We start from the raw sequence: 239,140 nt of genomic DNA, 5'->3' as shown, positions 1-239,140 counted from the left end.
TTTAAGGAGGCTCTGACTCTCAGGATCCTGCAAGAGCAGGATTGATATCCCTCAGCCTTGACTCATTAAATTCTCCACCCTAATGGCCAGGCTTTCCTCACCTTAATCCCAACCCTGAGTCACATTACCCTGATTTGCTTAGTATTTATCACAGTCTGAAACCACCCTGTTCGTTTATTTACAAATATCAGTAAATTATTTGAGATGGAGTCTCCCTATGTTGTCCAAGCTGGTCTCCAACTCCTAGACTCAAGGGATCCTCCTGCCTTGGTCTCCCAAAGTGCTGGGATAACAGATGTGAGCCACCATGTTTAGCCCATAGTCTTTTATTTTATTTCATTTTGAGATAGAGTCTTGCTCTGTCACCCAGGCTGCAGTGCAGTGCACAATCATGGCTTACTGTAGCCTCGACCTCCAGGGCTCAAGGCATCTCCTGACATCAGCCTCCCAAGGAGCTGGGCCTATAGGCACATGCCACCATGCTTGGTGATTTTCTAATTCCAGCATCCTTCTACATATATTAGCTGCTTTCTACTGTAAGAAGAGCTTTTTCTTTACCTCATCTGTTTGCTTGTTTATTTATAAATAAATAAATCCATATTGACCCATGAGTTTTTATTTTGCTCTGTAGGTTATAATGCTTAACTATTACTATGTATTTTGTTGCTCAAATTGTTCCAAATTTTGCCAGTGGGAGCCCTTTCAGGCTGGTTCCCTTGTCCTCTTGACCTGTCACTCTCATTCTTTGCGCACTTCCTTGCTTTCTAGCACAGGGAGACATTTCAGATTTTTTTGATACTCTCCCTCGTGTCAGCTGTGGTATCTGCCATTTCTTCAAAAAGCTGTGGTTCCTTTCATGGTAATTAGAAACCGGATCTGGGTGCTGGGTGTGTTCATGATGCTTCTGTGGTGTGCCTACTTCTAGGCCTTCTCAATGGAGAGAGCTTAGGAACTATTAATAGGTGTATATCTCTACACACACAGATAGACTTACACACACGTATACCTACATACCTGCACACACAGATGTGTATTTCTGTACCTCTATTCTGCATTCTTCATGATAACTTCAATTCCAATCCAACACTACAGGGCTCATATATCATCCTCCCCTTTCTAGATTTATAACTCCCTTCCACAACTGTGAGAAACCTATCTCCCATTATTCATAATAAATCTGTTTATTTGTTGAATCCTAGAATATACAGAAAATAGTTTCAGATTTCCTAATGCACACCTCCAGGAAGAAGAGGTGGAGGAAGAGGAAGGAAGAAGTGGAGGAGGAGGAGGGGGATAAACAAGAAGTTGTTTCCTAATTCAAGTTCAATATTTAAGAGTTATTCATCGTGGCCGGGTGCAGTGGCTCACACCTGTAATCCCAGCACTTTGGGAGGCTAAGGCAGGTGGATCGCCTGAGGTCAGGAGTTCGAGACCAGCCTGGTCATCATGGTGAAAGAAAAGATGGAGGTTGCAGTGAGCAAAGATCATGCCACTGCACTCCAGCCTGGTGACAGAGTAAGATTCTGTCTCAAAAAAAAAGAAAGAAAGAAAGAAAGAAATGTACATTTTAAGGTAGGGTTATTTAACATCTTTTTTTTTTTTTTTTTTTGAGGCAGGGTCTCGCTCTATAGCCCAGGCTGGAGTTAAGTGGCATGATCTTGGCTCACTGCAACCTCCACCTCCTGGGCTCAAGTGATCCTCCTGCCTTAGCCTCCTGAGTAGCTAGGACTATAGGCAAGTGCCACCACATCCAACTAATTCTTTGTATTTTTTGTAGAGACGGGCTTTTGCCATGTTGCCCAAGCTGGTCTTGAACTTCTGAGCTCAAGCGATCCACCTGTCTCGGCCTCCCAAAGTGCTGGGATTACAGGCATGTGACACTGTGCTTGGGCCTTCTTATTTAATTATGATGAAAATACTAAGTCCTAATTATACAATGATGTAAAATGTGTGCCTGGTATCTGAGCATGTGAGGTATATATCATTCACATGGCTCCTTACAAATTTTTTAGAAAAATTTTAAACATTGTTTTACAAAGACAGATTATACTTGTGTGAACAAACCATTTAAAACTGTGGTAACGTAATGGATGAAGAGTAAGAAGAAACTTTTATATATTTTTTTAGATTTCAAATCTTCAAAGCCAGTAGACAAAGGTAGTTTTTTTAAAAAAATTGAATGTCTTTTTTAAAAAAACTAAAAAAATTTTTTTAATCTAGTGTTTTATATGTTAAAATGTATTAACTAAGGATAGTACACAATTAAGCACCTAATTGTGTTGAAAATGCAATTGCACATTTAGAAAAATTGTCCCTAGTTTATGAAGTTGTTTCTGTGCTCTAATAATCATTTCAATTGCTGTTTAATCTCTCTATTTAAACTATGTGTCTGCATCTTAATGAATCCAGTGGAAGCTTCTAATTAAGTACATAGTGCTGGATTTATTTACACCGATTGCCTAAGTCTCAAAACCAAGTCACAGCAGGATCCAGGGAAGCAGTTACATCTCAGAGAATAAAACACCATTACAGAATTTATTCCCGTGTTTACACTAGTGTCTAGAAGCCAAATACTGAAAAGAACATAAAAGGAAGTGTGTGTGCTTTGAGTAAGTCTTGAAGCTACTTAACTTTTTTTTTTTTTTCCCCCATCAGGGCCCTTATTAGAGTTAATTTAATGAACAACAAAAAAACATGATTCGGCCGGGCGCAGTGGCTCATGCCTGTAATCCCAGCACTTTGGGAGGCTGAGGTGGGCAGATCATGAGGTCAGGAGATCGAGACCATCCTGGCTAATATGGTGAAACTCTGTCTCTACAAAACATAAAAAAATTAGCCAGGCGTGGTGGCACGCACCTCTAGTCCCAGTTACTTGGGAAGCTGAGGCAGGAGAATCTCTTAAACCCGGGAGGTGGAGGTTGCAGTGAGCCCGGCCTCCGTAAATTTCTTAAGGAAGAATGCCTGGGAGATGATTATGTTTTTAGTCTGTGATATGGTTAAGCTTTTTGTCCCCACCCAAATCTCATCTGAATTGTAATCCCTGTAATTCCCACATGTCTCGGAAGAGACCAGGTGGAGGTAATTGGATCATGAGCGTGGTTTCCCCATGCTGTTTTTGTGATAGTGAGTGAGTTCTCACGAGATCGGATGGCTTTATAAGGGGCTCTTCCTCCTCCGCTTGGCATTTCTCCTTCCTGCCACCTTGTGGAAATATCCAGCTACAAGTAGTTCTTTATAACAGTATGAAAATGGACTAATACTGGCCAGGCGCTGTGGCTCACGCCTGTAATCCCAGCACTTTGGAAGGCCAAGGCAGGTGGATCACCTGAGGTCAGGAGTTCCAGACCAGCCTGACCAACATGGAGAAACCCCTGTCTCTACTAAAAATACTAAATTAGCCAGGCATGGTGACGTGTGCCTGTAATCCCAGCTACTTGGGAGGCTGAGGCAGGAGAATCTCTTGAACCTGGGAGGCAGAGGTTGCAGTGAGCCAAGATTGTGCCATTGCACTCCAGCCTGGGCAACAAGAGTGAAACTCCGTCTCAAAAAAAGAAAAAGAAAAGAAAGAGAAAGACAATGGACTAATACAGTCTGTGTGTGTCAGAAATATTTTCCATTGCATATTAAAAAATAAATGACTAGCCAGGTATGGTGGCACATGCCTGTGATCCCAGCTACATGGGAGGCCGAGGCACAAGAATCGCTTGAATCCGGGAGGCAGAGGCTGCAGTGAGCCAAGATTGTGCCACTGCACTCTAGCCTGGACAACAGAGTGTGACAGAATCTCTCTCAAAAAATAAAATACAATAAATAAAATAAAATAAATAAAAAGGCCAGGTACGGTGGCTTATGCCTGTAATCCTAGCACTTTGGGAGGCTGAGGCAGGCGAATCACATGAGGTCGGGAGTTTGAGACCAGCCTGACCAACATGGTGAAACCCTGTCTCTACTAAAAATACAATAATTAGCCAGGCATAGTAGCAGTCACCTGTAATCTCAGCTACTTGGGAGGCTGAGGCAGGAGAATCTCCTGAACTTGGGAGGTGGAGGTTGCAGTGAGCCAAGATCGTGCCATTGCACTCCAGCTGGGTGACAAGAGCGAAACTCTGTCTCAAAAATATATATATATATATTTGCTGTCAGCCTATGATTTTAGGTTGTGTTCCTTTGAGGCCAAGCCTGTCTGGATACAAAGTTGGTCACCTTTCTTTACAAGCAGGCTGCTCTCTCCTTTTCCAAATGGCCTAGTGTTACTGCTTTTATTGTGTGAGCACCTGAGTCCAGAGAGGGCAGAGAAGGTAAAGGTGATAGAGGGGGAGAAGAATTCCCAATATACATTGTTTTTCTTTTCCAATCAAAGTACTAAATTCTTTACCTGGATTATTTTATTTAATCCTTTTAAGAACTCCTTGAAATAGGAATTTATTTTTATTCCCATTTTATAGGTGAAAAAATGGTCCTCAAATTCTACTTTTTCCCTTTCCCAAACACATCCTTTTATTGCCTGCCCAGCAATTCTGAGCTCCCAGAGGTGGCCAAAAGGAGGGGCTAAGGAACATGTTCATGACAGCCTAGGGTAGAAAGAGCTTGGACTTTGGCCTCAGACTTATCTTGGTTTGAATTCCAGTGTTGCTACTCACTAGTCATGTTAACACTTGCAAGTTATGCAAACATTGTGGACATTCACTGGTTTTATTTTCTGTAAAATCAAAACCAGTGTGCAATAATATAATGTATGTAAAGATTAAGACATGTAAAGTAGCTAGTCTAGTATCCACGGTGGATAATAAATATGGGTTTCTTTCTGCTTCCTTCTTTCAACTGGAGATAATGGGGATGAACTGGAGCTTGAAGCTGCCCTGTGGAAGGAGATGGAGGAGAAGGAGCCTTTGTGGGAAGTGACCGGGAAGGCAAAGCTCACCCCGCAGTGGCAAGTTGCCATATGTAGACTGGTTGTTGCATCCTGAGTTCCTGGTTTGTGGCCTAAAAAGAATGTAGGGTGAGGCTGGGCACAGTGGCTCACACCAGTACTCCCAACATTTTGGGAGGCTGAGGTGGTAGGATTGCTTGAGTCCAGGAGTTTGAGACCAGCGTGTGCAACATAACGAGATGTCATCTCTACAAAAAATACAAAAATTAGCCTGGTGTAATGGTGCATGCCTATAGTTCCACCTTCTCAGGAGGCTGAGGCAGGAGGATCACTTGAGCCTGGGAGACTGAGGCTGCAGTGAGCAAGATCAAGCCACTGCACTCCAGCCTGGGCAATGAAGTGAGACCCTGTCTCAAAAAAGAAAAGAAAAGAATGTAAGGTGTTTTTACAAAAGGCTAGTACTGGGTGGTGCCAGTCAGTTATCTGACCCAGCCCTTAGAATACTTGTTACCCCCTAGTTTCCTGGAAGAAGGAACTATAAAGACTGAATGAGCAGGGTTGGAGGTGTGGATGAGGCCCCACTCTCCAAGGGTGGCCAGGATGGCTCAGCATGGGGGACACCCTCCAATGGAGCTGCGGGCCTGAGAATCAAGGTCCAGAAAGGAAGAGTATCTGGAACCCAGGAACATTCCTCAGGGGGATCTTTTTTTTTTTCTTTTTTTGAGATGGAGTCTCACTCTGTCGCCCAGGCTGGAGTGCAGTGGTGTGATCTTGGCTCGCTTCAACCTCCGCCTCCCAGGTTCAAGCGATTTTCCTGCCTCAGCCTCCCGAGTAGCTGGGACTACAGGTATTTTGTATTTTTAGTAGAGGCGGGGCGGAGTGAGACTCTGTCTCAAAAAAAAAAAAAAAAAATAGAAATGTTTGGAAAGGCATCAACAAAATATACTTACAGAATGAATTAATGAAGTTTCTAAGAACTTCATTCATAACCCTGGTTCATAAAGAACATTTTCCCACATAATGCCTTCTATTTTCTCTAGGTCAGAGGGTGGGGAAAGGCTCTTACTGGTAGCTATTACTCAAAATGAACACAGGAGGTCTCCACTGCCATGCCTTGGCCTAAAATGGCCTTGGTTTTCCTTGGAAGTCATCTGCATCTGCCTCTCGTAAGACTATTAACTTAGTACTTAAGGTCCAGAACAAAAATAGAAAATGTTTATGTGGGCCGGGCGTGGTGGCTCACACCTGTAATCCCAGCACTTTGGGAGGCTGAGGCGGGCGAGTCACATGAGGTTGGGAGTTTGAGACCAGCCTGACCAACATGGTGAAACCCCGTCTCTACTAAATATACAAAATTAGCCGGACGTGGTGGTGCTTGCCTGTAATCCCAGCTATTTGGGAGGCTGAGGCAGGAGATTGCTTGAACCCGGGAAGGGGAGGTTGCGGTGAGCCGAGATCGCGCCATTGTACTCCAGCCTGAGCAACAAGAGTGAAACTCCGTCTCAGGAAAAAAAGAAAACATTTATGTGGTGCTCTGGGAGATTCATTTTGACCAGATATCCAACTCTGAGCATTCAGACTCTCATTTTGCCTGAAAGTGTAGATTTTATGCCAGAGAACCATCTAGTCAAATGTTCAATGAAGACTAAATGGGAGAAATGGAAAATGTAAGACATTCCCAGCCACCTCCCAAGGAAAATGATTTCCTGTGTTGCACAGGGAGGCTCGGGTAAGCAAGCACCCCACTGCCATGGCCTGGGAGGGGGGACATCATTTGAGAAAGGATTCAAAGAGAAAAGAATGAGACTGGGCGTGGTGGCTTATGCCTGTAATCCCCGCACTTGGAGAGGCTGAGGCAGGAAGATCACTTGAGCCCAGGAATTTGAGACCAGCCTGGACAACATGGTGAGGCTCTGTCTTTACAAAAAATAGAAAACTTAGCTGGGCATGGTGGTGTACGCCTGTGGTTTCAGCTACTTGGGGGGCTGAGTTAGGAGGACCCTTTCAGTGCAGGAAGTTGAGGCTGCGGTGAGCTATATAATTGCACCACTGCACTCCAGTCTAGGTGACAGAGTGAGAACCTGTCTCAAAAGAGGGAGAGAGAGAGAGGAAGGAACAGGGTCCTGTTCACGAGTTCTTTATTGATGAGGACTAATGAGGTTTGGGTGCCATTCTGCACAATAAGCTAAAAGAAAGAGGTTGTTTTCTAATAAAATTCCATCTCTGTATCAGCCCAGCAGGCCTGCCTCCCCTGGATCTCCTCTCACCTGCTCCTGCCTCCATTCAGTCTCAGGCACTCTCTGTCTCTCCCACACCCTTCACCTGGCTGGTCTCCTTTCAGGCTTCAGGTTAAAGGTTTCTTCCTCAGAGAGTCTCTCCCAGAATTCCCCCATCTCAGTAGATTTCCCCATTATTCTCTATCACTGGCCCCTGGTTTTATCCATCAGAGAACTTTTATTATTTTTATTTTATTTTATTTCATTTTATTTTTTGAGACGGAGTCTTGCTCTTGTCGCCCAGCCTAGAGTGCAATGGTGCGATCTCGGCTCACTGCAACCTCCGCCTCCCCGCAAACTTCACCTCCTGGGTTCAAGCAATTCTCCTGCCTCAGCCTCCTGAATAGTTGGGATTACAGGTGCATGCCACCACGCCCGGTTAAGTTTTGTATAAACTCAGCTAGGGCAGGAGTACCATCTGTTTCATTCACTGGTGCATACTGTTAAAGGGAAAACTTCAGCTGAATTAAATTTAAAGAAGCTTAATTGAGCAATGAACGATTTGCGAATCGGGCAGACCCCAGAATCACAGCGGATTCACAGAGACTCCAGGGATGCCTCATGGTCAGAACAAATTTATAGACAAAAAAGGGAAGCAATGAACAGAAATCAGCAGTGAGGTACAGAAACAGCTGGATTGGTTACAGGTTGGCATTTGCCTTATTTGAACACAGCTCGAATACTCAGCAGTCTATGCGTGGTTGAAGAATGGCCACTGGGATTGACTCAGGTGTTGTTACAGGTGCATGCTCCCAAGTGAGGTTTTCAATCTTGCCTGCCTATTAAGCCAGGTTACAGTTTATCTACAAGGATTCAAATATAGAAGTATGGAGTCCTTCTCAGGCCGTCTTTAGTTTGCTTTAACAATGTGTACCTAGCACAGCACCTAGCACATAGTAGGTACTTAATGTAGAATGGCTGAATCGAGCTTAATAAGGAAATAACTAATGGTGGGTGAATGAGGTGCTTGTGAATAAGGAAAGTGGCACGAGGAGCCTCTAATCATTTAATAATTATTAATAAATTAATAGACAATTAATGCAATTCCCCAGTCATTTATTAAATGTTATGTTAAAAAGTGAGTTATGTTATCTGCTTTAAATCTGGTATTCTCTACCTAGACAGCCTTCAAGGCTTCACTTGTGATGGGGGAACTGGGTATGAAGCAAGTCATTGGGAGTTTGGGGCTGAAGAGAACAGAAAAATAATTCACTCTGAAGCCTGTGGAATGTGTTTCTCATGGGCAGAGAGAGAGAGTCGGAACTCTAACGCCTCTACTGGTCTTGGGGCAGATGTGGTCCAAGTAAGTTCTTTGTGTTTGCCTAGGACAGTGGTTCACAAATTTTGGTATCAACAAGAACAGTTAACTTTTATTTATTTATTTATAATAGATGGGCTATGCACCCTGAAGGAGGAGAGAGGAGATTGAAAGTTCAGGAATACAACAAGATGAAAACAAAATTTTTGTTTTGAGACAGGGTCTCATGGCTGGGTGTGGTAGCTCACACCTGTAATCCCAGCACTTTGGGAGGCCGAGGCAAGTGGATCACAAGGTCAGGAGATCGAGACCATCCTGGCCAACATGGTGAAATCCCATCTCAACTAAAATACAAAAAATTAGCCGGGCATGGTGGTGCACGCCTGTAGTCCCAGCTACTCAGGAGGCTGAGGCAGGGGAATCGCTTGAACCCAGGAGGTGGAGATTGCAGTGAGCCGAGACCACGCCACTGCACTCCAGCCTGGCAACAGAGTGAGACTCCGTCTCAAAAACAAAACAAAACAAAACAAAAAACAGACAAGGTCTCACTCTGTTGCCCAGGCTGGAGCACAGTGGCTTTATCTTGGCTCACTGCAGCCTCAACCTCCCGGGCTCAAGTGATCCTCTCACCTCAGCCTCCCGAGTAGCTGGGACTGCAGGCATGCGCCACCATGCCGAGCTAATTTTTTTTAACTTTTATTTTTAGTAGAGATGGGGTTTTGTCATGTTGTGCAGGCTGGTCTTGAACTCTTGAGCTCAAGCAATCCACCCACTTCAGCTGTCCAAAGTGCTGGGATTACAGGCATGAGCCACTGTGCCTGGCTAGAACAGTGAACTTTTATCAAGCATTTACTAGGTACCAGGCATCATGCTAAACACTTTTCAGGTAATTATTGTGGTTAATTCTCACAAGAAAACTATGAGTTGGGTACTAATATTATTTCCACTTACTGATGAGGAAACTGAAGCACGGAGAGGTGCTGTAATTAGTCCAAGCTTGCTGTGGTTTTAGCGCGTTGCTTCAGTGACTCTCTGCACACCAAGCCTGGGGCCACTTCTCTGGATGAAGTTTCCATGGCTTCCCTGAGGCCTCAGCAGGACTTGGCCCATGGTTGTTTGAGTTCTGTCTTTGAATCCGTGGAACCTTGGCCCACATCCAGGGTGGCAACTCCATACCTCAGGCTGGATGAAGAGAACGTGGTGTGCAGGACAGGGGGCACTCTTCAGAATTTTGCCCACAAACATCCAAGGTTTGGGTAGAATAAATGTAGCTAAATGAGTGGAGAATGAAGGACAGGCATAAAGGAAAACTCTAAGTCCAGATACAAACTGGAGGCTGCAAGAATAAGGGCAGTGGAAAGACCATGGGCTTGAGAGCCAAGATAACCCAAATTTGAATGCCAGTGCTTTGCTAGTGAGATGATCTTAACAAGTTACTTACTCATTCTGAGTCTGTTTTCCTTTCTGATAAAAGAGGGATAATAACCTACACAGAGGACCTGGAACTATCTCAGTGCTTTCTAAAATATGTTAGGAAAGAGGAAACAAGTGTCAAGGACAAGAATGTGTTTTAAGAAAAAAGATAAAAGGAGGATGAGTTTGCAGAGAAAACCTCCGTGCTGAAAGAATTCCTGGCAATTGATTGCTTCACCCACGCCTAACAACTCTAGGTCAAAGGGGCAGAATGTTTGACTTAAAGGTAAGATGACCAGCCAGGACCTATTACCAATTTAACACTGTTTTTAGACCCACATCAGAAAAAGCCAACATGTAACTACATTCTTAAGGTGGCATAATATCATAAGGACAGAAATTAGAAAGTAAAGTACTTGATTGCCTAATTTTTTTTTTTACTATTATTTTTTAAACAGAGATGGGGTCTTGCCAGGTCTTGGCCAGGCTGGTCTTGAACTCCCGGACTCAAGCAACTCTCCTGACTTGGCCTCCCAAAGTGTTGGAATTACAGGCATGAGCCACTGCAGTAGCCCTGATTGTTTTAAATAGAAGAAGGTAAAGTATTTTCTCACATAAATTTCTGAATGTGGGAGGCAGCCTACTGACATTGCTTCACGTAACAATCTCCACTTTACAGATCCACCAAATACCAGTATGCTTTTATATTCCTTACCCTGCAGAATCCTATGCATGTGACCGCACAGAGCCTGCTTCTGTGTGCGATGACTGTTCTGCTTGTTTGTTGAGTTTCATGTGAAATTCGAGTGGGGCTCACACTGCTGGTGATATTCCAAGGCATCTCACTCAGCTCTCATCATTGCTTTTATTTATTTATTTATTTGAGACAGAGTCTTTCTCTCTCGCCCTGGTTGGACTGCAATGGTGCAATCTCAGCTCATTGCAACCTCTACCTCCTAGATTCAAATGATACTCGAGCCTCAGCCTCCTGAGTGCTGGGATTACAGGTGCCCACCACCACACCCGGCTAATTTCTTTGTATTTTTAGTAGAGACAGGGTTTCACCATGTTGGCCAGGCTGGTCTCAAACTCCTGGCCTCAAGTGATCCACCCACCTCAGCCTCTCAAAGTGTTGGGATTACAGGCATGAGCCACCATGCCCGGCCCACCATTGCTTTTAAACATGCTCATAAGACTGCACCATCTTCACCTGCTTTGGCAAAAGGTATTTTGAGCAGTGTGTATGCAAGGCAGCTTTTTCATGCTGAATTTTATAATTTTAATTAACAATAGTTAACATTTACCACTAGTGTTACCAGAAAGGGGTCCCTATCCAGACCCCAAGAGCAGATTCTTGAACCTTGCGTGGGAAAGAATTCAGGGCAAGTCCATAGAGTAAAAGTGAAAGCAAGTTAATTCGAGAAGTAGAGAAACAAAAGAATGACTGCTTCATAGACAGAGCAGCAGTATGGGCTGCTTAACTGAGTATACTTATAGTTATTTCTTGATTATGTGCTAAACAAGGGGTGGATTATTCATGAGTTTTCTGGGGAAAGGGCAGAGATTTCCCAGAACTGAGGGAACAGACTATATAGGGTAACTTCTATATAGGGTTTTTTAGAGTATATAGCCTATAGTTTTTTAGACTATATATAGGATAACTTCTATATAGGGTAACTTTACAAATGCCATGGTACTTGTAAACTGTCATAGCACTGGTGGGAGTTTTTTAGCATGTTAATGTAATTGGGATGTAATGAGCAGTAAGGATGACAAGAGGTCACTTTCATCACCATCTTGGTTTGGGTTGGTGTTGGCCAGCTTCCTTACTGCATCCTGTTTAATCAGCAGGGTCTTTGTGACCTGTATCACATGCCAACCTCCTATCTTATCCTGAGACTAAGAATGTCTAACCTTCTGGGAATGCAGCCCAGGAGGTCTCAGCCTTATTTTCCCAGCCCCTATTCAAGATGGAGTCACTTGGGTTCAAACATCTCTGATGGATGGGCATGGTGGCTCACGCCTGTAATCCCAGCATTTTGGGAGGCCAAGGCAGGCGGATCACCTGAGGTCAGGAGTTCGAGACCAGACTGGCCAACATGGCGAAACCCCGTCTCTACTAAAAATAAAAAAATTAGCAGAGCATGGTGCCATGTGCCTGTAATCCCAGCTATTCAAGAGGCTTAGGCAGGAGAACCAGTTGAACTCAGGAGGCAGAGGTTGCAGTGAGCCCAGATTATGCCACTGCACTCCAGCCTGGGCAACAGAGTGAGACTCTGTCTTAAAAAACAAACAAACAAAAAACAACAAAAAAACACCTCTGATACTAGTAGTAATAATAGCTATACTTACTGAGTACTGACTAATCCTACCAGCATCTTTAGGAGACATAGGAATTATTATCTTCATTTTACAGATTAGGAAACTGAGGCACAATGAAGTGAAGTATCTTGCCCAAAGTCACTTGACTGGTAGGAGAAGAAGCTGGACCAGTGCTCAAGGCTTCTGGCTGCAGATGCTTCTCTCCTTCTGTAAGACAATCCAGGACTCAGCACAGGACTATGAATCCACAATACCCTGGGTAGGGCTTAGCTCTCAAACGTTTCCCTTTCCAACTCACTTGAGGGCTAGGTAACTGATTGTTCTCCATCCTTCCCAACCCTCCAAGCCCCCAACTATTCTATGGATTTTGAATCACTGTCCTTGAGGTTTGTTCGGTCCCTTGCCCAATATATATATTTACCTAGTGACTTCACTTATGCTGAACCTACACATGGTCATAGGATTACACAGGGAGTTCACCTAAAAGCTACAAAACCAAAGATTACTCATCAGGAGCACCAGGGCTAACTAACGATTCTCTGGCTGATGTTGACATTTAACACCAACTATGGAGTTCAGTATGTTGGATAGGGGGTTGGCAATGTGTGATACCATTAAGCTTCAGACCAAACAAAGACCTTTCATATATGAAGCTCTGTTCTACACAGCTCTAAACATGGCCCCAAACATCACTTTGTTGTATTGAGCAATTGCCTATACCTTCTCCTGGAGTTCTAGGCCACTGGATATGTCAGATAGCCGTAAGCACCTTTTTTCTTTTTCTTTTCTTTCTTTTCTTTTTCTTTTTTTTTTTTTTGAGATGGAGTCTCACTCTGTCACCCAGGCTAGAGTGCAGTGGCACGATCTCAGCTCACTGCAACTTCCACCTCCTGAGTTCAAGCAATTCTCATGCCCCAGCCTCCTGAGTAGCTGGAACTAGAGGCGCATGCCAACACTCCTGGCTAATTTTTGTATTTTTTGGTAGAGACAGGGTTTCACCATGTTGGGCTGGGCAGGCTGGTCTCAAACTCCTGACCTCAAGTGATCCACCTGCCTTGGCCTCCCAAAGTGCTGGGATTACAGGCGTGAGCCACTGGGCTTGGCCTGAGCACTTTTTATAGTGTAGCAATTATTTGAGCATTCAGATTTCTAAAGTAGGATGCATGTGGATGGTGAGTAAATGGTAGCAGAACTCAGATAAGAGTGGGATGCAGCAGTCAGGAATGACACCCATTCTTTTAAACCAAGACCCTGAGTGGGGAAGGCAAGTCAACCAACACTGACTGTAGGATCAACTCAAAAGCTGGTCTTTACATGGGAACACATTCTGGTTACTCTAATGGCTTTAAGTCTTAGCAACCATTACTCCGACATATACTGCGTTTTTGACTGTGACTATAACTGCCAGCCCATATCTAAGGTGCATTTGCATACCATACCTTTTCCTTTTTGATGTAGCCGTGATAACCATCAGCATGCTTTGCTCAAGTACTTCATATTCAGTAGGACTTACCAGATAAGAAACTCAGGAGCTGCTCCTCTCTGAGCCAATGAGAAACTCAGTTGCTGCTCCTCCCAGGGGCACTTATCTTTAGTTGAGTTAGCCTTTAATCAGATTGCCATTATAACTGGGCTCTGTTCTGAAAGAAAGACCTGATAAATCTTGTTTGATGATGCCAAGTAAGTCATGTCTATTTGCAGATTTCAAAGATTATTGCTAAGAATTCAGGCTGGGTGCAGTGGCTCATGCCTGTAATCCCAGCACTTTGGGAGTCCAAGATGGGCAAATTACTCTAGCCCAGGAATTGAGACCAGCCTGGACAACATGGTGAAACGCATCTCTACAAAAAAAAAAAAAAAAAAAAAAAGAGGAGCCAGGTGTGGTGTTGGGTGCCTGTTACCAGCTACTCAGGAGGCTGAGGTCAGAGGATTACCTGAGCCCAGGAGGTCGAGGCCGCAGTGAACCAAGATTGCATCACTGCACCCCAGCCCAGATGACAGAGTAAGACACTGTCTCAAAAAAGAAAATAAAATAATTTAATAGCAATTAGGGCAGGCTTTGCATAATCACATAGACAAAAATGTACTCTTTTGCTGGGCATGGGGGCTCACACCTGTAATCTCAGTTTTGGGAGGCCGAGGTGGGCGGATCACCTGAGGTCAGGAGTTTGAGACCAGCCTGAGCAACATGGTAAAACCCCATCTCTACTAAAAATACAAAAAACTAGCAGGATGTGGTGAATCATGTGGTGTGGTCCCTGCTACTTAGGAGGCTGAGGCATGAGAATCACTTGAACATGAGAGGCAGAGGCTGCAGTGAGCTGAGACTGCACCACTGTACTCCAGCCTGGGCAACAAAGCCAGACTCCATTCCACCCCCCTGCCCCCCTAAAAAAGTCCTCTTTTCCTTTGAATATACACTCTTTTTTTTTTGTAAAGACAATCTAGCATTTTATATTACTCTGTTCTCATGCTGCTAATAAACACATACCCAAGACTGGGTATTTTATAAAGGAAAGAAGTTTAATTGACTCACAGTTCCACATGGCTGGGGAGGCCTCACATTTGTGGTGGAAGGCAAAGGAGGAGCAAAGTCATGTCTTGCATGGCAGCAGGCAAGACAGAATGAGAGCCAAGTGAAAGGGGGAGCCCCTTATAAAAACAACAGATCTTGAGAGATTTATTCACTACCATGTGAACACTATGGGGGAACCTCCCCCATGATTCAATTATCTCCCACTGGGTCCCTCCCACAACACATAGGAATTATGGGAGCCACAATTCAAGGTGAGATTTGGGTGGGGACACAGCCAAACCATATCATTCCACCTCAGCCGCTGCCAAAGCTCATGCCTTCACATTTCAAAACCAATCATGCCTTCCTAATAGTCCCCCAAAGTCTTAACTCATTTCAGCATTAACTCAAAAGTCCATAGTCCAAAGTCTCATCTGAGATAAGGGAAGTTCCTTCCACCTATGAGCCTGTAAAATCAAAAGCAAGTTAGTTACTTCCTAGATATAATGGGGGTACAGGAATTGGATAAATACACCCATTCCAAACAGGAGAAATTGGTCAAAATGAAGAGGCTAAAGGCCCCATGCAAATCCAAAATGCAGCAGGGCAGTCAAATCTTAAAGCTCCAAAATGATCTCCTTTGACTCCATGTCTCACATCCAGGTCACGCTGATGCAAGAGGTGGGTTCCCATGGTCTTGGGCAGCTCCACCCCTGTGGCTTTGTAGGATACAGCCTCCCTCCCAGCTGCTTTCACAGGCTGGCATAGAGTGTCTGTGGCTTTTCCAGGCACACAGTGCACGCTGTGAGTGGATCTTTCATTCTGGGGTCTGGAGGCTGGTGGCCCTCTTCTAACAGCTCCACTAGACAGTGCCCCAGTGGGGACTTTTTGTCGGGGCTTCTACCCCACATTTTCCTTCCTCACTGCTCTAGCAGAGGTTCTCCATGAGGGCCCCACCCCTGCAGCAAGCTTTTGCCTGGACATCCAGACATTTCCATACATCCTCTGAAATCTAGGCAGAGGTTCCCAAACCTCAGTTCTTGACTTCTGTGCACCCACAGGCTCAACACCATGTGGAAGCTGCCAAGGCTTGGGGCTTGCACCCTCTGAAGCCATGGCCTGAGCTGTATCTTGGCCCCTTTTAGCCATGGCTGAAGTGGCTGGGACACAGGGCACCAAGACCCTAGGCTGCACATAGCAGGGGGGCCCTGGACATGGCCAGGAAACCATTTTTTCCTTCTAGGCCTGAGGGCCTATGATGGGAGGGGCTGCCTCAAATGTCTCTGACATGCCCTGGAGACATTTTCCCTATTATCTTGCCAATTAACATTTAGCTCCTCATTACTTATGCAAATTTCTGCAGCTGGCTTGAATTTCTCCTTGGAAAATTGGATTTTCTTTTCTATCACATGGCATCATCAGGCTGCAAATTTTCCAAACTTTTATGCTCTGTTTCCCTTTTAAAACTGAATGTTCTTAATAGCACCTAAGTCATCACTTGAATGCTTTGCTGCTTAGCAATTTTTTTCTGTCAGATGCCCTAAATCATCTTCCTCAAGTTCAAAGTTCCACGAACCTAGGGCAGGGGCAAAATGCCACCAGTCTCTTTGCTAAAACGTAGCAAGAGTCACCTTTACTCCAGTTTCCAACAAGTTCCTCATCTCCATCTGAGAGCACCTCAGCCTGGACTTCATTGTCCGTATCACTATCAGCATTTTTGTCAAGGCCACATTTTCCTGTCTTCTTCTGAGCCCTCCAAACTCTTCCAACCTCTGCCTGTTACCCAGTTCCAAAGTCGCTTCCGCATTTTCGGGTATCTTTATAGCAGCGCCCCACTCTATCAGTACCAATTTACTGTATTAGTCTGTTCTCACATTGCTAATAAAGACATACCTGAGACTGCATAATTTATAAGGAAAGAGGTTTAATTGACTCACAATTCCACGTGGCTGGTGAGGCCTCACAATCATGGTGGAAGGCAAAGGAGGAGCAAAGTCAAGTCTTGCATGGCAGCAGGCAAGGGAGAATGAGAGCCAAGTGAAAGGGGAAACCTCGTATAAAAACATCAGATCTCACGGACTTAACTCATTACAAGGAGAACAGTATGGGGAAACCAACCCCACGTTTCAATTATCTCCCACTGGGTCCTTTCTGTGACACATGGGAATTATGGGAGTTACAATTCAGGATGAGATTTAGGTGGCGACACAGGCAAACCATATAAAATTTATAGTGTGATAACATTTGAATAGTATTAATTAGTAGATATAGGTGATATGGTTTGGCTGTGTCCCCACCCAAATCTCATCTTGATTGTAATTCCCACGATTCCCACATGTTGTGGGAGAAACCTAATGGGAGGTGATTGAATTATGGGGGTGGGTCTTTCCTGCGGTGTTCTCATGATAGTGAATGAGTCTCACAAGATCTGATGGCTTTAAAAGGGGCGTTTCCCTGCACAAGCTCTCTTCTCTTGTCTGCCGCCATGTGAAACATGGCTTTCGCCTTCCACCTTGATTGTGAGGCCTTCCTGGCCACATGGAACTCTAAGTCCATTAAACCTCTTTCTTTTGTAAATTGCCCAGTCTCGGGTATGTCTTTATCAGCAACGTGAAAATGGACTAATATGATAGGTCATCTGGATTAAGATGCCATTAAACCCCTAGTGCAGAAGATGAAAGTGACTCTAGGTATATTTGCCTCATTCTTTAATAATTTTACATTCTCACAGTTTCACATTGTGCTGTGTCTACACAAATCCTAAGGATGTCATGAACAAACAATAAGGCAGACCAACCCTTGGTGATATGTATGTAGCTATGTTTTGTTTCATTTTAATGAATTTGTGGTCTTTAGAGATAATGGACAAAAGTAATTTATGGATGGACCTGGGGCCTGGAAGTCCAAGCCTTTTCCTGAAGAGGGAGGGGCCTACTCAAGGCATCCACTGTGGAGGACATCCCTGGTGACTGTAAACCTGTGGCATCTGGCTTGCTGGCTTTTGCCCTTTCCTTAGGGATCTGTCTGGCACCCACCATGGCTCTGGCTCTGGACTCATACCCCTCTTTTCATAAACCCTAACTGCATGGAAAGCATGTTGTAAACATGCTCATGTAGAAATGGAAACAACTCGAGAATTTGTATACTGGCCTTCCCTGGTGATTAATTTCAATTGGCAATAAAAGCCACAACCTAAAGGAACTGAATGTTTGAGGAATTCAAAGAGTCATTTCTATGGGGGCATGTGTGTGTGTACATGCACACATGTCTATGAATTAAGTTATACACAGACTTTGAATTTCACGGCCAGATGACCAGATTCTTCTCAAATCTGAAAAAAAAATACATTTAAAGTCTCACCCAATTGGGCACGCAGCTCTTTGAACAGTTTCTTCCAGCATTATGTCCCTATGCCCTGCAGCCTAATACCTTCTCAAGTTGATCTCCCCCCAGGCACAGCCTTGTTCCAGCCACACATTAACCCCTTGCCCTGTACTCTGCCCCCATCATCCTCATCCTGACTGAGAACTAAGCTCTGATTTTTTTAATCTTGCCCAAATTCCTATCTAAGGGGTCTGGAGGGTCATGCCCTATAAACCATAAATTCTCATCAGATGGGTTTTATTTAGCTCTATATATCATGAGTTACTTTGCAACCTGACTCTGGCATAACATTACAAGACAAGGAAGAAAATAAAAATATTTTACCCCAAAACATGTTTCTTTGCCATATCTTGAAATGGCCCTGCAAAGCTGTCCTTTGTGGGGGAAAATTTGCATCTGCGGAGAATCTCCATTAACATAGCTGGATCTTTTTCTTCCAGGTACCCCCGTGCCATCCCCCGCAATAGTAAAGATATTAACTAAAAGTCTAGCACCTTTTAAAGATCTGAATAGGAAACATGTGTCATCGGTTGTCTCTAAGGGCAGCCACTTCAAAAAGAACCTTGTTCTCCACAATCTTTTATCTTAACCTGAGCATTTCCTTTCTATCCATCCCAGGTCTTTAGACAAACTCAACCAATTGTCAACCAGAAAATGTTGGAAGTTCCCTCCTACCCCGCCCGCCTTTGAGTTGTCCGGCCTTTCTGGACCTAACCAATGTATTTCTTAAATATATTTGATTGATGTCTCATGGCTCTTTAAATGTATAAAAGCAAGTTGTGCCCCAACCCCGGCCACCTTGGGCACATGTTCTCAGGACCTCCTGAGGACTGTGTCCACAGGCCATGGTCACTTATATTTGGCTCAGAATAAATCTTTTAAAATATTTTACAGAGTTTGACTCTTTTCATCAACACGACTCAAAACCCTGTGACAAATCTTCCTTGTCTAAATTATTTGGCATAAGTTGTCTTCAAAGTATTGGTCTTAACCTACACTAGCAGCTTTAAAACACCCACTTTCCTAACTTTCTCCATGTTCCAGCTAAACTACGGGGTAAGTGTGAAGACGAGAGCTATCCAAAGACTGAACTTGGGTATGACAACATGTAGAGGTTTGGGAGATGAGGGGGATTCAACAATAACAAAGGGACATGGCCAATGAAGGAGAAGGAGAGCCCAGAGAGGGGTGCTGTAGAGGCCAAGAAAGCAGTTTTTCTTCCTGGAGAGGGACAGGAGCAGTGTGGTCTAATGCTGCTGATGTGTGAAATGAGATGAAGGCTGAGTGTTGCCCATTGGATCAGACAGTACAAGCTCATGGTGATCTCATTGGTAATCTTATAAAAGTAGCTTGGTGGAGTGTGAGGGCAGAAGCCTAATGAGAATGGATTGAAAGAATGTGGAATGAGATCATACCACACCCAGCAGGAACTTATTCTTAACTCAAGAATCACATGAGTTGTCCTTACTGATAGGAATTGGTGAAACAGAGACTCTCATATACTCCGTACAATCTTTCTTGATGAATACATAGATAGTGATGCAATGAGCCATGATTGTGTGTGATTGCATTTCATCCTGGGCAACAAAGCAAGACCCTGTTTAAAAAAAAAAAACCCTAAACAACAACAACAAAAACAAACACACACACAAAACCCTTTATGAATTTATCCTGATATAACCAGAAGCTTGGACACAAATTTTATGCACAGGACTTCTGTTGTAGTATTTGTAAAATGACAACTGGAAACAATCTCTGTATTTTGTTTTAAGAACATAGACTCCAGGAATTGTATTACTTATCCAATTGTACGGAAATAGAAAATGAGTAGCCCAAAATGGCCTATTAAATGTCCTTTAAGTATCGTGGATTTTTTTTCTTTTTTTTTTTTAAGTTAGAAATTGGCCGGTGTGGTGGCTCATGCCTGTAATCCCAGCACTTTAGGAAACTGAGGTGGGTGGATCACTTGAGGTGAGGAGTTCGAGACCAGCCTAGCCAACATAGCGAAACCCCCCATCTCTACTAAAAATACAAAAAATTAGCCGGGTGTGGTGGCACACGCCTGTAATCCCAGTGACTCCAGAGGCTGAGGCAGGAGAATCGCTTGAACCCGGGGAGACGGAGGTTGCAGAGAGCCGAGATCACACCACTGCACTCCAGCCTGGGTGACAGAGTGAAACTCTGTCTGAAAAAAAAAAAAAAGCTAGAAATTGATATTGGGAGATTCTCATGTATAATAAGTGAAAAGTCCACTATGACTATCCTGGTTGAAGCCACCATATCATCTCTCACTTGAAATGTTATACCTCTTAACAAATCTCCTTGCATTGTCTCTCTTCTGCCACGGTTCTATTCTCGACACTGCAGCAAATAGGATTATGGAATTATTTATTATTATTATTTATTTATTTTAGACAAAGTCTTGCTCTGTTGTCCAGGCTGGAGTGCAATGGCGTGATCTTGGCTCACTGCAACCTCTGCCTCCCGGGTGCAACCGATTCTCCTGCCTCAGCCTCCTGAATAGCTGGGATTACAGGCATGCGCCACCACGCCTGGCTAAGTTTTGTATTTTTAGTAGAGATGGGGTTTCACCATGTCGGCCAGGCTGGTCTTGAATGCCTGACCTCAAGTGATCCACCCGCCTTGGCCTCCCAAAGTGCTGGGATTATAGGCGTGAGCCATTGCAACCAGCCAGATTATGGAATTACTAATAAACATCTCTAAAGCGTGATCTTGCCACTTCACTGCTTGTGTAAGCCTTAAATGATCTCCATTTCTTGGTCTCCCATTCTGAATCCTTAATGAGACCTCCAAGGACCTGCGTGATCCACCCCCTTCCTGAACTCTGGCTTTCTTGCTGCCATATTCTGTGGCCACTCCCACTCCAGGTCTCTTGCTCATGACCAGGCTGTCTCCTCTGCTTCAATTGCTTTTTGTATTTCATTTCTGCTCCAGGCCAGCTTAACTCTCGCTCATTCCTCAGGCCCAAGTTTATACTTCTGTTCCCTGACTCTTTTATGTCCTGAATCAACTTGGTCACAAGTGAACCCAAATTGGTTCAGGTAACTGCAAAGTCCAGGGGTTAGCATCAGGTTTGATGTAGGCCTCAAAAAGTGTCACTAGGACCTGTGTGTCTCTCCACCTCTTAGTCCAATCCTTGGTGTTGGCTCCATAGAGAAGCTCAGCCTTCATGGTGCTAAACTGGCTGCAGCAGCTGCAGCTTCTGCCTTCACATTCAAGCCTAACAGGAAGAGTGGATGCACTCCAAGAGGGTTCCACAAAATGTCCCAGAATTTAGTCTTTTTTTTTTTTTTTCTGAGACAGAGTCTCACTCTGTCGCTTAGGCTGAAGTGCAATGGTGCAATCTCAGCTCACTGCAACTTCTGCCTCCCAGGTTCAAGTGATTCTCCTGCCTCAGCCTCCTGAGTAGTTGGAATTACAGGTGCCCACCACCATGCCCAGCTAATTTTTGTGTTTTTAGTAGAGATGGGGTTTTGCCATTTTGGTCAGGCGGGTCTCGAACTCCTGACCTCAGGTGATCCGTCCGCCTCGGCCTCCCAAAATGCTGGGATGACAGGCGTGAGCCACCGCGCCCAGCCCAGAATTTAGTCTTATTGGCTTGAATTATTTGACTCTGGGAATATGCTTATTTTAGAACCAATCATTATTGCTGTGGGAAAGCAATATTCTGATTGGCCAGGAGAGCATCATGTGCCACCCCTAAAGTTAAGAGTCTATGTGTGGGTTGGCTCCCCAAACCCAAACTGAAAATTACAGGAAGCAGGGGAATGGATGCTGGAGAGGCAAACAGGAAATGTCCACCAGCAATTTCTTTGTTGCATGTTTGCTGGCATCTTATCCTTTCCTTTCAGAGCATTCATGATAATTAAACATTTATGTATGTTATTATTTATTTCATATTTGTCTTCCCCCATAACACTGTACATCCACCCTGAGAGGGACCACGACTCCTCTCTTCACTGTTCTATGCCCAGTGCGAAGCACAGTTCTTATCACAGAGTAGATGTTCAAACAATATTTGTTCCATAACTATGCTACTACAAGAAACCCAGTAGGATGCAAAAGAGTACATACAGTAGGTGTCTCAGTCCGTTCATGCTGCTATAACAGAATGCCTGAGACTGGATAATTTATAAGGAATAGAAATTGATTTATCACCGAGCATGGTGGCTCATGCCTGTAATCTCAGCAATTTGGGAGGCTGAGGCGGGCGGATCACGAGGTCAGGAGATCGAGACTATCCTGGCCAACATGGTGAAACCCCATCTCTACTAAAAAAATACAAAAATTAGCTGGGCATGGTGGCACGCCTTTGTAATCCCAGCTACTTGGGAAGCTGAGGCAGGGGAATCCCTTGAACCCGGGAGGCGGAGGTTGCAGTGAGCCAAGATTGCACCACTGCACACCAGCCTGGTGACAGAGCAAGACTCTTGCTCAAAAAAAAAAAAAAAAAAAAAAATTGATTTCTCACAGTTCTGGAGGAGGCTGGAAGTCCAAGATCAAGGCATCAGCAGGTTCAACGTCTGGTGAGGACTCAGTCTCTATTCCAAGATGGTGCCTTGTTGCTGCATCCTCCAGGGGGGCGAAAGTTGAGTCCTCACGTGGTGGAAGGGATGGAAGGCTAAAAAGGGACTGAGCTAGTTTCCTCCAGCCTTTTGGTAAGGTACTAATCCATTAATCCACTAATCATCACTTCTCCAAAGGCCCCACCTCTTAAAACTACCACAGTGGGGATTAAGTTTCAACATGAAATTTAGAGGGAACTCTCATTCAAACTACAGCAGTAGAATTTCAATTTTGGTTTTAAAAACAAAATTTCAGCTGGGCACGGTGGCTCACGCCTGTAATCCCAGCACTTTGGGAGGCTGAGGCAGGTGGATTGCTTGAGCTCAGGAGTTCAGCACCAGCCTGGGCAACATGGCAAAACCCTGTCTCTAAGAAAAATATAAAGATTAGCCAGGTGTGGTGGTGCATGCCTGTAGTCCCAGCTACATGGGGGGCTGAGGCAGGAAGATCACTTGAACCAGGGAGGTCAAGGCTGCAGTGAGGTGAGATCATGCTATTGCACTCCAGCCTGGGAACCAAAGTGAGACCCTGCACACACACACACACACACACACACACACACACACACACACACACACACACAATCTTTCTGTCCTTTTCTATCTCTATAGAATACAAATATGCAAGGAAATAAACCAAATATAACAATAGTTATTTCTTATTGGTAGAATTAGTATTATTATTATTTGGAGACACAGTCTTGCTCTGTGCCCAGTGGCACAATCTCGGCTCACTGCAACCTCTGCCTCTCGGGTTCAAGCAATTCTCTTGCTTCAGTCTCCTGAGTAGCTGGGATTACAAGCATGCGCCACCACACCCGGCTAATTTTTGTATTTTTAGTAGAGACAGGGTTTCACCATGTTGGCCAGGCTGGTCTCGAACTCCCGACCTCAGGCATCCACCTGCCTCAGCTTCCCAAAGTGCTGGAATTACAGGCGTGAGCCACCTCACCTGGCCTCTTGTTGGCAGAAATAGAGTAAGGTTTTATTTTATTTTTATGTTTTATTTTTTGAGATGGAGCTTTGTTCTTGTTGCCCAGGCTAGAGTGCAATAGCGTGGTCTCAGCTCACTGCAACCCTTGCTTCCTGGGTTCAAGAGATTCTCTTGCCTCAGCCTCCCAAGTAGCTGTGATTACCGGCATCCACCACTATGTCTGGCTAATTTTTGTATTCAGTAGAGATGGGGTTTCACTATGTTGGCCAGGCTAGTCTCGAATTCCTAACCTCAGGTGATCCGCTAGCCTCAGCCTCCCAAAGTGCTGGGATTAGAGGGGTGAGCCACTGTGCCCAGCCTAGAGTGAGGTTTTAAAATAACACTTTTCTGTGTTTTCCAAATCTGCAATGAACCTATATTATTTTATAATTAAAAATTTTCTGAAAATATTCTTTAGAAATATATTAAGTAGAGTTTTTCCATTTGGAATAATAGGCCCTCTTTTGAAAAGTAAAGGGGGTTTCTAAAGAGCATAAGGCCTCATACTAAAAGTTTCACCATGACAAGATGAATTTCTGAATGCTGCAGAAGGGATTACTGGAGATGTTGATTACTTAAGACATTAATAAGAGGGCATTAAAGAACAGCAGGACCAGGCTTCAATTAATGCCTGTGAAGGCACTGCATAAGCCGACTTTGAAGTTGGCCTCTCCTTTGCTTCTTTCAGTTTCTTAAACTCACAGCTTGATCTATCTCAATTTCTGTGAAGTCAGTATTTTGGTTTATAGATTATTATTATTTTACTTTATTATCAGGTCCCTAACTTGCTCTTCTCCCTTGCTGTGGACTTGATGGTGGCTTTTGCTGCATTCTCTCTGCATCTTCTGCTAATATTTAAATATAGAATGATCTGAGAAGTGAAACTCCTAAATCAAGTTGACCAAATGCCAGGGCATTGTTTTATGAGTAAATGTACACACACAGAATCACATGCACCAGCTCATAAACAACCTAACCGGAACCATGTAACACACTGTACTTGTCTTCTAGGACATTAGATTTTGAATCTAAAAGCCTCTTTAGGATCTGACCAGGGAACTCCTCTTTAGACTGGTACATCTTGAGTGATAGGGCCTCTGGGTCCTCCCTGGGGTTTTGCTATTTGTGGGCCACGTGTGGAGTCAGGAGTTTGAACAGAAGCAAAGATGGGATACAGAAGTCAAGACTAAGGCTGGGTGTGGTGTCCCATGCTTGTAATCCCAGCACTTTGGGAGGCCAAGACAGGAGGATCCGTTGAGGCCAGGGATTCTCGAGATCAACCTGGGCAACATAGTAAGATCCCATCTCTACAGAATTTTTTTTTTAAAGGAGAAGTCAAAGCTTAAAAATGCATGTTATTCTTCTGAGACAAATGACTGATGAAATAAACACTGCTTAACTCTCACTGTTGCGTTCTGAGTAGGTCTGTCAGGGGTAGGGCTTTAGGGGGAACCATCTTGAATCTTAGTGCCTTGATTCTAGGCTTATCCCTGCCTCTTATTAGCTTCTTTTTACACTTAGTTTATTATTATTATTTTTAAAATAGAGATGGGGTCTTCCCATGTTGCCCAGACTGATCTCAAACTCCCGAACTTAAGCAGTCCTCCTGCCTCGGCCTCCCAAAGCGCTGGGATTACAAGCCTGAGCCACTGTGCCCGGCCTGCCTCTTATTATTGCTGTTGAGCCTCTGAGCCTCAGGCTTTCATCTGTACCATGGCCACAGTGCTTCCTTTCTTACGGATTGTTTTGGGGGCAGCCAAGATAACCCTGTGAAGTGTCCAGCTCACTGCAGGCCTCCCTCTTCGGTGATTTGGGGTATGGTGTGAGAATCTGGAGGAAAAAACACTGGGTGGCAGAGGCCCCAGAGAGCATCCTCTGCCCATCTCAGCCAGGCCAGGAGGAAAGGCAAAGGACACTAATAATTTTTAAGTTACCTGCCCCCCTCAACCTCTACATCTTTAATTACACCCCCTCCAACCATAAGCCACACAGTAAGGGAAACTTCTCCTGCTTTATTTTTTTTAATTTTTATTTTTTGAGATGTAGTTTAGCTCTTGTTGCCCAGGCTGGAGTGCAATGGCACAATCTCGGCTCACTGCAACCTCCATCTCCCAGGTTCAAGCCATTCTCTTAGCCTCCCAAGTAGCTGGGCTTACAGGCATGTGCCACCATGCCTGGCTAATTTTTTGTATTTAGTAGAGACAGGGTTTCACCATGTTAGTCAGGCTGGTCTCAAACTCCTGACCTCAGGTGATCCACCTGCCTCAGCCTCCCAAAGTGCTGGGATTACAGGCATGAGCCATCGCTCCTGGCCTTTCCTGCTTTAATATTTGACTTAACTGTCATGGCAAGAGCACTGAGATGATTTCTTTAGCTTTTTTTTTTTTTTTTCCTTTTTTCTTCTGCGAGAATCTCGTAGTGTCGTCCAGGCTGGAGTACAGTGGGGATCTCGGCTCACTGCAAACTCCGCCTCCAGGGTTCAAACAATTCTCCTGCCTCAGCCTCCTGAGTAGCTGGGATTATAGGCACCCGCCACCACACCCAGCTAATTTTTGTATTAGGGGTTTCACCATTTTGGCCAGGTTGGTCTTGAACGCCTGACATCAGGTGATCCCCCCGCCTCAGTCTCCCAAAGTCCTGGGGTTACAGGCATGAGCCACGGCGCCTGGCCTGAGATTTCTTTAGCTTTGTAATTCACCTTTAGTAATTCCATTTCTTTCCCACTAGCAAAGAAACCCTTACAGCACAAGGCTCTGGATGGTGGCACAGAGCTGGGCCCTGCCCTGAAGTTACCTAGAAAGGAGGAGAAGCACAAAGATTAGATTCTATCTAGTTAGATAAAGCATGATGTACTGAGAAAGGGAAGGAACAGACCCTGGGGGAAGAACATAGGAGTTAAAAAGTAGCTGTCCTAGATTCACTTTTCTTTCAGGAAGCAAAATCATCCCATCGCCTGGGGTTTAACTGTTGTCAAATAGTCCTCTTCCAATGCCCCCGGCAGAATGCCACAAGTCCAGGTTTGAGAGCTTTGAGGCTGGAGGCTGTGGCTCTCCTGGGGGCTTGCAGTGATGCCCTAATGTAGAGAACACTCATTGCCTCTGGCCCCTGCCCACCTCTAGGCCTCCTGGCACTTAACTCACATAGAGGCCTTTTTTGAAGTGTTTCCAGAAGGACTTTTTTTTCTTCTTCTTCAGAGCGCTGGCTTCTCACATCCAAGTCTTCTGTCACCTCCCCAGGGGGCACTTACCTGACCACTCAGCTAAATCAATGTAGCTTCCCTGTGCCCATCCGAGGAACTCAAATATCTCCTTCTTAGCACTCATCTTAATTTCTTATATTTTATTTACTTGTTTATTATGTGTTGTCCCACAAGAGACGTAAGCTCCAGGAGACAGACCACCTGTTTGTTCCCAGCTGGGTCCCCCAGGCTCCTGTTGTAGGGCCTGGCCTAGAGTGATGAATATTTGCAGTGTGAATGCAGGGGTGGATGGAGTTTCCCATATTTTCAGTCACCTGGGTGGGCCTACATCCCTAGGAAGGTACACAACACATCCTGGGAAGGACTTTCACTGATTTGGGGTTCCAGGGACCACCCAGGAAATGACATTTTTTTTTTCAGACTGAGTCTCACTCTGTTACCTAGGCTGGATGATCTCAGCTCACTGCAACCTTTGTCTCCCGGGTTCAAGCGATTCTCTCCTGCCTCAGCCTCCCTAGTAGCTGGGACTACAGGCGTGTGCCACCACGCCCAGCTAAATTTTGTATTTTTAGTAGAGACGGCGTTTCACCATGTTGGCCAGGCTTGTCTCGAACTTCTGGTCTCAAGCGATCCGCCCACCTGGGCCTCCCAAAGTGTTGGGATTACAGGCATGAACCATCACGCCTGGCCCAGGAAATGATTCTTAACTTTTGCAGGGTCTAGGATCTCTTTAGCTATTTGATAAAACCAGTGGACTCCCTTTCTCAAAAACATGAATATGCATTAAAAACTCTGCTTACATCTAGTCTATCTGGTAAATATAATTAAAAGAAAAAAGAAAAAACTCTGTTTACAGCTTGGGGGTTTAGAGACTCTCAACGCCCTAGATTTAAGAAAAGTCAAGGGGAGGAGAGATTGGAGAACGAACTTTCTACACCACAACTTCTTAGGAGAGACTTCTTAAAAGGGGGTCGTGCTGCCGGGCGCAGTGGCTCATGCCTGTAATCCCAGCACTTTGGGAGGCCGAGGCGGGTGGATCACCCTGAACGCAGGAGGCGGAGGTTGCAGGGAGCCGAGATCGCCCCACTGCACTCCAGACGGGGCGACAGAGCGACACTCCGTCTCTAAATAAATAAATAAATAAATAAATAAATAAATAAATAAATAAATAAATGGGGGCCTGCTTAAAATGATCTTTGCCCTTAGACTGCAGAGCTTACTTTTTAAAAAGTGAAATGGGGGCAGAAGGGGATAAGAAAACGCTTCTAGTTCTTTCTCTTCCAACTGCTCCCTCCCTAGGAGGCTTAGGATAAGGCAGCCCCCGGCACTTTCTGCGAGTGTATCGGAAGTATCTTTGCCAGGTTTGATAAACGTTTGCGGAAGGAATACAGGACACACTCGCGCGGCAGAATCGCGAAAAGTCCCCGGTGTTCTCCGCGCAGGGAGTTCCCCGCGCAGGGAGTTCCTAGCGGGCCACGCGCTCTCGCCTGACCACCCGCGCCGAGCTGCGGGCTGTCGGGGTACAGACGCCCGCGCGCGCAGGTGCATTCGCTCCAGGTGCGGCCGGCTCGGGGCGGGAACAGCTGCAGCCGAGGCGGGGGCGGGGAGGGGGTACAGAGGAGAGGCAGAAAGGAGGGAAGAGGAGGAGGAGGAGGAGAAGGGAGGAGAAAGGGGAAAGGAAGAAAGAAGGAGAGCAGGAGGGCGAGGAGCGGGGGGAGCGGGGAGGAGGGCGCGGGGAGGAGGCAGCGGGGAGGAGCGTGCAGGGAGGAGGCAGCCGCGCTGGGAGGAGTCTGCACACTTTCAGTGCCAGGGCATTGTGGGAAGCAGCCATGGTCTAAGCCGGGCGCCTCACCTGTCAGCCGCACCGGCTCCAGCGCTCGCCTCTCGCCCTCGCTTCTCCAGCGCTCCTTGCTCGCAAGGCGGGGGAGGCGGCGGCCCAGCCACGATGGTGAGTGCGGGGGAACCGCCGGCCCGGGTAGGCGGTGGGGGCGCTCGCGCTCCGGGGAGGCACCTGGGGCGTCCGGGCCGGGCGCGCGGCCGGGTGGGGGTGCGGGCCGAGTCCCGCCTGGCCACCCGAACCGTGCGTCCCTGTGGCCCCGCTGCCCCAGACGGTGCGGACGCGCCAGGATCGCTTGCCCGGGATTCCTGCGGCAACGCGGCGCCGCGGCGCCGCGGCTCCATTCATTCATTCGATCCGCCTTAGCCGAGTGCTTAGTCTGTGCCGGGCTCGGTGCTGGGCGCTGGGGATGTCGCGGGGGACCAGGAGGAGCCCCTGTTCTCCAGGAAGCTTACCTTCCAGGAGGGGGATGCGGAGGGAGGGACACGTCCAATATACAAGTAAAATGAAGAGAACTTCTAAAGTAAGAAGCGCTGTAAAGTCTCAAATACAACCGGGTGGAGTGGCAACTTTTGATTTGGCAAAGCCTCTTCAAGGACATGACATTCTAGCTGCTGGAGGTCCTGGAGGGGCGCTACAGGTGGATTAGAGAGAGCAAAGCGGAGGGGAGAAGGCCTTGTTTGTGGCAGGAGAGGTGGGCTTCTGCCAGGTGAGGCGGGTTTTTATAGGCCAAAATAAGGAGTTTGGTTTTGGTTCCAACTGAGTAGGGGAAACCTCGGGGACGTTTTAGCAAGAAAACTGACCTTACCCGTTGTGCACTTTTGTTTTTTTGAGACTGATCTCGCTCTGTCGCCCAGGCTGAAGTGCAGTGGTGTGGTCTCGGCTCTGCCTCCCGGGTTCAAGCGATTCTCCTGCCTCAGCCTCCCGAGTAACGGGGATTACAGGCGTGTGCCACCACACCCAGCTAATTTTTGTATTTTTAGTAGAGACGGGGTTTCACCATGTTGGCCAGGCTGGTCTCGAACTCCTGACCTCAGGTGATCCGCCTGCCTCGGCCTCCCAAAGTGTAGGGATTACAGGGGTGAGCCACTGCACCCGGCATGGTGTGCAGTTTGGCTGTGGTTGGAGAATGGACTGGGGTGTGTAAGGGCAGGGGATAGGGGGTCAGGTTGGAAGCTGAGGCCGGCCGCAGCCCTGCTGATGAGAGATCTGGTGACCTGCACTTGGGTGGAAGCGATAGCTCAGGCTCCTCTTGCTCTTGCCTGCTGTTTAGGGGCAGCCTTTTAAGAGTGTGGTGGTCTGAACGTCACTAGTCCCACTTCCCCAAGTGTGTTACCACTTCCCAAATCCGCAGAAGGGAAGTGACCTGCACCCTGTGGGCCCACCGGAGGCAGGAGTGGGTGGGCCACGTGGGCTAAGAAAGTTGATCAACAAAGAGAGCCGGGGAGTGCTGAGCACCTGGCCAGCAAGACCGCAGTTGCTGGTTTCTGTTAAAGGTTTGGCTGCACACACTAGCGGCATCATTTTTGTCTGTTGAGGGTTCCTTGTAAATACAGCGTGATGCAAAAACAATGCTGTAAATAATGGAGCAGGTTTCTTGGCTTGCTCAAGTTTCCCAAGGAACAAGGTGACAGATGCCCAGTCCACCAGTGTAATTTGCCTAACAGAGGCTGGAATAAGGCCCTGCGTTTCTGAGTCATCAAAGGCTGCTTTTGTGCTGAGGAATGGGCCAAGGTTTGGTCTATAAGGAAAAGCTGCTCCTCTGGACAATACCTGTGGTGGAGTTTTATTTTTTCTTGCTGGTGTCATATGTGTGATGAGTTGATCAGAAATGTGGGAAGTTTCTCCAGCTTTTCTACCAGTTTTTGCTAAATGGGAAACATTATTATTATTTTTTTTTCTTCGAGACGGAATCTTGCTCTGTCACCCAGGCTGAAGTGCAGTGGCATGATCTTGGCTCACTGCAACCTCCATCTCCCGAGTTCAAGCAATTCTCCTGCCTCAGCCTCCTAAGTAGCTGGGATTACAGGCGCCCGCCACCACGCCTAGCTAATTTTTGTATTTTTAGTAGAGACGGGGTTTTGCCATGTTGGCCAGGCTGGTCTCAAACTCCTGACCTCGTGATCCACCTGCATCGGCCTCCCAAAGTGCTGGCATTACAGGCATGAGCCACCGCACCTGGCGGGGAAACATTAATGTTATTGGGCATTTGTGATAAGACAAGCAGGATGTCCTGCTCTTTATATTCACGATCTCATTCAATCCTTGCAACAAACAATTGAGGTTAAATCTGTTATGCTCATTGCATTTTAGCTACTCTGAGCTATTCTAGCAGTATGGCCTTGGACAATTCCTTGACCTCTCTGTCTCAGTTTGCCCATTTGAAAAATGGAGATAATATCTCCTAACTCATAAGGCAGAGGTTCTGAAAGTGTGACCTGGGTACCCCCAGCAGTCCCCAAGACTTTTACTGGAGGTCTGCAAGGTCAAAACTATTTTCATAATAATACTAAGATATTAATTTTCCCATTTCATTCTCATTCTCACAAGACTACAGTGAAGTTTTCTTGTGTCTACATAAGCTGAGATAGTACAACAGATTGAACACAGATGCAGATAGGAAAGTCCAACTGTCTTTGATAAGCCCAGACATTAAGGAGATTTGCAAAATTGTAAAACAGTGCCATGCTTTTCACTAATTTTTTTTTTGCTTTGGAAAAATATTGTTATTGGTCATAAAAATGTTATTTATGTTTAATGTGTAATAGGTTTACTATTGTTTTTTCTTTTTATTTATTTATTTTTGAGACAGGGTCTCTGTGTCGCCCAAGCTGAGTGCAGTGGTGTGATCACAGCTCACAGCAGCCTCAACCTCCTAGGCTCCAGCAACCCTCCTACCTCAGCTTCTTGAGTAGCTGGGACTGTAGGCATGTCCCACCATGCCCAGCTATTTATTTATTTATTTATTTTGAGACAAGGCTTGTTCTATCACCCAGAGTAGAGTGCAGTAGCATGAACATGGCTTACTGCAGCCTCAACCCAGTGGACTCAAGGCATCCTCCTACCTCAGCCTTCCATGTAGCTGGGACCACAGGTGTGTGCCATCATGCCCAGGTAATTTTTTGATTTTTGTATAAATGAGGTCTTACTTTGTTGCCTAGGCTGGTCTTGAACTCCTGAACTCATGTAATATTCCCACCTTGTCCTCCCAAAGTGCTGAGATTATAGGCATGAACAATTGGGCCCAGTGGAATTTTTTACTTTTTGTAGAAATGAAGCCTACCTATGTTGCCCAAGTCGTATTATTTTAAAATATGTTAATATCTATTTTTTCATTTTAATTTCAAATACAATAAATATCAGTGGATATAACCCACATAAACAAAAAGGTCTTTGGGATTGGCAGGCGGATCACCTGAAGTCAGGAATTTGAGACCAGCCTGATCAACATGGAGAAACACTGTCTCTACTAAAAATACAAAATTAGCTGGGTGTGGTGGCGCATGCCTATAATCCCAGCTACTTGGGAGGCTGAGGCAGGAGAATCGCTTGAACCCGTGAGGTGGAGGTTGTGGTGAGCCAAGATCGTGCCATTGCACTCCAGCCTGGGCAACAAGAACAAAACTCCATCTCAAATAAATAAATAAATAAATAAATAAATAAATAAATAAATAAAAAGAGTGTAAAGGCATCCAAAAAGTTTCATAATCACTGTCCCGGAGTTTAACAGGTACCATAAGTGAATGCGTGTGAAGGCGCTTCAAACAGCTTTGCCATTGTAAATGCTCAGTAACCATCACCTCTCCTCTGTTATTACCTTCAAGTTGTAAGAAAGAATTGGCGGCCCTCGCTAGTGCCCAGCTGCTCTGAGACCTTTGTTGAGGCTCACTGTGTAACTCCCTGTCTTTCCTGCTGCTTCATTCCTGACTTTTGCTGACTTTTATGCTAGGAAACTGGTAGATGCTTACTGGCAGATCTAGGCACCTAGTACTTTACACACAGAAAATGGTTCTTGATTCCATGGTGCCAGTGACCCTGGTTTCTGGCACAGAGATTTCATATCTGGTGCATGTTGGGACTGTGTTTGTATCTGGATCACACTGTTTGAAGCAACTGTGTACTCCATCTCACCTTTTAGAAATCTCTACCTTGGAAAACAGTGTTAGGGCTATTGCACTTCAGGAATCCCACGAGCTGAGCCCAGTGTGTTTAAAAAGGCTTATGGGGCAGAATGTACTGTTGAATGGTTGGCAATGAAGGAGGATTATGTTGTTTATGTATGTATGTATGTATGTATGTATGTATGTATGTATGTATTTTGCCTTTAACAAGATAGCTGTGGGGATGTATACAGTGACATTTGAAATGCTTTGGGGGTACTTTTAATAAAAGCACAAGTGGACTTTGATGTATGTAGTCCATGTGCTTCTGAAAAGTTGAGGTGACACAAAACCACATTGTGAACAAAACAGTAGAGCCACCCATTGAAAGAAACTCAAATGTTGATCCCTTTGGAAACATGAATAACCGTCTTTTTGTGTTGCAAATTCCGTTCTCATAATGTATGTTATTTATGTAAAGTAGGATAGATTTATGCTAAAAAAAAATCAAGGATTTTTTTTGGGTGTACGATTTAAAATCTGACTTGAGAGAATTTACCAAACAGAACTGGAAAGCCATTTCTTATTCAGAAGATATTTAAGTTTGAAATAGTAGGAGTACACCCTTCTCCTAAAAAAAAAAAAAAAAAAGAAAAAAGAAAAAAAATTCCTTTGTTCATTTTAATCTCAGGGAGTTGTTGAGGGTGAGGGTGGAAAAACCGAACTATGAACCTGTAGGTCCTGCCACGCCCCCTTCCCCTTCTGTATCAATTTTATGTTCTGAAGCTTGAATGAATTGTAATAAGCATGTAATGATTTTGGCAATTTAAGTTCCAGTTTGAGGGTGAAGCGGTCTATTACACTAATGAGTGCTTTCCTCCTCGGAGACTTGGTCTAGGCTGCTGGCCAGCAGTTAGTGTAAGATCGAGGGCTTTGGGATCAGGGGAGAAATGACCCTTTGTGGTGTTCAGTTGTCCCAAGAGGGCTCTCCTCCACTGGCCCTTCCCACAGGTCTCCCAAAAACACCAGTGAGACTTGTATTTACTCCTCACCAGGATTGTTACTACCGAGTTTCTATCACTCGTTTTGTTTGTTTGTTTGTTTGTGGTGAGTATTGTCAGCTGCTGATAACTTTTGTGTGGCATTTTGCCAACAACAGCTGTAAGGAAGCAGCACACTGTGTATTTGCTGAACGGTGTTGTCAATGTCTGCCCTTTTGGGTCCCGTGAATTATTTCATTTTAAGACATAATGATAAAATTACTCCCCTTTCCAACACACACACACACACACACACACACACACACACACACACACACACACAGAGAGAAAACTCCTTTAATAATCCCCAGAATAAGTCCTTTTTTTGATTTTTTTTTTTTTGAGACGGAGTCTTACTCTGTCTCCCAGGCTGGAGTGCAGTGGCACGATCTCTGCTCACTGCAAGCGCTGCCTCCCGGGTTCACGCCATTCTCCTGCCTCAGCCTCCTGAGTAGCTGGGACTACAGGCTCCCGCCACCATGCCCAGCTAATTTTTTTGTATTTTTAATGGAGATGGGGTTTCACCGTGTTAGCCAGGATGGTCTTGATCTCCTGACCTCGTGATCTGCCCGCCTCAGCCTCCCAAAGTGCTGGGATTACAGGCATGAGCCACCGTGCCCGGCCAACAGAACAAGTACTTCTTGATGTCTTCATGAATTGTCCTTTTGATATTGTTTTGTTGTTACGATAGCCAGTGTTTCTCCCAGAGACCTGAAACTTCACTGTGGTTCTGTGGTTCATTTCTTCCCTGGGGCCTGTCTTTTTCTCTCTCAGAGTCTCCCTTTCTGGTATACCTAGTTTTCCCCGATACTTTCTCTGTTTAACCTGAAGTATCCAGGAAAACTCCCTTTAAACCATTTGAAGCTCCCCCATAATCTATGACATGAAAGAATGTACACAAATGTCAGAGGCAAATGCTCCTAAATTCTCTCAGTGGCATATGAAACTATCCAGCCAGCACCCTGACTAAGGAAATGTATTTCTTGACCGGGCACGGTGGCTCACGCCTGTAATCTTAACACTTTGGGAGGCCAAGGTGTGTGGATTGCTTGAGTCTGGAAGTTCGAGACCAGCCCAGGCAACATGGCGAAACCCCATCTCTAGAAAAAATACAGAAAGTATTAGCTGGGCGTGGTAGTGCACCCATGTAGTCCCAGCTATTTGAGAGGCTGAGATGAGAGGATCACCTGAGCCCAGGAAGTCAAGGCTGCAGTGAGCCATGATTGTGCCACTGCACTCCAGCCTTGGTGACAGAGTGAGATCCTATCTCCAAAAGAGAAAGGGGCCAGGGTTGGAGGCTCATGCCAGCACTTTGGGAGGCTGAGGAGGGAGGATTGCTTGAGCCCAGGAGTTTGAGACCAGTGAGACTCAGTCTCTATTAAAAAGAAAAAAAAATGTATTTCTTGTATCGCTGCTAGCAATAAGGTAAATTAAAAATCTTAACAATGAAAAGGGGATACTGAAAATCATTCAAGTTAGAAATAGAATGTTATCGACAATCATGAGGAAACTGGCCTCTGCCAACATCCCTCTTCTAAAAACTTTCCTACAGGCATCTCTGGGCTCTGAAATTCCTGGCTCTCAGTAGCTTCTGAAACTTTAGTCTTTCAGTGCGATGGGGCATGGACCTAGTACAGTCAGTTAAGAATAAGTGCACAAGAGATTCTGTATTTAATGTCCTTGTTGGATCTTCTCTAACAGGATTTTCTGGGCTGGTAAGAAATGATTGGTGTGGGTTGAAGCTCAGTGGACACTGAAATGCTACAGGAGACTTCCTTCCACACTGGGTATATCAAAGATGAGGAATGAAGGCATGGTTTGCAAACTGGGGTGCCCATACCTTCTGCGTACTCATCCTTGTAGACAGGGGTTGTCAAGGGATAAATTTGACTCATCCCTGGAGTATTGTTCAGAATGATAATTTTTTTTTTTTTTTTTTTGAGAGAGAGTCTCACTCTGTCACCCAGGCTGGAGTGCAGTGGCGTAATCTCGGCTCACTGCAACCTCTGCCTCCCAGGTTCAAGCAATTCTCCTGCCTCAGTCTCCTGAGTAGCTGGGACTACAGGTGCATGCCAACACGCCCGGCTAATTTTTGTATTTTTGGTAGAGATAGGGTTTCACTATGTTGGCCAGGCTGGTCTTGAACTCCTGACCTCAAGTGATCTGCCTGCCTCGGCCTCCCAAAGTGCTAGGATTATAGGTGTGATCCACAGCGCCCAGCCGAGAAAATATTTTTGTATTAACACACTAATATATTTGGCTCCCGGATGCAAAATTCATACATACAAACCCTAAGACATATATTGTTTATGGCTTGCAGCTTAGGCTACCCTCCTGGTCTCATGAGGCCACCTGCCTTTCCTGCTGTTACAGTTATTTGGATAGAAAATTTGGAGAGACAATTTACTAAAGCAGGGGACAGTGAACTTTCTCCGTAAAAGGCCAGATAGTAAATATTTTAGGCTTTGTGGACCCTACAGTCTTTCAGTATTCCTCAACTCTTCTGTTGTAGAGTGAAAGTGCCACGGACAAGACACAAATGGATGGAGCTGTGTTTTTTTGTTTTTTTTTTGTTTTTTTTTGAGATGGAGTCTCACTCTGTTGCCCAGGCTGGAGCACAGTGGTGTGATCTCAGCTCACTGCAACCTCTGCCTCCTGGGTTCAAGTGATACTCCTGCCTCAGTCTCCCAAGTAGCTGGGATTACAGGTGCCCACCACCTTACCCAGCTAATTTTTAACTTTTTTTTGAGATGGAGTTTCATTCTTGTTGCCCAGGCTGGAGTGCAATGGTGTGATCTTGGCTTATCACAACCTCTGCTTCCTGGGTTCAAGTGATTCTCCTGCCTCAGCCTCCTGAGAGACAAGGTTTCTCCATGTTGGTCAGACTGGTCTCGAACTCCCGACCTCAAGTGATCTCCCCCGCCTTGGCCTCCCAAGCTAATTTTTGTATTTTTAGTAGAGATAGGGTTTTGCCACGTTGGCCAGGCTAGTCTTGAACTCCTGACCTCAGGTGATCCTCCCGCCTTGGTCTCCCAAAGTGTTGGGATTATAGACATGAGCCACTGTGCCTGGCTGGAGCTGTGTTTTAATAAAACTTTATTTACAACAACAGGCAGAAGGCCAGATTTGGCCTGTAAGTCATGGCTTATTGACCCATTTTCTAGGGCAGCTTCCACTAACTCATCATAGGTATATTGGACAAATAATTTGGATGCCTGCCCCATGACAGGCAGGACTGGCTACCTAATTTGCAGTGCCCAGTGCAAAATGAAAATGCAGGGTCCTGGCTGGGTGCAGTGGCTCATGCCTGTAATCCCAGCACTTTGGGAGGCCAAGGCTGGTGGATCACCACGTCAGGAGTTCAAGACCAGCTTGGCCAAGATGGTGAAGCCCCATCTGTACTAAAAATACAAAAACTAGCTGGGTGCAGTGGCAGGCGCCTGTAATCCCAGCTAGTCGGGAGGCTGAGAATCGCTTGAACCCGGAGGGTGGAGGTTGCAGTGAGCCGAGATCGCGCCACTGCACTCCAGCCTGGGTGACAGAGTGAGACTCAGTCTCAAAAAAATAAAATAAAAATAAAATGTAGGATCCCTTTTTCAAAGTTTACCAGGAATTTCAAGATAGTGACAGCAGAGCATTAAACCAAGTTTTGGGTCCTTCTGAATGCAGGGCTTCTCCATGTAATGACCCTGTGTCCACAGAAACCAGCCATGGGTCTGGGCCTCAGAGAGTGTGTTGAACAAGCCAGAAGCCACCTGCTTGCACGGAGCTCACATTCTTGGTGAGGAGTTCTCTCAACTCTGTAAATATTTTGGATCAATCACACAGGAGAAGAATTTGATATTAAGCATTCTTGAGTCATCTCAGTTTTATTTCCTGGGAAGTTGCAGGTGGGCCATGTGGGGACCCAGATGTGGCACATGGGGTAGGGGGCAGTGTTGGCCTTGACAAAAAATTAGCTGGGCATGGTGGTGCACGCCTATAACCCCGGTTACTCGGGAGGCTGAGGCAAGAGAATCGCTTGAGCCTGGGAGGCAGAGGTTGCAGTGAGCCGAGATTGTGCCACTGCACTCCAGCCTGGGCAACAGAGTGAGAGTCTGTCTCAAAAAAAAAAAAAAAAAAAGAGAGAGAGGAGAATGTGGTGAGGGGAATGACCCCAGGGCCCTGTGTGAGCGCTTTGATCTTAGATACTTGGTTCATCCCATTTCATGAGATCACCTGAGCGTGGAATAAGACTGCTTGGTTCAATCAGCACAGGGCCTGGCACCTGGAACATATTTCATAAATGCTAGCCAGGGCTATTTCTTTTTCTTTTCTTCTTCTTCTTTTTTTTTTTTTTTTTTTTTTTTTTTTTTTTTTTAGATGAAGTCTTGCTCTTGTACCCCAGGCTGGAGTGCAATGACACGATCTTGGCTCACTGCAACCTCTACCTCCTGGGTTCAAGCAATTCTCCTGCCTCAGCCTCCTGAGTAGCTGAGATTATAGGCACCTGCTACCACACCCAGCTAATTTTTGTATTTTAAGTAGGACGTGATTTCACCATGTTGGCCAGGCTGGTCCTGAACTCCTGACCTCAGGTGATCAGCCCGCCTTGGCCTCCCAAAGTGATGGGATTACAGTGCCCAGCCTAGCCAGGGCTATTTCTAAGAGAAATGGGAAAAGCTAATGAAAATACTTTAGATTTTTTTTTTTCCTCTGAGAAATTTATTTAAACTGATGAAATAAACAAAATCGGCCGGGCATAGTGGCTCATGCCTATAATCTCAGCACTTTGGGAGGGTGAGGTGGGTAGATCACTTGAGATCAGGAGTTCGAGACCAGCCAGGCCAACATGGTAAAGCCCCGTTTCTACTGAAAATAAAAAAAAATGTAGCTGGGTGTGGTGGCAAACCCCTGTAATCCCAGTTACTTCGGAGGTTGAGGCAGGAGAATAGCTTGAACCTAGGAGGTGGAGGTTGCAGTGAACTGAGATCGTGCCACTGCACTCCAACCTGGGCGACAAAGTGAGACTCTATCTCAAAACAAAACAAAATTATGGACTGCAGATATTGGGGAGGTAGGGGAAGGTAAGGGTTACAGTAATATCACATTTTTTTTTAAAGTATGATTCAGAAGTCTGTATAGAACTTTTTAATTTTGTTGTATAAACAAGTACTTACCTTCAGTTTCATTACTAAGAAGTCATGTCTTCAGTTCTAAGTCCACTACATAAGAGAGTCCCGCCTTTCAAAGTCCATTCCGTCTCACGATAATCTAGTCTACATCAACCATCTTTGCAAAAACTATGGGGGAAGGGCAAGACTTGAATATACAATAAGGCAGATTGGTCTCTCAGATGAATGCTTGAAGTTTGTTAGTGGTAAACTTTGAAAGGGTATGATGGATATACCATTGCCCGCCTCTTACAAAATTTTGCTTGTAACTGAAGTCATCTTTGTCAAGGTATAAAAGGCCCTGGGGATAGATTTTTAATGAGTGTTGAGTAGGAAGAAAATGAAAGTTCTTAATAACCATTAAGTGGTCATTACCATGCAGGGTGTTGAGTTTAGCATAGTAAGCATAGCCTCTTGAGCAAAGTTCAAAAAAAGCATCTCAAAATTAGCTGGGCGTGGTGGTGCTCGCCTGTATTCCCAGCTACTTGGGAGACTGAGGTGGAAAGATTGCTTGAATCTGGAAGGCAGAGGTTGCAGTGAGCCGAGATTGTGCCCCTGAACTCCAGCCTGGATGACAGAGTGAGACCCTGTCTTAAAAAAACAAAAACAAAAAAGCATCTCTATGAAATATGAATAGAGTCCTAAGTTATTAATTTTGTTTTGTTTTGTTTCTGAGACGGAGTCTCTCTCTGTCACCCAAGCTGAAGTGCAGTGGTGCAATCTCTGCTCACTGCGACCCCTGCCTCCCGGGTTCAAGCGATTCTCATGCCTCAGCCTCTCAATTAGCTGGGATTACGGGCGCACACCACTATGCTCAGCTAATTTTTGTATTTTTAGTAGAGATGGGGTTTCACCATGTTGGCCAGGCTGGTCTCGAACTCCTGACCTCAAGTGATCTGCCCGCCTTGGCCTCCCAAATTGTTGGGATTACAGGCATAAGCCACCATACCTGCCGCAAGTTATTAATGTTTTATTCAACTTCAGAGTCGTACTGAAATTTCCTGGAATTTCTGCCCCCTATTTCCAGTCTTTTTCTCCTTGGATGACTTGAAACACAACACAGGACTAGTCTGATTCTCAAAGGACTCCAGGAGAAATTCAATCAGCATATTTACTATAGGAAAAAATTAAACAACTGACAGGTGTTGTGGATATATTCAAAGTTGATTACTCTGTCAGGGAAAAATGATGAATGGAAAAATAATACTGTTTCAGGGTATTTCTCACCTGTTCATCTGTGTGTTCTTTTTGAGACAGAGTCTTGCTCTGCCATCCAGGCTGGAGTGCAGTGGCACAATCTCGGCTCACTGCAACCTCTGGTCCCAGGTTCAAGTGATCCCCCCACCTTAGCCTCCCAAGTAGCTGGGGTTACAGGTGCCCGCCACCACACCTGACTAATTTTTGTCTTTTGAGTAGAGATGGGGTTTCCCCATGTTGGCCAGGCTGGTCTCAAACTCCTGACCTCAGGTGATCCACCCACCTCGGCCTCCCAAAGTGCTGGGATGACAGGCCTGAGCCACCATGGCCGGCAATCTTTGTGTTCTTAACTGCAGTGGTTATTATTAATAGGAAAAAAAACCCCACAAATATAAGATCTGTTTCTTGATTACAAGATACTTGTCATGTTTTTGGGCAAAATTTTTTACATGCATAGCAAATCTAGAGTGGAAAATTAAGCTCTGAAGTATGTTGTTAAATTATATAATTGCCACAGGAATTCAGTGGGGAGGAGATGGGAGAGACAGGCCTGGGGCTGAGCCTGGAAGGGTGGGATGACCCCGCCTTCAGCTCTTCAGAAAACAGTGTGTGTATGAGTGACTGGATGTGTGTGTGAGAGGGAAGGGGTCAGTGAGTAGAATAAAGAAAGGGAATAATTATTAAGGAAATAGAAGTGCTGGAGGAGAACTGGGTGAAGGTCGACCATGAGGAACTGTTTTCTTTTCTTTTTTTTTTGAGACGGAGTCTCCCTCTGTCACCCAGGCTGGAGTGCAGTGGCGCGATCTCAGCTCACTGCAAGCTCCGCCTCCCGGGTTCACGCCATTCTCCTATCTCAGCCTCAGGAGTAGCTGGGACTACAGGCGCCCGCCACCACGCCCGGCTAATTTTTTGTATTTTTTTTTAGTAGAGATGGGGTTTCACCGTGTTAGCCAGGATGGTCTAGATCTCCTGACCTCGTGCTCCGCCCGCCTCAGCCTCCCAAAGTGCTGTGATTACAGGCGTGAGCCACCGAGCCCGGCCGAGGAACTGTTTTCTTATTGACACTTCCATCTCCACCCTTTCTTCCCAGCTCTGCCCCTCCGGGTAATCCCACTAACGAATTATGTATCCAGTATTATTGGAGTGACATTTCTCACGTGTGAATTTTTCACATAACTAAAAAACAAACCTAAAAAAAAGTTAGAGTTAAAAAAATAGTAATACCTTCCTTTTAGGCCAGTTGCGGTGGCTTACGCCTGCAATCCCAGCACTTTGGGAGGCCGTGACGGGTGGATCATTTGATGTCAGGAGTTGAGACCAGCCTGGCCAAATGGTGAAACCCTATCTCTCCTGAAAATATAGAAATTAGCTGCGCATGTGGCAGGCGCCTGTAATCCCAGCCACTCCGGAGGCTGAGGCAGGAGAATCACTTGGACCTGGGAGGGGGAGGTTACAATGAGCCGAGATAGCGCCACTGCACTTCAGCCTGGGCGACAGAGCAAGATTCTCAAAAAAAAACCCCACCTGCCTTTTGCATTTGGAGAAATGAGTCAAAAGTAGCTTGTGGCTTATCCAAAGTCAGGCGGTGCCTCAGCCACTCAACCGCATGGCTTAGGGGATGACCTTACCTTACCTTCCACACAAGGTGTAATGCTGTTGAAATTGCAGGTGTATTTAGAAGTCTCTGTGTATGTCTTTTGTCTCTGAGTGGATTATCTCATGTATCATTTTTGGATATTTTTGTGTATCTTTAAAAAACCATCTATAGCTGGGCCCAGTAGCTCACATCTATAATCCCCGCACTTTGGGAGGCTGAGGCAGGCTGATTGCATGAGCCCAAAAGTTCGAGGCCAGCCTGGGCAATATGGCAAAACCCCATCTTTACTAAAAAAAATACAAAAGTTAGCTGGGTGTCTGGGTGTGGTGATGCATGCCTGTAGTCCCAGCTACTCAGGAGGCTCAGGTGGGAAGATCAATTGAGCCCTGGAAATTGAGGCTGCAGTGAGCCATGATCACACCACTGCGCTCTAGTGCAAGATCCCATTTCAAAAAACAAACAAAAACAACGACAAACCGTCTACTATTTCCCTCTACACCCCTATATGTCTGCCCCCAGGCTTTCTTCCTCTGCCACTTTAATGTGTGCTTTGAGAAGGGAAGTTTATTTTTTAAATCTGTTTTTAAAAACTGACACATAAAAATTGTATAAATTTACACCGTACAACAAGCTGTTTTGATATGTATACACATTGCAAAATGGTTAAATCAAGCTAATTAGAATATGTGTTACCTCACATATTTGTAATTGTGTGTGTGTGTGATGAGAACACATAAAATATACTCTTAGTAATTTTCAAGTATATAATACATTGTTTTTAACTATAGTCACCATGTTGTACCATAGAGCTCTTGAATTTACTGCTGTTGTCTAACTGAAAGTTTGTATCCTTCAACCAATATCTCCTCAATTTCTTCTCTGTCCCCCCAGCTCCTGGTAACCACTATTCTACTCTCTCTCTGCTTCTATGACTTCATCTTTCTTTGATTTCACATTTAAGTGTGATCATATGGTACTTTTTCTGTGCTTGGCTTGTCTCACTTAATATAATGTCTTTCAGGTTCATCCATGTTCTCACAAATGACAGGGTTTTCTGCTTTCTAAAGGCCAAATAGTATTCCATTGTGTATATATACCACAATTTCTGTAACCATCCACTGACGGACATTTAGGTTGATTCTATAGCTTGGGCCATTGTGAAGAGTGAGGCAATGAACCTGGGATTGCAGGTATCTCCTCCAAATGCTGATTTCATATCCCTTGGGTATATACTCAGTAGTGGGATTGCTGGATCATATGTGAGTTCTATTTTTAATATTTTTGGGGGGCCTTGATACTGTTTTCTATAATAGCTGTACTAATTTACATTCCCACCAACAGTGTACCAAGGTCTCTTTTCTCCAACCTTGCTAACACTTATTATCTTTCATCTTTTTGATAGTAGCCTTTCTAACAGGTGTGAGGTGGTATTTCACTGTGGCTCTTAATTTGCATTTCCAGATGATTAGTGATGCTGAGCATTTTTTTCCCCATATACTGGTTGGCCATCTGTATATCTTTTTTTCAAGAAATGTCTATGTAGGTTCTTTGCCCATTTTTTTTCAGTTGGGTTGTTTTTTTGCTATTGAGTTGTTTGAGTTCCTTATGTATTTTGTACATTAACCCCTTACTGGATTTATGGATTGTAAATATTTTCTCCCATTTCATAGGTTGTGTCTTCACTCTGTTGGTTGTTTTCTCTGCTGTGCAGAAGCTTTTTAGTTTGATGTAATAGAGGAGTTTATTTTATTTTATTGTACTTTTATTTTTACTTTATTTATTTTTTTGAGATGGAGTTTTGCTCTTATTGCCCAGGCTGGAGTGCAATGGCGCGATCTCGGCTCACTGCAACCTCCGCCTCCCAGGTTAAAGCGATTCTCCTGCCTCAGCCTCCTGAGTAGCTGGGATTACAGGAATGCACCACCATGCCCGGCTAATTTTGTATTTTTAGTAGAGATGAGGTTTCTCCATGTTGGTAAGGTTGGTCTCAAACTCCTGACCTCAGGTGATCCACCCACCTCAGCCTCCCAAAGTGCTGGGATTACAGGCATTAGCCATCGTGCCTGGCCTATTTTTAATTTTTTTTTTTAAGACAGGATCTTACTGTGTCACTCAGGCTGGAGTGCAGTGGAGTGATCATGGCTCACCACAGCCTGCGCTCAAGCAATCCTCTTGTCTCAGCCTCCCGAGTAGCTGGGACTACAGGTCGTGACACCATGCCCAGCTCATTTTTTCTATTTTTTTTGTAGAGACAAGGTCTCACTATATTGCCCAGGCTGGTCTTGAACTCCTAGGCTCAAGCAGTCCTCCAATCTCAGCCTCCCAAAGTGCTGGGATTATAGGCGTGAACCACTGTGCCTGGCCAGGAGTTGATTTTAATAGCAGCTTGAGACAATCACCATTAGAAAGGCAGAAGAGCATATTGCTTGGAAGGATTGCTGGACTGGACGATGAGGGGACTTCGTTTCTATACTCAGCTGTGCCGATAACTGCGACCTCCCGACAATATCTAGCTTCTCTGGGGCTTGTCTTTGGTTGTCAAATGAGAACTTGGGCTTGAGATACAATCTTGAAAACTCTTTCTGGCTCTCAGTCTGTTATTGGCTACAAGAAAATAATAATATGTCTCTATGAACATAACGTACGTTATTTTCCAAGTATGTCAGAATCAAAAGCAAGGCTGGCCTGATGCTCAGTTGTTAAGCATATGTCCTTGTGTTGCTGTTGCCCAGGAGCCAGGCTCATCCAGGTGTGGCTGGAAGATGGGGGTTTTCGTGTCCATAGCTGGCTGGAGGGGCCAACAGCCATGCACATAGGGGGCACGTGGCTGCATTGCTCACGAATCTTGCATTGCTCACGAAATCTCTGTGTGTCTAGCTGCTATAGTAAGTGCAGTTTTGGCTTCAATGAGATCAAGTGGAGAAGCAGCACAGCACTACTATTTTGCTTTAGGCATATATTTATTGAATACCTACCAGAATTGGGACATTATTAAGAGATAAAAAGTTAACAAAACTGGCTGGGTGTGGTGGCTTAAGCCTGTGATCCCAGCACTTTGGGAGGCCGAGGCAGGTGGATCATGAGGTCAGGAGTTCAAGACCAGCCTGGCCAACATAGTGAAACTCCATCTCTACTAAAAATACAAAAAATTAGCTGGGTGTGGTGGCGGGTGCCTGTAATCCCAGCTATTCAGGAGGCTAAGGCAGGAAAATCGCTTGAATCTGGGAGGTGGAGGTTGCAGTGAGCTGAGATGGTGCTACTGCACACTCCAGCCTGGGCGACAGTGTGAGACTCTGCCATAGATAGATAGATAGATAAATAGATAGATAAATAAAGTTAACAAAACTGATTATGCTTCTGCTCCAGGGAGGGAAGGCATCCATACCTAGAGCAGCTTGGATGTCATTCTAAATAGAGGGTTTCTCTCAAGAGCATGGAAGATGAATGTATGGTTGGGAGGCTCACGGTGTATAGGGAAGTATGTGTTTTGAGAGGGCCCTGAAAGTATGTTAGAGACTTGGGTTAGTGAGAAGTGTATTTCAGGCATGATGGGGAAGGAGGAGCTGGGGCAGTGAGACTGGTTCCAGCAAGGTGTGTTTCAGGGTTTGCAAAGCAGATTGGTTTGGCTGCCCATGAGAATGAGTTTGGGAAACAGACATATACTCCCAAAACGTCAGCAATCTAGTTCCCGAGAAAAAGTGGAGTCATATGGTGGAGGATGTTGATTTGCAAAGGAAATTTTCTCCTTATCATTTGTCTGGAGGGCAGTCCAGGAAGGTCTGGCTTGTTTTTTTTTTTTTTTTCTCCTAGTTTGGAATCACTGAATCATCATTTCCTAGGTATATAGAATATGAATAAAGTAATAGGTGCTGCTTGGGACAAACATTGAAACTTAAATTCTCCTTTCTGTGATTTTTTTTTTGGATGATAGGGATAGTATGTACACATATAGATGTTACTGATTTAGAGTATTAAAGTGAAGTTTAAAGTTTTATGTTCATTTTCTTATATATAAGATGAGTTAAACAGGCACACCCCGTGCCTCAGAAAAACTTGAACTCATCTTTGCCTTCGACATTTTGAAAAAAAATATTCTGGCAATAAATATTTATTGAACAGCTATATGTCAGTCGATGCATATTACATTCCAAGCCATTAAGTATATTTAAGAATAAAACATTTTAAAACGTAATGGACCTAAATGCGAAAACTTCAACTCTGGTCCCTTATGTAAATCACTGGGAAAAAGACCTTTATCTTACATCAATTGCAAGATAAATGTCTTTCAGTCTGAGAAAAAAAACCTTTTAAAAGTGAGCTTCCTTGAAATAATAGACTTGTCTGATTTATTAGTAAAATTGATATCAAAGTGCCTTTAAATCACAATAGAAAGGAATTCTGGAGCAATTAGTTTAGCAAACATTATGCCAATAAAATTTGCATTGTTGCAAACTCTTTTACACATAAATCATTTTCAGGGTCAAAATATTTTAAAGGCCACACGAAATCTAGCAAGTGTTACATTAAGATTTTTTTTTTTAACATAACTAGCTTTTAAATCCCATTTATCCTGAACTCATTTTTTATAACCAGTGAATATAATAGTATTTTATCAGTAAAAGTTCAAAAAGCAGAAAATATAAGGTAACTAACTTTGCAATAATCACTGTGTTTATAGCAAATGTTTGTAACATGAGTGCTTCTATAATATACTACTAATTTAGAATTATATTCTGTACTATAATCTTGACTATGGAAACTAAGAATTTAGGACCTTGAGCAAAAATGGCCAAAAAGGATGCAAAATTCTTTTTTTGGTTAACTGTGAAATTAGATAATCACAAAGATAGGACTTTAATTTTTTTTTTTTTTTACACAAGGCATCTTGAAGCAGTATTTTTGTAACACCCTTGAAAGATATATAATTAAATGTCAATTTTATTGCCAACTGCCAGTTATTTATGGACTTTATAGTTTATTTCTGTAGCTACACATTGCTAAAATTGGGTTAGATTTCTGCATTTTAAAAGAACGAATTAAAATATTTGGCAAGTGGAAGAAGTGAGCAAACAGAGTGTGCTTTTTCTCCAATGAGTGATGTAAAGAAAGGTTATTTCCAGCAAAAGGACCTGAAAGTATCTGTTGCATTCTCCCTCAAAAAAGCTTTATGCAGTTCAGCTACTTGGCAGGTATGATTAAAAATAAACAAAAAGCGAGTGTTTGAAATCAAAGATGTTAAATCTCTCTGCACATAGCTGATTGCTATGACACCAAAACAGTCCAGGGCTGGGCGTGGTTTTGGCACTCACTGTACTACTTTCATGTAGGGAGATGGAAGTCACCATGTAGAGAACAAATGCCATATTTATTTCACATGCACCCTCAGTCACATCACATTATAAGTGTAGAAAAAGGCCCTGAAAAAATATGTAGTGGGATTTGAGCATGAAGACTGGCTATTAGGTAATTAGCCCTACAATTACTTTATTGGCAATTAAAATAGTATCAAATTATTTCCCCATGCCTGAAGCTTGAATCTATAATCATTAAGTGATGTCATCTTTAAAGCAGCCAGTGGTCCTTCAGGATTTCTGGTGTAAGAACAACTTTGAAAATTTGGCCTGGTGCAGTGGCTCATGCCTGTAATCCCAGCACTTTGGGAGGCCAAGGTGGGCGGATCACTTGAGGTCAGGAGTTTGAGACCAGCCTGGCCAACATGGTGAGACCCCGTCTCTACTAAGAAATACAAAAATTATCTGGGTGTGGTGGCGCATGCCTGTAATCCCAGCTAGTCAGGAGGCTGAGGCAGGAGAATAGCTTGAACCCAGGAGGCGGAGGTTGCAATGAGTTGAGATTGCACCACTGCATTCCTGCCTGGGTGACAGAGCAAGATGCCATCTCAAAAAAAAAAGAAAATTTGCTAACGTTTCTGGGTCTTTTCCCAAGAACATTGCTTATAACTGCAAAATTTTTCATATGCTTCCAGGATGCCTACAGACACTCCTTTTCCTTCCACATTATCTTGGAACCTTGGACATTTTTTTTTTTTGAGATGGAGTCTCACTCTCCCTCTGTTGCCCAGGCTGGAGTGCAGTGGCTCGATCTCGGCTCACTGCAACCTCTGCCTCCTGGACTCAAGCGATTCTCCTGCCTCAGCCTCCCAAGTAGCTGGGACTACAGGTGCATACCATGATGCCCAGCTTATTTTTATATTTTTAGTAGAGACTGGGTTTTGCCATATTGCCCAGCCTGGGCTCAAACTCTTAAGCTCAAGAGATCCACCTACTTTGGCCTCCAAAAGTGCTGTGATTACAAGAGTGAATGAATGTGCCCAGCTGGACATTTTTTATAGAAGTATAGAATCCAAGCTGCATTTGATACCTACCCTGCCACCTATATTTTGATAATTCTGGGAAAGTCTTTCAACTGCCAACAACTTAATCTTTTTTGTCTTCAATATGACACATTGCCTAGATTTGTGGATTAAACAATATAATGTATATAAAAGTGCCCAGCATCACACCTGCCATGCAGTGGGTCATTTTTATTGATGAATGTAATTGTCGTGTAGAATACCATGTTCTTATTATTTGGTCATCATATTTGTCTTTTTTTGGAAAAAGGTCTCCTGGGAAGTTAGATGATGATCAGAAAATTTCTTGGGAGAGCTTAGAATCAGAGTAGTAAGAGTTAGTGGGCCAAATAGTCTCTGATGTTCTTCAGCTCATAGCTGTTGTGTCTATCTCCATTCCAGTTAAATAAATCAACAGCGGATACTCAGAGAAGCCAAACAGGGCATCTTTCCCCAGAGATGTGGTCCCAAACTCTTCCAAATAGTTTTCTTTTCTTTTTTTTTTTTTTTTTGAGACGGAGTCTGTCTCTGTCACCTAGGCTGGAGTGCAATGGTGCGATCTCGGCTCACTGCAACCTCCACCTCCCGGGTTCAAGCAATTCTCCTGCCTCAGCCTCCCGAGTAGTTGGGATTACAGGCATGTGCCACCATGCCTGGCTAATTTTGTATTTTTAGTAGAGACGGGGTTTCTCCATGTTGGTCAGGCTTGTCTCGAACTCCCGACCTCAGGTGATCCGCCCACCTTGGCCTCCCAAAGTTCTGGGATTATAGGCATGAGCTACCACACCCAGCCCCCAAATTGTTTTCTTTTTCCAGGACTCTAAGCAGACCATTGCTGTTAACACATCTTTCTTCAGGCAGACCCTGGAGCCAGGTTGACTTTTGGTTGTCATCCAGCCATGTCTTACTAACATTACGTTGTGGTGATGTTGACTGGACCACCTCTCATACGGAGGCCTAATTTTATTGCCTACAGGCTATTGTATTTTATTGAGACAGAGTTGTCTCGCTTTGTTGTCGAGGCTGGAGTGCAGTGGCACTAGCTCGGCTCACTGCAACCTCCGTCTCCCAGGTTCAAGTGATTCTCCTGCCTCAGCCTCCTGCGTAGCTGGGATTACAGGTATGCATCACCACACCTAGCTAATGTTTGTATTTTTAGTAAAGACAGGGTTTCAATATGGCTAGGCTGGTTTCGAACTCCTGACCTCAGGTGATCCACTCGCCTTGGCCTCCCAAAGTGCTGGGATTACAGGAATGAGCCACTGCACCTAGACTGGGCTATTTTATTTTAATTGGCAAGTTATGGGGGATTGTCTGTCATCTTTATAAGCAGTCTGTAGTATGTTGACTCTGGTGTTATGGATCTATTTAACATAGAGTCAAAAGCCTCATATTGGTAAACAGCAGTCCCACTGACACTGCACATATGTGAAAACGGCATTTGATTGCAGGGAGGATGGAGGCATGGATGCTGGGACAACCTCAGGCTTTAGTGTCAGACTGATCTTATTAGAATCTCTCCCTGCCACTTACTAGCCTTTGGGCTCAGTCATTGACATAGGTATTATGGGACCCTATCCACGGTCTCCTGTGAATACTTGCTATCTGTTCCTTGCTGTTGGTTCTCGTGATTGTTAAGGTTTGTGGCTACTCACATTTCATGCTTCTCTTAGCAAAGCTACGTGTTCATGGCCCGGAAACCTGGCTTTGCTTAAAAAGACCGTTTGATCTCTTCGTTTGTTTTTGGCAAGTGACCAGTTGAAGTAGTTTTTTTTTTTTCAGAAGCATGGGGGAGGAAGGAAGGAATAATTGCCCACTATCTGTCATAGCGGTTTATCATCAAATAAATTATATTGCATTCCTCTTTTAACCAATTAACCCAACTGGTGATAAAGTAGTACGGTAAGTCCTCACTTAACACTGTTGATATGTTCTTAGAAACTGTGTCTTTAAGCAAAATGACACGCTGTATGCCCGTGGAACTTGAAGAAAGGAACTTGACTTTCTATTTTTAAGAGGTCTTCCTTTAGTGTCCAGGCTGGAGCGCAGTGGCATGATCACGGCTCACTGCAGCCTCAGCCTCCCAGGCTCAAATGATCCTCCCACTTCAGCCTCCTGAGTAGCTGGGACCACAGGCATATGCCACCATACCCAGATAATTTTTGTATTTTTTGTACAGATGTGGTTTCACTGTGTTGCCCAGGCTGGTCTCGAACTCCTGGGCTCAAGCTGTCTTCCTCCCTTAGCCTCCCGTAGTGCTAGTATTAGAGACCTGAGCCACTGCCTGTCCCTGACTCTTGTTTCTATCAATTAGCCTGTGGCAAAATTAGTTTTGTTACATAGTATGTTGTTTTGCTTAAAGTTGCAGTTTTCAAGAATCTATTGCTGAAGTTAAGTGAGGGCTTAAAAACTGTATTATATTCTGTGGAATACAGAGTACTGTATGCATAAGAACAGTTTATATGCTTGGATTATTTGCTGTGGAATTAAAACACTTTTATATTTATTAGGAAACTAAGACTGATTACCTTAGTTTTTCAGGGTTCACAAGTTTGGTTGGCTTTACAAATCTATGCATGCATTCATTTTAGGTTGGTTAGTACCGCAGTCCTCAGGAATTTGAAGGTGGCTCGTAAACTTGGGAGGGAAAGTGATTTTTGTTTTGAGAGTTGGGTCAGACCCTAAAGAATCATTACTTAGGGCTGACTGGAATTAATTAACCTGATCTTTCTGCTTTCCTTGGATTGCATCCAAAATCAACCCTGGTTGGTTTCTGCCAGCATTAGCTCCTTCAAAGTCTGCCTCTCAAAGATGTGTCATAGACTACAGCCCATGACTAAAATTTACCAAGCAAGGAGAACTGATGACTGTGTTCTTGGTTTGATGCCAAAAAGTACTCAAAGATTTTTCCAACATGGTTTATGGCACATTGACATTTATTTTCAGAATCAGTGGTATTGTTTTGCTAACTCTGTCACCCTATTGGTAAAATCAATCGAAAGTCTAAGTCAAATACTAAATCACATTTATTTAAAATAAAGATTGGGGCCAGGTGCACTGGCTCATGCCTATAATCCCAGCACTTTGGGAGGCCAAGGCAGGAAAATTGCTTGAGCCCAGGAGTTCAAGACCAGCCTGGCAACATAGTGAGACACCCCTTTCTACAGATAAAAGAATTAGCCCGGAGTGATAGTGTGTACCTGTGGTCCCAGCTACTTGGGAGGCTAAGGCAGGAGGATCTCCTGAGCCCAGGAGGTTGAGGCTGCAGTGAGCTGTGATCGTGCCATTGTACACCAGCCTGGGTGACAGAGTAAGACCCTGTTTCAAATTAAAGAAAAATAAATAAACATTGAGTCTTAGTTCTTATTGTCAGCCTGAAATCTCCTGTATAGTCTTAGAACGCCTGTCATATTTTTTAGTTTAATGTGCAAACCTCATTTTGATTGAAGTGTAACTAAGTAGTTTCTATATTTGAAATGAGAATGTTTTGTAAATAGTGGATGTTCATGTGACCAGTGAGAATTTCGTTTGTGAAGTTTGTTAGGGTCTTTGGAAAACTAGCCCCATGTTCAAATCCCTGATTACTTTGTCCTGGAGGGCCAGGAATGGTCTAAATGTTACCTTTCAAGTACATTTGATTTCAGAATTAGGTGATGCCTGAGAAGCAGAAAGGCCAACCCCTTGTCATTTTTGCCGCTTTATTTAACTTCTTGTAGTGGACATGGTCTTTGCTGAGGCTGCCGGCTATGAACTAGATGGGGCAGAACAGAACGTGAAAGGCAGAGAACAGCCACGTCCCATTGTTAACACAGAAAACAAAGAACAGAGTGTGAGATACCTAGTGATGCCAGCCGTATCCACTGAGGCCTCTTCCCACTGTTTTTTCTCTTACTTGCTTCTTGAAGTCTTTCTCCCAGAGTCACAGAAGGTTAGGGCCACTCAGGGTTGGAAAGCTCCTGCCACTTCCATTTTCGGAAGCCACTGGTATGTTAAAAAATGAAGGTAGTGTGGAAACAAGGTTATAAATATTGGGGCACATCTGACGCTAGTTGGTGGCACATTTTAAAGGCTTGTGCTTAACAAGTTAATGAATGTGTCATTTATAAAATACTGGGTACTTTCATTTTGCCTTCTGCAGAATGTTTTAAGGATTTGTAAAGATGCATGGGTCCACTCACTGTGCATGCCAGGAGCTTAAGCTTGGAATAGGACATGTGCTTATTGATGTATAAAGGACGTCTCTGTCTTTTGGCCTCATTGGGGTTTCTCTGTGACAGCCTAAATAAGGCCATGATTCTAAGCATGGGACCCTTTGTGGATGTGAGGGCTGCCCCTCCCTTCTTACCTCTTTCACTCAAGGAACTACCTTCTATTCTGAGGATGATTTGTTTGTCTTTGCTATCCCATACACTGGTGTTCAACTTTTAGAAAATGTCTTATGAAGGGATAGAGGGGCTGTGTCAGAGTGTATTTAGCTCAGCTATGTTCTCCAAACAGGGCTATAGTTGGTAAAAATATTCAGAGTTGGGGATCTGCTGCCAGCCTGCCTGGCTTCTAAGCCCAGTTCTACCACTTATAGCTGTGTGACCTTGGGCAAATTACTTAATCTCTCTGATCCTCAGTTACCACATTTTAAAAGATGGAAAATAATTGTTATCCTCCTCATGTGTTTGTTGTGGGGATTAAATGAGGTAAAATACTTAGCATAAGACGTGACATGTAGTAAATGATATTCCAAATAATGTACAAAAGCAGTAAATTAATATTATTTGTCACGGAGAGGCTGAACACCATCTCCAGGCGTAAATTTCAAAAGGCACGTTTTGAAAGTCATAGGAAAATTGCTCACTAAGGTTTCAAAATGGCATATGTGGGCCAGGCATGGTGGCTCACTCCTGTACTCCCAGCACTTTGGGAGGCTGAGTGGGGTAGATCACTTGAGGTTAGGAGTTTGAGACCAGCCTGGCCAACATGGCAAAAACTTTTCTCTACTGAAAATACAAAAATTTTTATTGTAAAATACAAAAGCTGGGCGTGGTGGCACACGGCTATAATCCTAGCTACTTGGGAGGCTGAGGCAGGAGAATCACTGGAGTCTGGGAGGTGGAAGCTGTAGTGAGCTGAGATCATGCCACCTCACTCCAGCCTGGGCGACAGAACAGGACTCTATCTCAAATTAAAAAAAAAACAAAAAACCCCACACAAAATGGCAACATGAAACAATAATAGAAGAAAAGTGATTTTTGATTGTTTTTATTGACAATTTTGAGTTCCTTACTCATTTTTGTAACTTCACTGCACATTCCTGATTTACTCCTTCTCTCTCCCTCTACTACTGAACAGGAAGATGTGGCACTCAAAGGCAGTGGTTTTTCAGGCCAGGCTTTATGGAATCCCTGAATACCTTCCAAATTCTCTTAAATCAGAGTAGCTCAAATTTTACATTTTATTCTTCATAATTAAGTTTTATTTTTCAGAACTAAAGTTTCCGTGTTTAGAAAAAAATCCCCAAAACAAAAAAGCCACTTCTCTAAGAGCAAGGAGTTGGAAAGGGAACCAAAATTTACTGCTCTGACGTTTTATAAAGGCTCACATGCTGGCTGGGCACGGTGGCTCACACCTGTAATCCCAGCACTTTGGGAGGCCAATGCGGGCTGATCACCTGAAGTCAGGAGTTCAAGACCAGCCTGGCTAACATGGCAAAACCCCATCTCTACTAAAAATACAAAAATTAGCCAGGCGTGGTGGCGCGTGCCTATAATCCCAGCTACTCGGGAGGCTGAGACAGGAAAATCACTTGAACCGAGGAGGTGGAGGTTGCAGTGAGCTGAGATTGCACCACTGCACTCCAGCCTGGACCATGGAGTAAGACTCCATCTCAAAACAAAACAAAAACAAAAAACAAACAAACAAAAAGGCTTACATGCCTGCATGCATAAATGGAAGAAGATCTGGGTCAATAAATGTGATATTTGTGTTATTCTATAATATTTGGCTTCTGAGAAGTATGTAAAACAAATGCTTTGTGACTACTGACCTGAGAATCCCTCTCTGGATTCCAATATTTTGAAGAATATATGGTTATCATTGCCTTGTGGATAAAGGCATAGCGTCAGATAGTTAAAGTTGAACCTTGGGAATCATCTCACGTTAATCTCCCTAGAGATGCTGGTCAACTTACATAAACATGTAGAACTGATTCTTGGCAAAATCTGGGCTTCTGACCACAGTTTATGCCACTGTGCCAGATTGTTTCCTATGGCCATTATTTTATCAGCTCAATAGCAAACAGGCAGAGAATAAGCAGGCCTTAAGACAATTATAGGATACCTAAAACCTACCAAATCACATATTCTGTTTTCTACAGTGTGTGTCCAAGAGTCCCCAAGACATAAATACAACTCCCAAGTCTCAAATAGCTGTTGAATCAGAATGCCCCCAGCATCAATAGTTGTATTAGATGGAAATGTTAAAAATGGGGCCCAAAACAACCTGATGAAAAAATGGGCAAAGGGCTTAATAGATATTTCTTTTTTTCTTTTTTTTTTTTTGAAATGGAGTCTCACTGTGTCACCCAGGCTGGAGTGCAGTGGCATGATCTCTGCTCACTTCAACCTCCACCCACCGGGTTCAAGCGATTCTCCTGCCTCAGCCTCCTGAGTAGCTGGGATGACAGGTGCTCACCACCACACCCAACTAATTTTTTGTATTTTTAGTAGAGAAGGGGTTTTGCCATGTTGGCCAGGCTGGTCTTGAACTCCTGAACTCAGGTGATCTGCCCACCTCAGCCTCCAAAAGTGTTGGGATTACAGGCATGAGCCACCGTGCCTGGCCAGATATTTCACTAAAAATACAAAAAATTAGCCAGGTGTAGTGGTGGGCGCCTGTAATCTCAGGTACTTGGGAGGCTGAGGCAGGAGAATCGCTTGAACCCAGCGGGCAGAGGTTGCAGTGAGCCAAGATAATGCCACTGCACTCCAGCCTGGGCAACAGAGCAAGACTCTGTCTCAAGAAAAAAAAAAAGGTGAAGATGGTAAATTTCTCAGACTTCACCACTCTACAGTTCATTCATGTAACCAAAACCACTTGTAATTCAAAAGCTATTGAAATAAAAAAAATGGGAAATTTCATGTTATGTATATTTTATCACAAAAAATTTTTAAAAATTTGAAAATTAAAAAAAGGAGCCAAAATTTAAACCATAATAAAAAGATGATGCACTTCTTAAAAGAATGTTACAGTAAATGAGTCTGTAAGAGAGGAATCTTTTAATACCATAATGATTTATTATAATATAAATAATAACTACCTACTTTATTAGGAGTTTTCCATTCATCACAACGTATTTGTTGAACATTTTCTGCATAGTATTTTTTTTTTGAAGTGGGACAGCACATCTTTGCATTTAGGTATGTAGACTTTTTTTGTGTTGTTTCTAGAAAGGAAATAGTACTGCTTCCCTGGGCCAGGTGCAAACTGAAGAGTAATATATTTAGAAAATTAGATTACAAGGCTGGGCACTGAGGCTCACGCCTGTAATCTCAGCACTTTGGGAGGACAAGGTGGGTGGATTGCTTGAGTTCAGGAGTTTGAGACCAGCCTGGGCAACATGGCAAAACCCTGTCTCTACAAAAAATATAAACATTAGCTTGGTGTGGTGGCGCATGCCTGTAGTCCCAGCTACTTGGGAGGCTGAGGTGGGAGGCTCGAGCCCAGGAGGTTGAGGCTATAGTGAGTGGTGATTGTGCCACTGCACTCCAGCCTAGGTGATAGATGGAGACCCTGTCTCAAAAAAAGAAAAAGAAAATTACAAAAGAGAGAGGGGTGGGTGTGGGATCAGGTGTCTTTTTATTTTCCCCTGTCATATATTAAGCCACTTAGTCTAAATTTTCACTGGGTCAGCCGTGTTTTGCTTTTGTCAGAAGACAACTGTGTTTGAGGTCAGGATCCCCAGATTCTTGTCCTGAACAGTTTAATAAGCCACTTAACTTTGAGTAGAGGCTTCTCCCCATAACTGTGAGGGACAAACATCATTGCCCCATGGAGCTCATATTGTAGAGTGTAGAATAATGGCAATACATAAAAAGTAAAATAGGCCGGGCACGGTGGCTCAACCTGGAATCCCAGCACTTTGGGAGGCCGAGGCGGGTGGATCACGAGGTCAGGAGTTTGAGACCAGCCTCACCAATATGGTGAAACCCTGTCTCTGCTAAAAATACAAAAATTAGCTGGGCGTGGTGGCGTGTGTCTGTATTCCCAGCTGCTCAGGAGGCTGAGGCAGGAGAATCGCTTGAACCTGGGAGGCAGAGGTTACAGTGAACTGAGATCGCGCCACTGCATTCCAGCCTGGGCGACAGAGCAAGACTCTATCTCAAAAAAAAAAAAAATAAATAAAGGTGAAACGGTGCATTTTATATAGGGTGGTCAGGGTAGGCCTTACTAAGTAAGAAGGAGTTTTTGTTTTTGTTTTTGTTTTGAAACGGAGTCTCACTCTGTCCCCCAGGCTGGAGTGCAGTGGCGCGATCTCGACTCACTGCAACCTCCACTTCCCGGGTTCAAGCAATTCTCTGCCTCAGCCTCCCGAGTAGCTGGGATTACAGGCACCTGCCACCATGCCCGGCTAACTTTTGTATTTTTAGTAGAGACGGGGTTTCACCATATTGGTCAGGCTGGTCGCGAACTCCTGACCTCAAGTGATCTGCCCGCCTTGGCCTCCCGAAGTGCTGGGATTATAGGTGTGAGCCACCATGCCCAGCCAGAAGTGGGGTTTTGAACAGATTCAATGGGGGTAAGGGAGGGGCCCATGAGATATCTGGGGGAAGTGTTCTGAGCAGAAGGCATAGCTGGTGCAAAGACCCTGTGGTCCAGTGAGCGAAGGGAAGAGTAGATGATTTCAGAGGTCGTGAGGGGGCATGTTGAGTATGGCCTTGCAGGCCATGGTGAGGATTTGGCTCTTTCCTGGAGAGAAGTTTTGTGCAGGGGAGTGACCTGCTCTGACCAAAGACAAATCTAACTATTATATTAATAACAGATTGTAAGGGAGCAATTGTTGAAGAAATTGTTATAATGTTCTTAATGCGGTCTCCTCAAACTTCCCCAGCCAGTCCATTTTTATTTATTTTTTTTAGACGGGGTCTCCCTGTGTCATCCAGGCTGTAGTGGCGTGGTACAAACACAGCTCACTGCAGCCTCAACCTCCTGGGTTCAAGTGATCCTCCTGCCTCAGCCTCCCAGTAGCTGGGACCACAGGCATGTTCCTCCACACCCAGCTAATTCTGTGGAGATGGGGTTTCGCCATGTTGCCCAGGCTGGTCTTGAACTCCTGGGCTCAAGCGATCCACCTGCCTCAGCTTCTCAAATTGCTGGAATTACAGGCGTGAGCTTCTGTGCCCAGCCAAGCCTATTAAATTTTATTGAAAAACAAAGTATTGAGTACTCTGAAGGAAACTGAGTATTTATAAGGAAATTTAGTTGCCAGATTGTTTTCTAGTGCATTAGTCTAGTGTGTTCTAGTCAATATGCTACAGAGAATCAAAAATTAGAGGTCTGTTTAGGTCTGCCTAATGCAAAGATGGGTCATTTAAAATTAGGAATGATACATTCTGCAACTTTCTAACATAAAAGTGATTGGAAAGAGTCCTTTCTTCTGCAGTGTTTCAGGTAATTTATGGATTGACCAAAAAAATACCATCCCCACCCTAACATGTAGCATTGGATTCAATCCCCATTACTTAGCCTAGAGTTCTAAGCCTGTCAGAAGGGAGGGGCCCTCGCAGAGGAGTGGGGCAGTTCTCTGCAGCGCAGCTTCTCTGGGCCTGCCGAGTTAATGTTGCCTCATGTCTGCCAATGATGTTGTTGAGCAGGATAGGGTTCTCGTTGAACCTTGAAGCTCAGTGCTGACCATATCACCTCCTTCTGCTCTGGGGCCTTACTTCACCATTTAGGAAGAACTTATACCAGCTCTGTTCACTGTTTGTATAAATCCATTTTTGTACTGCTATAAAGAAATACCTGACAGCCTGGCCAACATGGTGAAATCTTGTCTCTACAAAAAATACAAAAATTAGCTGGGCGTGGTGATCTGTGCCTGGAGTCCCAGCTACTGAGGAGGCTGAGGTGGGAGGATCACTTGAATCCGGGAGGTGGAGGTTGCAGTGAGCCAAGATCGCACCACTGCATGATCACACCTCTGTCACTGCCTGGGTGACAGAGTGAGACCTTGTCTCCAAAAAAAAAAAAAAAAAAAAAAAAAGAAAAGAAATGCCTGAGACTAGGTAATTCATAAAAAAAAAAAGAGGCTCAATTGGCTCATAGTTCTGCAGGCTATACAGGAAGCATGCTCGACTTCTAGGGAGGTCTCAGGAAACTTAAAATCATGATAAGGTGAATGGAGAGCCAGACATCTTATGTGGGGGAGCAGGAACAAGAGGGGAGAGGTTCCACACACTTTTAAAACAACCAGATCTCGTGATAACTTCCTCACTTACTATCGCAAGAACAGCACCAGAAGGATGATGCTAACTCATTTATGAGAATTCAGCCCCCATGATTCAGTCACCTCCTACCAGGCCACCTCTGACACTGGGGATTTCAGTTGAACATGAGATTTGGGTGGGGACACAGATCCAAACCTTATCACTCTGATTAAAAGAATGCTTGCAAATACTGGGCTCTTTCTCAACCCAAACCCAGTATCAACAAAGCCCTATTTTATTGAGTGGAGTGTGTTGAGGTGATGTCCCTGAATAATATCTATTTCTAGCTGTCCAGAATTCCAGAAAGCCCAGTTCTTCCCTTCCTGTATTGGAGTAGCTACTGTATTTTGTATTTTTCTCTCTGTCTCTCTCTTTTTTGAGACAGGGTCTTACTCTGTCACCCAGGCTGGAGTGCAGTAGCATGATCATGGCTGACTGCAACCTCTATCTCCCAGGCTCAAGCGATCTTCCTGCCTCAGCCTCCTGAGTAGCTGGGACTACAGGTGTGCACCACCATGCCTGTCTAAATTTTTGTATTTTTAATAGAGATGGGGTTTCGCCATGTTGCCCAGGTTGATCTCAAACTCCTAGGCTCAAGCAATCCTCCCACCTTGGCCTCCCAAAGGGTGGAATTACAGAGGTGAGCCATTGTGCCCAGCCTATTTTGTATTTCTCTAGCAATCTTTAATTAAATTTTAAAAAATTATGACAGTAATGCATAATTATTGTAGAAAATTTAGAAAAAAAACAGAAATGTAGAAAAAACCACCTGAAATTATGCTCTGGGAGAGCCATTGCAATGTTGTTTATTCTATTAATTTTCTTCTTAAGATGTTATAAAGATAAACATGAACAAGGCTGAAATAATTAGGACCTCAAAAAGAAAGTTTATGATCTCACTTTCTCACACACACACACACAGGTATATGTTTTTATCTATAAGAATGTATACATATTCTAAATATTGAAAGTATAAAGGTAACTTCTGACTGTAAGAAAATAAAAGGACAATCTAAATTATGTCATATACAGCTAAAATGACATAAAAATAATCCTTTGTTGGCCAGGTGCGGTGGCTCATGCCTGTAATCCCAGCACTTTGGGAGGCTGAGGTGGGCAGATCACGAGGTCAGGAGATCGAGACCATCCTGGCTAACATGGTGAAACCCTGTCTCTACTAAAAATATGAAAAAATTAGCCGGGCGTGGTGGCGAGCGCCTGTAGTCCCACCTACTCGAGAGGTTGAGGCAGGAGAATGGTGTGAACCCGGGAGGCGGAGCTTGCAGTGAGCTGAGATCCCACCACTGCACTCCAGCCTGGGTGACAGAGTGGGACTCCATCTCAAAAAAAAAAAAAAAAAAAAAAAATTCCTTTGTTTATATAAAAAAGTGAAATGTGACCATTCCTTTCACATGGCATGCATTTGCATTTCCTGACGTGATTACCAGGAGGTGTTATTTGGGCTTGGTGCTTTCAACAGTGAAAACGTGGTCATCTACTGCACTGGAACTTGTCTAGTTTCTTTTTGACTTGACAAGGCTGCCTGCCAGAGAGGTATGCAGTTTTTCTTGTGTTTGACCCAAGTTTGGCGTTATATTTATTTTTCTAGAAGTTGAGAGTCTGATGTTCTTTTTAGTTCTCTTTCTCTTTGTAATTTGGTAAAACGTTTTCTTAGTGGAGTGCCAACTCCTGTGACATTTTTGCTTCTGCAGTTGGCCAATTAGTGTTAGGAATGGAGGTTTCTGGTATACTCAGCCTAGTGAAGGCACAGAACATATTCAAATTTAACCTCAGAATAATAATTATTTGTAAAAGTTCTGAGAAAATTATAATTATGTATAATACATGGGTAAAAAAGAATAAAGCAAAAGGAAAAAATAACCAAACTCACTGAAACTTCAAAGCAAAGCAGTTTGAGGATCAACCTTTAAGAAATGCCAGCTATTTCAAAACACGTTAAGACGTATAAGAAGTTAGACATAGTTCTGAACTATAATAAGGCTTTAGCACTTATTTGTTAAAGTAAATTAGAATGGTGTTGGATAAATATATAAAGTACCTGGTGGATGATTTAGCAGAATAAATTTTGAGGCTAAATTTTATCTTGACATCAGAAGTGTAGCATTGCATGTTATAATTGAAAGGCAGGAAACATAATCTTCAGAAGTATTTTGGGAAATTGTACATAACAATTTTTTTTTTGAGATGGAGTTTCGCTTCTGTCACCAGGCTGGAGTGTAATGGTGCGATCTTGGCTCACTGCAACCCCTGCCTCCCTGTTTCAAGCGATTCTCCTGCCTCTGGCTCCCGAGTAGCCAGGATTACAGGTGCCCGCTACCATGCCCAGCTAATTTTTGTTTCTTTTTTTAGTAGAGATGGAGTTTCATCATGTTGGCCAGGCTGCTCTCAAACTCCTGACCTCAGGTGATCCACCCACTTCAGCCCCTCAAAGTGCTCGGATTAGAGGCGTGAGCCTCGGCATCTGGCCCATAACATGCTAAAGCTGCAGTGGTCACTATTTCATTCTTCCTAAGCCCGCTGATGAGTTTTTTAAGGCTTCTGCCTAATGCTGTCTTTTTCTTTGCTGTGCTATTCTGAGGCAACTTCATTTCTGCTGTTGTTTCTCTAATAAATATTTTCTTACAGGTTATTTTCATTTGACTCACGGTTGTATGTGTGTAAGTTTTAAGCCTAAATCATTTTTATTGTTAGTTTAAGGTGTTTTTCAACCAACTAGAACCAGATCTGCCAATTCCCTGTAACACTGCTGCAAAATTCAGTCTTTTCCTAAATGTAGATATTTGAACTGGACGCCCAAACATAATTTGCAGATTTTACCATTAATATCCTTACTAAAAACACTCTCCTGCCTTTCATTTGATCTAGAAGATTCTAGTAATTTCTAGAAACCTCTTTTTTTTTTTTTTGAAACAGTCTCTGTCACTCAGGCTGGAGTGCAGTGGCATGAACATGGCTCACTGCAACCTCCACGCCACCATAACCTCTGCCTCCTAAAATCAAGCCATCCTCCTGCCTTAGACTCCTGAGTAGCTGAGACTATAGGCATGTGCCACCATGCCTGGCCTAATTTATTTAAAAAAGTTTTTTTGTAGATATAGAGTCTCACTATATTGCCCAGGTTGGTCTTGAACTCCTGGGTTAAAATGATCCTCCCACCTCAGCCTCCCAAGGTGCTGGGATTACAGGCATGAGCCACCATACTGGGCTGATCCTCATCTTTTCTATCTTCCTGTCATTATAATCAATGACCTGGAAAACTAGAAGAAAGGAAATTCTGGCATTGGCAAAGCAAGTGTGCTTACTTGAGGGTGCATTGTGAAATTAATTAGTGGGTACATCCCCAGGTTGGCAGCAAAGATCTGTAGCTGCTACTTTGGAGGGTGTGGGATCTGTGCTCAGCCACTGCCTGGCTGGTGGCTTCTGTCTTGCTGGAGCCAGGGGTAGGACCTAAATTTAAGAGCACGAAACTAGCCATCAATTGGGAGGTTCACATGTCTAGCTTTACCTGACTCTCATTCACACTCATTTTTTTCTTTGGAAAAGGAGCATTGTTCAGCCTGTGAAATTAGAGATGCAGGGTAGGGTGGATTGTATAATTCAACATTCTACTTAAGTTTGAATAAAGTCATCCTTGCACTTTACATTTGTGCTGTCCACTTCACCTTTCAAAGGTCAGGAAAATTGCACTCATTATTAAGTACCTTTTGGAATTGATACTCTCATCTATTTTTTTTTTTTTTTTTTGAGACGGAGTCTCGCTCTGTCACCCAGGCTGGAGTGCAGTGGCGCGATCTCGGCTCACTGCAAGCTCTGCCTCCCAGGTTCACACCATTCTCCTGCCTCAGCCTCCCGAGTAGCTGGGACCACAGGCTCCCGCCACCACTCCCGGCTAATTTTTTCTATTTTTTAGTAGAGACTGGGTTTCATGGTGTTAGTCAGGATGGTCTAGATCTCCTGACTTCATGATTCGCCCACCTCAGCCTCCCAAGATACTTCCATCTTTATAGTTCCTCTGCCTTGTTTTAGTGACTTCAAATTTCCTACATTATTTTCTAAACTCAGGTGTACAATTTTCATCACAAAGGCATTACATGACCAGCCATCCTGGGACTTTTAAGAACAATTTTCGTTGAGTACATCACCTTTACCACCATCCTAAGTGCCATGCTGTTAGGAAAAAACCAATGAGTTGTTGCAAGAAGCAAAAAGCAATTACATATGGAATTTTGAGCAGTAACATTTAGTAACACTAAAATTGTGCCATGAAATTGATAGCATTTTGCATACCATTTTAGCTCCTCTTGACTCATCTTGCATATAAGTTAAAAAATTAATTGGCTGTATTTAAGTTTGAATAAAGCTTTAACTTTCTGAAAGAGTGAATTTATAAGAAAATTTATGACCTGCTTGAATATGGAAGATCTTGGAGCTGGGGTGGATTGCCTTCATGAAGTAGAAGTAATTTACAAGAAGAAAAACAACACTTCTTACTCAGTTGTTGGCAGATATATTTATGTTTGTTTACATCTGATAACATCATAAAAATTTAAACTTGGCTTTCAACAGGGTTCAAGCAGTCATAGGAAAAGGTTGGTCTGTACTATCAACCATACTGAAATTTTCATTGCTAGAAATGTTCAGATTTTAACACAATTAAGTTAATTGTAGTAATGGAAAAACAATCTTACTTTGGTTCTACCATATATTGATTTATGTAGCCCAGGATATAGATTTATTGCAGTTTCACTACAGAAAATGGTTGGTTGTTCAAAAAATATTCCCAGATTATTTAGTTTCCAGAAAGTTACATTTTTTTTGAGAACTGTGAACCATGGGGTAGATCAAAACTCCAGAGAAAATGCCCCTTCCTGAAACCACTGATGAGACTGGTAACAATTTATTTCACACTGTGATCCAACATGTTTCAGAGTAAATGAAAGTGAAGTACACTATTAAGAGTTGGGCTTTGGTGCGTTTGGGATTTGTGCGGTGATTTGTTAAAGTTGTTTAAGAGCTCTTGGCCAGGAGTGGTGGCTCACACCTGTAATCACAGCACTTTGGGAGGCTGAGGTGGCCGGATCACCTGAGGTCAGGAGTTCGAGACCAGCCTGGCCAACATGGTGAAACCCTGCCTCTACTAAAAATACAAAAAAATTAGCTGGGTATGCTGGCAGGTGCCTATAATCCCAGCTACTCGGGAGGTTGAGGCAGGAGAATTGCTTGAACCAGGGAGGTGGATGCTGCAGTGAGCCAAGATCACACCACTGCACTCCAGCCTGGGCAAAACAGTGAGACTCTGTCTCCAAAAAAAAAAAATAAAATAAAACTGGATGCTTTCTTAATAAGGAAGAAAGCCCAGCAGATAGTGACTGTACCTTCCTCCCCTCCTTCCTTACCATCCTCCCATCTCATTTCTCTTAGAAACAGGGATTTCCCTGCCAATACAAGGTCTGTTTAGTTATCTTAAAATCTCAAAGGAAGTAATGGCTCCTCCTCTCAATAACGTTCCAGACCCTCAGTAGAGATATACAAACAATCTTTTCTAAGTTCCTCATCACTCTCTAGGAAGAGATAAGAGCCCACGTTTGATCAAGCTAAACTAGTTAGATGGCCTCAGATATCTTTTGCAAAATGTTGACAGTTCAAAAACTTTACTTAGAGCTTTTTCTACCTATTTTATTGTCACTTCTGTGATAAATGTAATACTAGTGACACAGAATGACTCAGTACTAGTGTCATTATTGTCGTCAGTTGAATTTTTATTTCTTCTTAGTCTCTGTAAGCCTAGGCCTTTTGGCCTCTCTGCTTGTTTTTATGGTGGTCACAGAAACCGTTAGTATTAGATGGGGCAGAGGGAGCTTTAAGTGTTACTCTCTCATGGGCCGGGTGCAGTGGCTCACGCCTGTAATCCCAGCACTTTGGGAGGCCGAGGCGGGCAGACCACTTGGAGTCAGGAGTTCGAGACCAGCCTGGCCAACATGGTGAAACCCCACTCTACTGAAAATACAAAAATTAGCCAGGCTTGTTGGTGGGTGCCTGTAATCCCAGCTACACGGGAGGCTGAGGCACGAGAATTGCTTGATCCCAGCAGGTGGAGATTGCAGCGCCACTGCACTCCAGCCTGGACAATAGAGTGAGGCACTGTCTCAAAAAAAGAAAAAAGAGAGCTACCTTCTCATTATATGGGTGGTTCAATATCATAGTGACTTTAAAAGTGGGCAAGGCCAGTCTAACTGGTGCCAGCGTATATCTCTTTGCTTTCTGCTCAAGGAGGCAATGTTGCATTGCTGTTAAGAGAATGGGCTCTGGAATCAAAGCCCAGCTCTGAAACCTTCTAGCTCGTCGATCTGGAACAAGGTACTTAACTTTTTTAAGCCCTAGAGTCCTTATCAAGTGGGAATAATAATAGTATCTACTTCTCATGGTTATGAGGAAGATTAAATGAAGTACTGTGTGTAATGTGCTTCTTCCATGGTGTCTGACGCATGCCCTACATATGTCAACCATCGACTGTTATACATAGGTCTCTGGTATTAGCAAAAGACTTCTCTGGTTATAATTATTTGCATAACTGGAAAAAATGAACAGTAGGGGTTTTAGCTTTGGTGGATGAGAAAAAGTGTCAGATGCTAAGTGCAAATAGCCTTGGGCTGGGAATGTGGAGATCATCTTAATTCTGCCTCAAACTGTACCACTGAAGGTATAATCACCAGGTCTCTGGGCCTTGATTTCTTCAGTTTTCTTTCTTCCCTATTTGTATACTTTTATTTCCCTTTCTTGTCCTATTGCATTAGCTAGGACTAGTATGATATTGAAAAGCAGTAATGAGAGAGTTCATCCCTGCCTTGTTCCTGACCTGAAAGGGAAAGCTTCTAGTATATCATCATTAAGTATAATGTTAATTGTAGTTTTTTGTAAATGTTCTTTATCAAGTTGGGGGCATTCCTCTCTCTTCCTAGTTTGCTAAGAAGTTTTATCATGAATTGATGTTCAGTTTTCTCAAATGCTTTTTCTGTATCTGTTGATATAATCATGTGATTTTTCTTTTTTAGCCTGTTGGTGTGATAAATTATATTAATTGATTTTTTTTTTAAAGAGACAGGGTCTTGCTCTGTCACCAGACTGAAGTGCAGTGGCCTGATCATAGCTCATTGCAGCCTTGAACTCAGGCTTAAGTGACCCTCCCACCTCAGCCTCCTGAGTATGTAGTACTACAAGTGTGCGTCACCATGCCTGGCTATTTATTTATTTTCTGTAAGGATGGGTTCTCGATATGTTGCTCAGGCTGGTCTCAAACTCCTGACCTCAAGTGATCCTTTTGCCTCAGCCTCCTGAAGCTCTGGGATTACAGATATGAGCCATCATACTTGGACTACATTGATTGATTTTTTTTCTTTTTTTTTTTTTTTTAGACGCAATCTCGCTTTGTTGCCCAGGCTGGAGTGCAGTGGTACGATCTCAGCTCACTGCAGCCTCCGCCTCCTGGGTTGAAGCAATTCATTTGTCTCAGCATCCCGAGTAGCTGGGATTAGAGGTGTGTGCCACCATGCCTGGCTAATTTTCGTATTTATAGTAGAGATGGGGTTTTGCCACATTGATCAGGCTGGTCTCGAACTCCTGACCTCAAGTGATCCGCCCTCCTTGCCCCACTTCGGGAAGTGCTGGGATTACAGGTGTGAGCCACCACACCTGGCCATACATTAATTGATTTTTGAATGCTGATCTGGCTTTGCATTCTGGGATAAATCCCACTTGCTTGTAGTGTGTAATTCTATTTATATATTATTGGATTTGAATTGCTAATATTTTGTTGAAGATTTTTTTCACCTAGGTTCATGAGAAGATTTCTTCAGTTTTAGGATGAGAAGTGTTGTACCTAATCAGCTTTATTGTCCTTTCTAATGCTAGAATTTTGTGAGTCTAGGAATGAGTTATTATTTCATTTTAAATACCTCACTGTGGTAGCTACTAAATAAATATTTGCTAAGTTGAATGGAATCTGCTGACTTTATCTTTGGAATGTAGATGATCTGGTTTTATAATATGGAATTGTAATGAGATAGAAAACAACAGTGATGATTTTTGAGATTAAAAATAAAAGGCATAAAATTCAAAGCCAGAGATATATGGTGGATTGCTTTGCTAAGCTGCCATAAGGAAGTACCATGAGCTGGGTGGCCTAAACACTGACATTTATCATCTCATAGTTCTGGAGGCTAGAAGCCTGGCAAGAATGGTTTCTTCTAGGAACTCTCAAGAGAGAATGGGTTGCTTGCCTTTCTCCTGGCTTGCGGTGGTTTAAGGGCAGTCTTTGGTGCACCTTTGCTTCAGTTGCATTACCCCAATCTCTGCCTTCACCTTCATGTGGTGTTTGTGTGTGTGTGTGTGTGTGTGTGTGTGTGTGTGTGTGTGTGTCTAGGCCCGAATTTCCCTTTTATATGAGTCCACCAGTGACAATGAACTAGGGGCCCACCCTACTCTAGTATGACCTCATCTTAACAAGTTACATCTGCAATGTCTATTTCTTATCTCCCTCTCTCTCTTTTTATTTTGAAATGGAGTTTCACTCTTGTTGCCCAGGCTGGAGTGCAGTGGCGCAATCTCGCTCCATGCAACCTCCGCCTCCTGGGTTCAAGTGATTCTCCTGTCTCAGCCTCCTGAGTAGGTGAGATTACAGGTACCAGCTACCACACCCAGCTAATTTTTGTATTTTTAGTAGAGATGGGGCTGCACCACGTTGGCCAGGCTGGTCTCAAACTCCGGACCTCAGGTGATCTGCCCACCTTGGCCTCCCAAAGTGCTAGGATTATAGGCATGAGCCACTGCACCCAGCTGCAACATCTATGTCCAAATAAAGTTGAATTCTGAAGTACTGGGGGGTTAGGACTGTAACATATGAATTTAGGGGACACAATTCAATTCATAGCAAGTGGATTATTCTGTCCTTTCAGTGTAACTACCTGTCTATCCTTCCTTCCTTCTTTTCTTCCATTAAATTTTACTGTGCCATACAGGTGGATGGATAACAGACAGACAATTTTATGAGGAATTGTCTTTATAGAGAGAATGTTCACATTTCACGTAAGTGGCTACTTAATAATTCATAGCAGTTAACCTTTTATTCTGCAGGTTACTTGTAGCTGGCATGGACTTAATACATGTCAACAGTTTGTTTCTGTGTTATTCCATTTTTTTCCCCTTATTGTTGTTCCTCTTATCCTGTTCTTCCTAGCTCTGTTCTGCCCCCTCAGATCCACTTAATTTGCCTTTCCCTGAACATTTCACAGTAGCTAGTTCTGCCACCAGATGGTGTGCAAGGATTAGGAAAATAATTGAAATATGTTGGCCAGTGTCTTTTCAACATTTTATTTCAGGAAAAAGGCTGACATGACAGGCCTACCTGAGATTCTGAGATTGACAGCAGGCCAAAAATGACATTCTGAGATTGTGGAGATTTAAATTTTTTATGTAAATTTTCCTCTCATTTATCATGGAAACCTGAGCTGGCAATCTTGAGGGGAAAAAAAACCTATGACATTTGATGTATATATGTAAATGAGAGACTTTGACCTCAGAATAGATTTGACAGTAATATTCGGCTGAGATATAGAAGCGAGGTTCTTGGGTCAGAGGACCACTTCCTCAAATAGGTAGTCTCAGAAGCCACAGAAAGGAGAAATCTCTTGAGCCAAGCAAAGCTGTAGAGTGTTAGTGCGATGAGGGACTCCAGCTATCATCTGATTCAGCAGCCTCAAATGAGGCCTGCAGCCAAACAGAGCTTGCAGACCACATCCACACACAGTGTGCTTTGTTTAGCTTGAACAAGGTTTTATTTTATTTTATTTTATTTATTTTTTTGAGACGGAGTTTTGCTCTTTGGCCCAGGCTGGAGTGAAGAGGTACGATCTCAGCTCACTGCAACCCCTGCCCCCCGGGTTCAAGTGATTCTTCTGCCTCAGCCTCCCAGGTAGTTGAGATTGTAGGCACCTGCCTATAACCATGGCCGGCTAATTTTTGTATTTTTAGTAGAAACGGGGTTGTGCCATGTTGGCCAGGCTGGTCTCGAACTCCTGATCTCAGGTGACCCACCTGCCTCAGCCTCCCAAAGTGCTGGGATTACAGGCGTGAGCTGTGTCAGCCTGAACAAGGTTTTATTATTATTAATTGACAACGTTAAGACAACTCCAATATTTCACCTAATCATCCAGATTTCAGGCTTTTGGGAAAAAAATCTGAAGACTTAGCAACAGTGATTGACATGTTTTTCTTGGCCACACTTGACTATGGCAGAGCTGTGGCTGCGGCTTTCGTTGGAGCTTGTGATTCATAGTTGCTGCTCTCTCCTCCACCCCCTATTGTATGATGCTGATCTTTACCCTTATTTAATATGTTACCTGCCTCTGCCAAGCCTGTGAAAGGCATTTGGATATGAAGACATGAGGTCTGGAGAGAGAGACGAGGGAAGTTGGTTCAGGCCACACCTGCCTTCCGATCCCCACTAACTGGTGCTATGACTGTGCGTAGAAACTGGTGGGAAAAGAGTGAAAGTGATTCACCTTAGAGGAGTAATGCAGTACAATTAAGGAATCAGCAGGGAAGGTGAAAACTCAAAATTCAAAATTCTGCTGCTGCCACTCAATGATAGAAAAAGTCGTTAGAGGGCCAGGCGCCGTGGCTCATGCCTGTAATCCCAGCACTTTGGGAGGCCGAGGTCGGTGGATCACCTGAGGTCAGGAGTTCAAGATCAGCCTGGCCAACGTGGTGAAGCCCAGTTTCTACTAAAACTACAAAAATTAGCTGGGCGCAGTGGCGGGCACCTGTAATCCCAGCTGCTTGGGAGGCTGAGGCGGGAGAATCGCTTGAACCTAGGACGTGGAGGATGCAGTGAGCTGAGATTGCGCCACTGCACTCTAGCCTAGGTGACAAGAATGAAACTCCATCTCGAGAAAAGAAAAAGGATGCTAGAAGAATACACACCCATAAGTGAAAAAATGGGGAACCCTGAAGTAAACACCTTACAGGGAACTTGAATAAATACATGATCAGAAGACCATTGGTCAGTGGTCAAGAGAAAAAGAAAGGAACTCCAGATTACTCATCTCTAAGTATATCCCTGCTGTTTCTGGGATAAACTTATTATTTAAATAATAATAATGGAAAGGTGACTGATGAGACCAGGCGATTAAGGAGACAAGGTAAGTAAGTCAGCTAGACAGCAAATAGTTTGTTGTTTCCCAAGAATGTCCTTCTGGGGTACCTGTGAAATGGCTGTCAGAGGCTCTTCCCATCAGAACATGGAAACTGTTAGTGAAATAAATAATGGGGTAGTAATGGGATGATTCTGAATGGGGAAGCAGAGATTGTTTTTGCCTGCCTTGATGAAGATAAATGGGAGTATAAATGTGAGGGGCTGGCCCCTGGATAATTTATTTTATATTAATTAATTTTTTTGAGATGGAGTCTCTCTGTGTTGCCCAGGCTGGAGTGCAATGATGCGATCTTGGCTCACTGCATCCTCCACCTCCTGGGTTCAAGCGATTCTCCTGCCTCAGCCTCCCGAGTAGCTGGGATTACAGATGCCTGCCACCGCGTCTGGCTAATTTTTGTATTTTTAGTAGAGAAGGGCTTTCGCCATGTTGGCCAGGCTGATCTCGATCTCTTGACCTCAGGTGATCTGCCCACCTCGGCCACCCAAAGTGCTGGGATTACAGGCGTGAGCCACCGTGACTGGCCTGGGTAATTTATTAATGATTACAGACATTTACTGAATGCTCATTCTTTGCTGGACTCTACACTATAGAGGTTGACATATGTAATATCATTTTGTTCTCCCAGCATCACTGAGGTCCTTATCATTGTTTTTCCTATTTTGTTGATAAGGAGACTACAAAGATCAGGTAACTTTTTCACATCGACTTAGCTCATAAATGACAGAGCCGGGATTTAAATACAAGCTCTCAAGCTACTGATTACCAAAGTTTTCCCACTTAACAATCAAGCTATTCCACTGCCTCCTGGCGCCTCCTGGCCCCTTCTGCCTGGCCTAGTGATAAATGCCCAGCAGGCCCTGGATGAAATCCGGAACAGTGATTGAGTTACACCATTTTGGCTGGATGGCATGCAGCAAGCTTGAAAAAGCTAACATTTAAATTTGTGGAATGTAACATTTGTTTCAAAGGGTCGCTAAATTAGAAGACTGGCAGATGTCAGTGAATCTTCATCCTAAGAACATGTGTAAAAAGTGTCTGGGAAACTTCCGTCTGGCAAATCTTATTTCTACCCAGAGCATGCTGGTAAAATCTATACTAAGGATACATTACAAAAGGCTTCAGCAGATGGCCTTTATAAATTTTTAAAATTTTTTTTTAATTTTTGAGATGGAGTTTCTCTCTTGTTGCCCAGGCTGGAGTGCAGTGCCTCAATCTCGGCTCATCGCAACCTCTACCTCCTGGGTTCAAGCAATTCTCCTGCCTCAGCCTCCTGAGTAGCTGGGATTACAGGCATGTGCCACCACGCCCGGCTAATTTTGTATTTGTAGTAGAGATGGGGTTTCTCCATATTGGTCAGCCTGGTCTCCAACTCCTGACCTCAGGTTATCCGCCCACCTTGGAAGTGTTGGGATTATGGGCGTGAGCCACTGCGCCTGGCCTGCAGATGGCCTTTTTAGGGAGAAGGCAGCTTGGCTTCTGGAAGAGGGAACTGGATTTGGCTGGAGTCCTTTGAGAAGGTGAATATGCCATGCTGCTGAAGAAACAGTGAACGTCCCTCCTTTCCACTTTTCAGAAAGCCCCTCGGATGGGGGTTCAGACGCAAGGGAGAGGGGTTGAGAGGGAGTAGCCTTGGAAAGATAGTCTTGTGGCTTTCAGATGCGCTTAGAGGAAGGACGTCAGGATAATTGTTTTAAGGGCTCATCCTGACATTCAAAGGTAAACCATGGAGCCCTGGAGGAATGAGTGCTCCGACAAGTCGTGTGTAACATTTTTATAATTGATCTAGCAGAAAGAAGAGGGCAGCTGGGTCTCTCGGTTTGCAGATGCTATTAGATACTTCTTACCAGAGAACTGTTAAACCTGTCAGGATAAGCTGCCAGAAGATGTGGCAAATACAAGTGCTAGTTGAGTTTATTGTATCTGGAGAAAAGTAACACAAGTTGTAAGTTTCTGATACCCAATAAAACCCTGGGCTTTTTAAAGGAAGGCTTTCTCAAGAAAACCATAGGAGGGTCTGACTCCTGGATAATTTATTTTGTTTTATATTTTATTGTTTTTTTTGACACAGAGTCTCTCTGTGTCGCCCAGACTGGAGTGCAGTGGCGCAATAGTGTTAGTGTTATAGGGGTTAGTTATAGGCGTTAGTGTTCTCTAACCCCTATAGAAAAGCCAAAGCAATTCTCCACCCAGAATATTAATAGAGGGCTAGTTGCTATTTCTCAAAATTTAACAGTTCCACCAATATGTGAGTCCCCATTCTGAGCAAGAAATGGAGTTAGACATGATTCAGGAAGAAAAATGCAAAATGATAAGGGAATTAAGAAACCTATTGTAGGAAAAAAAACCCAAGAGGTGAAACCTCTTTAATCCAAAGGTGATAGCTGAGGAGCATATGTAGTAACTTACTAAAACACAAAGGATAAACACAGAATCAGCAAAAACTATCAATCCTTTCTCTTTAAAAATTGTAGGCTGGGCACAGTGGCTCACACCTGTAATCCCAGCACTTTGGGAGGCCAAGGCAGGAGGATCACCTGAGGTCAGGAGTTCGAGACGAGCCTGGCCAGCATGGTGAACCGTCTCAAAACAAAAACAAACAAAAAAAAAACGTATTAGGTGGTGGTGGGAAAAGGGGAGATGTTGGTCAAAGGGTACGAAGTTTTAGATTGAATAGGTTCTGGGGATTTAATAGACATCTTGGTGACTATATTAATAATAATGTATTATATACTTGAGCATGCTGCACAGATCATCCCATCACCTAGGTATTAAGCCCAGCATCCCTTAGCTATTCTTCCTGATGCTCTTCCTCCTTAGCTATTCTTCCTGATGCTCTCCCTCCTCCTACCCTCCACTCCCCACTGTTCCCCCCAATGTGTCCATGTGTTCTCATCATTCAGCTCCCACTTCTAAGTGAGAACATGCAGTACTTGGTTTTTTGTTTCTGCGTTCGTTTGCTGAGGATAATGGCTTCCAGCTCCATCTATGTCCCTGCAAAGGACATAATCTCATTCCTTTTTATGGCTGCATAGTATTCCATGTTGTGTATGTACCACATCTTCTTAGTGCAGTCTATCATTGATAGGCATTTAGGTTGATTCCATGTCTTTGCTATTGTGAATGGTGCTGCAATGAATGTACACAGGCATGTGTCTTTATAATAGAATGATTTATATTCCTTTGGGTATATACCCAGTAATGGAGTTGCTCAGTCAATTGGCGTTTCTGCCTGTAGGTCTTTGAGGGATTGCGACACTGTCTTCCACAATGTTTGAACTAATTTACACTTCCACCAACAGTGTAAAAGCGTTCCTTTTTCTTCACAACCTCATCAGCATCTGTTGGTTTTTTACTTTTAATAATGGCCATTCTGACTGGTGTGAGATGGTATCTTCTTGTGGTTTTGATTTGCTTTTCTCTAATGATTAGTGATGCTGAGCTTTTTTTTCATGTTTGTTGGCTACATGTATGTCTTCTTTTGACAAGTATCTGTTCTTGTCCTTTGCCTACTTTAATGGGTTTGTTTGTTTGTTTGTTTTCTTGTAAATTTGTTTAAGTTCCTTGTAGATGCTGGATATTAGACCTTTGTCAGATGACTAGATTGCAGAAATTTTCTCTCATTCTGTAGGATGTCTGTCTACTCTGATGACAGTTTCGTTTGCTCTGCAGAAACTTTAGTTTAAGTAGATCCCATTTGTCAATTTTTGCTTTTATTGCAATTGCTTTTGGCATTTTTGTCATGAAATCTGCTCGTGACTATGTCCTGAATGGTATTGCCTAGCTTTTCTTCTATGGTTTCTATAGTTTTGGTTTTACATTTAAGTATTTAATCCATCTTGAGTTGATTTTTTATATGGTATAAGGAAGGAGCCCAGTTTCAATCTTCTGCGTGTGGCTAGTCAGTTCTCCCAGCACCATTTATTAAATAGGGAATCCTTTTAATAAATGATTATTTTTATTTATTTAATAAAATAAGCAAAAAATTGCTTATTTTTGTCAGGTTTGTTGAAGATCAGATGGTTGTAGGTGTGAGGTCTTATTTCTGAGTTTTCTATTCTGTTCCATGGTCAACGTGTCTGTTCTTGTACCAGTACCATGCTGTTTTGGTTATTATAGCCTTGTAGCATAGTTTGAAGCAGTATAGTAGCCTCAAAGTAGTAGCCTTGTAGTATAGTTTGGGTAGCATAATGCCTCCAGCATTGTTCTTTTTGCTTAGGATTGTCTTGGCTATTCAGGCTCTTTTCTGGTTCCATATGAATTTTAAAATAGTTTTTTCTAATTCTGTGAATAATGTCAATGGTAGTTTAATGGGAATGGCATTGAATCTGTACATTGCTTTGTGCAATATGGTCATTTTCAGATATTGATTCTTTCTGTCCATGAGAATGGAATGTTTTTCCATTTGTTTGTGTCATCTCTGATTTCTTTGAGCAGTGGTTTTTGTTAGCTGTATTCCTAGGTATTTTATTCCTTTTGTGGCAATTGTGAATGGGAATTTGTTCATGATTTGGCCCTTGGCTTGCCTGTTGTTCACCAACAACAGGCTAGTGATTTTTGCACATTCATTTTGTATCCTGAGACTTTGCTGAAGTTGCTTATTAGCTTAATATGCTTTTGGGCTGAGATGATAAGATTTTCTAGATATAGGATCATGTCATTTGCAAACAAAGATAGTTTGACTTCCTCTCTTCCTATCTGAATACTTTTATTTCTTTCTCTTGCTTGATTGCCCTGGCCAGAACTTCCAATACTATGTGGAATAAGAGTAGTGAAAGAGGGCATCCTTATCTTGTGCTGGTTTTCAAGAGGAATGCTTCCAGCTTTTGCCCATTCAGCATGATATTGGCTGTGGTTTTGTCACAAATGGCCTTATTATTTTGAGCTATGTTCCTTCAATATCTAGTTTATTGAGAGTTTTTAACATGAAGGGATGTTGAATTTTATCAAAGGGCTTTTCTGCATCTATTGAGATAATCATGTGGTTTTTGTCTTCATTTCTGTTTATGTGATGAATCACATTTATTGATCTGTGTATGTTGAACCAACCTTGCATCCTGGGGATGAAGCCAACTTGATCATGGTGGATAAGCTTTTTGATGTGCTGCTGGATTTGGTTCACCAGTATTTTGTTAAGGATTTTTGCATCGATGTTCATCGAGGATATTGTCCTGATGTGTTTTTGTTGTTGTTGTTGTTGTGTCTCTGCCAGGTTTTGGTATCAGGATGATGCTGGCCTCATGAATGAGTTAGGGAGAAGTCCCTCCTTTTCAATGTTTTGGAATATTTTCAGTAGGAATGGTCCCAGCTCTTCTTTGTACCTCTGGTAGAATTCAGCTGTGAATCCATCTGATCCTGGGCTTTTCTTGGTTGGTAGGTTGTTTGTTACTGTCTCAACTTCACAACAAGTTATTGGTCTATTGGTCTATTCAGGGATCCAATTTCTTTCTTGTTCAGTCTTGGGAGGGTGTATGTGTCCAGGAATTTATCCATCTCTTCTAGATTTTCTAGTTTATGTGCATAGAGGTGTTTTTGTATTCTCTGATGGTTAGTTGTATTTCTGTGGGGTCAGTGATGATATCCCTCTTATCATTTCTGGTTGTGATTATTTGAATCTTGAAAGTAGATCTTAAATGTTGTCACAACACACACACACAGATTTTTAACTATGTGAGGTGATGGATATGCTAATTAGCTTGATTGTGGTAATCACTTTATAACATATGTGTGTAAAAATCACATTTTATACCATAAATATATACTATCTTTCAGGACATATATTAAAGTGTATTACTCTACCTACAGGCCAGTAGACTAATGACATCCTTATTCTATGAACCTGTACAGGTTGAAAAAAAACTACATTAGGTAAAATCAAACGATTACTGGGCGCAGTGGCTCACGCCTGTAATCTCAGCACTTTGGGAGGCCGAGGCACGTGAATCACTGAGGTCAGGAGTTTGAGACCAGCCTGGCTAACATGGCGAAACCCCATCTCTGCTAAAAATACAAAAAAAATTAGCCAGGCATGGTGACAGGTGCCTGTAATCCCAGCTACTCAGGAGGCTGAGGTAGGAGAATTGCTTGAACCCAGGAAACAAAGGTTGCAGTGAGCTGAGATCATGCCACTGCACTCCAGCCTGGGCAACAGAGCAAGACTCTTTCTCAAAAAAAAAAAAAAAAGACTGGAGGCAATTTCTTTTCTTTGTATTTTTAGTCTTTGCATGTGTCAAAATGTCATGTCTCTTGATGGATAATTTGGCTGGATGTAGACATCTTGTCTTTCATCATCTGCAGGTTCTGGTTTCTGATCCATTGCATGTAAACTGTCTTCCTGGAATCTCAGGCTGCTCTCTTTGTCCTGGTTGTTCTGAAGTTTCGTGTTGATGGGCTTCTAAAATTCATTGTGCTGCACACTTGATGGGCTTTTCAAAATCTGAAGTCTCATCTACTTAGTTCTTGAAAAAATTTCGAATTCTTTCTTTGATATTTTCTTCCTCTCCATTATCTCTGCTTCATCTTTCTTGATATCATTACACCTTCTTGTTTGATTGCATTTGATTGCCTTTTTTTTTTTTTTTGATAGAGTCTTGTACTATCACCGAGGCTGGAGTGGAGTGGCATGATCTCGGCTCACGGCAACCTCTGCCTCCCGGGCTTAAGCGATCCTCCTACCTCAGCCTCCTGAGTAGCTGGGACCATAGGCATGTGCCACCACGCCTGGCTTTTTTTTTTTTTTTTTGAGACAGGGTTTTGTCATGTTGACCCAGGCTGGCCTTGAACTCCTGGTCTTGAGTGATCCACCCACCTTGGCCTCCCAAAGTGCCAGGATTGTAGGCATGAGTCACCACACCCAGCACTCCCTCTATAGTTTTATATTTTCCATTAATTTTCCATCTATTAAAAATTATTTTTGAAGGATGGGATCTTGCTATAAGGCTGGCCTTGAACTCCTGGGCTCAAGTGATCCTCCTGCTTCAGCCTCTGGAGTAGCTGGGACTACAAGCATTCCACTGCGCCCAGCTTACATCTATTTTTTTGGGGGGGGTCCAGTTTATTGGAGATTCCTTTGATTTTATTTTGGTTATCATAGTTTTTAACTTTTAAGAACTTTTTCTTATCTCTTTTTTAAAAAGGAAACTCTGTTATTTGTTTTATTGACATAGGAACTTCATCTTTTAACCATCTCTGAGTATACTCTGTGTGTGTGTATGTGTGTATGTGTGTGTAGCAATTTGTTCAGCTCTGTGATTTGTTACTGTATCCAGTGTTTTTTTTTTCCTATTTGTTCTTTTCTGTCTCTTTCTTGGCACAGGCTATTTTCAAATGCCTGGGACTCTTGTCCTCTACTCATAGTTAGAAGCAGGGTGCTTAAAATGCTGACAGGCAGTTCTGAGGGCATAGACAGGTTGACTGGAGGCTTCATTGTTAGTACCTAAAGGTCTTTTCTCTGTCATTTAGTGTCTTCAGGGAAGAATCATTCAGTCTCTTGAATTAAGAGATGGGTTTTTCTGTATGACAAAGCTAGAGATGGAAGTTCAGAAACCTTACATACATAGCTTTTCAGGCTCTGAATTAGGTTTAGGATCCAGGAGGGTGGCAGGCATCTGCAAATATCTCTTCTTCTTCTTCTTCTTTTTTTTTTTTTTTTTTTAGACAGAGTCTTGCTCTGTCACCCAGGCTGGAGTGCAGTGGCACAATCTTGGCTCACTGCAACCTCTGCCTCCCAGGTTCAAGCAGTTCTCCTGCCTCAGCCTCCCAAGTAGCTGGGATTACAGGCATGTGCCACCACGCCCAGCTAATTTTTTTTTTTTTTTTTGTATTTTTAGTAGAGACAGGGTTTCACCATGTTAGCCAGGATGGTCTCGATCTCCTGAACTTGTGATCCACCCACCTCAGCCTCCCAAAGTGCTGGGATTACAGGCGTGAGCCACCGCGCCCAGCCCCAGCTAATTTTTGTAGTTTTAGTAGAGTCAGGGTGTCACCATGTTGGCCAGACTGGTCTTGAATTCCTGACCTCAGGTGATGTGCCCGCCTCGGTCTCCCAGAGTGCTGGGATTACAGGCGTGAGCCACCACGCCCGGCCAAATATCTCTTCTTAAGGGCGAAAATGATGTAAGTCCTCTGAGTGGTGATGTAAGCCTTAAGTATATAAGAACTGTGGCAGTCCAGCCTGGCGCAGTGGCTCATGCCTGTAATCCCAGCACTTTGGGAAGCCCAGGTGGGTGGATCACTTGAGGTCAGGAGTTTGGGACCAGCCTGGCCAACATGGTGAAACTCTATCTCTACTAAAAATACAAAAATGAGCCAGGCATGGTGGCACATGTCTATAATCCCAGCTACTCAGGAGGCTGAGGCACAGCATGAGGATCACTTGAACCTGGGCGAGCCGAGATCACACCACTGCGCTCCAGCCTGGATGACAGAGTGAGACCCCATCCCAAAAAAAAGAACTGTGGCATTTACATTGGAGCTTCTCAGATTAGGTAATACCCTGCTTTGTGTGGACAGTGTCAGCAGCCCCTGCTTGGGAGGTTACTGACTCTGGGGGCCGGAGCAAGCTGTGCTAAGAGGTTCTCCAACTGCATGGAGTTCCTAAATTTCTGTACCCTTGGATGAAGCAATTGGAAACTTATCGTATGGTGTAGTTTGTGTGTGTGTGTGTGTTGCATATGCATGTGCGTTTTCACTTAGCTGTAGTCTCTAGAAATCTGCATGTGGCACATGTCAGTTACTCGATAGGGAGACTTTCAACCACTCTCCCTGCTTTCAGAACTCTGCCTTATCCCTTGTCTTCTAGGGACATGGTGCCCCCAAGTATTGCTCTCAGGCATTCTATGGGGAGACCTATCTGGTTTCTCTTGGGAATTCACCCTTTCAGTGACAAATTCCCCTATTTTGCTAAATCTTTCATCTCATTTCTGTCTCTGTCTTCCAAAGTTTGTTTGAAGATTTCTGTCAACCTTCTTAACTCAAGAACACCTTTCTCTCTTAAATGAAGACATATGGCTTTGCACACTCTGAAGGGTTGAGACCCAGGAGTGTTGCAGATGTCTATAAATATTTCTTCTTGTATTCATCCATTCTTGCATTGCTGTAAAGAAATACCCGAGACTGGGTAATTTATAAAGAAAACAGGTTTAATTGGCCCATGGTTCTGAAGGCTGTATAGAAAGCATAGTGGCTTCTGCTTCTGGGGAGGCCTCAGGAAACTTACAATCATGGTTGAAGGCGAAGGGGAAGCAGTACCTCACATGGCTGAAGCAGGAAGAAGAGAGAGGGGGCAGCTGCCACACAGTTTTAAACAACCAGATCTCACAATAACTCACTCACTGACTCTCATGAGAACAGCATCAAGGAGATGGCGCTAACTCATTCATGAGAACTCCAGACCCTGATGATCCAGTCACCTCCTACTAGGCCCCATCTCCAACACTGGGGATTACAATTTGACACGAGTTTAGTGGGGACACAGATCCAAACCATATCACTTCTTTTTTTTTTGTTTTTTTGAGACAGGGTCTCACTTTGTCACCCAGGCTGGAGGGCAGTGGCATGATCTCAGCTCACTGCAGCCTCCACCTCCTGGGTTCAAGTGATCCTCCTGCCTTAGTCCCCCAAGTAGTTGGGACTGCAATTGTGTGCCACCATGCCTGGCTAATTTTTGTATCTTTTTTAGAGATTATGGGGTTTCACCATGTTGCCCAGACTGGTTTTGAACTCTTGAGCTCAAGCGATCTGCTCACCTTGGCCTCCCAAAGTGTGAGCCACCACACCTGACCTTCTCCTTCTTCTTTTTTTTTTAATTTAATAACTTTTTTTTTGTAGAGACACACGGTCTCACTATGTTGCCCAGGCTAGTCTTGAATTCCTGGCCTCAAGCAATCTTCCTGTCTCAGCTTCCCAAAGTGCTGGGGTTACATGCAGGAGTCACCATCCCTGGATTGTTTTATTATGTTGATTACGATCTACTAAGTTTGTTTTATAACCCACTGGATCGCACCTGCTGTAAAAACAATGCTCTAGTTAATGTGAATGAAACCTAAACTGTAGGTTCGCACTTTCTTGCCCTTTCACTTTCTTCAGTTTATTGCCAGAATGAAATGACATTGCTTTGAAATTAAAGAAAAATAGTTATTAGGGCTCCTCCATCTTAACAAGGCAACGATGATCATTTTGTAATGATCCTTACCTATGATTGTTTTCGCTATGCATATGTAATTGTCATCTTAGTTGTGTAGCTAGGAGATACTTCGGTTACACAGTTCTTACATTTCTTAAGACTTAATTTTTTTAGAGCAGTGTTAAGTTCACAACAAAATTGAGTGGAAGGTATGAGATCTCTCATATACCTCCTGCCCCAACACATGTAGAGTCTCTCCCATTATCAACGTCCCCTACCAGAGTAGTACACCTGCTGCAACTGATGAGCCTATACTGACTCCTCTCTGTAATTAATTTATTTTTTGTTTTGTAATTTCAACTATATTTTAGATTCAGGGAGTACAGGTGTGAGTTTGTTACATGTAGAATTCATTGTTGGTGTTGGACATTCTATCAGTTTGGACAAATTTATAATGACACGGATCCACCATTATAGTATCATACTGACTATTTGCACTCCCCTAAAATCCTCTGTCCTCCACCTATTCATCCCTCCCCAACACACTGCCACAGCCACTGGCAGCCACACAGTCTGCCATTCTTTTTGCCATTACTGCAGGGTCACCTGAGTAATGTGCCATCTCTTTGAGCTAAAGTTTTATTTGTTGAAAGAACTTTGGCATTTACTTAGTATTAGACCTTCAGATAGAATGTTGATGGATTTTTATTGAACTCACTGATATTCTTTTTATTAAGCATTTTTTTCTAATTATAGAATCATACATATGAATTTTGGAAAATCCAGACAAGTACAAAGAAGAAAATAACATTTATAATTCCACTGTTGTAAGATAACCACTATAACAATTTAGTGTATTTCTTTCATGTAATCTTTTTTTGCAAGAATAGTTTTACATTTTTCTTATACTACACACACAATATAATCTTTTTATTTTTGTTTTTATTTTTTGAGATGGAGTTTCGGTCTTATTGCCCAGGCTGGAGTGCAATGGTGTGATCTTGGCTCACTGCAGCCTCCACCTCCTGGGTTCAAGCAATTCTCCTGTCTCAGCCTCCCGAGTGGCTGGGATTACAGGCGTCCACCACCACGCCCGGCTAATTTTTTGTATTTTTAGTAGAGATGGAGATTTGCCATGTTGGCCAGGCTGATCTTGAACTCCTGACCTCAGGTGATCTGCCCGCCTCGGCCTCCCAAAGTGCTGGCATTACAGGTCTAAGCGCACCTGGCCATCTTTTTTAAACAACATTGTATCATAAGCATTCTTACTTTGTTGAAACTATTTAGTAAATATCATTTAAACTCTATTATTGGATCTTTAGGCATTGTTAGTTTTATTGTTTTTGTATGCTAATATAAAGAACTGTAGTAAACATCTAATGCCTCAATATTTGTCTGCATTTTAGGGCACATTCTTAAGAAATATTTTATTTATTTTTTAATTATTATTATTTTTTGGTAGAGATGCAGTCTCCCTATGTTGCCCAAGCTGGTCTTGAACTCCTGGGCTCAAGTGATCTTCCCACCTCGGACTCACAAAGTGTTGTGATTACAAGCATGAGCCACTATACCTGGTCAAAGACAGATTTTAAAAGCAGAATTACTGAAACCAAAGATATGGGCACTTATAGGACTCTTGACACTTACTGCTGAGTCACTTTTCAGGAGAGTTGGAGGTCTGGGGGTGGGTGGTTGTTTTTTAAAGATGAGAGAGACTTGGGTTATTCAGCATTTGCAGGTGAGGAGCCCCAGAAGAGGGGGCACAGCCTGGTAGTGTGGGAGTGACGATGCCGTGCTCTCAAAGAGGTAGGTGAGGGTTGAAAGCCAGCACATGAGAAGTGTTGTGCTCTCTGATGCAGGAAGAAAATACATCGTGTTGGGGGGTGGGTGTGACAAGTCTGTGCACACAGGTATGCAGGTTGGGAGGAGCCAAGGGAGTCCCCAGCATGGCTTTTATCCTCTCCTCAGAGTCAGGGAGTGAGGATGGAGACTGGGAATATGGGGGCATGGTGGTGATATGAAATGACCCACGTGGGGGATCAAAGGGAAAGGTGCTTGGAAATCCTTTGTATTGAGAGGTACGTGGAGGGTCTCCGAGTACTACTGGAGATTCAGCTGAGCTTGGTCATCAGACCTTAACGGTGGCACCAATTTGCAAAGCCCTCTTTGATTTTTCTCAGGGGTGCCTGGAGACCTTCATATAAAAGCAAAGATGAGAGTGGATGGGTGCTGATCGGGTTTGGGAATTTGCAGAGTGGCTGTAGAGGTGGGAAAAAGGGCTGAGGAAGTAAGGATCAGAGCAGTGGCGTTAAGGGATGGGTCATCATCTGGGCCACCGGAGGAGGGCCTGTCGGGTTGGTTGAACCTGTGTTAGAGCACAGATTGCTGTAAATAAGGTGGTAATAGCCCCTAAACATACTGTAACAGGCTTCAGAACCATGGGCCAATCACAGCCTGAGTATTTGTCTGAGCAGCTCAGGTCCTGAGATACGAGCTAGTCCGGAAAGGCTGGTGTTTGGAATGTGACAATACTGGGGACAGGTAAGGGTCCTGGATGTCTCTCTTCTTGGAAGCTGGCTGTGGGTCCATTTCATGGATCCAGGTCAAGAGCAGGGAGATGTGAACCAAAGCTGCTACTGGAAGCCTTCAGGGTTCCTCTTCACCTAGAAGGAAGATGCGGACACCGGCCAGGGCGCAGACTCAGCAGACTGGTGCTGCTGCGCTTCGTGCTTCCCTCGGAGGACTAACAGTGTCCCCAGAACATGCTTCAGAAAGAGATTAGAAAACGCCCATAGAAGTTTGCGTTCTGAGTCTAAATAAGAATTTGGGACTGTGCCCAATTAGACCAAGGATTGCTCTAGTAGGCACTCTGAGGACAAAGAAAGCTGGAATCACCTGATGTCTTTGGGTTTGAAGGATAATCTGTTAACAAGTGAGACCTCTCAAAATGGCGGCTGGCAGAAGTTGCCCCTTTGGAGGTGGGGATGGAGGTCTTGGTGGAACCAGGTGCCCACCTGGTTCCAAGCATTTGGGCCAAGTGTAAGAAGTCACCACGCCTCCCTGGATGTTACAGCTGTTGCTGAAGTTGGTGTCTCCTGGGAGAGTCCCTCCATTGTTCCTTTTGTCCCAACAATATTATTGAAAGGGAATGCTAGAGTGTTGTTTTCTGAAGTCAGATGAACTTGTTTATGACATCAACTTGCATTTAAGTTGGCTCTTGGCAAATATTGAAAAAGTCTTCCCATGCCTTTTTTTTCCTACTCTCAAGCGAATATTAATCAAAAATGGTATTTTTTATTAACCTTTTGAAGAGTATTATTCAAATGTGCCCTGAATGACTAAACTGATAAATTGTATAAAATTAATTGCTGGAGGTGATGAACTCTTGTGAATCATTACAATTCATTCTGCCAGTTTGTTCCAGCTACCTCATTAAATCTGGAGAGGTGACAGACACGACAACACAAGCTCAGTTCTCAAGCAGAGCAGAACGTGAGGGGGCTAAATCTTCCAACACTGCCTCATGCAATGCAATTATTGGATAAGCTTGAATCTATTTGTTGCTGTTTTTGAGTTTGGAATGCATATTTGCATTTCATATGGGCTTAATGGATGTATTCTTTTCCTGATCATCCTTTCTCCTTGAATTTGTTGTTAGAATGAAACATTGCTCTTTGTTCGTTGTTCTGCATTGTTGATTCTTGTTTAAGAAGGCAGACACCTGATCCTGAGATAAGTTTGACCTGCAGACCAACTAGAAAAGCATCCACTATTAATCCCAGCAATAGTTACACCTCTCAATAAAACTTCCAACGTTGATCTAGGTGCCCTCGATTAAAAGTAACGTTTAGCCTATGGAGAATTCCCAGAGGATACTCAACAATGATGATTATGAGATCTGAAAATAGAACCAATAAACAGAAGACATAAAACTGGGTTTATTTTGTCTGGAAGGAAAAGGCTAAAAGAAGACTTAAAGGCGGCCAGGCACAGTGGCTTACACCTGTAATCCCAGCACTTTGGGAGGCTGAGGTGGGCCAATCACGTGAGGTCAGGAGTTCAAGACCAGCCTGGCCAACATGGTGAAACCCCATCTCTACTAAAAATACAAAAATTAGCTGGGCTTGGTGATGGACGCCTGTAATCCCAGCTACTCCAGGGGGCTGAGGCAGGAGAATCACTTGAGCCTAGGAAGTAGAGGTTGCAGTAAGCCAAGATGGCGCCACTGCCCTCCAGCCTGGGTGGCAGAGTGAGACTCTGTCTAAAAAAAAAAAAAAAAAAAGACTTAAAGCCTATCTCCAAATCAGTGAAGTTAGTTATTCTTCCAAAGATACTTGATACATTCTCTTTTTATATAATCTATGGATAAAATCAGGGAAAACTGGTTTAAATTATAACAAGAGATTTAGGTTAGGTGGAGGAAGAAAAATTTCTAGCAGGAAATGCAAGAGAATACCAGGCAAATGTGTGGACTTCATTTTCCCAGTAAAAATGGAACTGTTCACTAGGCATTGGATTGAATAATCTTACGCACCGTGATGATGCAATGCTGAGCCCTATTCTTTGTGTTCCTATAACCATTCTATTTTATGCTCGTAGAGTGTCAGTCACTTTTATGATCTCTTCTTGGAAGCAAAAATACCCTTCTGAATAGAATTCTCAGAAGGTAGTGTTTGATTATTGAATTTGATTATTATTATTATTATTTATTGTTATTTTAAATAGATATGGGGTCTTGCTATGTTTCCCAGGCTACTCTCAAACTCCTGGGCTCAAGCAATCCTCCTTCCTCAGCCTTCCAAAGTGCCAGGATTACAAGCGTGAGCCACCACACCTGGCCAAGATTATTGAATTGTTTATACCTGTGTTATAGTGAAACAGATACTAAAAAAAAAAATGCTGTGTTAAAATTCCAGACTGAAGGTGATTTTTTTTAAAGCTGCTGATGAGGAGGGTTTTTAAATTGGTTTCTCATCACCTGTGATGTCTTGGGCCTCATATCATTATTATAACGGATGTTTCTTTTCTAAGAAGATTACCTATTCACTATTCACAATAGAAAGTGAATAGAAAGACATGGAATCAACCTCCGTGCCCATCAATGGTGGAATGGATAAAGAAAACATGGTAATATACATATATACCATGGAATACTACACAGCATAAAAAAGAACAAAATCATGTCCTCTGCAGCAACACGGATGCAGCTGGAGGCCGTTATCCTAAGGGAATTAACACAGGAACAGAAAACCAAATATTGCATGTTCTCACAAGCGGGAGCTAAACACTGGATACTTACAAACATAAAGATGGCAGCAATACACACTGGGGACTACTAGATGGGGAAGAAAGGGAGTGGGGCAAGGGCTGAGAAACTAACTTAAGTACTATACTCAGTGCCTGATTGACAGGTTCAGTTGTACCTGAAACCTCAGCATCATGCAATATACCCATGTAAGAAAAGCACACATATACTCCTGAATCTAACACAGAAATTGAAATTATGAAAAAAGTAATTTGTAGTTACCAGAAAAAAAAAAAAGATGAACTATTAAGAACCTCAAGCTGGGCATGGTGGTTCATGCCTGTAATCACAACACTCTGGGAGACGGAGGTGGGAGGATCGCTTGAGCCTAGGAGTTCGAGACCAGTCTGGGCAACATAGGGAGACCTCGTTTCTACAACAAAATTTAAAAAGTATTAGCTGGGCATGGTGGCACACACCTGTAATCCCAGAACTTTGGGAGGCCAAGGTGGGGGGAATCACTTGAGCCTGGGAGGCTGAAGCTGCAGTGAGCTATGATCATGCCACTGCCCTCCAAAAGAAGACCTCATGTTCTGTAGGCTTGAGTTTGAGACCAGTCTGGGCAGCATAGGGAGACCTCGTCTCTACAAAACACACACACACACACACACACACACACACACACACACACTCTCTCTCTCTCTCTCTCTCTCTCTCTCTCTCTCTCTCTCTCTCTCTCTATATATATATATATATATATATATATATATATTAGCCAGGCATGGTGGTGCACACCTGTGGTTCCAGCTACCAGGGAGGCTGAGGTGGGAGGATCGCCTAAGTCTGGGAGGTTGAAGCCGCAGTGAGCCACTGCACTCCAAAAGAAGACCTCAAATTCTGTAGGCTGGGGCCAGGGGGTGGTGGTGAGGCAGCCGGGGGAGGTGGTTAGTGGAAGATCTGAGTAAAAAGCATGGTTTCATTGGACCCTCAGATATCGCCACCTAGTGGGTTGTAATGATTTATGTCGTGGCATTTTAGGCCTCAGCCTTTTCAATAGAGTTGAATCTTTTTGTTTTTTTTTGAGACGGAGTTTCGCTCTTGTTGCCCAGGCTGGAGTGCAGTGGCACAATCTTGGCTCACTGCAACCTCTGCCTCCTGGATTCAAGTGATTCTCCTGCCTCAGCCTCCTGAGTAGCTGGGACTACAAGCATGCACCACCACACGTGGCTAATTTTGTATTTTTATTAGAGACGGGGTTTCTCCATGTTGGTCAGGCTGGTCTTGAACTCCTGACCTCAGGTGATCCACCCACCTCGGCCTCCCAAAGTGCTGGGATTACAGGCGTGAGCCACCACACCTGGCCGAAAGTTGAATCTTTTATCTGTAAAACGTTTTCTTAAAATCTAATAATTTTTTGTTCCTGGTATATATAATTTCCTTCATGACACAACTGAAACAATGCACTTTATTTTTTAAAAACAAAACAAAACTGAACAAAATAAATTATGATTCTAAACCTGATCTTCTGATACCGTGGATTGAGAAAACTTAATTCTCATAAAATAAAGATTAGGCCATCTGACAATTCCCAAAAATTAAATATACCATAACTTCAAGGTTTTTAAAAATTTCTTTTTTAAAAAACATTCTAACAGAGCCTTTAAAAATTTAGAGATGGGGTCTCACTATGTTGCCGAGGCTTGTCTCAAACCCTTGGGCTCAAGTGATTATCCCGCCTTGGCCTCCCAAAGTGCTGGGATTACAGGTGTGAGCCACCAAATACTGTACCTTCCAAGGTTTTCAAGTAAATTTCCAGATGTTCTAATGTCTTCTGCTTATTTAAATCTTTTAAAATTCATTACCATTATTTCAAATACACATTTCAGAACTTATTTGAAAATAAAATCAGGTTGCTTCCTAGTGTAGCCAATATACTGTCTAAATTGTTAAGAGTCTATGGTGATGCCAAAGACAATTGTAACTTGAGATGGTTGATTCTAAAGCTCTCAGCCAAGTAGCGTGCAAAATGGAGAAAAGAGCTTACATTTAAGGCTGGATGTTGTGGCTTATGCCAGCAATCCCAGCATTTTGGGAGGCTGAGGTGGGCGGATCGTCTGAGACTAGGAGTTTGAGACCAGCCTGTCCAACATGGTGAAACCCTGTCTTTACTAAAAACACAGCAAAATTAGCTGAGCATGGTGGCGTGCATGTGTAATCTCAGCTACTTGGGAGGCTGAAGCATGAGAATCGTTTGAACCTGGGAGGGGGAGGTTGCAGTGAGCTGAGATCATGCCACTGAACTCCAGCCTGGGTCAGAAAGCAAGACTCTGTCTCAAAAGAAAAAAAAAAAGCTTACATTTAAGACAGCTTCTCATTTTCTCGTTCCCCTTGCTTCAGCCTCACTTCCTTTCCTTGTCCCCTTTATTTCTATATTATCATTATGTTTCTATAGTTAAATATTGGTGCCGGAATATAATTTTTAAAGTAAATCCTTCTGTTGTTCTTAACACTTTTTTTTTGTCTTGTAAAGGAAGAAATTAATGTTTTAAAAACAGAAGTACTACTACTTTCTTGATTATTTTTCCCTATGTGTGTTTATAACACTTAAAAAGAATTACAATAAAGCCAGGTGTGGTGACTCATGCCTGTAATCCCAGCACTTTGGGAGGCTGAGGTGGGGCGATCACCTGAGGTCAGGAGTTCGAGACCAGCCTGGCCAACATGGTGAATCCCCGTCTCTACTAAAAATAAAAGAATTAGCCGGGCATGGAGGTGGGCACCTGTAATTCCAGCTACTTGGGAGGCTGTTGCAGGAGAATCGCTTGAACCCAGGAGGTGGAGGTCCCAGTGAGCTGAGACCGCGCCACTGCACTCCAGCCTGGGCAGCAGAGCGACACTCCTTCTCAAAAAAACAAACAAACAAACAAACAAAAAAAACAAAAAAAAACTTATTTTTCTCCTATAATAAAAGTAAGCTATATTTGTGGTATACACATTTCTTTTTTCTCTGATGGGTTAAATATAATTTGTCAGATGAGATAGTTTTCATGCTGGTAAGAATTTTTTCATCCGTTCAGAATTATCTTTCTGTGTAAATCCATCATTGAATTTCAGTGTCTTTGCAGAACGGCAGAGTGACTTGGTTGATCAGGTTCTGTTTTTTGTGTCCTTTGTTCTAGATACATTTCATATTGCTCTTCAGTCGACAAGGGAAATTACGGCTACAGAAATGGTACATCACTCTCCCTGATAAAGAGAGGAAGAAGATCACCCGGGAAATTGTTCAGATTATTCTCTCCCGTGGTCACAGGACAAGCAGTTTTGTTGACTGGAAGGAGCTAAAACTTGTTTATAAAAGGTGTGAGTAACTTTTTGAGAGCTCAATTTCTCAGTCTTACTTTGGTTTGTTCTAATCCTGAACATTTTAGATTGCTATACCAATTCCATCATTTACTGAAATCTTTGAAGGCTGGGGCCCAGATATTTGTACCAATAGACTAACTAGAAAAGAACTCTCATTTTATTGAAAGAAATTCTAGGTGCCAGGATGGATTCTAGGTAAATAAACTACACCTTGATAGTGCACGCATGCATTCAAGAAAAGTGGTATGAACACCTGTTACATTCCTGGCATTGTTCTTTTTTAATTTGTTGGAGGCGGAATCTTGCTCTGTCACCCAGGCTGGAGTGCAGTGGCGTGATCTTGGCTCACTGCAACTTCCACCTCCTGGGTTCAAGCGATTCTCTTGCCTCAGCCTCCTGAGTAGCTAGGATTGCAGGCATCTGCCACTATGCCTGACTAATTTTTGTATTTTAAGAGAGACGGGGTTTCACCATGTTGGCCAGGCTGGTCTCAAACTCCTGTGCTCAGGTGATCCACCTGCCTTGGCCTCCCAAAGTGCTGGGATTACAGGCGTGAGCCATCATGTCCGGCCATTCCTGGCATTGTTCTAATGGCTGTGATACATCATTGAACAAGACAGATGACATTCCTGCTGTCATGTAGTATACATATTTATTAAGTAACCAAATACAATATTTTCACTTAGTAACAAGTGCTTTGGAAAAACTGGAGGTTAGTATGACAGAGAGATGGGGATGTGTTCAGTGGGGCAGCTCTTATTATGCCTGTTACTTGAATTTGTAATGAGTACATTGAGGACATGAAGAGTTTAAGTAGTCAGTTCCCAGTCACAGTAATTGAGTGTTAATTGGTAGAGCCAGGATTCAAATCTAGATCTTTTTGGCTTTAAAGCCTGTATATTGTTTTTACCATATCTGCTTGCCATGGCAAGACCATACTAGAAAGGACCCTCAATTTATAGATGAGATAACTAAGCCTGAGAGGTAACATAATTTTGCCCTTGGAGACCCAGGTAATTGATGCCTAAGCCAGGAACAGAACACAGCTGACCTGACCCTGCATCCAACACCCTACTGCAACTCCCGGAAGGAGTTATGATCCTTAGATATGCTCTTGCAAAGGGTGTTTATAAAGCTCGTTGGGAAAAACAGAGGCAACCTTCACAGATTGATATTCAATGGAGTAAATTACCAGCAAGTGCCTGCAAAGCTCCTTCTGCTGGGCCCAAGGTTGGAGTTTGACAAATTGAGGAGGGAGGCTCACACAGAATGACTGAAGCCCATTGTGAAGTGGGAGGGTGGGGAGCGTGGGCTCCTGACAGCACTGGTCAGGGCTTTCTATTTTACAAAAAACAATTGACAAGCTGGAGAGGGGTGTGAAGACACCCTGATTACCAAGAGCGAAAGGATACTGTCCTCCTGATAATAGCTCTTCAAGGTAAAATTTTGTTGAGAGTCTTTCATGCGTAATTAATGGAAGTAATCCAACCCCCACAGAATTTTCATATATTCTGATTTATATTTCAGGAGGCTATTGGGGGTGATGAATAATGATTTCATTCTTGGATGAGGAGAGGCTCGGCGGGGGAGGAGGTGACTGCATATTCGTGGGAAAAACTGTCTCCAGGTTGCTTAATGTATTGTCATATTTTGCTTTTGTTATTTTTCATTTCAAGGTATGCTAGTTTATATTTTTGCTGTGCAATAGAAAATCAGGACAATGAGCTCTTGACGCTAGAGATTGTGCATCGTTACGTGGAGCTGCTGGACAAATATTTTGGAAATGTAAGTGTTGTCCTTGTCGGTTAGGATTAGCTACAGTCCCCATCTCAGCTCTTACTTCAGTTCTGTCTCTGGTCACATCCCTTCTCTCTGTCACATCTAAAATATGAATTGAACTTGAACCGAAGATCACCTTAGTCCCCCTAAGATTAGAATACAAGATTTTTCTCCCTACCTATAATTCTTAGTAAATGAAAGACCCAAAGCTTTCCTTTTTTCTTTTTAAATAGATATGGAGTCCTGCTATGTTGCCCAGGTGGGTCTTGAACTCTTGGCCTCAAGCAATTCTCCCACCTCAGCTTCCCAAAGAGCTAGGATTATAGGCATGAGCTACCGTGCCCAGCCACCCAAAGCTTTCAAGAGGTGGATGTATCTTTATCTTCATACCACAAATACACCAGAGACCTTATTTCAGTGAACCAGAATTTAACTGTGAAGGATTTCTTGATATTCTGTTCTTTATTCTTCATTGGCTTTGTCGTCTCTTTTCTGTTTTGACTTTTTATCCTTTCTCTGGCTTTTTTTCTAAGCTATAAGTATTCTTAATTATTTATGCATAAGAAAAATAGCAACAAACAAAAAACCCAAATCCTTTTCCTTCACATTGCTATGCAATAATCTTTTTGCATTTTCTGCCAAGTGATGTACTATGCTAGGTGCTCCAGTCCTCAGAACTCATTCACTCGGCAGTGCTTACAGCATGGGTCCATCTTTACTCTGCAGGGAAATCAGCAAGTTACCATTGAACCCTCCTGCGGGTTGACACCAGCGATTCCTCTTGAGTCTTCACCTGCTTTCACCTGCTTCTCGCTGCAGCACTGGACCCTTGCTCACCATGACGCTTTCTTTAAATTCGCCCTTCTTGATTTTGCCATGACATTGATTTCTGAAGCGCCTCCTTGGTTTCTTCCACTCAGCTCCCTTCCTCTGCCCAGCCCTAAATGCCCTCATCTCTTCCTAACTCTGTGTGTACTGACGCTCTGTCCTGGAAATCCCTTACTAAGTGACTCTTCTTCCCCTTGTTGGTGACAGTCTTCACTGGGCTTCTCATGGCCCAGAACCAAACTCATCTACTGAAAATCCGTTCTGTCTTGTGATTGGAATTTGTTATGTTCCAGGATCCTTCAGTGCAAAAGGACGCAGCTTGTTTTGTCTTTTCCTATGCTTTACCAGAATCTGCCTCTGTCTATTCAAATTGGGCTGACATTCATTTCCTTCTTTCCACTCTCACTAATATAGGTTCACTTGGGATTTCAATTTTGCTTTTCTCTTAAACATCTTACCTGGCTTTTTATGCCTCTGAGCTTTTCTCTGTTCGCCCTCTTGCCCTATTAGTTACCATCTTCCTTAAAAAAACCAGATATAGGTGTGGCATTCCTTCACAGCCACTTTCCATCATGTACAATAAATAAAATCAACCCCCCCAGCCTGTTGTTTAACCTTTCAAAGCATGGATCCCTGACCACTCCTCCATCCTTGATACACTACCCTTATTTATTTATTTATTTATTTATTTATTTATTTATTTATTATTTATTGAGACGGAGTTTTGTTCTTGTTGCCCAGGCTGGAGTGCAATGGCACGATCTCTGCTCACTGCAACCTCTGCCTCCCGAGTTCAAGCGATCTTCCTGCCTCAGCCTCCTGAGTAGCTAGGTTTACGGGCCCCCGCCACCATGCCCGGCTCATTTTTATATTTTTATTAGAGATGGGGTTTCACCATGTTGGCCAGGCTAGTCTTGAACTCCTGACCTCGGGCGATCCGCCTGCCTTGGCCTCCCAACGTGCTGGGATTACAGGCATGAGCCACTGCCTCCAGCCTACATTTCCCTTTTTATATACCTGACAGTTCTCCAGCAACAAGAAATGACCTTGGAGTGTCCCTAACTGGCACCCGATTTGCTTGACCACCAAATTGCAATTCTCTTGAGACCAGTGCTTTGTGACTCATTTTATCCCCCCACCGCTTAACTTGTAACCAGCTGTGGGCCAGACTTGATAGCAAATGTTCCAAAAACATTTAATCCATTTCACAGTTTCAAGAAATAAATCATTGGATTTGGAAAATGTTTTCTTCTCATAATACCCTCTTCCCTATTCCCTTACTCACTGAAGTTTTTGTTAAGTGTTAGGATAATTTGCTTCCAGCAGAGTTTTTTTTTGTTCTTGTTGTTATTCTCTTTAATGGAATGAGCAGTATTTGCAATATTGAACACGTTTTATCAGATTTGTTGCAACACTTTTCATAAGGATGAACACTGGAAAGATTTCTGAAAGAATTTTTCCTCCCTCCCTTTTTTCCCCCTTGTAAATGATGTTGTTAAGACCTAAAATGTTGCTTCAGGGATTTCAGGTTGTTGGTCAGTATATAACAGCAATAAGACAACTAGACCATCTTTTCTTTCTCCTCTTGGTATACCAAGTTTATTTTCATTTTTTTAAGGAGAAATTTGCAAATGTATAATAACATGTTTTCAAACATATTATTTAATACTTTCTACTATTCAAATGAATTCTCACATTTTTGTACTTTCCTTTGAAATAAACTACAGACTTGGCCTTTTGCAAGAGCCTGAAGAAGTTTCCTTGAGGTCTGGGCATTCCCGTAACCTGCCTTCTCTTTCTCATTTCTGAACTCCGGCTTGACCTGTTGTATTTTCCTAGATTAAACCAACTGTGATAATGTGAATTGGGGCTGAATTTTGATCTCAATCTATCTGACCAAATTTCAGCCAGATATCTCAGGGCATTATGCTTCTCAAGAGAACTTGAGTGACCTTCACCAATGCTAAACCCAGTTAAAGTACAAAGAGAGTCAGAATGAATTCCCATTTCTCTAACATTAATTTCCCATTCTATTTTGGTATACCTTTGGAAGCTCTGTCTTTGTCATGTACCAAAATTTAATTTATTAAAAAATTCAATGAATCTTTCATTAAGCTAAGAGCAGCTAAGAGCAATTCAAGGCTATATGCCCAGTAGAAGTTCGGTTCTTGTTAATTAACAGTGATGAGCAAAGACTTCCAGTACTGATTCTCATTGACATAATCTCAGCAATAAAATATTTCTCTTTGATTTTCTTTTCCTCCCATATTAATACTAAAGCTTTCCTTGAATTCTGCCCTTATATAATGTTATCTAGGGGAAAACTTGGTACTGAGCTTCTCTTATAACACTGGAAAATATTATCTGCTGAAGACAGACGGATCAAAATCTCTGGCTACTAATTTAAGTTATGTATTTTTTTTTAGCACTTTTCAATTCCAAGGAGATTTACGAGGATTAACTAGTTAATCTTCCGATCTTCAGTAAGTAGCATTAACCTCAATTTATAGAGGCTCAGAGGAAATGCCTCAAAGTCTCATGCCAGATAAGAGTCTGAGGATTTAGATACCTGCCATATTTCTGCATTACAGACTACAGTGTGAATTTTTACTGGTGCCTCAGTGTGTGAGGATGTTGATCTCCCAGAGAGCTTTTGAATTTGATGTAGGGAGTTTTTTGTTTGTTTGTTTTTTGCTGTCAGGGGAAGAGCACTATGGGTCCCCCGGATGCTGGTGTAGGCTCACTCTCTCACCAATTCAAGGATTTGGGGCCTGTCATGTGTCTCCGTTTTGCAGATGAGAAAAATGACCCTCAAAAAGGTTAAGAGAAGTGTTTACTTTGCTAACCTTATAGGGCTGCTGGGAGGGGCAAAGAGATGGCGTGATAGCAATACTTAATAAACTATTAATTGCTATATAGTTGTACATTGCATTATAATTATTCTTGTTTTATTTTATTTATTTATTTTTTTGAGACGGAGTCTCGCTCTTGTTGCCCAGGCTGGAATGCAGTGGCGCGGTCTCGGCTCACTGCACCTTCCGCCTCCCGGGTTCAAGCGATTCTCCTACCTCAGCCTCCCTAGTAGCTGGGATTACAGGCATGTGCCACCATGCCTGGCTAATTTTTGTATTTTTGGTAGAGATGGGTTTTTGCCATGTTGGCCAGGCTGGTCTCAAACTCCTGGCCTCAGGTGATCCACCCACCTCGGCCTCCTAAAGTGTTGGGATTACAGGCGTGAGCCACTGTGCCCGGCCTATTCTTATTTTATATATAGCTTTATGGTAGTTATATAGTTTACTATTATTTGAAGCATTTGCTGCATGTAACTTGAAACTTTTTGTATTTACTTTAGAGCATCATTTAATAAGTACATGTGCTTCTTAGATTCTGTCCAAAAGGATTCAGTTGGTGAAATGCCAGAAATAATCTCACTGCACCATGAATTCTGCTGTAAGAAAAGAACCTTAAGCCAAATTACAGAAGAGCACAAGGCTAGGACATTGAAGATAAAGTTAAATGATAGTTTCTACCATTTGAAAGCTTTATTCAGAATCTAGATACACGAGAAAATAAATAAAGAGGCTCATGTTTATTAACATGGTGAGGGAGCAAGAAGCCGGGGTATTTGCATAATTAGAAGGAGTGGAATCACTTGAGCATCAAGTACATATTTTTGTTGTATTGGGACAACCTCAAGGTGGAATTTATTATTTTATTTTATTTTATTTTGTTTCTTTTTCCCGAGACAGAGTCTTACTCCGTTGCCCAGGTTGGGGTGCAGTGGTGCAGTCTTGGCTCACTGCAACCTCTGCTTCCTGGGTTCAAACGATTCTCCTGCCTCAGCCTCCCGAGTAGCTGGGATTACAGGCGTGTGCCACCATGCCTGGCTAATTTTTTGTATGTTTAGTAGAGACAGGGTCTCACCATGTTGCCCAGTCTGGTCTCGAACTCTTGACCTCAAATGATCAGCCCGCCTCAGCCCCCCCAAAGTGCTGGGATTACAGGCATAAGTAATTAGGCAGTAGCTTCAGAAACCTGACTTGGGACTGGGAACGGTGGCTCATGCCTGTAATCCCAGCACTTTGGGAGGCCAAGGTGGGGGGGATCACTTAAGGTCAGGAGTTCAAGACCAGCCTGGCCAACATGGTGAATCCCTGTCTCTACTAAAAATAAAAATAAAAAAATTAGCCAGGCATGGTGGCATATGCCTGTAATCGCAGCTACTTGGGAGGCTGAGGCGGTAGAATAGTTTGAACCCAGGAGGCAGGGGTTGCAGCAAGCTGAGATGATTCCACTGCACTCCAGCCTGGGTGACGGAGTAAGACTGTTTCCAAAAAAAAAAAAAAAAAAATGAACTGGTCTAAGGGTCTTCCTGGATATTTTCTCTCATTCTCAGATGGCAGTAGACTCAAAGAATAACTATAGGGTAGCACTTTTGTGTTGCTGTATGTGAAATAGTTGCTCAGTTGTAACATTCTCTGTAATGCCTATGGAACTTGCATATACATTTCTCTTCAGAGCTACAGATAGTAACTGTATATCAAGGGGTGTGTGTGTGTGTGTGTGTGTGTGTGTGTGTGTATTGTCTCTCTAACTCTGAATACCACCTTACCTTACCCTTATCCCTTGAAACTAGTACAGTAAATTAATTGCCCCATGGCTGCTGGAGGACCCAGACCTGGGGACGTGTCAAAGTGGGGTATAAGAAGTTCCTGGAGAATTTTCATTAGTATCTGTCAGGTTCACTTTGCAGGAGTTTAATTGCTGGTTTCTCCTAATGAGGCTCCTGTCTGTCTTGGATTCCTGGTCTACGCCTGCCTTGAACTCCGAGGTTCCTCAGCTTGCTACTATAACTCCTGACTTCTGCCTTTTCTGACCTCTGGTAACTGCTTTCTTCTCATACCTTCTTTCATGTACATGGATGTCTAATCTATTGTGATTTCTTTTTGTTTCTTTCTATTGTTTAAAACTGCAAAAATGATGCATATTTTTACATGTCCCTCTAAACATATACGGTTTTTAAAAATAGGATCGCGGCCGGGCGCGATGGCTCACGCCTGTAATCCCAGCACTTTGGGAGGCCGAGGCGGGTGGATCACGAGGTCAGGAGATCGAGACCATCCTGGCTAACACAGTGAAACCCCGTCTCTACTAAAAATACAAAAAATTAGCCGGGCGAGGTAGCGGGCGCCTGTAGTCCCAGCTACTCGGGAGGCTGAGGCAGGAGAATGGCGTGAACCCCGGGGGGCGGAGCCTTCAGTGAGCCGAGATCGCGCCACTGCACTCCAGCCTGGGCGACAGGGAGACTCCGTCTCAAAAAAAAAAAAAAAAAAAAAAAAAAATGGGATTGCATTCTGCATATTATTCTGCAACTTTCTTTTTTTTCCTCCTTACAAGTCTATCTTAGAGCTCTTGCCATATTTGTGCATGTAAATCTACCTTATTCTTTTCAGCTTCTACATAGCTGAAACATATACAACAGCAGGGAAAGGAGACAGTATCTGTGACACCGAAAGAATCATTCAAATTTCTAAGACAAATATTACAATAGAAAAAAACAAAGTCTTTAAGAAGCAATTTGTAGACAAGGCAAGAAATGGAAAGGGCCAGTGCATATCTAATAAGATGTACAGTCTCACTAATAAGCAGGGAAATGCAAGTTTAATTAATATTCATCCGAAAATTTAGAGACTATCCATTGCTGGAGATGGCATAAATAGGTAATCACTCCTACTGTTAGTGAAACTTTTAAGTTTTATAGACTACTTTGGAGGACCACATTTTAGTATTTATCAATTTTAAATATACAAATCCTTTGACCCAAAATTCCCCAAGGAATTTATTCCTACACTATACTCAAATTAGTATACAATACACAACAAAAATTATGGCAGCATCATTTAGAATAAAAACTGGAAACAGCCCAAAGTCTGCCCATATCCATAAAGGAACTGCTTAAATAAACTGTGATATACCCCCAGTATGCCATGGTAATTCTGTATGGAAGTTGGATTCATTTGGATCTGTTGACTTAAACCATGTTCCTTGTGAAGTTTGCTAGTTTATTGACCTAACTTGTAAGTATATGGAGGAATTTGCTAAAATATTGACATCTATTTCATGCAAAGTTATAGCATTCAGTACAACCATAGAATTGTATCTGGGATGCCATTAATCTCTAGCATATTAGAAACAAGGCCTATATTTATTTATTTTTATTTTTTGAGAAGGAGTCTTGCTCTGTCACCCAGGCTGGAGTGCAGTGGCATGATTTTGGCTCACTGCAACCTCTGCCTCCTGGGTTCAAGTGATTCTTCTGCCTCACCTTCCTGAGTAGCTGGGATTACAGTCGTGCACCATCATGCCTGGCTAATTTTTGTATTTTTAGTAAAGACAAGGTTTCACCATGTTGGCCAGGCTGGTCTTGAACTCTTGACCTCAAGTGATCTGCCTGCCTCAGCCTCCCAAAGTGCTGGGATTACAGACGTGAGCCACCATGCCCAGACAAGGCCTCTACTTAAACTTGCTCATTCATTTATCTTACAAGCATTTTTTGTGTCTTACAATGTGCCAGAAACCAGGGATATAAAGATAATGAAGACAAAGTTTCTGCCCTGAACTCACAGTACGGGGGAGTGATTAGTAATCAATAAGCAGAAACTAGTGCACAGAAGATGTAAGTGAGAACCCACAGGAAGTGATGTGAAATCTGAATGGGGAAAAGGGGATGTGGGGAATCGCCACATGCCTGACTTTTGAATTTGGCCTTGAAAAAATGAGCTTGGTTTTGCCAGCAGGAGAATAAAGAAAAGGACATTTGGGGACACAATTCAAGAATTGTTGGAATGTGCAGAAAGCAAAGGCACAAAACACCGTGACATTGTGAGTTTGTGGCATGTGTGTCAGATGCATGGATGAGAACTGGCACGGGAAATCAGACAGCAGGGCCCAGGCTGGTAAAGATTCCTATATGCCTTTGTCCTGAAGACCTTACACTGGAGAGGCACAAGATCAGCATTTTAGCTAAGCATTAGTGGTCAATGGCCCTGAGCAGGCACAACCGCCACCTGGAAGGTCATTGCAGTGGCCTGATGGAGAAGTGCTGTAGGCCTGAGCAGCAGCTGTGAAAGCAGAGAAGACAGGAAGGGTAGGGACTTATTTAGACAATAGAATCAGTAGAAACTGATGACCAAATCCAGAGGGATGAGATCAAGGAGGGAGAGGAATGAGTGGGGAAGGGGAAGTATGTTGGTTGAACTCTAGAATGAATTAGATGGAGAAATTAGAAAGAGATTGCAACTACTAAGCAAAATAGGGACTAAAGGAAAAAGAATAATCTTGATATCAGCTTGGGACATAGTGACATGGATTGAGGAATAGGTAGGTAAAGATGTCTAGTTAGTGGGTGAGAATATTGGACTAGTGGCCCAGAGGGAGATCAGGGCTAGTCATCTAGGTTTGTTGAGCTACCTGCATGCTAGACACAGCTGTAGAGAGTCAGCAAGATTGTCCAGGAGAATATGCATTTTGCAAAGAGAAGAGGCTCCCTTGAGGAACATGAATATTCAAGCAGAAGATGGATGGCTAGAATATAAGCAACATGCAGTAGAGATGTTTGTCTGTTCTGTTGACTGATATGTGCTAGGCACACCTTAAATACTTCTTAAACAAATGCAGGGTAGGAGGGAGATAAATTATCCAAGGAGTCTGAGAAGGAATTATCAGAGATAGACAAGAAAAACAGGCATTAAGTGGTATTGCCAAAATCAGGGGAGCAAGGGAGAAGAGATTTTCAAGGAAGAGAGATTGGTGAAGAGTACCACATGTGGCTGAGAGGTAAACGTTGGGGAGGTCTGGAGACTTTCTTTCTTTTTTTTTTCTCCTCCCTTTTTCTAAAATTACACTTTAAGTTCTGGGATACATGCACAGAATGTGCAGGTTTGTTACATAGGTATTTATGTGCCATGGTGGTTTGCTGCACTCATCAACCTGCCATCTACATTAGGTATTTTGCCCCCCACCCCCCAACACACTCCGGTGTGTGATGTTCCCCTCCCTGTGTCCATGTGTTCTCATTGTTCAACTCCTACTTATGAGTGAGAACATGCCGTGTTTGGTTTTCTATTCTTGTAGTAGTTTGCTGAGAATGATGGTTTCCATCTTCATCTGTGTCCCTGCAAAGGACATGAACTCATCTTTTTTTATGGCTGCATAGTATTCCATGGTGTATATGTCCCACATTTTATTTATCCAGTCTATCATTGATGGGCATTTGGGTTGGTTCCAAGTCTTTGCTACTGTGAACAGTGCTGCAACAAACATACATGTGCATGTGTCTTTATAGTAGAATGATTTATAATCCTTTGGTATATACCCAGTAATGGGATTGCCGGGTCAAATGGTATTTCTGGCTCTAGATCCTTGAGGAATCACCACACTGTCTTCCACAATGGTTGAACTAATTTACACTCCCACCAACAGTGTAAAAGCATTCCTATTTCTCCACATCCTCTCCAGCATCTGTTGTTTCCTGACTTTTTAATGATCGCCATTCTAACTGGCATGAGATGGTATCTCATTGTAGTTTTTGATTTGCATTTTTCTAATGACTAGTGACAAAAGCTAAAATAGACAAATGGGATCCAATTAAACTAAAGAGCTTCTGCACAGCAAAAGAAAGTATCATCAGAGTGAACAGGCAACCAACAGAATGGGAGAAAACTTTTGCAATCTATCCATCTGACAAAGGGCTAATATCCAGAATCTACAAAGAACTTAAACAAATGTACAAGAAAAAAAACAACCCCATCAAAAAGTGGGCGAAGGATATGAACAGACGCTTCTCAAAAGAAGACATTTATGCAGTCTGGAGACTCAATGAGCAGAGTTTCAGGAGAACAGCTTCAGTTGGGTGGGTGGGGTATGGTATGGAAAGAGAAGGTGTCAGTGAGTAGAGGAATAAGTAGGGAGTAAGACAGCAAGGATGGTGTGTGAGTACGGGAAATGAGCTTTATTTGGATGATGGGAGTGATCTTGCCATACTTGCTACACTTAAATAAACACCAAAATCTATCAGACTCTGCTTTGATCCGCGCCAGGGATTCTGGATGTGAAATCCCGCAGTCCGGCGGCCTCAGCATCACCTGGGAACCTGTTAAAAGTGCAGATTCTCAGTTCTCATCTAGACCTCCTGAGTCATAAACTCTGGGGGTGGGCTGTAGCACCAGTGTGTTTTAATGAGCCTTTGGAATGAGTTTGAGAACCACTGGCTGTGACATAATTTTGAGAAAAATTAGCACAGTTGAGCTAATTTTCCTCTGAAGAATTAGTTTCTGAGAGAGTTCTAAAGCTAGAAGCCAAGATTTACAGAGCAGAGAGCAGGAGAAACAAAGCTCTGCCCTCCTTCCTGGAATGCAGCTGGGGCTCAGTTTTCTTGGTGCAGATAGGAAGAGGAGCCGAGTGGCCTCATTCCCTTACTGAGCCTCAAATTTCCTGTTGTAACACAAAACATTATTATCTAAGGATGTGCTTTGCTTTAATAGAATGTAGCATTCCATTTATTAAAGGCCTGACATTCCCTGTTCTTTTTTTCTGTCCTTAAAATGCCATCTGATATTTTTATTTTTGGTACGCCACATGAGTGCAAACTGAAAAAGCTCGAGATTCGGGCAGATGTTTCCCCTGATACAACTGCAAGTTTATCAAAACGTTTGTTTTTGTCCCACCAGGTCTGTGAGCTGGATATTATCTTTAATTTTGAAAAGGCTTATTTCATCCTGGACGAGTTTATAATAGGTGGGGAAATTCAGGAAACATCCAAGAAAATTGCTGTCAAAGCCATTGAAGACTCTGATATGTTACAGGAGGTCAGTACGGTTTCCCAAACCATGGGAGAAAGATGATGATGATGATGATGATGGTGTTAATAATTATAATATTAACCAGACTTACTGAGTACTTACTCTGTGCTGGGTACAGTTTCTAAACTATTTATATGTATTAGCTTATTTAATCCTCACAACAACTCGAAAAAGTAGGTGGTATTGTTACTCCCACTTTACAGATGAGTAAACTGAGACACCAAGAGGTTAAATGACCTGCTCAATTTCACACAGGAAGTGTGGAATTCCTCTATTCCACTAGGAAGTGTGGCATAGAGATTTGAACCCAGGCAATTGGGCTTTAGAGTCTTTGCTCTTCACATTTGGATGAGCTTTGGAGTGCAAGAGTCCTTCACTGCCAAAAAGGTATCAAATACTTAGTGCTATTCTTTTCAAGAATAATTTTATGAGATGTATAAAAAGACTTTCATTAAAATACCTATGCTTCCCTGGGAAAGGAGAATAGCAGTACATTGTTATTTTGTTTGCCAGAGATATTAAAGCTTTATTATTGAGCATGGCATTTATCATTTTAATTAAAATTTCTTACACCTTTTGGGAAGGCTGTATGTGTGCTCCTGCTTGCATAAAGAAATTGGGAACACTGTGGTTTGCTTGCCAAGGTATAAATGGGCCCAGAAGCATCCATTTTGTACTGCCCTGGACTCTGGGATTTCTATATAAAATAAAGTGGGAATGTTCTTTTAGAAGCCGCACAGATTTGCATCATACCTCCTCAGGGAACTTACCTACATCAGCCCCTCCATTCCTCCCAGGACACTGTGAGAAAGAGCACTTCACCCCACTGACCTCTGCCCTCCCAAATGAGATGCTCTGAGGGGCTGGGTTCCATCCCAGACCTGCCACCCCTAGATTCTTCTTCCCACAGCCTCAGTGGGTCTTCCCATCTTCCTATTTTCAAATAAGTAGGTCAAGAGGATCCAGAGCATTGTAAAGCACCTTTTTAAAATCAGCATTTGGCCGGATGCGGTGGCTCACTCCTGTAATCCCAGCACTTTGGGAGGCCGAGGCAGGCAGATCACTTGAGGCTAGGAGTTCAAGACCAGCCTGGCCAATGTGGTGAAACCCCATCTCTACTAACAACACAAAAATTAGCCGGGCATGGGGATGTGTGCCTGTAATCCCAGCTACTTGGGAGGCTGAGGCAGTAGAACCACTGGAACCCGGGAGGCGGAGGTTGCAGTGAGCTGAGATAGCACCACAGCACCACCTGGGTGACAGAGCGAGACTCCATCTCAAAATAAATAAATAAATAAATAAGTAAAACTGGCATTAAAGCTACTTTTTTCCTGCTATTTGGAAGAGGGTGATTAAATTAACAAAACACCATTAGGTGTGAATTCCCAGCAACTGTTTTGGTGCATCTTTAGGCTGATTACTTGCTCCTGCCCAGCCAGAGCATCAGTCCTCTGGTGAATGGATGTGGAGGAAAACATCTATTTGAGTGGGTGCCGTAAGCAGCTGCGTGTGCCTATTAGAAGGCCAATGCATTCATTACCAGAGGTGTCTGACCTCAAAAAGTGCATCTAAACTCTCTGATGTTGATTTGGCTGTCTCCAAATGCCACAGGGAGGAAAACTTTACAAGGTATTTGAGAAATCAGTGGTTTGGAAATTTCACAAAACAGTGTTTCATAAAATACTCTGGGAGTTGGGGGCAGGTGGAGGGGGTGGAGGTTTTTTTTTAACTTCAGGACCTCAGGGTCCTGACTGTGGAGTCTCCTTACAGGAGAAACAGAGTTTTTAACGGAGTCTTTGGCACTTCAGTAATTAAAGCTGAATTGGGGGCCAAGACACACCTGGGTTAATTTGAAATCCTCTCAAATTAGGAAATGTTTTAAAAAGGTTGTCATAAATCTGGTGTTGCTGGTTCCATTTAAATCTAGGAAGTAAGTGTTTCAAGAGTGAGCTCTTTCACAATTAAATGCTAATTGGTGAATGAGTGGAGGGGCTTGATGGGTAGGTCTCAGGGGACCTTGCATTTAGCCCTGGTGTCCCTATGGTGAGCAGGCAATGTCATGGCCACCCTCTCAGTCTCTTCTGTTGCGCTAACAACACTTGCCAAATACAGAGAGTGTTATTAGTGTTCTCTTGGGCTCTGGTATTCAGTGAAGTCAGTAAATATTCTGGGGAGCTTGTTGAAGAATTGACTTTGCATATCTTGCCTGCTTAAGAGGTTTCAACTGGATAGGAGCCAGTAGTATACTTGCATAAAGGAAAATAATTACTGCTTTTTTTTTTTTCCTGTCCTTTGGACCCAATCATATATTTGTAGTTACTGAAGGTTAAGGGAGGCCTTTGTGACATTGCTTTAGCTGTGAGAACAGCTGTCAATCTTCAGTAGCCCCTAAGACTTTTCTCTAGCTCCTACTTAATAACAGTTTCTTAGAATAATAACTTTTAAAAAGCTACACCTGCCTGCGGATTTAGTAAGAAGACATAGCCTCAAATCTCCAAATGCTCAAAGCTTATTCTGAGCGTGTGGTGGCTAGATGTTGATAAGAGGAAAAGAAAGGAACTGTTTACTTGGTTGGGAATACTTATTTGGGGGTAACAACAATGTGGACAATGGCACAAAGTTATTAGAAGGAAAATTAAACCCTCTGTCTGGGCGTGGTGGCTCACGTCTGTAAGCCCAACACTTTGGGAGGCCGAGGTGGGCGGATCACTTGAGGCCACGAGTTCGAGGCCAGCCTAGCCAACATGGCAAAATCCCATCCCTACTAAAAATACAAAAATTAGCCAGGTGTGGTGGTACACATCTGTAACCCCAGCTACTTGGGAGGCTGAGGCAGGAGATTTGCTTGAACCCAGAAGGCAGAGATTGCAGTGAGCCGAGATTCCACCACTGCACTCCAGCCTGGGTGACAGAGCAAGACTCCATCTCAAAAAAAAAAAAAAAAAAAAAATTGCTGGGCACAATGGCTCATGCCTATAATCCCAGCACTTTGGGCCGAGGCAGGTGGATCACGAGGTCAGGTGTTCAAGACCAGCCTGGCCAAGATGGTGAAACTCCGTCTCTACTAAAAATACAAAAATTAGCCAGGTGCAGTGGTGGGCTCCTGTAATCCCAGCTACTCAGGAGGCTGAGGCAGGAGAATCGCTTGAACCCAGGGGGCGGAGGTTGCAGTGAGCCGAGATCATGCCACTGCACTCTAGCCTGGGCGGCAGAGTGAGACTCTGTCTCAAAAAAGAAAAGAAAATGAAACTCTCAAAGGCGATAGTGGTCATTAACCACAGGACTTGCAATAGGTAGGAGCGACAAACAGTAGATATTTTACCCCAACTAACAGCCTGCCAAGAAGGGAGGCTCAAGGCCAGATGCGATGGCTCATGCCTGTATTCCCAGCACTTTGGGAGTCCCAGGCAGGAAGACTGCTTAAGTCAAGAGTTTGAGATCAGCCTAGGCAACATAGTGAGAACCTTGTCTCTACAGAAAAATGATAAAATTAGCCAGGTGTGGTGGTGTGCACCTGTAATCCCAGCTACTCAGAAGGCTGATGCGGAAGGACCGCTTGAGCCCAGGAGTTTTGAGACCAGCCTAGGCAACATAGTGAGAACCTTGTCTCTACAAAAAGTAATAAAATTAGCCAGGCATGGTGGTGTACACCTGTAATTCCAGCTACTCGGAAGGCTAAGGTGAAAGGATCACTTGAGCCCGAGAGGTCAAGGCTGCAGTGAGCGGTAATCGCACCACTGCACTTCAGCCTGGGTGACAGAGTGAGACCCTGTCTCAAAAAAAAGAAGGGGAGGGTCAGATTGTATCTCATGAGCAATAGGATTCTATGTGCCCTCGTGTGGATGCAGGCGAAACTGCTAGGTGCACCCTAACACTGTCACCCTTAAAAGCGTAAACCATGTTAACAGCTAGGCCAAACCACAATGCAGTAGGAAGTCATAACATACACTGTGCTATATGCATAAGAAACACAGCAGAGCTAGATGTATCCAGAAGAGGACCCAAGATACAGACTCCAGCTCCTGTCTTGAGAAGGTAAGAGCAACTAAGGTTCTGCCAGCTCTAAAAGTCTGCCCCAAACCTTTAAAGTGGCAAGCTCAAGAAAATGCCAACTTTTACCTTATTGGTTTACATAGCTTGAGTAACCAGCCTGGCTCGGCTCAGACAGGGCAGCCAGTGTGGTGTTTAGCAGACTGAGTCATCTGGTGATGTGAGCAGTGCCAATGACTAGAGGCCACTGAACCACAAAGACAGGAAAGTGTCAACTCCAGGCCCCTCCCGAGGCTACAGGCAGGGCCTAGCAATGCTCTCATCTGGTCATGGGTTTTTGTCCACTTTGCAAAAATAAGATATTTTAACTGCAAAAAGTACGTAGCCATACAATATAATATATGATAGAGGAGTGTCAAGCAATTAATTCGTGAAAATAACATGCAACCATTTTTTATTTTGTGATATTTGTCATCTTCAAAATTCACAATCTGTGGTCGTTTCTTTTCTCATTCTAAGTACACTTTATACCTGATTTTGTATTTGTAACTTTGTATTCCCATGTAAATGGTGTAAACTCTAGATTCCATAAAACCAGCATGGCCCAATGGCCTGTATGATCCCTCTGCTAAGTTAAAAGACCCCACGGGCAGCATCTGTAGAGGGGTAGATGGGTATGGGGCTGTCTTGGCCAATGCCCACTTAGGAGGTGAGAGCTTTGTTGAGTAAATGTGGATGACTGAATACAAATGTTTTCTGGCAGAACTCTGGAATTCTAGATAGAGTTGGTGAAAACCAGTTAGAAAACCTCTTTTGAAGGTAAGGGCAGATTTCTAGCCCTAGTATCTCCTGAGCAATCTTGCTCGGCCAGTAGCCTTGGTATCTTCAGCCCATGTCAGTCAGCGTATTTCCTGGCAGGTTCACATGAATCATATACCCTGGAGTTTAAGCTTAAGAACAAGTTGAACTTGGATTGCTAAATGAGCAGATCGTGACTCAAACGAAAGAGGCAGGTGATTTTTTGTCCTCTCGAGCTTTCTTATTGATTCAACTTGGGGCCCTGGTGTGACACAAATATATATGTTTAAAGTAGGAGAGTGTGCAAGAGAAAGCCCATCTGTCTTGCATGGTATAGAACCTGGAACATCACTGTTAACTTTGAACTCTACCTGTAATTGTGAGTCTGTTCAAACATTTTTTTTTAAATGCTGAAAAAAAATATTATGGCTTTGGGGCATGTTAGCAAACTTAGTAACTGATGGACAGTATGAAAAGAATGAGATCATGTCCTTTGCAGGGACGTGGATGGAGCTGGAGGCCATCATTCTGAGCAAACTAGTGCAGGGACAGAAAACCAAATGCCACATGTTCTCACTTAAAAGTGGGAGCTAAATGATGAGAACACACGGACACATAGAAGGGAACAACACACACTGGAGCCTTTCAGAGGGTGGAGGGTGGGAGGAGGGAGAGGATCAGGAAAAATGACTCATGGGTCCTAGGCTTAATACCTGGATGATGAAATCATCTGTATAACAAATCCCCATGATACACGTTTACCTCTATAACAAACCTGCACATGTATCTCTGAACTTAAAAGTTAAAAAGAAACATAATTTGTATACTTTGGGAGGAAGCCTTTGAAAACATATGGCAGAAACTATACATTTTTTCCTGTGAACCTTGTAGAGAAGTAAAGAAATTCTTAAGAATTTTGGTCTGTTTATCTTTTTTGTCTTGACAATATGTATAATAAAGATGCTCTGCACAATATAGGTAACGATACATATGTTATACAGACGTAATTCAGAATTCTCTAATACACGTACCTGGATGTGGTCCTCCTGATCATTTTAGCAAACGTGTTTATCTTAAGTCAACAGTGATATCTTGGCAACTTTGCTTTAGCATTTCAATCTCTCTCTCTCTCTCTTTTTTTTTTTTGTTTTTGAGACGGAGTCTCACTCTGTCACCCAGGCTGGAGTGCAGTGGTGCAATCTTGGCTCACTTCAACCTCCGCCTCCCGGTTCAAGCAATTCTCCTGCCTCAGCTTCCCGAGTAGCTGGGAATACAGGTGCATGCCACCACACTCGGGTAATTTTTGTATTTTTCATCGAGATGGGGTTTTGTCATGTTGGCCAGGCTGGCCTCAGGTGATCTGCCCACCTCAGCCTCCCAAAGTGCTGGTATTACAGGCGTGAGCACCACACTGGCCAAGCATTTCTCTTATCAGACATTCACTTTATGATCAAGCTTAACTTTTTCTCAGTTGAAAGTTACTTAATTCCAGCCCCATATGGATGTGTATACAAATTATACTCAAACTTTGATTAGAATGCAAAGATTTTATATCCATGTATCCTTTTGACAACTTGTTTTCAACAATGGCAAATAAATAAAAGAATGCAGAAGATTTCACAGTCTGCGGAAGGCTGTGACTTAAAGGGAAAATTGTTCTAATTTATTGTTCGCTTTCAGACAATGGAAGAATACATGAACAAGCCTACATTTTAACTGGAAATCTACTTGAAGACTCCAGCACTACATGTTATGAAGCTGTAAATAAGCAACGCCTCCCATCCGGTTTTTTGATGGAGCCTCAGGCACCATGCCAAAAATAATTTAAAGGGATTCTTTGTTAACTAACAAAGTTAAAGTTGTTTAACATATTTATAATTACTATGTGTCTGTATTATTAAAAAAAATTATGTGTCTGTGTTATACTGTATAGGTACTTGTAGCTCTAAATGTTTAAAGTAACTACCACCTAACCCAACAGACAATATTTGTAATGTATTAACTCCATGTTATGTTTTTAAGCTGGTTTAGATACATTAGCTGCAATTTTTTTTGCATTTGACACAATATTGTAATAATCCATGATTTTGAATGTAAAGTATATATGATGTCATTAATACTTTTTCTAAATGTTTAGTTTTCTAAATTGTATAATAATTCAAAATTATGTTAATAGTGCAGAGTTTATATGTAATGCTAGACATTTTTCATACACTTAATAGTACTGTAACTGCAATTCACATACAAAATGTCTGATTTTAATGTGCTGAATTCATTTATTTTTTTTAGAATTGGGATTATGAAAATAACCAAAGAGTATAGAACTTAATAAGTGTTTTTGATGCCTTAGAAGCTGCTATCTTGACTGAGGTTTTAATTTATCTTTTAATTGAATATAAGGGACATTCCAATAAGGTTTTCTATGAACTATATATTTATTAAGGTTTATAGAGACCTAGAGATACAGCATCTATGACTTCCTTTATTATTCTAAAATAGTATGATAAGAATTAATAGCAATAATAATTATTGCTACTATTTTTTAAAATTCACGTTCCAAGCACTCTTAGATGCTGGAAATTTCATTTCAAATATGTTTTAATGTATCTCTAATGCATTTGAAGACTTATTACATGGCTTACTTAGAGCATTTAAGATTATCACAGCCTATATGGTAGATTCCTTTCCTTCTTTTTTCTTTTCTTACCCTTTCCTCCCCAAAGAAAAGATTTGCTGCTGACCATTATTACTGTAAGTATATCACATTTGTGCTTCCTGGAATGAAAATTCTGTATAACCAGGTCCTAACAGTGATCAGACATATTACAGGGAAATAGCTTGTAGGCCGGGAGTGGTGGCTTACACCTGTAATCCCAGCACTTTGGGAGGCCGAGGCAGGTGGATCACTTGAGGTCAGGAGTTCGAGAGCAGCCTGGCCAATATGATGAAACCCCATCTCTACTAAAAATACAAAAATTAGGCCGGGTACAGTGGCTCATGCCTATAATTCCAGCACTTTGGGAGGCAGAGGTGGGCGGATCACAAGGTCAAGAGATCAAGACCATCCTCGCCAACAAGGTGAAACCCCACCTCTATTAAAAATACAAAAATTAGCCGGGAGTGGTGGTGCGTGCCTGTAGTCCCAGCTACTTGGGAGGCTGAGGCAGGAGAATCGCTTGAACCTGGGAGGCAGAAGTTGCAGTGAGCTGAGATTGTGCCACTGCACTCCAGCCTGGGCGACAGAGCGAGACTTCGTCTCAAACAAACAAAAAAATTAGCCGGGCATGGTGGCAGGTGCCTGTAATCCCAGCTACTCAGGGGGCTGAGGCAGGGGAATGGCTTGAACCCAGGAGGCAGAGGTTGCAGTGAGCCAAGGTCATACCAGTGCACTCCAGGCGGGTGACAGAGCAAGACTGCGTCTCAAGAAAAAAAAAAAAAAAAAGAAAAAGTAAAAGCTTGTAGTATTCTGTCTTGCTGCCTGCTATTTGATGTTTTACCTGTGCATTTTCAATGTTAGCTTTGAGGTCTGGTATCATTCATATTAGAGTGGTTTGGGACCTCCAGTGATTTCCTAGAAGAGTGTGTTTCCTGTTGGATTCTTTAGGAGATCCCATCTGGTAGATTTTTAGAGAACTCGATGGAAAAATGTTCTCTTTAGTTCATCTCAGCAGACATATTTAGGGAAAACAGCAAAGCAAGCAGGAGAACAAAGGGAAAAATTCACCAATTCCTCAATATAACCATTGTTCAAAGGAAATAACTCAGATTAGCATATAAAATAATCATTAGGCTTTTACTATCCAATATTTCTTCAGGTTACCATGTAATTACAATTATGGCATCAGCTTGAAGTTTATCATGTATGATTGACCACTGTGTTTACTTTAGCTAACCTTCAGTTTTGTGGTTTAACTTTTTAATGTGTTAGAATTTTTTCTTTCTTTTTTTCTTTCTTTCTTTCTTTTCTTTCTTTCTTTCTTTTCCTTCCTTTCTTCCTTCCTTCTTCTCTCTCTCTCCTTCCCTCCCTTCCTTCCTTCCCTTCCTCCCTCCCTCCTTTCTTTCTTTCTTTTTCTCTTTTCTTTTCTTTTCTTTCTTTTCTTTCCTCGCTTCTTGTCACCCAGGCCAGAGTGCAATGGTGTGATCTCAGGTCACTGCAGCCTCCGTCTCCTGGGTTCAAACGATTCTCCTGCCTCAGCCTCCCGAGTAGCTGGGATTATAGGCATGCGCCACCACGCCTGGCTAATTTTGTATTTTTGGTAGAGTTGGGATTTCTCCATGTTGGTCAGGCTGGTCTTGAACGCCGACCTCAGGTGATCCGCCCGCCTTGGCCTTCCAAAGTGCTGGAATTACAGGCATGAGCCGCTGCACCCGGCCAAATTCTTTATTTTTCAATACAATTTTGTAAAGATGGACCTCATGTAAATCCATCATAGTTTTTCCGGTTCTTTTGAAATTTGTCACCATATTTGGATAAAGGTATCTCTTGAACCTCATTCAAATATACTACACATGTTCTGGATAATTCCATATTAGACACTTTAGTTATGGACAGGGCTTCTCAGACTTCAATCAGTGTCACACATAGAAAGTAAATATATCTCTTCTGGGCAAGGTGGCTCACGCCTGTAATCCCAGCACTTTGGGAGGTCAAGGCGGCAGATCACCTGAGGTCAGGAGTTCGAGACCAGCCTGGCCAACATGGTGAAACCCTGTCTCTACTAAAAATTCAAAAATTAGCCAAGTGTGGTGGCACATGCTTGTAGTGCCAGCTACTCAGGAGGCTGAGGCAGGAGAATCGCTTGAACCCGGGAGGCAGAGGTTGCAGTGAGCTGAGATCACGCCACTGTACTCCAGCCCGGGTGACAGAGTGAGACCCTGTCTCAAAAAAAAAAAAAAAAAAATGAAAGTAAGTAAACATATCTATATGGCACAGTGGGGTAAATTTGAGGGATTTTAGGGACATCTTCCATGGGCCTAGGCTAAAATAGTCATTGTGTTTTCTTTATATTATATAATTACTATAAAACTACCAAGAGAAAGACAGTAAATGTTAAATTTCTATAAAACTTCCAAAATAAAATGTTTTAACATGTTTTAATGAGGAACTTGGTGTGTTTTCATGAATACACTTTTTTTTAAGTCAGATTTTATGTTTGAAATTGCTACTCATAATTCCTGGTGATGTCTCTTTAATATGACCTCTTTATTTTCTTGGTACCTACCAACAAGAAGCAACTTCAAAAGTAAGTGGTAGCAAATGGGAGAAGAGTATTTATTGCTTTTGCTCCTACTGACTTTTCTCATCATTCACCTACATTTTGGTAATCTGATCTCTTTACACGTAATTAATGATGTGATCATTTTTTAAATCTAGTGACAGCTCCTTTTCTTTCATTAACAAATGTAAAGTTGACAATTTTTGTGATAAAGCAAATGGATTTTTGATTCAAACTTTTTTTTCCATATCAAACCTCCTAAAATAATGATAAAGCTTTAGTCAAATGTATTGTTCTAATCTTTTTTGAGACAGAGTCTCACTCTGTTGCCCAGGCTGGAGTACAGTGGTGTGATCTCAGCTCACTGCAACCTCCACCTCTGGGTTCAAGTGATTGTTGTGTCTCAGTCTCACGAGTAGCTGGGATTACAGGTATGCGCCACGTGCCTGGCTAATTTTTGTGTTTTTGGTAGAGACGGGGTTTCACCATGTTGGCCAGACTGGTATTGAACTCCTGACCTCAAATGATCTGCCCACCTCGACCTCCCAAAATGCTGGGATTACAGGCGTGAGCCACTGCGCTCAGCCAGCGTCTTCTTTAGAATTCATGTTATAATACCTACGAAACATCATTGGTGAACTGTGTTTAATTTCACCTTTCTAAGTTATAATCAATACATTTTACTGGTAAATTTTACCTGATAATGTACTTATTCACAATGGTCCCTGAAAATTTTTGATTAAGTTCATTCAGATGCTGAGGAATATGAGCAAAGCAAGCCAATAAATATTCTCCAATAATTTGCAAAGGACAACCATTAATTTTTTTTTAATTCTTATTTTAACTCTTGACACAAGTTTACCAGTAGACCATGTACTTTGGTATTAAGCAGAAATCATCTATTTTGTCACATATTGCTAAAAACAGAAAGGTCTGTAACATCTAGGGCTGCCTTTTTTTTTTTGAGTCAAGGTCTGGCTCTGTTGACCAGGCTGGCGAGCACTGGCATGATCATGGCTCACTTCAACCTTGAACTCCTGGTCTTAAGGGATCCTCTCACCACAGCCTCCCAAATAGCTGAGACTACAGGAATGCACTGCCATGCCTGGCTAATTTTTAAACTTTTTTTAGAGAAGTGGGGGAAGAGGGGCGTTCTCCCTGAGTTCCCAGGCTGATCTCGAACTCCTGGGCTCAAGCGATCCTCCCACCTTGGCCTCCCAAAGTATTGGGACTACAGGCATAAGCCACCATGCCTGACCTTCTCAGGCTTTATTAGACTCACCTTCTGATAGAACCATTTAATGTGGAATTCAGCCCTACACAAGAACTTTCGATAAGTTCTTCATGAATAAGCTCACGCATTAACTGAATCTCAGCATTTTTTCCTTGCATCTGTGCTATCACATAACTTATGCAGTGTTTCCATTATATTTAACTTATTTAAGTGTTCATTTACTATTTTGCTTACTAGTTTGTTTTGCAGCTTTACAGAATAAATAATGTTTTAAGCATTTCTCTTCAGGGTTTCACAGTTACTAACAAGTATCAATTAACCTGAGATGATCTATTTACAATGTAACCATTCTGGATTAGAATTATTTTCGTGTCTTTGCATGTTCTGTATCCAGTGATAATATTATTCAAAAGTGGCACTTTTTCTCTTTCCTTTGGAAAATGATGAAAATTTCCACACAGATTGGTAAAATGAGCAGTTCTGCAATTGTGTGAGTTACATGAGGTTTTGCTATTGTTAGCTGACTTCATAACCAGCTTTATGAGGTATACTTGATATTGTTATAACATTTTTTTAAAAATTAAAAAATAGAGATGAGCTCTCACTGTGTTGCCCAGGCTGGTCTTGAACTGGGCTCAAGTAATCCTCCTATCTCAGCCTCCCAAAGTGCTGGGATTACAGGCGTCAGCCACCACACCCAGTCTACTATAACTTCTAGGAAACTTTGTTTCTTATATTATACTTTCCTTTCTTTAAACCTTTATTTAATCTTGTGTGTAAAATGCTTGCTTAGTAGAAAGATGCCAGTATAATTTACTTGATTCTATTGCTTTACTTGATAACATTTTGAAGAGAAGAAGACATTTAGGCTGAAGAAAAGGGAGAATTACGGTCCAGGCGCAGTGGCTCACGCCTGTAATCCCAGCACTTTGGGAGGCCGAGGCGGGTGGATCACAAGGTCAGGAGTTCGAGACCAGCCTGGCCAACATGGTGAAACCCTGTCTCTACTAAAAAAAAAAAAAATACAAAAATTAGCCAGATGTGGTGGCAGGTGCCTGTAATCCCAGCTACTCTGGAGACTGAGGCAGGAGAATCGTTTGAGCCCCAGAGGCAGAGATTGCAGTGAGCCGAGATCATGCCATTGCACTCTAGCCTAGGCAACAAGAGCAAAACTCCATCTAAAAAAAAAAAAAAAGAAAAGAAAAAGGAGAATTATGAAGAACTTGGTTCCACAAGTAAGATAGTCCTCATACTGCATCAGTAGTGACTTAAACTTTTTTAAAACTTTTATTTTTTGTGGGGGGATCTGTTGAATTTGGGAAGCCTCCAGTTTTAATAAAATTTTTTTATTATGGTGGAAACATGTCTGTAAAACTTAGGACTATAGAAATGCAAAGAATAAAGAACTGAGGGAGTTACACACATTTGTAGTCAGAAATTAAGTTCAAAAAATAATTTAGGTCATTTGCATTTTTTAGTATGCAAAATAAATGGAAAAATTAAAGTGCAATAAAAATATAATTTGGGAAATGAATGCAGTAAAATTGAAAACATTGAAATATTATAATTTAATAAAATAAACTTCAAAAAATGTATGAAAATATAAGTATCTTTACTTATATAGGATTAAATATATTTCTGATAATCTGTCCTCTATAATGAATTGGTTTAATTATGTTTTTCTGTTTTTAGAAATGGGCATCTTTTTATTTCTGGAAACAACTTTTTAATGAGATTTTATCAAACATTAGACTATGACTAATTATAATATTCAAAGCCAATACCAAAACGATGGATAAATAAATGAATAAAACAAGGCACATTAATAGAAAAAAATGAATGAAATCAATTACGGGTTCTACTTGAAACACCTAATCTCATTATAATAGCAATAATAAAACAATTTGTACATACTTTATTAGTCGAACATTTATTAAAAATATAAGAGCATAGAGCAAATTAATTTGGAAGAAAATTTAAATCTTTTACATACAAATACCCTCAAGAATAATAAATCATGGAGTATTAATAAAATTAAACCAGCTGATAATTTTAGAAAGTGCTTCATGCACAGAGACTTTTATTCAAGTCCTCTTTGCTTTCTGCTAGTGCTTTTTTTTTTTTCTTGAAATGGGATGGGATCTCACTCTGTCACCCAGGCTGGAGTGCAGTAGCACGATAGCAGCGCACTGCAACCTGGACCTCCTGGGCTCAAGCAATCCTCTCACCGCAGCCTCCTGAGTAGCTGGGGCTACAGGTGTGTGCCACCATACTTGGCTAATTAAAAAAAAAAAACTATTGTAGACAAAGTGTCTCACTATGTTGCCCAGGCTGGTCTCAAACTTCTGGGCTTAACTGATCCTCCTGCCTCAGCCTCCCAAAAAGTTCTGGGATTACAGGTCTGAGCCATCTTGCCTGGCTATCAGTGCCTTTTATATTCAAAATATTTTGAGCCAAAATACATAAATACTGAATTTAGGAATTTTTCTGAGACAGCCATCCAAATACTATTTAAATATTATTTCAACTCGTGTGAACTTTTGGATCAATAAAAATAATGATTTGATTTTTTTATCTCTATACATGATTTTCAACTATCAGTCTCTCAGAGTAAACAAGTGGTCCATAGTACACTGGTTGTGATGTTCTGAACCATATTACTGAGTATCATATTTATGTTTAGAGAGTCAAAGTGGAGTAGGAATTGAGGACCTTCGTGCTGGTCCTGGCTGTGCCACTGACAAGGCTCTTGGACTTGCTCTTTGGAATGGATGGAATGTTAGAATCAGATGAGATCATACAGTGGTCTAATTCACTCAATATATAGAAGAGGGAAGAATAATCATTGCTGTAACATTTATGTTTTGACCAAGTGCCAGTGGTAGTCATTTGTTTAATTAAACTTTGTCTTGATCAAAGGTGTTACCCCATGAGAATATTTGATGAGTCTGGTATGAAATACAATCCTAATGACATTCAAGCATGTTTTTCACCCTTTTAAATGATACAAGTGAAGAATATTGAGTGCTCTTTAAATGAAAGATGCCATTATAAGAGTAGATAGAACCACTCCTGGAGTAAAAGGGGAATTACAAGTTTGTATTGGCCGGGAGCAGTGGCTCATGCCTGTAATCCCATCACTTTGGGAGGCTGAGGTGGGCGGAAATTACCTGAGGTCAGGAGTTTGAGACCAGCCTGGCCAACATGGCAAAACCCCGTCTCTACTAAACAATACAAAAATTAGCCGAGCATGGTGGTTCACACCTGTAGTCCTAGCCACTTGGGAGGCTGAGGCAGGAGAATTGCTTGAACCGGGGAGGTGGAGGTTGCAGTGAGCCAAGATGGTGCCACTGCACTCCAGCCTGGGTGACAGAGTGAGACTCCATCTCAAAATAAAATAAAATAAAAAATAAATAAATAAAAACAAGTTTGCATTGTCGAGTTTTGGAGGAGGGACTTCTCATATGTTTCAGAAGGAAAGGAGAGAACAGAGGAAGAATACATTTTTTGCTGGTCTTGAATTTGCAGCCTCTCTTGAAGGTTGGTTCATTCATGGTGGAATTATGGCCAGTGGAATGTGGGTTGAAGTAACCCATGCCCACTGCAGGTCTGGCTCACAAAACTCTCCCATATGAGACCTCCATTCTTTGTTTACAGCTAAACAAAAAGACTCCAGGACCCAGAGAAGGCAGAGCCATGAGATGGGAGGAATCTGTAAAAAGGCTGTCAGGAAAGCCAACCAACTAGGACAGCCAAACTGGACTAATATATGCAACAGAAGTCAACCTCTATTGTGTTACGCCACTGCACTGGGGTTGTTACAGCATTGAGCATGCCCCAATGCACAAAAAAACTGTGCGCTACCATCAGGAGGATCAGGATATATGAAATCAAGTTTATTTACAGAAAGTGCACAAATAAAGCACCCTTTAGAGATAACACAAGCGACTATCTGGAAAAGGGTGGATAATAAGCATGATTGGGAAAGCAGGCTTCTAAGAAATAGATACCAAAATGTAGAAGTAGAAAGATTGTGATGTTGCCATTCACACATCATGTCAGTTTTGTAGAGGCACAAATTGGGTCCCACGGGTTATCCTGCACCTGCGTACAAATTTTGTTTGACTGTCACTGTATAAAAAAATTGAATCAATCATGTTATTTCACATACAGTCTTTTGTTTTTCTTGGAAAATTTTAAGAGCTGGCAATATTGACCCTGCACTTCTATATGGCAAGAATCAGCTGGAGCTAGAGGGTTGCACTGCTGTTTCCCACAGCCCCCACCTCTGCACCTGCCCACTTCTCTGGGCATTTTCTTTTCTTTCTTTTTTTTTGAGACAGGAGTCTCACTCTGTTACCCAGGCTGGAGTGCAGTGGTGTCATCTTGGCTCACTGCAACCTCTGCCTCCCGGGTTCAAATGTTTCTTGTGCCTCAGCCTCCCAAGTAGCTGGGATTACAGGTACGTGTCACCACTCCTGGCTAATTTTTGTATTTTTAGTAGAGATGGGGTTTCACCATGTTGGCCAGGCTGGTCTTGAACTCCTGACCTCAGGTGATCAGTCTTTCTCAGCCTCACAAAGTGCTGGGATTACAGGCATGAGCTACCATGCCTGGCCCCCTGGGCATTTTCATTTGACCCCTATGCTAGATTTTTACCCTGCTTCTGTGGTTGCAGGTGCAGCCCCTTAGTTTGCCTTTTGAGACCCTCCATGATCTGAGTGCTTCTGTACTTTTAAATCACATACCCACCCTCCTTCACAGTTCCTTCAGGTTGATGTATGATTCTCTTCTTGTTGGCTGTTGCTTGTTCTGTTCATTCCTTTTACCTAAATGTTGTTTGCTCCATTTCCCTATATCCAGATTCTTTAACACCCAACTCACGTACTACTGTCTTCCTGAATCCTCTCTCATTCCATTCTTTCTCCCTTCTCTGAAATCCCTTTGCATTAAATCTATGCCTCACAAGGTACTTAATTTATCACTTTTAATGTTATATTGCAGATATTTAAATATAAATTACCTGGACATAAAAAGTCCAGGATGAGTGGGAGGGCTGTGTGTGTGTGTGTGTATGTGTGTGTTAGAGAGAAATAAATAACTTTTCTGAGTCTCCTAATGGTCTATTGATATCTTACATACATTGACACAATTTCTCATAGCTACTAGATTAGAGTCTAAAACCTCTCCTTTAAAAAGATGTATTTTTCTTTTTTATTTTTTTTGAGACAGGATCTCACTCTGTCATCAAGGCAGGGGTGCGGTGGTGTGATCTTGGCTCACTGCAACCTCTGCCTCCCAGGCTCAAGTGATTCTCCCACCTTTGCCTCTGGAGCTGGGACTACAAGCACATGCCACCATGCCCAGCCAATTTTTGTATTTTTTGTAAAGAGGGGTTTGTTTGTTTTTTTCTGGCTGGGTGCAGTGGTTCAAACCTGTAATCCCAGCACTTTGGGAGGCCGAGGTGGGTGGATCACCTGAAGCCAGGAGTTCGAGAGCAGCCTGGCCAACATGGTGCATGGTCTTTACTAAAAATACAAAAAATTAGCCAGGCATGGTGGCAGGTACCTGTAATCCTAGCTACTTGGGAGGCTGAGGCAGGAGAATCGCTTGAACCCAGGAGATGGAGGTTGGAGTGAGCAGAGATCGCACCATTGCACTCCAGCCTGGGCAACAAGAGCGAAACTCCATCTCAAAAAAAAAAAAAAAAAAAACAGAAAGTTTTTTTTCCATGTTGCCAAGACTGGTCTCGAACTCCTGAACTCAAGTGATCCTCCCACCTCAGCCTCCCAAAGTGCTGGGATTACAGGCATGAGCCACTGTGCCCGGCCAAAAGGTACATTTCTTTTAATACTGCCAAACTAGAAGATTTTTGAAGAATCACAAGAAGTTCTTGAATCTAGTAAGTTGTATGATCATTTCTAGAGTATATCATCAAATAGTTTATTTTTAATCAAGAGAGTTTTTACTGTCTCTTATGTTGTCTTGAATCCAGAAGTAACATTAAAATATTGTACTTCTGAAGCATGATAGGATTCCAACATTTCAGGTGACAGGTGACACTCTACTGTCCAGGACCTTTTCTGTTCTGTCTACTACTGGGTCCCTACCACCCATAGCAGTGCCTGGCACACAGTAAGATATCAGTAACTGCTGAAAGTTGAGGAACATGGTGATTACTTGGTTGCTGCTGTTCTTGTGATAGAATGATCAAAATTAAAACTGAGCACTTAGCAGTGGCACCATGAGGATGTGTTTTCTTTCTTGGGAAATAAAAATAAGAAGTTTGGAAGCAGAAGTTAAACTGCCACATTTCCAAGCCAGCCTTCATTCAATACCATTCACGTGCATGACACACCAAGCTTTTATGTTGAAGCTATTCATCTGGGTGGGGAGCCCATTGCCAAGACTTGCCGGCATAATGAAAAAGAACCTGATGGCTTGTTGATGTGATTGTACAAGGAGGAACAGGCTTTTCAAAACTATGATTCAAGTCTACCCAAATATGTGCACTTTTTGTATTTTTAAATGTGTCATGTGGATTATGATTTTAGTGCAAGATTATGATAGGGGATCACTTATTAAGATTAGAAAACTTTTTGATTATTATTATTTCCAAGTCATGAAGTAGAAAGCAGTGGCATGCTGATTTCGCTCTGTCTCTTCAGTCTTCCTTTTGCCCTTTGCTACAAAAATGTGTTGACTTTCTCTTTAGATACCATGTGAGATCTGTGTAAATGCAAGTGATGTGAAGATAAAGCCTAGGAAGGTGTATCTGTAAACAAAAATGGAAAAATACCCTTAAAGAAGCTTAACTGTAGCTGAAAGTGATAGTTACCAGGAGAATGATTGACTACCAAGTATATTGTATACTAGACCTAGGTAATACATTATTCATAAGGGACAGGAAAAGTAGTTTCCCTCCTTTCCTCCCTCCCTTCCTTTTCCTTTTCCTTCCTTCCTTCCTTCCTTCCTTCCTTCCTCCCTCCCTCCCTTCCTTCCTTCCTTCCTTCCTCCCTTCCTTCCTTCCTTCCTCATTTAGAACAGATGAGCAAGTGAGGAAGAACAGATAATAGTAAAAGAATGATATTTCATGTTGATAAATGTAAAGATTCCCTATATGTTTGATTCACACACTTTGTGCTCTTGTTTATATATGGAAATGTAGTGAAACAAGAATTTAGAGTGAACAATGCAAAAAAGGGCTGAGAGCCAAGTTAAGGCCCTTTATACAGTATTGACTTCTCTCAATTGTTCTTTTTTTTTTTTTTCCTTTTGAGATGGAGTCTTGCTCTGTTGCTCAGACTGGAGTGTGGAGTACAGTGGCGTGATCTCAGCTCACTGCACCCTCTGCCTCCCGGGTTCAAGTGATTCTCCTGCCTCAGCCTCCTGAGTAGCTGAGACTATAGGCATTGACAACGACACCCAGCTAATTTTTGTATTTTTAGTAGAGACGAGGTTTCACCCTGTGGGCCAGGCTGGTTTTGAACTCCTGACCTCAAGTGATCTGCCTGCCTCGGCCTCTCAAAGTGCTAGGATTACAGGCATGAGCCACTGCACTCAGCCATCAATTGTTCTTAATAATTGCCTTTTAGTGACAAAGGCAAATTATAGGCTGTAGAAAATTAGGCTTAGTGATAAAGGGTCCATGTTATAACCAAGTGTTTCCTTTGGAAGTGTATACTATGGGAGTGGCTCCTTCACTTGCTCCCAATAAAAATCACACTGCAAAAACTAACACTTAGAAAAATAAAACTCCACAGAAAATTGCTTGGGAAATCACACTAAACAGAAAATTGATTGTATATTTAGTAAAAATTGCAAATATTAATATTTAGAAAAATAAAACTGAACAGAAAATTGATTGGGAAATCATAGTGGCATCTCTCTCTCTCTCTCTTACTCTTTCTTTCTCTCTCCTCCTTGTCCTTAGAGAAAGCAGAATATTCAAATCAGGACTGCTGCCTGTGGGCAGTCTGCCCTATACCAGGGCTTCCCAATCCATTTGCTATGCTATGTGGTGTGACATGAATGCAGTGCAGGTGACCTGAAGGTATTGATCCTTTGTCCCCAGAGGAGCCTTTTTTCTTTTCCAAAGGAAATGTACCAAAAATAGGATTATTTTCTATGAGTACCATGACATAAAAAGGTTGGGATGCTGTGCCATAAACTACTTTCTAACAACTAGCCTTACAAACTTGACCCTATGCAGAAGATTTAGAAAAGTAATCGGATTAATATGACAGTCCAAATGCACTGAGCTGTCGTGCATGTCCTGAGCCCTCCACCTGGAATATCCTACCTTTTTGTCTCCTGCCTTGGGAATGCCCCACTCACTGCTGACCTGGTAACTTTTGGTCACCATCCAGGGCTCAGCTCAGTGCCAGCTCCTGTGAAACTATCCCCATGACTCCCTTCCCCAGCATTAATGGATTTTATTGGGTACCACAGGAGCAGAGAACACCGTGGCTCCTATATATGTGAACCTACATGGACAACAGGCCATTTCTCCCTCAAAAGTGAGCTTCTGCAAGGCAGAGGCTGTGAGCTTATGTTGCTATTCAGATGGATTACTTAATGTTTATTACATCAATGCTTTTGTCACACTTTCAAATTCACAAGGAAGGAAGTGCATTCAAACCATAGCCATGGGTTTCCTACCCACCACATCCCCACATCCCCCTGGATACATTTAACTGTAGAGTCAGGGTCCTGCTGTTTCTTTTGGTCCTTGATTTATTCATTTATTTATTTTTTTGAGATGGAGTCTTGCTCTGTAGCCCAGGCTGGAGTGCAGTGGTGCCATCTTGGCTCACTGCAACCTCCGCCGCCTGGGTTCAAGCAATTCTCCTGCCTTAGCTTCCCAAGTAGCTGGGATTACAGGCATGCACCACCACACTCAGCTAATTTTTTATATTTTTGGTAGAGACAGGGTTTCACCATGTTGACCAGGCTGGTCTTGAACTCCTGACCTCAAGTGATCTGCCCGCCTTGGCCTCCCAAAGTGCAGGGATTACAGATGTGATTAACCATGCCCAGCCTTCCTTGATATTGTTGATAGAGCCATTTGAGGAGATTTGTTTTTCTTTGCTGACAACCTGTACCGGAAACGGTTAACTCTGCATGTCTAGGTTGCTCAAGCTCTGCACATTTAAAAACTTGCCTCCAGAACTGGCTGGCTCTTGAGACATAACGTCTGAGCCCCTGGAATGTTTTGCCTGATAAGAGTGTTCTGCATACCCCAGCCTTGGGCCATGCTGTGTCAGTGTGACCAGATAGGTTGATCCTAGCTTTGTGATTTATGCCAAACACTGTCTTTGCTCTGGGTGAGGGGGCTGGAGTCTGGGTAGCTGAGGTCAGTCACATGGGTGCTGCATGCCTAGGTAACTGGTGTCTAGGTAAAACCAAAAGACACCGATGTTTGGTGAGCTTCCCTGGTTGGCAAAACTTTGCATATGTTGCCACATGTTGTTGCTGGGAGAATTAAATGCATCCTCCTGTGACACCACTGAAGGGAAGCTAGAAGCTTATGCCTGGCTTCTCCTGGACGTCCCCCCATGTGCCTTTTCCCTTTTCCTCATTCTAATTTATATGCTTTCACTGCAATAAACTGTAACTGTGACTATAATGGCTTCAGAATCCTGTAAGTCCTTCTAGGGAATCATCGAGCCTGAGGGTGGTATTGGGGACCCCCGACACAACCCAATTCAGATGCTATTGTTCAGTAGTTTGGTATGTGAAAACAATTATGGAGGCCAGGCACGGTGTCTCACGCCTGTTATCCCAGCACTTTGGGAGGCCGAGGTGGGCAGATCACCTGAGGTCAGGAGTTGGAGACCAGCCTCCAACTCCTGAGACCAGGAGTTGGAGGTCAGGAGTTGGAGATCACCTGGCCAACATGGTGAATCCCCGTCTCTACTAAAAATACAAAAAATTAACCAGGCATGGTGGTGCATACCTGTAATCCCAGCTACTCGGGAGGCTGAGGCAGGAGAATCGGTTGAACCGGGGAGGAGGAGGTTGCAGTGAGCAGAGATCACACCATTGTACTCCAGCCTGAACAACAAGAGTGAAACTCCATCTTAATCAAAAAAAAAAAAAAAAGAAAACAGTTTGGGTACCAGGAAGGGGACAGTTGGAGGGAAAGTCTGGGAAGGTGTTTTGGGGGCAGAGTGCAGTGGGGTCTGTGAGAAGGTCAGGCCTTCTCAATTTCCTGGGATTATGTGGTGAGAGCCAGAGTTGACATGGCTGAGTAAAAGCTCTCAGCCAATATTTGAAATTAGTACATTTCAGGCTTTGTTTCTTCTCATTCAAAACGTATCTCCATATTCCCAGGGGAAGGGGACAGTAAGCAAAGGGTTAGTATGTATGACTGGCAATTTTGCCGATTTGAAGGTTCTAACTGCCCAGGGCAGCTTGCCCATCAGCCTTGCTAGGACTGCCCTGCTGGAAGCAGGGACCATAGACTTGCATGGGACTGGTGAGAGGCAGGCAGGCTTGCCCAGCCTTGTTGGCTGCTTAGCCTTTCAAGGCCGTGGGAATTGCTTTACAGAGGCCATTTAACAACATTTCAAAATTAGCACCTAGAATCCCTTAGTTAATTGATAAGGTGGGTTTTGGACCTGAAGTGTTGGGGTTCATGACCTGACTCTGTCCCCTGCCAGCCGTGTGGCTTCTGGCAGGTAATTTCTCCCTGCCTCGGTTTCCTCATCTGTGCTCAGGACAGGGTCTGGCACCTGGTAAGTGCTCAACAAATGTTAGCTGCTGTTCTTGGTTTCTCTTCTGGATCTCTCTGATAAGCAGCAAAAGCGCTATCCTAACCCTATTGTAGGGAAGAGGTTTTATGTTGCCTAAAATAGCTTCATTGAAGAAAAAGGCCCAGAACTGGGGCACCATTTTGTAAGCTGGTTATAGAAATTGCACTTCAAGGCCAGCCACAGTGGCTCATGCCTGTAATCCCAGCACTTTGAGAGGCCATGGCAGACTGATCACTTGAGGCCAGGAGCTTGAGACCAGCCTGGTCAACGTGGCTCTACTAAAAATACAAATTTAGCTGGGGTGGGGGATAGAGGGGAATGGAGAGCATGGGGAGGATGGGGGGTATAGGGGGGTTGGTGCATGTCTGTAATCCCAGTTGCTCAGGAGGCTGAGGCATGAGAATCGCTTGAAACCAGGAGGCAGAAGTTGCAGTGAGCTGAGATCTCACCACTGCACTCCAGCCTGGGAGACAGAGCGAGACTGTCTCACAAAAAATAATAATAATAAAAAAAAGACATTGCACTTCAATACCATTTATTACATAGTATATTCAAAGGAGAGGGTTTCTTTCTGTAAATAAGTTGGGGTGTGTTTCCCTGGTGGTCTTCCTCCCCCACTTCCCCGTAGGCTCTATCTTGACTCCCTTCCGCTGCTTTCAGCTGGGAAGGACAAATTCTTGCTTCACCAAACAAAGCAAGTATAAGGCTAATATCATCCCTGATGCCAAATGGACAAATCTGACAAAATAGGAACTAAATCATAGACAAATTCTTAGGTTTAAGATAATCTCTTCTTTTGACATATTCAGAATAACCCCAAAATAAGGCTCATTTTTGTCCAGGTTCAGAAGGCCACAGACCAACTGTGATCCCTGAAACAGAGTAGTCCAAGTGTGCTGAGAGTCTGATGTGACCTGGCTACCTTATAAGATATAGCTAGCCGGTCCCTCCACAAGACAGCAAACAAGGCATAATATGGTATTTTATTTCTCTGGGGCCATGGACTCCATTTTCAAACTCTTAAAAGATTAAGCAATATTGGAATGTTTAAAGAAATGAATAAAAATCCCTAGCAAAATTTCTTTGTCTTTAACAAAAATTCAAATGGTATTCAGAAAAAATGAAAAGTAAACATAATATCCAATATTGGATGACACAGGTAAACAGCATACATTGCGGAAGAAGAATTTGTGTGTGTAAAAAACATTATAATGATCATGCCTGTTTCCCCAGGAATTATGAGACTCTAACTCAGGGATCTGCAAATTATGGTCCTTGGACCAAATCCAACCTGTGGACTATTTTTGTATGGCCAGCCAGGAAGGTAAGAATGGTCTTTACATTTTCAAAAGGTTATTAAAAGAGGAAAGAGAGGAGGAGGAAGGGGAGGAGGGAGGGAGAGGTATAAGAGAAACTCCTGTGTGTTCAATGCAGATGTTGAATAAACTGTACATTTGAAACTTGTTGATATTCTGCCTTAAATGGAAAGAACTTCGCTTAAAGGAAGAGGCCCTTATAGCTCCTGATACCTGTGCTCTTGCTTTTAGGACACTTATAGCAGGGAGGTGACACCAGGGTCATACCGTCTAGCCCAGGATACTATTTTCTCCCCTCTTGAGGAAGCTTCTCCATTTCCTGGAAGCCTGCAGCACCCCTTCTTCCACATTCTGCAGAGCATGGTATGGATACGAGGCATTCTTATGCTCTTTAATTGATTTATATGTCTTTCTGAAATCAAGTACTATAACGTATTGATACGGTGGGAGGGGGGTCAGGGAAGTGCTGGGTAGAAAAGGGCAGGGTTACTGGCGAGGGCTCCACCCTCAGGCCTGTGCCCACGGACCTAAGTGAGAACAGGCACTCCTGTTTTTTTGTGCCCAAATGTTTCATTTTCCAAGACCACTCTGGCCTGCCACACCCCATTCCTGTGCCCATATAAACCTGCAACCTTAGCGGGCACACATACAAGTGGTTGAACATCCAGAGAAGCAGAGGAACACACCAGCAGACACCAGCAGACCAGCAATGTTGGAACACGTGGCAGAGAAACAGAGAAGGGGAGTTGGCCAGGGGCAGTCAGAGGAAAGTCCAGCTGCTGGGTGGCCTGACTCCAGGGGAAGACCACCTTCCCACTCCATCCCCACTTCCCACTCCCCACCCATCTCACTGACAGCCACATCCACCACTGAATAAAACCTAGCACTCATCCTTCAAGCCCATGTGTGATCCAATTTTTCCAGTATACTGGGCAAGAACTTGGGATACAGAAAGCTGTCACACTGGCCGTCTGCCCTCTTGATAAGGCAGAGTGTCTAATTGAGCTGATTAACACAGGCTGTCTGCAGACAGCAAAGCTGAAAGAGCACACTGTGACACACACCCACTTGGGCTTTGGAAGTTGCAGGCACCCACTCCTAGACGCTGCTGTGGCGCTGGAGCCCGAAGGTGCCCCCATGGGCTCTGTACCTGCCCATCTGCACACTCCCTCTAAGGGTTTGAGCAGCAGGGTGGCTGAAGGAGTGAGCCACACCCCTGTCAAACGTCCTCTGAGGGTGGTAAGAGAACTCTCCCATTTCAGCATGTTCCATAGATCTCATTGCGTGTGACTTTTGTGGTTATTTCTGTAGAAGTCTGGCTTCAGAGTCTTGGGCAGGAATATAATCAGGGATATATTATGTTGCATTGAAAAACATCAGACATAGCTTTCATTGTTTGCCCCACTGCTTGTTGTTTTAGTGTTTCCAATGCAGAAGAACTTGAGAGGAATTTCCAAACCCAGGCCCAATGCCTAGCGATTTCTTTGGGATGAAGCACAGTACAGCTAAGATAAAAATCAGATCTATCCCCTCTGTTGCTGTAAACCCCACAGTGGTCTCTGTTGCCCATGGGATAATGTCCACTCTTCTTGTTGTGGAACCAGATATATATATATCTGGTATAAATAAAACCAGATATATACACACACACATATATATATATGGTATAAATTAAATTAAATTAAAAAAATATATATTTTAACTTAATTTAAAGTTCCAGGATACCTGTGCAAGACATGCAAGTTGGTTACATAGGTAAACGTGTGCCATGGTGTTTTGCTGCACCTGTCAACCCATCACCTAGGTATTAAGCCCCACATGCATTAGCTATTTATCCTGATGCTCTCCCTCCCCACCCCCGCTCAGCGGCCCCAGTGGGTGTTGTTCTCCTCCCTGTGTCCATGTGTTCTCATTAAGAACTAGGTCTTTTCATGCTTTCTCCTTCCTTTCTGATCCCAGTACCCCACATCCAGCTGTGTCCCTAACATAGGATGTGTTTTCTTCTTTCTGCATTTTTGTATGTTTGAGCTTGTACATCACCTCCTCAGAGAGCTGTTCCTTGATCACCCCAGTTCAGTAGCAATCTGTCTCCCCACTGTCACTGTCTTGCCCATAACCCTGTTTTATTTTCTTTATAACACTTACTTTATTTGAAATTATTCCATTGGTTTGTTTTGTTGCTTACCTATTTGTTCATGTATTCATGCATTTATTGCATTTGTCTTCTCCCTCTCTATAATGTGTACTTTTTGAGGGCAGAAACTCCATATCTGCAGTAGCTAGAACCCTGCTTAGTAAAGAGCCTGGCATGCAGTAGGGTCCCAAAAGGTCCTGATATGGTTTGCTGTGTCCCCACCCAAATCTCAACTTGAATTGTTTCTCCTAGAATTCCCACGTGTTGTGGGAGGGTCCAGGGGGAGGTAATTGAATCATGGGACTGGTCTTTCCTGTGCTGTTCTCATGATAGTGAATAAGTCTCATGAGATCTGATGGGTTTATCAGAGGTTTCTGCTTTTGCTTCTTCCTCATTTTTCTCTTGCTGCCGCCATGTAAGAAGTGCCCTTCACCTCCCGCCATGATTCTGAGGCCTCCCCAGCCATGTAGAACTCTAAGTCCAATTAAACCTCTTTTCTTCCCACTCTCAGGTATGTCTTTATCAGCAGCATGCAAATGGACTAATACAGGTCCCTTTTCTACCTGCCTGAGGATACCTTTTCATCTTTAGTACCCAGCATCACTCTCTCAACCTTCCCAGGTAAAGGAGGGTGCTGCTTCTTTTTTGTTCTGCTAACTTAGTTCTTAAGTAGCTGTTGTGTCAGTGTATGTATCTAATCCCCCACTAAACTCTGAGGCACCCCAGAAGGCAGGAACTGGTCTCTCGGTACCCATAGCTCACAGTAGGGCATGTCCTAGGGGCAGATTTTTATTGCATGAAAGAACAAATGAATAAATCCATAGTAGTTTTCCAATTAATACTTGTTGTATTAATATGTTGAGTTGAATTGACTCTACAATTTCTAGATTCTTTTTTCCCAAAAACAAACAAAAACCTCTCAAGTATATTTCTATTGCTATATCTATTATTCTAATATAATTTTTTTTCTGAAGTTTAAAAACATGTCAGTTTATGGAGAAGGCTAGCTTGGTTTATATTTGGTTTTTGCTTTTTCTCTCCTTTCTCTCTCTTTCTTAATTTGGTAGACAAGCAAAAAAATTTAGAAATTGGCTGGGTGTGGTGGCTCATGCCTGTAATCCCAGCACTTTGGGAGGCCAAGGTGGGCGGATCACGAGGTCAGGAGTTCAAGACCAGCCTAGCCAACATGGTGGAACCCCGTCTCTACTAAAAATACAAAAATTAGCCAGACGTGGTGGCGTGCGCCTGTAATCCTAGCTACTCAGGAGGCTGAGGCAGGGGAATTGCTTGAACCCGGGAGGCAGAGGTTGCAGTGAGCTGAGGTTATGCCACTGCACTCCAGCCTGGGCAACAGAGCAAGACTCTGTCTCGGAAGAAAATAAAAAAATAAAAAAATCTAGAAATCATGTGAAGGCCTTATACTTCTGGCCATTACATCAATGTGCCCACTTCTTCCCCTCATGTTAGAGATATTTACAGTGCCACAGCACAATGGAGTTCTTGAAACTGCTTCCAAGGATCCCTTTCATAATTCCAGTGGATGAGATTGTATTTAGGCCAGACACCTCACACACAAAGAACTAGGAGTTAATTAAACCAGGGCTGGATCATGGTTAACATTTTTCAAATGTTTGAGTTTAAGATCCAGGAAAGATGGAAAAATTGTTCTTTTATTTAGTCCTTCATCCATTTGTCTGCTCATACATCCCTTATTTAGTAATACCTTAAGTACAGAAAGGACCTGGGTGAATTACGCTAATGGAAGAAATGAATGAGTTTGTAATAGAGCAGCAACCTTGGGATGGGAGAGGTCTGCAGGGGGCTCAATTTCAAGCCAAAACTGACCCTAGGAAACGACCACTAGAGCAGTGTTTTCTCACTTGCCTGCCAGCTGGTGAGGCAGCCAAATCACTGGTCGGCAGCTTGGTATTTGGCAGTCTCTTGAAGTGACGCCTGGAGAAATATGGTGGATGATTGACTTAGGTGAAAACCTTTTAGGTAAAAATAAGGCATGTCAATTTAATGAGACCAGCTTTGTGTGTATGATTTATAAAGTGAATTTGAAGGTAATTTTAAAAGATTAGTTTCAGAAGAATCGGTGGAAAAAATATCTCAAACACCAAGATATACTTGACATGTAAACTCAAACCTAAATAGTAGTATTACCCAGGGTTCTTGATAGCAAGCAATGGCTCTAATATAAAAAGGAAAGAAAGAGAGAAAGGAAAGGAGAAAGAGAAAGGAGAGGGAAGAAGAACTGAAACGACATTAGCAAGCACATCACGTTGATGAGGAGTCAAGAAAACCAGACTGGGAAAAGGGCAGGGCCCAGGGCAGCTCTAGAGAGCTCAGCTGCAGGTCGGCAGCCGAAGTCACTCTACAGAAGCAGTGTAGCTAGGAAGCTGCAGCCAGCACAGATGCCATACCACGTAATGTAGCTTCTGCTACCCCTGAACTGTAGCTCCCAAAGCACCACAAGATTTGATCTGAGATCACCCATGGTGTCTAGTGTCCTGAGGTCAGTGAGCTTAAATCGGAATGACTCTGGTATGGTGTCATGCCCAGCCCTGGCCATCCAGGGTAGATGAAGGCACTCCTCCATGTCTGTGGAGGGAGGCAGATGCCCAGAAGTACCCTACTGCCAAGTGCCTGCCCCACACCCCACAGGTCAGAGTAGGAGTCACCCTCAAGAAAATGAGAGTGCTTTGGGGAAGGGAGATGGATCCTGGGAATGAAAACAGAATGAAAAGAATCCAGGGAAATGCCCCAGACTGCCTCAAAAAACTGAATAGAAGAAAAAAAATCCTAAACCTTTATGTATTAGTCCATTTTCATGCTGCTGATAAAGACATACCCGAGACTGGGTAATTTACACAGAAAAAGAGGTTTAATGGACTCAAGGTTCCATGTGGCTGGGGAGGCCTCCCAATCATGGTGGCAGGTGAAGGGGACGTCTCACATGGTGGCAGACAAGAGAGAATGAGAGCCAAGTGAAAGGGGAAACCCCTTATAAAACCATCAGACCTCATGAGACTTATTCCCTACCATGAGAACAGTATGGGAGAAACCGCCCCCATGATTCCATCACCTCCCACCGGGTGCCTCCCACCACACATGGGAATTATGGGAGCTACAATTCAAGATGAGATGGGGTGGGTGCATTAATTTTAGAAAAACGAGCACAGGGACTAATGATTGTTACAATCTACAGACATAGACTAGTCTGTCACTGAAAGGGCTTTCAGTATGCATCTCATAACCCCATGCCTCTGTTTTAAGGGAGAAAGGGGCCCAGTGAGTGACTTTGCCACTGGAAAGCAAATTGTAGAGTTGGAACCGGAACCCGCACCTCCAGATTCCCAGTTCAGCATTGGAACTGGACTAGGATTTCTTATTTAACATCCTGTGTAAGGTTGTGCACTTGGATCTGGGTTAGAATCCCAGCTCAGGCACTTACTCTCTGTGGGAACTTGGGTTTTTCCCAACTTCACAGTTTTCTCATCAGTGAAACTGGAAAAAAAATTACCTCCTCCTTTCTTTTTAAGTTTGTTGTGGGGATGTGGGAATTAAATAAATTAAGTAAAGCATGTCAGAGCTTGGTTCAATGCCTGACAATTAGAGAATTTTCAACACACGTCAGCCAGATCCAGTGATGAGCACTTGATTGAGTGGAATTGAGCTGATGCAGTGATAGCAGACATTCTTCTGAAGCATACACTCTGCAGTCACAGAAAAAACTGGTTCAGGAAAGTGGTGAGTTGGTTGATGACAAACATGTTGAGGAACTTTGCCAAAGAAACATCTGAGTAAAGGCCAAATTCCTGGCTCATGATGTTTTTAAAATTGATTTTTGTGTGTTTTTAGATTGGCCAAGAAGATGCTCAAAATGGAGGAATGGAAGTTTGAACATGAGGAGGAGGGCAAGACAGAGATGTGGGTGTGTCTTTCGGGAACTTCAAAGTCCTAGGTGTCCTTAGAGGTACTGAGGGTCCTGCACAGGGCTCCTCTATGAACACGTGACCTACAGTAAGAGGTTAGAGCTTCAGGCCAAGCAGGGCTAACCTCACGCAACAGTGAGAAACAAGTTATTCATCTTTGGGGTCCTTCAATGGCCTCTGAGCATTCCTGCTTGGATCCTACCTCCCCTAGCCTCTCCCTGGGGCCTCCACATGTTTGGTGCTCCAAAAGAGATACCCCTGGCACGAACCCATTTCTGTCCAGTTGGCAAGTCCATGCAAACATCTCAATTATCTAATCAGAACTTGCCTCTTCAGGCCCTGCCCCTAGCCCAGATAGAACACGCCAAGGATAGGAGGAAGAGGGCCACGTTCCCACAGTCACAATATTTGCTTTGAACTAAGATTGAACTTCCTTCCTTTTTTATTGGCCTCTGTTCAACCATCCTTTCCATTCTCCCTCTTCTCTTTTGTTGTGCTGTTTCTACATTTGGGATTCTGGTTTCCCACCTCTGCTCTCTGGCCTCCAACGCCAGACTCCCTGCTTGCCTTCTTTTCTCAGTTCCATGTTGCTCAAGCATTTTTGCCTGAAATTTGACCCCTTAGACTTGGCCTCAGATTCCACTTTTCTGAACTGCCACTCCTGGCAGCTCTGAAGGTGGGGACTGGATCCTGTTACATGCACTTCCCTTCAGAGAGGGCAAGTGGCCCAATGGCTATTTCTGCTAAACACTTGGGGCTTGAAATACAAAGCTTTTATACTGACCGGGAGTGGTGGCTCATGCCTATAATCCCAGCACTTTGGGAGGCTGAGGCAGGCAGATCACTTGAGGTCAAGAGTTCAAGACTAGCCTGGCCAACATGGTGAAACCCTGTCTCTACTAAAAATACAAAAAATTAGCTGAACATGGTGATGGGCACCTGTAATCCCAGATACTTGGGAGGCTGAGGCAGGAGAATCACTTGAACCCAGGAGGTGGAGATTGCAGTGAGCCAAGATCATGCTACTGCACTCCAGCCTGGATGACAGAGTGAGACCCTGTCTTAAAAAAAAAAAAACCCACAAAGCTTTAACACCACTATTTTCCAAGATGTGAAATGTCCAAGTCATCTCAGGAGATATTTAAGAAAATAAGGGTCCTATGAAAATACCTGAGAAACATTCAGCAAATTTGCATACTTTCTTCTTTCTCATGGAGAATCACAGCACATCTTTAGCCCATTGCAGATTCTGGAAACTCCTATTGTAAAGAGACCTTTGAACTTGGCATTTCATAATTGTATTTGAGTGCCAGAAATATTTTTCCAGCAAGTACTTATTAAACAGCTCACAGAACTACTGATTCCTGGAGATGGCTGCCTTCATTCACTTAATGGTGGTATCCAATGTGGGAGAGTATAGGCATCCTGGTAGGTGCTTGTCTATAGAGTTTTTCAACTTAGTCCTCGCAATGGACCTGCGAAGTAGATTGTATTACCCCTACTTTATTGTATTGTAGATTGTATTACTCCTACTTTAAAGAGGAGGCTGGGACTCAGTGAGGTGAAGCTTTGCAAAGCCCACACTGCTGGTAGCTGGGAGGGACTGGATTCAAGCCCAAGACTGCCAACCCTTGAGCCTGCTCACATCTTTTTGGGCCCCACTGGCAGCCAGGGGTGAAGAATAGGCCATCTTATATTGAATCTGCTGGTGACAGCTGTCAGAGTGGCAGAACAGGGCAATGTCACTTCTCTGGGCAACTCTCTGGTGGCAACCAAGGAAATCTACTATATGTTGTTGTAGGGGTGCCTGGCAAGTCCAGCCTACAGAATCCACTTCTGGGGCTGGATTATCCTCTCCCTTACTGACCCACCTGCAGTCCACCTTTAGGATCTGCTGGATGTATCTTCAAACTATTTTTTAAAAATCTGACTATTTCTGGCTGGGCCCAGTGGCTCAAGCCTGTAATTCCAGCACTTTGGGAAACTGAGACGGGTGGATCACCTGAGGTCAGGAGTTTGAGACCAGCCTGACCAATATGGTGAAATCCTGTCTCTACTAAAAATATAAAAATTAGCCAGACATAGTGGTGGGCACCTGTAGTCCCAGCTACTCAGGACGCTGAGACAGGAGAATTGCTTGAACCCAGGAAGCAGAGGTTGCAGTGAGCCAAGATCGTGCCATTGCACTCCTGCCTGAGTGACAGAGCAAGACTCCATCTCAAAAAAAATAAAAATAAAAAATAAAAAACTGACATTTCCGTCACCTCTGCCTTTGCTACTCTAGTCTAAGCCACCAACATTTATTGCCAAAATATTGCCTTTGTAATAATAAAGGTCCCTTAGCTCGTCACTTCCACTCTTGACTATGACCTATCCTGTTGTTAAAAAGGTGATCTTTTTCAAACAATAATCACATCATGCCTCTTCCTTTCTCAAAAATCTCCAAAAGCTTCCCATCACACCTTAACTCACATTCCAATTCTTTACCATTCCCTATGTTAATCTAGCTCCTGCCACCCTCTCTAGCCTCAAGTTGTTCTCCCCTGTGTCGGTCTTGCTCTAGCTTCATTGGTTTCCGTCAATAACTTGTGTGTGAGCCCAGCCAAGATCAGCCAAGATCAGCAGAGCCACCCAGCCAAGCTCCCTAAACGTGTGGGCAGTACGAGCTCAGTGTTGTACCTCACAGAGGCTTCTGGATGGCTTGTTACAGACACCATTTGGCAATAAAGAGCTAATGATTGGCCAGGCTTGCTGGTTCACGCCTATAATCCTAGCACTTTGGGAGGCTGAGGTGGGAAGATTTCTTGAGCCCAGGAGTTTGAGACCAGGCTGGGCAACATAGCAAGATCCCATTTCTAAAAATTAAAAGAAAAAGAGCCAATGGTTGACTTCCTTGTTTGACTCCATTTTATGCTTGAATGCCTCCCACTGAAAGTGACTGTTCCTGACTGTTTCATCATTTTCTATTTCTTTAGTTTTAAACTTTTAAATAAAATGCACTGTATTTTATTTTATGTTCTTTATCTTTCTTTACTTTCTTGCTTTGCTTTAGTTGCTTTTGGCAGTTATCACTACCTAAAGCTATATTATATAATTATTGTTCCTTTTTTGTCAGTCTCTTTCAATAAGCTCTTCTAGGGCAGGGATCTTGTCTTATTCATTACTGTCTCCTTAGGGTCTGTAACAGTGCTTATGCAAAGTAGGTGCTCAGGAAATATTTGTTGAATAAAACGCTGACATTAAATTCTTTTTATCTTCAGGAGGCCTTCCCTGATTCCTGCTGATATGGTTTGGCTCTGTCCCCATCCAAGTCTCATCTTGCATTGTAGCTCCCCTGATCTCCACATGTCATGGGAGGGACCCGGTGGGAGGTAATAGAATCTTGGGGGCGGGTCTTTCCTGTGCTGTTCTCATGATAGTGAATAAGTCTCAGGAGATCTGATGGTTTTATAAAGGGCAGTTCCCCTGCACAGGCTGTCTTGTCTGCTGCCATGATGTGATTGAGGATGTGATTTTGCTCCTCATTTGCCTTCTGCCATGATTGTGAGACGTGGCAGAAGTTCCACAGCCATGTGGAACTGTGAGTCCATTAAACCTCTTTCCTTTATAAATTACCCAGTCTTTGATATGTCTTAATTAGCAGCGTGAGAACAGACTAATACACCTGCCTACCAGCACTTAATGGTTAGGTGCTTCCCTACTATTCTAGTGCTTTCCTATCTCAGCTCTTTAATATTGACTGCTTATTTATCTGTATTCTCCTCTAGACTATGATTTTCTTGAGATCAGGAGCTCTATGTTGATTATCATTGTATCCCTAGAGCTTGGCATAAAGGCCTGGTGCATGGCAATGGTCACTAAACATTTTCTGAAGGTATGAGTACGTAATCAGGATCTGGTGAGCCCATTCTGGGATGAATGACTATTACTATGTGCTAAAGGAGGAAGCAAATAGAGAGAAAGAGGCCCAAAAAGGAGAATAAGATGTCCTTATGGGCATTGGTTTTATTTGTACAGGAGCTATTTTATGAACATTTTAAATTTTAGTTGGCTGAACTGTCTACCCACAGATGATTTAAAATTGTCCCTGGAGAGTGAGTGACGCAGAAAAATGGGAATGACTGGTATTGATGTGTGAATTATACCCTTCAAAGATACTCAGCAGCCTGTATGTCAGTTACATCAGGCTCCTCCTCTTAGTTACTGTATTTAGGGCATAGACTTGAATTCAGGAGGCTAAATATAGTGTCGAGAGCCCCAGGCAATTTATAGAAGACATGGCCAAAAATTTATCTCATATTTTCTAACAAGCTTTCATTTTGGCCTGTCCCTCTTGTACTGGCTTTTTTGATCTGCTTTTATCTGGGTGAACCAGGAACAAGGAACCTTTTATTAAAGGTATCTTTACCTAAGGTTAAAAAACACCCTCACTTGTGACTCCCAGTGCAGAGGACATTTAAAGCAGAGTTTTTTTGTTGTTGTTGTTTTCAGCCTTCTCTTTATTTTCTTTCTTCTTTTCTTTCCTCTTCCTCTCTTCCTTCTCCTTCTTCTTGTTTAAATGGGCCTCATTAAACAAATGAAGGCCCATTTCTTGTTTAAATGAAGCCTCATTAGAAGAGTGGAAACAGCATCTGTGACAGTAATGAGATCACCAGACAGTGAACTTCTCGTCTGAGGTCGGTACTGAAGTCAGTCCCTATTCTAAAGGGCAAAGTAGTAAAAGCAAGACTGGGCTGCCTTTGAGGAGTTTAAAGCTTTTGTCCAACTTTGGGAGAAGGCTCAAACTCATGGTGTTAAGATGTAATCTGTGCCACTCTTTTTTTTTTTTTTTCCCGAGACGGAGTTTCGCTCTTGTCGCCCAGGCGGGAGTACAATGGTGCGATCGTGGCTCACCGCAACCTCTGCCTCCCATGTTCAAGAGATTCTCCTGCCTCAGCCTCCCGAGTAGCTGGGATTACAGGCATGTGCCACCATGCTCAGCTAAGTTTTTATATTTTTAGTAGAGACAGGGTTTCTCCATGTTGGTCAGGCTAGTCTCGAACTCCTGACCTCAGGTGATCCGACCTCCTCAGCCTCCCATAGTGCTGGGATTACAGGCCTAAGCCACTGTGCCCGGCCTGTGCCATTCCTATATAAAATGCTCCTTGCCACTTAATTTTGTACTGTATTACGCCACTTGATGATTGTGTTACAATTTATCTGTCTGCACTTACTTCTACTTGTCAATCACTCCCAGCAAAAAATCACTCGAGGGCAGCTTCCTTGTCTCATGATCTTTTCTTTTTTTACTCAATGCCCCATATATAGTAGATTCTCATAAGATAGAATTATTGTTTGATTTGAACACACACACACACACATCACACAGTTACAAGTATATACTCTAAGTATTCCTCTAAGCCTTTTTCCAAAAGGACCTCAAGGTCCTTTTGGAAGACTTGTAAGATGCAGGGGTGGTGACATTTGTCATATTCACATTTACTTTGCCTTGTGCAAAAGAAAGCCAGATGTTAGAAAATGCCTGTGGATTTTCATAAACTTACTCAGATGGTGAATCCAGTTGTAGCATCTGTTCCAGATACACTACATTTACTAATAAAAACCTTGTAGCCCCTGGAATTGGATATGAAGTGATTGACCCAGCAAATGCTATTTCCTCCACACCAATTTGCAAAGACTGCCAGAAGGAGTTTGTTTTTTCCTGATAGGGCAAAGAGTATACTTTCTTAGTGTATGCACAGGGCCATGTCAGCTCTCTTACTGTCTGCCATATTGTATCTGCAGCGATTTTGATTATTTTGACATTCCAAAGAATAGCATGCTAGTCCACAGCATTGATGACATTGTGCTGACTGGATTGAGATGAACAGGGAATATCGCATACTTCAGATGCCTTAGGAAGACATATGTGAGCCAGAGGAGGGCAGAGAATTCCAATTCCTTATAACCATTACTGTATAGTTAGGATCCTGTCATAAAAACAGATATCAGTTATTTTAACAGAATTTAATATAAAGAATTGGCTAAACAGAATAAAGGATTAAAAAAAAATTTTGGTTGAGGTGGGCAGATCACCTAAGGTCAGAGGAGTTCGAGACCAGCCTGGCCAACATGGTGAAACCCTGTCTCTACTAAAAATACAAAAATTAGCCGGGTGTGGTGGTGGGCGCCTGTAATCCCAGCTACTGGGGAGGCTGAGGCAGGAGAATTGCTTGAACCCAGGAGGCGGAGGTTGCAGTGAGCCAAGATCATGCCACTGCGCTCAAGCCTGAGCTGGAGACGTTGTCTCAAAAAGAAAAAAAAAATTTTTTTTGCAAAAATGAGGTCTTGCTATGTTGACCAGGCTGGTCTTGAACTCCTAGCCTCAAGCAATCCTCTCATCTCACCTCTCAAATTGCTGGAACTACAGGAATGAGCCACCATGCCTGGCCCAGGATAGAGAACTTAAATAGCTAAAAGGGAATCCTGATGTATCACAGAGGCATTGACAGCATAAAGCAGTTGTCACTTTTAGGACACAAAGGCAAGATGTTGGGATTATTGGAAACTAGAAACTTGGAGCAGGAACCTTCCAGGGGTGGCCTCGGCCTCTGAGGAGTTTCAGGACTAAGACGAGGGCCCTAAAGAATTGCCATTCAGACCTCTGAGAAGAGAAGAAGGAGAGAAAGCACAGTGGGAAGTACGTTGGACAGATGGTGGGGCCAGAAAATGAAAGTTCATTCAAGGCGGTAGGAAGATCAGCTTATACACACTATGTTGCAAAGTTTAGTTGACTTGATTTATTTCAGGAATGGGATAAGGAAGTAAATACACAAGAGGAAAAGACATTCAAGAAAATTGAAGATATATTTCATGCAGATAACTCTCACTTTTCTTATTTTACTTTAAAACCACTGTTGACAGAGATGAAAAACCTACCGAAAACAAACAGCTAGTCCATGGAAATATGTTTGCTGGTTCCTGGAGTTGAGAGGCAGCAACACTTGGGCCCAAGATAACAGCGGGAAGTGCAGAGAAACTTCTGAGCCAGACTGAACTTAGTTCAAATCTTAGCTTTATCACAAGCTGTGATATTACTCAAGTTATTTAACTTCTCTGTACCTCAGTTTTTGTAATTGGGATTATTATTACTACCATCACAAGTTGAGTTCCACAGAACTAAAATCGAAGTGCCAGCATGCCTCCAACACTTACCCCATGCTTCATCTGGGGATTTACTGCACCCAAATTATAATCCCCTGTATTATAATAACCAAGAACAATCTGTCTATTTCTGATCCACAATAATTATTTATAACACCGCCTTTTTTCCCCCAGTAGATGCCTGGAGTTTGAATCTGTTTAGCATGAACTCCTAGAAATCCCTCACTTTCTTGGTGTACACCCGAATTTGGGAGACTCCGGGTTGAATATCAGAAAGACTTAAAAGGCTATCAGACAAACGCTTGATTGAAATTTTCCCCAGGATTAAAACAGGCAGAGTCTCAGTATGAGTGATAATAATAACAGTACAGGGATGTCCCCTTAAAGACAATGGGGAAAGACAAGGAGATTTGAAATAGATGAAAATGTGGAACTCAGAAGATGTAGGTTCATATAAACTTTTTTTTTTTTTTTGAGATGAAGTCTCGCTCTGTCACCCAGCCTAGAGTGCAGTGGCACAATCTTGGCTCACTGCAACCTCCGCCTCCCAGGTTCAAGGAATTCTCCTGCCTCAGCCTCCCGAGTAGCTGGGACTACAGGCGCCTGCCACCACGCCCGGCTAATTTTTTATTTGTAGTAGAGACGGGGTTTCACCATCTTGGCCAGGCTGGTCTCGAACTCCTGACCTTGTGATCCACCCACCTCGGCCTCCCAAAGTGCTGGGATTACAGGCGTGAGCCACCGTGCCCGGCCGGTTCATATAAACTTTAGAAAGGGAGTCAGAGAATAAGAATTTATCAGCTTACTCTAAGCATTTCCCAAAGGACTGGGATTCCAATTCCAAGTGAGCAAAGATTTATCCTTCTAGAGAAGGAAAGGGCCATTCATTTGCTTTCCATAGCTTATTGGAAAATATCTCTGTGTAACTCGTATCCAGCAGTCATCAGGCATCTTCTCATTCTAATTTGCTTTCCTTAGCCGACTTGCATGCTAGAAGGAAGTGCCCTCTGCTGGTGTAAGAGTTCATAGGCCAAGTCCTTCTCGCATTCTAATTTGGTACCTTATAATTGGTTTCCTGTTACTGAACAGTCCTGTGTGAGTTTGGGTGATAATATTACACTGAGGCCTGAATTGGGGCAGGACCAGCATCAAACTAATTAGGGCCAGCATTCCACATCAATAGCATATATGTGGCTATGTTTGGGGGTTCCAAAAGTCCTTGTAATCTCAAATTATCTTTGCTGCTCATCTGCTATAACGTCTGAAATGCTACCATTAAATTTATCCCATTAGACTATAGTTCCAAGAATTACCAAAATGTAAGTTCATTTCAACCTAATAAACTCTTACTGGGTAAACCTTTAGTTTAGGGCATTGCGATGGGTACTCGGAGTTAAAAACCAAAAGCAAAAATTAAGATGGTGATTAAGTAAGTTTATCTATCACCCTCAACAGCTGCAAAACAAATTGTACGATGCAATGAAAAGTTAATATATCCAAAAATGCCCAAAAGAGGGATAAGGACTCTTATGCAATAAAAATTCAAAGAACTGAGTGATTAGTAGGTGCTGGAGTAGCCAGACATATGACTTGCATCAGGACTTCAGAGGTAAATAGCCCATTTGTGGTGGTCGTAAACAATTTAGGTTTCGCTGGTGAATTAGCTATCCAGGCTCCTTGAAAAGAGAAAGATTTAGAATGAATTCGATGACACTGCTCAGGGGCTTACTAAATTAGAGAATAGCTTACATGGGAGACCCCAGGACAAATACCTGGGGGCTGAATTGTGTGACAACCAAAAAGTTTCCAAGGACAAATTTGAAATTTGACTATTTGCACAGGGATGTCAGAGCTTTGTTGGATGATGGTACCCCGTGGGTGCCCTGACATACCTGAAGCTCTGTTTGAATAACGAACACAGTGAACAGTGAAATGGCCCTTTGCATAATCTGGGAAAGTCCTTGGAAATCCTGATGTGAAAGGCAGACTGGAAAAGGTCATTGTTGAGATTTTCCCTCCCCTCCCCTCCCCTCCCCTCCCCTCCCCTCCCCCCTCCCTCTCTCTCCCTCTCTCTCTTTCTCTCTCTCTCCCTTCCTTTCTCTTTCTCTCTTTCTTTCTTTCCTTTTCTGAGGCACAGTGTCACTATGTTGCCCAAGCCAGTCTCAAACTCCTGGGCTCAAATAATTCTCCCGCCTCGGCCTCCCAAAGTGCTGGGACTGCAGGCATGAGCCACCACGCTCAGCCACTGTTGAGATGTTGTAAGCAAATTGTTATGGAATGCAACCCCAAATTCATATATTGAAACCCTAACCTCCACTGTGATGGTAGTTGGAGGTGGGACCGCTGGCGGGTAGTGAGTTGATCATGAGGATGGAGCCCCCAGGATGGGATTAGTGTTTTTTATAAAAAGAGATTAGTGTGCTCTCCTTCCTCCCAACCCCTTCTCTGTCAAGTGAGGATACAACAAAAAGATAGCCACTTGCCAACCAGAAAGAGGGCTTTCACCAGACACGAAATCTGTCAGCAACTTGATCTCAGACTTGCCAGGCTGCAGAATGATGAGAAATAAATGTTTGTTGTTGAAGCCACCCAGTCTATGGTATTCATTATAGCAGCTCAAACAGACTAAGATGCAAATCAATATAAAACACTCTGTGAAAAAAAAGAAATGCTTTCAATATTTTCCAGTGAAAAAGAACTCATAATAAGGATTTGACATTGTTTGACAGGAAGGAAGGCTTCTGTTTCTAGTTTTTTAGTTAACTTGACAGTGAAGTTCAAGTTTGACAGTTTAAACTTTCTTTGGTTTGAAATCATCATTGCCAGGTGGGGGAAGAGGAAGCAGGACCCACACAGGACTCAGGAGGGCATTTAGGTCATTCTACCCAGGCCATTGCCATTCTCTTCCTACTCCTCTGAAAGAAAGGGAGGCTTTGACGTCAGGCGTGGGTGAGTCATCTTTCCTCCCAGGGCCTCCGGCTGGAATTTGCAGGCTGTCTTTGCAGCAGCTATTCTGTTAGTCATTCACAAAAAAGCATCCTGGAAAAGCTGAAGGGAAATGCTTGGATGGACAAGTGATTAAATTTCTATTTTCATGGCAGAGAACCTGCTGGCTTGCTCACAAAAGCAGCTGCATCCAGTACCAGGCACCCCAAGGGCACCCGGTAAATACTTGTGGATTCATTGACGAAAAGATCTGCTGGGTTCTCTTAAATCTTGGTGTTGAAACTGAATTTTCAGATACGATTATGTGACTGGTAGATAAGGTTTTGTGCCTATTTACTTCTCCATGCTCAAATGTCAAATCAAATTTATTGGGTTTACATAAAGAGGTTAGTAACATTGCTGGCCCTACTATCATGAACATTGTGAAAGGAAAATGAATAAGGCCCTTTCTGAAGCTTTATCTGCAGGGGTACATGTGTGGGATTCAATGGAAGGAAAGTTGAACTGTGAGCTAAGAATGATTGTCTCTTTTGCTCCAGGAAGCCCTCAGCAATCATTTGATCTTTTTTGAGAATCTGTTAGGGAAAAGAATAAAAATATCTCCTTACCTGCCAGAAATGCAGGGAAACAAGAATGAAGCAAAAGGAAGAGTATGAGTCCTACATCCTTCCAGCCTGAGACAGGATGTATCCTTATTGCTTTGCCTGCAGTGAACTGACAGGGAATCTGAGATGCACAGAGGCATGGTGAATTAGCCAGAGAAGTCTAGCAACTGCAGCCTGAGCCCTCTTCCCTTTTCCGTCTCTTAGGCGATCTCCACAGCTTTATACACGATCTACGTCCATGACTCTTAATTAGATTTCTATCTCTAGTCCTTCTCCTTCTTCACATATATAACTTTGTGCTTTACACTTTTATGTGAAGTTCTGGTAGGTATTTCAAACTTCACATTCGAACTCAAACTCATGACTTTCACCTCAAGCATGCTCCTCCCTTGTCTCCCTTAGGAGGGACTACCGTTTACAGTTATCTAAGCCAAAAAGTCTAGGCGTCATCCTTGAATCCTCTGTTCTTTTCATCCCCCATGAGATACAATTTGGTATTAAGACAAATTCTTTCTCTGTTTCTTTCTCTCTATTTCCACTGTGAATACCCTAGAATAAACCATGCTCCTTTCTCACTGGGTGGACAGCAGTCACTCTAGTCTCTCTTATTTTACTCTTGACTTCTATTGATATAGGAGTTAAGAAGAAATTACTTAGGCAGATAGTGAGGGTACTGGAGTCCTCGATAAGATTTTCCTTTTTAATGAAAAGCAGCCCCAAATCATTTTCTAACAAACAACAGCTTGTAAAATCAAGCTGCAGACATAGACAAGCAAGCTGGAAGATTGCAGGGATGAATCCCAGTAGAAAAGCACTATCTGGGACTAGGCATGTTCAAAATGGCAGCTTCATCTTCCCTTCCCTTTGCCAGCCACGTGTACAGTAAGGAGCAGACAAGATGGCACCAGCCAAGTTGAAAGCCCATTTGCATAATAAGATAGGCAGGATGGGGGTGGTGACCAGCCTTCTCCGCATGCCATGTAAACATCACACCTGATCGAACCAATCTGTGAGCCCTATGTAAATCAGACACTGCCTTCTCAAGCCTGCCTATAAAATCCAGTGAACTCTGCTGCCGACCAGTCTTTTCTCTCCGCAGCACTTCTCTCTCACTGGAGAGAGAACTGTTCTCCTTTCTCTTTCTTCTGCCTATTAAGCCTCTGCTCCTAAACTCCTCATGTGTGTCTGTGTCCTAAATTTTCCTGGCATGGCAGGACAAACCCCGGGTATTTACCACAGACAACAAAACCGCTTCACTATGATGTATGCATGCTGCAAAGGAAGGTTCGTATAAAATTCTTCTTAAAAAATTATTCAGGCAGCCGGGCGCGGTGGCTCACGCCTGTAATCCCAGCACTTTGGGAGGCCGAGGCGGGCGGATCACGAGGTCAGGAGATCCAGACCATCCTGGCTAACATGGTGAAACCCCGTCTCTACTAAAAATACAAAAAAATTAGCCGGGCGTGGTGGTGGGCGCCTGTAGTCCCAGCAAGCTACTCGGGAGGGTGAGGCAGGAGAATGGCGGGAACCCGGGAGGCGTAGCTTGCAGTGAGCCGAGATGGCGCCACTGCACTCCAGGCTGGGTGACAGAGCGAGACTCCATCTAAAAAAAAAAAAAAAAAAATTATTCAGGCAATTTATTAAATATTACCTATAAAATATTATGTATCTGTATTTTACATAAGAAAACAATGATTTATTGGTCTTCATAACAACTGGTCCATGCAACAATACTAAGTAGTCAACACTAAGCTCAACTCTATTTTCAGACCAACGATGCAACTTTAGATTAGAGGACATGTGGGATCTTGCATCCTAATTCCTAAATTTACAGTCAAAATGTTTTCAGAGATAAGTATTATGAAATCCATGAGAAGCTAAAATAATTTATTTATTTATTTATTTACTTTGAGATGGAGTCTTGCTCTTGTCACCCAGGCTGGCATGCAATGGCGTGATCTCAGCTCACTGCAACCTCCGCCTCCAGGGTTAAGCAATTCTCCTGCCTCAGCCTCCAAGTAGCTGTGATTAAGGCGTGTGCCACCACACTGAGCTAATTTTTGTATTTTTAGTAAAGCCGAGGTTTCACCATGTTGACCAGGCTGGTCTCAAACTCCTGACCTCAGGTAATCCACCCACCTCGGCCTCGCAAAGTGTTGGGATTACAGGCGTGAGCCACCGCACCTAGCTCTACCTCTTCTGAAGTTGTTTCTTTTCTGTCTCTTAGATCTCAGCCCTAAGGTCCCTTCCCTGAGAAGGCATTTCTGGGTACCCTTTCTAAAGCAGCGGTCTCTGTGGCTCCCTCAGTCCTTGTGCATCATATCATTGTTTAATTCGTTTGTAAAATTAACCACATACTGAAACTATCCATCTTATTTATTTACTTGTTTATTATATCTCCACTATCTCTTGCTTCTTTCCAAGTAAGTTGTGACCTCCATGTGAATGAGGGCTTTGTCCTTCTTAAAAGAGGCAATTATGGAGCAGTGATTAAGCTCTCACACTCTGGAAGCAGATTTCTTGGATTCATAGCCCAATTTTGCCACTTGCTAGGTATTTGACCTAAAATAATTGTTTGACCTCTCTGTTCCTCTCTCTTCTCATTAGTAAAATGACAGCAGTAAAAAGACCTGCCTCATGAAATTGTTGTAAAAAGCTCACTCCCTGCAAGTTATCCCTGGCGCAAGGCACATACTCAGCAAATGTTGGCTGCCACTGTTGATGACTGTACAGTACCTGCTTAACACGTATTAATAGCGTGAACAGGCCGGGCGTGGTGGCTTATGCCTGTAATCCCAGCACTTCGGGAGGCTGAGGTGGGTGGATCAACTGATGTTAGGATTTCGAGCCCAGCTTGGCCAACGTGGTGAAACCCTGTCTCTACTAAAAATGCAAAAATTAGCTGGGCGGGGTGGCGGGTGCCTGTAATCCCAGCTACTCGGGAGGCTGAGGCGGGAGAATCGCTTGAACCCGGGAGGTGGAGGTTGCAGTGAGCCGAGGTTGCACCATTGCACTCCAGCCTGGGTGACAGAGCGAGACTCTGTCTCAAAAAATAAAAATAAATAAATAAATAAATAGAGTGAACAATAAATTAGTTTTATTATTCAAGGAACACTTCTGCTCTGTCATGGAACATTTTTGGGAATATGCATAGGGGCTGAGAGAACAGGCGAGCTGTCCTCGGAAACCTCTTTGGATGATGGCTGGGCAGAACTGCAGCTCTGCAGAGAGAGATGCGAGCCAGTGTGTGGAAATGGAAAATGATCATAATAGAAGCCAGAGTTTGTATTTTGTACCGATTCTGTGCTAAGTGCTGTGACCCATTTTTCTATTTTGCCTTTCAAAAATTACTAATCCATTTGTGTGAAGTTTATTATGAAACACTTCTTAGGGCTCCTGGTTACAGCAACCTTCCTGATACTACAGAAACGGCACACGACCCATTCCCTGCTGGAACATGCCTTAGCTTCTACTCCATGCCTGGTTAGGAACTGCCCATCTTCAGCTCCCAACTGAAATGGCATTGCCTTAGTGAAGCCTCAGTTGACCCTGGCAAGATGTTCCAGCTTTCCCTGGAATATTAGTTCTTCATGCCTTCTACCTTGCCTTTCTGGCATATATCACACCTTACATTAATTCGAATGACTAATTAGTCTCTTTCTTTCTTTCTTTTTTTTTTTTTTTTGAGACAGTCTCATTCGCTCTGTCGCCCAGGCTAGAGTGTAGTGGTGGGATCTCTGCTCATTGCAACCTCTGCCTCCTGGGTTCAAGTGATTCTCCTGCTTCAGTCTCCCAAGTAGCTGGGATTAAAGGTGCATGCCACGATGCCTGGCTAATTTCTTGTATTTTTAGCAGAGATGGGGTTTCACCATGTTGGCCAGGCTGGTCTCGAGCTCCTGACCTCACATGATCCACCTGCCTCAGCCTCCCAAAGTGCTGGGATTACAGGCATGAGCCAGGGCGCCCGTCCCATTGGCTTTATTTCTTCAGAGTCTGGTTCAACAACAACAACAAAAGCCAGGAAATTCAAGATAAAAGAAACATTAAGCAGAAGTATTTTAATGACCACTTGATGAAAAAAGTCATTCAGCACTTCGTTATTCTTATTAAAATGAGAATGACTTTTTCATTTTATTTTATTTTTTAGAGACAGAATCTTGCTCTATCACCCAGCTGGAGTGCAGTGGCACCATTGCAGCTTACTGCAGCCTCAAACTCCTGGCTCAAGGGATCCTTCAGCTTCAGCCTCCTGGTTAACTAGGACTATAGGTGAGCACCATCATGCCCTGCTAATTTCTTAATTTTTTGTAGAGATGGAGTTTTGGTATGTTGCCCAGGCTAAGAATAACTTTAATCCATCATGAGCTATACTACTGGTTTACAATTTTTGATTATTTATGCCAATGTTTTCCAGTAGGGCTTCGTAGAAAATTAACTGGAAGTCTGATGAAATTCAGAGAGTAAAAAAAAGAAAAGAAAAAAATCACACTGATGATATCTTGGCAAAAGTAGGGAAATGACCAAAAGAAGCTATTGTTTTACCCACTCAATTTATGGTCTATGAAAAGCAGAACTGCTTCTGAAACCACCTTTGCAAAATTATGACTGAGACAGTGAAAGAGATCTAACTTAATTGACTCCATCTTGCCTCTAACCTCCAAGCTGTTCTTGTTCATTCCTGGGTGTAGGCTAAACTAACTTTGGGACAGACTCAGTTTATAGTTTATAGTTTAAAACAAAGATGATAACAGCCCTTTCCCAAAGCAGACCTCCTTCTTGCCTGGGGACTAGACTGCCTTTGTAAGACTGACAAATTAGCCACAAGATTAGAAATTAAGGTTTAGGAGTCATGCAACTGGAGGCTACAAGATTCTGACCCCCACTAAACTGCTCCTAAGATCAGGGCTTGAGATATTTTGCAGACCCTGCACTTGATGGATCAGCTGGCACCACCCAGATTGATTAACTGGCTCATCTGATCTTGTGGCCCCCACCCAGGAACTGACACAGCACAGGAAGACAGCTTTGACTCCCTGTGATTTCATTGCTGACCTGACCAATCAGCACTCCTGGCTCACTGGGCTCCCCCACCCATCAAGTTGTCCTTAAATACCCTGCTTCCCAAATGTTGGGGAGACTGATTTGAGTAATAATAAAACTCCAAAAAAAAAAACAGAAACAAAAACAAAAACAAAACAAAACAATCCACCACCAACAAAAAAACCCTCCAGTCTCCCGCACAGCTGGCTCTGCGTCAATTACTCTTTCTCTATTGCAATTCTCCTGTCTTGATAAATGGGCTCTGTGTAGGCAGCAGGCAAGGTGATCCCTTGGGCAGTTACACTTCTGATGGGAGAGATCAGAATAATCAATGAGAAGTTTTAATTCAAGGACAAATTGTAAGACACTTATTAAGTCCAATTGTGAAGAGACCTATTTCAAATAGAATGTAATGCCACATCTCTTGTCTGGAATTTGATTTTTTCCTACCTTTAACAAATGAATATTTCAAGGAGGGATAAGATTTTTCATAAGTGTGTATGAAAGGTATATTTACCATTTGAGATTAGATGTTAAGAAGAATAAACTGAAATTACATTATTGATAAAGTTACTGCAAGATCTTTTAATATGAATTGAGTCATACGGGAAAGTTTGCAAAAGAAAAATCTTGTGAACCAATGTTCAGCTTGAAAAATATGAGCTTATCTGAAGGGCTGAAAATGGAAGAAGAGAGTAACACATGAGAATAAAAATGAAACAAAAAAAGAACTTTAGAATGAAAGGGAAGTGTATTTTAACATCTCCATCCTTTCAATTTTTTTTTTTTTTTTTTTTTTTTGGGACTGAGTCTCGCTCTATCACCCAGGCTGGAGCACACTGGCATGATCTCAGCTCACTGCAACCTCCGCCTCCCAGGTTCAAGCAATTCTGGTGCCTCAGCCTCCCAAGTAGCTGGGATTACAGGCGCCCTCCACTGTGCCCGGCTAATTTTTGTATTTTTAGTAGAGATGGGGTTTCACCGTGTTGGCCAGGTTGGTCTCAAACTGCTGACCTCAAGTGATCCGCTTGCCTCAGCCTCCCAAAGTGTTGGGATTACAGGTGTGAAACACCACATCCGGCCTCCATCCTTTAAATTTTTTTAAAGTCTCCTCTTTTGTTCTTTTTATGTCTTTAACGTTTTAATTTATATATGTAACTCAATAACTTTATTTCTTTTACAGAAAAGCATCTTTTTGAATTCTGTATCTAAAGCAGTCAGTTTTGGTAAACTATATTTTCCTAGAAAATTCTCCATTTCATCTAGTTTTTCAAAGGTATTTGTACAGAGGTCTGAAAAGTAGTCTCATTAAAAATTTTTTCTATTTGAATTATTATTTCTGCTATGTCATTAATTTTATGTATTTGTACTTGGCTTTTTTTTCCCCTCAGTTAGGTTAGCTAGTGCTGTAACCATCCAACGGATTCACCTTGCCTGCAGGTAGCCAATTTATCAAGACAGGGGAATTGCAATAGAGAAAGAGTAATTCACGCAGAGCCGGCTGTGTGGGAGACTGGAGTTTTATTATTACTCAAATCAGTCTCCCTGAGCATTTGGGGATCAGAGCTTTTAAGGACAACTTGGTGGGTCAGGGGAAGCCAGTGAGCCGGGAATGCTGATTGGTCAGGTGAGAGATGAAATCATGAGAAGTTGAAGCTGTCCACTTGTGCTGAGTGAGTTTCTGTGTTAGGGCCTCAAGATCAGATGAGCCAGTTAATCAATCTGGGTGGTGCCAGCTGATCCATCAAGTGCAGGGTCTGCAAGATACCTCAAGCACTGATCTTAGGAGCAGTTTGCGGGGGTCAGAATCTTGTAATCTCCAGCTGCATGAGGCCTAAACCGTAATTTCTAATCTTGTGGCTAATTTGTTAGTCCTACAAAGGCAGTCTAGTCTCCAGGCAAGAAGGAGGTTTGTTTTGGGAAAGGGCTGTTATTGTCTTTGTTTTAAACTATAAGCTAAGTTCCTCCCAAAGTTTGTTCAGCCTACACCCAGGAAGGAACAAGGACAGCTTAAAAGTTAGAACCAAGGTGGAGTTGGTGAGGTTAGCTCTCTTTCACTGTCTCAGTCATAATTTTGCAAAGGTGGTTTCAGTGCTTTGTCTATTTTGTTGATACTAGAAACAAACAATATTTTGTTTTCCTAATTAGATCCACTGTTTTCTGTTGTCTCGCTCATCGATTTCTGTTTTCATATTTGTTAGTTTTATGAAAGAAGTTAGAATTAAAATCAAGCCACTTATGTCAGACCCTGACAAAATGGAGCCAGGGAAGGCCATGAAGGGAGGGTTCTTGTGCCTGATATGAAGACTTTCACAAAAGACTGCAAAAACCACACTTTGCACGAAGGCCATTGGAACCTTACACAGAAAATATTTTTGTGAGAACATCTTCCCAGCAACTGCTTGTCCCACCTCGGACCAACACTACCCTTGTTATCGATCCTTGTAGCCAAGGATAATTGTTTCAGAGACACAGATGTAAGTGTTTTTGATTTAAAAACCCTTCTCTTCCTTTACCTCTGTGAATACGTTCATAGTTTACTATGGCACAGTGTTCCACATTAAAATGCCCACTCCCAAATAAACTTATGCCTTTTTAAAAATAAAATAAAAAATAAAATAAAATAAAATAAACACAAGTTCTCACTCTGTCACCCAGGCTGGAGTGCAGTGATGTGATCATGGCTTACTGCAGCCTTGACCTCCCAGGCTCAGGTGATCCTCCCATCTCGGCCTCCCAAAGTGCTGGGATTACAGGCATGAACCACTGTGTCCAGCCAAACTTATCTTTGGAGTATTGTAACCGAGCGAGTTATAGAGAAATGCCACACTCTGAGACTAATTCAGGAGTCCTTTATTGCTGGTGACCGAGAGACGGCTAGAGCTCAAAATTCTCTTGGCCCCAAAGAAGGGGCTAGATTTTCTTTTATACCTTGGTCTAAAAGGGGAGCGGGGAGCCTAGCTGAAGCAATTTTTACAGAAGCAGAACAGGCAAAAAGTTAAAAAAAAATTAATGGTTACAGAGATAGTTACAGAAAAATAAGCAGTTCCAGGTGCAGGGGCTTTAACTGTCACAAAGAGATAATGCAGGTGCTTTGGGTACCATCCACCGAGCACATCCCCAGGAGCTGCTGGTACAGCTTGCCTCAATATCTTATCAGTAAGTGCATCCTGGGTGTGCTTGGAGTTAGCTTGCACTAGTTATGCCCTTAAGGGAGGGGGGTAAGGGGGACTGCAAGTGACGAAACTAAAATGGGTCCAGCTTTCTCAGCTAAGGGAGACAATCAGGTTAAAACAAGGTAGGGTATCACAGGAGAATCTCTATTATTTAGGTTGACTTTTTTATAAGTACTGTGTGCTAACCAGTTGCACCACTAGAGCCACTGACTTGTGCTATATTTTAGTTTACTTTGTTGTTGTTGTTGCTGTTATTGTTTAGCTTTTATGAGTTGGGAATTTAGTTTTAAAGCAAATTCTTTCCTTTATATTGATAAAGCATTTGAGGCTATGAATTTTCCTCTGATAACAGCTTTAAATATAGCCCATAGATTCTGAAATGCAGCATTTTCATTATTATTAATTTTCATTATCATAAATTATCATAAAATGTATAATTTTCATTATCAATAATAACAAAACATAATTATCTCAGTTGCAAATTTCCTTTTTAACTAATAGCTGTTTAGAAGTATTTTTCAGTTTAAAGTTTTTATTTTATTTTTAAAAAATTTTATTGAGATGTGACTTACAAATTAGAAATTGTGTATATTTAAGTTATACAACATGGCATTTTCATATAAGTATACATTATGTAATGATTCCCACAATCAAACTAATTAATACATTCATCACCTTGCATAGTTATTAATATTTGTGTGTATGTGTGGTAAGAACACTTAAAATCTACTCCCTTAATAAATTTCAAGTATTATATTTATTATTAACTATGTTTGCCATGTTATACTGTACTCTAGAACTTTTATTCATCTTATAACTGAAACTTGTACTCTTTGACCAACATGTCTCCATTTATTTTGAAATTATTTTTATTTTTATAAAAAAGTTGCAGTGATAGTACAGAGAGTTTTCATATACGCTTCAGCCAGTTTCTCCTATTGTTTATAGGAGACTATCTTATGTTATCATGGTACATCTGTCAAAACTAAGAATCAACATTGGTACATTACTGTGGACTATTCTCAAGACTTTATTTGGATTTAATTTTCCCATTAATGTTCTCTTTCTGTTCTGGGATCTAATCCAGGGTGCCAAATCGCATTTAATTGTCAAGTATCTTTAGTCTACTCTGGTCTGTGACAGTTAAATGGTTTTTTAATGTCCCAAAAGAAGGGCCTTTTAGCTTTTTTTTTGAGACAGAGTTTCGCTCTTGTTGCTTAGGCTGGAGTGCAATGGCGTGATCTCGGCTCACTGCAGCTTCTGCCTCCCGGATTCAAGTGATTCTCCTGCCTCAGCCTCCCGAGTAGCTGGGATTACAGGCTCCTGCCACCACGGCTGGCTAATTTTTGTATTTTTGTAGAGATGGAGTTTCACCATGTTGGCCAGGCCGGTCTTGAACTCCTGAGCTCAAGTGATCCACCTGCCTCAGCCTCCCAAAGTGCTGGGATTACAAGTGTGAGCCACCGTGCCTTAACATTCAATATTAAGTTGGAGCCATCAGTTTTAGATAATTGTGGCTGGAGCTTGGAAAAGAATTACTAACAACTTTTAGATTTTTCTGTACTTTCATCTTCTTCTAGTATCAATTTCCATGGAAATTCAACCATTCATACACCAATTAATTCTACCATTCATTTATCTATCCATACTATGATTATTAAATCTTATGCGGTACCTAAACACACCACACCCTTTTGTGTTATTTCTGTTCTTTTCTACACGCTCTTCCCACTGATTGGAGCACCCCTCTGACTCACTGGCTAACTGCTACTTTTTGTTCAAAAATCAGCTGAGAGGGCAACTCATCTGTGAATTTTTTCTTGACTTCCCTCCTCCCAGGCTGGGTTAGGTGCCTCCCTATCTCTTTTTTTACTTAAATTTTTTTTCTTTATTATTTCTTTATTTTTTTGAGATGGAGTTTCACTTCTTGTCGCCCAGGCTGGAGTGCAATGGTGCGATCTAGGCTCACTGCAACCTCTGCCTGCTGGGTTTAAGCAATTCTCCTGTCTCAGCCTCCCAAGTAGCTGGGATTACAGGAGTGCACCACCATGCCCAGCTAATTTTTTGTATTTTTAGTAGAGACGGGGGTTCACCATGTTGGCCAGGCTGGTCTCAAACTCCTGACCTCAGGTGATCCACCCACCTTGATCTCCCAAGGTGTTGGGATAACAGGCGTGAGCCACCAGGCCTGGCCTTTTTTCTTATTTTCATTTTACATGCATAATCTTTTAAAGTGCCCTTCTTTATACCATCTCTTTGCATGACATTCAAAGCTTCCTAATAAATCTGATCAAAAATTATTTTCCAGCCTAGTCTCTTACTGTACTCTATCACAAGTTTATAGGCAGAATGGCATAGTAGTTGAGAAAGGGCTCTGATATCAGACTGCTGCGACTAAAGTCTTGGTTCTACTATTCCTAGTTGTGTGACTGTAGGCGAACTACCTAACTCTGAGCCTGTTTCCTGATCCACAGGAGATTATAATATCACCATCCTCTTGATAAAATCAGGCGCTATGATAAAACAAGGTAATCCACTTAGGAAGTTGTCCTACACATAGTAAATACTCTACAGATTAGCCATTGTTGTTGTTAGTAACAGTAATAGTAATAGTGAATCTCATGTTGGACTTTGCTTGTTTTTTCCTAAACTCTAATTGACATTGGAAGCCCCAAATCTGAAGTACAAGAACTTACTACCATGTTAAAGTTCAACCTAGAGATTAGCACATTTGGCTCAGGATATCTGTGGATTCTGCAACTGTAGATTCAACTAATCATGGACTGAAAATATTAAGACTAAAAGAACAATACAACAATAAAAATAATATAAATTAAAAATTACAGTGTGATAATAATATAAATTGAAAAATATAGTATGACAACTATAGGCATAGCATTTACATTGCATTACATAGTATAAGTAATCTAGAGATGATTTAAAGTGTATGGGAGGATGTGTGTAAGTTATATGCAAATACTACATTTTTTATATAAGGTAGTTGAGCATCCATGGATTTTAGTATCCTTGGGGGTCCTGGAACCAATCCCCTCCCATACTGAGGAAGGACTGTACACAGAAAAAATCAAGATTTACATAGTGATATAGGGGAGGAGGCAGTGGACTCAAACCTGTGAAAAATGTCAAAAATGGGTTAGAGCTTAGAAAAACACTGAAGAATAAGAATAAGGTTTATTTTTATGTTTGCAGAGATCAATCAGGCCAGAAAAGACATTGGAATCAACATAGGATTAGCATAGATTAGAAAATTACATGAAGAACTATTTCAAGTTATCCTTAAACAAGGCACTAAATTAGATTATATGGAGATTTATTTTAAGGGACTAAAAGAAAACATCAAAATGTATTGGTTGCTTTATTTCATTTCATAAATCAAATTACGGATGTAGTATAGTACATGTATTTTATGTTTCAGCTAAGGAAAAATCCTTAGGTAATTCACATATTCTGATGTGAATTTTATTTACATTTTTTTTTTTCAGATGGAGTCTCACTCTATTGCCCAGGCTGGAGAGCAGTGGCAGGATCTTGGCTCACTGCAACCTCCACCTCCCAGGTTCAAGCAATTCTCTTACCTCAGCCTCCCGAGTAGCTGGGATTACAGGCACGTGACACCATGCTCAGCTAATTTTTGTATTTTTAGTAGAGGCGAGGTTTCACCATGTTGGCCAGGCTGGTCTTGAACTCCTGACCTCAAGTGATCCACCCGTGTTGGTCTTCTGAAGTGCTGGGATTCAGGCGTGAGCCATCACGCCCGGCCTATTCACATATTCTGATGTGAATTTTATTTCACAAATGCCAAGTATTTGTGAAATAAAATGATTGGATGGGCTGAGCTCCACAGCCGACTATGATCTTTAAGATTACCTCTACCTCTGATATTCTATGACATTAAAAAAAACCTTCATTTCCCTAAGAAAATTTCTATGGTAGAGTAGGAATAGTAACACAGCAATATCCTTCTTAATGAGCTTTCCTCAGTGGAAGGTCACTTAGAGTTTAATGGGATTAATTTGGCTGACATGTTCAATTTTAAAAGGAATTTCTGTGCTTGTGCCAGCCAGCATGGATCTTGATAGGCAGAAGAGCTCAGATCCTGCCAATTTCACACAGGAGTACAGCTCCTTAAGTCATGACTCTGGCTGAGAAGTTGCCCACAGATGTTGGTTGCTGAGATGAAGAATCCATGGTGCAAAGAGAGGTTCCTGGGCTCCCATGTTGAGCAAATCCTGCTTGTTCTTCAGGCTGTACCAGCCCTGACTCTGGGATCCTCTTCCCAATCTATAATGAAAGGGTAAACAGATTTAGGGGGCATCAGTGTTTCTCTACCTTGGAACTTACGCAGAGGTAAAAACAAGTTTTGTTTTGTTTTGAGACAGGGTTCACTCTGTCACCCAGACTGGAGTGCAGTGGTGTGATCTTGGCTCACCACAACCTCTGCCTCCCAGATTCAAGTGATTCTCCTGCCTCAGCCTCCTGTGTAGCTGGGACTACAGGCATATGCCACCACACCTGGCTCATTTTTGTATTTTTAGTAGAGATGGGGTTTTGCCATGTTGGCCAGGCTGGTCTCGAACTCCTGGCCTCAGGTGATCTGCCCACCTAGGCCTCCCCATGACCCACTGCGCCTGACCTGAGGACAGATTTTATACTAAATAGTTTCATTCCAAAAGGTAAAGCAAAATCTTTCTATCACAGATGCAGCCTTGGCAGCCCCGTCATGTCCCCTCTCCTCTCTGACCCTTCCTGCATCTTCAGGATCAAGTGGGGATCAGCTTTCTGTTGGTGGTGCTCGTGTTCTCAGCAGCAACTGCTCTTTTATCTTCCCTCCTAAGAGGCAGGGCCATTCCTTTTTTAACTCTAGGAGCTTTTAAGTTTTTGCATTTTATGAGCAAGGAATGGCCTTGAGGACTGAGGACAGGGAAACTACAAATAATTCGGGTCAACCCAGTAGAAGCAGATCCCACTGGGGTTCCAAATAGCTTTTGCCCTTGCACTAGAAAATATCTCCAACTAGCTAGGCAGATTCCATTTTTATCTTTTCTCTAAAGCTGTGGGTGAAGGACAGCATACCAGAATAGACCAGGTATTGATTCACGGAACGCATTTCTGTAACTGCCGTGTTTTTGAACATTGAACTTAATCGATTTGAAAAGGCCTTGGCAAGAAATAGAGGCATGGTAATGCCATCAAACTACCTACTGGCCTGGAAGTAGGTAGTACCTGGCTCTGGAAGGCAATATTGAACTGGTTAAGACTTAAGCTGTAGACTCAGACTCTGTTTTTATTGAGACCCCACTTATTATACATATATGTGTTACCTAGGACAGGTACTTAATTTCTCTATACCTTAGTCTTCCCACTGTATGTTCTCACTTGTAAGTGGGAGCTAAAAAGTGTGTACACATGAACACAGAGAGTGGAAAAATAGATACTGGAGACTTGGAAAAGTGGGAGGCGGGGTGAGGGATAAGAAGTTCTCTAATGGGTACAGTGTACACTAGGCAGGTAATGTTTACGCTAAAAGCCCACACTTTATGACCACGCAATATATCCATGTAACCAAACTGCACCTGTACCCCTTAAATCTGTATTTTAAAAAACACCAAAAATCCCATCCCCAATAGTATCTACCTCACAGAGTTATGATCAGGATTATTTATTTATTTATTTTGAGACAGGGCCTCAGACACCCAGGCTGGAGTGCAGTGGCACAATCTCAGCTCACTGCAACCTCTGCTTCCTGGGTTCAAGCGATTCTCCTGCCTCAGCCTCCCCAGTAGCTGGGATTACAGGTGCCCACCACTACCTCCGGCTACTTTTTGTATTGTTAGTAGAGACAGGGATGTCATTATATTGGCCAGGCTGGTCTTGAACTCCTGACCTCAAGTGATCCACCTGCCTTGGCCTCCCAAAGTGTTGGGATTACAGGCGTGAGCCACTGCAACTGGCAGATGAAGTAATTTAAATGTTCAATACACATCAGTTATTATTAAGGCACAGACAAATCTTCTTTACCTCTGTACTCCTTATCCTTGGATCTAAGCTTCTTGGGGCTCCAAGTTAAATATTTTATAGCCTACATTAGATTGGAGGAAGGGGTGAGGGAAAGAAAAAGCAAGCTCACAGACACTTTGCGAAGAAAAAAATAGTCAGGGTAAGGTAAATCCTTTGATGAGGGGTGAGGGTGGAATCAAAGATAATTTTTAGGTTTGGAACTTCAGAGACAAAGAAGATGGTCATACTATAGAGTGCACAGTGCAGAGAGAAAAATGTTTTGAGATAAACATACGGAGTTTAATTGCTGATATGTTGACATTGGTGCATTGATGGGGCATCTAGCTCAAAATAACAAGCGGGCAAATGCAGAAATTGGGAAAATGCATTTTTTTGTTTACTTCTAGAAATTACTAAAAGAAACAATATAATATAACTTTATTGACTTCATTTTTAGATACTTTTCTCTGGATTTGGAGTAGTGTATAATTTCTTTAATTTTGCCCACCAGCATTTGAAGGCATTTTAAATTAAACTTTTAAATTATGATTTTGGAGGAACTTTACATTATAATTTTGGCAAGGGATACATTTTGTTGTGTTCCCCTAAGAATTTTACCCTTATCTAAATATGTTTTGATCTTTATTTTAACTTAAATAGCAGAGTTTACATTTTCTTGGCACCTGGGCATTCTGACTACGAAGCAGTGTGTTCATTTCTTATTGCTTCATTGATTAGCAACTCAGAAATCTCCCAAAATGGAAGTCCATTAGGAAAATCTGCCCCTTTTAAAAGAGATGTTCTGAGAATAATCCTATTAGGCTAGAAGCCTGCTAAACTTACAACTCTAAACACATATTTCTACAAAGGAAAAAAATCCAAATAGAGTGAATGACAAGTAAATGTTGATAGAAAATGTATATTTAACTTCAGGAAATAATAATCACATTCTATTCAAAAGTCAGTTTTATGCCAGCAAATATTTGATGACCTTTTAAGATCTAATCTTGACATTTAGATAAAAAGTAAAAAAAAATCAGTCAACTTTAAATATTAGGATCAAAGTGTTCTTTAAAATAGTCATATACTTTTTTTAAAAAAGAGGAAAAGTCATCTTTTATATATTTGCATACATTTAGTAACTCTGATGCTCTTTATTATTTCCTAAAGATTTAGATTTTCATCTGGTTTCATTTTCCTTCCACCTAAAGAAATCCTTTTAGCATTTTTGACAGTGCAGGTCTGTAGGTTATGAAATCTTTTCTCTTATCTGAAAGACAATAGTTTCATCCTAAAGAGATATTTTTTCCTCTTATCTGAAAATGTCTTTATTTGACCTTGATTTTTTAAGGATATTTTTGCTGAAGATAAAATTTTGCATTGAATTAAAAAAATTGTTTCAGCATTTTAGCCATACATTGTCCTCTGGCCTCCAGTGTTTCTGATGAGAAGTCGGTGGTTTGATTCTCGTTCCTTTGTATGCAGAGCGTGCTATTTTCTTTGTCTGCTGTTAAGATTTTCTCTTTTTGGCCGGGTGTGGTGGCTCACGCCTGTAATCTCAGCACTTTGGTAGGCCGAGGATCACTTGAGATCGCGGAGTCAAAATGACGTTTCACTTCATTTTTTTTCCCTGCTTTTCTCCCCCTCCAGTGCTCTCGGTTGTTTTTTTGTACCATGTTCAGAGTTTATAGTTGTTAATTACTGGAGGGTTGGTCTGATAGGAGCTAGTCAATGATACTGAAAGATGAACTGTACTGCCCCTTTCCTCACTCCCCAGAAAAAGGAATGGTTGTTCGCATTAAATCCATCATCTTGAGCACTCTCACTCTTCTTTTATCTAATGTTCCCCTTTTTTTCTCTGTTGCTTTCCTGAAGTAGAGAGTGATTTTGTATAAGTGTAGGATAAAATGTTTGAGCAGATGACAAGAAAGTCTCCATTCTGAGTCTCTGTTCTTTCCAAATTATTAAACTGCAGGGAATTTGCCCATATCCCTGGGCAGGTAACACTACACAAGAGGGAGTGGGTTGAGCATATTATGTATATAGATGTGAAATACAGCTGGAGTTTGAATTGCAGAGATTCTTTGAAATCTGCTGCTTCCCCTTATGCCAGGAAGACTAACATTAACTCTTTTATTGGACAACCAAAGGTGACGAGTATAAGAAAATAAATTTATAAAAAATATTAAATTAAATTGGTATATGTAGAGCATTTTCATTTTTACTTTTTATTTTTTTAAATTTCCACTTTTATTATAGATTAAAAGGTAAACGTGCAAGTTTGTTACATGGATAAATTGTGTGACGCTGAGGCTTGGGGTTCCGACGCTCTTGTTACCCAGGCAGTGAGCATAGTTAAATTGTGTTTAGATGAACATGTACTCCAAGAAATTTCTTAGAAAAAGGGACATGTGGCTGGGCATGGTGGTTCATGCCTGTAATCTCAGCACTTTGGGAGGCTGAGGCAGGAGGATCACTTGAGGCCAGGAGTTCGAGACCAGCCTGGCCAACATGGTGAAACCTCATCTCTACTAAAAGTACAAAAATTAGTCGGGCATGGAGGTGTGCACCTGTAATCCCAGCTATTTGGGAGGCTGAGGCATGAGAATCGCTTGAACCCGAGAGGTGGAGGCTGCAGTGAGCCGAGATGATGCCACTGCACTCCAGCCTGGGCAACAGAGTGAGACTCTGCTTCCCCCCTAAAAAAAAAAAAGAAAGAAAAGTAAAGAAAAAGTGCCATGTGGTTTAATAAATTTGAAAAAACGTTTGGGGAATAGAAATATAGATTATTGCTGCATACAAATTATAGATTTATCAAGATTAGGAAAACAATACAGTCCTGTTAGCACTGGTAAACTATGCTGAACATGCTTATTCTTTCTTGGATGATTCAGAAGTCACGTTGAGATCCTTTTGAGTCTTGGTTTCTCTTTCTACATTCTGTGGTTAGATATTTTCATCTATTTCCATGCTTTAAATGGCATCTATAAGCTGATGTCTCCCAGATTTATCTCTTTGGTGTAAACCTCTTCTCTGAGTGCAACAGTCTATAAGGCAGTTCTACTTTTTTTTTTTTTGAGATGGAGTCTCACTCTGTTGCCCAGGCTGGGGTGCAGTGGTGCGATCTTGGCTCACTGCAATCTCCGCCTCCTGGGTTCAAGCAATTCTCCAATTTTGTCCTCCCGAGTAGCTGGGATTATAGGCATGCACCATCATGCCCAGCTAATTTTTATATTTTCAGTAGAGACACTGTTTCTCTATATTGGCCAGGCTGGTCTCAAACTCCTGACCTCAGGTGATCCACCTGCCTTGGCCTCCCAAAATGCTGGGATTACAGGCATGAGTCATCATGTCTGGCCAGGCAGTTCTACTTTTATGTTTCATAGACATTTCAAAAGTAACATTTCAATCCAGAATTTTTAATTCTATCTTTCATCAAATATATTCTTACCCAGTCTTTCTCATTGCAATAAGTGGCATCAGCATTTTCTCATGCTGGAAAACATGGAGTTGACACTGATTCCCCACTTATATCTAATCTATTAGTGGGTCCTGTTTGCTGTCGTTTCTCTTTCAGAACATATCTTGAACTCATCTATCAGTCCAAGATACTAATATCAATTATAAAGATGGAGGGAAAATATTCATCACGTTGTTTTCTGAGAAACTGGAGTCTTAAAAATTATTCTCATGCCTTAAGTTTGCTGTTTTATATTGTTCACTCCTTCATTATTATCTGCATTAATGAAGTATAGGAACTGTAAGATGCCTTGTGATAATTTAGATCAGAATCTGGTCAGAAAGCTATGGCCGTAGTAAATAAAGTTTTATTAGAGCACAGGAAAGCCTGTTCTTTTATATGTGGTAACAGGTTGTTTTCCTGTTACAACAGCAGAGTTGGTGAGTTGTGACAGAGGTTGTATCATCCACCTTGCCTGAAATCCATACTATTTGATTTTTCATAGACAAGGCCAATTTGCCAATTCTTGATTTGAATAAATGTGATAATACTTTAAAAATATGAAGCTGTAGTGTAAAAATTAAATTAGTGAATGTTTGGGTCATTATCATTTCTTTTTTCTACACCAGATCAGCTTATACTTCTCAGGGGATATCAAGGCATGAGAATCATGAATGGAAAATAAGAGATGAACATCTATTTTCTCTTTTTTTGTTGGAGTCTTGCTCTGTCGCCCAGGCTGGAGTGCAGTGGCACGATCTCGGCTCACTGCAACCTCTGCCTCAAGTGATTCCCCTACCTCAGCCTCCCAAGTAGCTGGGACTACAGGTGCACGCTGTAATAACAGCCAGCTAATTTTTGTATTTTTAGTAGAGAGGAAGTTTCACCATGTTGGCCAGGTTGGTCTCTAACTCCTGACCTCAGGTGATCTGCCCACCTCAGCCTCCCAAAGTGCTGGGATTACAGGAGTGAGCTACCACGCCCAGCTGTCTTTTCTTTTTTTAAAGGAAAGCATTTGACAATATTATTATAATTGTGTTGGATATAAAATATTTAATTTCCTCTGGATGGCCAAATCTCCCAGATATGAAACCTGCGGAAGGCAGAAGTGAGCTTGGAGGACTAGGATGGAGAGAGGTTACTATCCACCAGCATCTGGGGAGCCCAAGGCTTCCCCCAGGACTCTCCTGAGCCTGTGTATCCCTGGAGACCTTTTGAGTATCTTCTGCACCCTTTAACCCCACCCCTAAGTCCTGGGAGAAACGGGCCACATTGAGACATGGGACAGGACCAGATATGCTTGACAGAAAGGCTAGGGGTGGCTTTGAGGCCCAGTTAATATTCCAAAGTAGTAACTTTAGCAAAATTGTATTGGTGTTGAGAAAAATAAAAAATTTCAAGTATGTGGTGCTGTGGCACGCCTGCCTCTGCCACGCAGCACCGCAGCCTGTGGGAACTGAGAAGGCAGGAATTGAGAGGGAGGCTGCTTTCCCAACACCAACAGAGCAGAGGAGGAAGGAGGTGATGGAATATGAGGCTAGGAGAAGAACCTGGTAGCCTTGCCCTGAGATGGCCAGAAAACCCTTGGCCTCACCTTGGACTGAACGGGCAGCCCTAGTTTAAGCACAAGGTAGTCAGTCTTTCACTCTTCATGGCTGTGGCAATATTTCTTCTTACTCTTTTTCTCCAGCTACTGCCAAAATGGCCAAACTTAGGCCAAATGTTGCCCAAGAGACCAAAACAGAGGCAAACAGTCTCCAAATATATGTAGATCATGAGCAGAAATCTGAGGCTTGGAGAAAGGGCTGAGAAGCCGTGAGCTCTTTGAGGTGTCAAGGGCAGACTCCCATCCCAAGGACTTCCATGGGGAGGGGAAGGACTGGGTAAGTTTGAATTTTATGGTCAATATAGTAAATTAATCAAAAGCTTTCACAAAACAAACACCCCAGCCCTTCTGAAGATACAATGGGGCTGAAAAAACACAAACACCAAGCGAAACTGACCAAGGTGAGCTGTTGCAGTTCAGTCTCATGGGTCCAGCTGCTCAGTGGCCAAATAGAGACTCAAGGGCCTCTTGTTTGCTGTTCTGCAGGTTTACAAGAACTGGTCAGTAAAGCTGGTTTTTCAATTGGTGCTGGATGCCAATCACGATCTCCCATGGCCTGTGGCTTGCAGTGCTCCTCAATCTATCTGAAGACACAGGCTGACAGCTCCTAGAAGTTGGTCACAGAGATGAAGACATTGAAGGACTGGAACAGGGAGTTCGTGATACCTCGAAACACACTGACCTTGACTTGGTCAGAGGCCTGGTCCTCCCCTCATGGGGGTTGTCCTGGTGTGCCTTCACAATCTGCTTATAGTTCCCTTTCATGATCTTTAGGGCTGTGAGGTCCTTGCATAGTGTGGACACCTCCTCCTCCTGCATTTTCTTCTCCTTGTGCAAAAACTGAGTGTAGTCAATGGTCTTTTGTAGAACGATGGCTTTGCTGAGCTTTCGGGAGCCAATGCAGGAGTCCTGCTGCTGGCATGTGGGGATGATGGTCTGAAGGTCATCACAGCCTCTCTTGATGACATCCTTCCTCTTCTGCTCAGCCTCAGTGTGTGCTCACCACTACTGGTCCTTGTAGGACTCTTGGTGGTAATCACTGTCCTCCTCATCTGTGTTGGGGATGGAAGAGGCACTGGTGGAACCGATGCTATTAGCTCTAGACACTACTGTCCCATTGTGGGTGCTTTCTATAAAATACGTGAGGTCTGAGCTTTTGTAGCTGTAGATGTACTCCACCTTTACCCAGGGGTCTTTGGGAGAGGCACCTGGCTCCATCGTCTTGGACCTACTGGACCAGAAACAAGCCCTATTTTATTTTCTACCTGCCGAAAAGAACTATACATTTTGCTAACACCTCCAGGTGATGATGGTTGATCAAATATTGTAAATAAACATAAATATATTCAATGTTTGATCTTGCATATTGAAACTAATTCTTCTCTCTTTTTCTAATTATACTTTCTAATTATACATAAGACAATAGTTGATGGTAGAAAGTATGAGTGACATGGGTCAAAATATCTACGTACCAGGTTCAAATATGTCTCTCATTAAATTTATGACCTTGATCAAGTTGCTTAAACTCTCTGATCCTCAATTTCTCCATCAGTGAGATTGAGACTAAAAACATTGAATCATAGTTTGTACAAAGAAGTGCTGGGTAAGATGGTATGTTTGTGGAATCTTTTTTATTTTATTTATTTATTTAGTTAGTTTTTTTTTTTTTAGAGACAGTCTTGCTCTATCCCCCTGAAGTGCAGTGGTGCGATCTCAGTTCACTGCAACCTCTGCCTCCCAAGTTCAAGTGATTTTCATGCCTCGGCCTCCCCAGTAGCTGGGACTACAGGTGCCTCTCACCACGCCTAGATAATTTTTGTATTTTTAGTAGAGACAGGATTTCGCCATGTTGGCCAGGCTGGTCTTGAACTCCTGACCTCAAGTGATCTGCCTGCCTTGATCTCCCAAAGTGTTGGGATTACAGGCATGAGCCACTGCACCCAGCCTGTTTGTAGAATCTTATACAGATTTTGGCTCCTAGTATTATTTCTTGGATTACATATAACATTTTGTATTGTAATAAAAGGAAGAACTCTAAAATTTGACCAGTGTTAATAGGTACGAATGGAGAGCCACAAAATTAAAAACGCAGAGCTTTATCTCACAGGCACATACACATCCACTCCAGATATATTAAACAATTGTATTAGTATGCTAAAATAATAAAACAGTAGGGAAATATTTTTATAAATATTGAAATGGGGAAGACCTTCCCAGGAAAAGCCTCAAACACAGAAACCATAAAGGGAAATATTGATGTATTTGAATACATACAATTTTTAAATTTTAGAATCATAAAATATACCATGAACATAGTTAAAAGACTTTGAGAAAACTGGAGAAAATATTTGCAGATGGAGACAGAGAATGAACACCCACGAAATAGAAGGTGCTATTAAAAATCAGTGAGAGAAGAAAAATAACCCAATACAAAAAATGAAGAAAGGATTTGAACAGAATCCCACTGCACCAAATGTCTAATAATAATGATCATAAAAAGATGCTTAATTCACTCACAAATAGAAATACAAATTAAACTGAATTATCATGTTTCACCCAAACTAGTGAAAACATAAGCGTTGATAGTATTTAGTATTTAGATGTGGGGAAAGGTCTTATACTGTGTGGGAATGTGAGTTGGTATGGGAAATTGGTAAATTTCCCAAATGGTAAATTGAGGGAACTTTGTCAGTTACTGGTAAAATTTAAAATGTGCATGCTCTCTAAAGAACAATTTTTTTTTTCTTTGAGATGGAGTCTTGCTCTGTTGCCCAGGCTGGAGTGCAGTGGTGTGATCTTGGCTTACTGCAAGCTTGGCCTCCTGGGTTCACGCCATTCTCCTGCCTCAGCCTCCCGAGTAGCTGGGACTACAGGCGCCTGCCACCACGCCCGGCTAATTGTTTTGTGCTTTTTAGTAGAGACGGGGTTTCACTGTGTTAGCCAGGATGGTCTCAATCTCTTGACCTCATGATCTGCCTGCCTTGGCCTCCCAAAGTGCTGAGATTACAGGCGTGAGCCACCGCACCCTGCCTAAGGAACAATTTTACTTTTAGAAATCTTCCCTTCAGAAATACATAAAATAAAAATAGTAATCACTACCTTAATAATAACTTCCATTTCTTGAACACTTGATGCGAGTCACGGTACTGTGTACTTTGCATGCTATCTCATTCAAATCTCATGACAATCTTGAGAGACACTGAGAGGGAGACAGAAGACAAACCAAAGCATAAGTATAGTGATAAAATAAGTAATTTTTGTGTGTGCATACTTTAATTCTTAAATTGCTATCAAGAATGCATATTGTTATTAGCCGGGTGTGGTGGCAGGTGCTTGTAATCCCAGTTACTCAGGAAGCTGAGGCAGGAGAATAGCTTGAACCTAGGAGGCGGAGGTTGCAGTGAGCCAAGGTCACACCCCTGTACTCCAGCCTGGGTGATAGACCGAGACTCTGTATCAAAAAAAAAAAAAAATGCATCTCGCTTTTGTGATTATGTATATTAATTGTTATATAATAAAAGAATATTATGGAAAATGAAATTCATAAAGAACAAATGTGTTAAATACCATTTTGATTTTAACAATGGATGGAATATGTTGGGAGATACCCAAGGACAATACAAGTTCAAACTTTGGATAAGTTACTATGTTATTGGGAAGAGAAGATGAAATGTTTTGAACAACCTGAGACAATTTATACCAATTGCTAAATCATCTGGTGTATATAGCTTGTTGCCATAGCAATCCAGAGTAGGGAGCCCAGTATATACTTGTTTCTGTGACAGGCAGTCTCTAATTCTTGCTACCCTGAATTTCTCTGGTTGATATATCTGATGCTGCCCATATAGTCTCATTCCATTTGTCTGCTTGAGCAGCTGACTCGTCAGTTTCTTCTGGTTTAAATTTAAATCTGTATTGTTCCTTTCCAATTAAGATCACCACCTAGAGTAACTGCTGACTACATGGAGATTATAGAAAAAAGTGGTGCTTTTAACTGTAAGGTTTTCTGACCCCATTTCTAGAAATACACTTCATCAATAAGTAGAACTTTCCTTTATTGTCTATAAATGGCAGTACAACATACTGGTTAAGAGCACAGACTCTGAACTAGACTTGAAATACTGGCAGCGCCACTTTCCAGCTGTGTGACATTGGCAATTTACTTAACCTCTGACTTTTAATCTCTTCATTCTTAATATGGAGATAATAATAATGGTATCCTCAGGCCGTGTGCAGTGGCTCACGCCTATAATCCCAGCTCTTTGGGAGGTGGAGGGGGGAGGATCACCTGAGGTCAGGAGTTTGAGACCAGCCTGGCCAACATGGTGAAACCCTGTCTCCACTAATAATACAAAAATTAGCCTGGCATGGTGGCACGGACCTGTAACCCTAGTTACTTGGGAGGCTGAGGCAGGAGAATTGCTTGGTGCCACTGCACTCCAGCCTGGGCGACAGAGTGAGACCCTGTCTCAAAATAAATAAAAATAAATAGATAAATAAATAAATAAAACAATGGCACTCTTATGTGGTTGAAGATTGAGTCCATATATGTAAGGTACCTTAAATGACAATGTATCTGGCACATGGTAAATGTTCTATAAGTACTTACTACTAGAAATAGGCACCTTAATTAAATATTTCTACCTCTTTTGTTTTATTTTATTTTATTTTATTTTTTTTTGAGACAGAGTCTTGCTATGTCACCCAGGCTGGAGTGCAGTGGCATGATCTCAGCTCACTGCAACCTCTGCCTCTTGGGTTCAAGCAATTCTCCTGCCTCAGCCTCCCGAGTAGCTGGTACTACAGGCGCCCGCCATCACATCCGGCTAATTTCTGTATTTTTAGTAGAGATGAGGTTTTGCCATGTTGGCCAGGCTGGTCTTGAACTCCTGATCTCAGGTGATCCACCCACCTTGGCCCCCCAAAGTGCTGGGATTACAGGCATAAGCCACGGCGCCCAGCCAATATTTCTACCTTTTGGGGTTGCTTCCTCATCATGGAATTAATACTTGCTTATGGAGGCTGTTTCCTCTTTATAAACAGTACCCCTCACTTGTAGCTCCATTCTGAAAAATTCTGACAGATAATTCAGCAGACTAAACGATCAAATCACCCTGGCACGTTCCCCTCAGCTGGGCTCTGCAGGGCAGCTAAGATTGGGCACTGATGTTCCTGGCTTCAGTCCTACCCGGGTTATGCAGCTACGGCTTCATACATACACCAGTTGCACTAACTTGGGATGAAAATTAAGTTAAAACCAGTAGAAAATTTCATCCTATGTTTTGGTGGTAAAAGAAGCAAATGAACAAATGAATAGAGGCTGCCAAACAGTTGTCTCACCAACTGTTCCGACTAGCTAACAAGATTAGCTAGGTCATACCTAGTCGTAAAAGAATACTATAAGAACTCAGAAATTCGACATATTTCTACTACTTGCTTGTCATGTAGATAAACAGATTAAAAGAACCATAAAAAAACAAAGAGAAAATAATAGTAGGATTAGAGAGCATGTTATCATCTCATGGGCTCACTTGGCCTTAGAAAGAGGTGTTTATCCATCATGAATATGAATCCAGGGGTCTGAATGGATATAAGAGAACCAAATGTAACAGAAATTTAATATCATTTTTTCCCCTGAGATGAAACATTTTACATTTTCCAGTTTATTAGATAAAATTACTAAACATGTTCTAGACCCTGGAGTTGTAGATTTTATGATGTTGGCTGCTGTGGAGTGGCCATGACTGGTTTTTCAAATTGTTAATTTGATTTCTTTTTAATACATATGGATTTACGTGACCCATGGCAAGAGATTGTAGATTATTTCATTGTATTTATGAGTTTCCTGTAATTTTAGCAAGTTCCATTGTCAATGCAGATGTTTACTCAAAAGAAGAAGAAGAAGAATAAAATCTAAAACCAAGAAAATGCTTTTGAGAATGAATTTCACTATAAGTTTGAATTCAAAGTCATGGAGTTGAGAAATGTATTTTATGTTGGAAAATAAAGATCTCAATAATAGACATAGCATTCACTAACTTCACTTCTCCATTTTCAATAAACAATGTCAGATTGGCTGAGTGTGATGCTGAAGCTCAAACAACTAAATACACCATCTTATGACTCATTTCCTTTAGTGAGTCACTGAGTCATAACACGTCTTTGTTCATTCAGTTCTACGCAAAAGGTCTCAATAAACTCCAAAGTACCTTATGTTCTTTGTGACTAGGTAGGGAGGTATATAATGACATTCCCATTTTCTTTATTCTTTTCTTTTTTTTTTTGAGATGGAGTCTCACTCTGTCTCCAGGCTGGAGTGCAGTGGCCCGATCTCGGCTTGCTGCAACCTCCGCCTCCTGGGTTCAAGTGATTCTTCTGCCTCAGACTCCCGAGTAGCTGGTATTACAGCCATGTGCCACCATGCCCAGCTAATTTTTGTATTTTTAGTAGAGATGGGGTTTCACCATGTTGGCCAGGATTGTCTCGATCTCTTGAGCTCGTGATCTGCCCGCCTTGGCCTCCCAAAGTGTTGGGATTACAGGCGTGAGCCACAACGCCCAGCCCCCATTTTCTTTTAAATATATATTAAGTAACTTTGATGGGCAGCCCATAAAATACCATTAAATGTTGACTAGATAGTTTGGGTGGTACAACTTCTCTTTTTTCTCACTTTCCTTTCTTATAAACTCTTTCTCCTTCAAACTCTTTCTAGCCTTCACATTAACTTTTCTGCCTCCAGTATAACCCAAGTAAACAAATCTTGGTTGGAACCAGTTTTGCCTATGCCTGAGATCAAGTTTTAAAATGGGGTCAAAAATATACTGCCTTTCAATGGTTACTTTCCTTTACTTACCTGACAATTACTTCACCTGCTTCCCAAATTCAGTTTCCAAATCAAAATAATAATTTTCTCCTCTGTGCTTGTGCTTGTTTGTCATGAGCAAAAACTGCCCCTTCATCAGAACGAATCCATTTGGAGGTAAGAAATAACCTCTGGGAAAGGATAAGCTCTGGGCCAAAATAGCTTCAGCCTTGGCTTGTTCCAAGAGTCTATACAAAGTCATTTTGGAGAATACATCCCAGAGTTTCTCCTTCTTTAGGACAGGGATGACATTATTTTGTGAACCTGTAAAATCCTTGAATGACAATCAGAAGCATAGCCAGGGGAAGATGAGGGAGGATATGTAGTTGTTCTCCTTAGCACATTGTTCAAATGTGGATTCTTTTTCAACAACACATTTCTGAAGAGTAACATGTGAATAGGTAAGGCTATGCTGAGAACATGTTAGAAAAAGCAAGACTGTGAGGTGGAGAGAAGGTAGTCATGGGGGTGAGGGGATATACTTATGTTGTTCTACCTACCAAGGACACAGATCGCTTGCCCTCAGCCCAGCCTGGCCCCAAGAATAGCTCCCCCTAAAGTTAGAATCTAGTTGTGCTTTAAATGACAACATGGTTGCACAAAGTCATAGATGATCTACTGCTCGTATCAGACAAGTGGAAATCTCTGCTCCCAAATGCAGGTGGTGAATCACCCCTGGAAGCTGCTATGTCAAAAAGAATGACCCTCCAGGCCCCAGACCCAAGTGGGTGCTCTGCTTTGTTCTTTGTCGGACAACTCCCATCGTCCTCCTGTGACTATTTTCTCTGCTTTTGTAAAATGCACTTTTGTGTGTGTGCTGGATAAAACCAGTCTCCCAGCTCCTCCTGAATGATTCCAGTATTGATGAGAAAGTGGTTTATTTCTAAACCCCAGAGGTCAGATCATAGCGTTCTCGAGACTGAGTCATAAAATCAAAGTTAAATGCGTTACCTGTTCCTTAATGAAAAGCATGGGTATGAGACCTCCCAGTAGTTCACATGATTCATGAGAAATAAATGAAAAGGACAGCCTTATGGAATAGTACCAATTCAAATGATCTTTCCTTCTCCTGGTAATTACAAGGCCTCAATCTCATTAAGGCCAACATATTCAATGAAGGAAGATCAGTTTCTATGGAGAGTCATTTCCTTTAAATAGATGAGCTAATAACTGGTACTAATGATAAACATCTTTTAGCTATGGAAATTATACTTTTCATTTAGTAGTTTTTTTCCAGTGTGCTACACTCTCTAACGTATCCAGTGTCTCAACGTGCTCATAAGGTTAGCAGCCATGTGGATAATCACCCTTGTTCTAGAGAGCAGGAGCCTGAGAAAAAGAAAAGTTGGAAAATATTATCTAGGGATGACATACATGGGATGGAAAGTGATAAAATATTAGGTCTGTGACTTTATAATTAAAATTCACCAAATTCTTTCAGAGCCTTTAAAAATAACACATTCTTTCTATTTGACATGTTGCCATTACCTCATGATGGCATTCACCAATAATTTCATCTTGCATCTGGAGATCCTAAGAATAGTTCTAAAAGGTAAAGGAGTTTCATTAATAATTAAATTTCATAATAAGAAACAGACTAAGATATTTCTTTCTTTCTCTCTTGGAAACAGATCAGCTTACAATGCTAAGTAAAATGTGGTCCAAAGATACAATCAGAACTACTATGCATAATTATAGTGTCTATGTTTGTCAAGTTCTGAAAATGTTTGAATGAGTCTGAAGAGTTTCAGTCTCTTCAAGAAGTATTTGTTCACTATAAAAATTCAGTTTGACTGCTAGCCAGGGTCATTTATCAGAAGTAATTTGTGAATAAAGTAATATGATTTGATATAAAAACACCAGAAGACTAGGCCATGCTTGCTTGGTGCTAAAGTATTTATGTGAGAAAGATTCTAGGGGAACCAAGGATGGAATCCACATTTTCTGTCAAGTTGAAAGTTCTTTCTGATTAGGTAAAATGAAATCTCACTGAACAGAGGGCTGAGTACTACCTTAGTCATAGTTTGAATGACTTTAAGTGGAGAGGAGAGGAAAGGACAAGATTTCCTTGTTTAATTGAGAGTTGCTGTTGACAATGGAGAGTTGTTTCTCCAGCTGTCGTCTACTACCTGGGGTTATTGACCTTGGCTGCTCATCAGTCATCTGGGAAGCTTTTAAAAACAGATGTCTGAGCCTCACCTAGATCTATTGAATCAGAATTTCTGGATTCTAGATCTATTGAATCAGAGTTTAATCTGTAATTTGGAAAGCTCCAGTGGTTATTAGGAAGGGTAGCCTGACTTTAGAACGGATGTGCTAAACTTTTGTGGATGAGTGTGGGCAGCGGCCTACTGCTCTCTCCCCTTAGCCTTCAGTCCTAGGACATCTGAGTCTATGTGTTCTGAAACACTGGGTTTTCTCTGTGAACAGTTAAAAATCCTTCATGTTAAGGGTCCACAGCTTTCCCACTCCCCTGTTCTCTGCTTAGCTTCTTCCTGCTTCGTTCTCTTCTTAGAAGAGAAGGGGGAGAGTGCATTCTCTCTGGAGGGAAGGGAGAGCACTGGGGAGAGGAAAGAAGGACTCGAGGAACCTAGATGGTGGAGCAGGAGGACCTGGGTGAGACAGTTCTTTCTGGGATGGGGGTCTGGGGGCTGCAGAATGTGGGGTGTGGAATGAAAGGCTTCCACGATTAGACAGAGTGAAGTGGAGGTGGAGGTAGAGACTTGGGTACAACAGTTCATGCATTAGGCTTTGTAGACTAATCCTTGGACAATATTAAATATTTGAAAAGGAAGAAAAATGGAGACTTCAGTCATGCTTCTTTAAATGTGATTTCTCTCTGGAGTGGATAATGAGGAAGGTGGGATGCTTTATCAGTTAGAAATGCTGAAAGCATGTGTGGGCTTCTTAACAATATCAAAGATCCAGGTTTTTCCACTCTTTTACTCCATCAGCCTTAGCGTGTTGGCCTTTTGTGGCTATCCTTGCCCTTACACGGTCAGAAGAAGGCATCACAGCCGGTTTCAAGGCAGGAAGAAGAGGAAAACGGTAGCCAGGAACATGGAACTTGCAAAGTCCTTTTATGAAGAAACAAGATATTCTCAATCCCATTGGCAGACTACCCCTTTGAAGACTGGCTAAATTGGGTCCTGTTGCCCTTACCAGCTGTGAGGGAGCCTGCAAGAGGGAGTGTTGAGCTTTTCCAGCAGCTATAGCGGAAGGAAGGAAGGAAAGAAGGAAGGAAGGGGAGAAGGGCTAGAATTGCCTGTTGGGTAAGCTAACCAACAGTGCGTGCTATCAAGGGCTAGGCTGGGATGTCACAGCTTCATGGCCTTGCTCTGGAGTGACAGAAAGTGAGCTCCATCAAAAAAAACATGGAAACTACTGTTTCAGAACAGTGATTTTTGGGCCAGGCATGGTAGCTCATGCCTATAATCTCAGCACTTTGGGAAGCTGAGGTGGGAGGATCACTTGAGGCCAGGAGTTCGAGACCAGCCCGGCCAACATGGCAAAAACCTGTCTCTACTAAAAATACAAAAATTAGCCTGACTTGTGGCACACACCTGTAATCCCAGCTACTTGGGAGGCTGAGGCACAAGAATTGCTTGAACCTGGAAGGTAGAGGTTGCAGTGAGCTGTGATCATGCCACTGCACTCCAGTCTGGGTGACAGAGTGACAGCCTCCCCCTCCAAAAAAACAAAAAACAAAAACAAAAACAAAAAACCAAACAGAATACTGATTTTTAAGTTTTCAGTATCACTTGGAATGTATAGAAAGATGTCTGGGCCTCCATCCCACAGAGTTTGATTTAGTAGGTTTGGAGTAACACCTGGAGGTTTACATTGATTGATTGTTCATTAGAGACAGGGTCTTGCTCTGTTGCCCAGGCTGCAGTGCAGTGGAGTGATCACAGCTCACTGCAGCCTCAAACTCGTGGGCTCAGGTAATCCTCCCATCTCAGTCTCCCAAGTAGCTGAAACTATGGGCATGTGCCACCATACCTGGCTAATTTTTTGTAGAGATGGGGTTCTCACTGTGTTGCCTGGGCTGGTCGCGAACTCCTGGGCTCAAGTGATCCTCCCATTTCTGCCTCTGCCTCCCAAAGTGTTGGGATTGCAGGTGTGAGCCACCATGGCCAGGCATTTTACCCTTTTAGTAATCCTCTTAGATGATTCTGATGCAGCAGGACTGCGGCCCACTCATTCATAAAACTGGGAACACATTAGTTCAGTGGTTCTCAAACTTGCTGAATATTAGAATCACCAGGAGGTTTTAAAAATATCAATGGGCCCTTTTCCCAACTAATTAAATGAGAAAATCCGAGGTTGAGAGGTCAGCATCATTTAAGGCCTCCCAAGGTGATTTTAATATGCAGTCCGGGATGAGAATCATTGACAGACAGATTCTATTGACTAACAAGCTTCTTGCACAAACAGAGCAGCCAGGGACAGCTGGGGTAGCAGGAAGAAGGCACCAAATTCTCCATGCTGGCTCTTGGACATCTTTGAGAAGAGTGGATAGAGAGGAGAGAGTCAAACACACTCGCAAGCTTGGATAAGGTACGTAGCAACTGATGTGCAAGAAACAAATGGTGAAAGGTGAGGCATCTCAAAGTGGCTCAGTCTTTCATATGTTTAAATACTAATCTTTTGCTGGGCGCAGTGGCTCATGCCTGTAATCCTAGCACTTTGGGAGGCCGAGGAGGGTGGATCACCTGAGGTCAGGAGTTTGAGACCAGCCTGGCCAACATGGTGAAACCCTGTCTCTACTAAAGTTACAAAAAATTAACCAGGCGTGGTGATGGGCACATGTAATCCCCGCTACTTGGGAGGCTGAGGCAGGAGAATAGCTTGAACCTGGGGGGTGGAGGTTGCAGTGAGATGAGATTGTGCCACTTCACTCCAGCCTGGGCGAAAAAGCAAAATTCTGTCTCAAAAAAAAAAAAAAAAAAAAAAAAAAACAAAAACACACAAAAACAAAACAAAACAAAAAAAACCCCAAACCCAATTTTTTTATTTATTAAAATATTTTTTCTTTTCATTCCAAAGTAATTTCAAACTTACAGAAAAGTTGCAAGAATAGTACAAATAACCCATGTACCCTTTACCTAGATCGTCAATACTAAATATTTTACATCAACTTTATCCTGTCTCTCATCCCCTTCTATGTATATTTTCCATGTACATATTTTTTTCTGAACCATTTGAGAGTAGATGGCATATATCAGACCCCCTTTTCCCCTATGTCTTCAGTGTGTATTTATCTGAACTACAGTTCAGCTTCCAGTTTTGCTGTCTCAATACCCTTGGTACGAATGTGCTTTTCCTAGTACAGCTTCAGTCCAGGACCGTGTATTAGATTTAGTCATCTTGTGTTTGTAGTTACTTCCCTTTAATATGGAACAGTGCCTAAGCCTTTCTTTATCTATCAAGACATTTACATTTTTTTAAGAAAGAATAAGGGCCAATTTATTTTATAGAATGTCAATTACTTTAGATGCATGTGCTGTTTCCTTCTAATTTGCTTCACGTTATGCATTTTGGGCAGGAATGCTATGTGAGAGCTGTTATATTATTTTCGAGTATTACAATAGGAGATGTACCATGTCTGTCTGCCCCTTAGGGGAAACACAAAGGATACCTTTCCTTGCGAAGAACTATTCTGCCTGCTCTTAGGTCAACGTTTTCTTGCATTTTGATGACTTGGTTAAGGTGTTGTCCAGTTTCTTTCCTGTACAGATTTTTCATTGTAAAATATGTTTTATTTTGTTTTTAGTTGACACATAGGAATTGTGACTGGGGTACAGTGTGAAGTTTCGATACGTATACAGATTGTGTTGATAGACATGCTAATTATCCTCATTTCAATAATAATTTTGAAGCCGGGTGCGGTGGCTCACACCTGTAATCCCAGCACTTTGGGAGGCCAAGGTCGGTAGATCATTTCAGGTTAGGAGTTCGAAACTAGCCTGGCCAACATGGTGAAACCCTGTCTCTACTAAAAATACAAAAAAACGAGCCAGGTGTGATGGTGTGCACCTGTAATCCCAAGCTACTCGGGACAGTGAGGCACGAGAATTGCTTGAATCCAGGGGGCGGAGGTTGCAGTGAGCCAAGATCGCGCCACTACACTCCAGCCTGGGTGACAGAATGAGACTGTCTCAAAAATAATAATAATAATAATAATTTAAAAAATCACATCATTTGAAAAATGCTAGTTTTAGCAGGCATTTAAATATGGCTTTCAAGGTATTATGCCATGTGCTGTAATTTGTTCATAGAGCATACATTTGTTAATATTTATGTATATGTTCTGATTAAGTGCTTACTTTGCTCAGGAATACTGAAATATCGTTAAAAGTGAGAGTCTCTGGAATCCTCTGCGGTTCCCGTCTCTCTAGAGAGAAACTTCCCAGTTGGCTGCGATGCCACCTAGTGTAGACTGGATTATGCTGCATAACACTGGCTTGGAGGGATGCGAAGAGCCTCTCGCCTTCAGGGGCAGGTTTAGCAGATTAAAGAGGAGAATGTCAGATTCTCAACAGTAAATCTAGTGTCCTTCTGCTGGCAGATTGAGCATTTAAAAATATATGTGTAACTATCTATATAAGACACCTGCCTGGTATTCGGGAACAAGTGGCTTTTTGTGTGTGTGAGATAAATGTTGTCTGCACTGATAAGCTGAAGCTTCCAAAATGTCAGCCAAAGTGTTGAGAAATGAATTAGCTTGTGCCTGCTAAGTTTTAGTGTTCAGGAAGGCATTTGTTTATGCCTGCTACTGGCCCCGCTCTGTGGGGATGCACATTGCTAGGGCAGGAACACACTTTGGGGTGTTGCAGGTTGCAGCTTATTGGCAAGAAAAAAAAGCATGAAAAAGTGACTCTGCAGGAAGAAATTAAAAGAAGTGATTACAATTCTATTCCACAAACACAGTGAAGGCGCCAACTGTGTGCAAGGTAATGATCCTTGAGGAGAATGTGAAGATGAATAAGAAATACATCCCACCTTCAGTAGAAAAACACACATGGTGAATAATTAGGGAAAACAGAAGAGTTTTAGATATCATAAGGCATTTGAAAGTCATTCTAGGTAAATGACTTGCAAATTCAGAGGAGAAAAATTCATATTTCATCTTGGAATTTGGAGATAATTTTATTTATTTATTCATTTTTGAGACAGAGTCTTACTCTGTCACCCAGGCTGGAGTGTAGTGGCATGATCTCAGCTCAGAGAAAAATTCATATTTCATCTTGGAATTTGGAGATAATTTTATTTATTTATTCATTTTTGAGACAGAGTCTTACTCTGTCACCCAGGCTGGAGTGTAGTGGCATGATCTCAGCTCACTGCAACCTCCATCTCCCGGGTTCAAGTGATTCTCATGCCTCAGCCTCCTGAGTAGCTGGGATTACAGGCACATGCCACCACACCTGGCTAATTTTTGTATTTTTAGTAGAGACAGGGTTTCACCACATTGGTCAGGCTGGTCTTGAACTGCTGACCTCAATTGATCTGCCCGCCTCAGCCTCCCAAAGTGCTGGGATTACAGGCATGAGCCACCGCACCTGGCCAAGAATTTGGAAGTCATTTTAAATAAAGTAGTAGTCTTGGATGTGAGAACTGAGGCATGAAGTTATGCGCTGAATTGTGTCCCAGTTCCCAACTCATATGCTGAAGCCATGACCCTCAGTACCTCAAAATGTGAACCTATTTGGAAACAGGGTGGTGGCAGATGTAATTGGTCAAGAAGTCGTACTGTAGTAGAGTGGGCTCCTAATCCAATAGCACTGGTGTTTTATGAAAAAGGAAAATTTGGGCCAGGTGCGGTGGCTCATGCCTGTAATCTCAGCATTTTGGGAGGCCGAGGCGGGTAGATCACTTGAAGTCAGGAGTTTGAGACTGGCCTGACCAACATGGTGAAACCCTGTCTCTCTAAAATTATAAAAAAAAAATTCACTGGGCGTGGTGGCAGGTGCCTGTTTATCCCAGTTACTCAGGAGGCTGGGGCAGGAGAATTGCTTGAACCTGGGAGGCGGAGGTTGCAGTGAACCGAGATTGCGCCACTGCACTCTAGCCTGGGCGACAAGAGTGAAACTCCATCTCAAAAAAAAAAAAAAAAAAAAAGAAAAAGGAAATTTTGGAGACACACACACACAGGGAGAATTTCATGTGAACACGAAGGCAGGAATCAGGGATACATCTAGAAGCCTACGAATGCCAAAGGTTACCAGCAAACCACCAGAAGCTGGGTGAGAGGCAGGGAACAGGTCTTTCCCTCAAGCCCCCAGAAGGAATCAATCCTGCTGACATCTTGATCTCAGATGTCCAGCCTCCAGAACTGTGGGACAATGCGTTTCTGTTGTTTATGCCATCCGGTGTGTGGCATGGTGTTACAGCAGCCACAGGGAATCAATACACATGGGTATTGTTTGGACAGACAACAATTAGCAGAAAAGGTACACCTGATGGAGAGAACAGCATGAACAAAGACATGGGGGTAAAGGTATGGTCTGGTAACAGGTGTGAGGTAGCATGACAGAGGGTTAACATATGTTCAAGGGGGGAAGGTTAAGAGTGGCCAGAAAAGTAGGTTTGGGGAAGATTGTGAAGAGCCTTCGATTTTTTGTTAAAGGTTATGGCTCTTTTTTCTTTGGGTATTGAGGAACTGTTGAAGGATTCCAGTAGCGGGTGGGGTGGGATATTTAGACTCATCTAAGTTGCTTTTTTTTTTTTTTTTGAGATGGAGTCTTTCTCTGTCACCCAGTCTGGAGTGCAGTGGCTCGATCTCGGCTCACTGCAACCTCTGCCTCCCAGGTTCAAGCAGTTCTTCTACATCAGCCTCCTGAGTAGCTGGGATTACAGAGGCCCACCACCACCCCCAGCTAATTTTTTTTTTTTTTTTTGTATTTTTAGTGGAGACAAGGTTTCATCACGTTGGCCAGTCTGGTCTCAAACTCCTGACCTCAAGTGATCCACCTGCCTGGGCCTCCCAAAGTGCTGGGATTACAGGTGTGAGCCACCACACCCGGTCACATCTAAGTTATTTTTATCTACACAAAACACTTTTGGAGGAAAATATCTGAGAAAATGTTCATGTAACCTGGTGAGGAAACTGACAAATTCGCTTTGGCCTGTAAATGAGGGAGCCTTCTTTCTGTCCAATCCTGTGCGATTACATGGAAAACTGTTGTCTTACATCTCACCTTTAGCAAATGTCACTGTGCTGCTTTGCAGGTGTTTTCTAGCAGACCCACTGTCCCTTGACTGTACCATAAATGAATCACTCAAACATCTCAGACTCCTAGCTTCCTGCATATAGTTTGCAGATGTATAGAAGGGTTGGCCATCATAAGAGTTTAAAAGGAGAGTAATCATTTGAAGGACTGAAAGAAACATTTTTGCCTGTGGTACATCGCATTGTTCTTCAGTTCTCCTAATCTGTAAAACCAGGGTAATGGTACAGTAGGACATAGATGTGTTAGTCAGTGTTCTCCAGAGGAACAGAGCAAATATATATACTCATGTACATAGATGAAGAGATTTCTTATGAGGAATTGGCTCATGTGATTATGGAGGCTGAGAAGTCCCACAATCTGCCGGCTGGAGACCCAGGAAAGCCAGTGGTAGAAATCCCAGTCTAAACCCGAAGGTCCAAGAAACAAGGGGGCCAATGGTGGGAATCTAGTCTAAGGGCAGGAGAAGACCAATGTTCCAACTCAGGCAGGCCAGTGGGACAAAAAAGAGGCACATTCCTTTTTCCTCTGTCTTTGTGTTCTATTCAGGACCTCAACAGGTTGGATGATGCCCCCTATGTTGGAGAGGGCCATTGACTTTACCGAGTCCACTGATTCGAATGCTCATCTCATCTGGAAACACCGTCCCAGACACACCAAGAAACACTGTTTAATCTGGGCACCCCTGGGCCCAGTCAAGTTGACACATCAAGTTAACCGTCACACTATCTCATATGTTTGCTGTATTTCATATCTCATATTGAGCACTTAAAGCGTGCTCAATAAATATCAGGTATTATTATCACTGGTAAAACAAGTGGAGCTGGGATCCAAATCCCTATTTCTTATGCTCCAAATTTTGTGTTTTTTCTACCCCTCCACCCTGCCTCTATAAGTGGTGCTGATCTGTAACAATTATAGGCTTTTTGCTTCTCTCATTATCATTGCTTTTCTCTCCTGACACATGTTCAGCAGCAGCTTTCCATGCAAACCCCTCATTTGTGACAGACATTGACAACACTCAAGGGATCCTCCCGGCCTCAGAGAGGAGCAGTTGAGAGCTTCCAGTGCAGTAAACAAGCAGGAGGTGGGCTGACAGGGCGGGCAGCTGGTATCTCACACAATCGCAACAGTGATGGGTCTGAGCTGAGCAGACTGCTCTCTAGAGAGGCTGGAATCCCTGGGAAGTGGCAAATGCTTGCATGCAGTCAGGGGATTGCACATCGCTGCAGACAGCCTATCTGTGCAAGTGGATGAGAGAGGCTTTCTCTTAGGTGTCTCAAGAAGATCTCATCCTCAACACAAATTATGGCTTGAAAATAATAGCAACAGAACTGGTTAAAAATGAAACTTAACACCTGGCAAGAGGTGTATTCCTGCCAGAGGCTCTTTAAGTTGGCCTCTGCAAGTGACATTTCTAAGTAGGAGGATCTGTGCTTGGCATCCTTGCAGACAGTTGATTGCTTAAAGAGTTTCATATCCACTGTGACCAAAGTTCATAGAGAAAGCTGTACCTGGTAGTTCCATTATTTAAAAACAAAACACTCTATCATCATTTGAAATCTTTATTAGTCAGGAAAAGCTAGGTTATACAGCAATAGCAAGCATTCCCATATTAGTGGCTCTTACAATATTTTGTTTTGTTTTTGTTTTTCATTTGTTTTTTGAGACAGAGTTTTGCCCTTTTGCCCAGGCTGGAGTGAAGTCGTGCGATCTCGGCTCACTGCAACCTCTGCCCCCGAGCCGCTGCCACCCAGTTCAAGCGATTCTCTTGCCTCAGCCTCCTGAGTAGCTAGGATTATAGGCGCCCACCACCATGCCCAGCTAATTTTTTGTATTTTTAGTAGAGATGGGGTTTTGCCATGTTGGCCAGGCTGTTCTCAAACTCCTGGCCTCAGGCGATCCACCCGCCTCAGCCTCCTAAAGTGCCAGGATTACAAGCGTGAGCCACGGCACCTGACCACATGGTTTTATCACTTTCAGTTGACATAAATCCAGTAAATTTATAGCTCCTCTCATTCTTAGTAATATCTACTTTTTATTGAATATCTACAGTGTGGTAATCATAAGACAAATTTTATACACATACTATCTCCTTTAACCTAACTCTGGGAAGTAGGTATTAATCTCTTTTTTGAAGATGTGAAAATCGAGACTCAAGTTCAGTGAGTAGGTGGCTGACTGGGTTCTAGAACCAAGTTTTTCTAATGCTAACCTGTTATTTTACTACCACGTTACGCTGTTCTCTCAAACTCTGAGATTTTTACTTTTAAATATATATTCACTAATGTTGTCTCTTTAATATTCCTAGGAGAAAAGGAGATACAAATATCATTATTCCACCATAGAGACTTGCAAATCAAGGTGTAAGAGATTATATACTTTATCTTGGCTGACCCAGGATAAAGAAGATAAAATCTTGATCAGTGCTTTTACATCAGAATCACCTTGTGGAAATGCAGATTCCAAGGCTCCCTGAATTGGGCCTGGGGGATTCTCATTCTGCTATTAAAAGAAGGGCACTTTGGGACTCACTGACCTGGGCCTTCAACTCCTATCTCAGGACTGTTGCCACTAGGCCCTGCTGTCAGCTGAAAACCCCTTGGGGAGGGCAAGGTTGAAACTCAGTAACATCGCTGATGCTTTTGCCCAGAAAGAATGCCTGAATTTGAAGGTTGAATGTGAAAGCATCATAGAATTGCTGATTAAACTCCAATTGCAGCATCAGCTATGTGGGAATAAACTGTCAACATCTACAGCATATTCAAATCTACATTTCTGAGAAGGCAATTAGCCTAATTAGTTTAGTAATGAATAATATTAACCTTTAAAATATCATAGAGTCCACAATGCCAGTTTACTTCTGTTTCCTAACTAAATATGTCATTTGATATTGAGAAGAAAGTGGTGTCTTTAGAGAATAACTCAAAACAACAGCTCAGTTAGGTGGGATAGGGGACTGAAATAATGTTGAACTAGTTATTTGAGATTTTTCCTCCACCACTGGGATACATCTTAGGTCTAAAACAATATTGATCTAATCCCTGAAGATAGGGGCTCATTAAAAAAAATTATCTATGTATCTATGTACTAAAAAATATCTGTGTCCGGGGCCTATTTTGTACAGTGATCCCATGGTATCTGCCAGGGATTAAGTTCTAAGACCTCCACAGATACTAAAATCACAGATGCTTAAGCCCTTTATATAATATAGCCACAGTTATTTGCATATAACCTATTCACTTCTGTATATTTTAAATCATTTCTAGATTACTTATAATACCTAATAAAATATAAATGCTATATATATATATATAAAAGAAAAATCCTATGGGTTATTTAAATCATTTTTATTTCAAATATGGCTGTTTCAGCACCGTGGCAAGGGCAAGGTTGCTTTAAAGCAAAAGTTATATATTTTGATTTTTTCTGCAATGTCATTGGATGGTTGTGGATTCATTTACCAAAAGATCATTGGATTGTGTCATTTTTACTTCCTAAGTCAGAGTTTCTAAATCAGCTTTTAAAAGCAGGGAACTTTTAAAACATGCAGATTCTTTGGCCCACCCTAGGAATCTGCATTTTAATCTACTCCCTGGTTCTTTTTTTTTTTTTTTTTTTTGAGGTGGAGTCCCGCTCTGTTGTCTAGGCTGGAGTGCAGTGGTGCGATCTCAGCTCACTGAAACCTCTGCTTCTCGGGTTCAAGTGATTTGCCTCAGCCCCCTGAGTAGCTGAAATTACAGGAACATGCCACCATGCCCTGCTAATTTTTGTATTTTTAGTAGAGATGTGGTCTCACCATGTTGGCCAGGCAGGTCTCAAACTCCTGACCTCAGGTGATCTGCCTGCCTCGGCCTCCCAAAATGCTGGGATTACAAGTGTGAGCCACCGCGCCTGGCCCCTGGTTTATTTTTTATGGAAGCAATTTAGTGCCCCCTCACAGCCCACCACTTCCCTCTGAGTTAATGACTCCCAAACACTTGCCAATAACACCCATTAGGTCATGCAGTGTTTACCTGGAAGCTTTGTGTTAGCCAGATTCTGTCCAGCCTTAAACCGACTCTTCATCACAACAAAGCTTACAGCTTTCAATTAGTTAATTTATTTGGTATCCCAAAAATTCTAATTTTGCTTTTCCAGTAGCAGTGATCCATTGTGACCTAGTAGGTACAACTCAGTCATTTTTCTGGGTTTAAAAGAGCGAATATATTTCTGTGTACAGCAGACCAAAGAGATTAATGATGGAAAACGGGAAATGAGACTTTCATCCAGAAGATACAAACCTTACTTGGTGTCTACAATGAGTGGACTGGGACTTGAGAAAAGAGGACATCACCTGCCCAGAAATTTAGCTTTGCCCTTTTTATCTCAGACTTGTTAGCAAAATCACTGGTTTCTGCCTTTTTAGTATTTTTCCACATTTGAGAGATGAGACATACATAATCCCGTGTGTGGGAAATCAGAAGCAGTGCATACTCATAACTTCCCTAGCCCTTTGAGGGCCATCAGAGGAGGCTATTTTACTACTGATTTAATATTTCAGAAGCACAGTAAGTCACTTCCTCTAAGATGTGGCCAGATGTACGTGTTTTAATATTCTTTAAAAGTTTGCAACAGAGAAATAATTAAATGAGTGTTAGAATGCCTAACAACAGGTTATACTGCTAGAACCTAGAAATTCTACATGTAATATAGATAGTATGATATATAATGAAATATAAAATGTTAACATAAAATACAGCACAATTTTTATATAATATGACACTGTCCTGCCCCCAGATTAGAAATCTGTTAGAGTTCACAGATTGATTTGAAATCCAGTTTCTTGGAACTTGGAAAAACACCTTATTTCTTATATTATTATATTATATTTATTATTGTATTATAATATATATACTTTATATTATAAGAATACTATCCTATGATATTGTATTTTGTTATATAGCAATATTTAACTTGTCATAACCTATTATTATATCATTGTCTCCTGATATTACAAAAGATAATTAACTCCATGGTTAGCCCACATAGCTATTGGTTTTTCATTTATGTTTCTGAAATAGTTTATATTTGGCAACAGCATTTTCTATCATTTTTCATTTCTTCTACCTGGTAGCACAGTTAAGCTACAAGCTAAATATGCTTTGATGTTATCATTGAGACACATAACTAATAGTTATTATGTGATTATAATGAAAAATGTCCTGTCGTGACAACAGAATGTAGTTGCTTGAGAAAAATTTCTTCCTCTCGAGGGGAGTGGGCAGATGTTTAGCTCTTTGGACTAAGGGATCCCCCATGTGGCATGGTCCTGCCATATGTATGTGTAGATAATTAAAAGTTCTGTATTTATAAACAATGGAGAATCTTCCTTAATATTGATAATGATAATTATAAAAACAAGAATAACAGCCACTAAGTGCTTATTATACATAGGCACTGTATTAAGACCTTAAAATACTTTGTCTCACTAATGACAACTTTATGAGGTGGCTACTGAGATAATTAAGACTTGGGGAGGTTAGTGACTTGTCCAGAGTCATTGAGCAAAGGGTTTTAATACAGCCTGACTCTGTCAAAAGCCTAAGTGCTTCTCCAAAGGGCTCTAAAATCTGCTTACAGTTCTATTAAAAATATAAAATATTCAAATTGTCTATTCTGTGCAAAAATGGTAAGTGAAATAAGAATTTAGGAAAAAAAATTCCAGATCTTTCTGTTGTTGTTTTTTTAAGACAGAGTCTTGCTCTGTTGCCCAGGCTGGAGAGCTGTGGCACAATCATAGCTCATTATAGCCTTGACCTCCCAGGCTCAAGTGATCCTCCTACCTCAGCCTCCCATGTAGCTGGGACTGCAGGTGTGTGCCACCATGCCACCTATTTTTTATTTTTTTATTTTTTAGTAGAGTCAAGACCTCACTATGCTGCCCTGGCTGGTCCTGAACTCCCGGGTTCAAGCGATCCTCTCACTTGGCTTCCAAAAGTTCTGTAATTACGGACGTGAGCTACTGTGCCTGGCCTCACCCCAAATCTTATCATTCAAAGACAACTGTTAATATTTTTATGAAAATCCTTTAAGACTTTTCTCCACATACATATAAATATATAACATATAACTATAAATAATAATATAAATGTTAGAATATAAATATAATTGTAAGACTATAATGAATATATAATTTACAGTAATATATTTATAAATACACAATTATACTATACATACATATCTAATATCAATAAAAATATATATTACAAACTTAATATCAGATTGTATATAATTTTGTACCTACTTTTCTTGGCTAACAATATACTATGACCACACCTCTATATCAATAAATATGAGTAATATCTTTATTCTAACTGGATGCTAAGAATTTCACTGTATAGGTAAAACTATATATCCCTATTCCAATTATTTAACATGTAGGATTTTTCTAGTATTTTTCTATCATTTACTTTGACAAATATTTTTACACATTTACCTTTGCTAATACACCCAAGTATTTCCTTAGCATGAAATTATAGAACTATAAGATCAAAATGTATGAGTGTTTGGCTAAATTGTATGGCTAAATATATGGCTAAATTGGCCTTCAGACAACTATATCAGTGTAAACTCTCAATTGCATTGCATGAGAATACATCCAGCCCCATGTACCAGCCTACAGGGTCACTAGTATTTGTAATCTTGGTCAATCTGGTAAGCAAAAAACATGTCACTTTAATTTGTCCTTTTATTATAAGTCAAGATGAGCATTTTAATGTGTTTATATCATTCATATTTCCTCTTTTATGAACTTTATATTAATATCTTCAGCCCATTTTCATTTCAGATGTTACCTTTTTCTCTTTGATTTGGTCTGGCTGTGTCCCCACCCAAATCTCACATTCAACTGTAATAATCCCCATGTGTCAATCGTGGGGCAAGGTGGAGATGGAGATAATTGAATCATGGGGGCGGTTTCCCCCATACTGTTCTCATGGTAGTGAATAACTCTTATAAGATCTGATGATTTTATAAATGGGAGTTCCCCATACAAGATCTCTTGCCTGCTGCTATGTAAGCCATGACTTTCTTCTCCTTTGCCTTCCACCACGATTGTGAGGCCTCCCCAGACATGTGGAACTGTGAGCCTATTAAACCTCTTTCCTTCATAAATTACCCAGGCTCAGGTATGTCTTTATTCGCACATGAGAACTGACTAATACATTCTTATTGGCTTATAAATGTGCTTTATATATTGAAGACATTAACACTACATTAAGGTCAATTACACAATTTGTTTCCCACCATTTAAAAAATATTTTACTTTTAAAATGACTTCTGCCTTTCTGAAGCTATGTTTTTCCAGGGACAAACTCCAGTACATTTTTTACAGCAGCTTTATTGGGTTATAATTTACATTCCATTTCTGTGGTTTTTGGTATATTCACAGAGTTGTGCAGCCATTACTATCTAATTTTAGAACTTTTTCATCACACCAAATGAAACTCCTCTGCTTAGCAGAGGAGAGAAACTCTGTTTCTCCTTCCATGTACCCTCTGGAAGCATTAATCTACTTTCTGTCTTTATGGATTTGCCTATTCTGGACATTTTATATAAAAGGAATCCTACAAAATGTGGCCTTTTGTGACTGGCATCTTTCACTTCGCATAATGTTTTCAAGTTTCACCCATGTTGCAACATGTATAAGTACTTTAGTCTTTTTTATTGTCAAATAATATTCTACAGTATAGATGTATATTTTGTTTATGCATTCATCAGTAGATGGATGTGTGGGCTTTTCTACCTTATGGCTATTGTGAATAATGCTGTTCTGAATGTTTTCTTTTCTTTTTTTCTTTTTCTTTTTTTTTTTTTTTGAGACAAAGTCTTGCTCTGTTGCCTAGGCTGGAGTACCAGTGGCACAATCTTGGCTCACTGCAGCCTCCAACTCCCAGGTTCAAGCAGTTCTCCTGCCTCAGCCTCCCAAGTAGCTGGGATTACAGGTGCACATCACCACGCCTGGCTAATTTTTTGTACTTTTAGTAGAGATGGGGTTTTGCCATGTTGGCCAGGCTGGTCTTGAACTCCTGACCTCAGGTGATCCACCTGCCTCAGCCTCCCAAAGTGATGGGATTACAGGCATGATCCACCATGCCTGGCCTACTATGAATGTTTTAATAAAGGTTTTTGTTTGAACATACGATTTCAGTTCTCTTAGGTATATATCTAGGAGCAGAATTGCTGGATCATGTGGTAACTTTGTTTTAACATTTTGAGAATGTTCAAACTGTTTTCCAAAGTGGCTGCGCTATTTTACAATTCCACCAGCGTTGATAAGGGCTCCAATTTCTCTACATTTTTGCTAACACCTGTTATTAGTTGGCTTTTTAATTTTAGCTATGCCAGTGGGTGTGAATTGGTATTTCATTGTGGTTTTTATTTGCATTTCCCTGATGACTAATAAGGCTGAACATATTTTTGGGAGCACATATTGACCATCGGTACACCTTATTTGGATTAATGTCTATTCAAGCCCTTTGCCCATTTCTAAGTGGGTTATTTGTCTTTTTATTGTCAAGTTTTAAAAGTTCTTTATATATTCTGGACACCAGACTTATCAAACTTATAATTTGCAAATGTTTTCTTCCATGTTTTAGTTGTGTTTTTCACTTTCTTCATGGTACCTTTTGAAGCACAAAGTTTGTCATTTTGGTAAGGTCCAATTTTTCTTTTTTCCACATGTGCTTTTGGCTTTTGGTGTCATATCTAAGAGGCCATTGTATAACTCAAGTTCACAAAGATTCACTGCGATTTTCTCCTCCCTGCCAAACATTTTTTTTTTTTTTTTTTGAGATAGGGTCTTGCCCTGCTGCTTAGGTTGGAGTGCAATGATACAAACACAGCTCTCTGCAGCCTAGAACTCCTGGGCTCGAGCGATCCTCCCACCTCAGCCTCCTAAGTAGCTGGGATCACAGGCACCCACCACTACGCCCAGAGCTAATTTTTGTATTTTTTTTGGAGAGACAGGATCTTGCCATGTTGCCCAGGCTGATCTTGAATTCCTGGGCTCAAGTCATCCTCTTGACTTGGCCTCCCAAGGTGCTGAGATTGAAGGCATGAGCCACCATGCTCAGTCTATTTTCTCTTTTTTTGAGGTAACTTCAGTACTTTTGTAAAATGTTTTCTCTTTGTCATCACATTGACAAATTCTCCTCATCCCAGAATTGTATAAATTTTCTCATATTAAAATGTCTATATATATATATATATATATATATATATATAATTATTTTTTTTTTGACAGAGTCTCACTCTGTCACCCAGGCTGGAGTGCAGTGGCATGATCTTGGCTCACTGCAACCTCCGACTTCCCGGTTCAAGCGATTCTCCTGCCTCAGCCTCCCGAGTAGCTGGGATTACAGGCATGTGCCACCATGCCCAGCTAATTTTTGTATTTTTAGTAGAGACAGGATTTCACCATGTTAGCTAGGATGATCTCAATCTCCTGACCTCGTGATCTGCACTCCTCGGCCTCCTAAAGTGCTGGGATTACAGGCGTGAGCCACCGCGCCCGGCCTATATATCTTTCTAGTAATTTTTGCTTGTGTTTTTTACAGTAACATTTTAATCCCTCTGGGATTTATTTGGGTATGAGAATTGGAGCAGAACACACTTTCCCTATTTTATACTTCAGAGCACTTTCACATAAATTATTTCATACTTGTAATGTAGATGAGAGAGATACATAATTTTTTACATTTTATACATATGAACACAATAATTCAGAGATTTCAAATGATTTGCCTGTGGTAACACATTTAGGTACTGTAAGTATCACACCTGGAATCCAGGTCTTTGTTCATCTGCCTGGAGTCTCTATGACCCATCATCTTTCTCTTCAATGGCGTTAGTTATGGACAGCTCTCTTCTTTGTGGTACTTAACATTACTCACTGGAAGGGAATTTGATCATCTAGTTTGTTAAATCATTATTAAATGCAGCTTATTATATTATTGCAGAGAATTTCAACTTTTTTATGTCCCTAGTTTGTCACAGTGTGGCCTCAGGCAGGTTATTTCATCTCTAATAACTATGACAATAATAGCTAACGTATGTTGACACTGTCCATGTGCCAGGGGCCATGTTCAGCTTTTCACATGGGTTATCTCATTTAATCTTTACACACAAAAAACCCTATGACCAGATGCTATCATGGAAAGGTGTAGTATATAAGCCTAGCAGCCATTTGAACACTTTTGGGTTTCTGACCAATCTTTTCACTTTCAAACTTATTGAAAACCCAAAGAGTTTTTTGTTTGTTTGTTTTGTTTTTTGTTTTGTTTTGTTTTTGAGATGGAGTCTCACTCTGTCACCCAGGCTAGAGTGCAATGGTGCAATCTGGGCTCACTGCAACCTCTGCCTCCCAGGTTCAAGCAATTCTCCTGCCTCAGCCTCCCGAGTAGCTGGGATTATAGGTGCACACCAACATGCCCAGATAATTTTTGTATTTTTAGTAGGGATGAGGTTTTACCATGTAGGCTAGGATGGTCTCGAACTCCTTACCTCAGGTGATCCACCCACTTCGGCCTCTCAAAGTGTTGGGATTACAGGCATGAACCACCACGCCTGGCCTCATTTAATCTTAACACACAAAAAAACCCTATGACTAGTTGCTATCATGGAAAGACATAGTATATAAGCCTAGTGGCCATTAGAAAACTTTTGGGTTTCTGACCAATCTTTACACTTTAAAACTTATTGAAAAACCAAAGAGTTTTTTCTTTATGATTTATATCTATCGCTACCATATTGCAAATGAAAATTAAGAACACTTTATTTGTTGTTTCCTTTAGAAGAACAATAATGAACCCATTATTTGTCAACATAAAAACATTTTTAAAGTGAAAAATAGCTGTATTTTCCCAAAGAGTAGTTTTTTTTTTTTCAGTTAGCAGTGTCTCTTTAATAATTGGCTTAACAGATGACTGCAGGATTCTCATGTTTTCTTCTACATTTGTGGCAATCTCTTACATCATATAACCTCTGGAAAACTCCAAATATAGTGCTCGTGAGAGAGACAGTAAGAAAGGCAAATAGTCCTTTAGTATTGTTATTAAAATAGTTTGACCTTCCAGAATCTCTAAAAGGTTCTTGGGTTTCTCTAAAGAACTGTGAAGTATAGTACAGTGGAGAAGAGGACTGAGGCTGACACTGGAGCAGGATGCTTTGGTTTGCTTTTTTGTTTGTTTGTTTGTTTTTTGAGACAGAGTCTTGCTCTGTTGCCCAGGCTGGAGTATAGTGGCACAATCTTGGCTCACTGCAACCTCCACACCTCCCGAATTCAAGTGATTTTCCTGCCTCAGCCTCCCAAGTACCTGGGATTACAGGCACCTGCCACCACGCCTGGCTAATTTTTTTTTTGTTGTTGTACTTTTAGTAGAGACGGGGTTTCACCGTGTTGGCCAGGATGGTCTCGAACTTGTGACCTCAGGTGATCCGCCCGCCTCGGCTTCCCAAAGTGCTGGGATTACAGGCCTGAGCACCACGCCCTGCCAAAATGCTTAGGTTTGAATTCCATCTTTACCATTTGCTTGCTGTGTGATCTTGGGCAAGTTATTTTGTACTTTTTACCATACATTCCTTTATCTGTAAAGTGGGGGTTATAGTAGTGAGGATTAAATCAGTTAAAATATCCAAAACATATCAAACAGGGCCTGGAAAGGTATAAACATTTTTATCTGCAATAACCATTATTATTATTATTATTAATGAACCTCTTCCTACATTGAGGAATTGAGGTTTAGTGAATGAATTCCTAGGCTGAGATTTGGGTCCTATTTCTGTCAGTTTTTAACTATAAAATATTGGATAAATTTCTTAACCTTGGCAGCCTTAGCATCCTCATTTGGGACACAAGAAGAAGAAAAGTAGCTACCAGAAGAGTTGTAATAATTGTTAAATGAGACAAGTCACATGAAATACTTAGCACAGTGACTGCCATTTAATGGAAACTCACAATGTGTGTGTGGTTACTAAGGACGTAATTATTACTACTATTAAAGATGTCATTTATAAATGTGTATCTATGCGCTTGTCCACATACACTCAATGTTATGGACTGAAGGTTTGTGTTCCCCAAAATTCATAGTTGACATGTAATCCCCGATGTGATGGTATGTGGAGGTGAGGCCTTTGGGAGGTAACTAGGTCATCAGTATAGAGCCCTTGTGAATGGGATTAGTGCCCTTATAAAAAGGACCCTAGAGAGATCTCTCCCTTTCTTTCTGCCACATGAAGATGCAACAAGAAGTTGGCCATCTGCAAACTGGAAGAGGGTCGTCAGCAGAACCCACCATGCTGGCCCCCAATCTAGGATTTCCAGCCTCCAAAACTGTGAGAAATACATTGTTGATAAGCCACTCAGTACTTTGTTAGGGCAGCCCAAACTGACAAAGACACTCAGAATATCAGGTACCGGCCTACTGGGGACAAGCAGATAAACCATGGCATGATCAAGCCAGTCAGGATGGTCCGTTTAATTAGATATGTGGCCTACCAGGTTGTCAGTAGCTGGGATGCTGTGAAGTCAATAGAGAACCTTTCCTTTTATTAATATTCAGAGGAACCTATGGATACTTACCAAAGATCAATCTCCTGGCCGGGCACGGTGGCTCACGCCTGTAATCCCAGCACTTTGGGAGGCCGAGGTGGGTGGATCACCTGAGGTCAGGAGTTTGAGACTAGCTTGGCCAACATGGTAAAACCCCATCTCTACTAATAATACAAAAAGATTAGCTGGGCGTGGTGGCGCAAGTCTTTAATCCCAGCTACTCAGGAGGCTGAGGCAGGAGAATCGCTGGAACCTGGGGGGCGGAGGTTGCTGTGAGCCGAGATGACGCCATTGCATTCCAGCCTGGACAACAAGAGCAAAACTGCATCTCAAAAAAAAAAACAAAAAACAAAAAACAATCAATCTCTTAACCATGACAGTTGTTTAAATCCCGGTAGATCTCCATAGAAAGCTTTTCTTCTTCCACTTCTTATTAGGAAGCTCTGAACTATTGACTACTGACAATTAAATCTGGAACATCCAACTCTAACATGGCTGAATGGTTGATTGGTCTTTTGAAGTGATAATTTTTGGATTAATTAGAAATTAAAGCAGCCCATCATTTCATTAAAGCTAAACTTCCTCCTCTGCTAATTAAGATGTGCTGTGTAATAATCTCAGTTGATTGAGTTTGATTTGTTTGTTTTGTCATAGAGTTACCTCAGGAAAGTTTTCTCTCATGCAAGCTTTTATTTATTTATGTATTTATTGAGATAGGCTCTCCTTTGTCACACAAGCTGGAATGTAGTGGCGCCATCACCACTCATGCAGCCTTGACCTCCTGGGTGCAGGTGATCCTCCCACCTTAGCCTCTGAGTAGTGGGTACTATAGGTGTGCACCACCATGTCTGGCTATTTTTGTATTTTTTGTAGAGACAGTTTTGCTATGTTGCCCAGACTGATCTCAAACTCCTAAGCTCAAATGATCCTAAGCTCAAATGATTGAAATGTTCATCTTATCTAAAAAATACCTTCGCAGCAACATCTAGACTAGTATTTGACCAAATATCTGGGTACCATAGTCTAGCCAAATTGGCACGTAACTTTAACCATCACAATGGTGAATTTCACAAGAAAAAAAAAAGAAAATGTACATGCACCTCAGCCTCTCAAAGTGCTAAGATTACAAGCAAGAACCACTGTGCCTGGCCTAGTGTTAATTATTATTTATACATTTTAACCTTTATGTAATAGCTTTTTAACAAGGAAATAAACCATAATACCTTTGTTTTATGGATAAAACACAATCTTTTTAAAAATATTAAGAAGTGTATGGGTGGTTCCTTGATTTAAGAAAAACATCAGGTTAATAGAGAAACCCTTCTGTAAAAATCTAAAGTTTTTGGACAAAATAAAAATAAGTAACTTAAAAAAAAACCCACATGACTGTATTAGGATTGTCCAGAGACACGAACCAATAAGGTATAGTGTGTGTATGTGTCTGTGTGTGTGTGTATAAAAATACATACCTCTATGTGTGTGTGTGTGTATGTATGTATATGTGTGTGTAATACACACATATACACACACACATGAATGCTTTTTTTGAAAAAGATATTGGCTCAGGAGATTGTGGAAGCTGGCAAGTCCAAAATTGTCAAGGTGTGCTGGCAGTCTGATGACCCACGGAAGAGCTGATGTTAGTTTACAAGCAGAATTCTCTCTGCCATAGGGATGGTGCACTTTTTCTATTAAGGTCTTCAGCTGATTGATGAGGCCCACTCACATATAGAGGTTAATCTGCTTTACTCAACTGATTGAAATGTTCATCTTATCTAAAAAATACCTTCGCAGCAACATCTAGACTAGTATTTGACCAAATATCTGGATACCATAGTCTAGCCAAATTGGCACGTAACTTTAACCATCACAATGGCTAATTTCACAAGAAAAAAAAAAAAAAAGAAAATGTACATGCGCTAGAATTGTAGAAAATGCTGATAACCACATCCCAGGAGCCACCTACTGGACATTACTGGACCTGGTTATGGCACAGGCTGTGCAGTGACAAAGAAATAATATCGTTACTGGATATGGATTAAGTGTTGAAACTGGGGCTCCTGCAGAAAGCAATTTTAGGGGAAGAGAAATTTGAAAAAGAAAAGCCATCTATTGACTCAGGAGGGCAACAAGGAAGTTATTCTCAACCCCAGGTCAGGGTGGAAAAAAATAAGTCTCCCTCAAGAAATAAAAGCCATGAAGTCATAAGTTTGAAGTCTGAATTTTAGCTGTCCTTGTGTTGAGGAAATCCCAGGACAAAAATTAACATAAAAATTAGACACATAGCAGAAATTCTACTGAAGCAAGTGGTAAAAAGAAAATTAAAACCTCTCCAGAGATACATTTCAATAACCGTGACACTACAGAGAAAGACTTCTGTCACCTAAAATGAGATGACAATAAAATATTAGAAACGATGCAAAAACAGTTTATTTATTTTTTAAACAGGAAACAAAAATGGAAAAATTCTCCCTTCCAGGAACCGGAAAGACTACGAAATGAGAGGGGCCATAAGTATATATAAAATGCGGTAGAGAAAAAAAATTATAAAATATATGTGGAAATATAAAGCAATATACTATAAAAATAGGTTAGAAATACAAAGACAAATTATGAAGGAAAAAGTACAGATGTTAAAAAACTCAATGGGCAGATTAAAAGGCAGAACAGGCATGGCTAAAGGGAATGTTAATGAATTGGAATCAGAACCGAAAAAATTACCAATAAAAAATAATAATCATGGCCAGGCATGGAGGCTCACATCTGTAATCCCAGCACTTTGAGAGGCCAAGGCCGGAGAATTGGTTGAGCCCAGGAGTTCAAGACCAGCCTGGGCAACATAGGGAGATGCAATTTCAACAACAACAACAAAAAAAACAAAAAATTAGCCAGTTGTGGTGGTGCATGCCTGTGGTCCCAGCTACTCTGGGGGCCAAGACAGGAGGATCACTTGAGCCCAGGAGACAGAGGCTGCAGTGAGCTGAGATCACACCCTTGCACTCCAGCCTGGGTGACAGAGAGAGACCCCGTCTCAAAAAAAAAAAAAAAAAAAGAAAAAGAAAAATAATAATCGTATTCATATCAATTGCCTGTATACTTTGTACCAGTCATTATAACTATTTGTATTTGTGAACCTATTTAATCCTCACAAAAACTATGAGGATAGTAGATACAATAGTTCTAGGTTTTTTTTTTTTTTTTTTTTTTTTTTTTTTTTTTTTTTTTGACAGAGTTTCACTCTTGTCGCCCAGGCTGGAGTGCAGTGGCATGATCTCGGCTCATTGCAGCCTCTGCCTCCCGGGTTCCAGCAATTCTTCTGTCTCAGCCTCCCTAGTAGCTAGGACTACAGGCGCCCACCACCACGCCCAGCTAATTTTTTGTATTTTTAGTAGAGACAGGGTTTCACCATGTTGGCGAGGCTGATCTCGAATTCCTGACCTCAGGTGATCTGCCCACCTCGGCCTGCTAAAGTGCTGGGATTACAGGCATGAGTCACTGTGCCCAGCCAATAGTTCTAGTTTAATCTAGGAACATACCAGTATAAATTTGGGATGGATTATGATCCTAAAGGTACAATTAAAGACAACAAGTAATAACAATTGCGTCTCAGGAAGCCTCTATATTTAAATAACCTGATCCATGAGCCTGATATTAAAGCCACTTAATCTTTAATATCAAAAGAGAAAAGAAGGAATAAAAAAGAAATTCTGAATAGTTTAAGGATAAGATTAAAAGTTAGAACTCTGAAGTCAAATGACCTATATTCCAATTTAGGTTCTATTCCTTTTATTCCCTTTATAATCTTAGGTGGTTTATATAATCGGTTTTTCCCCTGAATTCTCATCTATGAAATGGGGATATTAACAGGAACCTATATGTTTAGCTTCTAGGACAGTTCAGTTAGGGTATGTTGTTCCTTGGTCAATTTTTAAAAACGAGCTTTTTATTTTGGAAAAATTTAGACTTACCAAAAAGTTGCAAAAATAATACAGGAATTTCCTATGTATTATTCACCCGGTTTCTTCTGATAGTAACATCTCATATAACCATGTGATATGGTTTGAATATTTGTCCCCTCCAAATCTCATGTTGAAATGTGATCACCATTGCTGGAGGTGGGGCCTGGTGGGAGGTGTTTGGGTCATGGAGGCAGATCCCTCATGGATGGCTTGGTGCCCTCCCCATGGTAATGAGTTCATGAGAGAACTGGTTATTTAAAAAGAGCCTGGTCAGCCAGGCATGGTGGCTTATACCTGTAATTCGGGCATCTTAGGAGGCTGAGGCAGGAGGCTCGCTTGAGCCCAGGAGTTTGAGACCAGCCTGGGCAACATAGGGAGACCCCATATCTACAAAAAACACATACAAAATTAGCTGGGCATGGTGGCATGCACCTGTAGTCCCAGCTTCTTGGAAGGCTGAGGCAGGGGGATTGATTGAGCCTGGGAGGTTGACTTCAGTGAGCCATGATTGTGCCACCCAGCCTGAGTGACACAGTGAGACCCTGTCTCAAAACAAACAAATAAACAAACAAAAACAAACAAGCTAGCTTCTCTCTTGCCATATGATACACTTGCCCCCTCTCTTGCCATGTGATATCCCCATTTCCCCTTCACTTTCCACTATGATTGTAAGCTCCTGAGGCCCTCACCAGAAGCAGATGCTGGCATCATGCTTCCTGTAACAGCTCGTGGAACCATGAGCCAAGATAAACTTCTTTTCTTTATAAATTACCCACTCTCAGGTATTCCTTTATAGCAATGCAAATGGACTAACACATAATAGTACATTGTCAAAATGGAGAAGTTAAAATTGGTACAACAGTATTCACTAAATTCTTGACTTTATTTGAATTTCGCAGTTTTTTCACTAACACCCTTTTTCTGTTTCAGAAACCAATCCAGGTTACCATATTACATTTGGTCATCGTGTCTTCTTAATCCCCTTCAATCTGTGACAGTTTTTCAATCTCTCCTTGCTTTTAATGACCTCAACAGTTTTGAGGAGTACTGGTCATATAGTTTGTAGAACGTCTATCAATTTGGATTTGTCTGCTGTTTTTCTCATGATCAACTTGGGGTTATAGGTTTCGGGGAAGGGTATCACAGAAATGAATTATCATCACATTAGATCAGAATATTCTTTCGAAGAGAATCACTAAGTCCAGACCATACTCACGGGAGAGAAATTAAGAGAGGGGAGAGTATGCTCATATATATTTGGAATTCTTCTGTAAGGAGGGTGTATTAGTCCATTTTCATGCTGCTGATAAAGACATAAACAAGACTGGGAAGAAAAAGAGGTTTAATTGGACTTACAGTTCCACATGGCTGGGGAGGCCCCAGAATCATGGTGGGAGGTGGAAGGCAATTCTTACATGGTGGCAGCAAGAGAAAATGAGAAAGAAGCAAAAGCAGAAACCCCTGATAAAACCATCAGATTTCATGAGACTTATCCACTATCATGGGAATAGCACGGGAAAGACTGGTCCCCATGATTCAATTACCTCCCCCTGGGTCCCTCCCACAACATGTGAAGATTCTGGGAGATACAATACAAGTTGAGATTTGGGTGGGGACACAGGCAAACTATATCAGACGGTTTATTTTTTGTCCACTTATTAATTATTCAATAATTTATTTATATCATTATGGACTATGCCTAGTTAATTTTATGGCAATTTTCAAATATAGAGTAACACTCTGGATCTTAAGATCTGGGTTTCTGGTCTTGCTTATTTGAGAATTATCTCATGATATTGACCAAAATTTCTTGAACTTTAGTGGCTCCAAATAACATTCTACCTCTTTAATACATTCTACCTCTTAATATGGATTTGGGAAGCTCCAAACAGTATGGTTTAAGAGGAAACTAACATTTAAGACATTATATGCATCTGAATTTCCTGAACTTTGCTGTCTTGACATTTGAAGAGTTGACTTTTGAAATGAATTTAAAAAATTTCCCCATATGTATGCATATATTTTAAGACATATCTATTGACTATAGATTCAAATACCCCATTATCTGCCTTATTTCAAATTGAACAGCATCTGGACAGAAGAGGTGAATGTGTTGCTACAAATACAGGCTTGGTTTAATGGATCTGCCAACCTGATTACTTCCTGAAAAGTAGACTTTTTGAGAGATTCTGTATTTTTTTTGTTTGTTTTGTTTTGGATGGATAAGCAAATTATAATATTTTCAAAAAGGGAAGAATGAGGCCCTACAAAATTTTCAAATGGTCATTCAATTATTCACCAAACATTTATGGAGTGCCTACGCCCCAGGCCCTGTGCTAGGATCTGAGAATATAATTGTGTACTAGAAGGTCATGCCCTCATGAAACTTAGAGATCTATGAGGAGCCAGAAAATACGCAGACAAATGAACAAAATTACTGATTGTGGAAAGAGCTAGAAACCAACTGCTATGTAGATTAAAAGTTTGCCAGCTGGGTGCAGTGGCTCATGCCTGGAATCCCAGTACTCTGGGGAGGCTGAGGCTGGAGGATTGCTTGAGCCCAGGAGTTGGAGGTGCAGTGAGCTATGATTGTGCCACTACACTCCAGACTGGGCAACAGAGCAAGACCTTGTCTCCAAAAAAAAAAAAAAAAAAAAGATATTTTTCTTGAAGGTGAGGAAGTACTTTAGAGGTGGTATTTAGGGATGGCCCCTCTGAAAAGGAACACTTATGCTGAAAGTTCTTCAAAGAGCATTCTTATCATATACAGCAGGAAGTGCCAAGCCCCTGAAGTAAGAAGGGGGTCTACTGGGTTCTAGAAGCCTCATAAGTGAGTGAGGTTGAGTGTAGTGAACCAGGGAAGAGATGGAGGGAGGTGTGAACAGATTAAACAGGGGCTTTGGGGTAATGGTAAGGAGTTTGCAATTTATTCCAGGTGTGATTGACACCTACCGAAGGATTTTAAGTGGTGGTGGTGGTGGCAGCAGCGGTGGTGGTCCCATGACTGAATAATTGTGATTTTAAAGATCACTCTGACTGTGGTTTGGTGAATGGGTTGGAGGGGGCAAGAAGGTGAGTAAAAGACTAGCTAGAAGGTTATTGCAAGTTGCTAAAAAAATGTTTTAGGCCAGGCGCGATGGCTCAAGCCTGCAATCTCAGCACTGTGGGAAGCAGAAGTATGTGAATCATGAGGTCAGGAGTTCAGACCAGCCTGGCCAACATGGTGAAACCCCGTATCTACTAAAAATACAAAAATTAGCTGGGCATGGTGATGCGCATCTGTAATCCCAGCTACTCAGGAGGCTGAGGCAGGAGAATTGCTTGAACCTGGGAAACAGAGGTTGCAGTGAGCCGAGATGCCACTGCACTCCAGCCTGGGCAACAGAGCAAGACTCTGTCTCGGAAAAAAAAAAAAAGAAAAAAAATTTAAAAATATCTTAAAGTGAGATAAAAGCTGTTTAGTGCTATTTAACCTGGTGTTTTGCCATACTTATTTGGCCACAGAAATATTTCATGTGTGTGTGTGCATGGGTGTGTGCGTGTGTGTGTGTGTATACATACTTTAGTCAGACTGTGGAATTAGTCTTCTCAAGAACCTACTTGAGAAAATGCTTAAGATATTTCTCCAAATTAATTTTTCTGCTTACTGTTTCTAAACATATGCTCCTGTGAGAAGCATTCAAAAGTATATTCATAGTCTAAAGTGTGAGCATTGCCATTCTGAGTACACTTTTTAATGCATTAAAATAAGAAATACAGTATCTTTCTGATCATGATAATCTTCCTTGGTCTTGACAAATATATTCTTATCACATTCCTTGATGCTGATGCTAATATGGAGGTAAACAATGCCATCCTGGTCAAGGGGAAATTTGGATCTATAAAAATAGTCATCATTCACACTAGGTACCAGGTGTTATTCTAAGAAGTATAATACCTTTCCATATATTAAATTATTCAATACTCTTAACAGCTCCATGACTTAGATACTACTATTTCTTTCATTTTTGAGACTGGGAAATCAAAGTCAAAAGAAACTACATAATTTGTCCACAATTACAAAGCTGGTAAGTGGCAGAGTTTCTGGGTGTGTGTTGCAAATACTGAAAATTCCCATAAGTCAAACAGAAGTGAGGAAAAGCTGGAAGAGGGTCAGAAGTGTAGGGAAGGTGGTGGAAATCGGAAGCATGGGGAAGAGCAGCTCCCTCTTAACCTCCTCCAAAATTCTCAGTCCTGAGAGCTTGTGATTTCTGTGTCTTATTTTTGTAGTGGGCTCATTGAGCAACTCTGAGGACATCAGTTTTGAAAGCAAGTGAAAGTCTGAGGAAACTTTTCCTTTTTGGTGAACAAGGTAAGCCTGATGGGGTCATGTGTTGGTCTGCAACCTCTTTCAACATATCATATCAGTTGGTATGTCTCTAGCTGCTAGTATCAGAGAACCTCAGCTCCAGATGCCTTAAACACTAAAGGAATTTATCATCCCACAGAGTTCAAGTTAGGTTGACTCCAAGGTTTGTTAACTGAAGAGCTCCATAATATCTTCGAGAATGCAGGTCCCTTTCATGTGTCTATCCTGTCATCTACAGAGTGGAAGTCCGTCCACCTCAGGGTAGCAAAATGTCTGTCACAGTTCTGTGCACAGATCCTGACACAACTGTGAGAAAAGAGGGACTGGCTTTCCTTGATCACGTGATGAATATATATCTAGCCTTAAAAGAATCACTAGCAAAGTGATATGGTTTGGCTGTGTCCCCACCGAAATCTCATCTTGAATTGTAGCTCCCATAATTCTCACGTGTCATGAGAGGGACCTGGTGGGAGGTAATTGAATCATGGGGGTGGGTCTTTCCTGTGCTTTTTCTTGTGATAGTGAGTAAGTCTCCTGAGATCTGATGGTTTTTTTAAAGGGGAGTTCCCCTGCACACACTCTCTTGCCTGCCACCATGTAAGACATCTTTTTGCTCTTCCTTCGTCTTCCACCATGATTGTGAGGTCTCCCCAGCCAGGTGGAACTGTGAGTCTATTAAACCTCTTTCCTTTATAAATTAACCCAGCCTCAGGTATGTCTTTATTAGCAGCAAGAGAACAGACTAATACACAAGGAAAACAGGATTGCTGCGAAAGTCAAAAATCTGTCCAAATATACCCTTGGATTGGGGATTGGGCCACCTTCCCTGAGCATATTGCATAGAAGAAGGTGGACACCCAGCAAGAAAGAATGGGAGGACGGATGTTACAGGGGCAACCATGTCTACTACAAAAGCGTTAATATTATATTGTTATTTGTTGGGATTGCATGATATTATTGTATATTTGTACAGAATAGTGAGGTCCTTCTACATAAAAAAAGTTATGGCCTTTTAGTTCTCACTGCTAACAGACACAACTCTGCTGTTTTCATCCTTATTTTTCTTAAAGCTCTTCTGACTTCTAGTGAATTTGTGATACCATCTAATGCACTGTCTTAGTATGCCATTTTCCTTCATTTTTATTTATTTGTTTTTCTGATGCATTAATCTGCTAGTTTGAATATATTTTAAAAATATTTTCCTGACCTTAAATGATGAATTGTGGTAAAAGTAATCAACAGTTTTTGATGAAACTCATACCATTTTTATTTTGGAAAAATTTCAGAAAATCCTGATATAGTCTTTGTGGTTTTTAAATGAACTGAATGAGCATATCTAAGTTAATAAACAGTGAAATACTTTTGATATTTGAGTGAGTAAAAAATGTAATCTTTTAATCTCTATAAAATTAAAGTTTACAGAGATTTAAAGGATGGTTTTATAAATTAAAAATTAAAGTTCACAGAGGTTTAAAAGATGAGCAAAACTCCATGAAATGGAGAAAAAAAAAATCCCCAAAGAGGAATTATGTAGGAAGAGGGCAAAAAACATCGAAAAAATTATTCTTTGAAACCACTCAACTTGGTGTTTTTTTAAAAAATGACTCCTTTTGGCTGGGTGCGGTGGCTCATGCCTGTAATCCCAGCACTTTGGGAGGCCCAGGCAGGTGGATCACGAGATCAGGAGATAGAGACCATCCTGGCTAACACAGTGAAACCCTGTCTTTACGAAAAATACAAAAAATTAACTGGGTGTGGTGGCAGGTGCCTGTAGTCCCAGCTACTCAGGAGGCTGAGGTAGAAGGCCTGGGCGACAGAGCGAGACTCTGTCAAAAAAGAAAAAAAAAAAGAAAAAAAAATGACTCCTTTCTCACAAAATTAAAATTAAAATTAAAGTGAGTGATGATATCCACATGCCAGACTGAGAGCCCTCATAACTCTAGGAGTCACGGGTGGAAGAGACAAGTACATCTTTCACATTCATCGTCAACTAAAGTGTCTGAGAACTTTGCAGTTTTTCATTTTGGGCTATACTTGAAAAACTTTAACATATATGAATTGAATGTATGTTGAATGAATTTGACATTCATGATTTTTTTTTCCTTTGCCTTGATCAAAGATGAAAGAACAATTAAGAGCTGTTTCAACCCCTTGGAAACAAATTAGGAGTATTTGAGCAATTAACGTTACAAAATCTCTTGCTTTTGAGACTCCCTGCAGCAAAGAGTTAATGCTTGAGCTATTTAAAATTCAGTGGTGGTTAAGAAGGCAATTACAGGGCTCTTTCTCATTACAGGACCATATCAAATTTTCCTTAAGCAGTTTTTCATTATTCCAGCCTGTTTTTTAAAAACAGGATTTCTAATTTCATTGCAATTTCAGGTGCCTTGTTCAGCACTTTTACCCATTTTTTTGCAAGTATACTGTGGGCTACCTTGGATACTGTCATATTTCTGAACTAAAATGTTAGATGCAGAAACTGTCATTTTTCCTTCATTTCTTATAAAAACAATTCCCCCTGTCTCTTATGTGATCCTACTCTCAACAGTGAGGAAAATAGGACTCTAATTTTATTCATTTCTTGTAATAAATGTGTTTTTCATGGAAATTACCACCATAATCCACAAACGATAGTAGAGCTCAAACTGTGTGAAAAACAATATGATATATATGTACCAAGATTGCAAAATTTGCCAGTTGGGGCAGACAGCCCCAAACAAACATCAACAAAACAACTCTGTAAGGAGGATAATAGAGGAAGCACAGACAACTGGATGCCCTTAGACTGCTAGGAGAGTTTGCTAACGGAAAGTTTGCTAGGGAAATAAGATCAGAGTTGAGTCTTGAAGAAAGGGAGGGAGGTTTCCAAGCAAAAGAAGGGACAAAAGGCATATAGAGCAAAGGGTGTGTGCTATGAAATCAACTATTTATTTAGGATATCTTTTCTAATACTGAGAGGCATTTCATGAGCTAGAAAATCCCCATGGTACACCTCTCACGATCACTTGTCTTTGTTTTATCAGCCCTTTTCCCCCTCCACATCACTCTCTGCTCTTTTTCTTCCCATAGCAGCAAGTACTTTACATAAAAACTCTTCAAAATACATTTCCCTCATACATTTCATTTTGTTGTTGTTGTGTGACTATTTGAAGATAATATGTCTCCTGATGTCTTCCGTACATTGGAAAAGGAAAGGCTCAGTGGTACTTTTTTTTTTTTTTTGCCTCCCCCAGGATTGGCATTATCTTCTTCATCTCTTGTCATTGTCTCAGGCTCCATTTCTTGAAAAACTGTGATGTTCTTATGTTGGTTGTTTGACCACTTCTGGTGCCTACTTCTTCGCATCTATAGTTTGTGATCCTGGGTCTCAAGAACTTGTTAGCATCTACCATAGCCATGCACTGGACTTCAGTGATTTTTAAAAAGATGATTTTTGCCCTCTTCCTGCATAATTCCTCTTTTGAAATTTTTTGCTTACCACTTGGTAGAGTTGTGTTCATCCCATCAATATTCAAATTTATTCTGTTTGTTCTTCCAATGCCTGGAAATGTAGTCAAGTCTTCCTTTGCTAATTAGAAGTTGGATTGCATCTCTCTTTCAAAGCCACTCAACTTTCTGTTTAAGAAAATACAACTCCATTCCCACAACAGATATAGCCAAGAACTCTGAGTCAATCTTGACCAGTTGTAGAGTAACAGGCATGAAAGGCTGTTGATGTTATTCAAAGGCTATAGAAAAATTAGTTAGATGTTTTTTCCAAGTTGTGCTCTTTTCTCCCATGGGTCTCTGAATTATCTGCATGTACTTGAATGAGAGGGAGAAGAGGTGTTCACTTTTCTTTGAAGACTTTTACTTTCTTGGTTCCATATACAATTAAGGCTGTCACGTTTTTAACAGATGATGCACCAACAGATGAGGTGGGCTTCTCGAGTTGCTCAAGGGGCCATATCTTGTGTAACATAAGCAAGTTGTGACCTCAGGAAAAATACTTAATCTCCTTTGTCTCAATTTCCTTATCAGTAATATGGGGAATAATAATGGTACCTATCTCCTATGATCATTGAGCCCAAAACAACCATGTCTATCTAAAAAATCCAGATTCTTCTACGGGATTTGCTCACACTGTCCTGAGAATATTAGAGAATTTGCCTTTTAAGGTCATCTTATTAAGCTGTAGTTCTTTGGAAAGAGCGGTTAGATCATGTTGGATTATCTTGTATTAAAATAGATATGCCCCTATTCCTAACCAGCTTGTTTGAAACAATAATAAAATAATAACGACAATAATAAAAGCTTATAAATGACTGTTTGGAATAATATTGAGTCATGGTAATTTTCTTCAGGAGAGTAACTAGAACATTTAATCAATCCCAGAATAGATTTTTTTATTAAAATGGTTGGAAGGAGCATTTTATGTTTGAGCATAGAAGACACTTAACAGATGTATAAAGAACTAAAGAGAAGCCTTCATGGAGAATTACTGGCTTCACTGCTCATTGTAGAGAACTTGTTGGATGAGAGACTAGCTAGCCCAGGGCTGTATACCTATTAATTACTCAGCATGGGTGGATTACATGATGGATCCGTATTTGGGTTTTTTTTTTTTTTTTTGAGACAGAGTTTTGCTCTTGTTGCCCATGCTGGAGTGCAACGGCATGATCCCACCTCACTGCAACCTTGGCCTCCTGGTTCAAGGAATTCTCCTGCCTCAGCCTCCTGAGTAGCTGGGATTACAGGCAGGTACCACCACGTCTGGCTAATTTTGTATTTTTTTGTAGAGATGGGGTTTCACTATGTTGGTCAGGCTGGTCTTGAACTCCTGACCTCAGGTGATCCACCCTCCTTGGCTTCCCAAAGTGCTGGGATTATAGGTGTGAGCCACTGTGCCCAGCCTGTATTTGGGTCTTATACCAGCCATACAAAGGGTTTCTGAGATGACTCTCATTTATGTCTAGGAAACCCTGTACACTTCTTCATTTGCATTTTTTAAAGTTCTTTTTAAATTTATTTTTTATTTCAATAGGTTTTTAGGGAGAAGGTGGTGTTTAGTTACATGAATAATTTCTTTAGTGGTGATTTCTGAGATTTTGGTGCACCCATCACCTGAGCAGTGTACACTGTACCCAATATGTAGTCTTTTATCCCTCACCCCCTCCCACTCTTTCCCCTGAGTCCCCAAAGTCCAATATATTATTCTTATGCCTTTGCATCCTCATAGCTTAGCTCCCACTTATGAATGAGAACATATGATGTTTGGTTTTCCATCCCTGAGTTACTTTGCTTAGAAAAATAGTCTCCAATTCCATTGAGGTTGCTGCAAATGCCACTATTTTGTTCCTTTTTTATAGCTGAGTAGTATTCCATCGTGTGTGTGTGTGTGTGTGTGTGTGTGTGTGTGTGTGTGTGTATACCAAAATTTATTTATCCACTTGTCAATTGATGGGCATTTGGGCTGGTTCCATATTTTTGCAATTGAAAATTGTGCTGCTATAAACATGTATGTGCAAGTATCTCTTTCATATAATGACTTCTTTTCTTCTGGGTAGATACCCACTAGTGAGATTGCTGGATGAAATGGTAGATCTACTTTTAGTTATTTAAGGAATATCCACACTGTTTTCCATAGTGGTTGTATTAGTTTACATTCCCACCAACAGTGTAAAAGTGTTCCCTTTACACCACATCCACACGAACATCTATTATTTTTTGATTATGGATATTCTTGCAGGAGTAAGGTGGTATCTATTGCATTATGGTTTTGATTTGCATTTCCCTGATCATTAGTGATGTTGAGCATTTTTCCATGTGCTTGTTGGCCATTAGTATATCTTCTTTTGAGAATTGTCTATTCATGTCGCTAGCCCACTTTTTGATGGGATTGTTTGCTTTTTTCTTGCTGGTTTGTTTGAGTTCTTTGTAGATTCCGTATATTAGTCCTTTGCCATATCTATAGATTGCGAAGATTTTCTCCTACTCTGTAGTTGTCTGTTAACTCTGCTGATTATTTATTTTGGTCTGCAGAAGCTTTTTACTTTAATTAGGTCCCATCTACTTATCTTTGTTTCTGTTGCATTTGCTTTTGGGTTCTTGGTCATGAAGTCTGCCTAAGCCAGTGTCTAGAAGGGGTTTTTCAATGTTATCTTACAGAATTTTTATGGTTTCAGGTGTTAGATTTAAGTCTTTGATCCACCTTGAGTTGATTTTTGTATAAAGTGAGAGATGAGGATCCAGTTTCATTCTCCTACATGTGGCTTGCCAATTATACCAGCACCATTTGCTGAATAGGGTGTCCTTTCCCCACATTATGTTTTTGTTTGCTTTGTCAAAGATCAGTTGGCTGTAAGTATTTGGGTTTATTTCTGGGTTCTCTATTCAATTCCATTGGTCAATGTACCTATTTTTATACCAGTACCATGCTGTTTTAGAGACTACAGCTTTATGGTATAGTTTGAAATCTGGTAATTTGATGCCTACAGATTTGTTCTTTTTGCTTAGTCTTGCTTTGGCCATGCAAGCTGTTTTTTGGTTCCATATAAATTTTAGGATTGTTTTTTCTAGTTCTGTGAAGAATGATGGTGGTATTTTGATGGGAACTGCGTTGAATTTGTAGATTGCTTTTAGCAGTATGATCATTTTCACAATATTGATTCCACCCACCCATGAGCACGAGAGGTGTTTTCATTTGTTTGTGTCCTCTATGATTTCTTTCAGCAGTGTTTTTTAGTTTTCCTTGTAGAGGTCTTTCACTTCCTTGGTTAGGTATATTCCTAAGTATTTTATTTTATTTTTGCAGCTATTGTAAAAGGGGTTGAGTTCTTGATTTGATTCTCAGCTTGGTTGCTGTTGGTGTATAGCAGAGCTACCTATTTGTGTACATTAATTTTGTGTCTGAAGCTTTGTTGAACTCATTTACCAGTTCTAGAAGCGTTTTGGAGGGGTATTCAGGGTTTTCTAGGTAAATGATCATAACATTAGCAAACAGCAACAGTTTGACTTCTTCTTTACCAATTTGGATGCCCTTTATTTCTTTCTATTGTCTGATTGCTCTGGCTAGGACTTCCAGTATAATGTTGAATAGAAGTAGTGAAAGTGAGCATCCTCGTCTGGTTCCAGTTCTTAGGGGGAATGCTTTCAAGTTTTCCCCATTCAGTATAATGTTGGCTGCTGGTTTGTCATAGATGGCTTTTATTATCTTAAGATATGTCCCTTTATGCTGATTTTGCTGAGGGGTTTAATCATAAAGCCATGCTGGGTTTTGTCAATTGCTTTTTCTGCATCTATTGAGATGACCGTTTTTAATTTGGTTTATGTGGTGTATCACATTTATTGACTTATAATACGTTAAACCATCCCTGCATCCCTGGTATACAACCCACTTGATCATGGTGGATTATATTTTTGATATGCTGTTGGATTCAGTTCACTAGTATTTTGTTGAAGATTTTTTTCATCTATGTTCATCAGGGATATGGTTTTTTTTTTTTTTCTTAATGTCCTTTCCTGGTTTTGGTAATAGGGTGATACTGGCTTCATAGAATGACTTAGGGAGAATTTCTTCTTTCTCTGTCTTGCAGAATATTATCAATAGGATTGATATCAATTCTTCTTTGAATGTCTGATAGAATTCAGCTGTGAATTCGTCTCGTCCTGGAGTTTTTTTGTTGTTGTTGTTGGCAATTTTTTTTTGTTTGATAGAGTTTCGCTCCTGTTGCCCAAGCTGGGGTGCAATGGTGGATCTCGGCTCACTGCAACCTCTGCCTCCTGGGTTCAAGCGTTTCTCCTGCCACAGCCTCTGAAGTAGCTGGGATTACAGGTGCCCGCCACCACGCCCAGCTAATTTTTTTTTGTATGTTTACTAGAGACTGGGTTTCACTGTGTTGGCCAGGCTGGTCTCAAATTCCTGACCTCAGGTGATCCACCTGTCTCAGCCTCCCAAAGTGTTGGGATTATAGGCATGAGCCACCGTGCCCAGCTGGCAATTTTTTTATCATTTTAATCTCACTGCCTGTTATTGATCTGTTCAGAAATTCTATATCTTCTTGGTTTAATCAAGGAGGGCTGTGTATTTCAAGGCAAACCACCTCCTCTAGGTTTTCTAATTTATACATATAAAGGTGCCTATTGGAGCCTTGAATGATCTTTTGTATTTCTGTGGTATCAGTTGTAATATCTCCCATTTTATTTCTAATTGAGCTTATTTGGATCTTCTTTCTTCTTTTCTTGGCCAATCTCACTAATGGTCTATCAACTTTTTTTTTTGAGGTGGGGTCTTACTATGTTGTCCAGGCTGATCATGAACTCCTGGGCTCAAGCTGTCCTCCTGCCTTGGCCTCCCAAAGTGCTGGGATTACAGGTGTTAGCCACCATGCCAGGCCCTGGTCTATCAATTTTACTTATCTTTTCAAATAACCAGCTTTTTGTTTCATTTATCTTTTGTATTTTTTTGTTTGTTTCAGTTTCATTTAGTTCTGCTCTAGTCTTCATTATTTATTTTCTTCTGCTGGCTTTGGGTTTTAGTTGTTCTTGTTTATCCAGTTTTGTAAGGTGTGACCTTAGATTGTCTATTTGTGCTCTTTCAGACTTTTTGATGTAGGCATTTAATGTTATGGACTCTCCTCTTAGCACTGCTTTTGGTGTATCCAAGAGGTTTTGACAGGTGGTGTCACTATTATCACTCAGTTCAAAGAATTTTTTAATTTCCTTCTTGATTTCACTGTAGACTCAACCATCATTCAGGAGCAGCTTATTTAATTTCCATGTATTTGCATGGTTTTGAGGGTTCATTTTAGAGTTGATTTCTAATTTTATTCCACTGTGGTCTGAGAGAGTACTTGATATAATTTTGATTTTCTTAAATTTACTGAGACTTTTTTTGTGGTCTATAATATGGTCTGTCTTGGAGAATGTTCCATGTGCTGATGAACAGAATGTATATTCTGCAGTTGTTAGGTAGAATGTTCTGTAAATATCTGTTAAGTCCATTTGTTTTAGGGTATAATTTAAGTCCATTGTTTCTTTGTTGACTTTCTGTCTTGATGACTTGTCTAGTGTTGTAAGTGGAGTATTAAAGTCCCCCACTATCACTGTGTTTCCATCTATTTTATGTCTTATGTCTAGTAGTAATTGTTTTATAAATTTGGGAGCTCCAGTGTTAGGTGCACATATATTTAGGATTGTGATATTTTCCTGTTGGACTAGTTTGTATTTTTTAACTGCTGTTACTTTAAAGTTTTTTCTGTCTGATAAAAGAATAGCTGCTCCTGCTCACTTTTGATGTCCATTTGCATGGAATATCTTTTTCTACTCCTTTACCTTAGTTTATGTGAGTCCTTATGTGTTAGGTGAGTCTCCTGAAGACAGCAAAAACTTGATTGGTGAATTCCTTTCCATTCTGCCATTCTGCATCTTTTAAGTGGACCATTTAGGCCATTTACATTCAACATTAGTGTACAGATGTGAGGTACTATTCTATTCATCATGCTATTTGTTGCCCGAATACCTAGTTTCTTTTTTTATCATTGTGTTATTGTTATGTAGGTCCTGTGAGATTTACGCTTTAAGGAGGTTCTTTTGGTGTATTTCAAGGATTTATTTCAAGATTTAGAGCTCCTTTTAGCAGTCCTTGTAGTGCTAGCTTGGTAGTGGCAAATTCTCTTAGCATTTGTTTGTCTGGAAAGGACTGTGTCTTTCCTTCATTTATGAAGCTTAGTTTTGCTGGATACAAAATTTTTGGCTGATAATTGTTTTCTTTAGGGAGGATAAAAATAGGATCCTAGTCTCTTCTATCTTGTAGGGTTTCTGCTTAGAAATCTACTGTTAATCTGATAGGTTTTCCTTTATAAGTTATCTGATGCTTTTGCCTCACAGCTCTTAAGATTCTTTCCTTCGTCTTGACTTTAGATAACCTGATGACTACGTGCCTAGGTGATGATCTTTTTGCAATGAATTTCCGAGGTGTTCTTTGAGCTTCTTGTATTTGAATGTCTATATCTCTACCAAGGCTGGTAGTTTTCCTCAATTATTCCCTCAAATATGTTTTTCAAACTTTTAGATTTTTCTTCTTCTTCAGGAACACCAAATATTTTTAGGTTTGGACATGTTTTCTCATTGCCCTGACCTTTGCTCATGCCCTTCTTATTGCCTGGAATCCTCCTTACCCCAGCCAAATCCACATTCTAAGAGGTGCCTTCCTTTCAAGGCTTAGCTTCAATAGCACTTCTTCTATGTTTCACTGCTGTTTTATGCCTCTTTTGGCCTTTTCACCTTACAGCATAATACCCATGTATGTAAGTACTTGTTTCACTAGGTTGTAAACTCCACACCTTTTGTATCTCTATTTCTGACTGGCTGGCCCAGAAATGAGGACATCACAATTACTTAGATAAAGTTATTAGGTGAAACATCTCCCACCAATCTGCCTAAAACCCTCTCCAGTAAATTCAGATCTAAAGGGGCTTTTAGAGACAGTGGCTTTAATTAGAATAAGGCACCATGTTGTTTTAGATTCCCTAGGAAGGATGTCATAGTAATTCATTAGTACATCACGCGGGATTAGTCAGTCTGATTAAGCAATTCTTCATCTAGAAACATTTATCTGTAAGCCATAATTTTTGGGGATTATAGACAGCAGGGGTTCTCAGCACAAGCTGATTATCAAAATCACCTGGGATGTTTTAAAAAAATCTAACGTCCTGTAGGTTCTGATTTGGTAGGTTTATAAACAAAACCAGGAAACCATGTTTGTAAAAGCTTCCCTGGTGGCCAGGAAGGTGGCTCATACCTATAATCCCAGCACTTTTCCAAGCTAAGGCTGGAGGATCACTTGAGGTTGGAGTTTGAGACCAGTCTGGGCAACGTAGGGAGACCCCGTCTGTGCACACACACACACACACACACACACGCGCGCATACACATACAATTTTAAAAGCCTTCCCTGATGTTTCTAGTGCAGCCTGACTAAACAGATGCAATATAGTTTTTTCTTTTTTATTTATTTATTTTTTTGAGATGGAGTCTCATTCTGTAACCCAGGCTGGAGTGCAGTGGCATGATCCCGGCTCACTGCAATCTCTGCCTCCCGGGTTCAAGCGATTCTCCTGCCTCAGCTTCCTGAATAGCTGGGATTACAGGCACGCACCACCACGCCCAGATAATTTTGTATTTTTAGTAGAGACAGGGTTTCGCCATGTTAGCCAGGCTGGTCTCAAACTCCCGAACCCAGGTGATCCTCCCGCCTTGGCCTCCCAAAGTGCTGGGATTACAGGGGTGAGCTACCACACCTGGCCTCAGATGCAAGATTTGATGAAAGAAACTTCTGAGAAGTACACAGGTAGGACCAACATAAGAAACAGAGTATGTTAGGTGGGAGGGATGGAAAGGAGGCAGAAGGAAAACCAAAGAAAAGGTGAAAAGAAATCCACTCACCCATTGAATAATTACCCTGAATTGCCCAGCCTGGTGGGAGATGCTGGAAATTGCAAGGTGAAGAAAGACTTTGTCTTCGCTGCTGTTTCCCAGTGAGGAAGAGATCCAAGCCCTAGAAAGGGGAGGAGCACAGGGCCGTTTGACAGCACAAGGCAGGTCATCTCTGCAGTGTGTGTGCAGGGGGTGGGAGTGAGGAACCACAGCTAAGGTCATGAGATGCAAGGGGAGGTTTGAAGTAAGACTCGGCATGAGACAGGGTGTGGGGAAGGCAAAGAGTGGCAGGCCAGATGAGGGGGCCATAAAAAGCACCATACACTTGAGAAAGAAAACACTCTATAAAAGTTGGAAGGTGAGGGGAGGACATGGAGAGGGAAGGAAGGAAGGGGAGGTAAGAACTGCTCAGAGCGAGATGGAACAATGAACAGTCATTCAGGGTCACTGACTCTGCAGCAGTCATACAGGCAAGAGAGAATGGTCTGAACCAGAGTGGTGGCATGATGATTGGATGTGTTTGGGAGGAGTCAGGAGGTAGATTGCAGAGTATTTGGAACTGGTCATAGAGAAGCGGGGCACAGGGATGCATCCTTTGCCTCTAGCTTGGACAGTCACATGGATGGGGTTGCCCTTCTTACAGACAGGGAACTCAGAGAGAGGAACACGCTTGGCAAAGGGAGGGGGAATGATCCTTTTAATTATTAATTTCTTGAGTTTGAGTGGTCCATGTGACATCAAGGTGAGTTACTGAATATCCGGTTGGATAGAGGCTCCTGAGTCTCGAAGGGATTTTGACCAAACAGGTTTGAAAGTCATTAGTATAATAAAATTATTAATAAAAATTAACATTTGAAGGCTTACTACATACAGGCATTAATTGCTTTATATTCATTACTCTTTCCTCACAACAGTCCTGTGAGGTAGATATTATTATTCCTCAATACAGATGTGGAAATTGAGGCTTACAGAAATTAAGTCACTTGCCCAAGGTACATAGTTAGTGGTTAGTGGTAAAATCTGGGATTGAGCCCAGATGGTTTTATTCCACAGTGCACCTATTTCCCTGCCACCCAGACAATCACTGAAGGCATGGGAAAAATTTATATCTCTCAGGAAGTTTGCATGAATAATGAAAAGAGGGTCCTGCACAGAGCTTGCGACCTTCCAATACTAAAAGAATGGGCAGAGGATAAAGAAAGAATCTGAGAAGCAGGAAGGAAGTGAAGGTGTGTGGTGTTGTAAAATACAAAAGTGGGCTGGGTGCAGTGGCTCATGCCCGTAATCCCAGCACTTTGGGAGGCCAAGGCGGGCAGATCATCTGAGGTTGAGAGTTCGAGACCACCCTGACCACCATGGAGAAACCCTGTCTCTACTAAAAATACAAAAAAAATAGGAGGCGGAGGTTGAGGTGAGCTGAGATTGCGCTATTGCACTCCAGCAGCCTGGGCAACAAGAGCGAAACTCTGTCTCAGAAAAAAAAAAAAAAAATACAAAGGTAGCATTTCCCTGAGGAGAGGTGAACAATAACATGCCCAGTGCCTCTAAGAGGTTGTCTTAGTCCATTCAGCTGCTACAACAAAATACCTTAGACTGAGTAATTTATAAGCCACAGAATTTATTGCTCAGTTCCGCAGGCTGGGAAGTCCAAGATCAAGGGGCCAGCAGATTCGGTGTCTGGTGAAGGCCTGTGTCTCCTAGATGGCCCCTTCTCTGTGTCCTCAAATGGCTGAAGGGGCAAACAAGCTCCCTCAGGCCTCTTTGATAAAAACATTAACCCCATTGGTGAGGTTGGAGGCCTGGTCACCTAATTGCTTCCCAAAGGCCACACCTCTGGTCTCATTGAGGATTGAAGTTTCAGCATATGGATCTTGGTGGGGGACACAGACATTCAGACCAGCCACAGAGTGAGCTTGGGTTAAGGGTGAGGGGGTCATTAGGAGCACTGTGAGGGTGCTTTTGTGAAAAGATGGGCATAGATGCCAGATTGCAATGGTTTAGGGTGTGAGTGGAAGCAAGGAAGAAGAGACAGGAAGTGGAGACTACTCTTTCAAGAAGTTTGCCTGTGAAGGGGAGAACAGAGATAGTGTGAGAGTTGGTAGGGATATGGAATAAAGGAGGGATTTATTCTTTAAAAAAAATTGGCTGGAGTTGAGCATGTTGATGGAATCCCTTGCTGTTAGAATTAAGCAGGCAGTGAACGAGAGATTGAAAATAGAGTATAGAGGGCGCCTACTGACAGAAGGGCTCCAGAAAAGGGAGAAAGAATAGGGTCCATATTAGAGGTAAATGGATTTACTGTGGATTTAGGATAAGAAACAGCTTTTCCATTGTGACAGGAAAGAAGGAGCAGGCTGGGTTCGAGTGGGTACATTTGTAGAGCTGCTTTAGAAAATCAATGGAGCTCTTGTCTGATATCACCCATTTTCCTTGTGAGGTGGGAGGTGAGACAATTTTTCAGGGAGTGGATGTGAGTGAAAGGGGATGAAGCAACACAGAAGTTTAAAACACCCCCTCTGGGGAACGGAGTAGGATACAGGACTAGGAGGTGATAAGGTCCTGTGTGTCAGACTGTCATTAGTGAGCACCCGTCATACATGCTCCAAGATTTTGCCAGCAGAGGCCGATGGCCAGCCTGGAGGAAAGGCAGATTGTTGGACTGAACTAGAATTGCATGATTGATTACTTACACCACACACCACTCTTGTCCCTTCCTCCCTTCTAATGGAACGCGGTTTTTGTTTAGTAACTACTCTTCTCAGATTAGACACCTACTTCAGGGGAGGATGGCCCTGATACTTATCAGTCTAAGCCAATCATGATGTTTCTTTCACCAGTGACTAATTTGGGCAAGAGCATGAGCATGTGATGTAATTCCAGGCAATGAGGGGGATTCCACAAAGAGGGAAATATTTTCTTACTTCTAAAAAATATTTAAGAAAGATATGGTTTGGCCAAGTGTGGTGGCTCATGCCTGTAATCACAGCACTTCAGGAGGCCGAGGTGGTTACATCACTTGAGGTCAGGAGTTCCAGAGCAGCCTGGTCAACATAGTGAAACCTCATCTTCACTAAAAATACAAAAAAAAAAAAAAATTAGCTGGGCATGGTTGCACACACCTGTAATCCTAGCTACTTGGGAGTCAGAGGCAGGAGAATCGCTTGAACCCGGGAGGTGGAGGTTGCAGTGAGCCAAGATCATGCCACTGCACTCCAGCCTGGGTGATAGAGGGAAACTCTTGTCTCAAAAAAAAAAAAAAAAAAAAAAAAGATGGTTTATTTTCTACCTTGGGAGGCTGTCCTGTCTGCAGGCGATGCTTGGTGAACTAGCCTAAAGACAAGGTGACACAGAAGAATTCAGGAATGAAATGGAAGTCTGCCCTTGATAATATCATTGATTGACCCAGTGCCCTTCTTGTTACATGAGAAAATCTCCTTTCCTTACTCTTTATGCCTTTTGAGCCGATGTATCAACGTCCTCGGTGCTCTTTGTGCCACTATCTTTCCAATGTCCTCATCGAATGTGTCAATTCTACTTGAGGATATTGGCTGGATCTTGCTTGCGGGGTGGATCCTGTGGTCTAAGTTGGAGAGGGAAGGAAATAGCCCAAGCTTGATGACAGGAGCGGGCTGGACCCTGCAGGAAAGCAGAGGACATTGGGTCTGGAAGTCACAAAGAAGTCAACGAAACAATGCCTTAGAAGCAGCTGAGTGAGAAAAATGAAAAGCCTGAAGAAAGGGGCCGACCTAAACTTATTCAGATGCTTCAGCATTTTCCTAATATTGTCATTTTTGTGGCTCCATGTGCTCTCTATTTCTGTGAGTATCCCTACCAAGGAATTAATATAGAATCCTGTCAGCAGAAGTGGGTGAGGCAAGAGTATCTTGTCACCTTCCATATGTTTTGGAAATAAAGAAGAAAAATGGTATATTCCAGAGAACATCTATGGGGAGATTTGCTTTTAATAGGGAGCTGCAAATAGTATTTTTTTCTACCAGGCTCCATGCCAATTGGAGAAGGTGGCAATTAGCAAGTCACACTGTTGTCCACTCTTATGCATTTATAGCCCAAGCTTGATTCACAGGAGCTACAACACAGAATAGTTACTGTGAAGTGGAGCATTTTTATGTGGGGGATTTACTTTTAATGGAAAAATTTGTGCTATGACATTCATAGCATAACTGCCTGACTGCTCCTGCCTTCCCCATTTCTTTCACTGATGCCATTTTTATAACAGGTTGTTCTGGAAATAGGGCCCAATGTTTTATTCATACTTTATGTAAAATGAGGACTACTGAGTTCAGAGGGAAGTTGTGTTGCATTTCTGATGAGGGGCCTGTAATTGTTCCTTATGACATACAGCAAATATTTGCATCTTCCCACTGCTTCTTGGCTGCCTCCTTCTAAGCGGCACATCTTACACTCTATTTGTTCCTCTAGAATTTTCTGATTTGTAAGATGCATAAATAGGACAAGTAATTTCCCATAGAAAAAAAAATTCACTACATTCTTTTTGAACAGTCTTAGAGTCTTCCTTGATTAATGTTGTGAAGACATTTTGACCTTGTTTTTAAATCACCTTTCATTTTTTATTCAGAGAAGATTCACTACTTAATTGTCCCAAACCCTCTACTATGGCAACTTACTCAGTGGCTTTTCCTGTGTCCTTGTCCTTCAGCAACTCAGTAATCTAGCAATAATGGAGCTCATGCAGTATTCATGTTAAGCTACTCTTGATTAAAAATTTCTTAATGAGTTATCCTTATGATCATTTAGGAAGAGCGTGGATAGAAATAGAGATACTTGAGCTCAAAAGAATATTATCAACAATGGAAGACAAAGCAGCATAATGCATGTTTGGGCGGGGGTATATTTTATTGCACTTTTTCCTCACGAGGTAGATGATAACAAACATGGCTTAATTTGTTCTAAGTACAGTCTAATTCTATCTAAAAGCAGATGTTATTTAAATTTTAAAAGGTTTACAAATTTATTTCTTTGTGATTTAGAAAGTATATTAGTCAGGGTAGGCCAGGCCATGCTGTGGTAACAAATAACTGCAGCAATCATGTATCTATTTTTCAATCAATGTCTGTCAGGCAGGAAGTCTCTGCTAATGGGCAGTCACTCAAAGACCCTGGATGATGGAAACTTTGTGTCAACATCATGTACTTTCAGGATTGCCCCACTGGAGGAAAGGAATGAGATGAATTATGACCTGGTCCTTTTCATTGGCCAGATGGTCTCCTGGCCATGCCCTAACTTCAAGATAGCGGAGTGCAACTCCAAGTGTGCTCAGAAGGCAGAGAGCCAGAAATATTTACTGAACAGAACTTAGAACCTTCACAGAAGCAATGCATTCTCATTGAAGAAAATTTGAGAGGGTAGAAAAGCGGTCAAAATAATTGGTCTTAGTCTATTTAGGCAGCCATAACAAAACACTGGGTGGCTTAAATAACCAATTTATTTTCTCACAGTTCTGGAGACTGGGAAGTTCGAGATCAGCATATGAAACGATTTAGTTTCTGGCTTCCAGATGGCCACCTCTCACTATGTCCTCACATGTCCTTGCCTCCGTGCGTGGGTGTGGAGAGAGAGAGAGTGAGCTTTTTGGTCTCTCCTCTTATAAGGACACTAATCCTGTCAGAATTGGGCCCCTCACTGTAATTACCATATTAAACTTTAATTACTTTCTAAAGGCCTTATCTTCAAATATAGTCAAATTGAAGATTACAGATTTAACATACGAATTTTGAGGAATGTAAACATTCAATCCACAACACAAATGTTACCTACAGTTGCAATTTCAGTAAGAAGGAAGACTGAATGGGCGTAGAAACTCTTCTCACTACAAGTAATTGAAATACCGGTTCAATTACAATAAATACTTATTTGAGTTTGAAAGAAATGACTTTTCAGAGATTAAGAAGAAATGCAAAGCCAAAGGGGAAGCGCTAGGGGAAGCTGATTTTCCAGGGACCCTCTCTGGATGTAGACTCTAGGGACTGGGGATTTAATGTCCACTGGGGAGCAGGGAAAAAGGCTCCAAGGTGGAGCTGTGATACAGTCCATCTGTGAAAAGAGGACAGAAAATCTTTGCACACCAGATTGGAGAAGTGACAAGAAAATGAACTGTCTACCTGGGGAAGAAATAGTATCCTGTGACAAACTGAAACTCTAATTCTGTTCCATAGGGCTGCTGCATGGTCTGATATGACCACCCACTTAATTCAGGGTTCTAGGGAAAGAAATTAACATAAAAACTGGATTTAGGCTGGGCGTGGTGGCTCACGCCTGTAATTCCAGCACTTTGGGAGGCTGAGGTGGGCGGATCACGAGATCAGGAGATCGAGACTATCCTGGCTAACACGGTGAAACCCCATCTCTACTAAAAATAGAAAACTCAGCTGGGCGTAGTGGTGCGCACCTGTAGTTCCAGCTACTCGGGAGGCTGAGGCAGGAGAATGGTATGAACCTGGGAGGCGGAACTTGCAGTGAGCCGAGATCACGCCACTGCACTCCAGCCTGGGTGACAGAGCAAGACTCCATCTCAAACAAACAAACAAACACAAGCAAACAAACAAACTGGATTTAGTCTTAAGAGAATCCCCAGGTCCCCAACAGAATAAAGTATAATCACTCTTTAAGGAACCTGGTACAATTGGCAAGAAAATCACTTGAAATCTCGTCATCCAGAGACAAAATTGATTAATGTTAGTAATAGTGCCTCAAGGAATTTGTCTACATATAGATTTTTTTAAATATAGTTGCTACCCTAATATTTTGAATCATAAAAAGCAAGTTTTCCTGCAAAGGAAATATGGCTGTATCCTGCTGCCGAAAGGAAAAAAACGAAGAATTCAAAGCAAAAGATAAAAATAGAAAAGGATGAAGAAAGAAAATATGGCTCCATAAGAACTCAAATGATGCTTTTGTCCCCAGTATGTGTAACAAGGGCAAAATCATTCCCATTCAATTGATTTACGTAGGTATTTCTCTCAGCAAAGGGGTTTTGCAATCAACTCAATCCCCTCCACATCAATGTCTCCTGATTTCCTCCTTTATGTCTAATTACATTGGAAGCTGAGTTATTTCTCCAGAGCGTCTTTCAGGAATTTGTCAAAGGGATTATATGTCTCGAGGTTGTTGGATGAGTTCAGTGTCAACACTTCTGCTCTTCCTGTGCAGGAGGCATAATGGGGACACGGTGAGCTGCGAGGATGACAGTTTGCTATTAAGCAGCTTCAGTTTCTTTTCAGAATTCTGTGGGTTACTTCTGTGATCTGCTAATCCTTAAACACAAAGCACACCCTTGCCTTGGGCAGGGTGGACGCCTTTCCCCCTTCAATGGTGGCGAACACTACATGTTGCCAGGTGTCAGTGGTTTGGAGGAGGCAGCTGCTTGCCTGCCTCTCTCATGAGTTCTAACCAAATGAGGCTCAACATAAAGAGCCAAGTGGGGATTAAAATGCAGGTTCTGTTTGTTAAAATAATAAACCTTTGTCTGATGAATTCCACAGCACCTCCCCTGTCTTAAATCTAGGGTTCTAGACTCATAGGACTCTGACCTCCTGGCTCAGTTGCCAAAGGAGAAATTAGAATAGCAAATATGGATTGCTGGCCAGGCCCAAAAAGTCTGCTTCCTGCACTGGGGCAGACATTACTAGTGTTCATCAATATTTCCATTTTCCATCTCCTCCTTAACACATGGAAGACCACATTTCTCAGCCCTCTTTGAAGTCAGGCGGAACCATGAGACTAGCTCTGGCCAATAGGCTGTAGCAGGAATTGAAATGGTCACTTCTGGGCTGAGGCCAAAATCCTAAGTGTGATAGATAGGCTGAAACATAGGCAACTACAAAAGCTTTACCTGGTAGGCCTTATTGAAGGTAGGTGAGGCTGTCCTCCTCACACCAGGCATAGTGCATGGCCGGTGCATTGCAGTCTCTGGAGGAAGTTGTATTTAAGGAATAAGGCTCCCAGCCAGGCACAGTGGCTCATGCCTGTAATCCCAGCACTTGGGAGGCCGAGGTGGGTGGATCACCTGAGGTCAGGAGTTCAAGACCAGCCTGACCAACATGGTGAAACTTTGTCTCTACTAAATACAAAAAATTAGCTGAGTTTGGTGGTGCGTGCCTGTAATCCCAGCTACTTGGGAGGCTGAGGCAGGAGAATCGCTTAAACCTGGGAGGTGGAGGTTGCAGTGAGCCAAGATTGCACCATTGCACCCCAACCTGGGCACTAAGAGCAAAACTGTCTCAAAAAAAAAAAAAAAAAAAGACTAAGGTTCCTCAACCCCCAATTAGAGCTGTTATGCATGTTTGCATTTGTAGTCTAGGAGCCTCCCATTTGGAGGCCTCCAAAAAGGGGTGGGGGATTAAAAGCAGTTTACTCTGACTCAGTGTTTTCCCACTTCTAGCCTCTCCTCCTTCTCCTCCCAGCCCCCAAGACCCAAAAATGACAGGAGGCTTTTGTCCAGAGAGGCTCTCCACTTCCCCTCAATCTGGGTTGCATGTCATCTGACCCTGTTCCCTGGGGCAAAATGGAAGGCTGTGGGATCAGGCACCTTTTGCTGCACACAAGAGTCATATCACAGCAAGTAAATAAAGGCTTAATTGTTTTTTGTTTTTTGGGGGGGAGAATTGGCATCTTTATTATTTTTTTATTTTTATTTTTTTATTATACTTTAAGTTTTAGGGTACATGTGCACAACGTGCAGGTTAGTTACATATGTATATATGTGCCATGATGGTTTGCTGCACCCATTAACTCGTCATTTAACATTAGGTATATTTCCTAATGCTATCCCTCTCCCCTCCCCCCACCCCACAACAGGTCCCAGTGAGTGATGTTCCGCTTCCTGTGTCAATGTGTTCTCATTGTTCAATTCCCACCTACGAGTGAGAACATGCGGTGTTTGGTTTTTTGTCCTTGCGATAGTTTGCTGAGAATGATGGTTTCCAGCTTCATCCATGTCCCTACAAAGGACATGAACTCATCATTTTTTATGGCTGCATAGTATTGTTACTTTCAGTTTGGTGCATTGTCTTAATTGACCACCTGACACCTCGCAGCTCTCTAACACTCTCTTCTCCTGTTGTGGTGAACCTTTGAGTCTTGTGCTTGGTGGAGATGTCACAAGAATGAAGCAGCCTGGGATCTGGAGCAGTAATGTCGGAGAGATTCCCAGACACAAAGCAGCCTTTGGAGAGGGAGAAATAAACTTTTTTTAAGCTGCTGAAATTTTGGTGTTTTTACTCCAGCATATCAAGGCTTAGCCTAACTGCAATGTGCATCAGACTAGAAGTGGTAACATCTACGGTTCTGGGACTGTAGACAGGTCCAGGATGGTGATAGGGTTAAAAAGATAGAGATGGTCCAGCATCAAGTGACTTTCAAGGCAGAGGTTATGGTTAAGATGGTCCAACGAATGTCAGCCTCTCCCTAGACTTTCCAATTATATGAGTTACTCCTCACAATGGGCAAGAGAAAGTCAGGAGGTGGTGAGGAAGAGAGGGAAAGTGTTAAGTCCATGTTGTTCCCTTTGTGGGGGCAAAACAGAAATTCTATACTTAATACTGTGCTGCTCCAATCCTCAGATATGAGAGTTTGTATCACTCCACCAGCTGAGCCACCCAGCTTGGCAGAGGCATCAGCTGAGGGTGAGCAGAATCTCAAATGGGTGGTGGACAGGAAATGAGAGTTTCAGTTATGACCTCAAGGTCAAATGCAGTAGCAGGAGCTAGAGTTTGTCTCACGAACTCTTAAGTTCCCCAGAAACCAAGACCAACCAGAATCCTGAAGAAACTGTTCCCAGATGGATCAAATTTATGATATGACACAGATAAGTCTGAGTGGACCAAGGGGTGGACTGCAGTGAATATCGAGGTGCGCCACCCAGTTCCCTACTTTAGGGTGAATATACCCATTCCCTGGCTGCTGAGAATACCGACTGCTTACAGCTCATAGCTGTGCTCCTCCGTGGACACTGTTCTCAGCCACAGACAACTGCCTCACCCAAAGTCATCCCCTTTCTGTGCAGACGGTCTATGGCCAATGACTGGATAGGGTGGGGATACAAAGTCCTGCCCCCCTTGTCTTCCTTTGGGAAAACTCTGAAAGGTGCTCTTAGCTCCAGAGCTCACCACAGGAAAGACAGAGGCTGCAGGGGCCATCAGGTTTCCAGCCAGCCTCTCTCTCTGCCCGTTCCTGCCTTCTTCATTTCCTTAGTCTCACTGAAGCTTCTGCTTGCATTTCTCCATTCCAAAGTCTGGTCCCAGGGATCCCAACCTAAGTCAACTTCCTTCTATAGAAAGTAGAAGGGAAGTGTGAAAGGAAAATATCTTGGGCCCCCAAAATCACTAAGGAAAACTCAAGCTGGAAACTGCAGAGGGCCAACTTGCCTCCCATTCTATTCAGTTATCCCTCTGCTCACTGAGGTGGATGCATATCTGATTGCCTTCTTTGAAAAGGCTAATTGGAAACTCAAAAGAATGCAACGGTTTGTGTCTCACTTATCTGTGACCTGGAAGCTCCCTCCTTGCTTGAGTCTTTCTGCCTTTGCTGCAAGTTGTCTCGCTGTTCTAGACCAAGTCAATGTAGTTCTTACATATATTGATTGATGTCTCATGTATCCCTAAAGTATATAAAACCAAGCTGTGTCCCAACCACTTTGAGCACATGTCAGGACTTCCTGAGGCTGTGTCACTGGTGCGTTCTCAACCTTGGCAAAATAAGCTTTCTAAATTAACTGAGACCTGTCTCAGATTTTCTGGGTTCACGGAAGAACACATGTTGCCTCCCAATACCAGATATTTCCTACTTAGAGCTTTGGAAAAGAAATGAACTTATATGGGGAGCATCTGATATGTGCCCTGCACTGAGTTATTATTATTTTTTTCATGTGATTCTCATATCCTGGTGTGGAAATGAAACTTGAGATGAAACGAGTTGCCCAAGGTCACTCCCTAACTGTCTGACTGCAAGCAGCTCATTTCTCCAGTCTGATTTTTTGACAGAAGCTGCAGTCGGATAAAAGAAACCCAGACAAGAAATCTATACAGACATGGAAATATACTACCAGAGTGCCAGGCAAAGCACAAATCTCCCTGGGGGGTGTTCAAGGTTCAGTTGAGTCTACCTCAATGTGTTGCCCAGTGGATGCAGATGACATGCTGAGCGGGGCTCCGTCGGGCCTCCAGCTCCCTGTTTATTTTGAGGGAACTGATTTTATCAGTTCCTTACCCTCTCAGCAAACTGGCCTTTCCCCCTGCTTTTCTGCTCTCTATCTCCTGCCTGCCACCAGATGTATTTTTTATTATAAAGCCGATTCAGAAAGCATTGTTAGGAGTAAAAGACCCTCTGTCCAACAGGATTGACCTTATTTTTCTTTTTTTTGATGTGAGAACTTTTTTCCAGAAGAAAATGTGTTAGAGTCAAAATCTCATCAATGGGGCCCTGAAAGAGGTGACATTCTCTGGTTCCAAAATCAAATCTTCAAATATTTAAGGTGATGGATAACCCAAGTACCCCAATTTGATCTTTTTATTTAGTTTTTCTTATTTTTTATTTTTAGAGACGGGGGCTTGCTCTGTTGCCCAGGCTGAAGCACATAGTGCAATCACAGCTCCCTGCAGCCTTGGAGTCCTGGGCTCATGTGATCTTCCTGTCTCAGCCTCCTGAGTAGCTGGGACTACAGGTGCATGCCATCCTATCCAGATAATAAAAAAAAATTTTTTTTCATAGCAACAAGTTCTCGCTATGTTGCCCAATCTGGTCTCAAAGTCCTCGCTGCAAGCAGTCCTCCCTCCTTGGCCTCCCAAAGTGTTAGGATTACATGCGTGAGCCAGTATGTCTGGTCTACTGATTTGATCTTTACAACCTATATGAGCATATTAAATTATCACATATATCCCAGAACTGGGTACACCAATTATGCATCAATTAAAAAAAAATTTCAATTTAAAAAAAATGAGATTGAGGCAGCAGGATTGCTTGAGCTCAGGAATCCAAAACCACAGTGAACTGTGAACACACCATTGCACTCCAGTCTGGGCAACAGAGTGAGACTCTGTCTCTAAAAAACAAAACAAAACAAAAGCAAAATAAAAGAAAACCTTCGAAAATAAAATACAGACTTTTATTTTAAAATCTCTTAACTGGAATACTCAGGGCATTTAGTATTCTATTTCCTTTAATTTGTCACTAAAATTTTTCTAAGTACATGTGGATAAAATTATGAACCCACTTTTCTGCTTGAGTTTTAATATAGTGTAAATGATTCAAATTAAATGTCTCTGATAATTCAGAGCCTTGTCTCTAAGCAATCATTTGAAGCAAAACAAAACTTCCTTAATGAAAACTTCTAATTAGTTGCAGTTTAGTAAATTGATGTTTTACTGAACAGATTAAAATCAAGTACAGGGGCTCATGCCTGTAATCCCTACACTTTGGGAGGCTGAGGCGGGCAGATCACCTGAAGTCAGGAGTTCAAGAACAGCCTGGTTAACATGGTGAAACCCCATCTATACAAAAATACAAAAATTAGCTGGACATGAGGGTGGGTGCCTGTAATCCCAGCTACTCTGGAGGCTGAGGCAGGAGAATTGCTTGAACTTGAGGCAGAGGTTGCAGAGCCAAGATGGCAGCATTGCACTCTAGCCTGGGCGTCTCAAAAGTAAATAAATAAATAAATAAATAAATAAAGCATTCTATTGTATAAAAATATCATGCTGTATACCTTAAATATATACCAAAAATTATATAAGTAAATAAATAAATGCGAGCATTCTAAGTTACATGTCTTTAGATGACTTGGGATATAAAATGAAAAAAAAAAATTCCCCAAATGGAGCTGACTGGAGGCAACTTTTTAAAAAATATATACATATTTTTTTTTAAAAAAAACGCAGATTTATTTTTAACTTTCCAACTGCAGATGTTTGGTAAGCCTGTTTTCATAGAACTACAAGTTTCGGTGAACTTCTTTTCTGTTATTATTGTGCTTGCCCTTCTTCTTTATTGCTCATTATCCATTTCCTTTGGACACATGCAGGGCTGTTCAATTTCAATGCAGCAAGTGTTATGTCTCCCCGTGGTAAGCTCCCATTGTTTTACATTCAGGAAATTTTCCTTTGGAGGTTGCTTGTGGAGCTCTTACAAAGGAACAACAGGACCCAAGGAAATGACAGATGTTATCCTTGTCAAGGAGAAGCTCTGACTCTATTAATATTTAACAGATTGCAAAATGATGAAAATAGGAAAGTTTACTTTCAACTTCAAATCCTTTGCATTTCTTAAAACTAAGAAAGAGACCAGGCTGGGCACAGTGGCTCACGCCTGTAATACCAGCACTTGGGGAGGCCGAGGCAGGCGGATCACCTGAGGTCAGGAGTTCGAGACCAGCCTGGCCAACATGGTGAAACCCCATCTCTACTAAAAATACAAAAATTAGCCAGGTGTGGTGGCAGGTGCCTGTAATCCCAGCTACTCAGGAGGCTGAGGCAGGAGAATCACCTGAACCAGGGAGGTGGAGGTTGCAGTGAGCTGAGATCACACCACTGCACTCCAACCTGGGTGACAAAGTGAGACTCTGTCATTTTCAAAAAAGAAAGAAAGAGGCCAACAATCTTTGTTAAATACATCACTTGTGTAAAAGGTGAAGTCACATTGATAAAGATTAATACAAGGTTTTTAGGGTATAACTTGTTTGAAAAGCTGGAGTAAAATTAAATAACCAAGGTCAACTCTGAGAGCCCTCATTCTGTACTGCAGATAATTTGGACCACTCCACTTGGTTTGTCTTCAGTAGTCCTGTTCCCATTTTTATTTTAGGAATTTCTTCTGAGATCACTTGGGCCTCCTCAGTGGAATTCTTAGACCAAGCATCCATCCAACCGTAGCACTGGAGCTGAAAACTGCTGGCCCTGACGTAGCCGTCTGAAATATTTTGTTTGGCTACTGCTGAAATGTAAATATTTTGAATTTGAATGCCCTTAGGCAGGAAAGGCCATTGTCACTAGACCATGGTTCTCAAAACTCCTTTATCTGAGAGAACTCAGAGCCCTCTGAGTTTGAAACCCCTGTCCTCATTCCCCCAGCGTGAGATACAGTATTTCTAGCACACACTAAAATGTAGAATATATGGAATATTAAAGGTGAAAGGGATGTTGTTAGAGGGACTAGTATGTAGGGATATGTGGGGGAATCTGGTAAAGGGAAATGAACCCCATAGAGATTATGCAAATTAACACCAGAGCTGTTTAGAAACTTAGATTTCTCAGTGAAGACCCTCTACCTTAAGAGGTAGAACATTGTAGTGGTGAAGAGCATGGATTCTTGAACAAGGTGGCCTGTTCCCATCATGTACTATATGTGTAAGCTTCCTGATCTCACAAACAGGATCATAGCTGTATCTGCCTCATATGCATTTTGCAAGGTCTGACTCAGTTAACAAATATAAAACCTTTAGAATTGTTTCTCACACTTAGTAAGTACCAAATATTGGCAATTATTATCTATTCATTCATTTACCATGCATTAAAGGAACATTTTCTATGTTCTAGGCACTGTGGTAGGTCCTGAATATTCAACTGTGAACAAAACTTAGTGACATTTTTCAAGGAACTAACAATCTAGTAGGGTGGGGTAATCTGAGCCCAAGCTGTCTTCTGGTACTCTGGTCATTAATGGGCCTTCTCAGGGCTGGCCATCATTGTGCAACTGGAAGAGTTTGTTTCAGCTATTCCTGTGCCTCATTACTGTACTTCCTTCTGAGTAGAATTCATTGCTCCATTCTCTGACTGCTGACATGGTGCTTCTAGTAGGGATTACTCAGGCTCTGCAAAATAAAGAGATTGGACTATATTCAGCTCTAAACTCCAACCCTTTTATTTGCTGACTTTGTCCTGGTCACAGACCAGTTTCGACGGACTTAGAGGAAGGTATGTGAGAGATGTAGCCCAGTACCCTCACTGCACAATAGAGCAAACTGAGGCCCATAGACAAATGTGTGTCCAATATTGCATAGTTGGCCTTAGAGGAGGAGTTGGGAAGGAAGGTCAGAACAGAAGCTAGGTTTCCTGTTGTCACTTGGGGACTTTTTCCACCAACGCCCTACCCCTACCCTGGTGACTTGAATGGGGTCATACTTCATCTTTAACCTTGTTCATAAAACAGAGCTCAGATGGGAAAAGAGGCATGTTGCTGGGTCATATCACTAACGATCTTTCTGTCTGTTTTTATTATTGTACTCATGCTAGAAGTGAGGCATTCTCCACTCCTTTGAAAATGCAAACTGTTAGAAATAGAACCTGCCAATACATGGAATCACGTATCATGTATCAGCATGGAATGGGGGCCTTACATCTTCACATTAGGTGGCATTTCTTTTTTTTTTTTTTTTTTAACAGAGTTTTGATTTTGTCACCGAGGCTGGAGTGCTTTGGGGCGATCTCGGTTCACTGCAACCGCCAGCTCCCGGGAGCGATTCTCCTGCTTCAACCTCCTGAGTAGCTGGGATTACAGGTGTGTGCCACCAAACCAAACTGATTTTGTATTTTGTAAAATTAGAGATGGGGTTTCACCATGTTGGCCAGGCTGGTCTTGAACTCCTGACCTCAGGTGATCCGCCCGCCTCGGCTTCCCAAAGTGCTGGGAATATAGGCATAAGCCGCCGCTCCTGGCCTAGGTGTCATTTCTTAAAAAAAAGATTGTAAAGAGGACAGTAAAATTGGTAAGCTTGTTTATTTTGGTGATGAAATATATTTTTCTGTGTGTCTGATAGTTGAAACTGAAGTCTTTTGAGAGAATCACCTGAAGACTCAGTGCACATATTGACTTGATAAGCCTCCTATTCCTAGGGACATGGCCTATTTCTCATGTGCAAACATGATGGATAGTGTGTGCATTTTTCTTTTTAAAAAAACATATATCCTTTCTTTACTGCAGGGCAGAAATGCTCTTTATTCTTGGTTGTCATATTAAGTTAGGAAATGTGGGGTGGAGGAGATGCTTATCAAGTTCTTAGAGCCTGAGGCCCTTGTTACTCCTTTTGGCAGAGAGTGTGCTCCCCAGCCCCCACCATGATGCGTGATCCGAGCTGGTCACATGACTCCAGGCAGGCCAATCAGGGGTAATGGGATTTAATCCTAGAAACTGGTTTGTGTTATTACAAGGACGTCAAGCTGCAAGATAGATCCTGGTGGCATGCTCTGAACTTATATTAAGCCCCACTTGAAACTTCTGTCCTGTTAACGGCCTGTGAGCCAACACATTCTCTTTCTGTAAGCTTGTGAGGCTTGGGTTTGACATCTTTATGACCAACTTTGGCAGATTTCCGGAGCTTCACAGGTTTTAAACAAATGTTTTTTAAAGTAAACATGTAGCGGCCTGAATATAGAAACCTGTCCATTTGCAGTCAGTCAGACTTACTTGCAAACAGCTGTGTGAGCTCTGCACTACCCAGATAGTAATTTGAACTCTCATCTTTGACTTGAGGTAAGGAAAGTAAATAAGACTGTTTCCAGGTGCATGTTATAATAGGCCAAATTCGGGTCTACTGCACCCAAACCTGGAGTAGTCCTGAAGGTACAGCAAGAAATTAAACTTGGAAGTATAAAGACAGGCATTACAAGATATCCTTTTATGGAAGCAGCATAATGGACTCTGGAGACTGGCTTGGTGTGAATCCTGCTCTGCCACTTTCTAGCTGTGAGACCTTGGGCCAGTTATTTCATTGCTGTGTGCCTCAGTTTTCTCACTGGATGTTTTTTACAAACCACATTTGTAAAATGCATAATAGATGCCATATAATTTTTTAAAATTATGAATATATATGGTGATATGGTTTGGCTGTGTCCCCACCTAAATTCTCATCTTGAATTGGTGATTCCCACAATTCACACATGTTGTGGGAGGGACCCAGTGGGAGGTAATTGAATCATGGGGGCAGGTCTTTCCTGTGCTATTCTCGTGATAGTGAATAAGTCTCACAAGATCTGATGGTTTTATAAAGGGGAGTTTCCGTGTAAAAGTACTTTTCTCTTGTCTGCTGCCATGTAAGATGTGCCTTTCACCATCTGCCATGATTGTGAGGCCTCCCCAGCCAAGTGGAACTGTGAGTCCATTAAACTCCTTTCTTTTCTAAATTGCCCAGTCTTAGGTATGTCTTTATCAGCAGCATGAAAATGGACTAATACATGTGGCAATAAACCAGCCCTTTGAGTGCTGACATATCTTCTCCCCAACTTGACATCATTTGGCCTCAGATAGAATGCAAAGCAGTGAACTCAGTTCTATGTGATTCACTCCTCCTTCAGTCTCCCTGGGTTGTTCAGACCACTGAATTTTGGGATGTCTCTATGAGGAACAAAGCAGGATTCAAGAGCCCCATCAACTCACACCTCCATGCTTTCAGTATTGTAGGCATCCCTTTTGCAAGGTTTGTTTGCTGATTCGTGAACAGGACACAGTGAAATAAACCTCAGTTGAGACTGATACTCTTTCACCTAGGCCAGTCTTGGTGACCTGATTTGGCTCAAAAGTAATAATAGAGTCAATGCTGAAAGCATGTTTGACAAGAATATTTTAATATGTTCTTTTTTAAAAAGTTGAGTTTTTTTTGGGGGGGTTGATTTTTTTTGTTCGTTTTTTGGCTTAATTCTTCTTATTGTGACTTAGGAAATAAGTTGATGCTTTCACAACCATATGCACTTTCCCAACGTGATTTCACATTTAAATTTATTCCAAGATCTGGCATTTGTAGTTAGGCTCACTTATCTTTCTCTTTACCCATGTCTTTATTCTTTGTTGATGTCAAATCCTATTTTCATTTTAGCTACTGAAAGGGAACAAAGCATGGGTGATCATGAAAAGCAACCTGAAGCTATTTTCAACAGTGTTGTTTATTATAGACAAAGCAAACAAGATTCAACAGGTACAATAGTATTAAAAAGCATCTAATAAGATTGACTACTTGTTTGTGCAGCATACTGATTTGTACTCTTTTTATAAAGTACACAAAAATAAATAAATGTATTTGTAATTAGGTTTTTGTATTAGACTTTTAAATCCAAGTTTATTTTTAAAGAGCTATCTGTTTATAAACTGCGAATCTATTCAGTAAATGGGAATAGATAACATGATTTTATTGTTAATAATATTTCTGATATGCAGTAAATTTTTTTTAACCAAATTGACTGGTTGCTTGGATTGGCTCTCTCAATCTTCAGTTCATCATCCTTCTATTTAGAGAAGTTGGAAAGCTAAAAACGTGATGTTACCCTGATTCCCTTGCAGCTAGGGTCCTGAATACAGATTAGATTCAGTCAATTGATGAACTTTCATGGGATTTGAAAGGCAGAAGGATGCAGGATGTGATTGCTCAATAGAGTTTAGATGGACAATTAGGCTCTAACAGGAATGAATTTTAGCAGTGGCTGGATTCCACTTTCCACCCAGGTTACTGGCTTTGTGGGAGGAAGCGGCTTTGAAATTAGCAGCAGTGGCAATAGCTATATTAACTTCCTGACCTTGCATCACAGCTACAGTGGTGAAAATTTGGAGGCGAGTTCCTTTGTCCCTTAAACTGATTTTGTAAGCACTTAATCTTCTGTTTTACCGAGAGTAATTTCTTTCTTTTGCATTGAGTACTGCCTGATAATAAGTGTTAAGTCATATGTCTAACCTGTGTACAATTCAATGCAGTATTCTTAATTTATCATTCCTGTCTTGGAATCTTTACTTGGATGTCTCTTTTCACCACTGAAAATACCACAAAGAATGTATAAGACAGTTATTTATGAAATTCATTGAGAATGCCCTGTCTGGAACTGATGCTGCTTGTACCCTTTATCCTTGACTTTCATTCACTCCACAAATATTTATTGTTTGTCTTCACTTTGTCAAGTGTTACACTAAGGGTTGGGAATGCGATCATGAACAATATAATAGTCCTTGACCTTGCAAAGCTTATAATCTCCTGGCAAGACCCAATGAGCAAGTATTACAACTGTGATAATAATAATAATAGCTTACATTTCGGATGAGCACCTCCAGGAGATTCTGATGCAGGTGGTCCACAAACCAAACTTTTTAAAAAAACGAAACTTGGACTTAATTAATATGTTCCCTTTAATCACCAATCTGCTGGTAAGAATGAATGTAGAACCAGAGGGCACTAAATAGCATCCTTGACGTTGAGCTAAGGGATTGAAAAAGAGAATATGGCTGGGATATTTGTTGGATTTCTTTGACAAACATTTCTAAACATTGGTTTTCAAAATGCTGTCTTCATAGTTTCCATTGTGCAAATTTTGCTCTGTTTTGCTTTGCTGTTGTTTTTAAGCAGCTATTACTTACTGGAAAAATATCGCCTTTAATTTGAAGGAGAGATAAAATATGTTTCATTTTTGAAATTTCATCTTTGCTAACAGCAGCCAACATTTGGGTTGACCAAAGTTGAGTTTCACAGTTGATTCTCACATTAAATATTAGTAAAGATTAATGTATTTCTTATGTTTTAAATAAACTATCTTTCTTCTCTCTTCTAAGGAGACTTTCTACTTTCAAGTTTTATGTTTTCATTATCACCATCATCTTTGTCATCATCACTGAATTATTATGACTTTGCAATAAAGGAAATTCATCCACAGGGCCATGCTGTTTTTATCTTTAAATAAAACAAAAGAAATATGTGAAATATTTATAACATATAGAGCTCTAATGTTTTCTTTCAACCCTTCATTGATTGACTCGTGTACACTCTGGGATGTGTCCACCCATCTTTAGAAACCCATGGCTTAGAGGACAAACTTTGCTGGCTTACCGCTAAACTTTCCATATAATAATTTGTGACTTTAATCCACACAGAATATCCCTTTGGGGTAATCTTAATTTCTCACCTCCAAGTACCACTGTTGTCCCCACATTTATTCATTCAACAAATATATATTAAGAGTCTACTCTGTGCCAGCAACAGTTCTAGGCCCTGAAGACATATAAGTGAACAAAACAAAATTCCTGTCTTCATGGAGCTGGTATTGTAGTTGGAGGTGTACATACCATGAATAAATTAATAAGAAAGATGTAATAGATCATATAATCACTGCAGAATAAAATAAAACAGAGTGAAGAGGAAGAGAGTGCAATGGTGTACCACAGCCACTTGCATGGGCTCTTAGGAGCCAATTGTGTCCACGTCTTCCCAAGTCAGCATTCAGTGATGTCATGTTGGCAGTTTGGGATTGGCCATTGTGGGGATATTCACAGCACAGAAATTAACAAACACTGCAAATCAGATCTTTTTTCCCCCAGAGAGCCAACAGTCCAACAGTGCCATAAACATATCCATTAGCTCCAAAAGTTTCCTTCCTTTCCTTCTCCCTTCCTCTCTCCTCCCTTCCCTTCCTCTTCCTCTTTCTTTCTTGCTTTCATTATTTTTTGGTGATAAGAACACTTAGCATAAGATATACCCTCTTAGCATTTGTTATTTTTTTTAAGTGACCAAGTTTTGTCAGTTACTCTGGTGTAAACTGTTTGATGTGTGTGTGTGTGTGTGTGTGTGTATGTGTTTTGTAAATTATACATATGTATATTTTACTCCTTTTTTTTTTGAGATGGAGTCTTGCTCTGTCGCCCAGGCTGGAGTGCAGTGGTGCGATCTCGGCTCAGTGCAAGCTCCGCCTCCCGGATTCATGCCATTTTCCTGCCTCAGCCTCCCGAGTAGCTGGGACTACAGGTGCCCACCACCACGCCTGGCTAATTTTTTTGTATTTTTAGTAGAGACAGGGTTTCACCATGTTAGCCAGGATGGTCTCAATCTCCTGACCTCATGATCCACCTGCCTCGGCCTCCCAAAGTGCTGGGATTACAAGTGTGAGCCACCACGCCTGGCCTGTTATTTTTTTTTAAGTGGCCAAGTTTTGTCAGTTACTGTGGTGTAAACTGTTTGATTTTATGTGTGTGTGTGTGTGTGTGTGTGTGTGTGTGTTGTAAATTATACATATGTATATTTTACTCTTTTTTTTTTTTTTGAGATGGAGTCTTGTTCTGTTGCCCAGGCTGGAGTGCAGTGGTGCGATTATAACTGAAACTTCTGGGCTGAAGTGATCCTCCTGCCTCAGCTTCCTGAATAGCTGGGACTACAGGCATGCACCATTGTGCCCAGCTAATTTTTAAATTTTTTTGTAGAGACAGGATCTTGCTATGTTGCCCAGGCTGATCTTGGATTCCTGGCTTCAAGAGATCTTCCCACCTTGGCCTCCCAAGGCAAGAATATACTATTTTTTTTTCCTTGAGATGGAGTCTCACTCTGTTGCCCAGGCTGGAGTGCAGTGGTGCGATATCAGTTTACTGCAATCTCTGCCTCCTGGATTCAAGCAATTCTCCTGCCTCAGCCTTCCAACTAGCTGGGACTACAGCCATGCGCCACCACGCTTGGCTAATTTTTGTATTTTTTAGTAGAGATTGGATTTCGTCATGTTGACCAGGCTGGTCTCAAACTGCTGACCTCAGGTGATCCACCTGCTTTGGCCTCCCGAAGTGCTGGGATTATAGGCATGAGCCACTGCGCCCAGCAAGAACGTACTATTTTAAGTGTACAATTCAGTGGCATTAAGTATATTTGCACTGTTGTGGAACTATAACTGCTATCCATTTCTGGAACTTTTTCATGATCTCAGACAGAAACTCTGTACCTATTAGGCAATAATTCCCCATTCTCCCCTCTCCCTAGTCCTTGGCAAACTTTATTCTACTTCCTAACTCTATGAATTTATCTATTCTATGAATTTATCTATTCTATCTATTCATGTAAGTGGAATTATATAATACTTGTTCTTTTGTGTCTGGCTTATTTCACTTAGCATAATGTCTTCAAGGTTTATCCATGTTGTAGCATGTCCAAACTTCTCTAATATGGGCGTGGGTATGAGATAGCCTCTTTCTTCTAAAGAGCTTTTCTACTTTCAAGTTTCATGTTTTCAGCAGCATCATCATTATCATCATTGAATTATTATGACTTTGAAATAAAGGAAAGTTACCCTCAAGACCATGCTGTTTGTCTTTGAACATTATTTTTGACATATGAATGAGGATACTTAGACACTCATATCAGTTAAGTGCTACCAAGAGTGAAAAGTGAAACAGAATGATCCTCTAGTGAAATCAGATAGGCAATGCGAATCATCTAGACAGTTTGGCATGAAAGAGCTGATGTAGCAATTTCCCATTCTTGTCATACCTTATAGGAGAGTTTGAAGGAAGTAAATAACCATTCAGTATTGAACACAAACAGCAGCTCTGAGCTCAGGCCCAGGAAAGAACTTTGTTCACTCACTGGAAATTAAGGCTATAGGCTGAGTATATTCCTGTGCTCTGATGAGGGTGGTCATGCCACCCAGCCAAGGACATGGGATCTATCTACAAATCTGGGGAAGCAGAATGGTTTAGAGGCTCTAAAGTTAGACTCAGCTTGGACTCATCCTGGCTCCATCACTCACCATCTCTGTGGCCTAGGATTACTTACTGACCTCTCTGAGCCTCAGTTTTCTCAACTGTACAGTGGGGATGATATTACTATTTATCACAAAAGGTGGTAATGAGGATCAAGCGAGGCAATCAAAAAAGGGCTTCACATAATGCCTGACATGGGTTAAGTGCTCAAGAAATATTAGTTGTGAATCAAGAGTGATATTGAATTGTTTACTAAGTAATAGGGCATGAATAGAGACCAGTCTAAATTGTCACTCCCCGGAGGTGTCTTCTGTGCCTAAGATTATACTTTTCGTAACTGGATGGTGGGCAGGCCCTGGGGGTAGGCAGGAAGGCAGATAGCTTTTGGGAGACTTGAGGCAGCTGCTATTAACCAGCTGGTATGGAAGTATTTCAATATTTTAATAACTTGCATGACCACTCCCAAGTCTCAGGCCTGGCTGTTATTCTGATGATTATTCTTGCAAAGGAGCATTATTCTGGAGGCATGAATGCATCACATTACATAGCTTCTCTATGCCGATGACTCACAAATTTATATTTTCTGCCCTCTTCTGCGCCACTGCCTTCTTGACATCTCCACTTGGCTGTCATATGGGCATATCTGACCGAACATTTCCAAAGCAGAATTCTTGATCTCCTCCACAGAGGTCCTGTGCCTCCTCCTCTTTCTTCCTCAATTGATGGTACCAGGGCCCTGGTGCATACCCTGTGTGCCTCTCTCTTCATGTAAAAGGGGCTCAAGGCTGGGCATGGTGGCTCACACCTGTAATCCCAGCACTTTGGGAGGCCGAGGCGGGTGGATAGCTTGAGCCCAGGAGTTCCAGACCAGCCTGGCTAGCATGGTGAAAACCAGTCTCTACTAAAAATACAATAAGTAGCCAGGTGTGGTGGCATGTGCCTGTGGTCCCAGCTACTCAGGAGGCTGAGGCATGAGAATCACTTGAAAACCCGGGAGGCAGAGGTTGCAGTAAGCCAAGATCGCGCCACTGCACTCCAGCCTGGGTGATGAAGCGAGACCATGTCACAAGGGTCTCAGCAAGTGAATAAACAGACATGTGGTGCCTCACCATGGCTACAGTGTTAGCCTGTGAAATGTGGAGCTGGAGGCCATCTGGCAGAGTGAATCCATGCAGTGCAGCCACGCAGAACTAGACTTCATCCCAGCTTTGTCATTTGCTGGCAGCGGCCTTGGGCAAGTCTCCAGACCTTCATGGCTAAATCATTTTCCTGTCTAATGGGAATAATACTACTGCAGGATGACATGGTGTATCCAAGATAATATACATGAAGTGACTGACACATAGTAGGCACACACAGATGATGCTCTCATATTTGTTATTACTATTATATTAATGGCCAGAGTCATTCAGATAAAAGGTCGGGAATCTCCAGGACAGGCCAGCTGGTCAGGAAGTGAGAACTCTTCTCCGTTTTCTTTTCCTTAATCACAAACTTCCCATCTCTGATCTTGAATTTCTCACATTGCACTTAATTCTGTGTTTGCTTAGAGCATCTTTCCTCCCATGCATTCTCTCAGCACTTTTTCCAGAGTCTCAAATCCTCACCTTTGAAGTTGAACGATAATATTTTCCACTTGTCAGGCTGAAATGTTTGGAGAGTTAAGAAAATGGTCCAAAACTTGGAAATAGACAAAAGGCAATCATTATGGACTGAATATTTTTGTCCCACTCCCCTCATCCCCCCTCAAAATTCACATGTTGAATTCCTGAGCCCTCAATGTGATTGTATTTGGAGGTAGGCCCTTTGGGAGGTGATTAGGGTTAGATGAAGTCATGAGGATGAGACCCTGATAATGGGATTAGTGCCCTTATATGAAGAAACATCAGAAAGCTTGCACAAAGGGGTCATGGGAGCACACAGTGAGATGGCAGCCACATGTAAACAAAGAGAAGGGCCTCAGAATAAAATCGAACTTGCCGGCACTTTGACCTTGGACTTCCAGCCTCCAGACAGAATGACATTTCTGTTGTTTAAGCTGCCCAGTCTATGGTATGTTGTTATGGCAGCCTAAGCTAGCTCTGACAGTATTACTGAGTATCCTTTCAGGGTAGTGTTGCCTGTTGCTAGTAGTCAGTCCCATTCCTCCTTGGGATGATCTAATTTTCTAGTGGGTATACAGTTGTTTGTCCTTCTATTGATTAATGATTAGGCAATTTCACAAATCTGTAAAGGTAGAAATTAGCTTGTAGAAAACTGACAGCAATGCAATTTGTGTTTGTTGGAGGGCAAAGCAAATAATTCCTATCTATAAGATAGATCACTTCAAAAGTTACAGTTTATTACCTACTAGGACATTTGTCAGTTTTATAACTGTTAGCAAATTTATTTCAGCTTTCTATTGACTGTCTGACTCAACTCCCCTCTGAATCAGGGTCAATGTCTTACTGGTTTCCTTGTTAATTAATGAGTTGAATGGAATATTTGACGCATTCATTTTGTATTTATATGAGAATCATGTTTGAACGTTCTGAAAATTAGACTTTAATAGAAGCAGTAATGAGTTAGTGTTTAGAGAACACTAAATCTCTGGGTGAAGTGTGTTGCCTCATTGATCAGCATTATAAGAAAGAGCACTTGTAACATTCATAATTCCTTTCTGAATAGTGTCTGCCCTTCTAGGTTATATTTCAGTGTCTTTCATGTACCTTTGAAGCCATTCTGCAGATTCTTTTTTTTTGAGGAGCACATAATGAAGATCTGGGTCATTAAGGCATATTCTGTAATGGGCAATGCTATGGATCAGTTGTTTTTTGACTTTTGAAAAATAACTTTTTCACCAATTGCTGTCTTTCTTTCCAGGGCAAATGAGCTGCTTTAGATTCAGTGTACTGAAATAGGACATTCTATTTGCTACCATTCTGCTAAAATGTTTAAAATGGATAAAATGTCACCAGAGTAATTTGTGGTTGTTAAATTTTTGATTTCTCTAGTTACACATATTAATGGAAACAAATCAAATGTCAGCCACCCTTGATACCTTATTCCACCCCAGCCAAACTGTGGGATGTATACCAGGATAAATTATAGACAAATAGTGCTCGGTGACATAGTAAATTATGATGATTTAGGTTTTTTTTCTCCATCATTCTTGTTTCAACACTTAACCGAGTATATAGATTTCTCCTGTGCATCAGAAAAGAAACATATTTATGAAATTAAGGTGGAAGAGCCAATTCATTAATGCTGAATTTCAGATTATTAAAAAGTCTCTGGAGTTAAACTACTGACAGAGGGTAACTTATTAATCCTTTGTCAATCATCTTTTTATTATTATTATTATTATACTTTAAGTTTTAGGGTACATATGCACAATGTGCAGGTTTGTTACATATGTATACATGTGCCATGTTGGTGTACTGCACCCATTAACTTGTCATTTAGAATTAGGTATATCTCCTAATGCTATCCCTCCCCCCTCCCCCCACCCCACAACAGTCCCCGGAGTGTGATGTTCCCCTTCCTGTGTCCATGTGTTCTCGTTGTTCAATTCCCATCTATGAGTGAGAACATGTGGTGTTTGGTTTTTTGTCCTTGCGATAGTTTGCTGAGAATGATGATTTCCAGTTTCATCCATGTCCCTACAAAGGACATGAACTCATCATTTTTTATGGCTGCATAGTATTCCATGGTGTATATGTGCCACATTTTCTTAATCCAGTCTATCATTGTTGGACATTTGGGTTGGTTACAAGTCTTTGCTATTGTGAATAGTGCCACAATAAACATACGTGTGCTATGTGTCTTTATGGCAGCATGGTAAATCATCTTTTTTTCTCTGCACAAATCTAACTGCAGTCACTTTTAGTGGTTAATAATAAATTAACTCCTCTCACACCTGGGCTGTTTTTTGCCAGCTCATGAACATCATCACTACCTATAATCAAAGGCATTCCAGAGTCACAGCCACATACTGTCCATCAATAATGATAGAAGCAATGGAAATTCATTCCTTATAACATTGTTTCCCATGTAATTTTAGACATGATCCCCACCTTTATGGGGGTTACATTCTAGAAGATGACACAAACATTACACAAGTAATTAAAATTCTGTGGAATGTCATGACCCCCGCTCTCTCAGGCCCAGCACTTCTTATGTTTTTCCATCATCATCTTTTTGTTTTTTAATCACAAAACTATCCAGACTGATTAATTACAACTTATCAATGCCTGCTGTTTGTGTAGCACTGGGCTGGTTGGAATTATTCATACTCGGATCCTTGATGATTAATAAAGACAAAGCCCATCAACACCCAGGAATGCCTATGCTAGGGAAAATTACAAATAATTGAGAGGGAATGTGGAGATATAATTCAAATGGGACAAACTGGCAGTTATGTAGGATGAATCAGTCTAAAGGTCTAATGTACAGCGGGAAAATGATAGCTAATAATATTGTATAGGCTGGGTGTGGTGGCTCACACCTGTAGTTCTAGCATTTTAGGAGGCCAAGGAAGGAGGATAGCTTGAGCCCAGGAGTTCAAGACCAGCCTGGGCAACATGGTGAAACCCCATCTCTATAGAAAACACAAAAAAATTAGCCTGGCAATGTGGCATGCACCTGTAGTCCTGGCTACTAGTGGGGCTGAGTTGGGAGGATCCCTTGAGCTTAGGTGGTCAAAGGCTGCAGTGAGTAGAGATGGCACCACTGCACTCCAGCCTGAGACAGGGCAGGACCCTGTTTAAAATATATATATACAGTATATACAGTAGATATATATTATATAAATTATATATATTATGTATATAAATTCATACTCATATATATAATTTGCTAAGAGAGTAGATTTGAAGTACTGTTGCCACATACACACACACACACACACACACACACACACACATACACACACACACATGAGGTAACTATGGAAGATGATGGGCATGTTAAATTGTTCATTGGTAGTAATCATTTCACTATGTATATGCGTATCAAAATATCATGTTGTACATCTTAAATTTAAAAAACAATTAAAAAGCCCCTAAATCATTGGGACACAAAATAAATATAGTGGATATGTGCCAATTAGGAAACAGAACTCCATCCACTCCATGTGTTTTTTGCAACCGAGAAAGAGAGAGATCACTGTGTACTGATGTCATAAAGAAGAGGTTCATGGGGGAAGCAGAGCATGAACCAGGCAAAGAAAGATGGAGAGAGGATAGTTACTGGATGCCAACCAGGGGTGGAACAGCATTTTCTTCAACAAGCACTTTTAGAAGGCTTGTTATGTGTCAGAAACTGGTCTTAGTGCTTTCAAAATGCAAACTCATTTAATCCTCGTGGTAACTCTGTGAAGTAGGTACTAGTGTTATCATGTCCATTTTTACAGATGAAGCACAGAGAGTCTAAGTAGCCTGTTAAGGTCACACAGCTGGAAGTAGAAAACCATGATTTATACCTGGGGAGGAAGACACCACTGATGTGCTTTTAACCACTGTGCTAGGCTGCATCCTCGGCATCAAGCAAGGCATTTGGAAAGGAAACTGAGCTACAGGGAATCAGTTATACTGTGGACGTGTGGTGATGATGGACATCCGTGTGGCCCTTTGGGCTTGCAAAAGCAGAGATTGTTTTGAGAGATGGCAGCTGGAGTTACAGATTCATAAGTGTCATCTACCAAGACACACAGGTGAAGCAAAGGATAGCTTGCATAAAGAGCAAACCTTAATTTTTCCTTGAATGGGACACTTATTAAATTCTGCCTATTTGACAGTCCTTAGGCGAAAGGAGCTTTTACATTGTCTCTTAGTGGCAGGTTTCTAACCGACAGATTGCAAATCAAAGTGAGGGGGCATGCAAAGATATTTGCAGTTGTGAAATATACCCATGGAGTGACACAGGTCCCCACTGTGTCACTGCATCCAAAGCAATCAACACATACATAGACAGTACTGATTAGGAGGGAAAAGGCTGTCTTTGTGGAGCAGCAAAGCTTCTATTTTGGATATTTATTGTTTTGCTCTGAGAGCAAAGCCTCAAGTTTAAGGCCTTTTTCATACCCACTGCAAATCAAATTATTAAAGAGTGCTGAACTGCTGCTCTCATTATTCTGATTAACAATTCAGAACCTGATATTGAATTATTCATGGTGTTTAAATAACTTATCAATGCGAACAAAAGTAATGCGAAACTGTTGCAATTAGAAAAGCTTACTTAAAGCTTGTAGACAAATATCCTTAATTAAGTCATATTGCCTGCTGGAGATGGAGTTTCTGGGAACCAAAGAAGAACTGGAGAAATGGAAGTCCAAGAGGGGTAAAAAACAAATAAACAAAAATCCCATGTGTGTGAAGGTACTTTAGTGTACCCACATGATTTTGGAATGCTTGAGGGAGCTTCAAGCAAGAGTCCCCTGAAGGCCTACCACTGCCTTTGGAGAGTCTAGTTAATTAGGTCAAAAAAAGAGAATTTAGAACAATATGATACATTAAGCTTTCAGTTACAGAAAAGTGACAGGAATGGTGGATGCTAATGTGTAAGTAATCAAAAGTTAAAAAAAAAATACTGACCCAGGGGCAGGAAAACCAGTCTAAGGAAGGTACAACTGGCATCATCTTGAGTGTGGTGTCTGAGCACTGGGGAAACCCTGAGGCTCCCGGTTGTTCTATTTTGTCTGCTGCTCCTAGATTTTCTCTAAACCATTTTCCTATTCTCAAGTCCTCAAATGGGAGAAAGAGGTTTGGGGTAGATGAGAGACCACTCCATTACTAAGCATGTTGAAAAAAACCAAACAAACAGACACCATTTATCATGTACTACTGAGATGATTGGGTCTGTGGTTCCAAAGCCAAACAGTAGCTTGTTCTTGTCTCATAAAGAGCTCACAGTCATGCTGGAAAAGCAAAACAGCAGATGCAGTAGTCATGCAGAAGGTGCCCAGGATGCATAGCAGAGGGACGGAGCTCTCTTAGGGTCCAGATGGCTGAATACCCAGAAGCTGGAGAGACTCATGTTTCCCAGTGTTGAGGTCTCACATGGGTGGAATGGAGAAGTCACTGTACCAGTCAATGTCCTTAGTTTCAAGCAACACATACCAATGGGATAACTTTGGCAGCAATTAGTGGAAGGCAGCTCTTTCCAACAATAAAAGGCTAGAGGGGCAGACTTGACAAATGGGCAACAGTAGGGGAGTTTGGAAGATAAGGTCAAGGCAAAGTTACCTCATTATACTAGTTGGTGTGGGTAGTTATCATTGGCATCTTCCCAGAGAGACGCTTGTCACCATGCCACTGGACCCTGTTCCACATCTTTGACAGCCTTTGTTCCTCCTTCATGGAAACACTCACCAAGAGTCAAAGTGCTGACTGGGAGCACCTGATTGGCTAAGCCTCAGTTACATGGCCCAATCCCAGATGTCAGGGCGCAAAGTTGAGAAATATCTCATACCTTTTTTTTTTTTTTTGCAAAGTGCGGCTCCTTCCCAAGCTTGCCTCCTACCTATTTGGGGATTTCTTCACATAGGAAGGATATTTGGTTGTTGGGTGACCAGCATCTTCAGCAGCACCCTCCTCTAGCCAAACACCTTGTCCTTCAGCCATGAGGTATTTGGGCTGACTGCACAGGGAGAAGTACACATGTATGCACCCAACTTCCTGGGACATACCTTGAACCAACCCCCACTACTGTCTAGAAGTGTTGAGAGGAAACATATCCTTTATGGTACATTGTCATACCCAGATATTTAGAACCCTCTAACCAAAATTCCAGAATGAATTCCTTAACCTGAACAAATTCTACAAAGCTCTACAGAGGTGCCAGATGGTGCCACTCCTTCCCCTTCCTCTTGCTGCTGTAAAAATGTATTATAAAGTGGAGGAGTTAAACAGCAGGAATTTGTCTCACAGCTCTAGAGGATACGAGCTCAAG

At 42.0% G+C, this 239,140-nt stretch overlaps 1 protein-coding gene, 1 long non-coding RNA gene and 1 pseudogene across 5 annotated transcripts, besides 13 other annotated features; 2 read left to right on the top strand and 1 right to left on the bottom strand.

The window, feature by feature from the left end:
- The first annotated feature begins 9,164 nt into the window (after positions 1–9,164).
- LOC124907988 (uncharacterized) lies at positions 9,165–18,924 on the top strand. Its single transcript, XR_007088099.1, has 2 exons — positions 9,165–10,414; positions 18,657–18,924. It is a non-coding gene; the product is annotated as an uncharacterized LOC124907988 (long non-coding RNA).
- Positions 28,064–28,243: an enhancer, noted in NCBI's record as "active region_17175". NCBI's record gives its function as "activates an Ori minimal core promoter by ATAC-STARR-seq in GM12878 lymphoblastoid cells {active_cell/tissue: GM12878}" and the evidence as "EXISTENCE:reporter gene assay evidence [ECO:0000049][PMID:35858748]".
- Positions 28,414–28,543: a silencer, noted in NCBI's record as "silent region_12377". NCBI's record gives its function as "represses an Ori minimal core promoter by ATAC-STARR-seq in GM12878 lymphoblastoid cells {active_cell/tissue: GM12878}" and the evidence as "EXISTENCE:reporter gene assay evidence [ECO:0000049][PMID:35858748]".
- Positions 28,574–29,003: a silencer, noted in NCBI's record as "silent region_12376". NCBI's record gives its function as "represses an Ori minimal core promoter by ATAC-STARR-seq in GM12878 lymphoblastoid cells {active_cell/tissue: GM12878}" and the evidence as "EXISTENCE:reporter gene assay evidence [ECO:0000049][PMID:35858748]".
- On the top strand, positions 28,610–110,866 carry AP1S3 (adaptor related protein complex 1 subunit sigma 3). 4 transcript variants are annotated; one of them, NR_110905.2, is made up of 6 exons: positions 28,610–28,744; positions 88,323–88,501; positions 90,183–90,291; positions 92,841–92,879; positions 100,842–100,979; positions 107,442–110,866. NR_110905.2 is itself a non-coding variant. In NM_001039569.2 (5 exons), the coding sequence occupies exons 1-5, from the start codon at positions 28,742–28,744 to the stop codon at positions 107,475–107,477; spliced, it is 465 nt and encodes a 154-aa protein (NP_001034658.1). In that variant the 5' UTR covers positions 28,610–28,741; the 3' UTR covers positions 107,478–110,866. The 4 variants fall into 4 exon arrangements, 2 of the variants coding, with proteins under 2 accessions (NP_001034658.1, XP_011508902.1); NM_001039569.2 differs by lacking the exon at positions 92,841–92,879; NR_110906.2 differs by lacking the exons at positions 90,183–90,291; positions 92,841–92,879.
- Positions 29,114–29,203: an enhancer, noted in NCBI's record as "active region_17174". NCBI's record gives its function as "activates an Ori minimal core promoter by ATAC-STARR-seq in GM12878 lymphoblastoid cells {active_cell/tissue: GM12878}" and the evidence as "EXISTENCE:reporter gene assay evidence [ECO:0000049][PMID:35858748]".
- Positions 68,071–68,120: an enhancer, noted in NCBI's record as "active region_17173". NCBI's record gives its function as "activates an Ori minimal core promoter by ATAC-STARR-seq in GM12878 lymphoblastoid cells {active_cell/tissue: GM12878}" and the evidence as "EXISTENCE:reporter gene assay evidence [ECO:0000049][PMID:35858748]".
- Positions 104,094–104,463: an enhancer, noted in NCBI's record as "active region_17172". NCBI's record gives its function as "activates an Ori minimal core promoter by ATAC-STARR-seq in GM12878 lymphoblastoid cells {active_cell/tissue: GM12878}" and the evidence as "EXISTENCE:reporter gene assay evidence [ECO:0000049][PMID:35858748]".
- Positions 104,986–105,280: a silencer, noted in NCBI's record as "tiled region #2258; K562 Repressive non-DNase unmatched - State 24:Quies". NCBI's record gives its function as "represses a minimal TATA promoter and a strong SV40 promoter by Sharpr-MPRA in K562 cells {active_cell/tissue: K562}" and the evidence as "EXISTENCE:reporter gene assay evidence [ECO:0000049][PMID:27701403]".
- Positions 139,335–140,002: an enhancer, noted in NCBI's record as "H3K27ac hESC enhancer chr2:224590907-224591574 (GRCh37/hg19 assembly coordinates)". NCBI's record gives its function as "activates a minimal SCP1, AML or CMV promoter by ChIP-STARR-seq in primed H9 embryonic stem cells {active_cell/tissue: H9 hESC(primed)}" and the evidence as "EXISTENCE:reporter gene assay evidence [ECO:0000049][PMID:30033119]".
- Positions 139,335–140,897: a biological region, named in NCBI's record as "BRD4-independent group 4 enhancer GRCh37_chr2:224590012-224591211".
- Positions 139,698–140,897: an enhancer, noted in NCBI's record as "BRD4-independent group 4 enhancer chr2:224590012-224591211 (GRCh37/hg19 assembly coordinates)". NCBI's record gives its function as "activates an origin of replication core promoter dependent on BRD2, P300/CBP, MED14 and CDK7 cofactors, and independent of BRD4, by STARR-seq in HCT116 cells {active_cell/tissue: HCT116}" and the evidence as "EXISTENCE:reporter gene assay evidence [ECO:0000049][PMID:35650434]".
- Positions 160,656–161,594, bottom strand: MLXP1 (MLX pseudogene 1; annotated as a pseudogene).
- Positions 165,889–167,088: an enhancer, noted in NCBI's record as "CDK7 strongly-dependent group 2 enhancer chr2:224563821-224565020 (GRCh37/hg19 assembly coordinates)". NCBI's record gives its function as "activates an origin of replication core promoter dependent on BRD2, BRD4, P300/CBP, MED14 and CDK7 cofactors, with strong dependence on CDK7, by STARR-seq in HCT116 cells {active_cell/tissue: HCT116}" and the evidence as "EXISTENCE:reporter gene assay evidence [ECO:0000049][PMID:35650434]".
- Positions 166,266–166,560: an enhancer, noted in NCBI's record as "tiled region #6301; HepG2 Activating non-DNase unmatched - State 9:DNaseU, and K562 Activating non-DNase unmatched - State 24:Quies". NCBI's record gives its function as "activates a minimal TATA promoter and a strong SV40 promoter by Sharpr-MPRA in HepG2 and K562 cells {active_cell/tissue: HepG2 | K562}" and the evidence as "EXISTENCE:reporter gene assay evidence [ECO:0000049][PMID:27701403]".
- Positions 167,738–168,937: an enhancer, noted in NCBI's record as "BRD4-independent group 4 enhancer chr2:224561972-224563171 (GRCh37/hg19 assembly coordinates)". NCBI's record gives its function as "activates an origin of replication core promoter dependent on BRD2, P300/CBP, MED14 and CDK7 cofactors, and independent of BRD4, by STARR-seq in HCT116 cells {active_cell/tissue: HCT116}" and the evidence as "EXISTENCE:reporter gene assay evidence [ECO:0000049][PMID:35650434]".

The sequence above is a fragment of the Homo sapiens genome, chromosome 2, assembly GCF_000001405.40.
Source record: "Homo sapiens chromosome 2, GRCh38.p14 Primary Assembly".
NCBI classification, from domain to species: Eukaryota; Metazoa; Chordata; class Mammalia; order Primates; family Hominidae; genus Homo; species Homo sapiens.
This window is presented reverse-complemented; position numbering and strand designations above follow the sequence as displayed.

Bases quoted from the DNA above. Each gene is read 5' to 3' on its own strand.
- AP1S3 (NM_001039569.2), top strand. The intron at 88,502-90,182 runs GTGTGAGTAACT...TTTCATTTCAAG, and splicing joins CTAAAACTTGTTTATAAAAG to GTATGCTAGTTTATATTTTT. The intron at 90,292-100,841 runs GTAAGTGTTGTC...TTGTCCCACCAG, and splicing joins TGGACAAATATTTTGGAAAT to GTCTGTGAGCTGGATATTAT.